Here is a 288,358-nt window from a genome sequence, read left to right on the forward strand (position 1 = left end):
CTTGGAAAAATATTTGTAACCATTTAAATGCAGATGGCAGGGCTTATACTAGAACCATTTCTTTTTTAATTCAGTTGGTTTCAGTCTCTTTTAAACAAATTAAAATAGTTTAAAAAGGTATAAAAGCATTTTATAACTAAATTCACTTGTATTCATAAATAATTCATTACATAGATTACTATTATCAGGTTAGAAGCTATCCATGCCAAAATTTTCAGTTAATTGTTAAATTTAATATACAATATATCAATAGTTCTTTTAATGGGAAAACTGATAATTATCAAATCCTATGTAATGGAATCGAAATTATATGTTCACTAATTTTTCATTGTTTTTTTTTTACAAAACTTTTTAAAGTTTTACAGAATTAACAACTCTTAATTTCCTATTATTTACAGGCAGATTTTGCACTTTTTTTTTTTTTACAAAACTTTTAATTTATACATAAAATCAAGGTATAAAATGAAAAAGCCTGATAAATCTATCTTGATTTTTGCAAATCTACAAACATTCCTTTAAATGTTTTAGATTATTAGGTACACTATGAATATCACAAGCTTAAATAATATATATTGGGTTTTTCTTCAAATTAGCATTTTGGAATCAAGGGATTTTACAACTGAACATTTAAAAAAAAAAAAAAAAAAAAAACCTAGAATTGCAACCACAAAGCATAAAAGAAACTCGCCAAAATTTCGAATGCCTGCATTCTAATACAGCCCTTGTAATATAAAAACAAAATTATGATAAATAAGTTGATATTTTTTAATAAAGGGTGTAAAATGCACAGTAAATTTAAGACAACATTCAAGAATTCAAAAAATTAATTTTAATAAATTTAAGAAAATATAGTAATTTGAAAAGTATTTAAACTATTTTTTTATTGCAATATTAAATTAATTTACTCTTTAATTAAACCAATGCTGGACTTTTTAAAGAAATATAGGCTAGAATCTTTTAGATTATATTTTTAAAAATAAATATTAATTTACCAAAGTAGAGTTAAAGTTAATTAAAATACAATTCATTTTTTTCCCCAATGGTGATTATGTTTTGATTGATTTTGAGAAATGCAAGTGCTTTTAAATAGACATAAAGGTGACAAATGTGAATGAGTAAAAAAGGGGGAATGTTTAACTTTAGCCATTAACAAAGCACAAATGTTTCAATTTTCCTAGATTAAAATGTTTTATATATATATTTTTGAAAACGTATGGTATTGAAATGCATCATTAAAAATGTTTTTTTATTGTATACAACAGACACGCAAAATAGACACCACATAGTTATTTTTATTGTAATATCGTAGCTACAAGCTCTAAACGATGATTTCGAAAAATACAATTCAACTTCTGAAATTTATACATAATAATAATAACCTGAAATTTTTAATAAATTCATAATACACCAATCTCAAATTAAATAAATGAGAGGTAAAATATTTAACATGCACAATAAAAATAGTACATAACAAATGCAGTCCCAGGGCACTTAATTCTAAATGAATTCAGAACTTGTAGATGTGTGAGTAATATATCTTTTCAAAACATACATCCAGTAACAAGTTACCAATGGAATGATATATTTTTTATTTTTCACAGGTAAACAGACAAGATCTATACTGCAAGAGCTAAGCTCAAAAGTATTCGAGAAAGAAAACACTATATATAATTGCTGATTGTCTATGATTTCCGAGGTGGAACAGGAGATTGTTGCTTCAACTGAAGAATGATAGAACGCATACGTGAAGTATCTTTGGTACTACGAGAAGATTTTGGATTAAAGTCACATAAACGAGCTATACGTTCCCATTCTTGGCCAGGTGCTTCTGCATCTCTCTCGGCAATCATATCATTTTCAGCAGCTCTACAACAGAAAATTCATATCCATATTAATAATTTAAATTCACAAATGTATGCAATAATTTAATTGGGCAACAAAGATGGAACACAGCTGAAATTTGAGAATAAATTTGTCAAAAATAATTTTTTTGAAAAATAAAGCAAAGTATACAACATTTAATATTCTGCATAATCATTAAGAATTTAATAATCAAAATTACTATGATTAGACATTCTTTATAACAACTAGCAATTTTTTATTCATTGAATGCGTTGATAAATATAACAAATAAGAAGGATTTATTTTGAGCAAAACTAAAGAGAATTATTTAAATGTAACAAGACTTTTTATCTTATTACATTTATACTTAATAGATATGGGCAGATACATTTAATATCTCCATAATAACAGAAGCATGAATATACGAACTTTCACTTTTTGGATTTATTACCTGGTTGGATAACTTATTTTACAGTTTTATCAGATATTTAACCCTTTAAATTCTGATGATGCATCATTTTGATGTTTTATTTATTTTTCAATGTTGTTTGTTAAAAATTCCTACAGAATGATAAAAAGATTAATTTTCCCAAAGAAATTCAACTTAAAACAATTTATATTTATTTTTCAGAGCAATAAATAAATATTTCTATTAGGTGAATAATTATGCATTGAATTATGTTTTCCGAATGCAAAGGTTTAAATGTGTATTCCCCACTGCAATACTGAGGACACACATACAGAAAAATGAAAATCTGTATATTCATTTATCTGATATGTAGATTAACAACATTAAAAAAATTATACTTTATAAAATCTTTTTACAAACTCTGACTTTAATAAAATCACTTCTACAAACATACTTTTAGAAACCCAAATTAGAATGTTGGAAGTTTCTTTAATTCTAATAGCTGAATGTTTAATGACAAATGCATAGTAAAATGCAAGATGATGAAGTTGGGTCATACATAGAGGTATAAAAACTGTAACTTACATTTCCATGCAGCATGAAACTCAAGATTTAAGTTAGGAATTTATTATTATTCACCAGACACACATTATAAGACTTTATTTTTGTATCAATAACTACCAAATATTATGAAGTAAATTAATTAAATAACAATTGATGCATATTGAAAATTTTTTAAAAAACAAATGCAGTTCCAATACAAATGTAAGTTAATGCATATATGAAATTGCTATATGATAGTTAAATTGATTTTCATGAAACTAGATTAAAAATGGAGTTTTAGATGCCAGATCAGTATGCAGTAATCAACCTATCTAACTGAAACATATTTCAAATTAATTCTCAAAGAAGCTATAGCATCTACATGCAATGGTTTTTAACACCAAATTAGATAGAGTATGGAAACGGGTAAATAGACATTGGGAACCATACAAGAATTTATATAGATTAATAAGCAAGGTTTCATTCAGGTCAAAACTAGAATAATATTGCTCCAATAAGCACAAGCTAAGAGCAATTCAATAGGCATAAAACTGATGCAGCATTTTTTTAATTCATTAAAAAATATCACTTACTTGGATTCCTCCCTGAAAGATAGCATAGTGAAAGAAAAAGCATAAAGAACGCAGGATTTAAAAAGTTTTTAGCAACACAACACAGCAAAAATTTACAATTTTATCAAACAAAAATTGACAAACAATTTACTTTAAACAAAAAGTATTCAAGCCTTTATGCACTATATATCAAGTATAAGAGCTACAAATTTTTAGAAGATATAGATAACAGATCAAGCTAAATAAGAATAAAAAGTCAGAAAAAATTCGCACAGCAGAATTAAGCAAAAATAAATGATATGAAGTGTTTAAAATTCACTAAGAAGAATCTAAACAAAGTACAACACTACTGAAAAAACACAAAACATCCATGCATTTTTATGGATGATGTATAACTAAATAAACAATGAAATTTGCATTTTCTGTTAAATAAAAACAAATAAAACAAAAATGCATGTGATAATGAAATTCAAAAATTGCCTTCAAAAACAGTCAATCTCCAAAAGATTTCTTATAATTTTTATGTAAAATACTATCAGTTTATAAAGCTCCTTTATTAAGCAAAAATCAAATGTTTATTCAAGATTCAGATGCATTATTAAAAACAGACAAACTATTCATTTTAAACTGAAAAACCTTTACTGAAGTAATGGCTTAACTTTACTATAATTTATGAATAAAAGATTCCATGAAGGTTTTAAATAGGGATTACTAGTTTTAATTTTTCTAAAATATTTTAAAGGAAATATGCTTACAATACATTACAAGTGTATATTTTACTTATTAAACTACATAATGCATAAATACTTTATATACAACAAACACATCATAACAATGGAATTTAGCTTGATTGTGAATTTTATGTTAAGTATTTAATGCTGAAAATGGCTTTCATACAAATATGAGCCAAACATTTAAATTATAAATAAATTTTCAATAAGAAATTCAACTAACTTTTGTTCTATCACATGATAATTAGTTTCATAAACAGATTAAATTGAATGGTGGGATGGTAGTTCCAAATTCAATTTTCAAAATAGAAAGACATCAGCAAGGTAAAATTTATTCAAATGACTGATAGAGATATTTTGATTCCATTTTTAAAGTCGTATCCTCAATTTGTTTGTATAATAAACCCATCCACTGTAAAATATATTTTTAAAATTATAGCTTATATGCATCTAAATTTTTACAGTAAAGTCTTAAATAAACAACAAAAACTTTAAAAAAAATGTTTCAAAAGAATTCAATTTCTTTTTTTTTTTTTTTTTTTTTTTTTTTACTAATTTAGTACCTGTTATTTAATTTTGACTTTTCAATTTGTTCCCTGTACCGAGTATACCAATCATCCAATTCTTTTTTAGCCGATTCTCGTAATTCTTGTTTTTTCTTCTCTTCTTCAGCATCTAATTTTAAGAAAGACATTCAATTAAAGAGTCAAAGAATCAGAAGTACCAATTTAATAATTTCTGAGTAACAACTAGTTGAAATATTATATATAAACAATACTTGATTGATTTAATTTTCACAAACAAAATTTAAACTTTATTTTAACTTAATTTTAAGAAGTTAGCCAAATATTCAACGTTTATAAATAAGTGTATGTTCAAACTGAATATTAAAAGTTTTCCCTCTTAAAGTTACATGCTCTATTTATTTTAAAACATGCAGATCCAATCAAAGCTATCCATTAATTGTCAAGAGATAGAAAAAAAATATCTGCAATTTTAATTAAAAATTGTAATTAATAAATAAATTCCTTTAAAAATTCAAACTTTTCCAAGACTGTATATGCTGGTAACAAACTTTTACAAATTAAAATATAAAGTTTTCAATTCATACGAATCAAATTATGACAGAAATTTTTTTAGAACTAAGTTTATGGATTATTACAAATAATTTATCTGGTATTTATGCATCAACAACAATGCCATAGAGGATAATAGTTGAATTTCAGTTATAAGTTATAAAAGAACCTATTAGCATGCAATTCTTTGATGATTAATCGCTGACGTGCGACTAATATGCAAGTAATGTTAATCTTAATTTTGATAGTTTTTTTAAACTTAATTTAAATAACACTAATGTATTAATATAATTAAAAGAACTAATATATAAGTGACTATATTAGCTTCTCAGATTTAAAAAAAATGAAATTCTATCGAATCCCTTATATTAGTGGAAAAGATAAAAATATGTATCATGAAAAGAATACAATTTTTAAAAATCACAAAAAATAATAATTAAAAAAATAACAAAGAAAAAACTAGTTGAATTTCATTTTAATGTTCACTTAATCTCACTTTAATTCAGAACTTATTATTTTTCTTCTGAATATAACTAATAGTTAATTTCCCCCCCCACACAAATAATTTAAAAACTAAATTTTTAATTTGATTAAATTTTTTTGAATTATAGATAAATGTCACTGAATATACCTTTTATTTCCAACATCTTTTGCTGTTCCTCACGCCATGTTTTAATTTTCTGCGGCTCTTCTCTAGTAATTGAACGAACTGGTGTTGAAGATGGAGAATGTTCATTTGAAGGTCCATTCATATGCTATAAAAAAGTTTAGATAATAAGTAAAAGGTAAAATGTACCAGTAATAATTTTCTTCAAAACATGCCTCTCACTCTTTTTTTTATATCAATTAATATTTTAATAATATCAAACATACATTTTTTAAATATTTCAAGATGTTATTCTGAAACTGCCAGTTGGACTAGTTGTGAAATACAATATATTGTTTTACTAAGAATGCCCCTATTCACTCATACTCTTCATTAAATACTACAGCCATTTTAATAAAATTTCTCCCAGAAATATAGTAAACAAAATACAAGTTGAAAATAATTAAAAATTCTGGTTTTAAAATAGAATCTGAAATAATGCTGAAATGAATATATAATTCATTTATTTACACATATAAAATAATTATTATTGCTTGAGCATTTTTAGAAGAAAAAAAATGGAAACATTTTGAAAATTTATTCATATTTCCAAGAAAGAATAAGATAATGTTACAGTTTAAAAATTAATTAATTTGTTATGAATTAAAACTATAATCTTTATCTTACAGATAAAATTTTGTACAGTGCTTTTAAAGTTTAAACTTATTTCACTAGTTCATAAATAGAATACTTGAGTTAGATTTTCGACCATATTCAGTAAACAAATATACATAACAAAATCCCATTTCAGAGGTACTCATTTCATTATTTTAAATCTCTTGCTACAAGTAGAGTACACAAAAACATTCTTTAAGTTTAATTAGTACTTATAAGTATTGCTTTTACAAGCAAATACTTATTAGAAATGAGTCATAAATGAGCTGTCAATTCTTTTTTATAATAAAGGATTTAATTTTTAAAAAAATGAATAAAAATAATTTAACTTTACCTTTAAATTCAGAGAAAAATTTAATAATATTTAATCGGATAAAAAATGTAAATTTACATGAAAATATGCAACACAATGCATTTATAATGTTACATTTCAGGCAAAATGATACATAAATTATTGTTAGAGCAGTTTTAATTGTTTAATATAATTTCTATGATATTTATTTAAAATTGTTAATTTCTCATTAAGAAAAAAAACATGAAAATAATGCTTATTCCAAGTAATGCAAGACATATCATACTAATGAATAAATACTAATTTTTAAAATATATAAATGCAAATATTGGCACATTAAATGAACTTTCATTCTTAACAAGGAAAAACCATATCACCAATTATGCTATAAAAATTCAATTAATAGTCTTAGAAACAAAATTTCTACATAAAAATATCACTAAATTTTCAATTAGTTACACTGAGAAGAAGCTTAAGTTAATGAAATGAATAATTTCATTCTAAAAATATAGCAGAATTCAAATGAAAATTTAACAATGCAAACACATTTGTAAAATTACTCAAAAAATAAATAAACATATTACCTCAGTGTTAACTGAATTATGAAGGCCAAAATCTAAAACAGAGAAGAAAAAGACACTTAAAAATTTAATAAGTTTTAATAAAATGAAAATAATAATCACACATAAATTAAAACTAAATAACCACAGATTGAATACAATTAAAAAGCAAGAAATTACAAAAAGATTTGTTAGTAGCTGTCAAGAGAATGAACTTTAATTTTTTTTATTAATGTCAGCATCATGAAATGCCAATGTATGTGCAGGTCATCAAATAAAATATAGCACAACATACTGTTCATTTCAGTATCCTTAGAACCATTTTTCAACAATTCAACCTTACAAAGGAGCGAGACATAGATGGGTGATGAATACATTTCTGAAATTCTACACCATTTATTTTTACTTTGATTTTTGTACCACTGGATACTTTTTTTGTTCAGTCCCCCCCCCCCATCAAATGCATCATGCCACATTTGATTTATGTATTTTATTTTAACTCAAAATTGCTGATAGATTGCTTATATGCCTTATTCAAACAGCAAAAAAGCTTTCGTATGTGGCACAGAGATTATTTTATATATCATTAAATGCGAGTGATTGTCTACTGTTGTTAATCTCAAAATTTTATTAAAAAATTAAAATAAATTGTTTTATATAAAAAAATTGTTATTTAATATAAAAAAAAATCATTTTAAGAACAAACATCCTCCTTGTATTCATTATTATTTAAAGTTTAGCATCCTTACAGCAAATAAAAACAGATACGATGTATTGTATTTTTGATTTTCCAGCAATATTACAAGTTATACACATTTTCACGCTCCTCAAGTTCATGAATCATCCGAGCTCACCTTATTGTTTAATATAAATAACTCCTTCCCTTTTTTCTCTCACCCTTATTTTGGCTAAATAAATGCATCCTGATGAATACGCAAAATCACAGAGGGTTTTCGAATCCGAGAATGAACAGTAGGCACTTTGTGGTGCAATGCAAGTAAGAATTAAATTAACAGTAAGAGATTATTACAAAGATCAAGACTTTTTTTAATCACCAAATAACCCTCTAAGTACCATTAATTGGGTTATCACATATGACATTTTATCACCATAGAAAAATTAGTTTGACAATTATATAATACAATCAAGCTATCTTAAATTACTGTACAATGTATCTATTTTAGCTGCTATTTTAATAGTATAATACTCTATACCTATAAATTGGAAATGAAAATAAACTGAATAAGACAAACTTAAGATAAAATATACTTTATGAAGGAAAAAAAAAAAAAAAAACCCTCTCAAACAATTAAAAGTTAAAGAAATAATTGAAATAGAGAAAACAGAATATATATCAGACTTCTCATGTTAAAAAGCAAAAATTAACTGTCCTTATTTCAAGGGCGAAGAGGAGAATCAGAATTAAGTATTAATTTATTACAATTTTTAGAATATTAAAATTATATGACCTTAGCAATAAACAAGAATAATTTAAAAGATCTTACTTTTAAACATGATAAAAATTAAATATACAAAGGTTTTTTGTTTTTTTTTTCTTCTTTATTACACAAAATATTTACACAATTTCAGTCGCAAACTGAATAAAAAAACTTGACATGTTTAATAATAAAAAAAAATTGGTTTGTCAGATATTTAACAACGAAAAGAAATATTGATATACAAGTCTAGCATAATGTTGATATAAAAATATTGGTTTCAACTAAACCAGAAAATTGAAAAACACTATGGAAATATACAAAGGCCTTATTTCCATGTAGTGCATAGTCAAAATATCAAATAATATGATGACACATTAATTTAGTACACTTCATTCTTAAATTGGAGAATTTGTTTCCGGCCTCGATTTTAAGTCATATCAAAACAAATAATTAAATTTTGGCTTATAAACTTAAAATATTCCATTAGGTTACAATTAGGTCAGAAGGCTTTACTTACATATAAAAAATAAATATATACTACCATTTACACGATGTCTTGTATCACACAAATTTTTCTAAATATATATTGTTTGCCTGACTTAGAAAAAGGAAATCGAAACCTACCGCTATTAGGATCTTTGATAGAAATTAAACGGCTTACATTGAATAAAAATCTATGTATTATGATTTCTTTAACATAATAAGAATTATATATATATATATATATATATATATATATATATATATATATATATATATTTTGAGGCACGATACGATATTTAATTATTTTTTAATTTCAAATAAATTACTCATAATGATAATACTAACTTATTTACTTTTTAATTTGATGAAGGAATTTAATCTACCAATGCGATAGATAAATATCACAATTTCAAAATTATTTACCACTGAAAAAGGAATACATACCATTATCAAAATCCCCAGCAGCAACATTCTGCTCTGAATCTAAGCCTAAGGTTTCATCTTCTATACCAGCTAACTGATTTTGCTCTCTTGCAAGAAAATCGGCAGCTGGATCATCCTCCGGTGGTATATGATTCACAATTTCTCCTTCAAATTCAAAATCCGACATTATTTTTAACTAACTTGGCTACTTTATAACACCGACTGAAAAGATTTAAAAAGAGGAGGCGTTTAATTTGTCAGCGTACAATATAAATAACAATAAATCGGTTCAACTTTCGATATTGCATTTCACTTCGTCATTTAAAACTAACTGAAATACGTGTAAAATATGCATTTATGAAAAACTGCTTCAGAGGAAAATGCAAATAATTACAAAAAGAATTTTTATATTCTACACACAATATTTTTTAATCTTTAGAAGAGAAATTGTCTTATTTTGCGAAAAATAATTAAATTTTAAAATTTTAGATCTAAAACGACTGCTAATAGATGGTAAAGGCGTTGAAAATAAAAATATGCTCGTATTACTTTTTATTGTTGTGCCATTTTTTGAAGTTAAAATGTTGAAATTAGTTTCATTTTTAATAAGATGGTTCGTATTTCTCGTCCATGTTTTTTATTTCAAATTGCTGCAGAATTGTAATTAAATGTGGCAACATCTTGAATATCATTGAGCGATTGTGATTGCCGACTAGAATTAACCCCAATAATTTCGCGGCATTTCTTTAAAATTTGTAAATTTTTCTAGTTTTTAATTGATTGATTATATTACGTTTTTAAAGAATGAAAGTTTTGTTGTGTAAGTTTCTATTATTAATTGATTCTGCCATCAAAATTATTTCGCTTATCTTGCATCTGAATGTAGCATGGCTTCTGTGCTTCTATCTGTCGGTGATTTTTTATATATATATATATATTAAATACTAAATTGTGAAGATGTTGCAGAAAAAACTTTTTTCATATAAATGATTATATTTTAGTATCAATCTAATCACGATTGCCCTGATGTCATCAAATAAACACTTGCTTAAAATGGTTATAATTTTGCCGTTGAGAACAATGAGTAAGGCTTTCGTACATTTAGAATTAATTATAATAATTCAATTCTTATACATTTAAAAGGAAGTATGCGAGTGCTTGCATATATATAAGTAAAAAAAAATTAATTATTATGTATATGCGTACTTAATAAATAGTATTGATAATAAATTGGTTGATCTTTCCTTAGCATTGATATAATTTGTACAGAAGCATAGGTAATAATAATATAAAAAGCATTATCCTATGAGGGAAATTTCATTATACTTATTCGTAGGAATCCTTGGACTTACATTAAATGAAAATCTATCTTGTCTTGTCCAGGTTCATACTTTTCATAATTTAAAATATTTTTAATTTATATTATTGGTTACCAAATTACCACCAAATCCTTGGACTTACCAAATTAATGTTGGACTTAAATATATAATGAAACAAATGGATGCATTATCTATTTTTTAGTAATAGTTTCATAAATGACTTATTTGTGTGAAAAATATTAAATTTGAAATAAAATAATTGAAATGTCTTTTATATCTATTTTATATGTTTGCATAAAGAGGTCATAAAATAAAATAATTAATGAGTAGATTTCATGTAAATTTGAGCTACAGACATTTAAAAAAATTTTCATAATATCAGAAATATTTGCATTATGTGAAAAGAAATGCATGTTAAAAATCATGCATGCAAAAAGATATATATATTTAGTAATCACTTTAATTTTGAAAAAGTAGATTTATCTTTGAGATTTCTCTAGACCAGCAACTAAGTACCTGTAACTGTAACCAAGTACATAAATTATGAATTTTGAGCTATCTCAATGTCTACAATATAAATTTTATCCACTTGCATTGAAATTAAATCCATTTGCTTATGTAGCAAGCAATAGTAACATAAAAATTTGGGTGGTAGTTATTATAATGGATGTATAAAATATTTTTGTTTGATTTTCATATTTAAACTATATATAATATATTCTATATATTTATAAATGATTGCTCTTTTCATGAATGGGGCATTCTGTAAAGACTGTCAGTTTAAACAGCTATTTTCACAGGTTTTGATTATCTGAACAGCTACCCTGCAAGTTTTGATAACAGTATAAAAGTCATTTCAAAAAATTTAATCATGTATTTTGTTTATCAGAATTTTGTATAAATTTTGATTAAAATAATAACATGAATCACTCAGAATTTCTCATTTTTTAAGGAATCTGCATGTTTAATTTTTTTAAATATATGCAGAAAGAAGTAGTAATATAATTTAATATCATTTTAGAAATGTATTGTTTTAACATGTATTATTTGTTTCCTAACTTCCAAATGTTAATAATGATTTTTTTTATGTAAAATGTTAATAAAATGTCATGTACATCAAGATATTGTTATATTTAAATGGTATTAATTCATGTTATTGCATGGCATGAAAGTATAATATACAGTATTTAATATACAGAAGTTTTTAATATAGAGTATACTTTTTTAGGATTAAAAAGAAAGATGTGGTAAAATTAATCATATAGCAGTAACATATATATACATATTACTGAAAGCTTTTAAAATCCTTCACCTGCTAAATATATTGAAACTGAAGTGGAAGAGTAAAAGAAGTTTTAACCGTAGGATAAAAAAACATGAATTAAAAAAAATTCTATTAAGATTCAAGGCATTTAAGTTTTTCTCTGGTCTGTATAGGTAACATTTTCTGTTATATATTCAACATATAATATATAAAGTTGATAATAGAGGTACCATTTCATATTTTTTTCATTTTTATTTGGGCATGGCTCATTTCTTTTAGTATTGACATATGTAATTGCAATTTTATTCTATAAAATATTGCTTTTGGACCATATAGGAATGCTAATTTTAAAAGAAAGAATAGCTTGGAAAATACAAATTATCTATTTTCAATTCTATGAAAGACTTGCATTATAGCCATGATCATTTTATTTTAAAATCATTTATATATTAAAAATGCTCTTATCTTGTAATATAACAGTTACATTTTTCATGTTCAGTAGTTCTCATATTATATATTATTTCTTTCTCTAATAAATGTTATGAGCCAGTACATTTATATTAATATTTAGAAGAATTTTTGGAACTTTATTAAAATGTTATTTTATACATTATATTTCTTTTGAGCAATGTCCATTTTCAAAGCCTTTGTTGGCCTTTTACTTAAATAGTCTAATAATACTTAATGCATATATATGTCTTATATGTAATAATAAGCTATGAAAAAATTGTTAAGCTTAAAACCTTTAAAAGTAAAGGCAGTGAATATTATAATTTACAAGATAAAAATGCTACCTATTAAGAATAGATTTCTGTGAAACAAATTAATGATTTTCTCCCTTTTATTTTTCTGACCTTTAAACTAGAAGGGGGGGGGGTTTAGAACTTCTAAATTATAAATAAAATGATAAATTTTTGTATTTGCAGGTATTCATCATAACCTTGTACTTTATCTGTTAACTATGAAATAACCTTCAACTCCCTTTTTATTAAAGAAATAAGGAGAAAATCATTTATGAGAATTAGCAATTTTATATTACAATGGTGTCTACTTTAGAAGGCTATAAAATATTTTATAAGTTTATTGTAATATTTATTAAAGAAATGTTGTACAGCTGTGCTTTAAAAAGTGGAGTATTTATTAATGCTATATTATTATTTTTCTTTTCAGATGTTTAATTGTTCAGTGAGACGCTACTACTACTTTGTTGATGTAAATAATAAACATTGATTAAATTTTATATACAGAACTGAAACACTTTTGTTTAAAGGTAAGATTTGTTATTTCCTTTTTTAAATGTCAATAAATTCTTTTGTTGGGACTGTGTTAAATCTCTGTTATAAAAAATAGACATTTTTAAATTGCTAAATTAAAAAAATTATTCATTTTTAACATTTTAAGGTATTTTAATCTTTTTTATTAATAATAATTAATTAATAATATTAATAATAATTAATTGCTGCAGAAATGATCAACTTATTTGAGTATTTACTAATTTCTTATCCTTCACATTTAGATTTTAATATTTAGCATATTTTTTTCCTATCGTAGAAATTTTCTTTATATATGTGTATTTTTTATTATAAAATTCCTTAACCGTGTATTTCCTCCCCCCCTAAGGCATTTGTTGATTTAAAAAAGTTAAAATTTGTGTTATTTTGTTGTTAAGCATACAGGTATTTGTTATAAATTTTGGAAATTTATTCCTTAACTGAGTAAAATATCTTTTGATGTTTTGTTGCATTATTGCTATATTATCCTCTACTTGTTCACTAAAATTATTATTTATTGTAGCTAAGCATTTTATATGTGTTATATATTTTTTGGTCAATTGCACATTGTTTTTTATTTATTTTTTGTATATTTTTTTACTATTTATTTATTTTTATTTTGTTTGATATTTTACTGGTCTTAATATATTCCCTTGCTTTGTTTGCTTAACTTGCTTTTACATATAATTTTATTCAAATTGCTGCTATCTATATTATTATGTACTTATAATATTTGCATCAGTTATTTGGGTACTTTTTTAATTTTGGCTACTTGATACTTCTTTAATTTCCCTTGCATTATATTAATTATTATATTACTTATATTAATATATATATATAAGATATATATCTATATATATAATTTTTTATTTATATATTTAATTATTTAGTATCTTAAATTTGTCATCACCCTGTTTTTGATACTTAAACTTTGCAATGTCATATTAATTTCTGTATGAAACTTATCCTCTTAAATAAGTATTGAGAGGACAGTGAACAATGAAAATTATTGCTAAAAAATATAAAATTTTTAAAATCATTTCTAAAAAAATAAAGAAATCTAATAAAGCTCAAGCATTTAATAAATCAAACAGCAATTATTTGTCTGTTTTTAATTTTCAGTGACTAGCAATCATTTTGAGTAATAAATGGTGTTAAAACTATTTTATATGGGCATTTTTAGAAAGCTTTTTAAAAATTTTTGATTAATATTGAAGTAATATATATCAAATGAGTTTCATCATTTCAGTGTGGATTAAATGATAAGATAGTGTATTTTTCTCATTTTCATGATGATAATTCCTCTAAACAATATTGAAATGTTGAAGGGGCTAAGAATTTTGACTTTTTGTTCCAGAAAAGTGGAAATAAAATACTGCTTTTCCTTTTGCATTTTAAATTAATGAATTCATAATCTTAACTATAATTCATTAATTATAGTTATTTATAGTATTATTAATTATATATTATTAATAATACTATAGTAATTTATAGTATTATATTAATTGTATTATTTCAGTTATAGCAGAAAAGAATATAAATCAAGCAGTAACTTTGTGAGATTTTAAAAATTATCTTGTAAATTTTTGATAGCTATATTTTTTGCTAGCTGTATCTTTTTTTTTTCTTTCCCTTTGTGTCATTATTATTTAAGAGATATTAATCTTTTCCTGTATGATTTAATTCTGAAAAATTGTGCATGATATAATTATTTTTTATTTAAAAAACATGTTTCATGTTATAATCATATAAATTGTTAATGAAAATTATATCAAGAATCTGGTTTAAATTGTAATTTATTGTGGATTATCAAAAATTGCAAAATTTTGAAAAAATGTATACTGAATTCTTTTTAAAAATGTGCATTAAAAAAAATTTGATGAGTGCAAAGAAATCTTTCATTGTGTAACTGCCAGATGGTTGATTTAATTTTTTTTTTCTTGTTGAATGCAGCATATCTGTTAGTAGATTTTCTTTAGAGTTGTAGGAATTTATTCTTGAAAATGTTTACATCTTTTAACTTTCAACTGTTTAGATGTCATTTTACAAATAATATCCATGAAAATTATCATTCATTAGTGTAACTTTTTTGTTGAGTGTGCTCTGCTATGCCCATTTAAAAGTCGCACTTTTATTTTTGTTTATGTCATTAACTCTTTATATGAAACATATGAATTGTAGAATGTAATCTCAGACATATAAAGAAATATTTTTTTGTATTCTTTTGTGGACCTTTGTATAACCAGAAATCCTTAATATTGATCATTTTTATCATTGTCTTTTATTTATTCATGCATACAGTTTGGTTTTAAAACATCCTCTTTGTCTTTATTTTTCCTTTTTTATTTTATCTTTTACCCAAAATGTCAGCATTATAAATTTTGCTGCTGAAAATATATAGATATGTCTTTTCTCACAACATTTCAGAGCTAGTAAATCTTGTCCAGAGAGTCTTTGAATTTCTGCTTTTCTTGATTTAGATTTTGAATATTTCTTTGACTTGTTTCTCCTGTTTTATAATTCAATTCTGTGTTATATGTATTATTTTTCTACGCCTTTAGGTATAATTTTGTGGTTTCTGAGCCTATTCACTATAGTCTGTGTATTTTCTGTAGGCATTACTGATATCAGACAACCAATAACGAGGTAGAAAATGTGGCCTTGAACTGCCTACTGAAAATACACAGACTATAATAAATGGTTTATTAATTTCATCACTATATGAGTAATCTTCTGACTGTTATATATTTTGAGCAGATTGCAATATCCTGACTGATTCAGTTAAAAAAAAATTATTCCAAATTTAATAGACATTGTATTTTATTTATACATTTACTTTTTTTTAATGTGAAGAATTTACTTTTTTTTTAATGTAAAGATTTATAAATTTATCACTTAAATTATTTTCAATACTTTTAAATTTAGCATTTTTTTTTCTTTTATTTCCTGCAAAATGTAGGAACTGTGATGCAATTAGAATTTGAGAGGCATAATTTTTGACAATATTGCATTTGTATTATTTTTTCTAGCAAAAATATTTTTAAATTAGATTTTTTTTTTAATTTTATGACAATATATATTGTGCAGTATACTTTTATTTCATTACCAATTACAAGAAATCATTCTAGCCTTACTTTCTTTCTGGAACAATGTTCTTTCTTCATTCATTCCATGTCTATTAATTTCTGCTTGTAACATTTCCAAAAATTTCATATCCTATACTTCATAAATCTCTACTGGGATTAACATTTAGTGTTATATAGTGATATAAAATCAGAGCACAGGTACTGCCATTAATTTCTCTTTTTTTAGGCACTTTTTAATTTCATCTAATTATGTTTCTGTACTTTAGAAAATTCATTTTCTTCATTTAATAATTACCTTGCATGTTATTATGCTTTACTACCAATTAATTATATATTTGTTTTTTAACTACTCCAATCCTCCTGATTTGCAAAATCTGTATTATCAATATTTATTTTTATTTCACAACACAGCTTCTGCTTTAGTAAATAAATATATTATGTCCATTAGCCATTTGTTGCGGATAATTTGTACAAATTTAAATCCAACTAATAAAATTTGATTGTTACAGGCCTCATATTCCATGAGTTAAAAATATGTAATAATTATCTGAAATATTTACCCTACTAATAAAAGATGAATATTGCCAGATTCATTAAATTACAAATTTCAAAATAAATTAAAATTTATATATTTAACAGTTACATGATGAATATAATTTATTGTATCATATAGCGTGAAAAACTGCAGTTAAGCTGTGTGTTTTCAGAGTTTATACTGTTGGCATTGAGGTATTTGCATTGCATTATATAAGAAATTTTTTAATCTGTGTGCACTGACATGAGGAAATGAATACATATCTTTAAAAAATTAACAGTTGAAAATATGAAATAACTTTGACTATCTTTTTCTATAAATTTTTGGATTATATTAATTTTTTTAAAAAAAAATTTGTGTTTTTTTTTTAGTAGTAGTTTTATAATCTTATAGGTTTTTTTTTCTTGTTTTCATTTTCACAATGGGGAAAGAAATTGTTAGTGGGAATTACATATAGTTTCATGTCTTCATTATTTAACATCTAAATGTAAGTTTTATGTTTTCCTAGATGTTTTTTTCTTTTTTCTTTTTAAATATTTCAAAATCATTTAGATAATAGAGGGATATGTCAGGCCACAAAGTTACATCTTATTTCAGTTTTGAGAAATGAGCTTTTAAAAAAATAAACTGCAATATCTGATGTGCAGTTTTAAGAAAATATATAGTCTTTGGAATTCAACATTAAACATGTGAAAAACTGGTTTGACTTTTTACAAGGACAGGGCACAGGTTAGAACATTTATTTTAAGAAAAAATATGGCATATTAGTTATAATGTTAGGATATTACATTTTAATATAGGTATTAAAATGTAAATATGCTAGAAAATATTCAGTCAGTTTTAAAAAAGCAGCATTCTTTTTTTTTCTTCTTTTGTCTGTCTTTTGACAATAAAGATTAATGTGTGTGTCTGTTAGTGATGTATAGTATAGACTTTTAAACCTAAAGCTATTGAATTTGGCATTTATATATGTTGAAGATGGAAATGTGCATTTCAACGTAGTTTTCTCTTGATATTTTATTAAAAACCAAATAAAATGTTGATGTTCTGTAATAATTGTTGAAGGTATTATTGCATAAAGCTTGCTTTATTACTATTTTGAAATTAAAAAAAATTGTCTCTTTAATAATATCAATTTAGTTTGTGATGAAAATTTTTCCTGAATTTACAATTAAGAAAAATATTTTCTTGCATAATTTCCAACAGTAGATTTCAATATTGAACTAAGATTTAATTATGCTGTGCCAAATATTTCATTATTAATTGCATGATTTTCTTCTAGTGTTCAAAAAATACAAAATTGAAGTTCCATAAATGTGTGAAGATAGATTACCTGGCCAGTTACATATTTTAATACCATTGTGCTGTAAAGGAAATTCACTCTTATTATAGTCTGTGTATTTTCGGTAGGTGGTTCAAGGTCACATTTTACTGGTAACAGACAACCAATAACGAGGTAGAAAATGTGATCTTGAACTGTCTACAGAAAATGCACAGACTATAGGATGCTTATTTATATAATGATTAGAGCAGATGTAAAGATTTTAAGTAATGCACCTTTGATATTTATCACAATTTTGCTATCTTAAAAATATTTTGCAGGAATTCATAAATATTAAGTTATATTTAAGAAATTTAATGAAAAATATAACCAATATTCCTGGTGAGTTAGTTGCCAAAAATGGCTAGTATATTCATAAGATGGCACTGTTGTTGATCACTGAAACAGCATTGTTGATAGTGCACTCGGTTAGCTAATCAGGTGTTAAAGATTTGATCCTGCATATTTTTGCAATATTAATAATTTTAAGTTAAATTAATAGTTATGTATATAAATATTTAACAGTCATTTTCAGAAAATAAGCACTCATTCATATAATATATGGATTATAATTAAAACTTAAATTTCAAACAGAATAATAATTTTTAATGCATTTTCAATGGCTATAAATGATCACTATAATTATTGTCATCATGAATTAAATTCATGTATTTTTTTGTATATAAATTGAAGAAATTTTTGAAACCATTAATTTTTAATTATATATAAGAATCAGATTTTAATTGTAAAAGTATTGGAAAGAAATGTGTACATATATAATCTCTTAATTTTCTAATTTTTATCTTAAATTAGTTCATGTTATTTCATTCTAAACTTTTCTCTTATTTTCTGATTTAGATCCCACTTTATTTAATTATTTCTAATATGTGCTCTGAAAAATGGTTGGCTCTTTTGTTCTTACTCTACAGGTGATTGGATAAAAAAAAAAAAAAATCTACACCTCCTTTTAAAGATATCTAAGATTCTGTTTCCTAAATCAATATGTATCAAAGAAATCTTTATCAGATTTTTTTAATAAAATCACTAAAGGGAAAATGTTCTGTCATTTTGCTCTTGTCTTCTGGTGCAAATGAATGTCTTCCGCATATGTTCCATTGTATAAATTATTTCCTTTTGGCCACAAATCTGTCAAAATTATATTTTATATATATATATATATATAGCAGCTATTGAACATATAGACTGCTCTCAGCTATATGTATGGTTTCAACTAATTCCAGAAATTTAAATTTTTCAGTTATTTTAATTTAAAAATTTAAATAATAGTAATTATATATATTATTTATTGCCATTAAAATTTTTATAATTATTTATTTAGTTTCAAATTATTTTTTCAAAAATATAAAGGAATATACAAGATTACACCCTGAACTTACCAACATTATAAATATTATTTGGTTTATAATAATATGTTTATCAAGTTTTTTTCTTAAACTAATCTGAACAATGATAATTCTAAATGTGGTTAATTTTTATTACTAAACTAGTTTCTTTAATGTTAAGCTAAGTTTTCTATTAAATTAATTTTAGTTAAATCTTTTTATGCAGAATTTTTTTCTTTATGATTTTCTTACAGTACTTTTAAGTATTCAGTTGATAGAGACATTAAATCCATATTTAATAGTCTTACACCTATTAAATTTTTTGTGTGCATGAATATTTATAATTAAGTCATCCTGTTATGTCATGATGCTATTGAAAATTTGTGTCCCAATAGTCTACTTTCACCTTCAGTTCATCATTATAGTAATGCGAGTTCCCTTTCTGATCCTTTATGTAAATTGTTTAGATAATCAACAGAATCTTTTTTTTTTTCCTCTTAGCTTTTAACAATGGAAGAAAATAATAAATTTGTATATTTAATGAAGTAATGTAAATGGTTTGTAACATTGAAAATTTCTGTTGAGGATTATGTATTATTTTTGTCATTTATTCCAGGAAAGCATTATTTAGTTTAGAAAAATCTCTCGGTTGTGCACATTTGCATCCTCTAACAATGTTAGTATCAAATTATGTTGTTCTAAGTACAATAGTCTGCTCTGTAAAATACCAATACACATACTCACTTTCTCTTTTATTATCATCATTGTCATTTGTGGTTTTGTAAATAAATGATGCTGGCATTTTTTATATCATTTGCTGTAAATTTTGTGATTTATTTTATTGGAGGAAAGGCATCATGCTTTTTGTATGATCTTTTAATCTGGTAATTAAAACTAATTATTTACTTGCTCTAACTTGATCAAAACATTTATTAGGAAAATAAGGATTTATAGCACTTAAAGTATTGAAGTTGATATTATTACATAGCTTGAAAAAGTAACACAAAACAAAGTCAGTATCAGAATTTTTTAAAATTTATCAGATGATGTTTTTTGTGATATTTTTGCATTGTAAAAAAATATTTAACTAAAATTTTTAATTTACTGGTCATATATCAGAAATATTTTTTGAATCAAGTAATGTTTAGTTTGTAAAAATGTGTAAAGATAAATGTTATTTAAAATTTTTAATCATAAGAGTGTTGATTAAAAAGTTTTTATTGATCTTTGAATTTCATAATCTAAAGATAAATAAAATGGAAATGGCAATTTTGGATGATCTTTAGCTTTTCTAAAAATTAATTTTGAATTATATATTTCCAAATATGAACTTATTTGCATACAAGGCAAAAGCAAATTTTTGTTTTTTTCCTTCTAAATTTTTACCAAAAATTTAAAAATTTGACATTAATTTTATTAAGTATGTTTAATAATAATTAGCAATTTATAGTTTGACTCTGGCTAATCTAAATGTACCTGTATTTTTTACCAGATTAGTGGAACTGTATATAACCCCATCCCATAATTAAGCTTCAAAAAAGTTCCAAAGATTCTAATATGGAAACATATGGTATTCAATATTTTATTAGTCAGAACTATTTTATTTTGAAATATAAACAAAATAGAAATTTTTTTATTCATTCTGGAATAAATTCATTGGAAGTTTTAGTCGCATGTTTTAATAATATATTGCAACATTGAAACTACAATTTTGCTTGCAAAATTGTAGTTTCAATGTTGTAATATATTATTAAAACTGAAAAAGAATAAAAAATATAAATTTTAAATTTGCTTTTAAAAGTAATATTTTTTATTCTTTTCCAGTTTAAGATTATAAAAAATAAATAGCCGTTTTTTAAATAGATTACAGTGTTTCATAAAAAACATAATGTAATGTTCCCTATAATAAAGTGCTGTTGTGTAAATAAATGAAAAAGTTAGGATAAAATGTGAAGATTACTGATAATATACATTTATCTATTTAATAAATTTCGGGTCTGAAGACTATGGCTTTATTTTTTGAAAAAAATTATTTGTTCTTCAATTTCTCTTGCTTCCATGTTATGTGTCCTTTTTAAAAGAGAAAGAAGAATGTTATTTTATTTTATAAAGATTTGGTTTCTCCTCATTTCCATTGGATCCATACTGGCATGATGGTAGAGCTCATATAATCATAAATTTCCATTCATGAACAGCTCTTGCATTTTTTATAAATCTATCAGCACTGGGCAGCCTTACTTTATGTATTGTGAAAACTTAGAAAGCTTTGACCGTCGTTAAAAACTGTGCAAATTTTTAAAATTGACTGTTGATACTAACTTATTGTTTTATTCTATTCTTTTAGGTTAAGATATTAATAATGCTTCTTTGGGGGAAGGGGCGATGAAGAATAGCCTTTTGCAAACTATTGAAAAAGAAATTTTAGTATATGTATGTGTTTATGTCTTACTTATATATGTATTTAAATGTAAATAAATTTTATCATAAACTTATGACATTATCTTAATTAAATTTTATGAATCAGTCTATTTAGAGTAAAAATATTTTTGAAAACTTAATCAAAAATAAGAAGGAGAAAAAAAAAAAAATCTTAATAAGAATTATTCAACTTGGCAGTACATTTATGTTCCTTATCCCTTCTTAAACAATTATGTCAAATTTTTACATGTTTATTACTTAAGACATAAGAAAGAATACTGTTAAATTTTTAGAGTGCAAAAATTAAAACTTCTCATTAATTAGAAATAAATCAAAATTTTACCACTTCTTCCACAGCTACTCCTCAAAGTAAATGATCCAATGAGAAATATTTATACAATTGTAAAATTGAAAATTTTATTTTTCATAAATGTCAATTCCATTTATGTGTTAAGTGCCCTTCAGTTTTCATTAATTTTCCAAAATTTAATTTTTTTTTATTATTGAAACAGATTTTAAAATAACTTAGTAGGTGCTCTGTTGTTAGGAAACTGCATGATTGTGAATTACTCTATGTTTTAATACTTTGTTTCATTAAATTTTTTAATGTTTTTTTTGTTAAATTTTTTAAAATATGAATAAAAACAGATTAAAATATTAACACAAAATTAACAAATGATAAACAACGAAATTCATTAACGTAGCAATCTAAATGATCTGAATCTAGGGGAAAAAAAATAATAACTATTGCCTCAAGAGCTGTATAACTACCACCTCTCCATTCAATCTTAAAAATAGCAAAATAATTTAATGATTGATAATTTAAAAATATTTTTCAGTTTATGATTTTTAATTATTCAAAATAAATATTGGTAATTCTCTGAATTCCTTTGAACTTTAAAATGTAGTTCTTTTAAAATCCAAAATGGCTGAAAGTAAAGATGATAGAAGATAAATATTTACCTCCCTTTTCTTGTAATTGAGTGTTCATTTATGTTTGGGGTTCTTGTATCATGTTTGTTAACATCCAAACTATTACTGATTAATCAGGATTCACATAAAATCATGATATCTTTTATAATTTCAAAAAGATTTTTTAAAACTCATTTTTTGTTATTGCATATGATAATATCCATTACCATTGAAAGATAAATAATATATGGAAACATAATTTTAAAATGCTTTCTGAATACTTTTTAAAATTAAAATCATTGCTGCATCATAAAACATCATTTCTGCATCAAGAGTCGCATTTTTGTTTTATGAATTATTAATTGAAGTAACTCACTGTAAACACTTAATTAAGAGAATTATTTATTCATTCAAATTTAAACAAATTTATTTCTAAAACAATTGCTTAGATGTGTTGAGTAGTAAAGCACCTAAAGAAAATAAAGTACAGAACTTGAAAAATATATAAAATTGCTGTATTTCCAAAGTAAATCACCAAAATTTTCTAAAAATTTTTAGAATTTAAAACGATAGAATACCATAAAATACTAAACAAGGGCAAAAAGATATTTAAGCCAGACTGTTTAACTTAAACCCTCTGAACTTGGCCTATATATATATATAAGGATAAGAAAATATGTCTTGCAGCAGTTTTTTTTTTTTTATTTGGATTAAACATTATTCAAAATTTTTGCATTTTACCACTATAACTGCTGAAAATATGCCATGAAAACTATTTTTGCCCTATCTTAAGAAACCTTTTTCAGCAATACCATTTTTTAAAAACTAATTTTATAAAGTACATTGCGTATATTTTACAATATAAATTTTAATTTTTTAATAATATTTTCGAAATTGTTACATTTATAACTAAGAATTAACTTCAGAATCGTGCATTGGTGAAACATTTTTTAAATTTTGACATTTTTTTCTAATACTGCCATTTTTTTTGTTTGATATAACTAATGTATAAAGAAATAGAAAATGAAATAAATATATAACATATTGAATGGGATAGTATAAGGCTTTAAAGATTAAAAATAATTTGATGAAGTCAGTGAATTCAGTTATACAAAATATTTAAATTTTTGGCAGTCATTAATTTTGGCAAAAAAGGTAGTTAAGTCTCTAAAGGTAATAAATATACACTATTCTTTTAATATTTAATAAATATTAAAATAATATTTAATAAATATTAAAAAATAAAGGTTTAAAAGTATAATATTAGATTAATAAGTAAAAGTATAGTATTAGTAGTCAAAGTATTATAAGTAAGAAGTATTTAATAAATATTATAAATTTAATATTTAATAAATATTAAAAGAATACTCGAATTTAGTAAAATATTTAAAATGAAGATAACTTTCAAGCATCAATAAGAATATGATAGCTTTTTATTTTAAATAACTGGACTTTTCTTCAGCCATAGAAGTCAGACAATTTATATCATCAGAAACAAGCATTTTTAATAGTTCGGAATTAAGATGCCTCTTGTCTATCTTTGTTTACATGCTATCGAATGAGAAGTGATGTATACATATTTGAAAAGAGAGTCAAAGGAATTAAAAGTGTGGCAGTTTAAGAGAGCGTTTATATGAGAGGATGGGGGGATAAACTAAAATATTTACCTAACATTATTTACTATATGTATGAATTTCTTAAATGAGAATAAGGAACATATATACTATAGGAAAAATATTTTTAATTTCTTTTGATTGCATTTTAGTTGTCATTTGATTTTTTTTTAATGTTCATGAAATATTGGCATATTTGTTTCTGGAAGGGTATTTACTTGGCAACTATGATTGAAATTAGCAATGTAAATATTGAACTTATTCAATTTTAGAGTGAAAAATTGTGCATAATTTTTTTAGTTTTCATTCTGATATTAGATTATTCCTTATTACAAATCATCATATTTAGCTAGACAGCCCAGAGTGGGCCAGTGCCTTCCTCTGAATTCTGTTTCACCGCATTCCATTTTTGACACTTGTGTGCCAGTTTCTTTCCTGGATAGCAGGAAGTCTGTCTCCACTGACTCCATCCATCTCATTTTGGGTCTACTGTTATTCCTAATGTTAGAGGTTTATACAAAAGAATTTTTTTTAATATGGAATCATCATACATTCTAAATATTTGAGCCATCCAGTTCATCCGATTTATTTTTATGAACTTTATAATATCTGGCTCTGTAGATTTTATATAGCTCACTTATATCTTCTCCAAACATTGTTGATTTCTATCCCACCAAGAATGGCTCTCAGAATTTTTCTTTCGAAAATGGCTATTTTATTTTCTCCAGCTTTGCTCAAGGTCCAGGTCTCTGAGTCATAGATAAGTATTGATCTAAGATTTTATATAGTAAAATTTTTGTATTTCTTGATAGTAGTGAGAATTTTAAAAAATCGGTTTAGTCCATAAAAGGCTTTATTTGCATTCATTAGATGACCTTCAATCTCCTTGACTGTGCTATTGCCATCAGTAACTATAGAACAAAGATAAGAAAAACTTTGTACAACTTGAAATTTATGAGAACCAATTTCCAGATGGGATTCATGGGAGGTTCCATTACTTAGTACAGGCATATATTTGGTCTTTTTGCTGTTAAGTTCCATGCTATTAGCAGCATGCTCTAAATAAAGAAAAACATCTTTTAATGCAGAAACAGTTCTTGAAATGATGTCAGTATTGTCTGCTTGGGTCAAAATTTGTGTTATTATATTGCCTCTGATGTTAATTCCTGAATCTCTTATGACTTTTTCTAAAGCAACATTAAAAAGAAGACAGGATAAAGAATATTATCCTATCAAAAGTTTCTTTGAAATCTATAACAAGATGTGACCAAATTCTCTGGTCTTTTCCAGATATTGCCTAAATGCAAAAATTTGATCTTTAGTAGATTTTCCCATGCGAAAACCACATTGATAACTTCTCATTTGAGGGCCTATATGTTGTGTAAATCTTTTGTATAAGATGTTAGACAAAATTTTATTAGTGGTACATTACAAACTGATGTTTCTATAATTAGAACAATCCATTGTACCACCTTTTTTATCTTATTATAAATCATTACAGTATTTTTCGTTAGCAGTATGTTTGTTGAAGATATTTTACGGTGATTTCTGAATTTGTTGAATACAGACTGTGCACTGATTGTTCCAAATTCATCCTCATAAAAAAAAAGAAGAAAAAAAAATGTAGAAGGAATACTGTATACATATTTGAATATTATATTTTTTTTCTATTTGTATTGTACTGTGCTTGTAATTAATCATTGAATGGAAGCAAACTTGAGGTTTTAGCATTATTGTTACAAAATTTTCTAATTCTTTGAAAAATGTAAATAAGTAAAATATCTACTTTTTTAATGGTATGTCTTATTATTGGAGGCCTGGATATTTATTTATTAAATAGAAATTTCTAAGGATTTTTTTATTAGTATTTTTTTATTGTAACATTTATAAATTTAAGAAAACCAGAAATTTTATAGAAAATATTTTCAATTTTTTAATATCAGAATGGAAAAATGTAAGATTATTTCATAAAAGTAGAAATTTTTGTAAAAATGGGAGTTGAAAATTGCATGCCAGTTAGTTGTTAGTCAACATGTGTTGCAGTCAAAAAATTAATTATGAATGAAACATCAGTAGTTATTCTAGGCAACAAAGTATATTAGGGAAAAAGACATGATAAAATGAGGATGGAAAAGCTGTTAAATAATAGCTTCTACTTTTGTTGCTGATTTATATAATTTTTCCTATGAAATGTAAAGATTATTTTTCATCTGCCTTCTCCATTTAATATTTTTACATGCCAAGCTTTGAATGAATTTTATGACTAAAAAATAAAGACCAATTCTTTTGATCATTCATGTGCCAATGATTGCATCACTAGAAGTTGGTGGTTTGATTTATTTCTACTAAAGAAACCAATATTAAAAGTATTATATATTATGTTGTTCTCTCCTCCCCCCCCCCTTAATTTCTAGAAGTGTAAGGTTTTTTTTTTTTTTTATCTGGTGGTAAGGTATAAGAATTATAATTTAATAAGTATTCTGCATTAGGATATAACTATTTCTGGTGTCTTGTTTTGTTGCTTATCAGAGAAGAATGCATTTCTATGCACCTTTAAGTCTTATTTTTTCTGTTTCTCAACATTCAGTAATTCACCTTAGAAAAATATATTTTGATTTTTATTCTATTGCTTTATGTTTCGCTGTTCCTGACGATAAAATAAACATTTCAATAAAAATTCAAAAACATTGTCGTCGCTAAGTTTGAGTAACATGTTTAATTATTTCCATTATTTTTTATATTAATGTAATTTTCTGGATATAGAATTTTTTTTGTACTAAGGGAAATTTAAAACATATTTCTTTAACTACACCCATAGTAAATATTTAATAAAGAATCGTTTTTATAAAGTGTACGATTATAGAATTTTATCCAATAAATTGAAAATACGCGCGCTTTGACGTGACCGCCAACCATTACTTCACCTGAAAAAGGCGATACTGAGGTGCAGTCACTCAGGGCGTTGGCCTCACTCTTTGTGTTTGGCGAGCATTAAATTTCCATATTTGGCGATAAAACGCTTGTCATTTGGAATATCTGATCTTGTAAGATAGCAGACGGAATTCTGTTAATTTGAATGTGAAGAATAATTGACAATAATGAAGAACAGTTGAATAATTTCATCTGATTATTTATTCGAATTATGTTTGTCTGAAGAATAATAGCTTCATTTTAGAGTTAATTTTGAATTTTAAACTATAGAACACTCGATTATGGTTATCTTATCAAGAAAATACTTATAATGTTGAAACTTTTATATGAATAATTAAGTCATTTTGTAATTATTAAAATAAAGCGTTCATGACTAAAAATATTTTTTAATTAATTAGTACTAAAATATTATTTTCTAATGTTGAAAAGACTTGCAGTGAAAGTGCTTTGTGATATGAAATAACAGGCAGCGCCGATGTGTATTGTATGTAATTGGGTTCATAAAAATCTCGCTTTTAATTTGTAGATTTTTTTAAATCTATTCTTTATTAGAAAATTTTATCTCTTCAGTGGTAAAATGGAAATATCAATAAAATACTGTATTATTTTCAGGGGCCAAGGCAGGGGCCCCCACATCAGATGGGGCTCCCAAATCAAATATAAAATTTATTTTACGTTTTCTTCTTTAATAAACGTTCTTCATTATTGAAGTAGTGAAGCAGAGAGGCGGCTCCCAAAGAAGTTTTTGCTCCGGGTCCCATTTAGACTTAAGTCGCCTGACCATTTTGTTTAGTGTAAATGTCGCCCTCGTTTATTTATTAATTTTCAATCTAAGCACAAAAATATCTTGTCTTCGACCTTTCACCCTTTTTACGATCGCCTGTAAATACAACATTCCCATCCCATATCTAGACTATTGAGACGAATTTCAGAATATAGAAACTTTTGTCTGTTATATTAGTATTCGTTATGGGATTTATTTTATAAGACTGCATTCCGCATTGATGTTTTAAAGACTTTGGATTCGGAATTCTCAAATGGTCGGATTAATTAATAATGTATATTTAAATAATATAGTGAATTATTATCATTATTGCATTCCATCAAACGGAGATTTCTATATGCTTAGTTCCTTTATTTTCACGTTCTTTGCATAGGCTAGGGATATGTAATTGATGTGTTGCTTTAAAAATTCATAATTTTGGAAATATCAAGATTTGATACACTTCTTGATTTCGTATTCATAATAATGAGGTAGTATTAACATTATGTACTCAATATGCAGCATACTGTATGCTATTTTGTATTTGTTGAGGAATTTTAAGATTAATTTAAAAATTCAAAGTTGCTTTATAAAAATCGTTTGTTCGGAAGAAAATTCTGTAAATACTTTACAGTAATAAAAGTATCAATTCATTTAATGTATTAAATAATTTTTATGGCATCGTTTGATAGATTAATAAGTGGTAGCACTTTTGAAGTATGCGATCAGTTATTAATCTTTCAATAAGAAATGATTTGTGTATAAAAGAATATTAAACTAGTAGATTTTTAAAAGAATTACATTTTTCTCAAATTATTGTTACAAATTCTTAAATAATCTTATTTTAAACGTTTTTGACTTTTTCTAACGCAATTCAGTTTAATAATTATGATGCTAATTTCGTATGTATACTATTTTTTTAATTTCTCCTATTTTTTTTTTCATGCTATAAATATTTTAACATCTGTTTTCTTTTTAAAAATGCAAACTATCGGCGTACATTATTAATTTTTATCATTTTTTTTCTTATGGCTTATTTAAATATGAACAGAATGCGTTAGTTAATTCGCGAAGTTTTCGTTTCAGTTATATTTACTTTGGCGTCCTTCTCACGATTTAAATCACCATTTTAGTTGTCTCGTTACGGCAACCCTAAATGCGATGGTAAACAACGGAAGATTTGGTCAACGAGGGAGAAAGTAATATTGCATATTATTGATGATCTGAAAGATTCGAAAGTACACTGTGAGTGCCGTAATGTCATATTTTAAGATATATTTAATCGCATGCCTTTTAAAAACGTGTTGTCATCGAAACTAAGAAATTCACACTTTTGTCCGTTCCTGGGGTTTACTGCGAGTGTATCGTTCCCATGATTCTTCGGTGTTCCAATATGTCGCGTGCTGAGCAACAGAAAAGCATTTAAACTCCTGGCTATGAAATCTACACCATCATGGTATGTCTGTATAAATATCTTAGTAATAATAGATATAAAGAGAGATTTATATATCTGTTATTTGAAAGAAAAGTGTATTTTTTTCAAATTTATTTTCTGGAAACAATGGCGGTCGTAGCTTCCTAGGTGTATTACCTACCTCGTGTTCCCGTTGTTTAGAAGGAAACTGTATTCGATTTCCTACCAGACAAGTTTACATTTCTTCTAGCTGGTTACGATGTGAATATTGTTGGAATTGTATTGTGTTCGTGTAGGTTAAATAAAAGAATTGATACAAAAACAAAAAAGCAAACGTTGACATCACTACACTATATAGTGTAATTACAATAAATAATTTTTTTTATTGGATTCAATATTCGAAAATAATCTCCGAATAGTTTTCAGTTAGTGTTAAGTTTGTAATTAAATATGTATACTAGATTGCTACTTGCCAATTTTATTTGAAGAAATAAACACTTTTAATTAATATTATATGTGGTTTTATACAATTCAACAAAAATTTAAATTTCACAACGCTTGCAAATCATTCTTGGGAAATTGCTACCAGAGAAAATTTTGGTTAGTGAAAGTGCATTTAAATGAATTATGATTAAATTTATATGACTTCAGTATTGAACTTAACAGGAAGAAAATTCATGTAGTATATTACCATTTTACTTTCAGTACTAAAGAAAATCTTCAAAACAAATGTTGCATATGACCTCTAAGTTTATTGCATCATTTATCGTCACTGATAATTAAGTATTCGTTCCATTCGTTAAACAATCTGCATTTTCCAAATTATATTTATTATAATTATTTTTGATATATATCCATTATAAGAAATCTGCGATCGGGCAACTGCATTTATATAAGTTATTTAAATGCGTTATACCAAAAATAGCATAGCTTATTAATTTTTTTGTATTTGATCCATTTATTCATAAACCATGCTTTTACTTGGTTTCATTTTTCAGTCTTGAGTAATTCATTGTTTTATTTTACCAAATTTCTTGTTAGAAATTCATTATTATATTAATTATTCCCCATATGAATTTTTAAGTTTGGTGAAAATTAACATTTGTTATCTATTTTTTTTAATAAATGGTGGCTAAGAAATTTTATTCGGTATGTAATATTTTGGTCCGGTATTGAGGAATTTGCAAACGTTATGAAATCAAATTCTGTGTTATTATATCCTTCCATTGAAACAGATTTAATTGTCAAGCTTTAATTGCTATTTACTCAATTTTTTTATAATTTGAATTGGGATGTTAAATATTTGTTTCAGTTTTAAAAGGATTTTTCACCTTTTTGTATATATGATAGCATCTAAATTTGGATAATTTTTTTTGTTCTTAACAGCAAATGATTTTGATCATTGGAAATAATATAATGATTAAAATAAAAATTATTACATTAATTCAATGCTCAGAATTTCTTTGTACTTTATTTTTCAAACATGTTCTGTTTATTTACTTTTTAAAAAAATTTATGTTCTTGATTTTAGTTCTTTATACTTATAAATGGTCAAAACAAGAAATTTTGTTATATTATCGCTTTAGACTAAAGAGGTTTGGAAATAATAAAATACTATTGTTATTGAAAGCAATTGAAGTTCAATCATTTAAATTTTTAGTAATAAAAACTTTTTTCCCTTCCTTTAACTCTTTTGTATTATTGAAATGGAATAAGAGCTTATTATTAATTACAATTTTTATTGCAATTCCAATGGAGTAATTATTATATAAGTGATCTTTTTCGTTTTTACTATTTGCTTCCTGCATTCTCTTTATTTTTTTTAATGTCATAACTGTTAATTTATTGCAAAAGCTATAAGAAAGCTATTTATACTTAATAGATGAGCAGAATCTTTATAATTAGTTCAAAAAATTTAATTTCCTTTTGGTATTTTTAGTTTTTGTAGAACCTAGGAATAAAGAGAAAGACATTTCCATTAATTTCTATAATATTTACCTTCTTTTAATAGAATTCATTGAATTTATTAAATATTTTATAAATACTGCCTAAAATTTTTTTTAAATGTCATGTAGATATTTTCAAGATATCTGCAGGTAACTTACTTTATAGAAAATGTCTTGTTATGATTTGATATTAACTTATCAAATAAAAGAACTAATATTATTTGAGCCCTTGGTTAAAAAATGATACTGTTTATAGTATCCAAGGATAATTTTTGAAAAATTTTATAAAACGTCAATTATACTTAATTGATCTTAAATATTTTATTTTGCTTAATTATTTTAAAAAGTTATTTGAAGTAAGCAAAAATATTTCATTTTTAAAAATTTTCAACTTAAATATCTTATAATTTTGAATAGTGTCTTCTAAGCATATTAAAATTATAGCAGTTATGGTAAAATGGTTATAATAATGAAATTTACTAAATTTTTATTTTTTATACTTGTATTGAATTTAGAATTAATTTGAAAAAGTAAATTTTTATTCCATGTTTTTATTTTGTTATAAAGATGGGAATGCATAATTTGTATCTTTATTTCATGTAAATCCAGTGCATATCTAGTAGTATTATCTGATAGTGCTTAATATTAAAATGTTAAGCCAATAAGTATTTTTGGAAATAAAATAAAATATAATTATTCAGGGTGGTGACGTAACCATGATATCAAAGAGAAGTTGGGAAAATGATTAAATAAAATAAGGGGAAGAAAAACAAAATTGTTGACAAGAGTATTTTGTGCCGAGCAATCGTACAATCCACGATTTCACATTATCATTTCTTTACACCAAGGCCTAATGTTACCGAAATGGTCAAAGCAGCAGCTCAGGATAACAGGGTATGTGGTTAACAGCCACTCTAGTGAGACTTTCAGAATGATTGGTTTTTAATTTTCAAAGAACGGAGGTCACAAACTTTGGTTTGATCTGCTCTCGATTCACCAAAACCTTGTATATGTTATATCATTGTTTAAAGATGTTGGTGATACTTTTCCATGGCAACAGTATTGTTAAGAAAAGAATTTCAATCAATAAAGATTGTCCACAGGAGAATGTGACTGAACAAACACTCATTACAAGTAGAATTTTGATGGCATTCAAGCAAATGGTGGTGAAATTCATGAGCCAAATATTGAAATTAAGTAAACATTTGAAAAGGAAAAAGAAAAGAATTAGCTTAAAAATTAAAAGCAAAAATAATGAATGGATTTTTAAAATAATTAAATCATAAGTTTTTGATTAGAGCACTTAAATTCTTATGATTTATTAAAGAAAAAGGATTTAAAGTAATTTTTTGACGGTTTCTCTTGTTTCAATCTTTGTTGAAATGCATATTGTTAGAAACATATATTTTTATATTTATGCTACAACATTTATTCTAGTACTTATTCAAAGATTATAATAACTTACTGGTTGTGTTACTTGTGTAGGAAAGAGTAGTTTTAATGTTTCTTAAAAAATTTTATATTTTAGAAGCAAAGTATTTTAAAAATTCTAATATTTTTTCATATGTAAGAAATCTAATGTATTTTTAGATTATTTTAAGATATTCTAATTTTTAAAAATTAAATTTTATAATTCCTTTATTATATTAAATAATTGACAAACAAATTTTTAAAAATATAGTATTTTTATACAGTGATTCTGTGTAAGGAGAATAATAACTAATAGCTGTAAATCAGGGAAGTGCTGTAAGTTTAGACAGAGAAATTTTTTTCAGTTGGTAGGCATCCATTTACTCTGAAAATTGATATTATATACTTCAGATTTAAACTTTTAGGTTTTTAAATTTTTTTTGAAGTGTATAATTAAATTTGTCTCGTAATTTTTAAATTCAGTTGCTTTTTCTGTTCACTGTATATCCCATCTCGAATTTGTAATTACAATTGTTTAAGAATTGATTGGTGTGAAGAATTATTAATATATCACAATATAAACAGTATGTCTTGTATATTACGAATACTGACACTTTCTAAGTGATTGAAACTTTTTTCCTGTTATAAATGTTTAATTTAAAAGCAGTGAATTTATATTTATGTTTATTTTCTTAAAATTAGATTTCAAAAATGTATTTTAATGTTAAAACTTAAAATTCATTCAGTTATATAACATTTTCTCTGAATTGAAAGTTTCTTGATAATCTAATTTGTAAGATTTATTTAATCATGCAATTTTATGCAAGGTATAGGCATTTAAATTTTTTTTTTTTATAGCATGAATGAAGTGGTTTGGCCAGACCGACCACATGAGGTGCTAACCAACGGCCATCCTGAAATGAGTGGTGTTCAGTCTGTGAGACACATAGCCACCAGATCACAAGATGATGCTATGGTTGGCTATTTTTTTCAGCGCCCACAGACTGACCCTGATTTTCAAAATTACAGTGGCAAGCAGTCAAGGTGGGCACTAGGTGATGACAGTGTTTTAGAGGTGAGTTTATTTTTTATATGGGTGGAAAGTGCTGCATGTTTTATTGATTGTCGAATAGTTTAGTGTTAGAATAATTGCAGGTTTTTGGAGCATTAAATATTTGTTCCTAACATTTCTTGAAGTTACCATTTCATTTAAAATTTAGTCTTTGTAATTAGCATATCATTATTGTTTACTGTGTTTTTTTAGAAGGTAGTATTAAAAATTTCAAAAAAGTTGAGCAAGGACTCAAGTGCTAAGATAGAACCATATATAAGATTTCTGTATTATGAGTCACCTTTGTTGACCTGCTTGTTGTTTGCTCAGATTATTGAGGCTATTAAATATTAATTTAGAATGCATATTTTTTAAAATGTACTTTGTTACTTAATACAGCCAAAAAATCTTGATTGAATTAAGTCAAAACAAATTATAACTTGTGATAGTTAAAAAATGTATACTACAAAATATAAGCAGAAGTCAAAATCTTACTTTGGAATTAATGTCCAAAGAAAGGATTTTTTTTATATCAATTTTAAAATTGGCAAAAGCACACAATTAAATGTTTTGATAGATGAGTTTGAATTTCATATTTTTTTTTTTTTTTTTTTTTTTTTTTTACAAATTGTATATTATACTTAGAAAATTATTAACAATAAAGAAAACATTTTTAAAAAATGAAATTGATATCATTAAAAAGGTATTTTTTTAAATTTGTGTGATAATGCTGAAACTATTTTTGTGGGATAATAGTTTTGGAAAATATGGTCATCAATTTCCATTTGCAAGTCATAGCATTTCCCATCTAGTTGCGGTTAAGCCTATTTTTGCATTAAAGTTTGGCACCTGTTCCATTATATGTCCTCTGAATGAATAGAGTTTTTGGTGAGCTCTGTTCAAAGCAATTCTAATAATATTTTGCAGCTTCATTAATTAAAGGTGCTTTGAATTAAGTTGTGAAAATGTTCATTATAAATCACTCTAAAACTTTAAGATTTGATTGTTGCCATTCGACAGTAAGTAATAGTGATTTCTGTACCTCATATTAACATTATTTATTACCAGAATGAAATTATCAGTGTTTTAAAAGGCCTTGCTGAGAAAATGTTTTTAATTTATAAATTTTTTATATGATATCTACTTTTTAACACTTATAAATTAAAATTTTGACTTTTACAAGGAAGACCAATAGCAGCAAAATTTTTCAGTTTCAATTTGTAGAAAGATTACAAAATACAATTCAAATAACAGACTGGTTACAAATTTTATTTCCTTTGTTTGAGTACATTCTCTTAAATTTTCTACTGGTATTATAATTTATTTAAAAAAATGTTATTGATAAAAATAAACTATTTTCACTTTTAAAAAATTAATCTTTACATTTTTCAATATTAAATTTTTTTAAATCATATATTCTAGTTCCAGTTACTATTATATTGTAAATAAATTTTGTATGAGTGAAAGTGATGTATCGCTATCCCTAACGAATGCAATGAATGAATGAATGAAAGATGATGAATATCCCTAAAGTAATGCAATAGTTTGCAGATTGACATGTCTAAATATTTACTGACTGAAAAAATTAAGAAATATTTGTATTTAGAATATTTATATTCTAAAAAAATAAAAATTCTATTGTTAGAAAATATCACCTATTGTATCTTTGATTTTGAGGCCACTATTTGGGACAAATATCACTATAGGTAGCATCTCTTTCTATTGGAACATTTTGGTGTTTTTTGATAAGTAATTTATTAAAGAGACAAATTTTAATTTTGAAGTCTAAACAGTTGCTACAATTTACATCATTGTACCACTAAATTTTGACGAAAGTGCATAAAATTATGTAATGTTTTATTTCATATAAATGCTGTGGAACGTAGATTTTTCATTAATAAAAATTTTGGTTCTTAAAAAGTTGACAATTTTATGCTTGCTTCCTTTGTTTAATTTACATTATATGAATTGTGATTGAAAAATCCAAAGGTCATGTGAATGAATTTTAATTTAGATTTATAGTCTTCCATCATTGTTTCTTTGAAAAGTAAAACCTTTCTGCATTGGTTCTATGTCGTCATTTTTTCTTTCAAATTACAAAAGTTCCAATAATCAATTTAGTAATTTCTTCACTTGTTTGAAATCTTTTCTCATTTAAAGTTTTTTTTTTTTTTTTTAATTCTGGAAAAAAGGGGAAGTCTTATAGGCTGGAATCAACTGAATGTGAACATTGTAGAATATAAATTTAACTAAACATAAATTGCAATGGCAGTCTTGTCTCTCATAATCACAATAAATTAGCATTTGGTGTCATTCTTCCATTTTATTTCCAACTCCATTTCTTAAAAAAATTTTCACATAGACTTGAAATTCAAAATTGATTGTTATTTTTAATTTGGTGTTTTAAATTTAAAATGAGATAAATGTCAAGAGGTTAAAAAACTTAATTGCTAAGTGTTAAAAAAATGTGCTTTTTAAAATAAAAATAACAATTCCAAAATTATTTCTCTACTAAAGGCCTGTTAATTGTATAAAGTTGCTGTTTATCAGCATGTAAGTATTTATGAGCGATCAATCGTCATCCACCTCCCACCCTCGAATAAAAAATGCATTGATATGCAAAATTGGTTCGATTTTGGATCATACGGTAGAGTAAGAAGTGATCACTTCCAAAACAAACAATTATATTATATTGTGTTGTTTAAGTCTAAAATTAGAAGTCTCTTATTAGAAGTGTTTCAAAGATGTAAAAAGTAGATTTATTAAATATGAATCTAGGTAATGGGCACTAAGGAATAGTGACAAATATGCTTAAGCTTAATAAATTCAGGTACATTAAAATAAAGATAATTAATTCTGTATAGTGAGCTTGATGCGTGTATTTCTGTAAGAAGGATGCATGCAGATAGAAAATCGGCATTTATGAAAATGCATAGAATTCTAATTTAATTTTACAATGCAAAATCCATTATTGATGTATAAAAGAATAGAATCAGTGTATTAACATCAAGTTCATTACTTCAGCTTGATTGTGGAATCCATTATTCAATTTATAGGAGGAAAAAGGACATGATGCTGTATCGCTGTGTAATGCATTTTGTATTTGGATATTAGATTTGAACATCTGAATTTCTAATATAAATTCCATCTCTGTTTAATGTTTTTTTTTTTTTTTGATATCTTATATAAATGATTAATTATTCATATCTACTATTCATTTAGAAAACATTGTAAATGGGTAAGATCCTTTAAAAGAGTATTTTAAAATTATCTAGTGTTAAATGAGATACAGCTTTCTTTTATAGCTAAATGTTTATTAAATAGTATTTTTTTCTTCATTGCTTGTAAGATGTTTCTAATATATACAAATTAGTCACTATAGTAAGTCTAATAGTATATAGTTGTAGTATAGTATATATAAAATTAGTTTAATATATATTAACATCAATTTCCCCCCTTCATAAAATCCTATATAACGATATAAATAGTGATATTGATAAATTTTCTTACTATACATATAAATGATAATCTATTTTTTTTTTTTTCAAGTCACATGAGCTTAAATTTTGGTAAATAAGTGTCATTATTTTCATTAACTGTTGATCCATCTGTCTTCAGTCTTGCTGAATTTCATGGTTACTTTCTTGTATATGTGGTAGTGAAATAGTGTTGTAATCATCAATAAATTCAAACTCTAGATTTTGATAAATTTACAAGTTTTAGATCTCCCCACGTTTGAGGAAAAAAAAAAAAAAAAAACATTTTTGAAAAGCGTCTTCCTGTCTGTGACAAAGGTAACTTAAAAATGCTGCAAGTTAGATGAATAAAATTTGGCATACAATCCTTATGCCAAATTTGTAGATTTCTATCAGATTTTGAGTCGAATCCGTTCAGAAGAAGTCTGTCTTTCCATCTATTCAAGTATAAGTTTATATGATATATACAAAGTGAAGAGAGCTTGTTGGATAAAATTTGATACATATTTAAAATCTGTAACGTAGAGACCTACTTAATTTTTTGTCAAATCCATTGAAGGGTTGACTGTCTTTTAGTCTGTATTTTCAAAACATTTAAACACAATAATTCAGTAGTGCCTTGATTTAGATGTATTAAATTTTAAGATTTTGTTAGGTATTCTCTGGGATAAAACCTTTATTAGAGAGTAAGAAAATTTTGAATAGGCCATCTACACTGGTTTGCATAATTGATTACAATTTGATTGTTTCATTTGATTACTTCAGTGTACAGTTTCAAAGACTTTAGTGTGATAATTTCACAGCTGGGTCAGTACCATGGTTATTATTAACAGCCTAGCAGAATAGTGCACTTTAGGTTAAGTAAAGTATTTTTGTTGCCATTTGGCTCATTTTTATTCATGTTTCATTTGGAGGCGATGTGTAGCAAATGTATAATAATTTCAGAGGACTAATAATAGAATTTAGTAGCTCAAAGATGCTTGGAACCTTTGAAATTTATATTATTTCTGTTTTCCATGTAATTAATTGCAATTTGTTTTTTTAGTAGAATTCTTAAGAATTGGAGTAAACCCCTTCTGTGAATTTTTTGTAAAATTGAGTTGGACATTGTAATCCCCCTACACAAACAAAAACAAACCAATAGAAGCATTGCAATCATATATTAGATAGCAGTAGATTTCAAGGTTTCATTTTCAGTTTTTATAAGATTATCATTTACTCAGTGTATCGAAAATTGATTTTTCAATCATGTTTGCATTATCACAGTTACGTTAACATTTTTATACGAATCATGATCAATATCTTTTGGAAGAAATTTATATTTAGTGATGAAAGAAAACTCAATATTTTTAGCAGTGACAGCTGTTGCATCGTATGGAAAAAGTATAATACTGCTTTGGATAAAAAAAATTTACATTCTACAGCTAAGCCTTGTGGTGATTCCGCTGTGGTTTGGGGTTGTGTAGCTTCATCCAGGGTAGGAAATTTAGTTCTTATAAATGAGATTATCAACCATATTTTGTTTACTTGGATATACTTTGCAACAATCTTAAGGAAAGTGCTTAAAGATTGGGTTTAGATGCAAATTTCATTTTCTGTCAGGACAAGGACCCTAAACAGAATTCACATAATGTCAAAATGTGGGGTCTTTTTTGCTGTAAACAGCAGTTACACACACCACCCCAGTCTGCCGACATCTAATGGCCACACTCGAAACAGTCCAAAACACAAAATTAGAAACAAAACCCATTTAAAACAAATGTTGCAAGAATAGGGTAAAATATCTTCAGATAGCAAAAAGATTGTTCGAATTGGAACCACGAAGAGACCATTATAAAAGCCCAAAGACATGCAATTAAATACTGACCCTTTCATTCTATGCGAGATACAAAATTTTAATTGGTGTATTCTCAATTTTTTTAGGCAAAAAATCTGTGTATTTTTATTTAAAATACTTCTGAAACTTTTTGATTTAGAATTTTTGTTGTTGATTATTCTGATTTTTTTTTTTTTTTTTTTTTTTTTACTTAAACCATTTGTTATGTGTAAAAATAAAAACATGTTTCCACTTCTTGAAAATGTGTTATCAAGTGTACTCTGTAAGTAAAGTGTAGTCTCAGCCACTGTATAACTAATTGTAAATCATAACAAAGAGAACAAGTTTAATAGTATAAATGCTAGAGACTAGGATCAGAGTCCAGAAAAGGAAAAACTTTGAAAGCGATCTTAATTTCAGTTGTTTGATAGACATGGTGATAGTCTGTTAATCTTCCTTTTGGAAGGATTATCTGTTATACCAATAGTGATATCTATTAGGCATTAAAGTATGGTAAGAATTTTGTCAGGAAAAGTTAATCTTTCATTTGTCTATTTATGAATCATATAAGTAAATTATTACTTGGTCTAGACATTCTGCAGTGCAAAAAGCTTAAAGATTGTATTATATTTGGATACAAATTCAGTAACAAATATAATAAGCAAGATTTCTGTTATATTTGGTTTCAGATTTATAGAAAATTTTATTAGTTTTATAGAAATGGCAAGTTATATTTTTACTGGAAATATTAGTTCCTTACTAAGAAACAAATTGTTGTATTTCGAAAAAAAATCAAAATGTAATTCTTAATGATGAAAAACAATTTCACTGTCTGCTTCTAGAAATCTAGTTTCCTGTGACTGACAAGCAAATTTCGTATTTAAAGTTTTATAATGAAAAATATCGCGATATTATTAAAAGTATTGGAATGGTAGGGTTATTAACGTTTTTCTTGCTATGAAATATTATAGTAATTTTTAAATTGCATTTATATGTATTTTTAAATTAATAGTAATATGATTTTTAAAATTTCCTAGTGAATTTTTTCAATTGAACTTTATGTAATTTTTTAAATATCTGAAAGTTTTATAAGAATTCTTATGCGATTTAAATATAAAATTTTAAGATAAGTTAATACTTTCTGTTATGTTTTTGTGACTTGTAAAATTTAAAATCCCCGATTTTAAATCTACCTTCCCTGATATTTAAAATAGATTGCTCTTATTTTCTAAAGGGGAATTTTTAACTACCATCATGAATTTTTAAAGGTGGATTGAATTACCATAATTTAAAGATTCAGTATGGTAAATGATAACTTGAATGATAAATTTTAGTACTATTCACTAAGTTTAATCAAGCTTGAACTGTTAATAAATTAATAATTGGATTTTATATTTATTGCTGTGAAAAACGTCGGAAGTTATTCTAAAGCAAAATTTTCCTTATAATTCAAGGAGCATGTAGAAAAATTACGAAAATTTCCTCGTCTTTATTCCAAATCAGGCTTACTTTTGTAGTATCTATTTCCACGTCTTTAGTTCCATAAATTTCAGAATGTTGTGATTTTCTTAGAACTTATGTGTTTATAGAGTCGAATCGTAAATGGCGCATGTGTGTAAAAAGCGAGTTAGTCATGATTCGTCATTTTGAACTGTGATGAGATAACTTGCGCAATAGATTGAAACGCATCGCTTGTGTGTAGTAGGGGAAGCGATGAAACCGCGAAAACACGCCTTTGTTGCAGTGGGGAATTAAAAGTTGAGGTGAACGAACCAATGAGCTGGATTCACCAGTTGGTACAAAATCTTTTACTGGACGTGTGGATTTAACGATCGTTTTGTCTGCAGTTATTGCATCACAAGATAATGGTTTGTGCATTTAACTTATTTAGGCATACGATATCGTTATTAAAAGTTAATGATTCCTAGCTTGGTTTTAAAAATGTCCTGGCATTGTTCAATGGCAAACATTTATGAGGTTATAGATTACAGTTTGTTTTCATTGTTATGAACTGTGAGAAGGGAAAAGTAATGCTGTTTTTCCCTGGTATTTTTTGGTGATAATAATGAACTTTTTACATGTAACATAGAAGTGAGAACGAAATAGAAGAAAGTTGTATGAAAAATTAATAAAAAAATCGTTTGCATTCGATTATGATTTATGTCATAGAATATAAAATATTTTCCTTCGTTTTGTATGAATCGTTTAAATAAAAATGTTCTAAAAGTATTTTTAAAAAGCATAGCTGGCATAAAGAGGAGGGAAAAAAAAAAAAAAAAGAAAACCTGATTATTAGCGTATCTGCATTCCTAGATGTAAAAGGAAAGTCGGAACTAGGGAATTTGCATGCTGTTTTGCGGCAAATAAAAAGCCTTTAGGCGGAGGAAAAACTTTCTCGCTTTTGTTCCGCTTGACCGAGCAGGTTCCGCGGCGTCATATGTCGGTTACTGACGTTGCCTGCCGGTATTACTCCTTTCACTTTCCATGGTTGCCTAGTTGACTTTCCCCGGCTGTCTTATTAACAACTTAGTCGGGAAAGAAAAGAAATGTGCCGAGGGTTATTTTCTCTTTCCTCTTAATAAAATTGAACCTTAAGCTAAAAATGCCATTGCATTTGCTTTGTGTTAATGAATAGTTACATTCTGAACATTGAATTTTCCAGTACATCCTGATATATTGATTTTTTTTTTGTACTTTTGAATTTTAAAGTCATTTTACCTAAATATTGTTGGCATTAAATATAATTTAAGAGAAGGACATTTGCTTCTCTTAAATATTGAATATTGTATTTAATTTTCCTGAAAAATGTGATCAACTACATGCAACGAACAAAAAAAAAAATGCTTAGCTTAATTATTTAATGAAAACAAGATATCACTAAAAAAATCAGTAAGTAAATTCACTAAAATAAATTATTTGATAAGATTATCATTGAACATTGCTTTTAGGAAAGATATATTTAAAATTATTTAGGTCTGTTGCCATTTATCAGATCTTGAGTTGTCAGAATTAAAAAAAAAAAAAAAAATTCAATGATTTCATAACTAAAAATCAATTTTTAAAGCGTAGATGGTTTTATACATACAACTTTATAAAAGAAAATCTGTTTAGGTCCTTAATTTTTTTAAAGACTTGTGTACATTCTCATTCTTTGTTAGTGCACATTGCACAATGATGAATGCGTCAACATTATTGTAAAATTGCTTTTTAATATTCTTTGCAGCAGAAAGTTGTATATGTAAATCAAATTAAGATATTTTCCTTATTAAATTATTAATTAAAATTGAGGAAATAGGAATAAATTCTTGATATATAATCTATTTATATTAAAAGATAGCTTGTAGGGTTTTGTGATGATTACTTCATTGCAAATTATTTTTCATATTTGATCAATACATATAAATTCACGGGTTAATAAAAACCAATCCCCTCTAAATTCTTAGCTCGTTAATTACAGTATCAATCTACATTTGCCTAATTTGTTAGTGACAGAAATATAATATGTCATAAACACATTTTTTCCAACTGAAAATCATTTTGTTTCAGGTCCGTGGTAGTGACAACTCTGAATTGGAGAGTGATTTTCAAGCACTAGCTCTAGAAACTGGACATACTTTGGAAGTATGCTCTATATTTTATATGCTAATTTTAAGTGCTTAGCATAATGCACTTTCAGTTTAGCATTTTTTTGTTTCATCAGTTGGAATTATTGCAAAAATTAGCTTCAGTTATATGGAGCACTTTTAGAATAAATTCAATCCTGAATTTAGATAGTCAAAGAAATATAATTTTGCTTACTATAGTAAAAATGCTGTACTGGAAATGTTTAGGCTTCATAATTTTTTTTTTTTGGTTAAAGAAATCTGCTAAATATATACTTGAAACAAGAATAATATCAAAAAATATTTTCATTGTGAAATGAAAATATATTTTATGTGTAAACTTTTTTATAAAAGAAAACTTGGATTTTTAATTTGCTTTATACACTTTCCATGTCATTTTAAATTTGTGATTTCCGTTGCATTCAGTGCTTCTATAGTGATAATATGCAATGTAAATTTCTCAGCTTTTTAACTTTTTTCTTGCTCTTTTTGGATTGTGAATTTTCTTCTGCTTGATAGGGATTTCTTGTGGTTAATTTGGTTTTTCAGAATGGGTATGCATAGTAGTATAAGATTTGAATGTTGTTTGTATTTCAGATGGCTGATAATTTCTTTCAAATATATGTTTGGAAAATTTTGGATGCATTTTAGATTTTGATATTTTTATGTTTTGTGGTGAGCTATATGTCTTTATGGTATCTGCTGCAAAGTAACTGTTTTGGTTTTCAGTTTAGTACTAGTATGGGTAAAAATATTTTGAGCTTTTATCATGATACTGGTTCAAGTATTGTTAATGGCTAGCATTTAAATATTTAAAAAAGAGGAATGTGAGATTAGTTTTTCATTGATAGAAAATCTAGATAATTTCAATTAAAATTTAATATGTGCAAATATACATACCTTTTATAAACGCAAATATACATTTTCAAATTAAGTTGGACTTTTTTTTGTATTAGTTGCTTTACGATGTCTGCTTAGATTTAACATTTTGGTTAAAAATGAATTTATCAATGTATAATGATTTCTACTAATTTTTAATTACCTTGTGTATCATTTTATTAAATGCAAAATAATTCAATAATTGTGATAAATTTCCAATATGAAAGGGTAGTTTATATTACTTGGCATTCACATGGTAAAGTTTGAATAGTTGCTTCTAACATTTATATGATGGTGCAGTCAATATCGATTCAGCTAAAATATATTAAAGTTTAAAATGAGAAAATATGTAATTTTCCTGTTGCTCAATGTGAGGGGAAAACTGTTATTCACAAATAATGATAATGGATTTTTTCTTTCTTTCAAAAAGCATGTAAGTTTATTTCAGGAAAACATGTAATGTTTATTTCAGAAAAACATGCTACTTGTAAATATATATTTTTACTAAATTCTCTTCTTTTCCATTTTATTTTTAAAATTTTCTACTTTGCATAATTTACAAATTATACCACTTTTAAGTAGTGTATATAGATTTTATAGCTGTTAATTGATAATGAGATTGATGTTGATATTCCTCCCCTTCCCCTCCCCTCTATCAACAATTATTTTTATTAACCTGTAGTCTTAACATCTTTTAAGAAACTAAAAATATTACTAATTTGTTAGCATATGGTAAATTATATTTTGATGCTAATTTAGTGAAATTAAAGACTTAAGTATATGTGCTCAGTTATTTTAATATAGCTAGCATTTTGATTTTAAAATATTGAAAATAAGTACACTGTTTTATTAAGCCATATTATATTGTTTGGTATATTGTTAAGAATATTAATTTTTTATTCCATCAGTATGTTAAGTCTTTTTATTCATTGTAATTTTCAAAGAATTAATGTTTGTTATTTAAATATGTGTATACCAGTATTCTGGCATTTAGTTAATCTGCATAAACAAAGCTGTTATTGGTGGTCACTCGTTTTTCTTCTAAATGTTGATTTTGACTTTGAAACAAGCTAATTCCAATAGTAAATTTTCACACAAAAGGAATTTTGTGACTGATACTAAGTTATTAGAAGCTAAACTTTGATCTATCTAATTTTTGTCAATTAAATATTCTGATATCCTATTTGCTTTAATCATAGATATTTTGCAATTTTCTTTTACTGACCTTTTGTCCCTGCTAATATCCATCTATAATGTATCAAAGATCAATCATTTTATTTCATAGATCCTACAATCATAACTGTACCATATTTAAACACTTATCTAATTTTAGTAGCATTAAATACATAAAATCAATTATTTTCTTTGTGATTGCACTATACAAAATTTTAAAAAGTTGTAATAGATTAAGTTATAAAGCATATAAACAATGCTGTCTTTTAAAAATTCTGTGCTATAAAATGTATCTATCAAAATTATGAGCAGTCCTATTTGAAGTTTATTACTTGAAATACAATAATATTTGCTGTATTTAACATTTTGCACAGATTTTAGATTATTAATCTTACAATGATAAATGTTTCAGCTAAAGCTAAATTTTTGGATAATATAACTCATCTGGCAATATAAAAGTAGAGAGCAAATTTTTTTTCAACTTTTTGTTAATATTTTCTGTATATCATATGGTCCTGTCATAGTACAAAATTGATGCTGTGGGAGAATTGTTAAAACAAATATGATATTCCTTATTTGTTCCAATACTTGATGTTTTTGTGTTATAACAATAAATGATTCTTTTGTTCTTTTAAGTATCAACCATCAGCCAAGAAATTATGGGGTGTTGAAGACTCGAAGCCTGATGATGGTAAAGGAATATTATTTGGTGACCAATGGAGAGATACAGCTTGGAGTACTGGGCATAACAGTGCATCTGGTATGTTTCTTATATTTTGTATTTCGGTAATATTTTTAAAAGTGTCCCCATTTTGTGATTTTATATTTAAATATTTTTGAAGTTCTTTTAATAATGCAAAAATGTCTCATTACTTCAGATGGTGGTCTTGGTGTAAAGATGGTAGAATATGTTTTAGGAACTTCACCTACTTCTAAAGAATTGGACAATAGAATGGCACGATTGCATCTTGGCATGGTAAATATAAGAAATCTATCAGTACTATACACTTGTAAATGCCATAGAATTGCCATAAAAAAATAAGCAATTACTGAATTTTAAGCTTAAAAAATAAGTTTACAGTAGATTTCTGAATTAAAAAAAATCCTTATAGATGTTTAAATCTTGTCTGTATTCTTTGTAACTCATTAATATTGTTCATTTTCTTTTGAATTTTTTTCATATACTAACTATGGTAATTTCATATAATTTTGATTATTTTTCATATAAATACTGACACATTATTTTTTGTTTAAGTTTCTTAGTTTATTTTTTAGTAATATATGAATGGCATTGAAATGATCTTAATTTATATAAAATCGTCATTAAATTATCTAGCAACTTTTTACATTTTTGCTACTGCTTTGGGCAGCATGTTAAACTGCAAGATTGACACAATAGATTTGATTAGATTTTGTTATCAAAAAGAAATACTCTTCTGATTCATTGTCAATTTTGAATTTAAATAGAAATAAAAGTATTACAATTGGACTAATTTTTCATTCATTAATATTTAAATTGCTAATAAATTAATTTACTGTTTGAAATTAAATATGGCTTTTATGGCAAAAAGGCTTTAATGTGGGTAACTCTTTTAAGAGATGATATAAATGAATGATAAAATGAACAGATAGTGCAGTTACTAAACTTTTAACTGAAATTTAAATTTGAACAAGGCCTGGGAACATAGTAAATTATAATTATTTTTTGTATATATTTTATCTTGAAATATATAGTTGAACCTGTTTTGCTTTATGGGTTTTCTTTATAGTTACTGATTAAAATGATCCAAAAATTCATAAAATGTGTAAATACACCATGCTACTTATTAAAAATTCTTTTCCTCATTATTGTATATCAAGAATGAATCAAAAGTAGCATTTTCTACTACTCATTTAAAAACTAAGGTTTTAGTTCCAATTTTTATTAAGAACTTGCAAGATATTTTCTTTACCATTTTATTTAGTATTTTGGAGATGTCCTGTTTATTCTAATTTTTATTTTCTTATTTCTCCCCTTTTAGAATTCAAATGATCCATCAGAAAAACTCAAAAAATTGAAATCACTATCTTTTGATGGTGATATGAAAGGCAAGGAACAAGAAGGAGGTGTTATACATCAGTCTAATGGCATATTACAAAATGGATTAAGTGATGATAGTGGTTATCAGTATGTATGATGTTTTCATACCTTGTATTTGAATGTTTATAGTTATTCTTTTGTGTAGTTGGTAGGATAATTAGAAGGCTTTATGAATTTTATCTTGTGAAATAAAGTATATACAAATATTTATTTTCTTATGAATAATTTCAGTCTCAAAAGTGAGTTAGCTACCTTTGGCAACCGGATTGTTTACCCAGAATATTGGCTTTCTTGGTTGTTAAATTGAATTGTGTATATGGAATGTATTTAAAATTTCACCTTATATGATAAATATTAGTGTAATGGAATCAATCAACTACAAATTACTTCATGTGTAAATGGAAAATTATGTATACTACAAAATAAAAGTGGGAATCTTATTCCAGAGTCCAGATAAAACAGTTTTTTAAAAATTACTTTCAACATTGGCAAAAGCACGGATTTAAATAGTTTGATTTATCAATGATTTCAATTTCTTCATAATAATCACAATTATCTCTATATGATCTATTTTCACACTCAGTTGAACTTACTCTTTGATGCTTGTTTTTATCGATTTGATTTCTGTTACCTCTGAGTGAAGGTATCAATAACACGATAAATCATCTTCTGAGCATTTCTAATTATAATTTGCAGCTCCAGTAATTAGCAGTATGAAGTGTAGAATTAAATACAGTTCCAAGAGCAACAATTAGAAAAATATTCAAGCAGTAGTTTTTGTACTTGTAAAGTATATGCTAAGGTTTCTGTGCCATATACCTTAGTATTACATATCAACATTTTTTTGGGTAGGGCGAGGGGGAGGGTGTAATAAAAAGCATTCATAAAAATATTTTTTTTTTTTTTCATTTAACTAGATGTAATGCATTATTTTAAATATAATAGAAATAAATTCTGTGTAAAAAGCTATTTAGATTAGATCTCCTTTGTTTGATTTCTATATATTTTTAAAAATAGCCTTGAAAATAAACCTAGCGAAACTAGTTTGAGGATTATTTACGAAATAAGAAATATTTTGTATTAATAATATATGTATCTTATTTATTATTATATAATCATAGATTTATTGACCTGAAAAAACTAGTTTTGAACTAATTATGAGATTTTGTATTTTATGCTTGAGACTCTTGAAGCTATCTATGATCTAGAATGTTAGTATACTGTAAAGAAAACATTAAATTTGTAAATATCTTAGTATTAAAAGCATTCATTAAATTGGATTGACTAATTTCTTTTCAGCCATACATCAAACAGTCGACAGTCTTCTCCTAGTGAAGACATTGGAAATAAGAAACATATTATGAATGAAAAATTACCTAAGCACTCTGAACAAATGATGCCACCTTCATCAGGTACTAACATGCAATCAGGTAGTGCTGCTTTAGGTGGTTTGGATCCTAGTTTTGAGGGTGTTGGAATTGATCCTCTCCAGTTTGATTATCCATCTGCTTTTATGCATTCAATCGATTCTCCAAATACTATGGATTACAATAATCAGGTTGGTCTAAGTTTTCTTTAATAAAAGATTAGATAGCTAATATATGGTAAATTAAAAACTTACATTTTTTAAAGGAGTTTTTAATGTTTGATATAGTTTTTTTTATATCATAGTGATTAATATGTATAAAAATGAGAATTTGTGCAGTGATAATCAATTTTTATTTTGAGCTAATTGTTGAGTGAGGCAAAGATTGAATTTCAGTATTAATTAAAAATATTGCCTTCTGAAAATAGTTGATTCTTAGAAATAGATGATTCTTAAGATGATGTGGCAACATTCTATAAACTCAATTATTAGGGATTGGTGATTAATAGATTCTTCCAAAATTATAGGAAAAAAAAATTTCTTCAATTAAATTCTACCTAAACAAATTATTAGTCAATTTTTTCAATTAATGAATTAGCTTCACTTGCAGTAAAATTCATATGCTAATTCTTATTTAGGTCCTAAATTGTTACATTTGAGAATTTTCAGCCCAGTAAAGTTTTCCTCCTCTAGGATTTATATTGTAATTGAATAATTTAACATTTTTATCTGCTTACTGAGAGAACCTGAAGAGATTGCTTTGACTAGAATATTGTACCATCTATGAGATCTTTTAGTTATTCTGAATGAGTTGATATTATTCAATGTTTTCCTGTGAAGTGAAATCATCACCAAACTTTTATAAATCTGGCTATTAGATGCTTTTGGCAAAAACAGTTTGGTTCATGAAAATTGATAGTGAGGATTTGTTTCAGTTTGTCAATTTATCTGAAGTTTACAAGTTGTAGTCCTTTAGAAAAAAAATGTGTAGACAATTTTCTAAATACTAAAAGGTTTTTAATTATATGATTATTGTGTTATTCAGATGACATCTAGAAAGATGGTTCTTAACAGAGCTGATGAAAAATTCGGTTCTTCAAATTACTCGTGTACAGATCCTCAGCATTTTTTTATGGAGGTAACGTGATATAACATAAATAATGAAAGCAAAGTTTTACTCTTATATATGTGTTGCATTGAAGTAAATCGTAGTTGCTTTGGGTGTAATATAAAATCCATTTATATTTTTCTTTTGAAAATGTTGCCACTTTGAATAAGTCATTCAAAACACACTTGTTTTCATTGTTTTTATATTTTATTTTTGCTAGATTTCAGTTACTGCACATTCAAACTTTTTTTTCAAAAAATAGAAGTTTTTATTTTGTTTTTATATCGCATTATTTGTTATAATTTCACCTAAAATTATTATTCTTTAAGTTTCTATTATTTCTAATTATATATATCTTGTACATTTTAAAAAAATGTAAAGAGATTTTAGCATGGATTAATATTTTTGTAGAACCTTTTATAACTTGAATTGGTTTGAAATAATTTTTTGTTGCATCACTTTGGTTTATGCATACATATTGCATGATATTATAAGCACATTTAATACCTAATCTTTACAACAGTCTTTAGGGAAACACATTGTACTTTCAAAATGTGAGTATTAAGCATGTAACTTCCTTGTGAATAAGAGTTTGAATGCGATGATTCTTGTAATTTTTATATACAGCCTTATTTTTAATTTTAAATAATGCATCGCTTATTAAAGCTGTAAAAAATAGTTATATTAATATATTTATAATATATTAATATATTTCACTATTAAAAAATACTTTATTTTTCTAAAATTTTAGAAATGAAATTAAAATTCTATTTCATTTATCTAATTTCATTGATTTCACATAAAAGTAATGTGCTTTGTAGGTATAATATTTTTAACTTGCTGACAGAATGAGTTTAAGTTTGAAAAATATTTCTACAACTTATTCTTTTTATTTATTACCTATTTCCCTTGATTTAACATGGGATTACTCATTTGATTGCAGAAATAAATATTAATATAATTATGCTTGCATTAAAAACACTTGTATGTTTATATTTTAAGATTCAGTTGCATGTTTCCGGTATATGCCTGAAAGATTACTTAAATTATGATTTTTAATAGTTATTAGTAGTATTAATAGTAGCCATCATACATTTTGTAACCAAATAGAGTATTTATGTGCATTAAATTAAATTTTAAGAATATACTATTAGATTTCTTCCCTTTATGCAAATAATGTAAGTGCATAATTTTTTAAATCCCATATTTGGCATATTGTATATTGTCTAAAACAAGAGTTGCAAAAAGTAATTTCAGAATGTGAATCAATATTGATTTTAAAAATAATAAAATATTAAATTTTTACTTTGTAGAATGGTATTTTAAAGTAAACAATTTTATATTTAACAATTTTGATGAAAATAGTTGATTTTAAAACAATGCATGAGCATATTTATTATAATTAAAGATGGGTATTTTTTGTAAATTAGGTGTTCTGCTATTTAAATATTTAAAATTTAAAAGAAGGTTTCTATTAACTCTTTTGAGGTGAATGATGCAGATATGCATTCACACTGTATTCTCCTCAGGGCCAAACATTGCACATCCTTGTCCCTCGGTAGAAACCCTCCAAAAGACCTATTGGCATGTGGTTACAATGGACTTTAGTAAAGAGATGATTTTTATAAGGTGGCATTATTAATCCATGTTTTTCTTTGAAATAATTATTCCCATACATTATTATGTCATTGAGGTTAGAGCCTTTCATGTGAGAAATAATCACAAATTTTAAATAAAAATTTGTTTGTATGTAAATTCCTAATTTATATTAATACCTTAATCTGAAATTAGGAACATTTTATGGCAAACTTCTCTATTAGGGAAGTATGACTTTCATAAATATCCATAAATTCCATATCATTAATGAGTGTAGAATATACACATAAAATTCCAAAATTCCATTTGTATCTTATAAGTGGTTTGAATCTGTATGTCTTCAGTTAAACAATCTCATAAACTACATTAACTCAATGTACCCTGTACAGATATATCATTGAAAAATCATTTCTAATATTTGAAGTATAAATGATATACTTCAATCGTAGTATACCTAGATAGTATAGGTAAAGAAAATTGCAGCATTTCTTAAACTGTAACATTTTTTTATAGATACAGCAAACAAAGTGAAAAAATTGTCCCATTTCCTTTTATAATTATTTTTTTCTGTAGATAAAAATGAAATTATTTCCAAAATTAAGATTGCATTTTGAACTTCTTACAAAATAAAACAAATTTCTCATTATTCAAATAGTTCAAATTTTGGAAGCAATTATATTAATTGCTTACAAATTTCGAATTTCTTACAAATTCATGTTTAATTTGGAAAAATTTATCAAATTAAAAATATAAATTTTGTCAACTAAGGAAATTAGAGATTAAAATGAAGGGGAGCTATTTTATTGTAATCAAAATTCGATTTTAATCTAAAATTTTAATGTAACCTAAATATATTTCAAATATCTAAGTTATATATTTCGGGTAAAAATTCTCTTCTTTTTATAGTTTAGCTGAAAAGCCTTTTTAAGCAGTTTTCAATAATATAATTAGTTTTAAAATTAAGGTTTGTGTTTTAGCTTTTTACGATTATTTTTAAACAAGAAATAATTGCAGAATTTTGTGCATGATGAAAGTACAAAGGAATTAATTATACAGAATGAAATCTGCATGCTCTTTTCTTTTTGCATTCTGTGCATGTTTTTATCGCCCATGAATGGTATACATGCTACTTGTATATTAAATTGATTTTGATGTATTATGATGACTTTGTTTTTAAACATGGTCTTGCCTGTTTTAGCTTTACTCTCGTACTCAAGGGCAACCTATGCCTGTTATGGGTCAGCAACAATTTCCTATGCAGCAGCAAGGGCAAATGCAAGCAGGTAATCCTGCAGCTTCTCCAGCATCTTTTGCTTCCAGTCCCTATGTAATGAACCAAGATCCTTATGCAGCTGCAGCCGCAGCTCCAATGGGAACATTAATGCCTGGTAAGTAGAAGATAACACCATGTTAGAAGGCCTTTTCTTATATGTCTGTTATGAATTTTGTTGGAATAAATCTAATGAAAGGAAATATTACAATTTTCATTAGATTTCATTATTTTGAACAAATTTCTCTAGTGCTTTCTTGTGTTAGAAAAGGTAAATTTCCTGGATGGTTCCTTTTGAAATATGCAATGTAGAATACTTTTGTTACACATGCTTCAAATTTCCTGCATGTGTTTTCTTGTTTTTAGGTAATAATTGCTTTCTGAAACATCATTTAAAACTACAAATTTAACATTCATATAAGTTGATTTCTTTGTTTATACATATTTCACATGCATAAATCCAACCAATGAAATTGTTTTCATACTTCATTGGATTTCAATTATGCTATATCAATTTCTTAAATGGTTTTAAAATTGGAATTTTTTCTTTTTTTTCTTCCAAAACATATTTTAAGAAAACATATTTTTTTCTTGTCGCTGTTTGCTGTTTGTATTGTTTTCTGTATTAATGTTTTATGATTCTGTAAAATGCAAATTGTTAAGTTGTGCTATTCTTGCACAGCTGATTTGCTTCTAATTTTCCTACGTATAGAGCCTCCCTTTAAACCTGGTTTTGGTTTAAATATATTAATATTTTGATTATTTTGACTTTTAATTATTTATCAAGAATCCCGCATTTTACTTTTAGACTGTTAGGTAATTTTAAAAAAATTGCATAGTTGATTATATATATATATATATATATATATATATATATATATATATATATATATATATATATAATATAAACACCACTTGTACTGTAAGAACTCAACATTATATGTGAATAATCAATCATTTTTTAAATTTTGATTATTAAATTGGATAATGATTAGCATTTCTTATATTTGTGTTAGATTTTTTTGTATATTTTAATTTATGCTAAAAAAATTTGTTGAACGTAAAAACCAGAATGATAGCATTATAATTGAAAGTTATATTAATATAAATTTTATTCTGAAAATAAATGCAATTACAAAAATCTATAAATTTTTTTCATTATGCTATAAAATATCAAAGGAACTGCTTTAATTACAGAAAATGTTTTATCCAAAATATTGTGATATTCGTTTATTTTTCAATCTTCATTGATACACAAATAGTACTAGTTTCCATTTTGCATAAATTCAATCACTGGAACTGCTTATCCCTTTTATGAAAGTGTGTTGTGTTGTATTAAATTTTAAAAATTGGTTTAAAAATATGCATATGTTTCTATAGTAAGCTTTTTGGTGATATATACACATTGAAATACCTATTTGCATAAATCCAACCAATGAAAATGTTTCCATTTCATTGGATTTCATTATGCTATATCAATTTCTTAAATGATTTTAATTTTGGGAAATATTTTAGTTTTCTAACCGTATTATTTAAGAAAACATTTGTTTCCAAAGTTTTGCATAAATCCAACCAATGAAAATGTTTACACATTTCATTGGATTTCATTATGCTATATCAATTTCTTAAATTATTTTAATTTTGGGAAATATTTTAGTTTTCTAACCGTATTATTTAAGAAAACATTTGTTTCCAAAGTTTTGCATAAATCCAACCAATGAAAATGTTTACACATTTCATTGGATTTCATTATGCTATATCAATTTCTTAAATTATTTTAATTTTGGGAAATATTTTAGTTTTCTAACCTTATTATTTAAGAAAACATTTGTTTCCAAAGTATTTTTTATTTATTGAGCATTTATCAATTAGAAGTGGTGTATTTATATGAGGACTTCTCCTTCTAAGGATTAATGTGCAATCAATATTTCTATTTCTGCTTTGTTATTGTATATAGTATTCATTGTTTATGGTTATATTCCTTTTTGTTGAAAGAAATTGTTCTGCAGATTTCTTGATGTGAGAACTAGATTGAATTTAATGCAATGTTTATTGAAAAATTTCTTTGAGTATTATTGATTTATTCTTATATCTAGAATCCTTATCTATCATGAATTGAAACAGTGAAATGAAATATAGTGAATAAACAATGAATGAAACAGCTAGAAATTAAGAATGATAAAATGCAATAAAATACAAATATTCTAAGAAAGTGAATTTTTTAAAGAAAGTAAGAAAAATTTTTTCTTATGAAACTAATAGGGAAATATTATCCTGTAACAATGTGGAAGATATCATAAAAGATATAGGAATTTTAATTCCTTTCTTATTGCTTTTTTGCTTTGAAGAAATTTGGTGTTTACATTGAACATAACTTTGTATGTTTGAATATTGAGGTTTTTGACATAACATTTTTTTTATAATCCATTTGTAAAGCTGAGTTATCTTGAAACAAGCAATTACAGAACACTGACTAAAATGCATTGCAGTATAATTTGTAATTAATCATAATTTGCAAATATTTAAATGGCTAAGAAGTTGTTTAATATTTGTAATGAAATTATTAAACTTTAAGATTTAAAAAATGCATGATGACTGATAGACAATTGGAAAACTTTGTCTATCATTTTTTGACATTTATTTGTATTTATTTTGAAAAAAAAAATAATATAATATATAGTGGTCCCCCCCCCCTTTTACAGGTCCTGCTATGATGGCACAGTATTATGGTATGCCTCCTTGGGGTATGTTCCCCACTCCAGGTATGATGCAAGGTGGACAAGGACAAAATCCAAATACTCAGCAGCAGTTGTTACGTGGTGGCGGCGCTAGGCCTATGACTCCACAAGGCCCAGGGGCCGATACCATGGTACAAGGTGGTGGCGGTATGCCTCAGGGAATGCAAGGCCCAGGTATAGTTGAAATGTCACTGCTGATCTTTTAAAAATAATAATTCTATTAGTAAATAAATCATCTTAAAAAATTAAAATTATATGTGCATTTACTTTTAGTTGTTTTAGAAGATAACTTATTAAGGGCAGACAATTTTAATCAAGCTTACACAAATAAATTCTTTCATCAATTTTATTTTAGCAAAAATAGCCCAATGATTCATATATCAAATTTTACTTGTAATGTGAATGTAAAGATTCATTGGATGTAATTTGTAAATATTTTATTTAATACTTCATTGCTGGTGCATGAGATTTCAATATGTATTGTCAGTACATAGTTAAAGATAATTTAAAGTGGAAATATCCAAAATTTATTAATTGTAAAAGCTTTGTTATATAATCCACAACTGCAAATATATAAAAATAAATTATATGAACTCATTCCTATAGGTTTATATCAGAGAATTATACTTAAAAGTAAACTTCATGGGAGACAAGAAAAAGAACAAAAAAGATAGATACATAATATAACTTTTATACAGTGAATTTCTGGACAAAATTTATGTTATGCTAAATTCTAGAAATAGAAATATTGTTCGGTGTAACTTCTAGATAATTTTTTAACTGTATATATATATTTATTTGAATATACAAATTTACTTTTTAAGGTGGGCAATATCAGATGGTAGCACCTTCATATTATGAGAATGGTGCAGTGATGATGGGAAATGCTCGTGGAATTTCAACTCCTATGAGGCTAGGGCCGCCAGTTCTTGTAAATCCAGCTGCTACACCAAATAGTAATCCAGGTGCTTAATATACTTTTTTCCCCCTTCATCTTTCAAAATAGTAGGAATTTATATTAAAATAGTTTGTATTTAAATAGTTATGTTAATTGAAGAATTTTATTTTAATATTTAGGTACAATGGGAAGTGGGGGCTTACGCTTACTTGGTTCTCAAGGTCAGCAGAATCCTGCTGCAAGTCTGTTTAATAATGGAACACCTAACAGCAATAATATTTACACCTCTCCTGCGAATTCAAACATGACTTTTAGTCATCCAAATTCTGGACTTGGCTTTTCAGGAACAAATGGTAGTCAACTTGGTTATGGATCTAGTCTAGGCTTAGGTCCTGCTCAACCACAAAACACAATGGGCTATGGATCAAATTCAATGGGTCCTATTGGAGCATCTCTAAGTGCTATTGGAACTAGTAAGTACTGCATTTTGGTTATGAAATGCTGGATTTTTTTAAATGCAAAATGATTGTAAAAAAAGCAATCTCGGGCATTATGTTGATTTTCAGAGTGGGAGAGAACTGCATTGATTAAAGCAATTATTTACATTAATAGTCAATTTTCTAGAATTCTAATAATTATGATAGGAGGGCAGTATATGTATATATATATAAATATATAATAAATTAGAACAACTTCAAAAAAAAAAAGCCCATTAAATTTAGATATTCCTCAGTTAATTTAAATATACTAAGCTAGAAATGTATGTTTAAAGAATATATTTATCCCTCATGAAATAATTTGCATGTAATCTTAAGATATAAAATTTTATGAGCATGACATTTAAAAATTGATCTTGAATTATATAAATCTGGAATTCTTTAAAGTATGCTAATATTATATGAAGTTCGTACTAAATGATTTGGTTGCAATTTTTAAGGTATTGGTGGAACTGCTGGATCTCCTCGACGCGATTCTTTTGACAGACGTGATGCTACTTCACTTGGCACAATGGCTGGCACTGGATTTTCTGGAGGTCTAGAAAGTCAATTGTCACGCCAGATGACTCAGCAAAAAGGAAACCAATTTTATGGTCCTTTAGGTTCAGTCACTGCTTCAGGTCCTGGTCCCATTGGTATGATTCCACCTAGCCAAAGCCTTACTCCGCCACCATCTTTAAATGGAGGTTCACTTGGTAATCTTAATTTGGGTAAGTTATTGTAACTTATTTATATTTCCTAAATCTTCTTATACATTTATAAATATCCCCCTTATTTAATTTGACTTTAAAAGGCTTGAATTTGATTCCAGCCAATAAATTGGGAAGTCAGTTTTAAAAAATTGAATTCTTAACATGCATAATGGCAAAATAAAACATATTAGCTCTTGATTGTTGTGAAAGCCTACCCTAAGCTAAAAGTAACATTTTATTTTGCAAGGAAGAAATTCCCATCTAAAAACATTGTCCTACCAAACAACCTTATCAGAAGAAGGAGCAAAAGAATTTTTAGCTATTTTCCTTTATTAAATGGAAATGCCAAATCATTTAACATGTTTAATTATTTTTTCAAGGCATTTAGAAAGTCTTTTCAATTTTTCCCTCCCCCTGAAAGTTAAAAAAACACATTTAAAACGGTTCATAAAATCTTCTGTAAAGAGAAATGTACATCCAAACATTCTGAGGGAATTACAAATAAATAACCCCCTCTAAAATAATCTTGCCATTAATTTATAAGTAAGACAAAGTTAACTTTTAGTAGTTTTTCATTTCCCCCTCAATCCAACTTGCATCCATTTTGAAGTCATGCTTTGTCCTGTTGCTAATGGGATAAACATTTTATCATTTTGAATAAAGAATTGTGTCATTTTAAACCTATTAAATGTGAAATGACTTCTTACCTTTCTTTTTGTTGTATTATAAAAAACAGAATTGTATGTTTTTTGAAATTAACTAATTAAACAAGGTCATATGAATACATTGTAATTCTTACAGGTACATTAGGTGGCCGAATTTTGTCTGCTGCACCTGGAGCAGAAGCCAAATATATGATTCGAAATACACCTTTAGGAAATAATGTCTTTGGATCTACCAATACATTATTTCCTAATAGAACTTTACAGAGGAGGTAAATTTTAAGCCATATTTCAATAATATTCAATTATTATTCATTATAATTATAAATGAAATTATAATACAGTATTATTGATATCAGAATCTTCTTTTTTAATATTAGCATGATCAGTATGTACACTAGAGAAATTTAAACTTCAAGCTTTTATCATATAAATGATTTCTTAAAATCAATTAGTTAATTTTTATTAACACATTGCATACAGTACTCAACAACTTCCACATTTTTTGAACGCTCTGGAAGAATGCTTGGCAAGCAATAGGATGCATATATGCAAATTTTTAATTTGCATTTGGTATTATATCTACTTTAAGGATTTTTAATTATTATTATATATTTTATACAGCTATTTATTATATAAGATTTTTTACTTTTTAAAAAGCTGTTTCGTTACAAATTAAAACGCGAATTTTGAGATAATAAAATACTTTAGAAGGTACTTTAAACAATTGGCACAGATGCTATATTGACTAATTGTTTCCACATGCTTCGAATGTTGACATTCCGTTATTTTGCTATTAATTTGTTAGAAGAATAAGTAAGGACTCGTTACTCTGGTAACATAATAAAAATATTTTCCTCTGGCTGGTTATTCATCGCTTCAGTTGAAAACATATGAAAAGAGATATCTCGGAACTCATACACAATATGTTTATTGAAACTTATTTATAAGATTTTTTTATCAGTGTAATAAAATAATGTATGAAAATAATGTATTTTTAATCATTTTATTATTTGTCTCCAAATTAATACTCTCAATGTTTAAGTTTTGTATAAACTTTTAAAAATTGATATGTTAAGAAACTTTTCAAAAATATTTCCAAGAGGTAGTTTTATCTTCAATTTAATTGCTAATTAATCATATAGGGTAGTTAAAAAAATTTTTCTCTTATGAAGCTACAAGTTTTAAAAATTAAGTATATTTGGTATTCTCATTTTAATTGAAAATATTGTTACAGACAATAAAAGGGTTTTATATGTTATATTTTACATAAAAGTAAATTATAATTTGTGTTTAAAGCATTTTCATAGCATATTTTTATGAATTTTTTTTGACATATATCATCTAGTTTATTGTTGCTTAAATTATTAAAACATTTTATTTGGAATAAAATTTTGCTTTCATTAAAAAATTTCAGCTCTAGTTTAGAAAAGCAGTCTGGGCGTAGCCGGCTGTTAGAAGACTTTAGGAACAATCGTTATCCTAATCTGCAGTTACGAGACTTGTCTAACCACATAGTAGAATTCTCACAAGATCAGCATGGTTCAAGGTAATAATTTTGTTTGTTTCTTATTTTTATGTTACATTAGTTGTCTTTATTTAAAATTGCTGAAAAATTTAACTTTTTTATATATTGTTTAGAATATTGTCAACTTTCATAATCTTTATACAGATACTACTTTATACAGATTTATAATTACGAGTCTTACTTTTCAAATTATTTCACTTTTAAATAAATATTGAATGGTAAATGAAGAAATTCATTACTTCTATCCTTTTCAAAAGACAGTTTAAACACTTAACGTCATGCAGTAATGAAAATATTCTATTGAACCTAAAAGCTAAAAGGTCTGTTAAATTACATCATAAATTTTGAGGGATTTAAAAATGCTTAGTTTGGGGACCTGTGCTTGAAAATTATTTTTGCTGTATTTTCTTATTTGAATAATTTTGAAGATCAATGTGAATATTTTAAAAGTGTTACTAAACTGTTATATATGTTTAGAAAGATATGATACATTATGAATTTTAATTATCCTATACTGCTTTAGCTTAGTAAATAAAAAATTTATACCCTGTACATGGTTTCTTGTAGGAGGAAAATATTCTTGCATAAGTGATTTGCATTGAGATTCGAGAAAGAATTTTGCTCATTAATCGAGGTTCCATTTTATTTGAGCATTTCTAGAATCTCATTGCATCTCAGTAGTAATTTATAAGTTAAGCAATTGAAGGAGTAATATCAACATTAGATGGAAATCTGCCAATTTAAAAGGTTGTTTAGTGTGTACTTGTTACAATTACAACAATTTCGGAAAAATGATTTATGATATTGCTCTTATGAATAAAATGTAACAAAATAAATTTATTTTTGTGAATTCTAATCTCTTTTTTCATATTGAATTTTTAAACAATATTTTTTCATTAATATTTTCAGCTAGTATATAGAAACTAAGTTTATGGGTGCTATCTGTCATTTCAGATTTATTCAACAGAAGTTAGAAAGAGCTACACCTGTAGAGAAGCAGTTGGTTTTCAATGAAATTCTAGGAGCTGCTTATAGTTTAATGACAGATGTATTTGGCAACTATGTGATTCAAAAATTCTTCGAATTTGGTACATCTGAACAAAAACAACAATTAGCACAGAAAGTAAAGGGCCATGTCCTGCCTCTTGCATTACAAATGTATGGCTGTCGAGTTATACAGAAAGCTCTGGAATCAATACCGCCAGAACAACAAGTAATTGTATGATAAATATTTTATTTTTCTATTAAATTTGTTGTATTTATTTTTTAATATTTACAAAAATGTTGTCAAAGATTTATATTCAATTTGAATAAAGCTGCAACTTTTTTAGGCTAGGGAAACTTTTTATTAAATTTTTCTCTTCCAAGGTTTTTTTTTTTTTTTTTTAAGAAAATTGAAGATTTTTTTTTTAATATGTTGAATTAAACTTATTTATTTTCTGAATGTTAATAATCTCAATTGGAACTCCTTGAGAACATCTAAATTTTTAATATTACTAGCATCTTATTGATTTTTTTTGTGTGTGTGTTGCTTGGACCAAAGAATGAAAAAATAATGCAGCTTTTGTCAATATATCAGATATGATATTCATAGACATACACAGCTTTTTTCTGTTTTTAAAAACATTTTTAATATATATTTCTGAAATATTCTAATTTATATATTTGGAAGTTGCTATATCTTTCTATCTTTCTTTAAATAAACTATCTTTCTTTAAATATACATTGACAGCTTTTAAAATCTATATATATATATAACATGCTTACGTGGACAGAAAATCAGGCCGAATTTGTTAATCGCCGTTTAGCAACACTTCAATCTCCTCCTGGAAACTCAACATGCAGTTTGATAGGATTACAACCGGACGCTATTCTTGCATTGGTTTTGAAAATTTTCGGAACACAAAATTAACGGTCAAAAAAGGGGCAACATTTTTTACGATGAGTTTAAGTGGTGGTGTATTGATTTTAAAAGGAAATCGTCAAAAAAGAGAAGGTTGGTCGAATAAAAATGCTCAAGAATCATTCATATGAAGATGCAGTGAACGAGATAGGGTTAAACGTTTATGTGTATGGCGCGAAGTTTCCGAATTACAGGAGCATAGCTGTGGGACTATGTCATGACTCTGTTCTTTTTGCCAGACATGTTATTGGGAGAAAGAAATATCTTTGAATGCACCAGAAATATTGAAAGACTTGCTGATCAGTGATTCTGTTTCTAAGGTATAATTCTCAAATTTGAAAAATTGTGAGAAAAGCACAGTTTTTTAAAAAAAATGTTTCAACTGTATTGCAGTTCCTGGGGGTTGGCAAGCATAAGTGAGCAGGGGCATAGCCCCCTAGTTTATACAAATGTTTCATTTCCTATTTTATTTGGTGTATTTAGACATTTTTAGTACGTGCCATTAATGCCACTGCTTGTCTGCCAATAAATTATGAAAGGTTTGGCTTAAGCTTTTTAAAATTAGTTAGTGACTTTTTTTTTAAGCTGAGAAAATATGTTCGAGTTTTATACCAAGTAAACAACATTTGCAGAAAGTTATGTTGCTTTATTTCTTTGCAAAGAAACTGCGACAGAAACACTGTTTTGTGTTGTAAGGTTGAATCCAACTTGCAAAGATTACTTTTGATGGTTTAAAGTTGATGATTTCAGTGAACAATAAAATGTATAATTTTATTGCCATCGCCAGGGGGGGGGGCTTATCTAAGATGCAGATTTGGAGGCATTACTAGATGAAACCATCAAAAGTGAAAGATATAAGCAAAAGTGGATCAGTTTGAACAAGTCATTGAAGGAGCAAATTCCAGGATGTGGTGAAAGGCATGACAAGTTTGCTACCCATGATGATGGTGTTCACATGTTGCCTGACTAGTAAAGGAAACTTCAAAATCACTGGGGTGTGTTTTCCCAATCGCTTGTTGCTACTCCTTCATATTTATTATTTCACTCCATTCTGAGTACCCTCTCTGAAGAGAAGTTCATTTCTTTTATAGATATCAAAAATTGGATACCTTAGAAACAACCACTGTTCCAACTTAAAAGAGTAATGATTGATGTACCCATTTTATAAGTGTATTAATGTTAAGGTTGATCGCTTCAGATATTTTAAAAATTGAAAGTAGGATAATAGCTTTAAATTACTATATTTTTTTGTAGAAGGAGATTGTGAAAGAATTAGATGGGCATGTTCTGAAATGTGTAAAAGACCAGAATGGCAATCATGTTGTTCAGAAATGCATAGAATGTGTTGACCCCATAGCTCTTCAATTTATAATAAATGCATTTCAAGGACAAGTAAGTAATTTTTTGTATTTGCAAAGTTGCCTTTATTCTAAACTTAAATAATTATCCTAAGTGGATTTTTTGTGATTATATTAAGTTGGGAAAATTGCTAGATCTTTCTCCGAATAATCCTCAACTAGATTTGAAACAGATTTTAAATGTAACTGATTAAATTAACCATTGCTATGCAGAAATTGCTGTTCAATAACTTTCTTAAAACATTAGTAACCCTTATAATTAGATTTTTTTTTTTTTGAAACTTGAATTTACTAATGTGGCTAATTAAATCAGTGGACTTCTTTAGGTAACAGATCATATGCAATGAATAAAAACTTCTCATAAAAGCATATCAAAACCAAATAATTCCTTCAGATTCAATGTTTAACATATCCTTTTTGAAAGAAAAATACTTAGTCTTGATAATGATTTATGTATACCCCCTCTTAACATGAATAGCTCTAAATAAACATACTTTAATTTTTTTTTCCTGTTAAACAAATCATATATACTATAGCTTATAATTATTTCTCAAAATATTCATATTGTGGGAGCTCTGGTTATATTATTGTAATTGTAAAAATATGTGGGTAAAATTTAACTACTTCACTTTGATACATTTATTATTGGTGGATTACTCGCATATCTTCTATGAATTGGTTAGTTCTGTATTTTGGATGTATTATTGGTGGAAAGAATAGTAATTATGAGGAAAGTAATAATTTTTCTAATATTTTTAGTTTATTGTTCATGATTAATGGGGGATATTCATAATCAGTTTGACAACCCATGAGGAAATTGGCAATATGCCGCTTGAAGCACAAAGATAAAATTCCATTTCTCTGTGTAATTAAGTGTTTTTGTGTGTTTTGGAGGGGGGAGGATAAAGCATTTAATGAAATATATTGAACTTTCATTTAAGTGCAATTTTCAGACTTAGTCTCATTTAAAAAAAATGCTAAAATATATTCTTATTGGCATTAAATGAATTTCTGCTACTTCAGTAATTCTGAATAATTGAATAAATAAAAATTACTGAATTTATTATGTGTTTACTAATTCTTAGAGTAATTTTTATTGCATTTTCTTTAGGTATTTTCTTTATCTACCCATCCTTATGGGTGTCGTGTTATACAGCGAATTCTCGAACATTGTACTCCTGAACAGACAACACCAGTTTTGGAAGAATTGCACCAGCATACTGAGCAGCTTGTTCAAGATCAGTATGGCAATTATGTTGTGCAACATGTGCTTGAACATGGATGCCAAGAAGATAAGAGCAAAATAGTGAATGTTGTGCGAGGAAAAGTATTAAATTTATCTCAGCATAAATTTGCTAGGTAAGATCAAATTAATTTATCCACTCCTATATGGATTTTTCTCTCTATTTAGGCTATTTTGTCTAATAATTGGTTTTTTAAGAAATAAAATAAAAAAATATTTTTTTAATATTTAATGAGTAAAAATTTTTTTTTTAGAAACTGGATTACCATTCTGTGTAATTATTGGCTTGGTTAACAAATTTGAACTCATTTAAAAAAAAAAAAAACTGAAATGATTTTTTTCCCCTTTTTTTTACATATTAGTTGCTAAATTTCACATAGATGAAAACAAAGGGACTTGCTTTTATTGCCCCTTAAAAAAATTCACACTCGGTTCGATAAGAAGCTTGTAAATAAATAAATCTTGTATATATTAATTTTTGTACTTGTTGAAATAGCAATCTTCAAGCATGTTAATATTTTTAAAAAAATATGATTATCATTCTGGTAATTGCTAAAATATTTAGTAAAAACCAGAAAAATTTTAATTAAGATTTTCAGTATTTATTTAATTTAGTTATTGAGTTAATGTGGAGTTTACTCCTTCAATTTTTTTATAGTATTCAGTGTGGTATTTCTTTGTTTCATTGTTTTTAATTACTATACTTTGTGAATTGTTTGTATGAAATTAAATCTGACTTTTTTTAAAAATAGGTTTTGATATTTTCATTTTAGTAATATAAATTTAAATTAATTTCAGCAATGTGGTTGAAAAATGTGTTACACATGCATCTCGAGCTGAGCGAGCTGTTCTCATCGAAGAAGTGTGCACCTATAATGATGGGTAGGTTCAATCAGTAGATGTATATTAATGAATTCTTTAAAAAGTTTTTATTGTAATTTTTTAAAAATTTTACTTCATAATTTTTCTTAGTATTATATATTCACAATACTTTAAATCTGCATTAAATTAAACTTTTTTTTTTTTCCATTCTGAATGTAAAGAATTGGAGTGATTTTTGGACAGTTTTTCCTATAAATCTGAATAATTTAATTCATGATTTTATCATTTCTTTTTATATTCTTTTAAATATCCCTCTGAGTTGATAAAAATCAGGCCTTATATAATTCAGCAAAATAAAACGAACTCGTATTTTTGGAGTTGTATGGATTTTCTTCCCTATTTTTGTCATTTATTTTCCAACTTCCTTATGCATTTGGAGCAGAATTATGTTTTTTTCTTTAAGGTCATGTTATAAATGTTGTCTCTTATGTGGTGGATGTTATTTTTTCATTCACTTAAATAACATCATTTTTTTCACTTCCCTTGAAATTAATCTAGATATAAATATATTAAGCATCATTGAAATTAATTCCATTTGTATTCTTTTAATTACAAAATTGAATCTCCTTCCTTCTTTAAAGAGAGAAATGTTTACTGATTGTGTAGAAATACTTAACATTTCTTGAAATTCATAGTCTCTCCTTAAGTTGGTGTATGAATATTCCTTACACTAAGTTAACATTCAGCATTTCATGATTACTTTCTTTGCGTAATTTGGAAAAAGTAACTAGAGAAAATTTATTCTTTTGTAATAAATTACTTGTGAACTTACAAATAATTTTTTTGCCAATTTTAAATGTTTTCCAAAAATTCTTAGAATATGGATATCATCCCTCTCATCCCCCCCTCTTTTTTATTGGAAAAATAAATAAATTGAATATCAAATTTTTGGCTAATAAGATATTGAAAAATTACTGCATTATTTTTAGCGAAATAAAAGTTTATTTCTTTAACAAGCTAAACTATACTCTGGGCTGGGTTTTTTTTAATTACCTTACTATCAAAGTATAGCTGGGTGCATTAAACTGTTATTCTAATTGGCCAGTAAAACTGATTTGATTAACATTGAAACTTTACAATGTAGAAAGCGTGCATTTTCAATTCATTTTTTAAGGATTATAATATATATATATATATATATATATATATATATATATATATATATATATATATATATATATATATATATATATATATATATATAAAGGAAGTATAAAAATATTATATCTGGAAATGATGAAAACAATTTTTAAATATTTATTTTGTTTAATTTTGTAAAATTTTAAATGAAATGCAGCTATGTATTTTTTCAGTTGATTATATTTGTGAATTTCATTGTTTTTTCTAGGCCTCACAGTGCCTTATACTCTATGATGAAGGACCAGTATGCCAATTATGTTGTGCAAAGAATGATTGAGGTAGCTGAGCCTCCACAGAGAAAACTGCTACTGCACAAGATCCGTCCTCATATCACATCTCTACGCAAATACACTTATGGCAAGCATATTCTCGCCAAGTTAGAAAAGTACTTGATGAAAAATAACGAGTTGGGCCCTATAGGGGCACCATCTAACGGAGCTATTTAACTTTCAATTGCAAAATGTTGTCTTAATGTCGGAGTGAGCTAGGGTGTATTGTATAGAGGGCTGAATGAACACTGCATGCTTAAATAATAGTTCTTCAAAAGTTAATATGGAATTCATTCTGGATTTAGAAAAGATCAGAGTGATTTCCTAATATGGGAATGAGTCATTAACCATATATTATTTTAATGTCTTTTTCTGATGATAATGTAGTTTAAAGTGCTTTTGTATGAACATTTGAAATAATAAGGGGCTTTCCAGTTCTCTGGTATATACAGTATATAACTGTTTAACTTGTTATCTTGTTTTAATTTGTGACAGACTATGCAAAAAATATTAAGACATCTATGTGTATTTATCTGCTCCATTCGACATTTCTTAAATGTAATTTGATGACTGTTGTAAATAGACAAAAGGCACTCCGACAAAATCAATTTTGCAATTGTATTTAGAAATGGGTCTTATTAAAGATTTTAATTTTCTCCCATTGTACAACTTGCATATTGTGTTTGATATAGTTTTTAATGGGTACACCTAGCCCAGTAGTTGATCTTGTACAGGATGTGTTGTAAAATGCATGAAGATTTGCATTTGGCAAGAATTAATGTCCTTAATTTTTTTGTTTTTATAGTGTTATTAAGCTGCTTAATATTGTATGTTAGAAACTTGATACAAGTTGATTGTTCTCTTTTTCCCCCTCTTTTTTGTTATAACCAATTAAGTTGTAAATTATAAATTAGCAGAAGCACAAAATGTTTTGTGATGTTTCTACCCAGTAGACTAAAAATTTTGATTTTGCTCAAACATATGCATAATTAAAGTTTTCTCGTAATATTAATATGTGGTATAATAAATTTGTAACAGCCAATGTCATTTTCTTATTTAGAGCAAAGCTTCTGCTACGTGTTTCCCTTAAGCACCAAGAAATAGCCTTTTGAAGTTCCTCATTATATTAAAAAAAATTGAGGCTGTGTATTTTATTAAGTGATGGTTTCCAAGCTAGGTATACCCAAATGTGTATAGTGTATAATGTATGAAAAAATTTTGTAACATTTCGGTGCTACAGATGATGTAATTTTTAAATACTGCTAATTTTTGATAACGTCCTGTACAGTCAGCTCTGTAAAAGTGTAACTAATTCTCATATGTTTTTGATGGACTGGTGGACAGACACAGCATGCTTTGCTGTTAGATATCATATTATAAATAATTCATGCAGTTTTTTTCCCCTCGTTTCTTTTTTTTTTTTCCTGCAACTTGATTTATAAATTACATAATTTCCCCCTTGTATGTTTTGTATTTACATTTGTTACTTTTTGCTAATTGACTAAACTATTTAATGTGTTGTGCAAAATGGTAAAAATTAGGTGTCTTTTAATTGCTAGTGATTGTTTAATATTTTGTGAATGTGTTTTGTCTATGTAGAGGCTGTTAAAAATATTTAATTATACAGTACTGGCACATAAATCGTGCCTTGGTTGTTTTTGCTCCAAGAGTATCTTTCAAGCAAGTATGTGAGAATACGACATTCTTGACTGTGTGTGTACCTTTGCATTTTACCCATTTTTTTATCGTTTGATTTGGGTGTTATAATTTGTCTGATTAGCTGTTACTTTCAAAACATTCTGGATTTGAAAGCCCAAATCTGCTGCACTCTAGTAGATGGTGAATGAGGATTGCATAAAGGATACTAAGGTATGAGAATCGAAGTAACTTTATACATTAAAAAATTTTAAGGAGACAGAAGTGTCGGTTGATATGGAGTTATTCATTTTGCTTTGATGATAACACTTCATTTTTTTTTCTTTCATAATTTTAACTTTTTTTTGTGTTTTATTGACAGTATGTTTTTAATTGGGTTACAGTTTTGTTGTCCAGAATTTACTGGATAATTATATCTTGCTTTGTGCTTTAACAATCTGTTATTTGTCTTTGCTTCATGATGTCAATATGTTACTTTGTCTGATTAATGCACTATATACTCCTTTTTCTGTCTGTTTGAAATCTTAGGTAAATTTAGAAGGCAAGTTAGCATATATAATGCCTGTCATAAAATTACTGTAGTTTTCCCGTGTGTTATTGCTTAGATTTTCTCTGAATGTAATTGATAAGTAGAGTTGGACTGCCTTCTGGCAGATGTATTGGTGCCGATGTGTGGTTTTTTCAGCTTTAAGATTGGGTATATGGTCTCTTGTAACTTTTTGCTATGGGAATCAGTCTATTACTATCTGCATAATTGAGAAAAGTGTTGTGGTTAACTTCAGTATTGTTTAGCTTTCTTGTAACAATATATACATATATATATATACATAACTTTAGCCATCTTGACACATTGTTGTCATGTGGTTAATTTTTTTGTAAAACTTGTAAAAACGTTTTTGTATTCAATTTTTATTGTAATTAGATAAATATAGAAACATTGTATGTGCATGTAGTGTGTTGTAGGGAGCTATTGCTGTTGTAGATTTGGATTTTGTATATTTCTGCTCATTGGCCATAAAAGCCCTTTTGCAACTGTACAGAATAAGGGTGGGAACAAATATAATTTTCTTCCCTAATTTTCAACTTTTCCTCTTAAAATACTTGACTGAGTTTTAAAGTGATGTTTATCTTAGTCAAAAGAATTGACTTCCATTAAGAATTTTTAAAAGAAGACTTCAAGCTTTAAATAATATGAATGCATAGGTTTTATGCACTTGATTTAATTTGCATTATTGTTATTTTTTCTATATAAATTCTGTCTGATTGTGATGAAATTATTACTAACTCTAAAATTCATGACTGTGTACCAAATGCATTGTTTCTGTTTTAATATTCTCCTTAAAAAAAAATGCTCTTTCAGTTTTATGTGGAAATGGATTCATCATATTTCCCCCTTTTTTTTTTTGTTTGTACATACTAAAATAGCGATAAATTGTTCTACAAGCTATGGTCTGTATTATATTTTTATTTTAAATGAAATAATTTCTTCACATGGGATATAACCTCTGACTGATGTTTCTAAATGTATTATTTAATACTAAAACATTTTTAAAAAAAATATTTTGTGCGATTATCAGAGTTATGTACATAAATTTTAATTTCATCAGTCCATGTTCTTTATTTATTTATTGTAAAATCATGTTAATTTTTTTACCAATCATGTTGAATTATACATGTAATGTTTTGTAATATCTTGTTTTCTTTTATCAGAATAAATTTTTAATATAACTTTGTAAATATAAAAATCAATATGTGATGGTTGTTGCAAGTCTTGCACAAAATTCTGTAAATTTTTTATATTTTATATGAGAGTAGTTTCATTTAAGTGCATTAGCTTTCTTTTCTGTTTTGTACAATTTCGCGTCATCGGAAAAGAAGCGTATAACACGTGTAAATAAGTTTAAAAAAATTTGAATCCCCATTTAAAATCATGAAACATGCATCGATTGCCTTCATTTTTTTTATTGCAATTGTAAAAAGTAAACTGCATTTGAACCTCAAACTTAGTAAAGCATTGAATTGTAAAAAAAATTCATTTTCTTTCCCTTTATTTTTTCACAATTAAGTTAATTGTGGTCCAAGGATACTTAACTTGTATATAACCGTTTAGTAATTTCTAAATCTAAACCTTATTTTCTTCTTAATTTCATGTATTATAGAAATGCTGGTCTTCCATAGACTTTCTTTTTGACAACCAACGATTTAGCCTGAATCTCTAGGAATTTCTTTTGCAAATTTTAAGTAGGATTGCACACATTTTTGGTTTTTCCAGATAGCATGTGTAGATACACAGAACTATCTATAGTAAATAAAAACTTTGCATCTGTAAAAAATTCATTTCTTTTTTAACATTTAATCTTGTAAATTAGAACATTGAGTTGTATGTGATACAGGTTGTCTTTCTTAATGCAAGTTACTTGGGAAAACAAATTGAACATTGGGCCTCAGTAATACACTTAAAAAAAAAATCTGACTTATTTTGTGTTTTCCAGTTGATTTTCCAATGTGATTTTTGCTTATATTTGGTCATCCTCAATTTTCAGAATTAAGTGTTAATTCAGAATTGTAGAATAATGAGTTAATGCCTTTCATTTTAATACATTTAATTTTTCCTTTATATTTTTAAAATTATTCTTGAAAATTTCCTCCCCTTCCTCTTTTTTTATTTTTATTTTGTAATTCATTGTTTACTTTCTTTTAATTCAAAATGTTGTATTATTGTGGTCCTGATTGTTCAATCATAATGAAATAATTTAATTATTGCCTTTTGGGTCATTCAGACCTCTACATTAACTATAAGGTGCCTCAAGCAGAAACTTCTGCACCAATGTCATCATCCCCCTCTTACACTGTACATTGAGAAGGTGCTTACATAATACTCCTTATCCTGATGTGTTTAGACCATGTACAGTATGTACATTTGTAAATTGATGCACTGTACTACACTGTGTACAAAACATCAGCATTGTAGTTTTCCACGGACAAATTTGTACATTTCTCTTCGAGTGGCTGTTTTTTCAATCTCTGTATATGGAACCATCTGGTCATCTATGCATTCGGAAGCACATACTTTCATAGTTCTATATAAGAGAAGATTTTACTTTTGTATTTTGTCTGAAACAGCTGCAAATTTTGAAGAAAATTACAATGGCCTACTGTATCATATTTTTTTACTGTAGTGATGTGCTTATATATATATGTCAACTTTTCATATTTTGAGTTCTGTAAAATTCTGACTGCGAAAATACTTCAGTTTCTAAATGTATAAATTATATTGAAGTATGATTTGTAAAAAAGACTAAAAATACAGATTTCAATTCTATTTAATAAATAAGGGCGTATAACTGACTAATAAAAGATGGAAATAGACTTGTACACTGTTTTTTATTTGTATGATGAAAAGAGAATTACATTTGTTTTAAAAGTCTTAGTGCTTTAAAATTCTTGCATGCAATAATAGTAATCTTATTTAATTTTGACTGATATGACTTATATCATATATTAGATCATTAATTAATTAATCCAACATCAATCATGTCCTTTTAACTATTTTAGTGTTAGTTAATTGTGTCCAAGCAGAAGGAAGAATAGAGAGAAATACAGGTTTTTAAAATTGATTTATTTATTGTTTTCTAATATTACCCCCTCATAATTTTCAAACTGTGAAATAGTGTTTAGTGATTTTTCTAAGAGCATAAACAGTCTGATTATTAAATTTTTTAAAAACTATAATCTTTCAGAGTGTATTTAATAAAAAAAATATATATTTGGCCATTGATTTCAGTGCCGAGTAAGCATTTTAATTAATATTTACTTAATGAGATTCTGCCATGAAAGTTTGTCGGCAAATAAATGTTTTTGGCACTGTTTTTCTGTGTGCATAAATTATATTTTGATCTTTCTCTCTCTCTCTCTCTCTAGTCCAAAACAAGGTGCCCAGATGTATGTCCATATCTAAGAAATTGACTAATTATTAATTGTGTTTATCTTGCATACACCAGTCCTTTCCTCTTTAAGCATATTTATGTGTACTGTGTGGCCGATTCCAAATTTTTGCAGTTCATATGTTATGCTGATGTTCGAAGGGGATTCTATACAGTTTGACTAAGAAAAGTATGTTAGCAGACTCTTTACTAAATATTTGTGATTGATTTTTTATTTCTTTGAGCGTGAGTTTATTACATATATATAGTGTGTAGTATTCAGTTTAGCATGTATAATGCCGTCTGACACTATTCTAACATTTCCCTTAACTATGAAATAAATTATCCTTGTGGGAGAAGAATTTTGTGCATAATTTGTTTCCTTAAGAATATTTATTCAGATTTTTATTCTCTCAAATACACTCGGCAAAGCCATTAGATAATCCTTTGAAAATTTCTGTAGTTTGACTTGATTAGTGGCTTCTGGTCTGGGCAGTTTGTGGATTTATTATTTGTGTATGTTCGCACCCAATGATGTAGTCTTGGACACTGTACATGTTGTATCATATCAGTTGTGTTTGGTCACTGTAGAAAATAAAACTTGTTTTGCAGTGATAATTGGTTGTATTTAATTACTTTCTCTACACAAAACATTTGATTTATTAATTTTTTTTTCATTTTTAGTTATAATGAATTTAATTATTAGTTTACTCATTATGCATACAAAAGATAAAAAATTTTGATTTTTGTATAAGCTTGCGTATTAATACATGAATGTAACCTATCAAAACTAAGATTGCACTCACTCAGAAAACACTTATTTGCAATCTTTTTTTGCAAATGTATTGGGAGGGGGGAATGTTTTCTTAAATTGAATTTGCACTTTTAAAATCTGTTTTAAGTTATTAATCCCAGTCATAAATGAATAGTTAACTTTCAGAATCCAATCTCAACTGATAAGAAAACTCATCAGCTTTATCTATCCAATTTCCTCCCTCTGAACGTTTTGGTACTATTTATCATGTTCAGAGTTAACTTTATTATTCTTGATATATTGATTAATTTTTTTATATAATTTTGCAGCATCATTAATATCTCAATATCTTTAATATCTTGTATAATTTTATTATTCATTTAATTTTATTTTCTTGGCGTTTAGATTGGTAGAATTAATTATTTTATATAGTTCAGGTGTTTTTTTAAATTTCATGTCTGTGCAAATGTTTGTTTACATTAGATGCATGATATAAAGCAAATTATCAAGATGAAAGATTAAAATCTGTCCTTAATAATAATAATGACAATCTTAAAATTATTTGAAGAAAAAAACCCTCCATTAGTTAGCATTTACAATTAAGCCAAATTTTTAAAATAATATGACAAATATATATATGTATTTCTTCGGTTTTTAAGCAATGAATTTTTGCTAAAATACTTATACATTTAACAATTTTAATTTAAGATATTATTCGAAGGGAACAGCAATAATTGTTTCTTAATATTTAATGATAATAATGTTAGAAAACTATTATAAACTGTCCATACATGTTTTGCTGTTGGAGATTATAAAAAAATAATAGGGAAAAGAGACTGTTTCTGAGGGAGACAGATGAATTCATGAAGTAATCTTTAATTTTGAGAGATTAATAGGTATAGTCATAAAAAAGGTAAAATCTGTAACTTTCTTATTTATTAACATTTCTTCACAAGATTGGTATGGATGAAAATGGTTTAAAGATACAAGTTTGTTCACATTGACGAACTAATTAGCTGAATTAATTAACTGGTATCTCCAAATCTTTCCTTTACGGAAGTTGAGAGTGTACAATAATTCGGTGAAGAAGCCTTTTTATGTATGTGTATTTGTTGAAAATTCCGCATCAGAAGAGCCATCCTACCGTGTACTGTTTATTAAATAAATCTCAGCTTGTTAATAACAACTACATTCCCCCCCCCCCTTTTATTCACAAGAAATTTGGAAAAATGAACAAGATCCATTCATTTTTAATAGTATTATTTTTAAATTATAATTATTTTTTTGTTTTTATTTAAACATGGAGCATCTCTATTACTTTTTTGGCGCAGCATGGTCAAACATTGCTTTTGCATCATAGAACCGAACCTATTACTTTTTAATTCAATTCATCATTCAACCTTTTTATTTGATATCCACATAAAAAAATTAACAGCCATCTTCATTTTTATGACGAATGAAGTATGTTGTAGAACCCGTTTAAAATAAATCTCTGATTAATGAGATGCGAATACCATAAAGACATTTTAAGCCAATGAAATTATTGGTTTTTGTTTAAAGGTGGGAATTTTATTTTCAGGCAGAAAATATTGTTAGTCGGATAAAAAAATATATTGTTTGATTATTTTATAATAATAAAATTATTGCACATTTAGTTTTTACGTAGAGATCAACAATAATTTAATTATTTCCAATACTCTTAAGAAAATGTTAAACATTAAAAAAAAATTGTAATAACTATATAATAATAAAAATTTTAAATTGCGAAAAAACGCTGATTAAATAGATGAAATTCCATTTATCTAGTTACAGAATTGCTTGAAGGTAATGAAACGATAAATATTACCTTCATATAAGCACTTTTTAGTTGTCCAGTTACGTATTATACAAAGCAAAGAGCTGTTTTCAAATAAATTGATAATTAGATTTCAGCGAATTTTCACATTTCAAGCCACTTCTAAACCCGGGAAGAAGAGAGAGAGAGAGAGAGGAAAAAACAAACAAACTTGAAATTACTGTCTGCTAGGGCGCTAATTCAAATGGAACCAGATGCTAATTAATTTCCTTATTTTAGCACTAATTAACTTACTGAATGGCAAGAAATGGTCTGGATTTTCTTAGATTTCTATTTAATTTAGGTAAAGAATATAAAAATTGTTTATACATTCCTACGGCCAATCGTCCTGCAATAAAATTTTATATCATTTGAAAGGGGGGGGGAGAGGGAAGAAACATTTATTTTCTAAAAACAAAGCAAAATTCATGTTGAATTAATATCGTCTCGTCTAAAAATAAACTTAATATTTTGCCCGTTGAGATATAATGGCCATTGAAGCTAGTTTCAGAAACTACAAATAAATTTAATATGCGATCCCTCAAAAAGTGGGCCTTTCAAATTTAATTTTTTTTTTCAATTTATTTACAATTTGTATTTTATTTTAATTTTACAATTTTTTTGAATATTTCGAAAACTATTTGTAGTAAGTTCACAATATATTAGATTCCGAAACATCCGCTTTGTTCTCGTGCAAAAATTTTACTGTTACAATTCACTTTTTCCTCATTCATGCTTTAAAATTCATAAAAAAAATCTTAAATTTCTGTTATTTATGGCTTTATTTTGTGATTTCATTAGATAAAACAATTTTCGTTCAGTGAGAGGGGAGAAAAAAATCGAAAATAAATAGCATGTAATTTTCGAAATATCGCCAAACGATTCTTTTTTTTTTTTTTTTCGGTAGCGTCATTTTTCAAAACTCGAAGTCCCAAAATTATCTTCAGAATACCATAACATTTTTATTAAAATGTTGATTTCATAACGAAAAAAAAAAAAAAAAAAAAAAAAAACGAAAGCCGGAATGGAAAATAGTTAGGAAATTAGGAAAGCCGGAATGGAAGTTAATCAGTTTGTTGATTTGAAAAAACTTGACTACTCGAGTCATTTCCATCGACACCAATTTTGTGAGATGCCATTGAAAGTAAAAAATTTATAGGTGTCATTTTTGTTGTTGTTGTTGAACGATTGTAGAGTTGCATAGGGGTCATGACAGCTTAATTATACACATTTTTTTAAATATGTTGGTAGTAGTTTCAATATCTTCATCTATGTTAATATTAAAAAAATTCAAATTCCTCAGTGAATAAATTGTTTTGTCTTAAATGTTTGATGTTGCCGAAAAGAAAAATAAAATATGAAAAATACACTTGTAGCAATGTTACTCCAGCATTCAAAGTGCACATATAGGCATTTTATATATATTTAATAAAACTCAACAAGTAATCTTTAATTCAATAGAAATAAAATAAGAATGTTTTCTCCCGAAAGCTTTCTTATATACTTTCTCCGTACTTTTACATTAGCAACGGGAAAAACATTAGAATGGGAAAATAACATTATCTTCACGTTTTAAAACAACTTTAAAGCTATTTTCTGAATCGCGGTCAGGTGACGAGGACGACACCTGAACTGATGCCTTCCTTCTTTAAACTTCTACACCACATTAGTGGATGAATATTTAAATCAGAAAGATTTAACGCAGGGTTTGTGCCTAGAACTTCTTGAACTTCACGAAGCCAAAATTTTCGCACCTGGCCACAGTGGTCCAACTGGTCGCTACAAGTGAGTAGCTAGGGAATAAATGTATAATTTTCATTTTTATTATAATTGTTATATAAAATTTTAATTATTGCTTTCTATACTCTGCATGATACACTATCTTTGAAAAATCAACAACTTGGAAACTATTATTTTTAAATGAATTTATATTAGAACCATTTGATTTATAATAAAAGTTAGTGTTCAGTATAATTTCATTTATACATCTATTTAGCTCTGCGTCAGTTCTTTGATAGACGTATAAATGTTTTATTATCAATAACAATGTCGGAATCTCTGCAAAATAGAGGGGGGGGGGGACCAAATTTATCGAAAGAAAATAATAATAAAAAAAAGGGGAGACTTGGTGATTGTGCGACGTCTCCCCTCACAAGTAAATGAACTGTCTTCTATTTTCTTTGGGACGACTGCATTTCTTACTTTAAGGATCGCCTCCTAAGTGTTTGTCTTGGATATGCCCGGGTACTTAAGAAACCTTTCTCTATCTCCTTTAACAGCTTCCGAAGAGATTGAATTCGAAGATTAAGCAGGGAACAAATCCAACAAATGAGTTCGCGATCTTCAAGCAGTGTAATCGCGCGCCCCTTTTATGTGTTCTGCACTTGTGAAAATCACTTATCGAGGCGCGAAGAATCATTCTTTCGCTTGATTTTTTTTTTTCTCTCTGTCTTTTCAAGATTGAAATGTTCTTTAGATGGGCTTATTCAATAAAATTGAATTTTGTTTGATTTTTAAATACATGTGTACAAAATAGATATATTATATTCAAAAATAAAGTTTATTATGTTTATGCTTTTGAAATATTGATAGTAATAAAGCAATTTTCGAAAAAAGAAAAAAAGCTTATTGATTTATGCCATCCCATTTTTCAAATAATGAAATAAAGAAAAGTGACATTTCGAATTTCTTATACAAAACACTGTAACATGACAATGTTTTTAGGCTTGATTGCACCATTCCGTGTTTAGCGAATGGATTTTGCATTGTGCAGTTTTCTAAATTATTAGCTTGTTAATTAAAAATTTGTTTTGGTCTAGAGTTAATGTTCGAATAAAGGATTTTTTAAAAACTTTTTCATATAACCTTCGGTGTGGGGGTACCTCGAAATGAGGATCTCGCCACCCTGGTGGGTGCATAAATAGGTGGGGGATCTGGCTCCTCCCATCGATGACGGGACGTACTTCCTTCGGGAAGGGTTGTACCGTGGCCGGTGATGGCCCTTAGGACTCAACCGCAGTTCCCGCCAATGTTACTATTGTGGCGGTCCGGTCATTCAGTATTATTTTTCCTGTGTTCCTTCCGGCGGGTCGGAGAGTCAGTGATATGAACTTAACTTTTTCATATATGAAATATACAAAGGGGAAAATATTGTAAACTTGAAAGAAAAAAAAAAAAAAATTCTAACCCGATATTTTGACGAATCCCTAAGTTTCAAACTCCCTGAATCCGAGAAACACATTTTTGGAATTATATCTTTGTATGCTTGTGAAGACGATGTCTCGATGGATAAATGGATTATATCTTTGTCTCGATGGATAATTTTTATAATATACGCTTTACATCGCATTTGTAGATTTTTATCAAATTTTGAACGTAATTCGTTCAGAGAAAGTCTCTATTCCGGCTATCACAAGTGAACTTAATGACTGCAAAACGGAAAGAGGTTATTATATAAAATTTGGTACATAGATTTAGCACCTAAAATGTATATCCATATCCAATTTGTCAAATGCTTGACCATCTGTCTATCTATACTTTCGCATACTTGTAAGCAGGTTAACTTAAAAAAGCAGTGACTGAAATAAATGAAATTTAATATGCGATCTTGTGACTAGAATAGCAGTTCAATGTCAAGTTTTGTTTCAATTGGCTAGGAAAAAAAAGCATCCAAAACACATGTTCCATTTTTTTTTTTTTTTTTTTAATATTTAGATAATAACCGTATGTCAGCAATTAATCGCCCCCCCCCCCAAAAAAAAAGATCCTGCCCTGGATAATATTGTTGATTAGTATATCTTGTTTTCTTATACCAAATTTAGTTTATTTTTAATCGGATCTAAATCATGATTTAAAACGGTACTTAGTCTCTTATAATAATGGACCGATAGAATGATTAGCGTGGCTTTCACGGTCTTGTTTAAAATTCACAAATTTTCTGCTGGTGGTACAGGGGTAGAGGAGCATAGGTATACCTGCATAAAATGGCACCCAAGACACTCCCCATTCTGATCTTTTAATTAAAAATCTCATATTACCCCTCCCCCAAAATTTATACCGGTGTTTAAGTTGATAGCTTAGTAGCTGCTTAATTAATTTTCCTGATTTACTAAGATATAAACTATTTATAAAAATTAAAAAATATAGTAGTTACTAAGGTAATTATTAAAATCATAATTAAATCGTTTAAAAGTATTATAAATTATATTTTAAAATGTAATGACGAGCAATTGAAATATACTTTATAGGTGATTAGTGCAAAAAGGGGCTTCCAAAAAAAAAACCCGCCAGTCTTGGCGAGGTCAATGGAATGCATGCTGTTTTTATAGTTTTCTAATATATGAAATTTTTCACACAAGTGTCACAACAAATTTCTTATTTAAATCCTTTTTAGTGTTTAAACTATTAATACATTAAACATTTTCTGAGCAAAAATAGCAAATTTCATTAAAAGCTTTAGAAAAGATTTAAAAAAAAAAATTTTAAACAATATTTTCATGACATATTTATTATATAATGATGCCTTTTAAATGAAGTAGCCATTTGTATTTTATGCAATTATGTCTATTAATATCGGATATGTGTCTTTTGCCTAGAAGCTATAGATATTTTTAGTTACGCACGAACAGTATTTGAAATATAATAATTAATCAAACAAATCTTCAACAGTTCAAAATCTTATTCAACTCCAGATCAGATAAGAATTTCATAAAACTTCGAAATATTTTCTTTTGTTCAAGTTTAGTACCAAATTCTTAGTTTTATTTTTTTTAAACAAATGCATTATATTAATTCCTTGTCTTCATTTAATTTCAAAGTAATATATTTCATTTTTTTAAAAAAAAGAATGATTTTTAATTTTATAAGAAATTACGTGAATTCAAATTTTAATCGCTACCCCATTCTTACTTTTTGAAATTTTCAGTGATTGTGACATAGAAAGCCGAATTATTTTCTCAAATTTTCTTGATGAAACACTATTTTCCGAATATTTAAAGTACATTTTCTTTAAAAACAATGTGTTTCCAAGATTATTTTAAAAAATTCGCTTTCAGGCATAACGCTAATATTTAAACCAAATAGAATACCATGGTTTCTTTTTTAATAGATCAGATGCGAATTCACAACGAAATAAATTTATTGCAGCCTCAAAAAACAATTAATAGATAGTTTCTCTATGTACATTTCTTCCATCACATAGACTGTTTTTTTTTTTTTTTTTTTTTATTTCTATGTATGGACTTTTTCATTATTAATAAAATTTATTACAGATTCTTATAATTCAATTTAGTTTATAGCAATTTCAAATAATATTATGCATTTTCAAACACTACATTGTTTATTGATTGATAAAAAGTTCTGATAAATATAACTTATTTCGAACTTATTTCTATCAAGTTCGATAGCAAGTAGAATCTAGTTATTGAACTATTCCCATGATTTGCTTATTTCATATAAATATATTTGATTTTTTTTACTAAAAAAAAGTAAGAAAAAGTATTTTTAAACATTAATGATTCTCTATATCAGGAATGGTGTTTGCACACGGGATTTAAATAGCAGTTTGAATTTGAGAATTAATCTAGATAACTAAATATATAGAAATATTAAAATTGGAGGGGGAAAAAAATTTCATTTCCACTTTAAAAAAAAATTTATTTTGTTCTTAGAAATAAGGATTAAAAATAGATTTTTATTAGATTCAAATAATTTATCCCACAATTTTAGCAGCTTCTGGTAATGGCGCCCAGGACACGAGGTCTGTCTGACCCACTCTAGACACTGGTGAGGAGATAACACTTTTGTTAGGGTGTACGCTGGAAAGATTGGGAGGAGGGGGGATTCTTACTAGTTTTCTTACAGAACTTATGTGCTTTAATCACGTAACTGAATAATAATTCGGCTTTCTTAACTTTAGTATTTTTCACCTCCCTCCAAAAAATAACAACCCTAACAAAAAAAATTAACCTGGTTTTGGAGAGCTGGGGAAGTAGAATGTGTGAATACTACTTCGGTGTTTTTAGAAATAATATGTGGAAATAACAGATAAAATAACAAGTGGTTATAATAAATAAGAATTAAATACTGGATGTCTGCTCTAATCATAAACTTATCGTTCGTTTTATATAAACTCCTATAGGATATCTATCTATCTATATATATATATATCACATTTGTATTTTAGCTAGCTTGCAATATGTTGTCAGAAATGTAAAAATCTCGGACGAGTTCGTGAATGGCTCATCTATCTCGAAGGGGGTGGTAAATGGCAGGGGGTTGACATTTTAATTTCGCTATAACTTTCTTTATATTGAAGATTTAAAAAAAATCCAATTAGCCAAATCAGTGTCTCATTAAGATGAAAAACTTTTGTATGTAAAGCTTTTCGATAACTGCAATATCTTAAAAGAGCTGATAAGTGATTTTTCAAGCCTTAATTTTGAATTTTTAAGTTACTATCTGACAACAATTTATGTTGTCAGATAGTAACTTAGATGTACAGAAATTTACCTTTGCCTTTCAGCTCCCCGAGAGGAATTTTAATATTATTAGAGATAGTCTTATACTTACAGTTGGGAAAAATGCTCTAAATGACGTAAAGAATTTAATATTTTAGATTAGTTGAGTCAATAAATGTATTTTTGAAAAAAGTATGTTTTTATATAATCAATCAGTCGTATTAGTCATATTTGCATAAATGCTAACATATTTATTTTTTTAAACAAAACGTTTGACTCTTCTGTGATATAATTCGCTCGAATTATGAAGCTTTGAATTCCATTATTTTATGCGAATCAAGACCACATTAAAGAATATAATATAGACATTGATCTCAGGTGCCATCTTCGGCATCTGATTATAGTTCAAAATTACACGATCCATCCTAAAATAGCTTTGGTGTTGTTTCAAAACGGGACGTTTATTACAACCAAACTAAGCCACATTGGCTCGGATAATCGAATCTTTGGCGATCAATGTCCGTTGAAGCTGAAATTCTCACATCTGTTCCATTTTGCTCAAGAATCTCATCACTCGAGATGATACATCTAGTTTTCTTATTGTCTTCCTACCGGTGGTAAGAGGGAGGGGGGGGGGAAATCGAAAACGAACGCCGAGGAGGGATTAGAGTCCGTTTCGGTTCCGCAGTTCCGGTTGGAAGGCAGACACCACAACCGGATAAAGAAGGGTCCGGAAATTAAAAGAGCCCTGATCCGAAAGGCAATCTCAAGATAAAGCATCCCTTGTCAGAAGCAGCTTTCAGCATCGACAAGCCGCGCTCATAGACACAAAGATGAGTTTTCCATAAACGGGTTTTGATCGAAATAATACTTATGGTTGAAGTATTTCTATTTCACAGAAATAGAACGATTCCGGACAAAATTTTTAAACATCTGAACTGCTCTTAAAGCCACTGTATAAGAAGGAATTAAGTATGTTCGATTGATATTCAACTGAATTAAAACAAATGATTTCGATCAAAGGATGAAAGTAGAAAATTGGTTATGATTCCTTATAATTATATTAACTTAAAAACCGAAAAATGTATCAAAATAAATGATAGATATCATGGATAATTGACTGAAGATTTTGTAATTTTGCTTCACAACATATCTTTCAGCTGCTTTCACTAGTAATATTCAATTAAATATTGATTTGCTGCTATCATTATGGGGTAGAGAGAAAAAGTACTTTTTTTAAGAAAAATAATAGTAGCCTCATTGCTAGTAAAACTTATAAGAACTTCAAATTTTTGAAGCTTTAATTAAACATTGTGACTAATTTAAAAATAATTTCTGCGGCTTGATAGATGAAAATTAACCCTTGATCAGCAAAGTAATAATATGCTTAATTATACACATGTGAGAATAAGGGTTCATTTTTATATTATGAAAGATCAAATGTTTGACGTCTATTCTAATCCTAGCCCGATAGCTTTTTTAACAGATTATACGGATATGTATTTTCCATTGAAAAAATTCTTTAAATGACAAAAATAATTACAGTTTACATCGTTTGAATAGATAATTGGACTTTTAAAAATTACGATGTTCTACATTTTTATTCAGTTTTCCAGTTTTATTAGTGAAATATACTGATACTTCAATAATTTAAACGTAAAGAAAGCGCCACTTTCCTACGACTAACTACGAAATTAGGAAGGTTTGAATATAATTATTTCATATAATTTTAGATCATTTAATCCGTAATCATTGATGAATATACGCTTAATCATTTCGCGGCTCTTACTCGAGGCAGAACTAATTGGCTTTAAAAAAATTAATGTCTGTATTTTTAGGGGGAAAAAATGGCGTTCAAATGTTAAAAGTGCTATTCTTAGCCCTAAGAGCCTAAGCTAATCAATCCGAAGATAATTCGAGTTCAGGTTCGTTTCAGGATCCCGAGATTAGCCCTTTTCGACAACTGTACTTCGCTAAGAGGCGGCATGCTTATCTAAGTTAAATGTAAACATCTCATTCTTTCATCTTTCCTTTCACCCTTCTTTTTGACGAAATAAACGCCCGTGGTGCATGCGCAAAAACGCGAAAGATTTCCGAATCTTAGAATCCTTTAAACATAATAATAATAAAGAAAATTCTCCACCTATCAAAAACTGCAATGACAACTCGTTTTCTTAAAGAACTCATGAGAAAAGAGAACCTTATTTAATTGAGGGTTATTAAGCAACTGAATGCTCAAATGTGTTTTGAGATTTTTAATAAAAATCCCATATCCACCAAACCCACCTGGGCGAGCATCTCTAACGAATAAAGCATACGCTGCAGGTATTCAATTAATGTCATTAAACAAAAGGAGGAGGACATTTCTCAGTGATATCTAAACATCTTAGACGCACACCTTAGTTTCGTTGAATGGACGTTTGGACCTTTTTATTAGTGACAAAGTTAGTTACATTTAACATTAATACATTTAAGCCAATTTTCATAATCAATTATCATGACACTCTTTCTTCGAGGGAAATTACTAATGACATATGTTCGGAGTGCTATTTACCCTTGCTGCGCAAGGGGCCGTGGTGGCCTGGTGGTAAGGTCTCGGCTTGTGAGCTGTAGGGTTTCAGGTTCGAGACTCCATTCCACCGAAGAAATACCATGTAAGGGTGTCTGTTGCACAATAAATCCGTCAGGGCCAAACGTCCTCCCGTTGGTGTGGTGAGGGGGTCGGCTTGTGTGCCGTAGAGTTTCAGGTTCGAGACCCGATTCCACCGAAGAACCGTCGTGTAAGGGGGTCTGTTGCACGTTAAATCCCTCATGCGAAATGTCCTCCCGTTGGTGTGGTGAGGGGATGCCAGCTCAGGTGTCATCCTCGTCATCCGACCGCGGTTCAAAATTACGAGGTCCGTCCCAAAGTAGCCTTGGTGTTGCTTTAAACGGGACGTTAATATAACTAAACTAAAACCTTGCTACGCAAATGGATTTATCGCATACATTTTAATTGACAACTGTATAATTAACTTTGTATAAACTTTAATTGATAATACCGTTGTTTCCGGCGTTAAATTATTTTTTCATTACAAATGTAATCAGTTTAATCATGCAAGATAAAAAGCATTTTAAAAGGCAATAAGATGTGATAAAGCAATCATATTAGTTACGTTTATAAAGTGTAATGCAGCAACACCGAAATCAAGTCTTTCCAGCTGAAACATCGGAAGGCAATCCGATTCTTATTCCTAGAAATAAAAGATAACATTAACAAACAACTCTGATTGGGTTGATCGGTATGTCCCAAAAGCAATTACGAGGGCAATTATCAGACCATTCTGTGGAATTTATGTTATTGCTGACCATTTCGGAAATTGATGAGACCGGGGATATAGCAGGGAGAATTCGATAAGGCGAAACAACTCAACAATGAAGTGAAAGGAAAGCACGCCTGCAAGGCAGATGTTTGTTTGTGTACACAAGTCTTTTTTTTTTTTTATCTATAGTTTGATCGTATTTAAGAAAAGCAGCTGTAATTGCGCGCTCAAACAAAATGATATAGATATATTAGAAAACATGGGGGACTACCCTTTCTTGACGATTTCGGTCAGAAAAATTCGAAATTAATTTTTTAAAAAAAGGATTTCCAATGAAATGAATCGCAATTAATTTAGTAATGAATGAATTAATTGCTATACTTCAGTTAATAAATAAAAATTAATTATTTCTTTTTTCAAAATTTTTTTTTAGATAAATATCTATTGTAATTTCAAAGAAAAATGTTGTACCATTTTTCAAGTTTGCAGTTTAATTTATAATTTTTTCATCAACTTTAATGATTTAAATGAATATATTTTGTCATTTAATAAGTTTTTAATTTTTTACAAAGTTTTTGGAATAGCATATGCAAACTTCGCAATGCAACTTGCATTAAAAAAAAAAAGAAAAAAAAACATTTTAAAATTTTGTTTACAGTAGATTGTTGGATATACAGATATTAAATTTGACTTCTAATTGCTTCTTTATTAAGTTGTTACAAAGAATAGGTTTTACAAAATTTTAATTAGATCTTTAATAAAAAATTAATAATAATTTTTACATTTTCTTTAATAACTTCGGAGCAGATTATTGTCTTTTAATCTTATTTACATAATTTACATTATAATCTTTTCTTATAATCTTATTTACATAATTTACATTATAATTTTGTCTTATAATCTTATTTACATAATTTATATTATAATCTTGTCTTATAATCTTATTTACATAATTTACATTATAATCTTGTCTTATAATCTTATTTATATAATTTACATTATAATCTTAAAATTCAAACACAATTTCGAAATTAAAATTGCAATGGCATAAAAAATAAGTTTTTCAGTGCCATTGTATTTATTTTGGCTAATTTCTAAAATGAAATGAAAAAATAAATTTCTGATACTAAATAAATTCTTAATTCATTTTCTGAAATGAAAAATTTTCTTTCTAAAAAATTTGAATTTTTCCTCAATTTTAATAAATATAAGAAAAATATTTTAAAGTATGTTTATCAACAATACTTTTCATTGTTTTAATTACTGAATTCAAACGCATGCGCTTTGTGATGATATTAAATATGGTTTTTTTTTTGCATGTTATCCTACTGTATAATTAAGGGTAAATTTCAAAAAGTAAAATAAATAAAGTTTAAAATATCATCTAGTGATGTTTTGAACTAGAGAATGGAATTTCCTCTTATTTTTTCTATAAGTTATTAAAACAATTATCTATCTAAATCATGTTAATTATCCTACGTAAAAGTAACAAATAAAACTATAAATAATTTGAATTGAAAAGAATAATAACAACAAAAAAAACCCCGCATATAATAGGTGAAAATAATTTGCAACCTGTATAAAGTACTCACTAAAATATTACCTATTTCGCAACAAAAACAATCATAATTATAAACTTCCGTAGCATAAATTTATGTATTACAGGCACTCATACTTTACCGGATTTTCAGTCCCTAAATGAGTATTCTGTTCATAAATTTAAACATGAGACTCTATCAGGTCCGATTATTTTTGAGCTTTTCATTTCTTTATTGTTTCTGAGTCAATACCGATGTTTCAATATAAGCATAAATCTATAAATTTTTACCATGAATAGGTTTCCAATACTTATTTCTGTTATTCCATCAAATAAACCTTTGAAAAAAATTATATTTTGATTTTTGTGAAACTATAATCCAAATTTACATTATCGGAAACCTGCCATTTTCTCATTAAAATAAAATAAAATGAATTCTGGTTAAAAAGATGCATTAAAATTTATTGGTTTCTCAGCTAATCTCATTTTTTTTATTGAATATTTATTGGAATAATTTATTAACAATATTTGTAATTTTAAGTTTTGATACAAGCTGTACTTTATATTATTAAACGGAACTTATATCGCTCTAAAGCCATATTAATTTATCGTTATGCATTCATTACATTACTTAGAAAATTTTGGCAGCATTTCATGACTTTAGATTCGGATAGAACTTGGTGAAATGTGTGCATCATTTTCATTGTTTTGATTTTAGACAGGTATTTTCTTTGATCTGAGTTTTAAAGTAATTAAAAAAATTCAAAAAAGAGCTAAATTTAGAGGAATTTAATTTATAAATATATGCTACGGGTAAAATATTTTTCAAATCTTACAAGATGGAATTTTTCATTTCTTTTAGAAAATTTAACGAAATATTTTAATGCCTTTTAATATTTTTAAAAGTTACTATTTTATTGAATTCAGATGACACCTAGGAAAATTTAAATTAAAGAAAATTAGAAAAAGGAATGGAAAATAATAGTATATTAATTTTAGTGCATTGCATTCAAATCAAAATTCGAAACAAACAGTTATAGAAGAAAATAGGTTGATGAAATTATTTTCTATGCATTTTATCAATATACATGATTTTGCTTTCCAAACAATAATAATTTATACTTTAATATCATTTTTCTATAGGATATTAATTTGATTTTGTATTTTTAATAATTTTAAGGCATTGCATTCGAGATCTAAATAGAGATCAGACGATCTAAAAAGTGGTGAATTGAATATTTTTGTACGTTTTTATTTATCGTATGGGTATTTTATCTTTTGAAAAAATATCGTTTGCATGATATATTTAATTTTATTTACTTATGAATAAAATTAAGTGTATTTATTCCATTAATTGCATGTTTTATTCCATTAATTTAATTTTATTTAATTATGAATAAAATTAAGTATTTATTCCATTCATTGCATCTTTTATTCCATTAATTTTATTTTATCTTATTCTGAATAAAATTAAGTATTTATTCCATTCATTGCATCTTTTATTCCATTAATTTAATTTAATTTTATTCTGGATAAAATTAAGTGTACTTATTCCATTAATTGCATGTTTTATTCCATTAATTTTATTTTATTTTATTCTGAATAAAATAAAATGTATTTATTCCATTAATTGCATGTTTTATTCCATTCATTTTATTTTATTTTATTCTGAATAAAATTAAGTGTATTTATTCCATTCATTGCATGTTTTAATTATCATATTATGAAAATCAGATAAAACGACTTTAATCTATTATGAAAATAATTACAAAAATATCACAACCATTAAAAATAAGTGTCATATTATATATGTCACTTGTTCCATTGATTGACAATGCGATATAAACAGAAATTTCATGACGTGATTAAATGTACTAGTAGAAATAATTATCAAATAATAGATCATACTTAATGGTATGACGCTTAATCATGCACCTCTATTGGCATTTCAAATAAAACGAAAATTTATCCGAGAATCCGTAATTCTAATTTTCGAATCTTTCGCGTTTGATTTTTGCCTTCCTCTATCTTCACGTAATTCTTTCCTCTAGCAATCTAAATCCTGGTGTCCAGCGTCCGGTTAGAAGTGTCCGGTAGAATGTGTCCATTCCCTTCGAAAAGAAGACCAACATGTGTTGAATTCCCACACTCTCTTTGCACCCCCACCCCTCTCCCCTACACTGTTACTTTTTCTATATAAAAGAGACTTCACGCTTCTTGTGGTTTGAGTATCAGATTTCATTCGTCAAATGTTAGTTGTGCCAACCAGATAGAACCTGATACTTTAATTCTTGAAATTCAGCTATAACAGAATTAATTACATGACTCCAAGAGGTAAGATTTAGTTATTGAATGTTGTAACATTTTAGAAAATTGCAATATTATGTGACTTTATCGCTTAATTGGATGCAGTTATTCGACAGGAAACTTAACAGAATACACTTTTTTCAAATTAACATTGATTTTTGTTATAGCTGTAAAAAAAAAATCTAATGATACAATGTTTTTTTAATTCTTGAGTTATAAATTGTTCATCAAGCAAAGGTTTCCAATTTGCTCAGTTTTGCGAGGCATAAATGCAGCTTACAGTAATGACTTCGGAATCTATAACAAGGCAATTTCCTGCTTCATAACTTCTCCCAATTTAAGGTGTATCTACACACTTAAAACTTCGAAAATCGTTCAAAATATCGAATATTTTTTATTGCGTAATAATGTTCTCTGATCCTTTAGCTTACAAACGATACCAAGATGTTGTCAATATTAGAAATATTTCTCGAGTTATAGTTATTTTTCTTGAGGTAATTTCATTAAAAACTCTAGTTACGGTTATTTTTAAAATTCATTTTATGAAGAATGATATTTTTCCACTATGTTGCTTCATTCAAACAATCATAACTCAACAAGAAATGAACCAAATACATTTGTTTATATATTAAAATAATCTGTATGAAATTGTGGATATTTTGTGCCTCAATCAAAGTTATATTTATAGATATAAATTTTTAATAGCTATTTAAAATTAAAAATTTCAGAAAAAATCTCGCTTTTTCTATTCATCGTTGATGAAAATATTGTTAAAAAAAACTATATACTTTTATAACTTGATTGAGGCAGACAACATGAAGACTAATATTAGGCATCATTTCCAATTAGAAATGTGTGCCTGTACAAATTAGAATTTAAGATATCACGTTTAAAAAAATATGGTAATTAGCTCATTAAATATTATTTCATTAATTAATAATTAGTGTAATGTGTTTTTTCTCTCACTGAAATGAGTTTAAACATATATTAATGACTTACTGTAAAAAAACTGGATTTTTAAAGTTAAAATTAAAAAAAAAAATAATCTTCTAGTGTATACGTACACCTTAAGAAGGGGGGGGACTGTAAAAAAGGACTCTTTGTTTTAGAACTAAGTATGTTATTAATTAATAACACCAGGTAATAGCTATCTTTTCATTCACAATAAATATATTTTATTAAATAAGAAGATAATGCTTAGTTAAAAATATTTATGCTTTTCATTTTTTTTTTTTTTTTTTTTTTTTTTGTATGCAGTATTTCTAAAAGTTAATCCCTCGACGTACGAAATTACTTAATTTCCTAATTCGATGACACATCCTATTTTGGACAATTATTATTTTGATTCTTATAATAATATAAGGAGCATTTGAGATGTGAAGCAAAAAGGCAAAAATCTAAATGATTTTTGCCTTTTTAAATACTTAATTCTGTCGCTTAATTGCAGTCTTACCAGAAATTCAGTAATTTGATGCGCGTGACAGACACGTCACTGTATGCGAAGGGGTTAAAAAATTCTTCCGGTTAATGATCAACCATCTCAATTACATTCAATCAAAAAATTAAAAACACCTTGTATTTTTTTAAATAAATACTATAATATTTCATGCATTATAATGTATTCGTGAGTATTATAATATTTCACATGTTAATATTCTTGATAATTTGAATTGATTATTTCAATCCAAAAGTCACCTCTGTGAAAATTACAAAATATCCCGATATTCCCTAATTTCGTTAAAATGTTAAAAACGCAGAATAAATTTATATCTTACGGTTAATGTTATTTAATTAATAATAAATTAAATATCAATAATTTAAAATAATTTAACTAATAATAAATGGTAAAATTGTCTAACCAGTTAATCACATTGGCCGGTTATTATTAATAATTATCCGTTATTTTCCGATTAATTACATTGAATGTAAGATATGTTTTTCGTAAAATTGAATGTAATATCGGCAGATATCTCATAACCATTCGAGAAATAACTGGATTAAAAAAATTATTATATCTTTGTACCGCTTTCCTATAATAATATAAAAAATTCAAGGAACTTAATTTTGAACACAATTAAATTATATGCAGCTCTTATATAAAATTTCATTGAATTATTTTTTAAATTTTGGAACAATATCTATCGCAATATCAACTGAAAACTTTGTTTAACGAAATATCTTCTTCAATTCTGCCACTTTTGTTTAGCATTTAGCAGATATTATATTCAAAATCTCTTGCTTTATTTAAGTCAGTAGCTGCTTTTGACAATCAGTTGATTCGCCGGAATTTTAATGCTGGCTAAAATTTTCAATAAAATATTTTATGTAACTCGGTCTTTTAGAAGTTTCTCCAGCGAAATATTTTTAAGCTGCATATTTTGGTAATCATATAATTGCTACCATTACAGAAGTCTTAATCTTTTATGTTCATCGTACTCTGTATCCCTAATTTTCTGTCAGATCACTTGAACTTTAAATTAAATTGGAAACGATTAAACTTCAATTATTATAAAAATATTTTTTATTGACACCAGGTATTTCTTTAGGATGCGAGTACAGAAAACTTAATCGTTCGGTATTGAAATGTGTGCTGCAGAAATTTTAATAATGTATGCAATTTCTCAAAGAATTATTGAATAAAAATTTCTCTGACTCATCATAAAATTAATTTTATTTTCAAAGGGATTTAAATGGCATAAATAATAGTTTATTTTGTTTCGGTCAATAAATTTGAAGTGAAAATTTCATACAGTCCTTTTTACCTAAAGAATCATATTTTGGGAAATAATCTTGACACTCCAACTTTTAAATTAAATAAAAAGTATAGCTTCTGCGATCAAATCTGACTGAATTATGTAGCTTTGAATATCACAAGCAACATTTTCATAATCTTAGGAAATCAGTCTTGGAAAAATTTTGGTCTTTGATTCGCATATCTTCTTTGAGACGGTCAATAAAGTGATCTAAAATCGTGCATTCTTTTTTTAAATAGTAATAATGTCAGCTTAGTCGCAACAAAGTGAGCCTTGCTTTTTATTTCAGAATTGGACGTCTTTAGCGATCAACTTGTTCGTTGAGAATATTGATTTCATTAATTTTCTTTAAATGATGTGTTGATTAAAATGTGTATTTCTTGTCCATGATTTCGTCAAATTATTCCAAATTAAAACATTACTATTTTAAATGTCTTATATATGCCCCATGATATCTTGGCGCTATTAAAAATATAAATACCAAGTTCAATTGTCTTCTGAATTCCGCGATACTGCAACTTTATTTTTTATATGTCACGTAAACTATACAGATATTAATCAGAAACCTTGCTTTTAGCTTTTAGGAATGTAAAAAAAAGATAACCCTTTCAGATAGTTTATGAAATAATGAAAATGGTTTGAACTTCAAGGCAACACTGTAGTCAACACTGTAGGGAAGAGAAATATTTATAAAAAATTACAAAATTTCAGTTAAAATTTGAACGATTATCAAATTAGTACCCAGAAAAAGATAATTTTTTAAATTTTGAAACTGTGAAAAAAACTAATGACATCAAACCTTATTAACCACAAAACTAATTGATATCAAATCTTCAGATGTTTTCATTTAATTTATAAATATATTCAAATCTAGCAACAGCAAAGCATTAGCGGATTCAGCAAGTCACTCATAAAATGAGGATTCCTACATTTTTTTTATAGGAGATTAGAGTTCGAAGTTTAAGAATTGAAAAAATAAACTGTTACTCGTTCATTATCTTCCTGCTTCTTGATTCAATTTTTCAAAATCTTTTTTTTTCTGTGTGAGGGGGGGGGGGAGGGGGAGGAAGTATTTTGAAAATTTTATTCTTTACTATTCGTTCGAAAAAAAATTATCGCTGGTTATTGCACATAGCATAAATTTTTTCTCTTGTAATAAATCCATTATTCAGACAAAAAAAAAAAGCTCGATAGTAATAAACCTAACGTGATTAAAAATTTTATGCAGGCTCTCGTGCATTATCTAGCAATAGTTTTGAATATGCGAACTGTCCTCTCAAAACAACGAAATACTGAAAGGAACGATACCATAAAGTACTAGAAGAACCAATACAATATATTGAAAAGAGCTGTACTAAAAGAAAAAAGATATTTAAAAATAAGAAATAAGATAGAAATAAGAAAGAAAAGAAATAAGATATAAAGACATGAGATATACAGAATATTCAAGGCCGTGGTGACCTGGTGCATGTTAAATCCGTCAAGGCCAAACGCCCTCCCACTGGTGTGGAAGTTTGGAGAGAGGGGTGCCTGCTCATGTTTCGTCCTCGTCATCTGACCGCGGTTCAAAATTACGAGGTCAGTCCCAAAATAGCCCTAGTGTTGCTTTAAAATGGGACGTTAAAATAACTAAACTAAACTAAACTGACAAGAAAATTCTTAAAAGTTCATTGAAAAATTAATGTTTATATAAATATGATTAAAAGTTCAATTTATTTAAAGAGTTTTGATCCGTATCTTACATTAAAATGTTAATGTTTTACCCATACTTCAATAATTATGATAAAAAGACATTTTCTGTTTCAAGTATATTAAAGAAAAAAAAAAGTGATTTTAAAACTTTGTAATTGGATATTCAAATAATAAAAATTCTCAATAAAAGCTCTTGCATTCCTTTTAGGGCAAGGTGGTATAAACCAACTAGGAGGAGCTTTCGCCAACGGCAAACCCTTGCCCTTCCATGTACGCCTGAGAATTTTGGAATTGGCATTGTATGGCTACCGACCATGCGACATCTCCCGGCATTTGTTGGTGTCTCATGGCTGTGTGTCGAAAATATTGACTAGATTTGCAGAAACAGGTTCTATACTCCCCGGTGCTATAGGTAAGATTTCACCTTATTAATTTAGTGTGATAATTCTTATAGGGTGATAAGCTACGGTAAATTGTAGCATGTATTACAGAAAATCATACAAAACACTACATAAATACCCATTAATAAAGAGTTTTCAGAATTTTAATTGGATTGTTAATTGAAAATTAAAACTGTAACGTTTTTCTGCAATAACTTCGGAGTATGTTGTGGGACAAATAATTATACAACATTTTCAAATTATAAAATTAGATTTTTGTGATATTAATTTCACTTCTGTATACTTTATATTTCTCGTGTGCGAATTATAACTATGAGAAGGTATTGTAATCGTTAAAAAAAAAAAAAAAAATCGAAATTGAGATGTTGCCAAATCTTGATATTTCAAACATCTCTTAGGCCGACAAACATATTTTTAAAATGATGTCTGACTGTGAACAAGATAATTAAAACTAGATTTGAACTCAATGAATGGAATTTGGTATGTGATCTTTATATAAAATTCATAATTCCAAATTAAATATTTTCAGAGGAAGTCTATCTGTCCGAGTTTAATTATAAACACAAGGATCTACAGAAATAAAATTTAATGTACAGTTTTATCATCTAAAGAATAGAACCGTATTAAATTTTGAACCAATCTGTCAACAGGTTGATAATCTATCGATCTGTTCATATGTATGTAACCATATCACTCAAAATTGCCAATAATTAGTTAAATGAAATTTGGTATGTGTCCTTGTTACGAAAATTAAAGTTCTGTACCAAATTTTGATTTCAAGCAGTGTGACAAGAAGACACCTAAAATGCATACACAGTTTTATTCAAAATATTAGGAAACACAAAAATTTCAAATGTGCGACTCTGAAAAAAAAATTCTTCTCGGCTAGCTGGAAATCAAAGATAGATTCCTTAAAAAATATAAATTCAAAATCCTTTCAGTCCTTCGATCAAAAGAATGAATGAAATATTACCTATTGAAGACACCATAGATAATGATTCGATAGCTATTGTACATTTCAGCATTTATTGCAAAAATAAAATTACGATAACAAATATTATAAAAATAAAATACAAATATAGGTTTGTTACAAAATTTATATAATCGAAAATCTGTGAAGTTTTTAAGCAAATGCCAGAGATTTGTATCAGTTGGCAGTAGCTAAAAGTTTCTCCGCATTTCAAATATATTTGAAGAAATTAACTATGGTTTGTAATTATTTATATTTCAATTAAATACAGAGAATACCATTTTACGATAGAAAGTATGAATTTGTTTAATTTTTCTATTACATTGGAGAAAAAATCGTCTGCTTTTCTCAATTAATGTTAGAATTAAGATCTTATCTATTGCACTTTTGAATATCGTATTTATAACTATTAGTTTGTGTAAAAAAGAATATATTATCATTTCTTTAAAAATATATATCCATATGCATTTTATATTAACTGCGTACCATTGACAAATTTAGGCTTAACCACATGTCACAGATGGGCATAATCAATAAACTAGCATGGCATTTTTGGCTAGCTTTTGAGGCGATTAATCACTGTTAGGCTGTTGATTCAAGTATAATTGGGTAAAAGCTATAATGGTATCTCTTTAATGTATCTTTTTTATTTTCTCGTATACGTAGTATAGAGAAAGTATAGAAAAGGATTTGGCCATATAGAAAAATCGGGTATGGCCATTTAAACTAATCCGCAGCTTGGCGTGATCCGGTATATGTGCATTTTTAGAAACGATAAATAGCCAAAAGTGTTAATTTTTTTTTTAATATCATTATCTTAGTAAATTTTAATAGATATGGTTAGTTTTTTTTCCGCCTTGGCGGCAAAGTTGATGCCTGATTTTCCTGTTTTATCGGAGAAATAAAACAACCTCACACTCTTACTTCCGAGAAAAAGATAATAAAATATATTCAAAGGAACTAAAATAGTACACATCTATTTTTAAGCTAATCGTTTTTATATAATATTGCCATTATATCTTTCTCTCTCTTTATTTAATTAGTTTTATTTAAACTTTTAATTATTAATCCACGTGCCTTTAAACAATTTTAAAGTATAGAAAAGAAAAAAAAAAGGGAAGAAGTTTTATTTTATTTCTTTCAAAATTGTCAAAATAAATTGTTTATGTTGGAAAATTAGGGATAAAAAATCAATATTTAGTCCGTAATTTCTAAGTAATTACAGCTACTGAAAACTTTAGATACAAAAGTTGTTTGTTCTTAATGAGTTGCTAATTCGGCTAATTTGATTTATCTTTCTATCTTCAATATTAAGGAAGTTAAAGGGAAATGAGAATTTCATTCCCCGTACCATTTCCACCCCTTTTGAACTAAATGGCCATATAAGAAGTCCGAGATTTTTACATTTCTGACAGCATATTCCAAGCTGGTTAAAAATCAAATAAAATCACTCTAGCTATCCTGTCAATAAGAAAAGGGGGTAAAGTGTATATAAATTTTCGAACGAAGAGTGATTTTGAGTTCTTTAGATCATGTTCGGCAAGATCTGCAGAAATTTTCCTGAAGTCTTGTCATGAGAACTATGGCAATAGGTTGTTTTGAGGAAATTACTTCCCTGCATCAAAAACATGGGCCATAAAAAATAGAATTTATTGAATGACTAAATCGGTTTGTGTTTTTAGATATTACAACATTTGCGCGCTCCACTTGCAATGCTTTTCCCTAAAAATTTCTTTCTAATATTTTTATTTTCGGTATAGTTTTCATTAATTTTAGTTATAATTATTCTTGGATATTATTATGATTTTAAGTATTCCCATTATGGTGTGCAATTGCTATACTAAAGAAAGTTTAGCTGCATATGGATTAGCATTATTAATATTTCTCTTACCTCATGGAAATAATCTGTTTGTCATATATAATTAATTCCTTTGTTAATAATTTTATTTCTTTTATGTATTATATCATTTCTATAAAAAGGCCTTATTTATTGCTTCTGAATGAATATAAGGGACCATAAATATTATTATTTGATGACTTGCACCAAAATCCTCATTCTAACAAAATATGTTAAACTCCATATTTCATCTTATAAAATTTAATAAGAATACAAGATTTTGTTTGAAATGGTATCAGAAATACATGAAGTTAAGCAGAGAATTATTTTTTAACCAGTTAAATATTTATACAGCATATTTTACGTTAAATATATTTCTGTAGAATGATTCAACTATAAAACATAACACGATATATAATAGATTAAAAATTAAAAAGTAGAGAAAATAATAAAGTTTATTTTTATAATATACGTATACTATAACTAAACGTAAATTTGGCTAATTTATAAGATCATCCTTTGGCTTCAAAATTATTTCTTATTAAATTATTTCTATTCTTAAAACTCAGTACTCTGAGAAATTAATTTTGAATGGTTTAAATTAATCCGTTCAATTTGAATATGCGTCGTTTGCTTTGTATCACAGCCAAATTTGCATTCTGAATCTAAATAAAAAATTTATCAAATCGTAAGAAAATAATATCTTTTATTTTAATGGCAGACAGATGATTGAGACAAAAAAAAACATTTTAGTTTCTTTAAAACTGATCATTATAATTGAATTAAATAATTGAAGTAAACATAATGGATCTTATATTTTTTTAATTTTATTTATTACTCCAAATTTTTAAATTTTAAGGGAATCTATTGCTTTATATTAAATTATGATGTAATAAGTTGAATTTCCATATCTTAGTTCACTTGTAAAATTTGTTTATTCATTTGAAAGCATCATTTGAACGTGCCAGTAAGTATTTCAAGATCAAACATTATTTACTTTGAAAATTCACTGAAACATTGCAACAGATGTAACTACAAATTGGAAACATGGAGACGCAGCATACTATTACCATAGGGATCACTGCAACAAGGAGATACAGATCTTAGGCCTGGCTGATTTTTAAGCCCTCATTTTTTTTTTTTTTCGTTATGGATAAAATTGCATTTTTGAGCTCTGCTGTGATCATTGAGATCATCTTCATCTAAGGGCATTAAAATGCCTCATGAACAATAAGGCAGTGTGTGTGGAGGAGGGTTTAATATCTCGGCATCATTTTTGCATTGGTATAGTCGATGGTTATTTTCTCTACCCATATTTACTGTCAAAAGGGCTCGATGGGATAACCTATCGAATATTATTAAAGAATATGCTTACAGAATAACGTTTCTTCATGTATTCGTGGTAACATGCTGTTTTTTCCTTTTAGTTACTTTATTAGTAAAATGACTTCTAAAGTGGTCATGCATTCTGTTTATGGCCACATAGAAATGATTTATCTAAGGATTTCATTATTAAAATAATGAATATCCTTACTCAAAAATGACTTATATGTGTGATTCTAATTTCCTTGTAAATTATTGAATAGTTGTTCTGAATTGTATTAACCTTTTGCCATATCTTTTAGCTAGACGAAATCCTGTCCCATTCCGAGTAGACGATGCGCGTTAAACAGATTAGAATCGGGGAAACAATAATAATACGAGTCGAAAGATGGATACTTATGCTTCACACTAAACAACTCTAGTGAAGGTCACATTTTATTTGATTTTTATATATATATTTTATATACAATAAATGAAACCGATGAAATGACAATCATCTGAGGTCATCAAGTGGAACGTCATCAGAAGGAATGTAGTAAGTAATACATCTAAAAATAAATAGCATATTGTCAACAAACTATTTATAAGAACATTGAGTTTCTTCTTTAGCTTTTTCACTGCTAAATTATGCCAACAGTTATAGATATAATTGACTTGTACATGATGTATGGAAGATTGACTTGTATATGATTAAAGAACCTAAACACATAGACTCTACCCAACTGCGAATAGTAGTATATATATGCTCTGATCTTTATTTCACGAGTGTGACTCGTGATGATCACGGTTCACCCGCATTTGTTTCCAAGAATGTGACTGACTGCATTTATGTTTGATTCGAAACTGTTATCACGAGTCAGACTCGTCAAAATATGGCAAAGGGTTAAAAATGAATTAACATTTTAGAATAAATCTGCAGAAATGATAACTAACAAATAATCTCTCTCTCATTCAGGTGGAAGCAAGCCAAGAGTATCGACGCCACTGGTTATCTCAAAGATTCGACAGTACAAAGACGAGAACGCTTCTTTATTCGCTTGGGAAATTCGAGAAAAGTTACTCTACGAAGGCATATGCCCACGCGATTCGTTACCTTCCGTATCGTCCATCAACAGAATTCTGAGAAGATCTCCAAAAGTGGGGCCCATCAAGACAGACATTGCTGTCTCGCCGTCTGGTATGGAAGACAAGAGAGCAGTATCGGTGAAAGAATGTATATCTTTAACCTCCAGTGAGATCCCGTCATTCAAGAATGCTTCAGCTGGGAGTGAAATCCTACCATCTTTTGAAGACTTAAAAGGAGAATTGACTTCTCTGAGTGTCTCCCAAGCCCATGTTTCAGGCACTGAAGTGTCAGAAGATTCCAGCAATAAAGAACATGCTTTGGTAAAGCATCAAAGTCTTCAAAGGAGAACATTTTATATCAAGGATATTTTAGGTTTACGTTTCTCGTAATGAAAAAACAAAGGTCTTTTTTTTTGTAAGATTTGCCTGACAGTAATGCTTGTAGAACTCTTTCAGGTCGTTACTGGTGGATGTACAGAACGCATAACAGCATCAGATTGGTTAAAAACAGAGACAGTCGCCCAACGTTTATTATCTGTATCAGCGTTTCTCAACCTGCGGTGTGTCCCCCAGCGGTACGGTCTCAAAATATAAGTGGAAAAAGGATGACATGGTAGACAAGAATATTTCAATAATTCTTGTATAAGGAGGCTTCCATTATATATATATACAGGGTATCCCAAAAAGGTGGAAAAGCATTTATTTCTTTTATTATTGCAATTAGACATATGCTTCCAGTTGCAAAATTTTACCAAATAAGACATCAAAATATATGAAAATACTTTGGCATCGTTAGAGGAAGACTAATAAAAAGTTTAAAAAATTTAATTTTTCTGCAGCTTGCATAACGAAAAAAGGATAGCGAGAAAGGTAAATATATTTTTCTTATATCCATCTATGCGCATAAAATTTCGTGTTTCTATCTATAAAATCTGCTGAGATATATTATTGACTAAGTAATTATATTATTGACTCAGACTATTTTTCTCTACCTATCACCAATGTTTGAGTGATCTTTTTTACTTTTCAGGAATAATAAATATATATTACGAAAGATTATTTAAAGGGCAGATTCAGAAAATGTAAATGATTTATTAACTTCCATTAAATTTGAAAAAAAAAGGTCAAGTAATATATTAATTTGCTTAAAAATTTATTCAAAATTACCAACTTCGACAACTATAAAATTTTACATTCTTTTTTAACAATATTTGTGCATATATGCTACCGAGTTACTTACGTATGGTACAAGGACTAGCTTTTTGAATTCGCCGGCCAAGACCTGCAAAACCAATTTGCCCTTTATTTCAGACATAATGCCAATCAAAATTAACTGAATATAATAGTCACCGTTCAGAATTATATGAAATGGAACCAACCAAAGAGACATAATATTTTTATAGAAAATTGCCATTGATGATTAACCTCTTGCATGAAAACAGATTTTTACCGTTCCAAAAATGATTGTTTTGAAAATCAATATTCCTATCTCAATGAAAGCAACATTCGTCTTCTAAACTGATTTTCTCAGAAAGTAAAGATTTGACTTTATCCAATTGGAACCCAGTTGTAAGATTCTAAACGTCATTCGTGTAATTGTATACTGCATGCCTGCCAGTTATAACGTTGAAATATTCTTTACACTGTTGATATTGAAATGCTGAGTTCTGGATTGACAGTTAGTAAATTAGTATAAGGGTAACTTGGGGGAAAAAAAAAGTCAAATTGTCAATGTGTGCATCAGTATGACGCCATATTCTCCCTTTTCTTCTCAGGAAAAGTAAGGATCCTATGATTTGCAGCCACTATACTCACTTCGTAGAAGGACGCTGGGAATTTGGAAAATGTTTGCATTCTACAAAATTAGGCCGGCCTTGCGATTACTGCTCTCTTCAATATCCCGAGACTACTATTCTTCGACGATTCTGCCCAGCTAAGGGGTGAGACGCGGAAGAATGAGCGCATTTGTAGGATTCTTCGTACTTCTTTTACCTTGATTTCCGCCCCATTAGATACTTTTCGTTCAGTTTTTTTCCCCTTCATGTATGCGAGTGTCGTTTCTGTTCGCGCTGTTTTATCTTAAATCAAAATTGAGTATTATGAGTTACAGATTGAGTTGTTTATATTGCTAATTCAAATGGAAAAAAAAGCTTTTAGGAGTATCCTAAAGAATATTCCATATATCATTAAATGTATCCGAGATTATCTACCGTTGTTAATTCAAAATGGCCATAAAAATTCAATAAAAAAAGTTTAACATAAAAAAAGTATTTTGTAAAAAACTGAATTATTAGATTTTAAGAACAGAAATCTTCCATTTATTCGTCATAATTTCAGGCTTACAGTAAATATAAATTGTTCTGAAATAGTTTATTAATTAGAATTTTTCTCATAATATTACGAATTATCCGCAATTTTTTCGCTTTCTAAGTCTGCGAATAATACGAATTCACTTTATTGTTAAATGTACATCTACTCTTTGCTTCTTTCCTTCCATCTCTATTTTGACTAAATAAACGCATCCTGACGCATGCGCAAAAGCGCGGAGGGTTTTTGAATAAACAGTATCTGCAGCATAAATCGTCAAGAAATCCGAATATACCTTGCTTGCTGAAATATTTCATTTTTTTAGATAGTGCACAATTGGGAGCAAAGAATTTTATTTTCTTGCTCGGTATTTCAGTTTTTCTCTGAGGTATGTTAACTGTTTAGTTTCGCTTTTCTTCTTAGTTATAAATAAAGTCAAGGTTGCAATTGTCGATCGTTGAAAATGATCAATATTATGAATGATTTTATCAAATTTCTTTGAAGTTATGATGATTAGATGATGTTTTACTAGACTAATATTTACATATGACAGCTTTTCTGTACTGAATAAGTATAAATACTGAAAAAAATACTTTAATCTAAACTTGTGAATTGTTCCCCTAAACTTATAAATTTACTTATCTCTGCCAATTTTGTAGATAGAAATGTGAAATTTCGTGTAAATGCACGGGCGAATGTAAGAGAGTTACTAATTAATGGTTTTATTCTTCTTCTGTACAGCCGACCACCCCGCCACCATTGAAGGAAAGCAGTGTCGACAGGATTTGTCGTGGCCGACTGCTGTCTTTATCATAACCATCCAAAACACCGACCGATTCACCGAAATAATATCCTCTTCGAGGTGGTTGGCTCACAAAGTGGTCAATCTCTGACCTTTCTCCTCGTCTTCCCGTACACCCATCATCCTATAAAACCAGGAGCAGCCACCACTATAAGAAAAATCTCAAAATTCTCGTTCCACAGCTAAAGAAATCCAAATACTAAAACTTTCAAATAGTTGGTAAAAAACATTTAATTTTTAACATTACGTCTATCAGTGTTTTATGTTTTTCTGGCATCATCAATATAATACTTTTATTCTATGAGGGAAGAATGAAAATTTAATTTTTTACTATCAAATACACAGGAACCAAAGTGCTTTGATACAAATGACCATCTCATTTAATGAAATTTTGCTATTGGAAATGTGCAAGAGCAATATTTAAAGAAATTAATGCTTGTTCCAATTTTGTGGGACTTTTTGTCTATACATTTATAATTAAATACTTATATGATTTTTGCATTAGGTAAAATTAAAAATATGTCTCTGTATTTTAATGTTATTGCTGCAATTTCTGTATTGTAAATGTTAATAATTATATATAATGAGGTGAATGGAATGAAGTTGCGGAGCAACGATGTTAGGTCATGGGATACGCAAAATTGAGAAACGCTGATCTGTTTGGTTCTGAACAATGGGAAAGAAATTGAATTATTTCTATTATTGACCATTACAAACAAAGAATACTGTTATATAATTGCTGTAATAAATGTAAAACTATGAAAATTAAATAAGAAAAAAAAAAAGATTTTGTATAATATTTGGTGAAAACACTGTGGAAGCTTGGTTTTGTTTCAGAAATTTTAAAAGCGTTTCCTTTAAATACAGGGTGATTAAGAAATAACAGGAGGTGTTTGAAGCCCTGTAGCGTGTTATGTACTGGACGAAATATAGCAAAATTTGGCCACCATACAATTAAAGATAAAGTTTCAATTTATCGAGAGAAAAAATTAGTACCAAAAAACACCGATAGGAGAAATCCTGGCACTGCAAGCCCATAATATGTGGAAAAAGAAGGCCTAACTGCCAACGGAAACAGTAAATAGCAATACATTAAATACCAATGAAAAACGTTTATTATAGCAATTTAAAAATTTGGCTCAAGGTGACCATCAACTTGATGTTCCAATAATTGCATGCGGTACACGAGATTTTCGACGGTGGCTATCAGCATTTAGGCATTTATTCGTCTGACATGTAACGTTATTTGACCTTTTAAAGTAGGAATGTCAGGAACATGTCTTTGATACACAACGCCTTTCAAGTGAATCAGAACCGCCTCACAACCAGAAATTGCCAAGATTCAGATCAGTGTCATCAGTTAATGGGTGTCATCTTATACGGATAGAATTTCAGGATTTTACGCAATAACTTCTGTATCGTCGAGAATGTGGTATCTGTTTGTCGGGATATTGAACGTACACTACTAGTAACCTGCTTATTAGCTATCGCCTGATCCATACCGGCTGTTGCAACTTCTTCAACTTGTTCCTGCTTGATAACTTTACGTCCTCGGCCTGGCTGCACAGCAAGAATTCCTGTTGTTTCAAATCTTTCAACCATTCTTCGTAAGATAGTTATGGTCATCGGTCCTCTACGTAACTGTTTTAACCACAGGTATTCACGAAGAGCAGCACTGGCATTTTCATCCCGCTGATAAAACAGCTTGATTAACAAGGAGCCTTCATGTAGTGACAACGCAATCGACGGGCGAATTCTTACAGAATGACATAAATTTCCGCAACCCTTCCTTTTATCTTATATGTCATGTCACAAACTACCCGTATAAGCAAATTACATAATAAAGTTTTCGATCGCAGCGCCAGGATTTCGGTGTTTTTTTGGTACTAATTTTTTTTCCTTGATAAACCAAAACCGCATACTTTAATGTGTACGGTGGCCAAATTTTGTTATATTTCGTCCAGTACGTAACATACTACAGGGCTCCGAACACCTCCTGTTATTTCTTGATCATCCTGTATATTAGTGGGAAATATGTATGCAAACCACGTAGGATAGTAAAATTGGTTTTTGAGTAAGGCAACAGCATCCAATAAAAGTAATAAATTTTATTCGTAATATAAACAAATTGTGCTTTTCCATAAAGCCGCCAGTTACAAAACGCAGTCCTTGGCCGAAGTTGTAGTTGTACGAACAATAAAATGTCATCGAAATGTTATATGTATTCAAGATAGCAAAAAGGATCTCATTAAAATCATTCAGGCTGTGGAAATTGGGCTCAGTAGTAATAATCTGCAAATAAATAAATGAAAGCAACATTATTGAGAAATCATTTTATAAAATATATAGATATTAGAAAATCTTATTTTTTTTCTAAAATAAATTTTCTCTACAAATGAAACATTTCATTGAATTTTATGTCTTTGTTTTGAAAATTCTTAAAATAAAAGATAAATGTATCCAGTAAAATCTAAAAGAGAAGCTGATTCTTCTGTAATATATTAATAGCATATTTTGAGTCAATACATAGGTTTTAAAAAGAAAAATGCACCTGAACACATTATATTTTGTATTGACTTATAGAGTTCTTCGCCAGCAGAGTTCTTATAGGATTATTGAAAATTCAACTCTAACTTGTTAAGGGAGATAGAAAATACAAAATTCAAGTCAAAATCAATTAGAAAAACAGACCAACGAGATGAGTTAGAGGACGCTGCTCTTGGATTTCAGCTTTATTCATTTAAAGTTCCAATTGCATATTGAGAACCTGCAGCAGTTTATAAATGTTGAGATAATGTATGCATGTCAAACTTCGTCGTAAGAATCTCGCTCGTCGATGCAAATGATGGGGAATATTGAGCATTTTTGATAGGATCGGCCATACATTCGAAGTGAAGCATGTATAGATGAGAATGTTAACTTCTTACTTACATTTGACGAATCAATGTACTAGGTCAAAATAAGCAAGATAAACTAGGTCAAAATTCTACATTCTTGTTCATATTAAAAGAAATTGGTAGCGGTTACAAAAGGCAATTTCTTTACAATTCTATTTAATATGCATGTCATATTGTTGAAATAAATGAATTCTTACATAAAATCGATTGTTTTTTTTATATACTATTTAGAGTATCAGCAAATTAAATTCGTTCCAACTCATGAATTTTTTCAAATAAATTCCATATTCAATAGATTGAAGAATTTAAACTGTTGTTGAGAAAATGGATGTGTGCAAGTACTTTCTAAGTATCGTCAAATAAAGAATATTCATCAGTTATTAGCTTGCTATCTGTAAAAGTCATCAAGATTATGTTTTCCGTCATATATGTTATTATATCATGCTTATGAACTTTCTTCCCTTAAGTTTGAAGGCTGTATTTTGCTTCACTCTATATTTTACGACTTATGCTTTCTCTATTATAAATTAAATAGACGCAGTTGAAAATTCGGGACAAATAAATGGATGAAAAGATTAATTATAATCTGAATGGAGCAACGATATATATTCAGATGGATAAAAAGTAAGAATTTCCATTTTCTTTCCAAATATTTTCAGCATAATATAATTAAAATGTGATCAAATATTCTGAATTGGCACATTTTTGGACAAGGGTACGTTTTGTTATTCTTATTTTGTCTTAAATGGAATTTTGTTTATTGTGCAGTAATTTCCATTAAGTATGATAATATGCTTTCATGAATTGTATTCAATGGAATTACAACATTAAAGTTCTATTATCTATTAAAATAAGGTGATCATATTACTATGTATCACAGAAGAAGCGAAGGATAATTCTACAGTCGAAAATTTCAAAGAATCTAGTTTATGCTAAACAATTTTTTTTTTTAATTTGTCAATCACATACAGCTAAAAAAACGATTTTACCCATTATAACAAGTCTATGTTAAGTGCAAATAAATACATTTCTTAAAATTTAACAATATTGAGATTTGTTAGATCAAAACACTGAAACCTGATAAATACATTGGGTAAATTCCTTTTGAAATTCAGGAACCTTTTCATTCTTGGCGTAAATGTAGAAAATCAATCTTTAATAAAAATTTCACTTGATTATTCGTTATTTAATTTCCCACCTGAACACAATAAACGTATATATTTCTAATAAATAGTAAATTTTAGTAATTTACTACACTCATGTCCAAAATTAAGGTCATAAACATAAAACCTGCGAAAAATGAAAAACTATTCACTGTGTTGCCAAGAAATTTGGCACAGAGGTACACTACAATGGAAGAAAGAACATAGACACATAACAACATGGAAAAGATTTTAATTGGGAATTAAGAAACAGGGTATATCAAAAAGTGCTACATTATGAATCAGAGATAAAGCATTTATCTCGGGGAAATATTGTCTAATATGGAGTATGACCTCCTTGCACTGCTATAAAGGTTTCACAACGAGCTTTCATACTGTTTATAAGGGTGTCAATAAATGTTTGGGGCAACAAAGCCCATTCTTCCAAAAGGGCGGCTTTTAACTCTTGGAGGGTATTAGGAGAGGGGTTACGCTGTGCAATGACTCTTCCGTGGCCATCCCAAACATGTTCAATATTACTGGCATCAGGAGACCTCGATTGCCAGTAAATGCGTCGAATATCCTCTTCCTCAAGAAAATCATCAACGATCTGGGCTCTGTGTGGACGCACGTTATCGTCCATAAACATGAAGTCTGGGCCAAAAGCATCCCGGAACAACCTCACATAGGCTTCAAGGATCTCATCCCTACAGCGATGTGCATTGACAGTATCCGCATCGAAGACGTGCAGTGGTGTAAACTGCCCAACATTATTCCACCCCAGACAAGAATTCCTCTGCCACCAAATCTGTCGATTTCTTTTACGTAGGAGGGATGATTGCGAGTTCCGCGCTCTTTCCAGATGAAGATTCGACGAGTATCACTCTGTGTGGTAAATCTCGACTCATCACTGAAAAGAACACGCCCCCATTCTTGCTGTGCCCAAGACTGATGTGTTCGGCACCAGAACAACCGGGCTTTTCTGTTGGATGCAGTCAAAAGGGCACGCTCAACTGGTCGCCGGACATAAAGGGTCCTCTCTGCTAGACGTATGTATACTGTTTGTCTGGGAATTCTTATTCCAGACGCAGCAGCAAGGTCACAAACAAGTTGAGGAGCCGTTGTCAGCCTATGCCGCCGTGCGCTTAATGCCAAATAGCGATCCTGTGCAGGTGTCGTTGCTCTGTGGCAGCCTTGGACGGCTTTCCTGGTTACAGTACCACTTGTTTGGAATTGATTCCACAACCTGAATACCACTTTAGGTGCCACTTGTAACCATCGAGCCACCTCCACCTGAGACTGCCCTGCTTCAAGCCTGCGAACTGCTCTCCATCTCAAGGAATCGTCTAAACGATTATGAGAACTCATTCTCACTGGAAACAGATTAAATTTTTTGTTTTAATGCAATATTCACAAAATTGCAGGCAAAAATCCCAGATGCCCAAATGGTCTAATTTCAGTAATTCCTCAAAAACTAATGCTAAACAACATTTTTTTCCCACAACAAAGGTTAATATCGTGTTACCGGTCCTTCACAATATACAAAATATAATTTGTTTAAATTTTACTGGTAGCTATTTAGAATTATTTTGAAAAACATTTTTGTGACCTTAATTTTGGACATGAGTGTATTTATCATAGTAAATTCTCTCATAAGATTTGTAGTTTACTATTTTATTTGATGTGTTATTTTTATGGAAACCTCATATATAAAGTACAGCTAATTAACAAGAGTACTTACAGTTTTTGTACTCGAAGCGGTATCCATTTGTATACACAAAACGGGATTGTGGATTGATTTCGTTACTCTGTAATGAGAAAAGATTTTATTAGTTAACTGAAACTTCAAAGTTGATTATTTTCAAAAATCTTGATAATTCCATAAAGTATATAATTGATATTTTAACATACAACAATGCAATCTTTCGAATGAAATAATATAGATAATTCAAATAAGCCCCCTACCCCTCAAAAAAATTCTAAAAACTGTGACATAATTCTTCTTGTTGTCATTACAACATAATTGATATACTGTAGTGTTCTAAAATTGCACGTTAAAGAGAATCTAAGAAAAAAATCATTTGTCAGAGTTTAACTTCGTATATAAGCATATGCGAATTTTAATTCAAGAAGAAAAAGAAAATAAAAATATAAATTAAAGAGTGCATAGTTCAAACCTATCGATACAAAATATATTAAAATAAAAGTGTTTTAAATTTACATTGATGCCCAAATATATATAATTTTATAATCCAAAAACTGCATGAAGATTTAATAACTTTTTCCTCAAGTCAAATTCTTCTTAAACTAATAATTATTTTGTCTCTTGCTATGTAACTAGAATACAGATTGCTCTTATGCTCTTATTAAAGCCCACTGTCTGCAAAATATGCAACCCATTTTCAATTAATCCTTTCTAGACCCGTGGGAAGTATGCCTCTCATCAAATTTATCAATCTTTGTATGAAATTATGTAGGTTGGCATAAGTTCTGACAAATTATTTTTAGAAAGACTGAAACTTAGATGCTTTAGTTCTTTATTTTACACAAAATAATGTTTTAATTTGATACTTAATTATTAATCAAATTGATCTAATAAGCTAAACGAATCCCTTTTCTTATTCTAATTTCAAGCCTAAAAATATTTTAACATATGATTAGAAAAAAATGGCACTTTAAAGGGTTAAACCAGAATCTTCCATCCAGCTTGTAATCGTAACTGGCTTTTCTGTGGAACTGAGTCTTTGGTATTGGCCTCTACAGTTAAAATTTCTTCTGATATGCATCAGTTTTTTTTTTTAATTTTTTTTTATTGCGGTAATGTAATTCTAACAGCTCATTTATATTATTACCCATCTGAACAAAACGGATAACTTTTATTACACGATAACTTATGGGTGCTTATTTAAGGAATTGTTTTATTTCAGAATTTTGTATCCGTATATAAATCCAAATGGGAAATATTCGATCTGGAAAAAAAAAATAGTACCGAAAAAATACCGAATTCGCGTGGTATGGGAATATAACTGCATTATGTACGACTATAGAGTTCAAGGTAAATGAGTGAATTTAAACTTATTTAAATAATATTTTCATAAACTTTAAATTTGAATATAAAATTCAATTCTTCAACGATTTTTTTTGTGAAATAAAATTAAATTTGTTTGGCAATATTAATGGGAGTAGATCTCCGTAAAGAGAATTCATTTATTTTACTGAAAAAAATAAAAATCTGAGTTTTGATAACCGTAAATACTTTAGTTGAAATAATATATAGAAGGTATTCTACTTCTATCGTGACTGAACAGCTATTTTCTGCACTGTTAAAGAAAGACATACAGTTTCAATAGGAAAATAAATTTAATAACAGGAATAATCATTTTTACCATCTCAAACAACATAAAATAGAAAACTGCGAAATAAAGCTTTTTATATAATCCCCCGGTCCTATTAATAAAATACTCCTGATATTGTAGCATTTTAAACAACAACAAAAAAATTTATTTTATGACTAAAACTCACCACGTTATGAAGAAATTGAAAATTATCACCTTAAACGAATTTTGCAGCTAAAATCGCAATTTCGGAAAAAATTTTAAGGGATCATTTGCAAATTGAAATCCTACACATTGTGTTGCTTTTTCAAATTGTTTTTTAAAATAAATTTGTACGCGACCCTTATTTAGGTTAAACAGTAGTAATTTTGGGAATTTTAATTATAAAAATATTTCAGAGTATGCACAATTTTTTACTAATATAACTGATAAACGTTAAAAAAATTAAAATTCGTAATCTTTTCAGAAGTGCATTCATTTCCTCAAACAGTATAAAATATAATTCTTCCCGTCACCTAGGCATATATAGTTCGTTTCAAGTGGAAAAAGTTCTATTTCTAACGTTTAGAAATTACGAATAGCTACAGGACTGTGATAAGAATGGACACCATAATAATTTTTTTAAAGAAATTTATACAGATTTCTCTCCCTCCTTTTTTTTTTTTTTAATTTCTGAAGAGCAATTTTCCCCCTCTAAAAAGCATTTTGAAAGATTAACTTTTAATTAATTTACAGAATAGACATTTCAACCTAAATTTCATTATAAAAAGAATAACTTATAAATATTCAAGACTGATTGCAATGAAGTGTCATTCTAGGAAATATATTTATCTCCTAAAATCAAAATTTGTTTTTAATACTTCTTTAGCGCCATTTTAAATCAATTAATGTATAGTTATAATCTGACTGAATTTTAGAAATTCAATATGCAGTTAATATCTTAATTATGTTTAAAATTTAAATTTACGTATTCTTATTCCTTTACATTTTAAAATCATAAATGGAAAATTTACTTTCAGCAAATAATGTAATGTAAATAATTTAAAACTATTTCGTTAACAAACAAATATGCATAATAATTTTATAAAAATTGATGGTCAAAACAAAATTTTGAAATTGTGAAGTGTTAAAAACCTTATCTTATGTAAACTGAAATATTATTCGCATATAGGTGTATTAGTATTTGTCAACTATTAAATTATGTTAAGCCATAATGAGCAGTAGAAGATAAAAAAAAAAAAAAATGCTAATTTTCTTCTATAATATTGCTTTGTAGCGTCACGCTTTTTTTCATTCCCAGAATTTTGATTTAAAAATTATTCTTCGTTTTTTTATTATAATAATAAAAGTATTTTTAGAAACTGACTTATTTTCTACTCTTTAATCTTCTCATGTAATATTATTCAATCACGGAATTTTGAAATCAATTTTTTTCTTAGATTTAATACAAGAAACCTCTCTTATATGGAATCAAAATGCTATTAAAGATAATTTATTAATTTATAATTCTGAATATATTCATTATTATATTGTTTTCGGAAATAGAAAAATGCACAGAATTTCAGAAGTCTAGAACATCATTCGGTAAAAAAATCGATTACAAAATTGTATATTTATTGATTTGAAAGAAAACAAAAATGCAACTTACGTGGAAAAGTTTTTTGAGATAATTTATGTATTTAAGTAAAACCGCATTTCTGAAATGTCTCGATCCTACTCCAAGGAGCAAAACGATGCAAACACCCTGAAAAATAATATACCATATAATAAATAATTTCAATTTACTGAAACAGGAAATCATTAAAATAATGAAAGCAGTGCAACTTTTTTAGAATAATAGTATTAACTGCACATTGTATTAGCTACTCCAAAATGAAAAATACCAGAATGGAAGATCGCGATATTGTTTAAATATAATGTAGGTTAATATTAAAAAAATATCTTCATAATTAATAACTTCCAGTTTTTAAAAATCTGATTGAATTAATAGCCAGTTTGAAGAAGGAAGAAAAATCAGAACATTCACAATGTGCACAATCATATGAATTTTACATCTACTTTCACAACAGATCATATTTCTTATAGAAATGTTTTATCATAGCCGGTGATAGCACTAGGACTCAATCATAATTTCCACCCTGGGTGTTAACATAAAATGTCTCGCTTTTGCGAGTGTATAAATCCCACCAGAAGGCCTTTCAGATATGGGGACGAGAATCTCCCTCAGGTATGTATAGTACCCCTACTTTTCTGTTGGGGACTATAATGGTGTAGGGTCAAGTTACTCTCACTCTAATAGCGAGTTGTACCTTTATACGAGGAGTGGTAGCCTGTAATGCTGATTATAATGCATTCACTACAATGCCCGTCTTAATTTGCGTAGCGACTCGGTCATTTAGTTTACTACGTAAGCTTAAGCAGCACTTTAATAGTTATAGAATGCTTCACGAAAGAGTTTGTATACTTACAATCCAAGAGTTAAAAATTTGAAACAGTTTCCTCCACCCTCTTAAGTTCACTTTATCTATCTCCAGCCAAGCAACCAGGCCTGGGATCCAAATGCCGGTGAAAGCCAGGGAGAGGAAGCACAGCATCTTTGTGCTACCACTGAAAAGTTAAAATTCAAGAAATTGATTCAGTGTATTAATAAGTATTTTAAAAAACAACAACTAATATTAAGAATGTCATACTTAAGCTCTTTGACAACTTCTTCGCGTTTGATTTGTGGAGTAGTTAAATTGCAGCAAATAACTACACTCCAGATCAGGGATCCCTGGGGAGAAAAGTACAGTATTAATAAAAGATAAAAGGATGAAAAAAAAAAAAAGAATAGAAATGTTTAAGAATAATCTACAGGGAAATAAACGGTTGAAACTCAATAGATTCAGAGTTTCATATCGTCTACTTGCCTATCATCTATTATCCAACTCAAATCTTACTATGTCGTCTACTCTATTCAACAAAATCTGAATTTTGCATATACTACCATATTCATTGCAGGTGAAGAAAAATTCAATTTTATTTTCCTTTCGAAAAATTGAAACAGTTAATGTTGTTCGTTACGTAACGGTATTGTGAAAGCAAAGCAAATTTAACAACAAAGTCGAGGCTGTGGTGAAAGCTTATAAGGCAGTTAACAGCTACGCTGCACGGGCAATTGCTCTTGTATTGTGGTCATGTTACTGGTTCTATCCTCGCTCATGCCAATACGCTACAAGGTTATAAATGAGCAAGTAGGGGTTAATAGGTTAACGACCAACTTAAATTAATTCAAAAGAATTTTATTATACCTGATGTTGAGCATACTAACTGTGAGATAAAATTGCATTAAAAAAATCGATCAAAAGTCAATAACTTTTTATGTATATAGTCATGCATTCTAGGATTAAAATATCAAAATAAGTATATAAAAATTGTTCTCTATTTTCTGACGTCTAAAGCAAAGCAAAAGAAAAAAAATCAAAATCTGGTTAATGGATGATGTATTCCAAATCATCTCTATTTAAGAGCTTGAGAATACATACAATGCGTCATAAAATTATATGGATAGGCAATGCTTTGAAAAAAAAAATAAAAAAAAAAACGATGCAATAATCGGAAAAATATTTTCATATACGAAATAGTAACAAATTTACAGAATACATTACATAACTATCATACTTATATCACAGATATTTTGTTAAAAATATTGATTTTATTGGGTTAGAAAGATCAATTTATGCGACAACAGATCACTTTACTCATTTTTTATAAAATCCTACATTAGATTAGTAGTTTCTATTGTTACAACTAGTGCTTGATTTTGGCATTTTGCAACCCTAAGCAATGAACATTATGAGCTTTTTTTAATAGACTGGTCAGTTTAGTTCCACATTTCAACACATTTTCAGATTAATATTTTTTATTATATTAACTTTTCGAATATGCATTCTTTTTATTTATATATTAAGATTGCAGAGTGCTCGGCCTCCGCGTCTGTACCCAATATTATTGGAGCAGAGTTTCAATATTTATAAATATTATAATAACGAAGTGAATATATTCAAACATTAGAATCTGAGCGATAATATTTGATAGAATGTTAATATTATCCTAATATTTTATAATGCATAGAATTTCTGCTTTTTATTTCTTTTTTTATTTGGCAACTAGGAAAATAAAGCTCTTTACTTGATCTGTTGTGCCCCCATCTCAGCTTTGCTGTCTTTATTGTTGTCAAAGTTATTGACTGATGGCTGGCATCTTTTAATCAAATTTGTCCTCATTTTAAGGTAGATTATTACCAAAGAAATTTTAAAAAAAAGAAGTACAGAAATCGTAAAATCAAGACTTCAAGACTGAATTTCAAGAACGTAGAAAAAATGACTGATACTGGAAAGTTCCAAACTTGACAGACAAAGAAAGATTACAGTAGAAGCAGAAGTATCTTCATTATGATGCATATTATAAGTGGTGTAAGAGTTCAATGCCTGCAAACAATCGTCAAATATCAATAATAAATATGAATCGTCAATAATCGTCAAATATGAATTAAATATATCAACTTTACATATATTTAATTCATATATGTAAAGTACAAAATACTAATGTAAAGATATGCTATTTTCATCTAATGAACCTTTTTAATTAAACCTTCTTCCTTTTTATATGTTATTCATCTTTTGAAATGTACACTACTGAAAATTTAATTTAGACCCGCCTTTTTTTATTTTTTTATTTACAATGCTTAGAACAGGAATGCAGACCTTGTATGTCATTGCTTACATAATCGTAAATGAAAATTATTTTTATTAGAGATAGTTATTAATTTGTAGTTTGTTTTAGCAATTTTTTTCTTGTCAATTTACTGAGTTACTAAAAAGAATAAAACAAAATACAAAGTCGACAACAGTAGAAAGGAAAATTTTAGAACTTACTACACTGATGAAAAATAATGGGCAAGCTAGTGAACATCTCAAGGTTCTTGAAGGACCAACCATACACCTGCAAGAAAAGTTTTAGAACAAACATTTTAGAACTTTAGATTCAAATTTTATGGACAAACTAAGTCAAATATTATTTTGACTTTTCTTAAATATAAAAATAATTTAAATACAGATAAACTGTTAAGAGATAGAAATATTTCATATATTGTTCATTGCAAGCCTACACATTATAAGAATAAACATATCGTTTTTTTTGCATGTTCTAAATTCTTAATCATAGAAAATTCAGTCATTCTATTTTCCTATTTAAAAAACAATGAAAGTATCAACATTTTCCAGATTTCTCACCTATCTTCGTAGCCATAATTCGGTGTAGAAGCTACAACAACTCCGACCCAAACAAGAGGAAGACCTGTAATAAAGAGAAAGAATCTTTTGAACTCCATACTGCATCACAATTTTTGGAAATATTTGCTTACATTTGCACTTAGATCTGGTTCTTATTCTAGAGTGATTTGTAGATAATAAATTGTTGACTGCGTTTCGTTCATAATATTTAATAGTATTACTTAAATTTTAAAAAAATAGAGCTTTCTTTGAAAGGTATTGTAGCATTCCGATAAAGAACATAATCTTTTGTATTATTAATATAATTAATTTATTCAGTCAGACAAAAGATTTGTAGAAGTCTCTTCCCATGCCATATTATGTGTGTGTGTGTCGTCAATAAACTTAAATTCATCCGCGCTTCTAAAAACTTATTTTCTACGCATTAAAATTATCTTAAATTGCTGTTCGACTAATTCTTTCATTTTAACAGCAGGAGACAAGCTGGTGCAAGCATTAGTAATAGTACAAAAATGTGCAGAAAGAAATTAAAAAAAAAAAAGATTCCAGATGTGCATTGTAATTGGCGAGGATTATTTCGAATACTGAAACAAAAGTATCTGCCTGTAACTAATTGTTCTGTGTTATTTTTAACACTTTTTTTAGTATAAATGTGCTGGAAATCACGACAAAACAAATGCGCGTTTTATACGTATTACTCTTACCAATATTGTGTTCAGTTTTTTCTTGTATTAAATCAAAGAAGATCTACAGTTTTGCAATTGGCTTCTTTCACCATTTTCTAGGTATGAAAGCTATCTCTATTGTTTGACATCATGTGGTATTTAACCGATCTCATGTGGTGTATGGTCACTTAACTATAACTGGATACTAAGCTTGGAATAATACTTGTCGTCATTCTCTAGTTAATGTGGGATAAAAGGATTTTAATGGTAATCTTGTATGTCAGCGATTCTCAACCTGTGGGGCGCGCCCCCCTAGGGGGGAGCGAGAATATCCAAGATAAAATATTATTTAAAAAATTGATCAACTGACTGAAAGGAAAGCTAACATACACATATAAAACAAAATACATTTCGACATATTTAATAACTTATTAAAGTAAACCAACTTACTAAATCAAAATTTACTTAATAAAAACATACTAAATTAAAAACAAATTTAATAATTATTAGTGACTTTCTTGGACCTGTCTTTCAGAGCAAAAGATTTCAAAGGAGGGCTTAATATTAGAAATAGCTACTCTCAGTTCTGTTTCTATACTTAGCCGAGATCTATATTTTGTCTTCAAAGAAGCCACAGCAGAAAATCCAGTTTCACAAAGGTAGGAGGTTGAAAATGGTAATAGAATGCGAAATTCCTTTGTTTTTAGTGCAGAAAAATCATCCTCTACTCCTGCCCAAAATTCAAATAGTGACTTATTACTAAATTGTCTTTTAGTTCCGCCACTTGTAGTGAAGTCTATGAATTTTTCTTTCTCATGAATTGAGAGTCCTTCGGGAGTCTTATGAAATGAATCCCTAACCCACTCGTAACTTGCTATCCATTTGTGGTCAACAAGAAAATACCTTTTAAAATTCTTTTCCAGCATGACTAAATGATTTTCAATGGGTACAAAAACAACTTTTACATGTTCTTCTTTAGCCTTGTAAGTTTTAGTACAATCATCCACATTTGCAAACATTGTTAGATTTTTTTGCTTTAAATTTCTGTTAAACAATTCCAATTTTCTACAAAAAGCATTAACTTTATCACTCGTATACAACATATGTCTATTTGCTCCTTGGAGTTAAAGATTCAAGTTATTTAATTTATCGAATATGTCGACCCAGTAGTTCAATTTCATCACAAATAAACCATTGCGAAAATTCTCGGCCTCCGGTCTGTTTTCTTCTAGGAAAATGGCGAATTCTTCTCTTAATTCATAAACACATTGCAAAAATTTCCCACGTGATAACCATCTTACCTCGCAATGAAATAGTAACGCTGAATGTACTGAACCCATGTCTTTACAAAGTGCGGAAAAGATTCTCGATTTCAGGGGTATTGTTTTTATATAATTTACTACGGTTACAACCGTAGTTAACACAATATTCAAACAAGGATTCATTTCTTTCGACACCAAAGTTTCTCTGTAGATCATGCAATGTATCCAGACCCACTGAGGTGATTTTTGTTTTACAAGTGCTTGTATACCTTGGAATCTTCCAGACATTGAACGAGCACCATCGGTGCATATTCCTACGCAATTTTTCCATTCTATGTTTGTCTCATTCATAAAATCATTTAAAATAGCAAATAATGCGAGGACTGGAGGGCTATTGTTTTTAGTTCTATTGGTTTGCAGAAAAGTAGTTCTACTACTGACATATTATCACAAAATCGAACATAGGCAATTAAATGAGCACCTTTATTACTATTTGTTGCTTCATCAAGGTACTGAAAACAATTTGTTCACGCAACTTCGAGAAAAGCTGATACTGTACATCTTCAGCTATATCACCAATTCGACGAGCAACAGTATCATTTGAAACAGATGCGGACTGCAATTGTTTTGAAAAATTATCTCCAAACATAGTTTCTGCAATCTCAATTGCTACTGGCAAACTAAGCTCTTCACCAATGGTGTAAGGGCTTTTACATCTGATTATTTTATATGAAACTTTGCAAGATGCAATTAAAGCTTTTTTATTTGCAAAGTTTCTTTAAAAAGGAATTTTTGATTTTTATATGATTTTAAATTTAATTCGAAGAATTATCTAGGTTTGTTGTACTCACTATGAAGCGTTTCCAAATGTCGTCGTTTAAGTTCATTAGGTTTCATGCTGTCTGCGGCCAACATTTTTGAGCAAATTATGCACATGGGCCTTTCTTCTTCATTTACTTCAGTACTGATAAACCCAAAATTTAAGTATTCTTGAGAATATTTTATTGGTGTTATTTTCCATGCTCGTCTGTGTATTTGTTGGTGCTTGAGTATCGTCTAATTCTCGCTTACTTTCGCTTAAAAATTTATCCACGAGTCTGGAAAATTTACTGCCGTGAATATTTAATAATGCAATTAACACGAAAACATATATAACATACACATTCACGATAGATTCGATAGCGATAGGAGGATCGACTCGAATGAGACTGGCAGGAACTGAAACTTGCGTTATCGAACATTTTCCTTCTTTCTATGAGAAAACATGTGCACTGCGCCTGCTCGAGACGGCATCGGTGGTGTGGATTCCCTTCCACAAACATAACTTTTTGTTTGTTTGTTTGTTTAGTCATCTTCTGTTTTATTTCTTTTATTATTCGAAAAAATGTATTCCTAGTTTCTAAATTTAGCTCACCACGTCTAGGTTAACTTTCATTAACGAATTTTTCTACTTTCATATTCTTTTAACTTTATCTCCCTTTTTGGCTTTCATTTCAAATATAATATTTAAATTTTCCCCACTTTCATTCGCTTCATCTGTTCACCATCCGATTGGCAAAATGCCACATGTGGTTACTCGCCAACGTTGGCTCGCCTTTACTCTTGTTTTGGCAGTTAGTTAAAAATAATTTAAAAACAGAATCCAAAATACTCAATATGCATTATTGTTGTGTACATTTTATTGTAAGAGGGAGACGCGATGAAAATTATGATTGAAAACCGCCGTATGGGCCGCGAATACTGAAAGGTTGAGAAACGCTGTTGTATGTCTATCTCTAAAAACTCAGAAATTTGCCACTGCGACACAATTATAATAGAGCTCCTCACATAGGACAGTTCTGAGAATGATAAAATCATGAAATTTTATCAATTATTAAAAAAAATGTGAAAACAACATTTTTAGAATCTGTAGGTTTGCTTGAATTGGGTCTATTTGCTTCTAATTATTTATATAAATATTGAATGTTTCTACAATAATTTTTAATAAACTCATTTTTGAACTTGTACTTACCCCAGCCAACGAGCAAGTAAAAGTTCACTCGTCCGTCCACGATTCCCTTGATGAATCCTTTGAACAGCGCGTGAGTCAGGATGCACAGCCAGGACCCGAGAGCCAGGTAAAAGTAATGGATGAACCCGGACAACACTCGGCATGCCTCCTTCGAATACAAAGAAATATCCAATTAACATATACCAGTCTTATAATAAAAGTTGGATTTGATTTTATGTTCATACACTGTCCACAAAAATTAGGAATATTTCAAAATGAATAAAAAAAAAAAAAAAAAAAAAAAAACGATAAAAAAGGCGAAAACATTTATACAACAAGGTGATGGTGATTTTCCACTTGACAACAAAAACATAATACCGTTAAATTTTAGAATAATTATGTTTTTAAATTTTTTTAGTTCAATAGATAGCGCAACTAATACAGAAACAGTGATTTTACATTCGATTTTTATCAAAATGGCATTAACGAAGTAAAAAGTTCAATGTATTCTTTGGTTCCATGAATTTAAATCGATAATTACTGTTCAATATCAATTTTGGGGTTACATAAAGGACAAAGTGTTTGCAACGCTAACTGAGGATATCGATATATTTAAGATTAGGATCACAAAATCTGTGTCTTAGCGTTTGGACAATGCGTGGTGGCTGCAACACAGCGTTTGGACAATGCGTGGCGGGAACTGAAATTTAACTTTGACCTTCTTCAAACTATTCAATTCAACTTTCTGATGTAAGTAGCTTAGTTAAAAGTTTTATAAACGTCATTATACCATATCAAAACAACCATTTACCAAATTGTAATATTTTTACAATAATATTTTGTCATTAGGGAAAATTTTTGGTCACCACCTTCTTAATTGGTGTTGTTGTTGTTACTTATGGCACTTGTCACGGACAAGCCCGCTGTTCGAAGACAGCCGATTTAAGCGTAAGAGGGAGCGCCTCTTGTTTTTATCGTAGAGCCAGTCACCTTGGGCCAAGAGTACGACTTGACTACTCACGCGTCATTCGTTTCCAACCCCTTTTTACAGGAGGGCACATTCACACATCTCACAGATAGAACAGGAAAAACAACCATGCCCAAACCGGGACTAGAACCCGGAACACCCAGATCACGGGGAAGACGCGCTACCCCTATGCCAGGACGCCGGCTGTTAATTGCCAATTTGACCTAACGGTATATAAATATCAAAGCATACGAAAAACAGTAAAAATAGATTAATATCTAGAGAAAAATGAAAAAAAAAAAAGAAAGGAAGCAGAGAAAGAAACTATCTAATAAATAAATTGGCAAAAGGCAAGAATAAATCCTTCAATTATTCAGACTCATTCCTTCAATTAGTTAAAATGTTAGAAGTCTGCGCATCATTTTTGGAATAAATCTGAATAGATGGTGCCCTCGTGGATATTTTAATACATTCCTTCCACGAACTCACACTCCAGATGAAAGAAATTAGTCCCAATTTCAACCCTATCTCTCTCCATCTTTCATTCGCTTAAAAAAAGTTTCCGATAGATTTTAAAAGCATCATAATTTTAGCGACCATTCAATTCATTCAGCGACTGGAAAACCATTCCATGTCCCTTATAACACTGTCTGAACTAGAAGTTGTTCTGGTGGAAAAAGATTCCACAAGAGCAGTCTGATCCAGTCGTTGTTAGTACGTTTTAGCAGTTTAAGTAAGTGATTAAATTGAACACTAAATTAACGATTCAATGTGACGCACTTTCATTTCGATTCAGGCATTTGCTAAATAGTCACGATAATTCATTTGTCGCAAGAGTATTCGTTGTTTTCTTGATTAATAAAAATAATAAATACCTAAATAAATGCTTCTATTTTTTTTATTTCGTGTTCATTTAAAAATATAAATAAATTTTTGTGAGCAATGCATAAATATGAATATTCTATGGCTCTGTAAATACGGAACAGTCAGCGTTTTACTTTCCATTATCAGAATATATCTGCTGAAAAAAATGGAAAATATGAGTTTTGAAAAAACATTGATAAAGCTTGTTAAAAAAACCAATCTTAAAATGTGTTAGCTTGATATTTCACAAAAACAATTTAGTTAATTTATTGAATTGAAACCATGAAACCCCTCTCTTAGTGTATATTTAACATTACAAGAATAAACATATCAAGATGTTTTTCAAATCAGTGGACAACATATAGATATATTTTAAAAACACATCTGTATCAAGACACCGCATCGATTAGATGCATAATTGTTAAGTGCAGTAGAAACAAGGGATTTCGATTAATATGATACTATAAACAGTAAATATTATATCATCACTATTTGAATTCAAATCATATTATTATAGCTTAAAAAATAAAAACATTACCTTTTAATATTAAAATTTATTTTGATATACCGAAATTCAGAAAAAAGAGAATTAGAATTTTATTTCATAATTGTACACAATGCTCTTATTTTATATTCTTTCATACAGAAATGCCTCAATTTATTTCTTTTTTCGCATTATCTTTATCTTTTACAGTCTTTGTTTTCACGACAATGAAAGGCCGCGGTGGCCTGGTGGTAAGGTCTCGGCTTCGGAACTGGAGGGTTTCAGGTTTGAGACCCGATTCCACCGAAGAACCGTCGTGTAAGCGGGTCTGGTGTACGCTAAACGTCCTGGCCACGCTAAACGTGTGGGTGGTGTGGAGAGGGGGTGCAGCTCAGGTGTCGTCCTCGTCATCTGAACGCGGTTCAAAATGACGAGGTCCGTCCCAAAATAGCCCTAGTGTTGCTTTAAAACGGGACCTTAATATAACTAAACAAAAACTTTTCACGATGCTGTACGATCCGTAAAAAGAGTCGAAGCATTTCTATTATTGTTGAAGTTGGTTTATACTTATAAGTACAGTACATTCCCGATTATCCGCGGAATTGGGTGGCACGGCCGCCGCGGATAACAAAAATCGCGGATAATCAGAAAAAAGCTAAAAACGGGTATAGCAAAAGAGAAACCAGTCATTCCAACTTTGAAAAATCGTTTTATGTACAATAAAACGTAAAATAAACAGCAGAAAATGTTTAACTAACGGTTAATATTTTAGCATATCACTCAAAACTAACCTAAAATGCATTTTGTTAATGAAAATAGAAAAATGCTTTGTACTTACGAGAGGCGTCAAGGATACACAGAAAAATTAATACATATGTACTGTTTTAATACTGCAATGTATTATGTAATTACAAAAGCATAACTGTAAAACTACACCTTTTTGAAGAAATCAGTCATTTGTGTTTGCTTCTTGCTTTGGAAGCATTTTCTCTTTGCCTGGAAGCAAAAACAAACACTTAGTGCGGCAGGCGCGGATAATCCGCTCCGCGGATAATCCGCCCGCGGATAATCGGGAGTCTACTGTATCTGATCTAAATTTGTGTGAGACCACCGTATGAAATACTGCCATGATATCTTATAAAAAGGATGCCTTTTTTTTTGGCCATCCACCCACCGTCCTATAATGCGTGACATCTTACTGTATATGACATCGTCAAGTACGAACAATGTAAATCATTATTATCTCAATCAGTGAAGCTAGATGCATTTGTTCTACTTGTTCATTTTACACTATCTTGATTAACACTAGAACTATCATGACCGCCATTTTGACGATTTTCAAATTTCATGCTTAAAAATTTTGATATAATTCACGGTTCTAGAACTTTATGACGATTTTTAATGAAATATAAGGACAATTACATATTCCGATCCAAATTCCACTCAGCCATTTTAACTTCCATAATCAGTATGGCCTATACCTATTTTTACCAAGATCCGTCAAACGACGTTTTTGCAATTTCAATGTTTATAATATTTTATGTGTCGTTTATGCAATGGTATGCATCAGTACATATTTGCATTCATTTATACATCGCTTTCAGATATTTCCTGGAAAAATTTGAATTGCATTTTTCATTTGAAATTATATTGATTGATCCAAAGTGTTCGGCAGCCGCTATAATGGGATCTATTTTATTCCGATTACGATTCAGTTGCAACTAAATGTTCTAACCGGATATTCTATAAAAGTAAATACAAATTGTTTTTCTTGTTTTTTTATTAATAATTATTGAATTATTATATTAAATGTTGTTTTTGTTACATTATATATAATTTAAGCCAAAAGTTACAATGTAATGATGATCAAAAACATGTCAATTTTAATGTGGTAAAACTAGATATATATTTAACATCGGTAGTTCTAGTGTTAAGATAAACCCGAATATTTGCATTTATTATTTATTAGAAAAATAATCTCTGATCAGAGCAGTCTTCACAGTTTTTATTTCTTCAACAGTATTGAGGGATATTCCTTGGGAACATGCTAGGGTCATTTATCTCTCGACTATTATGTCTGGTTTCCATCCTCTTATATTTTGGCCTCTTTTCACACACAGGTACAATGAGTACATAGGCGAGAAGTGCATCTACTCAGTATGTCGCTTCTAACTTCTGGGTATACAGCAAAAGTGTTGAAATTGTGTTTGCCACTTCTCCGATAAAAGGACGGGTTTGGTATTTATTAATGACCATAGTACAGTGTGTCCAACACGGGAAAACTTCCAGACAAATGTCTATGTTTACGGCGGGCGTTATAGAAACATGTCTCCGTAGGGAAGATCCATTTCGAATCGGAGGAATCAGATGAAAGTCTGGGGGTTATTTCTTTTCTTGGCGTCAATTTGAAGCGACATTGGGCGCGAAGAATTTTCAACCCCAAATGATAAAATGAAGGCAGCAATTTATGGATCTTTTTTTGCTACTCTGCTTATGGCTATTGATATATATTGAAAAGAAAAGCTCATTTATCACCCTATTGTTTGAAATGACAGTACCCATATTGCTAAAGTGGCGAACCGTCCATTCAGGTTCAATGGACGACTTGACACTAGGGAGAGGTTTTATATTTTCTTATACTTCGACACTGCCTTTTACACACATTTCCCATGAAAAAAAAAAACCCCTGCTTATTATCGCTCACTTTACTTGTTACACAACTTTGTTGGATATTTTTTTTTTATCTTGCTTCATACTTACTTAGTTTAATCTGAACCTCTCATTACTGTAACTCTTCTGAGAATGAGAATATCGAAATGTTATATGAAATACAATTATAATTAATTGTGCTACTAATTAATAATCTAGTGGATCAATTTATCAATTGGTGGTGGTAACTTCATAAGCCAGATAATAACCTCTGGAAAGGAGTGCGCATTTTTGTCTAATGGCTTTGTTACTCGGCAATGAACCCTAACGTTGCGAGTTCGTACCTCAAACTGCACATTGGTGACCCTGGTTATGAACAACCGCATCCTTCATTCAGATGTCGTGGCTCCATCTACCGGCAGAAACCACTCATACACGCTCGCCGTCGCCCGCCATAATGCTTGGGGCGATAACAACGTTCGTCGCTCGCCATAACGCCTGCCGTGGCAATCACGTTCGTCGCTTGCCATAACTGTCGCGATAAACTCCGCCGACTCACTGGTGGGGGAGTATTGTGGTGGTAACTTCATAAGCCACATAACAACTTCCGGAAAGGAGTGTACACTTTTGTCTAGTGACTTTGTTACTCGGCAATGAATCCTAACGTTGCGAGTTCGAACCTCGAACTTGCACAAATTTATTAAATATTTCAAGATAACGAAGAAACTAAGTAAATTATCTACGCTCCCTTTATTGAACTCGTATTAACAAACTATTACTCACATGATCATGGCGCTTGAAATCAACTGAGAAAAATGACAGCATGGTACCCACGGCGGCAATGGATAAGTTAAGACGGATGATATGAAACTGATCATGCAAGGCTCTGTAAGAGAAGGAAGCAATTATCTATAATAGTTACCAGAATGTGCACTGGAGAGGTTGAAATGGACAGAATTTTATACAAAAACAGAAAAATCTACGGTAATTCAATGAAAAATTAAATAACTGCGATGATCGAATAACATAAAATCAAAGTAAATTGTCCCTCTTCTTCTAATATAATTAAGGTATTCTGAAAAGTTTATAATTGGAAGATTTTAAAAGTATGTAATTATGGTGATTAGAATAGATAAGAAATTGTCAGATATTGATAATTCATTTTCCACAACATTGTTTTTTTTAATAAGAAATTTTTGGTATAATCTTTTGGAAGAAAATATTTCCCTATACAATTATATTTTTATATGGGATTTCTGTTAAATAGTGTAACTTATTATGTATGTGAAAATAATTTGTTTATGTGACAATTGTAATACTTTACGAGAAACAATCAATAGGAGTTGACAAGAACATAGAAAACAACAAGAAATTGTCATTAGAGATGAAAATAAATATTGATTAAAGTTTAATTAACTTAAGAAAAAATCATCATATCACTTATTGTTACGAAATTTCCGGGTTCGTTTGGATAGTGGGAGTTATATGGTGTGGAGAACGCTCAATCAGCAGTAGAAAAAAAACCAACGACGTTTATTTACACGAAGACACACAGGACATATAGGATATATAGGACAACCATAAACAGCATAGAAGACGATTATCTTCAGCCGAGACGTGCAGCATACACTCTTGACTCCGTCGCTGCTCTGCTAATCCCTGGAAGACCAGTTCTTCACCGTCGCTTCCGACTACGACTACTCTGGCAGCTGCGGCTGCCTCCTTTTATAGGTCTCAGGAGGCGGGGCTAGAAGCCTCTCAACCAATCAGGAACGTTCGAGGCATATCTCGGTTCCTACTGGACGGATCAGGAAAATTCTCGATGTTTCGGGTATAATCTATTTTAGCACCAAAGTCGCCAAATTCCTCGCCAAGTCTCCAAATAGTCGCCAAGCTCCTGGACTTCCGACGCGACACCCGAACTCCTGTCTAATACAGATGACTGTAAAACTGTCCCTCTGACGATGGAACCATCCATGCTTGGAAGCAGAATTGCAGGTTTGTAACATTATTTAAACGGAGTAGGAGAACTGAGGGCAAGTTGTGACAATGTTTGCAAAAATGTTTTAATTTTTAGAAAAATATTTAAGATTTCTCACTTGTATTATTATAAAAATGTAGTTATAACTATTTATTCATCATATGGGGGGGAAACGGCAATTTTAATGATTTTAGCACAATAAATATTTTTTTAAAACAAATTAGCCGTTATAACGTGCCCCGCTCCTACAACAGGTTGTAACAGATGTAGGGCAATTTGTAATAATAATAATAATAAAAAAAAAACAATATTTAAAACTGTTTATTTTTCCGTTAACATTATTTCATTAACTGAAATAAAAAAGACACCAGCTAATTATTATTATTTACATAATGACAGTGAATGTTATCAAGTGATTTATATCAAAAAATGATAAGATTATTTAAATAGTTAACATAAAAGTCCGTCTTTAACAGAATTATAATTGAAGCGAAAAAATGACAGATCATTATGCACATTATTAAACAATATTTATTTTTCTTTCTAATTTTTATCAATACATAAATTGCTTTTACTTAATTATTTTAATTTAATTAATATGACAAAGCATGTACCCTATTTTTATGGCGATATAAAAAATCTTTAAAAAAAGTCACATATTTTCTGAATTAAGTTTCAAGAAATGATAATTCTTTTTTGAAAATTTTAATCTTTACAATTCTTAATATATTACTAATATTGGACAAGCAGAATCCCCACTTACGGTCTCATGGCGATGGCACTGATATAGCAAATGAGAATGATAATGGACAAGCTATAGCCTAAACCACGGACAACGAACACCCACGTTTCGTCTTCGGGTTCTACATATTTCTGAAAACAAAGGAATAAAATTTAATGGCTTCTATATATTTCTGAAAACAAAGGAATAAAATTTAATGGCTTCTACATATTTCTGAAAACAAAGGAATAAAATTTAATGGTTTCTACATATTTCTGAAAACAAAGGAATAAAATTTAATGGCTTCTACATATTTCTGAAAACAAAGGAATAAAATTTAATGGCTTCTACATATTTCTGAAAACAAAGGAATAAAATTTAATGGCTTCTACATATTTCTGAAAACAAAGGAATAAAATTTATCAAGAAGGGTAAACATTTTCAAAAAAATTGCATACAAGCATTCTCTACTTTCTTTCGTTAACGATTGTTTTGTGTATTCTAACCCACATATTATACAAGATTAAGAAATATCTGAAAATAATTGTATAAATAAGGATGGATTTAATATTTGTCATTGTAGTTCATGAACGTACGGAGAATGTTGTAATGTACTAGAAGTGCGAATCTTGAAGTTGTATCATTTCCATTATAAATTATAAAGATAGAATATACCGCCAGATTTATATGACTGCTAATTCAAGTCATTTAGAAAGAAGATTATAGAACATTATTTCTATTCCAATAATTAAAGTCTTGATGTTTAGTTAGCATTATTTTTTAAACGGAAAGATGATTATAACTTACATTAAAAAAATTTATAATTACAAAATCATGCTGTTCTAAACTTATGGTAATCTAGATAATTATTTAACAATTATTTCGGATACTAAACCTTAAATGTGTTGCTAATATTTCATTTTATTACCTGGCTCGCGACAGACAGTTCAGAAATGCATAGCATGAATGTATAGGGTAGTCATAAAATAAGCTCTCCTACTTGTAGACACCTGCATCTAGAATTAATGAATGAAATGAATAAAAATTTCACATATCGACTGTGGAAGCCATCGGGAGATAAATTGTGCGGAAATAATTTAGTATCAAAATATAATGATGTAAGAGATTTTGATGCTATTGAGGTAGAAAATGGTTTGATAATTAGGATGAACTCGATCTCTGTGACTGTTATTCTTAGTTATCAAGTTCTCTCATTTTTTAAAAAATATCTTTCAGTGCTACAGCAGATATTGGGCTTCAACGTAAGGTATGGACACTTCCAAATTCCGCAAGATCCACAGAAGCATGCCGTTACATTACAGCAGTATGAATAAAACATGCTTAATTAAAGTAGAATATTTTATATAAAAAGCATGTTCAGTATTCTTTCTCTCTCACTATCCTATATCAGCATTCTCAATTTTCGAAGAAGTGCAATTTTACGTATATTTTATATATACTTATATATATATACTAGTATAAAAATAAAATGTATATTTACAAAGTTTTGGTTTGTCACTTCCAAAGTATTATTATAGCAACAATAAGCATCTTAGTAGAGAAATTTTATTCAATCCTGATTATTTTGCTACTGAAATATCGATCCAATTACTTCGTTTGTATTTCATTTCTGATTGTTGTTGCACAGATCTTTTCAACGAAGCTCAGCAAAAAAAGACTGACAGAGACATGAGAATCCAGAGTAGTATCTTCTGCACGATGAATGACAGCAGCATGTTAAGACAAATCAATCCAGTAAAATCATACTTTAGTAGATAAAGCGAACTACTTCTTAAAAAATACTTTTCCGAAATACTTGTAGCAAATACTTACCCCAAACGCACAATTACTGTTTATGCTCGGGTAAGGATACGTTTTGTGTGTTTGCAGATTCGGCAGAAACATTAAATAAATTCTCCAAAGTATGAGAGATGAAAGATAAATGGAAAATATTTATATTTTATCTAGTAATGCATCTTAATTGCCAGCCGAATTAGATGGCATACAAACCACAAATATTCTTTAAAACTAAACTCGACAGATAAATATTAAATTCAATTGTTTCGATTTAAAATAAGATAGTATTGTTCAAAATGAGAAGGGAAAGGGTTTTAACGATAGAACCTGGGACCTTGTGGTTCGCAGTCCAGTAATATAATCAGGATAGAAAGGCATATGCTCGTGTAGCGTAGTTGTTAACTGACTTATATGCTATTCACCACAGACTCTCTCTCCAATGAGTCGAAGGTGAGACGAACGATATGGCTGTTGAGTGATGTATTTATTAGCTGTTGATTCTAATGCGCCTGTACCCATTTGAGTAGCGCCAAATGTTATGGCGAGCGTGTGTGGGTGAATGGTTGCTGTTGCGCGTCATGCGAATCTGACGACTTTGTGTTGCTGCGTCAAGTGAATCTGACGACTTTGGTTTGCTGTGGGTAGATGGCGCCACAACAGCTTTACGAAGGTTGAAGGTTCATCGTCCGAGGTCACCAATGTGGCGATTTTGCGATGCGCGAGGATAGAACCTGGGATCTTATGGTTCGCAGTCCAGTAACATAACCAGGATACAAAAGCATATGCTCGTGTAGCGTAGTTGTTAATTCTCTTATATGCTATTCAGCACAGGTTTACTGAAAGAAAACACATCGGACGAGACGAAGATCGAGAATAAAGAATTACATAAAAGCGCCCACTCATTGCATATAATCCTTTTGGGGTATAAAATCGTCCAAAAGTGATAGTTTAGAGTTTCTAAAATGATCAATATATGCTATTGCCACATTTCAATGCGTATGTGCCTTTATTGAGTCACTTGATTCGATTTTTTGTCGATTATATTTATTTTACTTGATACCGTATTCAATCGATGGTGCAGTGCTTTCATTAATTGATAGTTCGTATAACCGTTTCATTTCAAAGTTTTAGGGGCTTAGTCCAGAAATGTAGATGAACAATAGAGTTTTCAACATAATTCTATATTAACTAAATTATTTTCGCAGTGCCAAACAGTTTCTTTCAGAAGTTAACGATGGCAAGAGACAAGCTATAATACATTTCCCAGATATAAATGTAATCAGTAGTTTTATTTCGCCAAGCTTACTTTGGGCACAGGTGGGAAGGCTAAAAGAGCAAACATTCCAAGGCTATCACAGGCACATGTCGTATAAAGATCAGTTGAGTTCACACGAGTACAGCCTTCTGGGGTCCAGCCTCCAATTTTCACTGCTGATGGGTCTTCCAGTTTTGTTGTGCTGTTGATGAGCAGAGAAGAAAAAAAAATATTTTGAATACTGTTTGATAGTAAGCACTATTTAAATAGCTTTTTAAATAAAAGTTTTAAGTTAAGTAAGACTTAAGATTAATGTCCAGTTTCTCGCCAAAAACTATAGAATCATGCCAAATTTCAAAAACTTGCCAAAAGTCTGTCATCTTGGATGGCTACAAAGAATGGTAACAAAGGGCTTTTAGGGTTGCATTAAAAATTGTCAAAGTTGTATTTGGCGGAAAATCAGTCTAAAAAAAATTCAGCTTTGGCGAGTGGACTTTAATTTTAAGTTGGGCCTATGAATATAATAGTTATATAATCTAACATATATAATAAATCTTGAGTGAATACTAAAACTTACTCAGGAATTTCTAAGGTGTCGGACCATCTCATGCACTCTCTTGATTCAATCTATAAATAAAAATTAAGCATCCACTAAAATAAAAATCTAATTAACCATATATAATTAATAGATTAAAAATTAATAGTCAATAATTAGTTATTCGAATGTTTCTTTGAAAGATTGATACCTCTTACATGAATATCAAGTTAAGCATGAATATTTTCCAATTTATCAGCTGAATTAGCAATAATTTTTTATCACATTATTTTGTGTTTTAATTTTTTTCCTGTAATTTAAACTTTAAAATAAAAGATGATCACGAGCTCATATATTATTTTTGTTTTTGACTATGCATAAACAGAAAAAATGCTAATTTCAAATAAACTAAAAAAGAGCAATCACGGTTCCTTAGAGAATATTTTATACAAAACTTTAAAACAGCAGTCTTAATGCTGTCAGACAAATACTGTCAAAAAATACTGACAAAAAAATGTAATACTGTCAAAAAACATAACAAAAACTCATTATCCGTTTTAAAAAATCACATTAAATAAAATTAGAAGGATCTTTTAATTGTTTAACTTTAATTAAAAAAATGCCGTACTGAATATAACGTATCTTTGATTGATATTAAGAGATTCAAAATAATTTTTCATAAATTTGTAATTGTAATTACATTATTGGAAACCGACTCGAAAATATAAATTTCAAGATACACACTGATTTTATAAAGAAATTTCAGAATGATTATAATGTTATATTTTAATGAAATTAATTTTTAGATTAAAGCAATCATTGCTAATCGCACTCCAGTTTCTTTAATTTTGTAGCTATATAAATATTATAAACCAATGCATTTTATAAACGAATAACTTTAAAAAAATGTAAAGAAATTCATGAAATGTTAGTTGGCCCCAGATTGCATAAATGTCCAAGTTAGTTGGTTTGGGCACATTAGTTTAATGTTCTTCCTACAACAAAACATCTACTTTTGCTTTATAATATGCACTTGGCTTAATGCTATTTTGCTAATTCTGGCTTTTTATTATTAAATCAACAAATCAGGCAATCTATGATTGATTATACCTTGGGCATTTCCAGTTCTTCTGCAGAAGGTCCCCTCAGAAGTTTTTCTTTCTACAATAAAAGAAAAATCGTAAAATAATTTGTATTAAGGTTTTAACCATTTATTATAACAAATATTCTAAACATAAAGTGATATTTCTTTAATTATGTTTTATCAGATTATAGTTTTACCTCCAGTTGATGTTCTAAAAAAATTATGACTGGATCGGAAGTTAGCACGTCTTTATCGTAAGCTGGTTTCACGCCAAAACTAATGACTCTACTATCTAAAAATATGCCAGTAGAGTTTAATCCCCTGAAACAGATAACAAAAAATTTTATAGCCGGATGCTTCATTAAAATTATATATATATTTAAAAAAAATTATCTATCTAAGGATATACTTTTTATTACTATTTGCAGTAGTCGTTAAATACAAGAAAAGTTCTGTTTATATTTCTTTAAATGCAACATCGAAATATTAATAAACAATTTTGATTAGTATAAATTAAATACAATAAACGCAAATTCGTTTAAATTCAATAATTTTTTTAAAAAAATAGTATATTCAGAGAATATTGAAAATAATTAAATTTTAACATTAAGAATTTATCCAAAAGTGAAAAAATCACACCTTTATTGTTTATCATGATTGTGCATTTCTTATAAGATTTCTAAGCATGCAAGCATTTAATTAAAAATAAACACTTGACTCATCTACTGATATACTTCTTAATAGAGTATTATGAATGAACTCAATTATAAACCTACTTGAGGCCATAATTATGATTCGAATTGAGTGAAATGTTCATTTGTAATCGAAGTGAATTCTTTGAATGTTTTTTTACTAACACTTTGACGAACAAATTAAGCTCGAAATTTTTCAGCAGAGTCCAACACGTCATTAAATGAAGACAGGATAACTTTTAATATATTTTTCCTTACCACTATTTAAACAAATACTAGATAATTTGAATGTGAATTCGTCAATTGTGAATAATCCTGACGTCATCATTATCAAGTCCAAGCGTGTAAAGTAATTTCTTGTGTGTACTCGCAGAATGTGTATTCGGTCTAAACACCTTCAATACCGCAAATGACATATAACCAAAGCATAGTTTCGTATGACCGAAGCACTTACACAAAAGTGTGGTTGCATATGAATCGGGTTTGCTTTGGTTTTATGGCGCCAGAGCCATCTTTGAACATACTGCACCAAGCATATGGTTTGACATCAAGCCATTTTAGCATACGAATCGGAATGGAGACAAAACAACTTATAAATAAATGTAAATGGCATACATGTGAAAAGCGTATAAACGTTGTTGTTTTTTTTTTTTTTTTTTGCATGTACATTAAGGTTTTCTATAAAACACATGTTTTATGATTCGAATCCGTGCTAAGTGAAATTTAGAAATGATATCGATTCCTGTTATATCGAAATCGTATTTCAAAGAGCCATGTAATAACTAAAAGGCTATCCGAGTAACTTAGACATAAATATATGACAAAAATTATTTTATTTTAAATTGGAATCACGTGATACGAAATAAATCCATATAAAATCGAGAATATCATTCTACATAGTACATTTCTTTGTCTTGAAATTTTGTTTAATGTCAAGATTTTAAAGTTTCAAAATTATAATTATTGTAAAATTCAATATGTTTTTAGCTGAGTTAAAAAATATCTCCAAGCGTTAAGACACATTCTTCTTTTAAAAGTAAACTTTTATTTTATACTATATTATATATTTTATACTATTTTATTCCAGATTAATGCTGGAAAGTCAGACAAAAAATACCACAATATATGAAAAACATATTGTTACAAATTTTTTTCTTCTACTACAATAAATACCGCCAATAAATCGTAATGACACAGCGCATTTAATCTCTAATAGTTCAGCAACTTGCTAATCCTCTAGTCTTTTTACTCGTCGGCGACTCCGACCACTCTCACACACACAACTTCCGCCGATACACACACTCCTTCCGATACACACGACACGACTTCCTCGTAGCTTCTGAGTGCCCGTCTTTTATAGTTCCGGGAGGCGGGGCTAGAGTCTTCAGACCAATCAGGGCGTACCTGGCTGTATCTTGGGTCTTAGTGGATGGATCGTGAAAGTTCTCGAACTTTCCAGTAGTATCCATTTAGTCGCCAAACTCGCCAAATTCATCGCCAACTCGTCAAACGGTCGCCAAAGTTGTCGCCAAGCTCCGAGGTTATTGACGCGGCATCCACTCAACATACACAGGACAGATCGTACAATTGTCTTTCTTACGATGACACTATTCGGGCCGGGTAGCAAAATTACAGATTTGTAACATTATCTGGATTATCTGGATTGATATCAATATTATCTGGATTGACTGATTGATTGATAATAACAACTAATAATTCTGATTCTTTCTAATAAATATTTAAGTAAGTGAGTAGGTTAAAAGTCAAATTAAAAAAAATATCCATTATTTTCTTTAATTCAATATTCTTAATTTTTGAACAATATTTCTAAAAAATATTTTGAATTTTGTTTCTTTTTTTCTAATTGGCTAGCGTCTACCCTGATTTAAATACTATTGAAAATATTTGGGATGTGGAAACATTTTTTAAAAATGTTCGCTAGAATTTCACTGAAACTTTTTAAAAAATAGTTGCGATTATTAAAATTAATCGAACTTAACATATATAACTAAACATATTACAGCAGAAAAATCATTTTTACATCACCTTATATTATCTTTTCAATTGCACTAATTTTTTATCGCATAATTTAAAAAAATTTAAGCGTATCTAATAACAAAATATTTTAATATTGAAGTGAAATTCAAATAATTTTCATTGTTACTACGAACATCTCATTCTGGCTTTCCCCCCATTATTAATAATCAATAAATAAAATTTCGGATTATTTTATGCTTTTGAATAAATTTGGGTATAAGTCATACATTTAATAATTTAAAAAAAAATTGTGCTGAACATCAGATGTAAAATGTTGTGAAATGCGCCCATTTGATAAAATTGAATGTACAGTACACTCCCGATTATCCGCGGAATTGGGTGGCGCGGCCACCGCGGATAACAAAAATCGCGGATAATCCGAAAAAATCTAAAAACGGGTATAGCAAAAGAGAAAACAGTCATTCCAACTTTAAAAAATCGTTTTATGTACATTAAAACGTAAAATAAACAGCAGGAAATGTTTAACTAATGCTTAATATTTTAGTATATCACTCAAAACTAACCTAAAATGCATTTTGTTAATGAAAACAGAAAAGTGCTTTGTACTTACGAGAGGCGTCAAGGATACACAGAAAAATTAATACATATGTACTGTTTTAATACTGTAATGTATTATGTAATTACAAAAGCATAACTGTAAAACTACACCTTTTTGAAGAAATCAGTCATTTGAGTTTGCTTCTTGCTTTGGAAGCATTTTCTCTTTGCTTGGAAGCAATAAATAAATAAATAAAAAATACTTAGTGCGGCAGGCGCGGATAATCCGCTCCGCGGATAATCGGGAGTCTACTGTATAAAAATATAGACAGAAAATTAGAGAAATACACAGCACAACGACACAAAAAAATATAATGCTTCTAAAATAGTATGTGTTATATGTTTATCAAAAGTTTAAAAGTATTTTGTTGAAGAAGCCATTATGTCCAAGTTATACAAAATATTTAATCGAAATTTTTAGTAATCATTTTTACCGGAGAAGCAACCAACTGGTTAACAAAGGCGTCTATTTTTAAATATAAGTAATATTTCGAATTCGAAAATCAATGTTCTTCAGAAATGCTAATGTTCGAAATTTTTGTGGCCATAATAATGTTTTAAGTTATTCTAAATAAACATTTTGAAATATTATTAAAATAAAATTTTCCTTGTTTATGCTTTTCATTTGACGTGATGTTTTTCCATGACTGTTTTAATTTTGATAATAGAAAGACGAAGAAAACTAAATGAGTACGGCTATTTGTTATTACAGCTTACGCATACATTCTAAATATTTCACCTACATGCTTACTTTCATCAACAAATGAATTTAAAACTGAAATCTTACGTGATGGAGTTTTGTAGTGGCGCCATCTTGTGGTAAGCATTGTAATACATCGACTGGATACTACTTGGTTCACCTGAAAACGTACATTAAAAATATGTTTACATAATTGGACATGTTATAATTGTTTATGTTAAGATATTGATCTCAAACACTAGCAAAAGAAAAAAAAGTCAGAATAATACAAGAATGCAGAATACATATTAAGAATTATCATATAATATATCAATTATGTGACCTCCAATAAAAATTAATTAAATGCCAGTAATGTAGTTTCTTAAAATTCGGAGACTCTTTAACTTACTCGAATCTCCGAGCACGGCGACAGGCACTCTCATCTGATCTGCTGTTCCGCCCCACTTTTTTCTAAGTTCATCCCACTTTGGATCTTTTCCGTAATCCGGGAAATACATGTAAGGTGCGTATTTCTTCTTCAGTTCTTTTGGCTCGCTCTTCAAACTTTGAGTAGCTGAAAAAAGGAAAAGTTTTGCATGTAGCTGAGATCTATACTTCATTCAGAAATGATAATTAACAATTTCTTTACAGAGAATATGAATGCTGTACTAGTAACAGTTTGTCCACGGTGTATAATTGATACAAATACGCAATAAATGATAAAGTTTTAATTCGCTGTATAGATTTAATCTGTTTTCTCTCTAATTACTTCGTAAATAGTCTTACTCTCAAATCATTTTATAATTCTTATGTCTAATGCTAACATTTATTTCTACGGAAAAAAGTCAATTTAAGTATATTTGGCACTTCATTATGTAAATCCGCCTACTTACCTTAGTGCCCTCAAGTGACAGATTGTAAAAAACTATATTTTTCATGAAAAATTCATATACATCATCATCAAGGAGTGATATCACTCGCTTCAAAATAGAGAAAGGAAACACTCACATACACATCGCCCGTAAATGATCAACCACACATACACAATCGGGGAAAAAAGTCAAAATAATTTGTTATTCAGAAGATCAGTTACTATTTAATTTTCTCTAATATCAACATTCCATTTTTAAGCGAGACTATTTTTAGAAGCTGAATTATTTCATAATTTAAAACGTTGTTGACAAGGATAATACCTGATCGAATATCATTCTTTCCAGTTTAGTTTTAGTTTAGTTTAGTTATATTAACGTCCCGTTGTAAAGTAACACTAGGGCTATTTTGGGACGGACCTCGTCATTTTGAACCGCAGTCAGATGACGAGGACGACACCTGAGCTGGCACCCCCTCTTCACACCACGTCACACCAGCGGGAATGAAGTTTGGCCAGGACGTTCAGCGTGCACCAGATCCACTTACACGACGGTTCTTCGGTGGAATCGGGTCGCGAACCTGAAACCCTACGCCTCACGAGCCGAGATCTTACCACCAGGCCACCGCGGCCTCAGCATTCTTTCCAGAGTTCTATGTCACAGCAGTGGGAAGACATTAAATCTCCCACTTCAGAATCGGTGTTACACCAAATCCATGTATTTGGCTGATTTTTAATGAAATCGGATTTCAAATATAATATTTTACGATTTCCAATTAGAGACCTCACTACAAGACAAACATTTGTCCGCTAATAACTGAAATAAGGATGCAGGGAATACCAAAGAAGTAGTATACATATACTTTAATTTGCAATTACATAAGCAGCCAAAATTTCATATTTAATATTAATGAATAACTAGCGGGAGCTGTCTGTACAAAATTTTCTCGCATTCTCTTTAAAGATTGTATTGTGTATTTTTAACTATATGCTATTGGCAAACAATAGTTACAAAACAGCTATTTTAGCGCAATCTTTGGCAATTAATTGTTGGGATGTGATTAATATATAAATACCGAAAACCGAATACGTATTTTGGATAACTTTTATCCAAATGGCTGAAAAAATTTCACACAGAACTACAACTGTACCACAAATTATCAGACCAAATTTCATATTTATGAGAAAATTTCACATTTTTGAAATATTGCGTGTACATGTTTTTGAAGGCACAAATCGATTGACGGTCAACCCTTTGACTGATTTGTGTCCTAATTTGGTATATATCTACAAGTTAGATGTCAAATCTGTGTACCAAATTTTAAATATCTAGACAGATTTCTTCTGACTGGATTCCATTCAAAATATGATAGAAATCTACAAATTTAGTGTAGTGACCAGATTTCGAATTTCGTTAGCTCATCTCAAAGTATTTTTGTTTCAACTTGTTCAGATACATAAAAAACGCATAATTCGGATTTAGGAGAGGTCGGAAATGTAGGAATACATCTCAATTCGGAGTTCGAATTTTTTGACGATTACAATAATTTTTCTTTGTATACTTCGCATGCGAGGAACTAAAAGTATAGACTCTTGTCAGTCATTTGAAATGTTTCATTTTTGTATCATTATCAAACAAGTCGTACAACCATCGACAATGTAGACCAAAGAATAACAATCTTTATTGATGTGGGAGCAAAGGTGTCCATCCTTCGAAAAAACTCACTACGAAACGGTGTCTAGGGTTAAATATAGGTTCTATTATACATATTTACAACTTTCGGTACATATTACAACGTGGGCACCTCATTGTGCTGCCACGGCCATTTCCCCCGAACTTTCCAGCACCCGCACGCTCTAGTTTCATTCCGTCTATTAGTTTTAGGGTTCGCCTGCGCCATCTGGTGGTGACTGTCACCTGTTTCCACATTGATGATATATACTAGATATCTGGCATGATTCTTTTGTCAAAGATTGATTCATTTTATTCAATTTTAAGCAAACTCATCGGGGGTGAAGCTGATGTACATAAGGCTACTCAATACTATTTCTTCGCCCTAACCACATATCCACCAGTTATCTATGAAGTTGGCCTAGCCAACATAATAGTGATGTCGATGTGCTTCATTCTATTCTCAACTAGTGATCAGCCCTCTTGAAAAAAGCAGCATAAAGGAACGAACCCTGGAATTTTTTTAAAAACATTTTTATATATGTACATTTATTGAACGTGCTCTGCTTAGCTCCCTCGTATAGTGAATAAAATCAAGAATGCAAGTTGAACCAATTCGGCTCGAAATTTAATATTATAATTTTTAATAGTGCAGTTTTAATGATGAAACTACATACTTAATTTCATTTATCCTCTTGTTGTTTTTCTTTTTGGCCTAAAATGTCCAGCAACATTGTTACGACATCTCGATATTGGCCGACATTCAGAATATCGAGCAACACAGTGAAGATATCGTATAATATTCTATGCTAACAGGGTTGGAACATGACATTCACATACTCACAGACGGACAATCAACTCTTCGATGGATTTCAACGCGAAATTTGATGTGCATATACAATATTGGTGAGAAAACCATACCTTGAATTGCTATCATCTAACTTATTGAGTTATTGCATTCTACTGCACATATGAACTTATAAATGCTCTTCTCATCAAGAGATTTCTTTCAAAAAATTGACATAAATTAACATTTTGGGTTTAAAGATTATATGCAAAATTTTATTCAGACAGTTATTCCATTTTTGGTTATTTATTTATTTTTGAGAATAATTCGATATCTAATTTCATAACGATTGTTGCACTTTATATTGTATTCGAAAAAGTAAAAAGATAAAAAAATATTTTTGATAGTTGACAAAAGGCATCTTTTGTAAATTAAAAATTAAAATGCCATCCTTAAATATTGGTGAAAGTATGAATTCCATAAAAGATACCTAGGCAGAATTTTTTTAAGAATTTCCTCCGAATTTAATTTCGTTTGATACATATTATTTCACAAATAAATTTCATAAGAGTCAAATAATTTGAGCAATAATGTAATGAGTTTGTACATCGAAATTACTTCTTTTAACCGATTAAAAAATTAAGCTCTGAAATTTTACTAAGCCAGCCTGCATTTGATAAAAATAATCGTATTTTCACTTCATAAGCAAATAGTTGATTCTTTCGATTTTTAATTACGAGTTAATTTATCTCATTATTCATGCTATAAAAAGTAATAATATTTTGATGTATTCGTGATGAAGCAATAATCGTTTTCATTTTTAAAGCAAACGATTATTTTTTCTCCAACAGATAAGGTTAATCAATTCATTAAAAATACATATTTAATCACTTTACAAAATAAGAAAAAAGTATTCACTCACCAGCATTTTCAGTCAGCATTAATAAGTCAACGTTCTTTTCTGTTGCTTTGGATTCAAGTAGCTTCGACATAGACCAGTCTTGAACAGAAGTTAAAAGACTGACACTGTCCTCGCCATCCTAAAAAAAAAGAGTTAATTTTTAGATTGACAGAAAAGAACAATTGTTTGAAAAATATTTCTAAAGATTATGAATAACCTATTTATGGTATTTTATCTATGTGTTTTTTTTTTTTACTTCAGAAAACAAGTATCTTTTTCGTTTCAACAAATATTTCTGTCATTACTAATAACAAAGGAGCATTTGTGTATTGGACCAACACACACATATACTGTTAGCGCTGTATAAGCAAAATAATCAAACCTATATCTTCCAAACTTGGCGCTCATATACTTTGAAGTGCGGGAATGCGTACCTTTAGGAGAGTTATTTTTAAAATTTTATTTATTATTATGTTTTTTTTATATTTCTTTTTTTATTTTATATTTCTTTTTTTATTTTATATTTCTTTTTTTATTTTATATATTTCTAAAGATATTACTGCACAAGTCCGATTTTTTCATGATTTTAAAATTTAGAAAAAGATGTTTTTAATTATTCTAATTCTTTACCATATAATAATTTTTTTATATTTTTAACTAGTTTTTTTAAAGATATTTTAAATGCATTTTATAATAATATATTTATTATAATACATTTTATAATTATATATTCATTTTATAATATTATAATACATTTTATTATAATATATCCATTTTATTATAAATACATTTTATTATAATATCTAAGAAAGGCAAATTTTCCTATACTAATCATCAAAAGGGAATGAAAGCCATTGCTGATGAAATTAAAAATACATGACAACATGAAATTAAAAATTTCCTGTTGATGAAATTTAAATTGTTTCCATTTTTGTTACTAATATCTCATTCTGACTTTCATTCCATTGCTGATGATTAGTATGTGGAAATTTGAATTTTTAAATATTAAATAGATTATAATATGAATCATGTTTTAATAAAATTTCTGCAATGCTATTGGACTTAATTTAAGGTTTAACCTCAAAATTAAGTTACGGAGAAACTTAAAAAAAAAAATGTATTCATTTTTAAGCATTTCATCTGTTGTCTATCACATAATGTGATGTTATAAAAAGAGAATTAGAAAATTGCTTAACACAATAATCAGAAAGATGTAAAGCTTCTTGAATGGAGTTATGAGTCTTCTGAGATATGTGTCTATTAAAATTTGGGTATTAAAATTGTTTTGTTGAAAAAAATAATTAAAACCAAGTTTTATAAAAAAAAATTAATTGAATTTTTTTGTTACCAATTAACACAGCGAACTGTTCACGAAAGGTGACTAGTAACTAACAAATAAAAAATTATAACTGTATAATCAGGAATAAATAATTATACATAATACTCATGACATAATTTCCAGAATTAGTGGGGTTTATTTTAATGATGTAATCTGTAAAAGAGATTTCTCACAATGTGTTTGGCTATCGTATTTTTTTAGGATATGACAAAGAATTGTATTTAAATAACTATTATGTGTTTAATTTTTCATAATGGTGGTGTCTTTATTAATAACAATTTACAGGAATTAATATCAATGAATTAATCAAATAAGGAATTAATATAAATGCACAGTTGCATCGAGCAGTTGGCATTGATATTTTCTGAGAAAGTTATGGGGCAGCATGTGCAAGGCAAACATATTAAAATACCGTTTATACAGTAACTAAGAACTGAAAGAAAGTGAAAATCGTGGGACAGAATTTATATTTAAAAATGTAAAAGATTTGAACATTTTATACATAACATCAAAATATAATAATTTTATAATCTTGATTAGTCTGCCCTTATTGTAGTTTTAAAATTTACTTATAACAGTAGCGATAACTGGGACATACACACAAAAAAGTATTTAATTTCATGACAACAAACGAGAGTAAAAATTCAGCCATTAAATCAGTAGAAAGCATTGTTATAAAATATATTTAAAAAATATAAATAAAATATTAAAATTAAGAAAAATTGTACAAAAATAAAATTAGTAGCTCTGAAAAGCTAATATTTCTGAATTTTAAAATGGCGTAAAAATAGTTTTTGCAATATGGTATCATATTATTGTGGAAAAAACAATGAAGTTTTCATTATTTTTCATTTAAAAATCTAATTAAAATTTTGAAACCGTTCCCTTAGTAAGCTTCAACTATCCAAGGGTTTGTGGGAAAAAACTAAAAGAAGAAATGTATTTCTAAGATGAGACAAATTTTGAAGTTCTAAGTACAACGGTCTCTCTTATAAAATGTTGTTAACTATTTTTTCATGTATGTTGTATGACGCAGTTTACATATATGTTAATAAGATCTGGACAGTAAAATCAGCAAAAGAATCGGATAAATATAAAAATGCAGTTGAAGACTAAAAATGAAGTGTAATTGCTAAAGAAATATTTCTTGTTAAAATACCTATTCATAGTCTATCATACAAAAATATGATTTTTTAAAAGTTTGTTTCATGCCTATTTTACTGCGCAATTAATATGCGGCCACAAATGACGATAATGAAAATTATTATTATTTTTTAGAAATCATTTCTGCAGATAGTCTATATAAGAAAGAGTATTACGTTTATTTTACTATATTTGTAACTATGCTTTAATTATATCCACAATATATACAGATCTTTTCTTATTCATACATCTAAAGGAAGCAAATCTTTTATACATTCCTGTAATTTGTTTTGAAAATTGCTAATATTTTTAAGTCTACAATTTTTTTAACTTTTGGTGCTAACTTAATCAATGGCAAGCATCAACTTACCGCTTCTAATTCTTTCCACAAGTCTGTTTGACCTTCCGAAAATATAATGCTGACCATCTCTTGCATTTTCTAAAAAGGAAAATAGATATTATTCGTAAATATATAATAACTGCTAAACATATATAATATATATATAACAATTATAGTATAACAATATGTAACAATTTATAAATATTGTTACAAATCTGTAATTTTGCTACCCGGCATGAATAGTGTCATCGTGAGAAAGACCGTTGTAAGATCTGTGCTGAGCGGCTGCCGCGTCAATGACCTGAGAGCTTTGAGACCATTTGGCGAGTTTGGCGACTAAATGGATCATACTGGAAAGTTTGAGAAGTTTCACGATCCATCCAGTAGGAACCAAGATACACTCAGATGCGCCCTGATTGGTCTGAAGATTCTAGCCCCGCCTCCCGGAACTATAAAAGACAGGCACTCTGAAGTTGTGTGGATCGCCAGAAGTTGTGTGTGAGAGGAGTCGCCGACAAGTAAAAGATTTAGAGGATTAGAAGCAAGCAAGCTGCTGAACTAGAGATTAAAGGCTCTGAGTTATTACAATTGAGTGGCGGTATTTGTAGAAGAAATAAATTTTGTAACAATATGATGTGATATATATATAAATGATATCTTTGAATCCACAACATATTCTGCATATTAATATTAGAATTTCAATTAAATTATTGTGTGTTATGATATTTTTTAATATAATATAAATCTTAATTTCTAATTTTTTTCTTAAATTAACCATTTAAACTTCATTCTAAAACTTTGTCTTATTTTCTGATCCAAATCCTGCCTTTTTAGATAATTATTTCCTAACACGTGCTCTTAAAAATCGATGACTATAGCGATTTCTCACTATCCGAGCGAAGGAATAAAAATCCTTAAAGCAAACCGCATTTTTTAAATAGTTATCCATGATTCCCTTTCCTAATCTATATGTGTCGAAGAAATCACTATCAGAATCTCATAGTAAAAACCCGAAGGGGAAAATTTCTGTCTCTTTTGCTTTTGTGTCGCGATGTTAATAGACGCGTGTCATTGCGCTTCTTGTAGTACATATTATGGCTGCCATGGCTAAATAAATTGTTCATTCCAGAAGTTTCTTCTTTCCGGCGATGCTGCTTCAAATCATGCATATATATATATATATATATATATATGTTACGGCCAAAGCCCGAAATACGGCCAGTTCGCGAATTGGCCGGCCAATTCGCGAACTGGCCAAGAGGTTTGGCCAAAGTCCGAAATACTTGCAATTAATGTTGTATTTTCTACTTTGGCTGGCCATTTCGAGAAGTGGCCGGGGATCCTTGGCCAAAGCCCGATGTGATAATCTATACTTATAAATACAGCTCAATGTATGTTTGTGCGCGCGCGCGTGTGTGTATGTGTGTGTGTGTGTGTGTGTGTGTGTGTGTGTGTGTGTGTGTGTGTGTGTGTGTGTGTGTGTGTGTGTGTGTGTGTGTGTGTGTGTGTGTTGGCGCTCTACAGTCCAAACCGTTTGACAAACAGTTATCAAATTTTGCATATATATACCTTGGAGGTCGGAAATGTGCACCCTGGAGCGATTTTTAAAAATTTTTAATTAGAATTTTAATTAAAAATTAAGCGTAATTTCTGCGTTTTATCGCTATAACCAGAAAATATTACAGCACAAAATCGATTTTTGCATCAAATTAAAGCTTTTTTTAAATTAAAGCTTAAAATTTAATTTATAAATTATGCTTAAATTAAATTATGCTAAAATTTAATCTGCACGAGCACGTGAAATTAAAAAAAAATATCTTTTATCAACGTGCTGCCATCACATTGATAGAAGTTTAAATTAAAAAATAAATCAACTATTATTGCAAATTTAATAAATAAAATTGTAATTTTCTGCAGGTGTCTGTATAAAATGGAAAAAAAAAATGAAATAAGATATTTTCTGAAAAGTACATGTTTCTAAAGTAAAGTAAATGTAAAAGATGTAAATGAAAGTAAATGTAAAAGAAAAGTTTTCTATGAGCTTTGACAATACCTATATTATTAATTCAATAAAACAATTTAATTTAAGGCAAACTTTGTTTAATATACTTAGGATAATCATTCTAATCAGCTACCATCAGCTAATTTGGGGTATACATTTGCTAACAAAATGGTCTAAATTAACTAAATAATTATATTTAATATAACTTTAGTCAATAAATGCTCCGATGAATTAGGAATTTTAAATTTTTACATAGGTCCTCTACCCTTTGAATCATATTTAACAAAATATTCTATAGACACCAATATTTTTAATAAAAATTGTTGAACTCCAACAAACTAAATCAATCACTAAAACTGACTGATTTATGAAATTTCAATATCACACTTCTATAAAAACTGGCGATTTTAGACCACTTCACCGACTGTCTCAATGAAGATACGCTAATCCTCTGCAGTGTTTCTAGACAGTGATTGGCCTGTGATTATAAAAATGATGCATAAAAACTTCATAAATCGGTCAGATTTCACTGCTGAACGACTCCGATTTCAATTTTCATATTTAAAAAAAAAGACATGGTTAGCTTTAATATAAAAAGCTTTTATATTGATTGCAGTTTAACATTTCCACTTTAGTTTAAAGTAGAAGTTTTATGGATACTGACAGAACATTAGGGAAAATAGTACAATGAAACAGAACTGTTTATGCCTACATAAAAGTACGACTGAATCATATAACTACCAAAATATGAAGCTCAAAAATATTTTGCAGAAAAAGCTACTAAGAGAGCAATTTACATTAATTGAAAATTTTAGAGATCATTAATACTGGTGAACCGGCTGGTCGCCAAAGGCGACTAGTGGTAAATAAATATAATGACATTCATGTATAAAATATAAATAAGGACATGTTGTAGGTGAAATTCGACAGATGGCGCCAACAAAGAAATGTCTTTAAATGATATTAATAACAGAACTATTTGTCCTTCATATTTGTTTTAATTAGCCCTTATTTTTGTTATTTGCCTTTGTAAAAAATTTTATATTTTTTGAAGCGACATTTCGGGAGACAATGTGATCTGGGATCTTTAACATTAGGTCCATGGAGCAGAAAAAGACTAAGGATCACTCTTAAAGGTAATTGAAAACTGAATACTCAATTTGCCTTTGTATTCATACATGATACGCAACGCCTTTGCTCAAGATATAATTATTTCATTTTGAAGGGCGCAAATCTAATCTTCACGCTATCACGTTGTAAAAGTATACACGTTCACTGTATAATTTCTATTACGGCTTTAATATGAGAACAAAATAACACGAGATCATATTTTTATATATTACAAGCTTATTTTTAACTCAGAGGTGTCACTTATATTTGAACTCGTTTCTGAAACAGTTGCACTTAAAAAAAAAACAAAAAAAAAACAGTACACAGAAGTACCCATTTTTAAATACTTCATTTTTAACAGGGTGTAAAACAATGTGCTCTTGATTCCTTTCTTTCTACTCTGGCCGATCGTCCCAAGCCATTTCGCGAATTGGCCGGCCAAAGCCCGAAATCAAGAAAAGATCGGACATTGGCCGGTAAGTTTACAGCAACGTTGGCCAGATCGCGAATTGGCCGGCCAATTCGCGATCTGGCCGATTTCGGGCTTTGGCCGTAACATATATATATATTGGCTGCTATACTTTATTATGAGTTGATAAAACGAAGTCTTAAGAAAAGTAGAGATATTCGAAGTCTCGATGCTTATATAAATTTATAATCTAAGAACAAAATTTATTGTTGTTATTTAGTTGTCATAATGTAAAAAATTCAGTAACGAGCTGTCAGAACTATAAAAAAAACTTCAATGGGAATTTTATTATAATTTATTCTTCACGAAAGAGTCAATAATGGTTTAAAACTTGACAGCTTCAGCTGTAAGTCATATTTTTTTTACATTCATTTCATTTCTGCACTTATATTTCAAATAAAACTAAGGTTGAGAAAGAATTTTCATACAAATATACAAGTGGTCAAATGCCCAATCAAATGTCTTGTTGTAAGTTTGACGATTACTGAATATTGCTATCGAACAATCATCCTGAAGGAGAAAAAAAAAAGATTTTAAGTTTGGTGACAGTTCATTTAACATGTTTTCTTTCTTTGATGATATTTTCATTTTCTTTATGATTTCTTCAAAAGGATTTCTGATCCATTGGTTCGTGTCTCCAATTTTCGTACCGCAGCCTTTCGTACTTTACAGCACTGTTACTATTAGGCCAATATCACATATTTACCATGTTAAAAATGAAATTTAAACATAAAGTTCGGTTAGATTTTATGTCTAAAATTTCATTAAGTTTTATAGTCTTATAACTCTGAATTCATTTAACAATTACAAAAAATCGAAATATTTAAAATGCCTAATAATGTTTAAACAACTTAATTACCACCTAACTTACAAAGAAGTTTCTAAGAATACAATATTTTGATCTTACGTATAAAACAGTTAGATCCTCTGGTTCCACTCCAGGACTAAACGGCCCGGAAGTTTTATTGACGAGTTTCTTCACGATGGCTATCATATTCTTCAGGTTCCCTCTTTTCATTTCTTCCAGATCAATGTCCTCTTCTTCTGCACTTCCTTTCTTGTCGTTTTCACTGGATGTGGAGCCTTTTTTCTTTCCTGTATGGCAATAGAATTAAAAATTATTTATTTTGATATGTTAAAGGATATTTTGCGTGGAATGTGCACATTTATTTGTTTGCATATTTTAACTACAAAATGCATGACGTTTTATTTTTTTTTAAATAATATATATGTGTCCGCGAATGTGTGTTTGAATAACTGCATATAATTTTTAAAAAATATTTATTTAAAAAATTAATTACTTTTTAGAGGAATTAAAAAAATACATGTGTCAAATGGCTACATTATGAATTAAACAATATTCCAATGACTCTAATCATATTATAACAATTTTACAATTACAATAAAAGTCCTTTTTTGCCTATTTATTTTTTAAAATGCAAAAAAATATGTTGATAGTATTTTTAATCGTAAAACTATTCATTTAATAGTCATCCTGGTATTTTTCCAAGTTTTAAGTTCTAATTCTAGTACCTCTATTGCTATATATCAGTCAGCGTTTTCTTCAAATGTTTATCAAAAACGTTTAGATAAGGATTTCCAAACAGTCATTGTTGACCTCTGGAAGTCATGAAAATGTGTAACCAAATGGATGCACGGATACATTGAAGGGCCAAGAGAATATTTATAAGTCAAATATAATTTAAAAAACTATATTTCTAAAATATATCAATTTTCTAATTTTGTTGCTTTTTTAATTTCACACTATTTGGATGAAATTTAGCTACTAGTATCAATATATCTAAATTAGCTGGAAGATTATGAGAGTGTGACGAAAAAAATCAACAGGTACAAACGTCGTACATAACTATGTTTTATTTTACATGAAAACATGAAATACAAGTACAAAACACAGACGAAATGTATACATAGCAGCACTTGAAGAAATCAACTACGAACAAGTAACAAATTGTTATTACCACGCAAATGCACAAAGCGACCAGAAAGAATTTGCCAGAGATCATTCCGAAGAGAGAATTCACTCGATTACTACTTTCCTCGACTTGACCGAATACTCCTAACTCTACTCTGAGTCTCTCTTGTTTTATAGCTTCTGTTATAAGGTGTTCAGTAGGGTAGAACAAAAATAGCCTTAATTTTTTTATTTATTTTATTATTTTTTTTTATAGATTTTAGTTTGGTAATAGTGGGGAAAAGTTGCCTTTTAGGTTAAAAAGAATTTTAAAAAATTTGGTTGCAATACAAGAATATCTTGAGGTGCCACCAAGAGCTTAAAGTTAGTAAAAAATTGAAAAAAAAAAGACAAATTTTAAAATGGGCCTTTAAAAAGTTTAGATTTTAGATTGGTAATAATGAGAAAAGTTGCTTTTTAGGATTAAAAAAAATTTGTTGCATTACAACAACCTTCTTGAGCTACCACAACAAGCTTAAAAATTGTAAAAAAATTGAAAAATTATACACTTTGATAAAATAGGTAATATACATTTTTCGTACTATAATGTTATAAATGAAGTTTTTAAATGTATATAAAAGTATTACAAATGGAAAAAGAAATTAATTGCAAAATAGAATAATAGTAATAAAATATGTTTTAATGTCAAATTTTGCGTTTCTTACTTCTGTATCCTTAATGATTACAAATGTTGTAGCTGCAAAATGTTTGTTTCTATTTCATTGCCACATTAAACTGTTTTTTGTATGAAATTTTTGCATATTCACACATGAGTCATTTTTTTTCTTATGTATCCTTCTCTTATGATTGAACCACAGACATTTGGAGCCGATTTGGTCTCCAGTTTCGCAGCTCTTTACACTGCTTGTGCGTGACAAGGAAGCCGGGGAAAGTTGACAACCGGATCCACTAGACTATTTGGCTCAGCTTCAGATGCCTTCCGTATAAAGTCTTTAAAACAATCACTGGAAACGTGTTTTAACAAGGAAGGGAACCCAGTTACGTTAGATCATGTCGGTATAATCCTTTGCATCGAAGTTTATCTTTGGAACTTTAAACTTCCCGATTCCACCTATACTTTCTATTCTTGCTTTTAAAACACGTCATAAACTATCTTTTAATTTTACGTTCATCATTTAGCATGGACAAAAGGATATTCTCTGAAGCAGCAATGTACATATTTCTTTGAATAATCAGGTATATAACGTTCTTGAGATCATCAGAAAGATAGCGTGAGTATGAGATAAGGTTAAACGGATGTTTGGAACCATAAGTGCATAAAGGTGTTAACTTAATATTAAACTATACTAGCATATACACTTTTACAGTGTAATCAACCAGAGTTTTAAGATATATTTGAAGGATCTGGTTGGTTTGCCTGTTTTCATAAAGAATACTGTTTATCTTCAGTGCTGTCATTGTCGCCAGTACCCGTTTCGGTCACACTAGTATTTTTTGTCCATTCATGATTAAACTTAACTATTCTCTGTAGTTCTTTACTTTTTCTTGCTCAAAGCACTTATGGTAACTTTATCAGAATTACCTATAGGCATTTCCCTGTTAGATCGTTCGGAAACTTTTGTTACACCACTGGTTCTTTCTTTCATTTATACAAGTACAAGTATTAAAGTTTACACACTTACAGGCAGTAAGATCAAATAAACGTTTAGCTTCTCTTCTAAATTCTGTGAGGTTGGAATCAAACTGATCTCACCCTTTTCTGCTTTTAGACTTTAATAAATTCCTGTATTTAGCATGATAAGGTTTTATCACTTGTACAATTCTTTTGCTAGAAACAATGGGAACAGAAGCTCTTCAATACATTTGTTCGATTTGGGGAATTAAAGTGTCACATATTTCGCTTACAGAAGGACCCTTTACTGAAGCAATTTTGAGGTTATGCCTAATAAAACAGTAGCACTTCATAACAGGTTGGTATGTAGCACTTCATTCATATCACTAAATTTCCCCCAAACAGGACATCCCGACATTTGTCTTGTCATCACTAATTTAGACTTATCCATTTTTACTCACAACAAAGCAGACGGACAAAAAAGACGGTGCGGCGACGCCAACTTAATTGAACTCGATAAAACTGCTGACTTGATACCAACTCTGAGCTCGTCACCACATGCTGACAAATCGCCGTCTCCTTTCAATAACATCAACCCCAGCGATGACTCAGCGTCCTGGATGCCATGCCGACGCAATAGTAAAACTGTTTTTATATTTCTATTCATATTATAACGCCTATTTAAAAATTTTATTTCATAATCAAGGCACGCAAAAATCCTCAAAAAAGTTCCAAAAAGTGTTTTTTTGGAAACTTTTGCAGCACCTCAAGATGTACAATATTTTAAATATTTTTAATTTATCTTATCTACACCAAAAAGCAACTTTTCAGCGCTATTACAAATTAAAAATCAAAAGTTAGTTTTTTCGTACCCCCCCCCCCCCAGTGTCCAGTTTTCTAGAAGGATATCGTATCTTCGTTCCTACTCTATATATCGTTAAAATTCCAGTAGTTTCAGAAACTTCGGGTTTTTTTTTTTTTTTTTTTTTTTTTTTTTTTTTTTTTTGCCAAAGTCATTGATAAGTTGGGAAATGTTTTTTATGTTTGTCGCTAAGACTGGAAGATCGCTGACCCGGCACCCACTCAGCATTCTTTAGAGATACTAGGAAATGTCCCTTTCTTATTATGAAATTAACTGCTCAAGAAAGCAATATTATAAATTCGTAACAAAAGATATAGAACTGAACTTTATAGGATATACTCAAGTTCTGGAGTTTTCTTGCATTTTCAAAGTCAATCAATTTTTTAGATTCTAAAAGTCGTCAGCATGGGAAGTTCTTGCAACATACGTTGGAAATGTTGCTACGTACATCTACTCGCGCTATAAAATTTGCTTAACGATGTCGCTATTCCTCATTTTTGCCAAATTTTGGAGCGTTACCGAAGGCAAATGTCTCTAGACAACTTTCCTGCAAAAAGGCATGAATTATAAATAATTAAATTACATAATTATAAATATTTTGGGATTGGAACGTATTGTTCTATTTTACATGGATCTCCATAGAAAAATTGTTTCGCTTAACATGTGTTCACATTAAGAGTAAGATTTGGAAACAAATCATACTCGTTAAGTAAGGTTTCAAGACAATTCAAAGTGATGTATTTAGAATCGTAAAGTGGAATCAACCATACGATAAACTGTTAAGCATGTAAGTAAAATTGCATTTATATTACTAATAGAAATCCTTAAAAATAATTTATATATTTTATATAAAAAATATATTCTGCCATTCTTTTTAAATTCGTCAATTTATTTACAGTTTTTATAACATTACCTGAAATATTAGTTTTTAAATAAAACAATTAGGAAAATATTTTAATTCTGTCTTTTTTTTTTCAAAATCAGAAATATAATCAGCATTTAAATATATTTAAATCAACATAAGTTATGACAGATGACTGAAAATTAAAAAAAAAAGTATCTCAATGTCTTTTGCTTTAGTCCAAACTGTAGTGAAATCTGTTGGAAATTAAAAGAACTTTCCTCGCCGATCTTATCAGAAAATGAAATTTATTTTGTTGACGAACAGTATCTTACCAGCCGTTTTCTTGTTGGTAGCTTTTGAAACTTCCGATATGTGTTGAATAGTTGTCATTGCTGTATCTATATTAGTAAGGTCCATTGTATCCTACGGGTGAGAAAAAAATATATTAAAAGAGCAAGTATACATTAAAAGACTGATGATACTGAAAAGTGATAGTTTCAGTATTCCAAGACTATCACTTTTCGACGATCTACCTGGCTAAGGGGTGGGACGATAAAGGATGAGTCATTTCCGGTACTCTTCGTCAATTTTTGACCTTGATTTCCGCTCCATTAGATAGTTTTTGACTCATTTTTTTCTATACTTAATATACTTAAGTGAACGTCGTGTTATTTATGACTTTACTATTTTATTTTAACTGAAAATTGCGTATTGATTCCTTGTATAGTTTGTTCATGTTGCAAAAAAGCGTGCAAAAAAGCGGCACGAAAAATATTTTATATATCATTAAATGTGACCGAGATTGTCTACCGTTGTTAATCTCAAAATGTTATCAAAAATTCAATAACAGATAAAAAAAAAAGAGTATTTTAACATAAAAATTCTTATTTTTTAAAAGAGTGAACTACCAAATTTTAAAAACGTAAAGTGTACGTTCATTCATTATATTTAATATTTAGGCCCCTTACAGTAAATAAAAATTATTCTAAAGTATTTTAGTGTGAATTAGTATCTTTTTTCGACAATGTTACGCGTTATCCGCAGTTTTTAAGCCTCCCTAATCCGTGAACAATCTGGGTTCATCTTATTGTTAAATGTAAACCTCCTCCTTTCATATCTCTTTTCACCCCTATTTTGTTTAAATAAACGCATCCTGACGCATGCTCAAAAGGGTGGAGGGTTTTCAAATACGAGAACGAATAATAATTCGATACTATTGATACATTTCATCATCACCAGAATGAAAAGTAATTTATTTTTTATATAAAAACATAAAAATAGAAATAATAATAGAACATATAACAACAGAAATACATATTGTTACATATTAATTCAAATAATTAATTACATATTATTACATTACATATTAATTCAAATACAATATAACTAACTACAATCAAATAACTGTTTTTCAAACCAAATTTGAACGTTTCATATTTTGTGCAAAATAACCAACAATCTTACCAATTGTTCCAAGAGCTTCTTTATGTCAGTAGAACACTTCATAGGATGCTTAGGTGGATTGCATACTGGAAAAAGGTAGTAAAAATTTTATTTAGTATGAAAGCAAGCGATAAAAATACACTATTTATTAATTTTTCAGAGATAATAGAGAAATTCACATTTAATTATTTTCATAATTACTTAAAAAAATGATAAATTTCCTGTTTTTTTTTGTTATTTATAAATGTGAGAACATAAAAAAGAAAATGAATACAGTTATTACTGAATATGTCTTTATATTTAATTAACTCTTTAGTTGGCACAATTGCTCAGAAACAGCGTATTTTCTAATGGCTTCTATGGGAGATGGGGATTTATAACTTAACTCCAAATGCTTTACATTCGTAATCTACGTAATTAATCTACGTAATTAACAAATTCCAAAGAATTAATTAATTAAAAAATTCAAAGAATAAGCAAATATATTATACATGTCTTACTTGCTATGTGCATCTTTCAATTTTTTTATTACAGCTTTTCACCATTTGCAAATAAAAGAAGCATTGTTATAACTATTTTCAGGAGTTTTTTCAATTTTTTAATAATAATTTTTAAAAAATTGAGACTCTTTGCGATTCGCCACTAAACTTCGCATATATTTAACTGATTTTTTTAAAATTTAATTACTTATATCAAAAGCGAATTTATTCCCAATAAATTTAAAATAAGAGTCAAATATTTTTCTCTTTAGAAGACCAAAAGTTTTCATTTGGCTTCGAAATACTCTTTTCATATTCATTTCATAAATAGATTAGAAAAATACAGATTTTTTAAATCAGAAATTTCAAAAAATGCGGGAATTTATTGAATGGTGGGAATGTTTGTCGCTCATCGAACTTTTTCTAATTGAACACCAAAAAGTACTTAGATTGCTCGATAACGGTACCCTTTTCCGATTTTGTATCTATATCAGTATGGTCTTCAGATTTATGCAAAATCATGCTATGAATATTTCTGTCTTTATTAAGACGTTTCATTATCAGCTGGTAACTAGGCATCTCAGCTAATATGTAAACATAATTTAGTCAGATGCGTGCCGAATATAAGAAACTTTTAAAATTTTGGCTTCGCTTTATTTTCACGATGGGAGGTATTTTATGTAAAAGAGGCGATGATAAAATTGTCGCCCTTTTACATCGCGATACACATTTAAGAAAGAGAATCAGGTATCTTTCAAAGAATGGTGTAAGCATTAGGATTTTTATCTCTTCACTCGGAGCGTGAGCGTTTGACCAGCAGTTTTATTAAACGCGTGTTAAAAATAATTAAATAAAAAGTGGGAATTGGATCAGGAAATAAGAGAAATTTTAAAATGAAGTTAATATGGGCAAAACTAAGATAAAAATTTGAAATTCTAATATTTATTTAAAGAATATATTGAAGATTAAAATGTTATGCATTGTAATAATTATCTATTTTTCTCTTTAGAAAATGCAAAGAATGGTTAGTATTATATTTTCAGAATGCCAAACAAATTTGTGGAATAAATTAGAAGCCTAAACATAAGTGTAAAGCACCATTATATTAGGGGGAAAGCAACATATTGTTGTTTCTACTACATTGGTGACATTATAATATTATAAGTTGTCCGAAAAAAATTATTAACTTTAATTTTGTTTGAAAAATTTGCCCAAGAAAATTTTTTAAACTGTACCAAGATTAGAGTAAAAGAATTTGAATTAAGCTTATAAATAAGTGGTAGATATAAGCTTTAAGCCTTCGTTGGATATTCGGTTACTCTCGGTACCATAAACAGATAAGTACATGTAATATAATTTTTAAATCTAACAGTTTTTTTTATATTGTTTGGATTGTTCAAAGATATCGAAACAAAGTGGACAAAACAAAAATTTACATTCTTAGGGAATTATTTAATCTATTTTACAATCCTATTGTAATTTCAAAACAAAAAGAAATCAAATTTGTTTATTATTTTTTTCTAAAACTACATTTTACATTTCTAAATAGATTTTTGGAAACATCAGGTTGAAAAAAAGGAAAAAAAAAATCGTTAAAACTCAGAACAAAAACTGACAAATTAAACGAAATACCGTTGAAGTGAATCGAGCATTAAAAGCTTCAAAGATTTTAAAAATCTTTTGTTTCAATCCTGAGATTCTCGGTAAATACTTAGTCAACAAATAAGAAGAAATGCTGGTATACAGCAGAATGGGTTGATAGCAAACATTAAAAATAATGTATTTACTTTTATAGCCAGTATAGATATAAAAAATTTAGATATTAATAATTAATATTTTAAATATATAAAAAATATATCAAATTTTTTTGTTGAGAAGGAAAATTTTTTGTTATATAAAGAAAAATAAAATATACTTACGTTTATCCGGTTCTAATGAAAGCATAAAAAAGAAATGTACATTTAGAAATTTATAAAAAGGTAGTTTATGTTTATTTAAAATTATCAAATAATAGACACAAGACTTACTGGAAGTATCAGGAAAGTTAATTAAGGCCATATTAAACATCTCATTCTCTCTCTCTGCCTAGTTACCCATATTAATCATCTCAAACATCACTCATTAAAAAAAGAAGAAAAAAAATCCCTTCAACTTAGATAAAGAGGTCCTCAGACAGTTGCTTCTTTCGCCTTTTTGTTATACGATCTTGAAGATAGGCGTTGCATAATTATTCCTAATTAAATAGTTCTGAATACATAATACGTTTAAAGGCAAATCATTTAAATTAAATACTTAAATCGACATTTGATATAATAATAATCGATTTGTAGTGTAAGACAGCGATATCTCTATAACAAGAAAACAATTTTGGTTCCTTCTCTTTAAAAACAATAGAAGTTTAGAAATATAAATAACATCTCTTCTGATGATAATCTTGATAGCTGCTATCAAGAGATGTCTTTTACATTGGTTTATGGAAATATAGTGTCTTAAAGAAGTTTTGTTATTATGGTACTCCATGACGAAAATTAAAGCAAGAATTTATTTGATATTTTAACTTAAGAAGCAAACTAAATGCATCAGAACAAAACATATTTCGGACGAATTAATTTATAGTTTATTTCAAATTACACATGCTGAATAAAACGGCGTTTTATTTCCTATTGAAGTTCTTATTCACAATATTTGCAAATGATTTGTAATAGAGGCCATATATAGATAATGTAACATAAAAAAAAGCATTTGAAAATAGGAAGTGGAATTTTTTAGAAATGAATTAGAACGAAAATTTATGCTTCAATTGCAAGTGAACATCGCAATTCTGCTGCATTTTTAGGTAGATTCCTATAGAAAGACTACCTATTTCAATGGTTCTCATGACATGACTTCGAGAAAATATCTGCAGTATTTAACCTATCAAGGTCCCTAGAGTCCAAACGTAGCCTTCGTTCAAAAGCTTATGTATACTGTTTGGAGTTTAAGTTGTTTAGAATATGCTGTTAGACGTGTAAAACTCTCGGACGAGTTCGTAAATGGCCCATATAGTTCAAAGGGGGTGGAAATAATGGGAGTTAAAATATTCATTTCCCTATAACTTTCTTAATATTGAAGATAGAAAAATAAAGCCAATTAGTCACATTAGCGCCCATTAAGATGAACAACTTTTGTATTCGAAAATTTTTAATAACTGCAATATCTTAGAAGTTAGGGAGTGAAAAGAGATTTTCACGCCCTAATTTTGATTGATTCTAACATGAACAATTTATGTTGCCAGATAATAACTTAGATGTAAAGGAATCTATCTTTGGCTTTCAGATTACCGAAAAGAATTTTTTAAATATATGTGCTTCATCATTCACAGGGTATTATTCAAAACGTAACTCTTTCATCGCGATGGGTGTCTGTTTTGAGTTAAACGTTTCCAACTTTTCATAACAAACTAGCCATGAAGAAACGTTCATAATAAATGTGCATCAGAGTTTCTTCATGGAATGGTATTGCGTTTCATTTGGATACCGTTACATCATTTAAAATGAGTCACGCGGGCAGAATTCTTAATCACATTACTTCAGTTCTCTACTTCGTTTCAAAGAATAAAAAACAAATCGCAGAAATGTGTTAGTCAGTGTGTCAGAAATGTACCAGGGCACCTCCCACTGCCCTGTTTCGTTGAAATGTAAGTTTCTAATACTTAGATAACGTGATGCCAGCTCATTTTTTTAACGAAAAATGCGATAAACTGGATGTATCTATTTTCACCACATATCTGTTAATGCCTCATCTATAGTTTGACAGGTAACCATAGCAACATCATGTTTCCTATGAACAAAAAATGAAGGCTTTTATCACATTTCTTAACTGCAAAGAATTATAGAAAACACCTCCCAGTGTCATCACCAGGAAAATTATACATATGTATATATACACACGCACACAGACACCAAACCAATAATTATTTACTCATCTCCCAGTTTTACTATCAAGAAAATTCTAATTTTTTTTTTAGAAAAAGTGAGAAATTATCCAGTGGCCTAATAGGAAGAAGGCATATATATTATAAGAATACGCCTTATAGAACACCGAGTAATTTATTTATTTTAATATATAATATTAAATCTGACGAATAAGATAAAAAATATATCAAATCCAGGGTAACACTTAAGCCTTTCTCCTGCACTGTAAATGCGAGTACAGTTGTAAAATAAATATGATTTATTGTAATTTCATCGGTTAAAGCAACTTTGAAAAAAATTAAAAGGAATTGTAACGTTTAATTTGAAAGATTGTTGTACTAAATTGTTTTCAGCTTGAATCTTCTCTTTTTTATTTTCTTCTTAAAATTTGTTCGTAATGATGCAGCTGAGATATTATGCGTGCAAAAAATTATCTAATATCGTCGCGAGTAAATACAGCTTTTAAGACAATAAAAAGTATCGTTGCAAAATTTGCGTAAAAATAATTTTTAAACTTTATTAGAATTAGAGGAATAATGTAATGTTTTAGTAATATAAAACTGATATTACCTGAACTTTCTTTTTAATTTTAAACATGCAGCAATGATATGTGGTACATATTTATTTTTAAGGCCCTCAAAATAAATCGCAAAAATATAAAAAAATGCAAAATATTACCAAAATTAAATGTCAATACAAATGTCATTGTTACTGAAGTCACTAACCATCTCAGCAAAATCTTATCATCATATGTATGACGGAGTCGGGTAAATCTAAAAATCGCCAAATAAATCTGGAAATGCACACATCTTGGCGAAATCATTGAATCTTATGCATAATGGAGCTTGGTAACCATGACTCATTTCAAAATTGTTAAGTAAATCGGGGGAGGGGGGGGGAGGAGCGTAAAATGCACAAGTACCTAATATGCTCCTAACGTGTAGAAAAAAAAACTTCACCATTTTGGTTAATTTTTTGCTGAGAAACCTAATTAAAATTTTAAAACATACATCATCCTAACTAGAAGTAACTATGAGCAAAAGTTGATAGTTTTCTAAAAGTTATTTTCAAATATAAATTATTAATTTTAACAACGATAGTGGGCACACAAAAAATTACTTTATACCCTTGTAACGTATTCGTGTATAAATGCAGTTATTAAAACAACGATAACTACTTTAAAATATACGTAGTTAAAAGTATTTTGCAAAAAATATTAAAATTAAATAAAATCAATAATACGGAAAATCTATTTTGAATTTAAAATGGTTTGAAATTTTTTTCCCAGCAGTAATTTGCCTTAAATAATTCAGGAGAAACTTATTGTATTTTTTTAAAAAAGATTGAATTGAACATTTTGACTATTTGTAATCTTTGTTGGAATTGGCAACATTAACTTTATTATCATATAATTTTATCGAATAATTTTAATCAATTCTTAACTACGGTTTAATGTATATATGTAAATATTAGTTAATAATATTAGAAATGCACGTGCTGAATCTATAATAAATAAATGTTTATAAAGCTACGGCCACTCATCCATTTACAATATTGAATGTTGTCATAACCAATTCACAACAGAAATGTTAAAATCTTCGTTAATTTTTGATCCTTCAACTACTTGTTAAAATAGACAGCTTTAGGTCCATTATTCTGCTCTTAAAAGTATTTTTAAAAGAGTTTTTTTTCATCATTTAAAAGTATTATTTTGTTCAAGTATTATTATGTTATCATTAAAAGTATTATTTTGTCAAACTGATTCATTCTGATAATGCGTTTGGTATATCATCACCTCCGATTGTTACAATGCTTTTCAATGATGGAACCTTACAGCGATCAGAACTTATTTTTTCAATAAAACTTAACCTTTACTGAATATCTAATATAACATAAATATCTAAAAATATCTAATAATTAAAATATATTTAATATAAAACACTGATTAAAATCCGTCGGTGCCCAGGCCTAGGGGCAGCGCGTCTTCCCCGTGATCTGGGCGTCTCGGGTTCGAATAATACAGGGTGTTTATAAAGTCCCGGACCCATTTTGATGTTTAATAACTCATAAAATAATAAAGATAGATTTAAATTAATAACATAAATGGTTAAATAGACTCAAAAAGTTTCATGACCCTTGTCAATGAACTTCCACGTGTGCCCCCTTCGTCGCACGGAGAATATCAAGTCGATAGTCAATTTCACGCCAGGTAGCGACAAGCATGTCGGCATCCACAGAGCCATTTGCGCACTTTATGGCGATTAACAATGCCAGAAACATGAAAGGATGCTTCATCGGAGAACATTATGCTCTTCAGAAAATCAGCAGCATCTTCTATCCTCCTTAGCATATCTGTTGCAAAGGCCATCCTCCTAGGCCTATCGTTCGGTTCCAAAACTTGAACAATTTGAACTTTGTATGCATGCAGTCTTAATTTTTTCTTAATAACCTTGTACACCGTCGAAATTGGCATATCCAATTCTGTTGCCGCTGATCTCACAGATATTCTAGGATTGTGTAAAAATGTCTCTCTGATACGCTCAACATCAAAATCACTTGTGCAAGGACGTCTGGAACGTTTCTTATCTTCGATACTTCCAATTTCTAGAAAATTCTTTTTCCACCGCAAGGTGTTGTTTTTGGATGGAGGATCTTTTTGGTAAATTCTGAAATTTCTCTGTGCTTGCACTATCGATTTCATTTCTATGAACCACCATAAAATCTGTGCTTTCTCTTGTGGTGTATGCATTCTCCTTAATATCCGCTCGAATAAAACACCACATACAAAAGTACTACATAGAACAAACACATCAAAAGTAAACATAACATTGCAATAGTTGACAAAAACAAAAGAGAGAAAAATGCAATTGATAGGCAGACAATATATAGAAAAGTACAGATATTTAGACTGGAAAATGAAGTTATCGGAAATTAACCACACGCGCAGACGATATTTACAAAAGTAAAAATATTCAAACCTGAAAAGGAAAATATATGAGTTATTCCATCAATAAATGTCATAAGTGTGTTTATATCTTTATTATTTTATGAGTTATTAAACATCAAAATGGGTCCGGGACTTTATAAACACCCTGTAGTTCGGGCATGGTTGTTCCTTACCCTGTGTTTTATTTGTGAGGTATGTGAAAGAATTCCCCTTTAAAAAGGGGTTGTGCAAGCGAGTGTGTATGTCACCTTCATATGAGATAATAAAGTCAGACTTCTGCCCTCGGGTGATCAGGGGTTCTTACCCTCAGAAGCTACTGCACCCCTCTTCCCTTGATCTCTTGTCTTGGTTTGAATTGGCATTCAGTCCAAGGGGGATAAGCAAAAACAACAACGTGATTAAAATCCAAGAACCTTACTTACCCATTCCACCAAGAAAGAAGCTGGCATTCTCATGCGATACTTTGTACTGCCACGTGACAAACTCGTCCAATTTTCCCCTCACGAAGTCATTGTAGACACTCTTCCCAGTCCTCCTGCAGCCGATGGTCAGTTGAAGGGGCTTCATTGGTTGACGAGGGGGTTGAGGTAGAGGGTCAGGATATTTTGCAAATGCTTGCCGTTTCGCATTGATGTAAAGCTATACAAGAAATGTAATGATATTTGAGAAATGTTATAAATTAGGAAACAATTTTTAATAAATGCTTTCCAAATCAAACTAAAAAATACAATCTAGCTTCAGCAGCTGTTAAGTCTTCATATACCAATGTTTTTAAGGCATTACCTTGTGTAATTTAATTCGCCAATTATTAAGAAAATTTCCGAATCTAAAATCAGACATGGTGTTAACTATCAATTGAAATTTCTTAATGCGAGTTATCCATCCGTAAGAAGATATATGGCAATATTAAATCGTCATCAGGTGACTTTTTCTTTTTTACTTTCTGCAAAAATGAGTTTATATGTCCACTACAACTGTGGTCCAATAGCGAATTTCTAAACTGTTTGAGACAGTCATATACTTCCAATTAAAAAACTTTAAAAAAAATAAAAACGTAAAGTAAATTATACTTGTCGTTATTTTAATCAATATGCGTAAGCCGAAAAAATTGCAATTTTTTGCGATGTTAATCATTGGGGTATTAAACTATTGGACTACTATCAGAATAAAATTTTATGTACCGTAATCTTAAGATAAACTCAGCCCTTGATTCTCTCTCTCTTTGTCTTTGTTTGTTTGTTTGCGTGTTAAAGGGTTAAATCTCCACTTAAAAATTTTTTTCTTCCATAATTACGCTTATCAATTTGTCTTAGTGTATGTGAACAGGATAATTCAAAAATAGAAAGATAATAGAGACATAAACTTTGACACGTAGTCCAATTAATTTAGCACTCAGTTTCTAAATATGCATAAAAAATGTGAGCTATATCTGTCGAAGTAAAAGAATGTATCTGCTAGCAGCTTCAGCGTGTTCCTATGTGAATACGATTAACTGTAACGATGTGCAAATGAAGCTTAATATATATTTTTAACAAAGAATTAATAGACATGCTTGAAATTTTCGACCAAACTTCGAATGGCGAGTAAGAAATCGAACACATTCGATTCTCTTCAATATAAATAACGGTTTTACATGAAATTTGGCATACGGTGGAAGAATATGGAATAGCCTAGGAAAAAACACTGCCATTTTTGCTCAAAGTCCACTTCATATTATATATATATATTCCACAAAATTCGTCGACAAAACTGAATTTATATGGATTCTGAAAATTCGCAAAGGTAGATAGTTATGCTCTAATACCGAGATTAATATATTTTTACTGTATTCAATTTAATCATTCGAGATCATTTAATCATGTATTCGATTTAATCAAATCGAGACATGGAAACCAGTGAGAGTGGCCTCTCCGAAACTTTCTCATGTACTCTCTAACTCTAATGAACTTGTTATGCCAGATAACACCTTGAATGGCATTGGCGTACAATAGTCACGAAATATTAACCTTTGGCGTGAATTTAGCAATTTTACTGAATCTATCGTGTCATCCTTGGCGATTTATTTGGCGATTAATCAATGGTATACGATTGATAGCATCGAAAATCGAATTTGTGTTTTAGACACGCTTCCCTCGATTGTTTGAAACAAAGATTTGACATAAAATTGACTTGTTATCAAAAAATTCAATATCTGATTCGATATATTCAATTTTTTGCGTTTTCGAATGATCACGTTTACGTGTTTCTGAAAGTACAGACCGACAGACAGTCCACCCATTGTTAATTTTGGCTCAAAATTTGACAGGTGTCTACACTATACTTGTTAAATCTGTTTATCGAATCGTATCCATTTACCTCTCATTTTATAGCTGTGTTAACTTATATTCGAAAAGCCAGATAGACAGTCCTCCTCTAAATAGATTTTACTCAAAATTTGATAGAAATCTGCCTATTTGATGCATCGACCGTATACCAAATTTAAACCGTCTTGCTTAAATCGTTTTTGAATCATCTTTGTCACAGACAGACAGGCAGGCAGGTATTATCCAAAAATGTATTTCTCAAACTCAAGGAGGTCTAAAATGTGGAGATTCGTCAAAATCTCGAGTTCAAATTTTTTGACGAATACTATACTTTCTCTATACTAAGTATACGGGGAGGTAAAAATGTGGCAATTTAGATTCAGGATTTTGAAAAGAGTTCTTAATTTCTTTTTATTCTTTCAAAATATTATTAATGAAAATCGTCAGATTAAATCACTGATGTGTCTGTTGTTGATGACGATAAAAAAACTTTTCTATGTAAAAATCATTGCCCTTAAAATTAATTTTGTTCATAAGGGTAAATAAAATTTATTTCGACCATAAAACTCACATCAAGACCTTCTTTCTGACTCCAGGTGAATGCTACATTACTCCACGTGTCGTTGAGAACAAGGCCAGCTACATAAACAGACCACACTTTTTCTCCCGTAGAAACAACAGCATGTACATATATTCCTTTATAAAATACGGCTACTCCTGGAATGCCTTCGATGTCGCCTCCTGTAAGAGCCCCAACAAATGTTGAATGTAATTTACTTAAAATTCTAAATCTTTTCATTTTTCATTGAATAATTTAATATTGCGTGATTGGTAAATTCCTTTAAGTTCAAAATTTAAATTCACAGCGTTCCTAGCAGCGAAATAAGAAAGTTATGAAATTAACAAAAAAAATAAAGAATATTAGCGAAAAATCCAATTAGAAGAATGTATGCTATAATGTGATAGAAATACAGGAAAATGTTTCACGGTGTTATCTGTAAAATTGGCGAAGATATTTCCGATTGAAATGATGAGATTTCCATTACTTGAAAAAGAGTTCGTCCTAAAACTGAAAAATATAATCGTAAAATTGAAAAATGTGTATTCGCAATATATTGGAAAATGTACTCATGTGAACGTCCTTAACTTGGAAAAACTGTAGAATAATACCTTTGAATATATTTTTCAATTTTAGGATAAGCAAATTTTTTCCCTTCTAATTCGAGATAATTTTTAAAACAGATATACTATGTTTTGCTCTTAGGTAAACAGATAAAAAAAACCTCTAATAATGAATTCGAGAAAGGGAAATACTTTGATGTATGAAATATTTTTTTATTATCACGAATTATTTATTATTTTCAAAGTAATATCGACTTCACATTGAACAGAAGAATGCTTTCTATTGAAGCATAAAAGGAATTAGATAAACAGTTTTGTTAGGAATGTTCATTTTACTTTCAATATAATTAAAAAATAATATTGAAAGTATTTGAACTATTATAATATTATAATAATTTAAACCATTAATATCCGCAATAAAGTAGCTGCTATCATCAAACGATAACTTGTATATCTGGTGATTCAACGTAAAAACCTGCGGATGTGAGCGAATCAATAGTTTGGTCTTGATACATTGGCATTGGCTGAATGCAGACTATTGTAGCTCGAGTCACTGGCATCAAATCACTGCATTGAGTCATTGCTTACTGATAAAAGTTATCTGTGAATAGAATCACTATAAAATCACTTGTAGGTAACTATTTTGAAAACAGAAAAAAGTTATGATGATAACAAAATCATGAGCCGAACTCTTAACAATAAGGATTAAAGCTTTTATTCCCTCAATGTTATCTTTTCAAATTGCCCAGTTTTAACGAGTCATCCATATTTCGGACCACAGTGATCAATCATACTAACCCTTTAAAAGACCATTTTTTCTAGTTGTGGTATATTAAAATATTTTTAGAATTGGGATTGGCTTAAGAAAAGAGATTCATTTAACTTATTAGAAAAATTTAATTTGATTAATTAATAATTAAGTGACAAATGAAAACACGGTATTTTGTGTGAGATAAGGAACTGAAGTTTCTGTCTGATTGATAAATGCGTCAGGACTTATTCCAATCTATATAACTTCATTCGAAAATTAATAAATTTGGTGGGAATCATACTTCCCATGACCCTAGAAAGGGTTAAGGAGATATTTGTTGTTCTTGTTTCCTATGGCACTTGCCATAGACAAGCCCGCTGTTACGAAGACAGCAATTTTAAGCCTGTGGGGGAGCGTCTCTTGCTTTTATAGTATCGCCAAGAGAACGACTTAGCTACCCACACGTCACAACCCTTTTTACGGGGCGGACTTCATTCAAGCAATTTATTCCCTCATCCACAGATCGTAATTTAGACCTGAATCAGAGAACGATCACCCCTGATCCAGTGCCCCCAGTGGTATTACTCTCGACATGGAGGACTTTGTGACCACGACAGATTTATACGCGCGTCAGCCACCAAGCACGCGGGGAATCTTCGACCGGCGGGGTTTGAATTCGCAACCTAAGGGACGCGAATCCAACGCTCGACCAACCAGGCTATCCCGGCCTTAAGGAGATATTTAATATCTGTTATTATAATCTATAATAATTGATGTACTATCTATAATTTGTTACCCTTTCTGATTTCAGCGATACACCGAGTTTAACATGAGAATGACAAGAAAGAACCTACCTGTACTGAAGAGATATCTTTTACTGTCATCTTTCCTATCAAACAGCAACTTTCCAAAGATGCTTGCTGAAAAACCGTGTTTGCAGTTGATGGGATTGCGCCAACACTTATTGTGCTCTTCTGAAGCTTTTCCTTTCACCGCTTTCGTCAGGTCATTCAATTTTAAGCAAGATCTTTCTGGTTTTGCTTCGTTGTCCCCGAAATCTGCTGATGTACCAAAGCCCTCTGGACCATCTTCAGACGAATGTACCGGGCCATCGTTATACACAGGTGTACCAGCTTCAGTGAGATCAGATAAATGGAACGAAGAAGTAGCCGAGTAACGCGTATCTGTAAGTTATTAAAGGTTATATTTATCTGACTCTATTGCCATAGTTAGGCTATAGGGAAAATCAATCTCCTTAATGCCTTGGGAAATCTTTAAACCAAAATTTAATTTATCAAATGTATTTTAACTCGTCGGATTTTATTAACCAAAGATTTTGAACAAGCTGGTATTATAATATTTGATATAAAAACATACGTTGAAGTAGCTTTAAAATGTAAAATGTAAACTAACTCTTTTCAATGAACTAATATCTGAAATAGAGACAGAGAAAAGTCAAAATAATAAAAATAATCTAGAAATACATGCATTTTAAAATGGTTTTAATAAGATTATTTAATTGCTTATTCTATTTCTACAAGACTAAAAAAAGGTAAACAATATGCAGTGAATTGCGAATTTTATTTCCGATAAAGAAACCTATTGCTTTCTACTTTCTAATCTATACAAGACTAATAGTCGACAAAGAACAAGCACTTGATTTCGTGATTTGTTTCTAAGGGATCTACAGGATTCTACTTCTGTTAATACCTGAAGGATCTGGCGTAGTCGTTGCAGGAGTAGTTGTAGTTGGTGGCTTTGTTGTTGTGGTTCTTTTTGTAGTCGTAGTGGGTTTTGGGGTTGTGGTTGTAGTAGTAGTTGTCGTCGTCGTAGTTGGAGCTTTTGTTGTTGTAGTTGTCGGCTCAGTTGTGGTACTAGGAGTCGTTGTTGTTGTAGGCTCTGTTGTCGTTGTTGTTGTTGGCTCTGGAGTAGTGGTTGTCGGTTCTGGCGTTGTTGTCGGTTCTTCGGTTGTTGTTGGTTCCAGAGTTGTTGTTGTTCCTACTTCAGTAGTCGTCGTTACGATTGTTGTAGTTGTAGCTTCAGTAGTTGGCACAACTTTTGGCGGCTCGGGGGTCATCATGGCAGTTGTCCTTTTCAGAGAATCGTCTGGAAACATTCATTGATCTTCGAATTGTTTCTTTTTCCCAAAATTTTCTTATATTTATGTCTAACTAATTGAAATCGATAACATATTTTGCCTTTGTATAAAGCTGTCTTACTGTACATTTCAATTTCACCTGAAATTTTGCTTACACTGGGATTTTTTTTGAAACAAGATAGATTTATCAAACAAAAAAATGTAGACAACGTATAACAAATAACTAGATTTTCTAACATATAATTAAAGCATATGCCTATTAACCATTTTCTCATGTTTTTTTATCCAATTGTTTGATTTTGAAGTAGATTTATCCTTTAATTCTAGAAATTATATTTTAAAGTGAGTATCCAGTATTAATATTTAGACATTGATTCTAATTTTAAAAATCTATTCAATTACACAAAGTGAATACTGTGAAAAGAAAATATTTATTTCCGAATATCCCAATTTTGGTAATTAATTGTATAAAATATAGAGGATATATATTATTATCATGTAACGTACAATTTAAATATACTCTATGCTTTAAATGAAAATTATAACACAAAATTTAATAAATGATATAGGTATATAAATTTTTATCATACATCTGTAATGTTAAAAGTTCAAAAATAAGATATATTTTTTTAAAAGCTGACTTAAACATTCAATTTATAGAATATTTAAGTCAATTTTTGGAGTTTTCAAAAATAGAAGGATATATAATAAAAGTAAAACAAAATGCAAATGCATCATAACACCTTGCAAATACTAAAATATACAAAGGAAACTGCATGAAAATATTCCTTATTTGGATAAAATCGATTTTCTTTTGACTATTTAGTAAAATAATGATATTATTTTGACATGAAATATCATGACAGCTAATTGGAAAACTCGAAATTTTCCATGTTTCAATGAAAAACTCCACAAATAAAGAAAAATAGAAAATAATATTAAACATATTAATTTTTTCAAAAGTGGCATCACGAGAAAAATCTAGAATTGATACATCATGTAGTACAATCTAAATGACAGATTTATAAGGATATGATTTTCTAATTTCAGTTATCTTCTGTTATTCTTCACATTCTGAAAAAGAAAAAAAAACATTAGGATGCATAAAAACATAATAATATTAATTTTAATTGTTAAATTTTCAGACTATATTTTTTAAGCTTTTAAATATCAGAAGATTGTAAAGAGCAAGGATTGAAACCCGAACTGTTTTAGTTTATTCGTATTGGCTGATCTTTTACAGTTCATAGCTTGAACCCACAAATAAAACTGTATTTGTTTAACTTATTATTTTTTTTTTACAAAACTTTTTATTATTTATCATATATAATAAAAAGTTCTCACCTTTTTAACGAAACGACTTTTCTCGCCATTAAGATACTCATCGCCCAAAATGTCTGTGGTGAAATCTTATAAGCCAGTTAACAACTACGCTGCCCGAGCAATTGCTTTTGTATCATGGTCATGTTACTGGACTGCGAACCACAAGGTCCCAGGTTTTATCCTCGCGCATCACAATCCGCATATGTCATCATAGAGTTAATATTGAAAAAAAAAAGAATAAAGATGCTGCTATTATCATCACCCACATAGAATGAACATTTTCTTTATAGAGAAAAAAAACCCCGGTGAACTCTTCAGAATTTATTTTTAATTACTTTTTTGTGGAAAATTGCAGAAATTTTTAACAAAAAAAAAAAGGATATAAAAATTCCGGAGCATTCTCTGAACCTTAGTTACGCATGCATTAACAGTATCCAAAACTCAAATTTGAATTTTAGATACGCTTTCTCAACCGATTGATACAAAAATTTGACTCCAAATTGCACTTGTAGTCACAAAATCCCATACCAAATTTGATATATAGTCATGGCGTTTTTGAATTATCGCGTTTACATGTTTCTGAAAATACAGAAAGACAGACAGTCAACTCCTTACTGGATTTCCTTAAAAATTTGACAGGTATCATCTATTCTACAGATGATAAATCTGTGCACCGAATTTTATCTATCTAGCTTTCTTCGTTTTGTAGTAATCGTGTTCACATATATTCGAACAGTCGCACAGACCTTCTGAGCGGGTTTTGCTTAAATTTAATAGAAATCTACAAAACCGAACACCAAATTTCACCAATCTGTATCAAAGCGTTTAGGAGTTATCTTTGTTCCAGACAGACAGACGGACGACGGACATTTTCTAAAAATGCGATTTTCGAATCATGGAGGTTAAAATATAGAGATTCGTCAAAATGTCGAGTTCGAATTTTTTGACGGTTTCTATACATATAAATATCGAATTTTTTGATAACAACAATATTATTTCTACTTATACGAGAAAGTAAAAAGATGGATAAACTAAATAACAGTGGCAAAGGTAATAGCGATAGATGTAATTTAACCCTTTCTAAGGCCGTGGGAAGTATGCTTCCCACCAATTTTATCAATCTTTGTATGAAATTATGTAGGTTGGCATAAGTTCTGACAATTGTTTTTACAAAGACAGAAACTTAGATGCTTCAGTTCTTTATCTTACACAAAATGACGTGTCTTGATTTGTTACTTAATTATTAATTAACCAAATTAAATTTATCTAATAAGCTAAATAAATCCCTTTTCTTATTCTAATTTCAAGCCTAAAAATATTTTAACATAATATGACTAGAAAAAAAAATGGCCCTTTAAAGAGTTAACAGAAAATAATCTTGATATTTCAGTGGGAGAAAAGGCACTGCTAGAAAATTTTTAAGCATTGATTGGAGAAATAATTGTACATAAATGTATTTTATGTTATTAAGCTATTTTTTTTTAATTTTAAGAAGGTATAAATATTTTTGTGCCATTATTTGTTCAGAAGTTAAGACGGAAAAATGTAAAATCTTTCAAATCTATATCATCCTTTTCAGAGGTCCACAGAACATTTTTGAGGACACATTAAATCCTTCTATCTGATAAAGCAGCGATTCTCAACCTGTGGGGCAGGCTCCTCTAGGGGGGCACGAGTACATTAGAAGGGGGGCACAGGAATATCCAAGAGAAAATATTATTTAAAAAAATTGATTAACTGACTGAAAGGAAAGCTCACATACACATAGAAAACAAAATATATTTCGACATATTTAATAACTTATTAAAGTAAAACAACTTACTAAATCATAACTTACTTAATCAAAACATACTAAATTAAAAGCAAATTTAATAATTATTAGTGACTTCCTTGGGCCTGTCTTGCAGAGCAAAGTTTTTCGAGGGAACGCTTAATATTAGAAATAGCTCTCACTTCTGTTTCTATATTTTGTCTTCAAAGAAGCCACAGCAGAAAATCCAGTTTCACAAAGGTAGGATGTTGAATGGTAATAGAATGTGAAATGTCCTTGTTTTTAGTGCAGAAAAATCATTCTTACTCCTGCCCAAAATTCAAATAGTGATTTATTACTAAATTGTCTTTTAGTTTCGCTACTTGTCGTGAAGTCTATGAATTTTTCTTATCATCAATTGAGAGTCTTTTGGAAGTCTTATGAAATGGATTCCTAATCCACTCGTAACTTGCTATCAGTTTGTCGTCAGCATGAAAATACTTCTTAAAATTCTTTGTCAGCATGGCTAAATGACTTTCAATGGTTACAAAATAACTTTTACATGTTCTTCTTCAGCCTTATCAGTTTTAGTACAATCATCCACATTTGCAAACATTGTTAGATTTTTTGCTTTAAATTTCTGCTCCACAATTTCAATTTTCTACAAAAAGCATTAACTTTATCACTCGTATGTGTATTTGCACCTTGAAGTTGAAGATAATTAATTTCACCAATATGTCAACCAAGTACCTCAATTTCATCACAAATAAACAATCGCGAAAATTCTCGACCTCCTGTCTGTTTTCTTCTTCTAAGGAAAGAACAATTTCTTCTTTTAACGAATTCATAAACACGTTGCAAAAATTTCCCATGTCATGACCATCTTGCCTCGCAATAAAATAGTAACGCTGAATGTACTGAACACATGTCTTTACAAAGTGCGGGAAAGATTATCGATTTCAGGGGTCTTATTTTTATATAATTTACTACGGTTACAACCGTAATTAACACAATATTCAAACCAGGAGTCATTTCTTTCGAAGCCAAAGCTTCTCTGTGGATCATGCAATGTGTGCATTAAGGCGATTTTTTGTTTTACAAGTGTTTGTATACCTTGGAATCTTCCGGACATTGAACGAACACCATCGGTGCATATTCCGACGCAATTTTTCCATTCTATGTTTGCCTCGTTCATAAAATCATTTAAAATAGCAAATAATGCGAACGCTGATGTTTTGAGTTCTATTGGTTTGCAGAAAAGTAGTTTTTCTTCTACTGACATACTATCACAAATTCGAACATAGGAATTAATTGAGCATCTTTATTACTATCTGTTACTTCGTCAAGTTGTATTAAAAACAATTTGTCACGCAACTTCGAGAAAAGCTGACACTGTACATCTTCAGCTATATCACCAATTCGACGAGCAACAGTATTATTTGAAAGAGATATGTTTTGAAAAATTGTATTTTTGAATTGTATGTTTTGAATTGTTTTGAAAAAATATCTCCAAACATAGTTTCTACAATCTCAATTGCTGCTAGCAAAATTTTTGAATTGTATGTTTTGAAAAATTATCTCCAAACATAGTTTCTACAATCTCAATTGCTGCTGGCAAAATAAGCTCTTCCCCAATATTTTATATGAACTTTGTAAGATGCAATTAAAGCTTTTTTATTCACAGACAAAGTTTCTTTAAAAAATGATTTTTGCTTTTTATTTGATTTTAATTTTAATTCGAAAAATTTTCTGGGTTTGTTGACGCACTCACTATGAAGCTTTTCCAAATGTCGTTTAAGTTTATTAGGTTTCATGTTATCTGTGGCTAACATTTTTTGAGCAAATGATACACAGGGGCCTTTTTTCTTCATTTACTTCAGTACTGGTAAACCCAAAATTTAAGTATTCTTGAGAATATTACCTTGATTTTATTTTCGGAACCACGCTCTTCTGTGTACTTGTTGATGTTTGACTACTGTCTGATGCTTGCTTACTTCCGCTTAAAAATTTATTCATGAGTCTGTATAAATCTGCTGCCGTGAATATTTAATATGGTGAATTACAATTAACACGAAAACATATATAATATACACATTCACGATAGATTTGATAGCGATAAAAGGATCGACTCGAATGAGACTGGCTGGAATTGAAACTTGCGTTAGCGAACATTTTCCTTCTTCCTATGAGAAAACATTTGCTACGCGCATGCCTTCCACAAATATTGCTTATTTTTTCACTTTTGTTTTGTCATGTTTCTGTTTTATTTCTTTTATTATTCGAAAAAATGTATTCCCAATTTCTAAATTTAGCTCACCCCGTCTAGGTTAACTTCCATTTACTTTCATATTCGTTTATGTTATCTCCCTGTTTGGATTTCATTTGAAATATAATATTTCAATTTTCTCCGCTTTCATTCGCTTCATCTGTTCATCGCCCGCTTGTCCAAAATGCAAGATATGGTTTCTCGCCAACGTTGGCTCACTTTTACTCTTGTTTTGGCAGTTAGTTAAAAATAATTTAAAAACAGAATTCAAAATACTCAATATACATTATTGTTGTATACATTTTATTGTAAGCGGGGGACGCGATGAAAATTATGATTGAAAACTGGGCCACGAATACTGAAAGGTTGAGAAACGCTGTGCTAAAGAGTATGTGTATTAAATTTCGTTTGAATCCTTCAAGGAGCGCGGAATTGTATATGGTTCAAATATACATTCAAACGGATTTTCAAATTACAAACAGACATATTGATAAAGAAAAACTAGATCAATCCGAGACATCATTGAAATGCTGAGTACTTTTTTCTTTCTGATATATGCCTGTCTGTTTGTTAATATTTCATCAGATATTGAAAACAATAAACAGAATTCTAAAGAATTACTCAATGATATTTTCCTTCATGTAATTGAAAAAAATGTGTCTTGGAAGTATTGCGTGCACACATCCGAGTTGTAAATCATATATTTTTCATTCAACGCTCATATTTTCCTCCCTCTGTTTTGAAAAACAAATCTAATCGTTCAGAAAATGTTTTTCAAAAATTAATGCCTACGTTGTTACATCACAAAAAGTAAGAAATAAATGGATTATTCTGGGGATATTCAATAAAGAATGAAACGAGTTGGAAAAAAGAAAACAACACACACAATAGAAATGTTGATTCCTCAATAGCAACAAGAATACACAATGCAATAAATTAAAAATTCATTGCTCAATGACATCAAACTCCAAAATCGATATTAAATGATGAATGTTTATCCTTCTAGTTTTTTTTCGAATTCATTATTGATATTTGTCATGCAATCATTTTTAATAAAGGCTAGTTAAGTATCTGAAGTACACAGAAAAACATAATTGGTCTTTGCATTGAAAATATTATCAAATTTATGATAGCATTTAAGAAATATGACTTCAAAACTGTGGTATTGTTACAAACCTGTAATTTTGCTACCCGGCACAAATAGTGTCATCCTGAAAAAAAACCCCGCTAAAACCTTTGTAAGATCTGTCCTGTGCGTGCTGAGCTTGGCGACCATTTGGCGACTTGGCGACAAATTTGGCGAGTTTGGCGACTAAATGGATAATACCGGAAAGTTCGAGAAGTTTCACGATCCATCCCTTAATAACCGAGATACACCCAGGTACGTCCTGATTGGTCTGAAGATTCTAGCCCCGCTTCCCGGAACTATAAAAGACAGGCAATCTGAAGCTGCGAAGAAGTTGTGTGTGTATCGTCTGAAGTCGTGTGTATAGTCAGAGGCGGTGTGTGGTGAGAGTCGGAGTCGCCGACACGTAGAGAAACTGGAGGATTAGACAGGAAGAAAGCTGCTGAACTAGCAATTAAATGTGCTGCGCTAATACAATTGATTAGCGGTATTTGTTGTAGAAGAAAAATTTTCGTAACAGTATTGTTGGGAACGTACATCTATTCAAGTTATTATGCATCCAGATGAATATGTTTTCCCGATTCTGTTTTTATTTTGAATAAATTCTTGTGAAATTGTAGACGTATAACAAAAGGAATTGCGCACTATCTAAAATTTAACTGCATGTTGGTCTATAATTTTCCTCCTGATAGATTTGCAAGGGATTCCCAAATTGAACTCTTTGCACTCGGATGGTGACTCTCGCTCATCATTCAAGATGGTGCATCATTTTGACGTTTTATTTATATATTTATTTAATTTTGATTGTTAAAAATACCTACAGAGTAGTAAAAAGATGCAAATGAATTAAACGGGAGAATTCAACTTAAAACAATTATATATATTGTTACGGATCACCTGGTTAGCTTGTATGGTGTGAAAACACAATCAGCAGGCATCAGTAGAAAACAACAACGGCGTTTATTAAACACAAAGACACAAACGACGAATACAAAGACAACTATATACAGCCGAGATGTACACAGGGCAGCACACAGCAGCACTCTACAGCAAACAGTAATCCACAAGTAGTAATCGATCACAGCACACAAAGCGGCCATACAGAATCCAGCAGGAGAGGGGATCCTCGGAGCTTCGTCCTACGATCTCTCCAAACGGCTAAGTTCTCACCGTCTTCATGCTTTAGCTGTATCCAACTGTCGACTCACTACCACACGACTCGCTACTCCACATACAGCTTGATGTTGCTTCCACAATAGACAACAGGACTCGGCACACAGCCCAGTTCAGCAATAGCTTGGGCTCCACACACGCTGGCACTCCGCCGTTGCTTGGCTATCCTCTCGAAGACTCGTTTACGATTCCAATCTGGTTCATTGCAGCTTGAGACTACCGTCCTTTTATAGTTCTCGGGAGGTAGGCCGAGAACCTTCAAGGCCAATCAGGTGCATCTCGGTTTCTAATGGATGGATCGTTAAAATTCTCGAAGTTTCCAACATTATAACTATTTTGTCGCCAAGCTCTGGGATCACTGGATCGGCACCCGAGAAGCATCCAATACAGATGATTGTAAATCAGTCTTTAGGTGAATAATTATGCATCGAATTTCTTTTCCGAATACAAAGGGCAAATTCATTGACAAATATCACGAAACTTACCATGAACTGAGTTCAATGTGCACATCCATGTGATAATTTTAAATGTTCATGATATAATTAAATCTTCGTTGGAAAGTTGACTGTTAAAAGAATATCGATGGAATTTCTCTCTTTAACTTATCCATCTATTAAGCATTATTTAGGAACATCCATCGGATTCCAATTTGTTTTAAAAACTTTTGTTTTAGATGTAAATTTAAGTGTAAGTTTTCACTTCTTTTTCAATTTAGTTTAGTATCTTGAAATGTTAGATAAAATCTATGGACAGTATGATTGATTATATTTCTAACAGCAAAATGTTTACAAAGCAAACATTTATTACTCCATTTATTCTGTTTTAAATAATTTTCTCTCTTGATAGCTAAGCCCATTTTTTCACATCTAAATCAAATAATAATAAACAATGTAAATATCCTATTTTCAAAGGATTTATGAAAAGGGACATTTCATAATTTTCATTTTATTAGGAAGACTGGTGAAAGCAGACATCCAACAAACCTTTTGCCATATAATAATGGAAGGACATTTCAGAAAAGAATTACAAACCCTGTCTTTCTTTGAGGGCAATCTTTCCTGGGATAAAGAAGTTAAATGTTATGGCTTGATTCTTGATAACAAATTTATTTTCAAAAATAACGTCAAATGTAAAACTGAACAAAAAAAATGCATCTATTATTTCCATTAATAAGTTGAACTTCCCCACTTTCACTATATAATAAAGTTCTTCTATTAAAAGACATCCTGTGTCTGATCCTCACCTACTTCTAACTGGGATTTTGCGGCTAAAATGCATCTTAAGGAAGTTCAAATTATGCGAAACAAATTACTCAAAATAATTGAAAATTCATCCAAATTTTAAATGCAATGATGTCTTTAATGAGAATTTAAAAATACTAAAAAAATTGAAGATCACATTAAAGCAGTTTTCTAGGAAATGTTTCAGCTAACTAATCAAAAGTAAAAATTCTACCATCAAATCCAATTAACTCACAACTCCGCAAAATATTCCTATCCATATGCTACTACTTAAATGGGGACTTCATATTTAATTACATTAAAAAGTTTCTTAGAATTTTTGCTTTGCTTTACTTCACTTGCATCTTTTAAATCATCATAGTAACTAGCCATATAACTTCTATGTTTCTCAGTGCTTCACCTCAGGTAATGGTACAAAATATTTCCTGTCCTTGAGGATTTTTTTGTATTCTCAATTTGAATAGAAGTTCTTCGGCACTAAGATTCAACCAATTATCTAACAAAGATATAGTAATGAAAACAAGTTTTTTCTTCTTCTTAAGTATATATTATCAACTTCATTCCAAGGAACAACAAAACTACTCAAATCTTTTGTATTAAATAAAAAGAATTACCATAGTTATTAAAGTTATAAACAGTTGAATCCCCCCTTCAGTAAAAACATTTTTTTTATTTCTATACCGCTACTAATAACTTATATTTATTAGCTCCTTTAATGAAACACGCATGAAGCTGACTTTACATTGGCATAGTATTGAGAATAGTTGAAGGAAGACTCATGAACCTTACATAGACCATATTACTAATTAGTCTGTAGTAAGGGCATAATAACATGATCTCAAACAGGCTACATTGTCTCCAATTGTATTCAGGACTAAGGTAAACAAAGCTTAAATTGCTATAATAGGGAGAGTTACTGGCTGCAATAAGATATCATGCGATCACTAAAAAATAGCTTCACAAGCAAAGACATAGCCAGTCATTACCAGTGAACAGTTTAATATGAAGAGCGATTTACGGCATAGAAGACAGAGACAATGAAGATGTTCACTACTTTTCCATTAATAAAAACCATTGTTCTAATGGTCTGCGAATATGTGTTTTCTTAATCTAGGTTGTCACTGGTGATGACATTTTGCTGGGATTATATGAGCTGTTATAGTGTCCTGCGACTATCAGTTTATAAATAAAGACATAATGAAATTGAAATAGGACATTTCAAGGTTAGCTGTAAAAGTCATCGTGCAATTCGTACAGTACGCTTTATGAAATGTACAACATCTTATGGCTTTCATGTAATTAACAACGTTTTATTAATTATGTAATAGACTGATTTCATTATTTATTAGAATTTATATTAATATGTTTCATATGAACCTTCTTTCAACGCATCAGCTGTGAAAAATGCATGCCCATTAACAAAGAAATTTCCACTGTGGAAGTTTAAATTCCACCTTTTGCTACTTAAACACGAAAATTCATTATGTAGTACTTCACGGTCATTTGCTAAAGACCCAAAATAGCACATTAATTACTGCACAAGCTTTTTAATTAGCAGAATAACCTCTAATTTCGAAGCTACTCCAGAAATTAAAATAACCGTTATGATGCTGTTACATATTTGATTCAACGAATCTCATAGTAATCAAAGACTAAAACCCATCAAGTAGACGCAGAGATAATTTACGCTAATCATCATTAAGCAGAATAAAGAATGAATAATTATGATAATAGAATGTCCCGTGCTCCGCGCTCTAAATAACACAAAAACAAAGTTTGCGTTTATTATCATTAATTATTTATGCCTAGTAACGGCCAGTCATAATTCTAAACAGAAGAAATTTTCGGGTTCTGATTAAAAATAACCTTTACCAGACTGTCGCTTAGGAACGATGCCACGCTAGATGAAATTCCGGAAATGTCAGAATTCTTAATGCAATCGCATATCACAGCCTTATGTCAACCACTTTAGAGAATCTAGTTACCAAGATAAATTTTCAGTGTTTTGTCTGTGAAGTAAATTAGTCTGTAATTTATGGTAATCGAGTCTCAAAGTAAACAAGAGTTGTCGGTTGCACAGATAGATGTGTTTTTGGTTTTTGCTTCTTCAAATTGCGAATCTCATAAAGTTTTGTTTTGGGGAAAAAAAATAAAAGAAAAAGACTGCGTGATCCATGCCTATTTGCATGTTAAAAATGATGTTGCCAAAAAATATTCATTATCTGAATAAAATTTGTCTTTTGTAATTGCATGAAAAATAATTAAGATATGGCCGCGTATTTAATATTTTTATAATATATAGCGTTAAAAATTTGGAAAATTAAAATACATAAGTATTGTATTGAATAAAGATTTAAAATAAATATATAAAGATACCTTTTTATAGATTGCTGTTTAGTTGAAATTACGTTGCTAATTGTGTTGAATTATTTTATAAAATACTTCCGAATGAACCCAACATTGGCCAGGATTAAAATGTTTTCACATCTTGTATTTTAAGGTAAAATTTACTTTTGTATAAAATATAGTTATACATAAAATGTTTTAACATCTGCCTTCATATCCCCATATTTTTAGATACCTTCATATTAGCTTCAGCTTAATTGTCTTTATGTCCCATATTTTAAACATACATTTAAGTTGGCATTCACGAAGTTTAAGTTATGGCGAAAAATAGATTTTTGTACTTCGAAAATCGTTTGGGATAATCGATAGCTTTCCCAAAAGCTATAAGATTTTGTTTCAAATGCTTTAACATTTTTTTCGTACAATAGATTGTCTCATTTTAATAAAAATAAAATAGCAGAGGAAATGGATCGTTGACTTTGAATACTGATATTACTCATATTTTTATTTTCCAGCATAAGACGCTTGCATCAACATAGTCTTCAACAGCCGACTTGATGCGTGATAATTTTAATTTTTATTATACATATGTGGTATAAGTATTTCAAATTTTGTACAGAAATTTTGGAATGGAAAGAAAATTTTAATGAAGGTATTAATGAAAATTAATAAAAAATGTTATTTTATTAGTAATAAAAGAAAAAAAATAATTTCATCCTGAGCAATGTCAGATATAACAAAGAGTTTTAAATAATTTGTATGATTATTGAGATATTACTTAATTGAAATCTGCAGATAGAAAAAAAATTACCTCAGAGCTCCGCATGCAGTATTTTCTACAGATAACATTACAAATCATAAAAAGATAAGTTCTTGAAATGCGTGATCAATTAACCGAAAAACTCACTTATGCGACATCAGCGACGCCCCTTTGTTAATGATTAAGGGTAATTCTAATATGAAGCAGTGATGCAATAAGTACTCAATTTTTTTAAAACTTTAATACATACCTGACCTTTATTTTATACAGATCTAAGAAATTAAATTAGAATAAGCATTTTTTTTGTCTGAAATGCAAAAAATCAGTTAACTTAAAATATTTGTTATAAATATAAATTCTCAACTTGTGACAAATAGAGTTTTAAAATTTTAGGAAGAAAATATATTTGAACATAAAAAAATTCGTAGTATGTTTAAGTATAACGATGCATTTAAAAACTCCACACACTCTTTCATTCTCTTTTCAATTTAGTTATTTTAACTTCTTTATTCGCTTTATTTTAAAAAAACTGTAAATGTTCCCTTTTCATTGCAAATACTCGTAACTAAGGTTAAGAAATTCGATTTTATTCTTCTTCGACGATTCTTCTTCCTTATCCCCAAGTCTTAACCACTTAACTGTTTTATTTTCTTTACTATCTAATAAGATAATACATTCTATTCTGGGAATATTTTCTTATTTTGATTCAAATAGAGATCCATTGAATACTTGACTTTTCTATGTATTCGAAGTAATTTTAATATTGAATTATAATCGTTATGAATGGTTTATTTTTTGTTTACAACTATCAAAATTCGATAAATCGCTGCAAGTATGACATAAGAAGAAAACAGTTAAGAGGTTAAAGCATGCAAAATACAGCAAAAACACGTTTATACTAATTTGCACAACTACATATCTTGTCCAGTTACATACTAATATGCAACTATGTTAAAAAGTAGTAATATTAAATACTACTGCTTTATATAGTTGGATATTACTATTTAGAAGTATTAAATATACTCTGTATAGTTGAATATTACTGTTAATAATATTAAATACTTCTGAATATTATGCGCTCTCTCTATATAGAGCATATGCAATATTCAACAATGAGAGCAATTTTCCTGAAATTTTATCTAAAAAAGATTTTATTTTCTCCTCTACAGTAAAAAGGAGGTCTTGAGAAAAACCGTGAACGCCACAAGTACTCAGATTTTTATTTTCATATTACTACATATGAGCGATTACTGCTTTGTGATACAGTAAAAAAAAACCAATAATGCCTTTTGGACGATTATTTTGAAAGATTAAAACCAAAACTGAATACACAGTTACAGCTTTAGAAACAAGATTGCACACCAAATGTTCTTTATCTGAATGTTGCTTTTTTTTTTGTCGCATTTAAATGCGTGCAAAAATACAGACAGACAGATGATATACGTTTTGATAGATTCGGTTGAAAATTTGATACGAAAATACAATTTAAAATCTGTAACTATAAACCAAATTTTATATATCTAGCTTTTCGCATTCTTGAATTATCACGTTCAGAGGCAAACATAATTTCACAAATGTGTTTTTCGCATTCAAAGAGGTGTGAAATGTGGAGACACGTCAAAATATTGAGTTCGAATTTCTTGATGTTTACAATACTTTCTCTTTCTAAATTTCGCATGTGAGAAAATTAATAAAAAAAAAAAAGCGGAATTAAGAAATTAGAGTCAGATAACTGAAAACGCCGAAAATTACATTTGGCGATGCAATATAATGCGATTACAAGATACAATAATTTCAAGTAGATAGGTTGTAAAATAATAATATGCTATATTGACAATGCTATATTGTTCAATTTTATATACTGTTTTTTTCTCCAAAATTAATGCGAATGGTTCACCACACTCATTGTAATTATTAACAATTTTTACAGCATTTTATACCTTGTTGCTTTTTATACTGTTTTATATATCACCAATAAGTCAATCATTACTGGGTCATTGGTATGATATACAAAAAAAAAACAATGCAAGCTTCATATACAAGGTAATTAAAAGTCTGTTTAAAGGGGAAAAAACAATGTACAGCCTTGTTGTTCATCGCAAATCAAAAATGACAGTTGAAAGCTTAAATTCAACACAAAAATAAATATTCAGTGTGAGTTCCCTTGAAATACGAAGGATACAGAAGCAATTCGATAACTCATCCACCAAATTTTTTCTGCATGCCTAGACTGAAGCTTTGAAAGGATGCAGATTCGATTCGGTTCAGTTCAGTTATATTAACGTCCCGTTATAAAGCAACACTAAGACTATTTTGAAACGGACCTCGCAGTTTTGAAACAGGGGGTCAGACGGACACGGACGACACCTGGACTGGCACCCCCTCTCCAAACTTCGATACCACACTAACAGTTGCACATTTGGTCCCGACGGACTTAGTGTACACCAGATTCGTTTCTTTGATAGAATCGGGTCTCGAACTTGAAACTATCCGGTTCCGAAACCGAGACTTATCGTGGCCGCTTTGAAAGGATGCAGATATCTGCGAATGACGATACTTAATTTTTTTCTGGGGCTTACATAAAACAGATGGTGTTTGTTTCTCCACTACTTATTGATGTTGATAAACTTTAGACATGCATATCTTCAAGCTTTCAAAGCATCTTGAAAGAGTAGGGCATGAATTATTATATCATCATGACATCATTCGTATATTTGGTTTATAATAAACACTTAGAAATGTGTGAAATTTAAATTTTGAATTTTTATATGAAATTTCTGATGAAAAACATTGTTTTTTTCTTCTGATAGTCCTGTAAAGTTGGGATATTCCTTTATAATCACTTTGCACAAAATGAAGCACATCTATTTAGGAACAAAATATATAGCCATAAAAAATATCTTGAATACATTAAAAATTAGGACCGGATTATTAATTAGGCAAATTTGATGACAGCCTAAGAAACCCTCGATTTTAAGGGCACCTGATACCTTTTTCTTTTTTTTTCCTCTCTCTTTTGGCTTGGGTAGGGCGAGTTTTTCTCGGTAATATCTATCTATATACTTTCAAGACATGTACCTAGAATTATTCATAAACAAAGAATCACACAAATTTCAAAAAAATATTCTAGGAATTGGTTCACTTTTTCAAATTCGCTTACTTATTAGTGCAATCCATTATTTTCCATAGTTATCCTGGTTGACTCACGTATCAATAGCTCTTAAAAGCTTCACATTAGGTTATATACATTATATTAAAAGTTACATATTTTTTTTACCATTTTGTTTACAACTGCTTTTAAATTTAAATTTGAAATTAAATATATACGAATTATTGAATTTAGCTGCTTTGGAAATGATCCCGAATTAATTGGAGTTGGAGAGAACCAAGGGTTTATAATGTTTTGTGCCTTAAATTAGTTATAATATTTGTTGCTTAAAAATTTCTTATACAGAAATTTAAGAAATCGCTTTCTTAAATTTCGTTTAGTAGTTTAAATTTTTTCTAATTTTGGAAGTGGAGGTAATGAATAAGGTTTCGAAACCTACATTGCATAAAGGTCCTTACAGGAAAGAATACAATCCTGATTAAAACAAGGGGGAAATGAAGCTGACAAATATTCTTTATAAAGAAGTGCCTATATTTAGCGAAAGAATTCAATTCGTATAATATCATTATAAGAATATACAAAGATTTTTTTTATATTTCTTATAGTAATCTCGATAAAGAATTTGAAAGGCGACAAAATCAACGAAAAAGATAAGTATTGGTTTAAATTCTTAAATCTGCTAAGAATAAACTCATAAGTAAAGTATATATACTGAAAATAAATTAATACTAAAAACCTGAACAAAACAAAAAATGTTATTAATTATTTTTAAAAATATATTTATAATATTATAATACGTTATTTCAATATATTTTTTAAAGCTTATTATAAAAATAATCAACTCACATTACAACTAATAGCCAAGTCAATATTGTATATGTCTGAATAAACAGACTAATTAAATAACCGTCTTCATGGCAACAAGTAACTAAGTGAAAGGGTCTAAATGAAAAATAATAACTCTCAACACTGAAACAAAATTTTAAAAACCGTACAGTCTGACTCACCTTGAAATATCAGGCGTTAAAACCACCGAAATTGACCAAAATCACTCCAGGTCACTTAGTACTTATGCATGGCAGTCAATATTCAAATTAGATGGTAGCACTCATGCATAAAAACTAATGGTTTCGCCACACAGAGATGGTTAAAATAGTATCGGCTGATACTAAACGCTGAGTGAAGTTAAGAATAGGTCACTAAGGGTATAGGAACTAGTGGTTCGCTATTTATGTACAGTTTTGAAACAGGGAAAATATTTTAGTTGATCAAATCGCATTAAATAATCGGTTAGAATATTGCTTATACAGGTGGAAAATGCTAAAATGATATACATTTCATTGATTTTTTATTGATAAAGAACAACGATAATTTGTTCATTATTTGAAAATTATTAAAATATATAAATAGAATACAAATAGGATTTATCCACAATGTATCAAATATTTGAAAAATATGAAATTAATATTAACCATTTGTACTGGGAAAGATAATTCGATGCATAATTATTCACTTAATACATGAACATGTTTGTTACACCAAACAAATAAATACATGAAACTGTTTTAAGTTGAGTTTTCCAGAAAAATGAATCCACTTTTTTATATTCTGTAGACATTTTTAACAATTGAAAATAAATAAATAAATAAAATGAAAAATGATGCACCATCTTGAAGGATGATTAAGAGAAGACATTCAAGTGCAAAGAATTTAAAAAAAATGTTAATCCTTTTTGAGTTAATAAATTTAAAGATAAAATTTTAAGACACTTGATTAGTTTCGTCAATATTTATTTTGATATGTTCTCTATATTATTATCATTGCTTTTTTATTAATTTTAAGTTTATATATGATGGAATAATTGTAATATTATAAGAATGTTGACAAACTTTCATTCATATCGAAATTTAAGTCCTACCTTTTTCTGAAAAAAAAAGCACTATTATTATATCATCATACGAAAAATTTTATTTATTTTTTCTTTTGTATATTTATATTTAATTGCAATAGGATCCGGTATTATAAATATTATAGAGAACATATCTGAATTTCTTATGGGCAAACATACCAAAATGACTACAGAAAAATTCTTTCGATAATTTCTATATATTACTTTTTCCAACTCAAAGAACAAAGTTTCCGGAAAGGTTGTAGACTAGTACTAAATAATTTAAAGAAATTATTCAATACTGGCTGACATAGCTAGAGTTAATCCTGATTAAATTATTTTCAGAATGTTTTGCTAATTATAAATTAACTTATTATTAATTGCCACGAAACCTTCATTAAAATATACCTTAATCTTCAATCAGTGATGCGGGATGGGGAGGGGTTGTCTAAGGGAACACTTAGATTGAGTGGACTTTAATTTTCTGCTGCAACTGTAAGGTAATAGTAGCACGATAAACCTAAATCTAAATAATTTTATAGTAGAAATCTTAAGATATATAAAAGCAATATTGAAATCAGAGGAAGTGCTCCTCGCATACACTCTAATACAAGTGTTATCCCAGAAAACGCCTTGTATAGCATTGGCTTAAAATAGTTACGAAATATTAATCTTCGGCGTGAATTTAGCATTTTTACTGATCCTATCCTTGGCGAGTTATTTGGCGATTAATCATTGGCATGCTGTTACTAATATCAGGCGCGTTTTTTCCTAACCGACTGAAACAAAAATTTGACACAAAACTATACTTGTAGTCATGAAAACACACACCAAATTTGATATATTTAAGTCATTGCATCTTTAAGTTATCATGTTTACATGCTTTCGACAGTACAGACCGACAGACTGCCAACCCATAGTTGAATTTGGCTCAAAATTAGACTATAAATGTTAAATCTGTGTAGAAAATCTTATCTCACTCTTTTAGTTTTGTAATTATCGTGTTCACTTATATTCGAACAACCAGACAGGCGAAATTCCTTTGAACAGATTTTACTTAAAATTTGATTGAAGTCAGCAAATTTGGTTAAAGACCGTTTTTGAGTTTCCTAAGTCACGGACAGATGGACATTTTTCCAAAAATATTTTTTTCGAACTCGAGGAAGTCTAAAACGTGGTGATTTGTGATACTCTATTTTGAAATTTTTGACGATTACAATACTTTCTCTATACTACGTATTTATTTAGTATAGATTATTATTTTGTAAAAAGGCTATAGCGCATCATATTAGTATAAAGAAAAAATTACATACCAAACAAATTAATCGGACCAAATGAATTATTGACTCTGCACTTCCTTCTTGTAGTTGCTGTCCAGTCAATCAAAAAGAGAGGGGGAGGGGCTCTCATTAGAGAAGGTGTCCATTTAGAGAAGAATCATGCGGGGGAGTGACCTATTTCGTTTACTCTTGGGGTCTCAAACTGGGATTTCCTATATGCCTTCAACTGCATTATTATCGATCGTACTGAAGAATTTAGTGGCAATTTTCAGGCATACAGTCGAACCTCGTATAACAAGCAAACCAAAATGTAAAAAAAGTGATTCGTTTAAAGAGCATGCTTCTTCGAAGTGGTGAGAGGAGACACATGACGTCACATACTGGACTGTATTTTATTCATTTGTATTGAACGCTTGTTTGAATCCCTCATAATATTTACAAAGAAAAAGATTTGGACAGATAACGTAATCAAATACGACTCCAAATGACTTGAGCAAATGCCAGTGGAGCGTAAGTCGATGAGATTTTGTCTCTGGCAGAAATTATGGTGTTATGGATGGAAAGCAAGGACATCGTTCACCTGGTGGAAGAAAATAGCCAAGACTACCGAAGAGCCTTTGGAAGTAAGGAAAAGATAGAAGAACGGAGACAAATTAATCACTTACATTAATCACTTTAATTTTCTTTCTTGAAACGATTGCATTGCTCGCAGCGAAGTGGTTTAGAAATTGAAAGATGAACCAATTTGGACAAATCTAAATAATCCAAGCATGCAAAGGCACTTAAGAGCTGTCATGCTTTTTTGTACCTTCAAGAAAATTATCGATGGTTGGACCAAAGGAAGAAATATATTTTTTTCACGCGGATTTAAGAATTTCAATGTTACATAGAGAAATTTAAAGTCTTCATTGTGAATTTGAACAAATGTTTCGAAAAAAATTCGGCTACAACGTATTTCGCATGACTCAAGGTTGATTTAATTTTCTTTATTTTTATGCAAAATTTTTGACATGCCATGGAGTGTTTTTTATTCTGATTTTTTTTTTTTTTTTTTTGGTTTTGAAATGCAATTTACTTAACAGCATAACGGCTGTTGGCCCCAGGAAAACTGCTCGTTTCTTTATTATTTCAAAAATACTATTAAAACGAGCAGTAGCGTGATACGAGCTTCAGAAAACTCACGAGTTTTAGAGGTTTTTTCAGCAATTGCCACGGGAAGCATTTTCAAATAATTTTTAAGTGCACAAGGATTAAAACAAAATTAATTGTTTTATTCATAGAGTAATTTCTTAAATAATGCAAATCAACAGGCTTATTGCTTGTTCTGTTACTGCAGCGGAATATCGGAACCGTGGAGCTTTGTTGCTCCATTATTCTGAAAGTATAGATGGCTTGCTTATGATTTTTACAAGTATTCCTAACTATATTTATCTGATTTAACCCTTAAAAACCTTTTTTTAGTAAAACGATTTCCATAACTGAAAATCAAAGTAGCTTAATTATTTTAAATATCAGTGAACTAATGAATGTTGTTGCAAATAAAAATATATTCACATATTTTAGAAATAACGTAAAGACTTTATTTTTATATTATAAAAAAGATGAATGTGCAATTTTGTCTGTATGTTGACACTCTACAGGCTAGACCGCTTGATCTACTAAAGTTGGCATATATACAATTGGAATATGCTTTTCGGAGAGATTTTTTAAAATGTTAAGTAAAAATTAAGAAAAATTTTGTTGTTTTTCCGGGATAATATACGAAAATATCATAATATAAAAAATAATTTTTACATTTCCTTATAATTTAAAAGATTATCATTTCAATTACACTAATTTTTTTTGTGCAAGTAAGAATTCTGAGTGAATATTTCGAAAAATAATACAAAAAGGAAGAATTCTTATGTTTTTGTATTAAATTTGTTGATACAAAAATTGTTAAAAAAAACCAAATTATTAAACCAAACTTGTTGATAAAAGTCACTATTAAAATTCCAGATAAATTTTCGTTTTTCTTTAAAAAACAAAATTACTATAGCTATTGAATGAAAAATAATAAAAAGAGCAAAATAATGAAATTAATCCTTAACATAAATAAATATTGTCAATTCGGATTGTCAAGATTTAATTCTTTCTAAGAATAAAATAAACAAAAATTAGAAGAAAATATAATACGATTTTTTTAAGGCATTAACATTTAATAAGAAACATTTTGAACATGACAACTAGTCATCAAATGTAGTTAACTGTCTGTAAAAAAATGCTCTACTATTTATGCTAATTTTGCGCATAGTTTTCTGTTTTCTATATAACATGACTTTAAATAAAAAAAAATATATATATATATATTTTCAATGAAGTGACCAACTTCAGTAACGTCATTTCTAATTTTCTTGCCTCTTTCTTTCTAAACTTATTTTGGTTAAACTGTTTAGACAAACTTTTTTTTCTATTTTTCTAACTACAACTGGAAAAAAAATCCTTCTATTCCAAAAACTGTTCATTAAACTTGCATTACACTAAAAGTAAAATCATTTATTCACAAAAAATACCCGAAAATATTTAATTTTCTACGTATATTAGAATAAAATTTTCTAAAATATATTTAAAAACATTCTTTTAGTGAGCTTTAATATTTAATCTGAGATAATCGATATTCTAATAAGTCACAATCTGATGCCAAAAAATTGAAAAATTAAAAAAAAATCTTTTCTAATGTAATATTTTTAAATGTTTAAGTTTATATTCTTTCCCTATTTTACATCTTAAATAATTTTGAAATGCACTTGTCTGGCATAAAATTTCCTTTCACAAGAATTATTTATGGAGCTTTACAGTTATTTATCGAAATTAATTGCAAATATTTTTTTTAATAAACAGTGGAGGATACATTTAAATTTGTTGTTTTCAGTAAAATGGTGTAACTAGTAATAACTAGTGTGTAAATTTAAATTTAGTCACCTGATTCACAAATAACGCAAAATTTTGGAAAATATAAAGAATATAATAACAGTTATAATGAATATCATTGACAATACTGATTAAGATATGTTATGTTAAAAAGTCGAATTTTTTGGAAAATATCAAAATGCTTTTTTATTCAACATTTTTTAATGAGATTTTTTTTATAAAACTGCTTGAATTTCATTTCTGTGTCCATTCTTTGGGTAGTTATATTCATTTATATATTTGCACTATTTACATCTTTGAATATTACATTCTAAATTTTATTAAAATTTCCTCACGGGAAAAACATTTATTAAAATTCTCTCAATATATTCTTCAATTTCTGAGATCTGAATGAGCAATTAGTTAATTCAAAAAGATTTTATAGTTGTTTTAACGCTACCTAATCAGGTAAAAAAAAATATCACGTTAATTGTAAAGAGACCCCAAAATTAAAAAAGAAAAATGTCAGAAATACAGCTTATTTCTTAATTCAGTTAAAGTTATTTGTAAAATTTATTTTATTTTAACAATTCATTTAATAAATGTCTAAAACAGAAGCTTTTTGTTTTACATCTCTTTTTAACTAAAGAAAAAGTTTTCGCTTTTCAAAATACTTTTAGCTTTCAACAGATACATTTTTGTTCCGCAAGTGTGTTTTCAATGTATTTAATGAAAAAAATCTAATTATTTGATAGTATTTTTTAAAAATGCTATCAAATATAGTATTTTTTAAAATAGTATTGCTAGTATAAAATAGTAATGATAGTATTTTTTAAAATAGTACTGCTAGTATAAAATAGTAATGATAGTATTTTTTAAAATAGTACTGCTAGTATAAAATAGTAATGATAGTATTTTTTAAAAAATAGTTGCATATCTTAAGGAGGACGAGCGATAAGCCCTTTTAAAAAATCATTTATCCCCTTAATTTTAAGCTCCATTTAGCTTAACAAATTAATTAAAAAACTATTTATTTTATAATTGTTTCTCAAAATCGTCTCAACATTTTATTTCATAAAAAATTTAAATCTATTAATGTAAATGACAAGTAATCTTTAATAATCCTGACTACAATTAAATCCCTTTTAAATATTTAAAAAAGGACATCAAATATTTTCTTTCCTGTAGATGATGGATCATACAGGACACAATTTCCAACTAATAACATTCTTTTCGGTACAACAGACAGTGAAGAGATTTCATCAAAAGATAACACTGCCACATCCCTTTACCTGTGTCTAAAAGTAAACAATCCGGAATGAGTTGGCGTAGTCAACACAAGGAGGGCCGGCAACACATGAATGAAGTTCGCGCAATCCGAGTAACAGCAACGGCCAGACTGCAATGACAGATGACGGAGACCTTGCCAATTGGGATCGTGGTCACTGGACCGACTGTCAGGTCATATATTAGTGTCGCTCAAGTCCCGGCTCTCTTTTAATTCTCTCTGTGTCTGCTCGTTTTTTATACGATGGTCATTGCTACGCGATGTCGCTGTTTCTCGGATGGAAGTAGAACAGAAAGCAGCTATCTAAAAATGAGCTCATTTTACGATGTAACAGATTTGGTAGTTTGTCTTGGCGATAATTATGCATAGTACAAAGGAATCATATTCTCATAATGAAAAAACTGAATAGAAACAGGGGTGGTTTAAATAAGTTAATAGCACTTGGGAAATTCGTCAGATAACGGTAAACAGTAGAACCGTTTATAATATTTCTTATTTAAAGTGTATGCACACACTTGAAACTTCGAAAATCGTTCAAAATATCGAATATTTTTTTTTATTGTTTAATAATGTTCTCTGATCCTTCAGCTCTCCAACGATACCAAGATGTTGTTAATATTCGAAATATTTCTCGAGTTATAATTATTTTTCTCGAGGTGCTTTCATTAAAAATTCTAGTTACGATGTTTTTAAAGCTGATTTTATGAAGAATGATATTTTTCCACTATGTTGCTTCCTTCAAACAATCATAACTCAACAAGAAATGAACCAAATACAGTTATTTATATATCGAAATAATCTGTATGAAATAGCGGATGTTTTGTGCCTCAATCAAAGTTATATTTATAGAAATAAATTTTTAATAGCTGTTTAAAAGTTAAAATGACAGAAAAAATCTCGCTTTTTCTATTCATCGTTGATGAAAAAATTGTTTAAAAAAAACTATACATTTTTATAACTTGTTTGAGCCAGATAACATGAAGACTAATATTAGGCATCATTTCCAACTAAAATTGTGTGTCTGTACAAATTAGAATTTAAGATATCATGTTTCAAAAAATAGGCTCATTAGCTCATTAAATATTATTTAATTAATTAATAATTAGTGTAATATGGTTTTTTCTCACTGAAATGAGTTTAAACATATATTAATAACCTACTGTAAAAAAACTGGATTTTTAAAGTTAAAATTAAAAAAAAAAATCTTCAAGTGTGTACGTACACTTTAAGAGCAGTCTTTAAGTAATATATCCAATTTTGCTGTCCCAAATATTATGAGAATAAGACTGAATCTTTAAAATCTATTGTTGCCAATAGGATATATGCATAATAACTCAAGTGCTGATGAAAAACAAAAGTAAAAATTCAGAAACTGCTGTTTATTTCATTTGAGAGTATGTGTTTCTTTTTGTTATATTTGTATAACTGAGCAACACATAACTTATCTTACAATGTTTGAATTAAAAATTGCTATTTAAAAATTAAGCCATTTAATTCTATATTCATCAGCGTTCACAAATTTATTTTCTTGTGGCAGACAACAACAAAATAGAAAAATTCTTTTTTAATTCATTAGCTGTTTGTTTGACTGCATAATTTTTATTTTAATGATTTTACATTGTTAAATGTATTATTATTATTTCTAACTTAAACATCAGATTAATTGTGAATGTGAAACAGAATTTTTTTACTTTCTAAAGTTTAGCTTGTATTTATTCTTTTTCTCTGTGGTATTTTCATATGCGTAATGTTTTTCGTCAATTGATTAAATTCTTTTTAGTTAAAACGATGGAAACGAAATTTTCTGAAAAAGTTTATTCCTCATTATGAACTAAATTTTAAAAAGCTAATGTCTGCATTCAATATGGTGATCATAAAAATACCCAAACACCATATTCTCACATAACAGCCCGATATTGCCGATTGGCAAAAGTTGTTTCTTATTCATAAGTTCTAGTTAAAATACGATTTTTAAAGCGATTTTCTTATAATTTATTCGAGACATTAACTTCAAAACTCATTATTAAATAATTTAAAAGTCAGACATCTAAAGATTGAATTTACATAGTGATAGGATTTGGAACGTCAAAATTATATAAAAAAAAGCTACATTTTAAGAAATGAGACAATTTTCTTTAAAATATTTATATAAACAACATTTAAATTTCAACACAATTTCATTCATCTTAATTTTGAATCCAAAATTATATGGACAAATAAAGCAATATAACTATCATAATAAACTAAAGTCGAGAGGATAAAATACTTACTTCCTATAAAATCATCTAAGCCAAGTTTCTTGGTAAATAATTCAATGAAGCCAATAAAAATCTAAGTCTGTCTATAGTAAATGGATTATTCAGAAGTCTTTTTTTCCCCCATCATCTCTAAAAAATAAAAAGAAAAAAAGTTTATAAGACAAAAACATATTATTGATTTTATTGATTGATGATATTGATCCAATCATCATAATGATTGGGAAAGTTAAACAAAAATCTCATCATTAGCTGACACAAATTACTTCTAAAGCAAAAACATTTTTAATTCATTATGCTCACCCAACACTCTTATGAATCATTTCAAAACATTATTTTCATAGGAGGGCTGAGAGCAACAAAAGCCTTATATCTATACTCATAATAAAGCTCAATGTGTGTGTGTGTGTGTGTGTGTGTGTTGGCGCTCTACAGGCCAGGTTATTTGACATACAGCTACCAAATTTGATACATGTATACCTTAGAGGTCGGGAATGTGCACCTGGGGTCCCTTTTTTTGAAATTTTAATTAGAATTTTAATTATTAATTAAAAACTAACTTTCCCGCCAAAAAAATCTTCCATTTTCCCCACCGCCAACTTTTCCGCCAAAAAAATCTTCCATTTCCCCCACCGCCAAATGAGTAAGGCTTCCGTTTCTTTTTTCTCCCAACAGTAATGAGGCTAGGGTTAATATTTTTCGGCGGATTGTTTTAAACGATTCTGTTTATTTTCTTAATGTTTGATGCATTTAAAATTAAGCATTGTTAATTAATCCATGTTTCAGATTCATTCTGAAGTACTTTTGAATTAAAATAACACAGAATAAAGGAAATTAAAAATGTATAATCTGCCTAGCGTTACCCCAACTGGCGTAGAAAAATTCACGGATTTGCGTTACCTAACTGGCGAAGAAAATTCACGCATGCGCATTGTTCTGATTGTTGTCATGACAACCACTTTCAACGGATGATTTACATTATTTTTAGGTTAGTTGCATGCTTTTGTAAGTAAATTGTATTTATGTTAGTTATATATTTTTTGTATATGCTTATAGTTTTAAGTACATCGTTTTTTAAGTAGTTTTTTTAACCTGTTTTTAATGATTTAAATTATTTTTAGGTTAGTTTTGTACTTTTGTAATTAAATTGTATTTATGTTAGTTATATATTTTTTTGTATATGCTTATAGTTTTAAGTACATCGTTTTTTAAGTAGTTTTTTTAAACCTGCTTTAGACCGATTATTTTAAACGATTCATTTTATTTTCTTAGTGCTTAATGCATTTAAAATGAAACATTGTTCATTAATCTATCTGTTCATGATGAATCTGAGAAAATTTTGTTGACAAATTCTGGAGATATTACATAAATTAAGAAAGATATTCTTTAGTGCCCATAAAGTTTAAACGGTCAGTGACTCTATTATCAGTAATCATATTATTAAAAAAAATGCTTTGTTTCAGTAAAAAATATTATTATATTAATTGCAGATTAATCATTTACACTTTAATTTAAAGCATAAATTCTACGAGGGGTAACAGAAAATGAGAGAGATACATATCACGTTATGATTGAAGGCCTTTATAATATTATGAGTGAATTATATGACTATCAAAATTTGAAGTTTTAAAATATTTTGCTGAAGAATCTATTAAAGTTGGAATTGCATAAAATATTTAATTATTAAAATTTTAACGAACATTAAGATTGGCGAACCGGCTGGTCGCCAAAGGCGGCTAGTAGGTTAATAAAATTGAACATTGCAAAATAGTACAAAAAAAAGAGACATTTATCTTCTGGAAGAACGTATTTTCCGACGACGAATCAAAATTCAATTTGTTTTCATCGACTAGAAAGGTAAACAAAACTCTAATAAAGAGCTAAATCCGGAAAATGCGAGAAAAACTGTAAAACATAAGAAGAAAGCATGATGATATGGGATTGTTTGGCTGGAGTCGGTGCTGGCTAATTAGTGTTTATAGAATCTACGATGGATAGGTTTGTTTATATGAGTCTAAAAAGATAATTTATAACAATTTGGTATACCAACAACTTTTCAGTTTTATCAGTATAATGACTCGAAACTTTCTGTATTCGTTACCCGTTTTTGGTTACAGTATAATTATTCTAAAATCATTACAACTCCTTCGCAATCCCCAAACATGAACGTCACATAAAATTTATGATATCAGTTAAAAGTTGCAGTGAGAAAACATAATATTTATAATAAAAATGACTTAAAAATGGCATTATCTCAAGAATGGAAACAAAATCGTTATAGATTATTGTGAAACTCTAGTTCGATCCATACCAACAGGTTAGCAACATGTAATTAGAAATAGAGGATATCCTAAAATAATACAATGAAAAAAACTATTATGTTTTATAAAACTGAGAAATCTGCACAATATAAAGATTTGTTCTGACTTTTTTTTCAGTAATCATCAAATACAGATGATGTTTGGATACTGTGTAAACCTAAAAATTGTTTAATAAAATAAATGAGTGTTTTAATTGTTACCTAAATACAAAATATTCAAATTTGTCTTTATCGTGTTTTATATCTCAACCTGAACGGAAAAGAAAATAGCGTATAAGTTTTACTATATATATATACTATTCTTTAGCATAATATTACACAACTTTTTTCGATATTTTAAATGCTTTTAAATAAAATGAAAATGTCTTAATAGCATTGTCAAGCATCTTGTATTTTTAAGTATTATTATTTTTATTTATCTAACAGAAATATTGAAAGAAAAAAATAAAATAACAAATAACAAAGCATATAATAGCAATTTCAGATTTAAAATTGATTAAATTTTTTATGAAGCCTTTTCAAGAATTTTTATATAAAAACATTATCAAATAAATTCTAATGAGTGTTTCATGAGCAACACTCAGCGAAATCAATTTTACAAAAAACAAATAATTTAACTAAAACCGAAAATTTGAGCAACAATAATTGTAGGCAGCATCTATCTTAGATTGAAATATACTTTAATGTATCCTTTGAGCTTGTGGCCACTATGGTAAATCAAACAAGCAAATAAGAATTTTTTCTAGAAACACTAATTCTAATTTGTTTACTAAGTTTTTCCAACTTGAGTTGTACACCTGCTACCTTGGCCACGTGGCATTGTTGGCATCTTTGGCGATATGAAGAGGAACATTAAAGTAGATTTCAAATCTATCTCATAATCTATAGTGACTATCATATTTTTCATATTCTGTTATGACTATAGCAGATTATGGAATCTACGATAGTAACTATTACATATACATGACTATAATAGAATAGCCCTATCTAATAATGTGATGATTATCATTGAGTAATATACAGGGTGTTTATAAAGTCCCGGACCCATTTTGATGTTTAATAACTCATAAAATAATAAAGATAGATTAAAATTAATAACATAAATGGTTAAATAGACTCAAAAAGTTTCATGACCCTTGTCAATGAACTTCCACGTGTGCCCCCTTCGTCGCACGGAGAATATCAAGTCGATAGTCAATTTCACGCCAGGTTGCGACAAGCATATCGGCACCCACAGAGCCATTTGCGCACATTATGGCGATTAACAATGCCAGAAACATGAAAGGATGCTTCATCGGAGAACATTATGCTCTTCAGAAAATCAGCAGCATCTTCTATCCTCCTTAGCATATCTGTTGCAAAGGCCATCCTCCTAGGCCTATCGTTCGGTTCCAAAACTTGAACAATTTGAACTTTGTATGCATGCAGTCTTAATTTTTTCTTAATAACCTTGTACACCGTCGAAATTGGCATATCCAATTCTGTTGCCGCTGATCTCACAGATATTCTAGGATTGTGTAAAAATGTCTCTCTGACACGCTCAACATCAAAATCACTTGCGCAAGGACGTCTGGAACGTTTCTTATCTTCGATACTTCCAATTTCTAGAAAATTCTTTTTCCACCGCAAGATGCTGTTTTTGGAGGGAGGATCTTTTTGGTAAATTCTTCTGAAATTTCTCTGTGCTTGCACTATCGATTTCATTTCTATGAACCACCATAAAATCTGTGCTTTCTCTTGTGGTGTACGCATTCTCCTTAATATCCACTCGAATAAAACATCACATACAAAAGTACTACATAGAACAAACACATCAAAAGTAAACATAACATTGTAATAGTTGCCAAAAACAAAAGAGAGAAAAATGCAATTAATAAGCAGACAATATTTAGAAAAGTACAGATATTTAGACTGGAAAATGAAATTATCTGAAAATAACCACACGTGCAGACGATATTTACAAAAGTAAAAATATTCAAACCTGAAAAGGAAAATATATGAGTTATTCCTTCAATAAATGCCATAAGTTTGTTTATATCTTTATTATTTTACGAGTTATTAAACATCAAAATGGGTCCGGGACTTTATAAACACCCTGTATTATAAATACAATATTTCACTAGTTTTAGAGTAATATTCATCGCCAAAGCAGCTGAAAAAGTAAACCGAACTGATGAAATCCCAATAAGAAGCCTTTTAGCCTAATGACTTCCAAAATAACTGGAGCGAGTAGTGCTCGTTTCGTGGTTGGGTATTGTGCAGGGGCAGAAAGAAAGAGCCACAAATTACTTGGCCATAATTATTTATGCCCCAGTTGCATTTTCAATATATAAATCCAAAGATGATAGCATTTACTTTAAATAACAGTTGTATAATTTTGTGTCTATTTTTTCGATGCATTTATTTCACTTCCATGATGATTTTTCTATTTTAATTTTTCAGTTGGACATGGAAAGGGATGGGAGTATTGAGTTTGTAAATGTAAACGAATTACTTTCCGGAACTGATCTATTGATAGAAGCTGTAAGGCAATCCATTTTAGCACTTAAAGGAGCGTGTGATGAATGTAAATTCCATCAAATGACATATCAGTTGATTGATATGAAAAATTATTGATTTAAATATAACTATATGATTAATTCGTGGCTTTTAAAGGAAAAAAACTATTGATTAAGACTATCAATAAATATTTAGTGCAAAATTTTTTTTATAGTCTTCAGATTGCTTGCTGTAATCCCAAACTATTAATTTACTTTTGAAACTTTTCTTTTTCATTCCAAAATTGCTGCTCAAGTTTATGGTTTTCATGTTCTACTACAGAAATATCTTGTTCTTTTTACTTTCTCTTATATATAGCATATTGAAAGTATTGTAATCGTCAAAAATTCGAACTCGATATTTTGACGAATCTTCACTTTTAAACCTCCCCACGTTCAAAAAATACTTTTTTGGGAAATGTCTGACTTCGCCAAAGATATCTTGCTCAAAAAGGCTTTAAGCATGATGGATGAAATTTGGTACACAGTCTTCATATCAAATTTGTAAATTTCTATCTAATCTTGAGCTTCCATTTAGAGGAAGTCTGTCTTTCCGGCTAATCGAATATAAGTTAACATAATAATTACAAAACACGGAAGGCTAGATATATAAAAATCAATGAACATATTTAACATATATAATGCAAACACATGTCAAATTTTCGGCCAAACCCAACAAGGGATTATTCATTTGCCGGTCTGTATCTTCAGAATAATGCAACCGAGATAATTCAAAAATACAATGACGTATATATCATATTTAATATGCGATTATGTGACTACAAATGTATCAAATTTTGGTTTCAGTCGGTTGGGAACAATGTATCTAAAACCCGAATTCGGTTTTCGGATATTATTAACCGCATGCCTGGGATTAATCGCCAAATAACTCGCCAAGGATGACACGATAAATTAAGTAAAAATGCAAAATTCACGCCAAAGATTCGTATTTCGTAATTAGTATATGCCTATGACAAGCAAGGCGTTCTCCGGGATAACACCTTTTTCACAAAGTATGCGAGAAAGTATTGGGGTGACTATTCTCCTTGTCTTGGTCCTGTTGACTATCTGGCTCTTTCCAATCAACGACAGGCCATGAAAAAACACAAAAGTAGAGAAAAAAATGGATTTATTTCCAAAAGTTATGTACAAACATATATATTTAATTTTCGACATGACCGCAGTGTAGATTCAAGCATTTTTCTTATATCAGTGATCAAATCTCGGATCCCCTCCTCGAAGAATGTTACCACTAGTGATATCAAAGGATGTCTTAACATTCATTTGAAACTCCTCATTAGTCTAGTAGTTCTTTCAGCTTTTTTTAAGGAAAGAATATGTGGAGGAATGCTTAATATACTATTCAAAGTCTCCGTTATGACATGCTGGTCCGCCAGCTCGTTGTCTAGAACTCCAGTATCTTCAGTTTCTTTCGAACCACTTGATCGACTCGTTAACCTAGATCCTCTTTCACAATACACTTGTGTCCTTCCATTCAACACCTCTTAATCAAAAACACGGCTCAAAGCCGAATGAGTATCATCCTTTCCCTGAATTTCTCACCCATGTTCCCAGATTTTCGAAAAGTAACAGTGTTTGTTCATAACTTTTAGTAATAAATTTATTTGGTACTTTACTTTTGTCTTTTATACTTGCTTCCTAGGATGTTGATAAAAAAGAGAAAGAAACGACCCTCGTATTAATTAATCTTCGAGTCGGGATTAACCTCACTCAATCTATCTTATATAGCCATGATCCCATTAAGTATATGAGTCCTTCTGGCATAAGAAAGCATAAATCACTTTTAGCACAAGATATGGCACGATATCTCCACGATATTTCTCGATATTCTGACTTCGTACAATATCAAAAATTTTACCTGACTAATTCTCAAGCTATGGACCTTGCTGAGGAACTGGTTGTTTTTTCAAACTCTAAATAGGCCTTAGAGGCCATCGGAAACGGATACACAAGCATCACCTCTACTATAAATGACTTACTCGATCAACTAGCTAACTGCATTGCAAGAGGAAATCTTATGTGTTGTAGTGGATACCAGCACATGTAAACATCGAGGGTAATGAGTATCCAACCTAGTTCCACCATCACACTTGCAGATCCGAAAGCTACGGCCAGATATAGACTCATAAATCAGCCCTCTAGGAAGCCTTTAACCACTGACTTTGATTTCCCTAGAAATGTAATAACTACATTGGCTAGATTAACTACAAACCACTATAAGGGAATGAAGATTCTTCCTAATGGGACAAGAACCTCTATTTACTGCAAAAACTGCCCGGAAACTCAGCTCACATCGAGACATATCTTCGAGTGCCCATCTATTACCGCAGATATCCTAAAGCTTGGCTGATTACCGCTGATGGATCCACTTCGGGAGATCCTTTACAGTCCTAAAGCACCAAAACTGGCGACAATGGTCCTTCGGACTTTTGACAATATCTGAGATTTTCCTTCCTCACTTTGCATTTCCATGGACACGACAACAGCAACATATCAGCTGGGAAACTGTGTGTTTTTTAATTTTCTTAATTATTTTTAAAAATACAGGCTGCTCGGTAGTCTTTTTTAAAGTTTTTCCCTTTAAAATACAAAACGGCATCTCGTAAACAGGAAAGTAACATCTACCTATCGCAAAGTTAACTATTCAAAATTTATTAAGACAGTTAAAATGTCCCTGTCGACGAAATTTGGAAAATCGCAATCGACGAATCAAAAAATGAAAAGAATCGGCCAAAAAGTGCACTCGAAAATGCACGATATACCAGAATAAAAAAAAGCAGGAAGAAGTTTCATGTTCTGGCGAAGATATTACCGATTTGAAATATGAACTTCCAGTGACTTATATAAGGTTCGTTCAAAAAGTGTGAAATGTATATCTCCCATCCCTCCCTCCCTCGAGTGCCTTTTATAGATTTTTTTCCATTATATTTGTTTACTTTCTTCGTTGCTTAAATTTTAGTTTGTTGTTGTTTAATTCAGAAAAATGCATGATAATATCAGAGTAAAATTTTCAGTTAAGGAAGTTGTCAAGTTAAGTTGTCAAGTGAAGGAAAATTCATAATTTTAATAGCTAATATCTCCGCCAATTTTACAAATAACCTTATGAAATTTTTTTCTTTGTTTTATTTCAATATAGGTTCTTTTTTCTAATCGAACGTTTTGACGGATCTCTTTATTTATGTTTGCAATTCCTTATTTCACCGCTAGAGGCACTGTAACGCATCAATAAATTTAACATAATACTTTAGTATAGTACACTGGATATACGAGACGCCGTATATGTTAAAAAGATTCTTTAAAATGATTTTTATAGATCACTATGTAAAAACACTTATTTTATTAGCGCTTTTTATCAATATTAATAATTTTATCTATGATATTTAAATGTTTAAAGAAGAAAGAATTAATGATTTAAAAAAATCAACTTGAAAGCCTTATCAAACATCATAACTAGATTCATTAATAGCATTCTGACAATAAAACCATACATATTGATAATTTCTTTTTAGCAGTCCCGCCTCTTTGAAATTCTGTTATTGTTCCACCTGGCGTAAAGTAATCATTGAATTAGACATCATACTCTATGACTATGAATTCGATGTAGCTAGCGGAAGTGATGAACGTGGAATAGCATGTCAAATACCATCATCGATTCGAAAAAAATATTAGAACTATGTAGCACTTAGTATAATGAATGAAATCATCGGAAATTCGAAATTTTTTATTTTCGTCGACGTTCTTGTTTTTTCGTTATTTCTTTCTTTCTGAATCACCACAGCGTAAACCTTTCGTTAGATTAAATCAATATTTTATCGTCTTCTCTGGTCAACCATGCACAACACATGCCATCCCATGTGACGATATCAAAATCTTTAATATCTACTAAAAAAGAAAGTTTACCCGTACGATGTTTTTAAGATGAGGTGCAAGCCTATGTTAAATGGGAAGATTGTTTTATTAAATGCGTTACACAAAATGAGAAATTTTACCCGGTGGGTTCTCCCCTCGATTTATCCTTTACGTAGGTGTAGGGATTGCAATACCGGACCAAAATTTCAATACCGGTATTCGGTATTTTTCAGATCTTAATACCGGGATACCGGTTTTAATACCGGTATTAGAAATTTTAGAAAAATAAAGAAAACACAGGTGTTTCTTTGTTTTATTTTCCAGTATCATTAGAGAGTGTAAATGTTACAAAAAATAATTTGTAACTTATAAAATATAACAGTATATAAAGAGTCGCAAAAAAGTAAAGGAACATCTTATTTATTTAAATCATAAAAAAAAGTGTAAATATCACTATTCAGTCTGTGGTAGTATTAAAATTTTTTGAAATTTGATAATAAAAAACATAATGCATCAATTGTACTATCATTAAGCTTGAAAAGTAATTTTGTGCAAAAATGACCAGCTGTCGAAAACACTCTTTCGGCATCTACGCTAGTTGGTGGTACTGTTAGGAATGAGCGATATACTTTTTCCAAGTATTTACCTCTAAATCCCTCATCTTTAAATAAATCAATTTCTCGTCGGGTGGTTTTTGATATAGCTGATTTCTGTATTGTAGTTTGGTTTTTTTGAATTTTTTTTTATCTATCGCTAATTTTAATTTTTGTTCAAGAGAAATTCCTTTTCACTATCGACATTGATGTCATCATAATCTTCGATAAGTGAACCGTATTCTTCTGAATGTGTATAGGTTTGTGGGTAAAAAACATTTAAGAAAATTTACTATAAACTTAATCACATTTGAATTGGTTATTTTCTTTTCTTCTTTTTCATTTTCATTTTTAAAATCATTATAATTGAATAAATACCATAAGACATTTTCTATTTCGGTATGCCTTTCAACTGTGTGATTTTTCAATGTAATATATAATTCTTCAGATAGTGATGTGTGCTGTTCTTTCAGTGACTGCAACATGAAATTTATTGTTGCATTAGCTGTTAATAAATTCGAATCTCTCTGACATAATGCCTCAACAGTCAGTTTTATTGGAAGTAGAGCTGATGCAGTTCTGGATATCGAGTCGAATTCACAATCTGAAAAATTAATTTACGAGTTGAAGTCGATTATTGCTTTTTGAATTGGATTTCTCAGTTTCAAAAATCGTTCCATCATTAGGAGTAAACTGTTTCAACGTGTTTTAGAATTTAATATTATCATATATTCTGTTTTATTTTAAGTTAGTATATATTTTAGTAATATGTCATTTTTTATAGGGGAACGTTTAAATATCTTAACAATTTTTTGAACTTTATAAACTATAGGAAGCAATTCGTGATTGGTTAATATTTTATCATCATTAGAAATATCTTCCTCAGCAATGAGATTGTCATTATTTTCATTGTCAATATCACTCACTCTCACTCTTACTCTCTTCAAAGATGGAATCCGAAATTTCTATATCCACAGTATTTGGATTCTTCTGTTCTTTATTTTTTTGGTATAATACATCTATTACTCCTAATTGAATTCCATCAGCATAACACAATTGCTGATTTGCACCAATCAACTTTCTAACTTTGTTCATAACTGTTGCTCCATCAGTCGTTATGGATACAATATTTTCTTTCAGGGATAATCCATGTTTCGCTAATTTAGATTTAAGCAATTAATTAAGCCATTAATTTCGTTCATTAGGGAGATATAAAAGCAAAAACGTATACTATTTTGCTATGTTGGCGATTCCTGAATATTTAGTGGAGACAATTTTAAAAATTTCTAGTAAATACCGAAAAACCGGTATTTAAACTTGTGAATACCGGTATTACAAAATCGTACAAATAGCTCAAAATACCGGTATTCGGTATCCCGGTATTGCAATCCCTACTTAGGTGCTTTAAAACTTTCTATCTTTCGTTCCAATCTCTAAACAAATATAAGGAATGGTGTAGCACAAGGAGGGAGACGGCAAACCCTTGAAGGTCATAGAAGTCTTGAAAAGCAAATACCCTCTCCTCCACTCACTTTTTCCCCCTTTTTTCAAATAAATATTTCCAAGAACTTTTAGAAGCACAGAACTTTCATTAACAAGGAATTCTTAGGACTTTTAGGAATATTATAGAACTTTTTTCAAACAGGAATCAATTTAATTCATTAGATTTCGTTACTTTTCTATAAAAACATTGGGAACCTATTTCATTTCATTTCATTATTACGTATTCATAAAATGCTTGTAAATAATTAGGCTTCGTAAACTGCATAAGGGTCTACAGGACCTTTAACAGCTGAAACAATCCTCGAAATTTAGTCAAATGCGTCTCTCTCTAGCGGAAGAAAATATTCCTAAATTTAATAAAATTTTTTATCATAGTTTTATAAGCAATTTAACCTTATAATTATGAATTTTTAAGTCAGTGAAATAATTTTTATTAATTAAAATATATGAAAAAAATGTTTCGTATAAATTGTCGTAAATAGAATTAGCTTACGCGCAAAGTTTTCAGAAAATAAGTAACTTATATTAATAAACATACAGCAATTTAATCCCAAAGAGCATAACTTGATAATCATGCAAAGTTATAAATATTTTTATAAGTTTACTAGTTATTTTACTTTTAATATTAAAACATGATAACGCTTAAAAAATTTTTTTAGTATATTAACAAGGCACTGGAATATATATGTAATAGCGATTCGAATTTGCACGACTTTTTTTTTATTATATGTGCACAAACATACCTGGAAAATTTTATATTGATACGATGAACCATTTTTGTTCAATTCTTCGTGCAAGCTTTGAAAGTGTAGTATTGAGAAAAATGATTTCAAAATAAACATTTCTGATTGAACAGTGAACTTCACGTTTGTGACCATGTCTTTTAATCTAATTAACGTACACACATGTACAATACCAAAACAGGTTCAGAAGGGTTTCTTCTATTAAATGAGATTATGAAAAATTTGGAAAATTAAAGATTCAAAAGTCCTATAACCCGTTAAGCAAAAATAAATAAATAGAGAATGCTTTTAATTCACTCAATGAATCTGTTTAAATAATTTATTTACCACCAAGATGCAGATACAAATATGCTGATTCAGCTATCAATGCCACACAAATAAACAAAACAGTTTCAAGTGACTAAGACGAAAGCTGAAATAATTTCCGCTTATATCCAGTATGCCTCCAGTATCGCTTAAACCCAGTAACACAATATGATATGTTCTCCATTGTAAGAGCCACTTTAGAAATAAAATTAACTCTTAACCGTCCTGAAAACAGCTGTATTGTCCAAGAATTTAAAATCTTTTTAATCTAGTCCGCAAATAATATTCAAATTTATCAACTTATTATACTACCGTTTCGGATAATTCAGCTGGTGAATAAAGTACGCTATAGTCATGATTATGGCAAATACAGAAAGCTACAGTGGACGCAGCTGAATGTTATCGTAGTCAATGTTATCATTAACTTTATGTTATCAAAGTCTCTGAGTTTCGCACCGACGCATTCAAATGAAAGTAAAAATATTCGTTTAGTGAGATCACTACATCATTAAATGTTATGAGATTTGAAGTAGTGAATTGACTGAAGCTTCATTTTCAACTTCAGTCAGAATGAAGCTTGCAAGCTATCCAGTATTAATAACTGAAGTTCATGGAATTTCCTACTTTTAAGGAAACGAGATGGGATTTACATTCCTTTAGCTGGATTAGAGTGGTCTGGATTGGTGTTCACAGGCATCAAGTCTGGTCTGAAATTTGTTAAATGTCCATAAATCACCGTTTGTTAAACATATTTGAGTTTTAAATGCAAAATTAGAAATTTTAACAAATACGAAAGTTTACCTAAAATAAGTCAATGCAGCACTGTGGTTTAGTTGAAAATTTCGTAGCCCCTTAATTGTAAAATTTTGAAAAAATTTTTTTGTGTGTGTTTTTGTGTAACTAGGACCAAACAATAAATGATGAATCCGACAGGGACGAATGTTTTGAATAAAACCCTTCAACGAACGCTGAAAACAAATCAAACGCACTTGATATTTGAAAAGATGGCATGCAGAGTCGTTCGACAAATTAAAAAAAACGATACACGTACAAACAATATATAAAGGGAATAGCTGTCAATAAACAAAAATCAATGAGCTTTTAAAAATTATTTTTGAGATAAATTATAGACGTTCTGAGGTAAGAGTTTTTTCTTTTCCCTTGATGTCATAAAAATATAGTTGATTTTACTCAATTAGGTTATTGTTATCATTGTAGTATTATTATCAAATCTCTTAAGCCTGGGTATGATTACATTAAGTGGCAGCTATTATATATCCTACGGGATGAGGTACCTCGTAGCATCCTTTAATAGCTAATACCGGATTAAAAAAATATATTTTTCAAAAATTCCAGAAGATTGAAGCCATAAATTTTCGTGCTCAAAAAACGTTTTCGGTCTTTTGGGGTGGAAGAGAATCCGAATTTGCAATTAATTCTTTTGCTTGCTCATTGTATCAAACCAATAATTATGAGTCATGAGCAGAACTCATCCAGTTTTACTAAACGGCTCGAAAATTCAAATGAAGCAGTTTCAAATTTCTTTCACAGTATCTCTTGATCCACAGTAAGCTAAGACGATACTATGCTTGTAAAGCTTTTTCATGCATAAATTCGTACTCAAGATATTGAGTAAATGATTACTTGAAATGGCCTCAATTTTAAACGATTTCGTGTATCATCATTCTTCTGATACCTATCACATCCTCATGGATTATTTTATAGACTTCTTTAACTTCTAGAGAATACCTAGAGCTTTCTATTTCACATGTGCTCATACGGCCACGTCGAAAATTATCAAATTATTAAAAAAATAATCGAAGATGTGGAATCAATATTGTATTTAACAAGTTTAGCTTGTGTTTTCAGATCCATTTTCCTTTTATCATCACATAAACATCAGAAATCATTAGAAATATCTTCAATAGAAATAATGATACTTAATCGATTAAAATGAGTGTCGAAAGATAACCTAGCTGGTATATCTGAATGAAATTTTATATGATACATTTCGAAAGCAACCAACAACTAAAAATGTTCTCGATATATTGATGTCCTACCTTTGTCTTTGTACTAGCTTATCGAACAACTCTCGCAGTATTTGTTAAAGTTGTAAATAACAAACCAAACAGCCTTTATCTACAGAAACAGGCAAACAATTCGGCTTTTTATTTGGAAGCTGGCAGGATCTACAATCCTTTAGTTCTAAAAAAGAAATTCAATCGATTTTTTAGAGAAAAAAATGCTATCAAAATATAAGAATGTTTGCAAACACATGCATAGTAAATATTTATATTATTCTTCTGGTGGTTTGTGTCTTAATGAAAGGAATCACGCATGAAAAATATTTACTGGAATGCGGATGGTATCTCGTTTGATATTTTTTGAGTAACTGAAATACTTTTAGAAGGCCGAAACTATCACTTTTGTACAGTTTTTTCCTGTGGAAGAAAACGAGAAAGATAAACGCATTTATAGAATTTTTGATTAGCCTTTTACTTTTGTCCTATTAGATGTATTTTCAGTTTTCTTTTTTTCTTTTCCTTTGTTGTACCATTTCGTTTTTACCCTTTAGACAGGCATTTATTTGATTTACAAAATGTTTTATATTTATAATGTATTACTATTATATTTATAACATATTATTTCAGTCAGGAAGATTTTAAACAGAATTTATTTATTTCACATTATTTATTATATGTATATACTCTCACATGATATTGACATAACTTAAGAAAATAGGTACTAAAAACCTGTTGGGATGGTCTCTCCAAAACTTTCTTGCGATAAAGGTGCTATCCTGAAAACGTCGTGCATAGAATTGGCATACAATAGTTACGAAACATTAACATTTGGCGAGAATTTAGTATTCTAACTAAGTTGTGTCATCCTTGGCGAGTTATTTGACGATTAACCCCTGATATATTGTTAATAGTACCGAAAATCGAGTTCGTGTTCTGCAAGTGCTTTCCCAACCGATTAAAACAAAACTGTGTCACAAAACTACACTTGTAGTCACAAAATCACATTCCCAATTTGATATATTTAAGTCAGTGCGTTTTTGAGTTATCTAGTTTATATGTTTCTGAAGATACAGATCGACACAGAGGAACAACCCTTTGTTAGATTTGGCTCAATAGTTGATGTGTGTATACATTGAAGATATTTAGTCTGTGTACCTAATTTTCTCTATCTAAACATCTTCGTTTTATAGTTATCGTGTTATTCGAAGAGCTTATACTTATATTCGAAGAGCTGGACCAGACATTCTTCTAAACAAATTTAATTTAATCAAAATTTGATAGAAATCTACAAATTCACAATAAAGGCTGTATACAAATTTTATCCATCTAGCTCAAAGAGCTTTTGAATTATTTTTACTACAGTCAGACTGACGGACATTTTCGAAAAATGTGTTTTACGTACTCAGGAAAGTTTTGAAATATGGAGATTTTCCGAAATCTCGAGTTCGATTATTTTTGAAGATTACTATACTTTCTCCTACTACGTATACGAAAAGTAAAACTTCAAATAAATGCATCACGTTGGGAAATGCCAAATGTTTCCAAAATGTTCATTCGAAGCATTTATATTTGTTGTTCATATAATTTAATTTTGTAATTTGGTTCGTGCATTTTCCGTGATTGTTACGAAATTTGATTTTGCTAATAATATTGTATTCATTTTCCTCTGTTTTCGTTACAAAAAATGAAACGATTAAATTCGTCGAAGTCAGTTGAAAATGCAGTGGTAGTATATAAAGTTTGCTTTTTCCCTTGGATACATTATCTTCAGTGGCATATAGACATGGTATATATTGTGGTATATTCAGTGAGATATATACTTAAAAGTGAGATTCGAAATATCTTTTCTGGTATATGAATCAAAAAGTTTCACCTGGAATTTCATGTGAAATATTGCTAACAAAAATTAGTATTTTTATAAAATAGAATCTTAACCATTTAAATGGTTCAATTTTTCTATCTGATTAGACGACATCTTACATTTTGGGAATTACTAAATTACTAATTCAATTGAGAATATATGAAGTACTTGGGTTTTATTTTGAATTATTTAATTTCAGTTAATAGGTTTGAAAAAGATTAAGTTTGATAATTCGATGCTATTTGAAGCATATGCAGATGATTAACAATTTAAATAACTACATTTAAAATAGAAAATTTTCACGAGAACTATTTATTAACGAAGACAGATTCTTTAGGAAGATGAATTAGTGTGTGATTAGCAAAATCAATGAATGGAAACTCTCTGGAAAATCAATGAATTTTAAATCGTCTCATGCACGCAAATATGCAAAAACATATTTTCATAAAAATCAGGACAAAGAAATAACGAGTGATTAACATAAAATTTGAAACATTCTATATAACTTATTATTGAAATCTTCCAAATGATGCACATTACTTGAAAACCAGTTAATGAAAAAAACTGATCATTAAATTCAAAACACATTATTTCATCATTAAATATTTCCGTTATATTTTTGCATTATGAGGTCACTAAACATATTAATAATAGTGCGGAAGCTATTTATTTCGAAATAAAGATAAAAAAATCATCCATTAAATCTCTATTATTAAAAAAATCTATTGTTTGACATTTACCTAAGATATCATTCTCAAATGTTGCATTAATTTTTTTCTTTCCATCTAAACAGACCAAACGACATGAATTCACGCAATAAATGCATTTTACGACTGCAGTCGTCTCGAAATACAGATTCCAAAAAATTAACTTTTTACATCATTATATTTATCTAACTGAACTGCTGGACACCATCAAAATATATATCTCAAATTAAATTGACAGTCACCATATGGTGGTAACCAAGGCCAATGTGCTTCGTTAGATTTTTAGTCCAATCGATATCGAGCTCTGTAATAAACTGTGGCGGGAAAAGAAATTGCGTCGATTAATTTTTATGCTACGTGCATTTTGAACTATTTTTTTAGTATTCTTCATAATGATGGAAATGTGCGAAAATAGTTTGTCAATGAAAGTGTAAGGCCAGAAATGTACAAAAAAAGGTAATTGTGAATTATTTAAGCGTTACACATTTGGAGCTGGATTTCCGCGACATTCATGTTTTTTAATGTCAACAAATAAGGTCATCACAGACTTCCTAATTTACGAATCAATTTGGTTCTCGATAAATTGAATTGTTCCTCAAATAAAATGTACTGTGACAATCTGTGTTGTCACAAAAAATTTGGTAATTTTGCTATGAAATGTGTCTTAAAAGTGGGAAAAGGATGCGTGATTTTATATAATAAGATACTACACAGTCAACTAATAAACTAATGTACACTGTTACATTGCCAATTGACTTTGAAATCACGTTAATTAATTTCGTTGTATTTAAATAAATTCAATTTTCATGTGTTATTTTGATATACGCTATGACTTAAAGGGCTTGTAAGACTGCGCGCATTTCTGAGAACCAAATGTTATTAATATGGGTGCGATATTTTCAGAACATATTTCGTGTCTTGCAAGATCATTAAGATATTTCACATTTTTATTTCAATTTCTTTATAGCCGCCTTTTAAGACCTGCAAGTTAGCAGGGAATTTGTGTTGCGTTCAATTTCAATTCAATCTGTAATGCACAAATTGTGGCAAAAATTGAAATCGTGTTATATTGATAGCCTAATACCAATTCTGTTTATTTTGTTTATAAATAATCTTAACAGAGTCAAGACCCATGACTACATAACGCTATTAAAAATGCCTCATTTATCTGTCTTCTTTCTTATTCCTTATGTAGACTACACAAATATAAAACATTTTTTTTATCCTTTACTGTCAATTTAAGAGAGAAATTAAGTCATTGCATATTAAATGAAAGATTGGAAACCATTAGAATTCCAGTGCAACAATAAAATGTACAATTGTACGAAAATATATTAAAAATTTTTCAAATTGTACAACACATTAATGTCATTAAAAAGGCATTTTGTCCAAGTTTAAAATAATTTAAATATAATTTTTGTGCAATATTTTTGGAAGTTATATCATGTAAAGACTACAAAAAGTCATTTAATTTTTAATTAAAATGTTTAAAGAAATTCCTGTGAGGTACACATTTTTATCCTCTAAAGTATGTTTACGTAAAATTTGACAGCAATAGGTCAAGTCAAATGGTCTACTCTGTAGAGTAACAATATACACATATCCTTCTTTATTAATAGTAGAGATTTATTCTTCCAGTGTTATTTTTATGCGCCTTCAATTAGTTTTGTATAACAAAGTTAAGTAACAAATATTGACTTGAGACAAAGAAATATTTATTAATTTAAAAGTTTTGACACAGACAATTTCCTATAGATAACTTTTTGGAATTGCAGCATTTTGGATATTACAGCGCCATATTTAAAAAATTTCTTCCCAAAAAATTTGATTTTAAATGTTGTAAATATATGCCATTTGTAAATTTCGTCAAAACAATTGCTCCATTTTCAAATCGCTGCAATTTTCTTATAACGATAGGAAAATAAAATTTGAGCCAAGAGCAGGAAAAAAAAAGTTTGAAATTTGGTCTGAATGCATAACTGTCCTATATGGTTTATCGTGGAATATCATAATCCACTTCAAGGATGTATGATGGGCCGTGGTGGCCTGATGATAAGGTCTCGGCTTGTGAGCCGTAGGATTTCAGGTTCGAGACCCGATTCCACCGAAGAATCGTCGTGTAAGGGGGTCTGTTGCTTGTTAAATCCGTCATGCCAAACGTCCTCCCGCTGGTGTGGTGTGGAGAGGGGGGTGCCAGCTTAGGTATCATTCTCGTCATCTGACCACGGTTCAAAATGACGAGGTCCATCCCAAAATAGCCCTAGTGTTGCTTTACAATGGGACGTTAATATAAGTAAACCTAACTGAGCTCAAGGATGTATGAAACAGTGTCATTTCCTTATGAAGTAGTTTGTAGCCATTGATAAGAATTTGAAAGCGAAATATTCTGATAACTGCATACATCAATTTAAATTTTTTGAAATTAATTTCATTAGGATGTATGAAACAGTTTCGTACGTCTTCATTTTTATTATGATGTATGAAACAGTTTCGTATGTCTTCATTTTTATTATGATGTATGAAATTACTTCTTTGCGTCTTCTTTTTCAATTCCTACTATTAGTTCACACTTTCCCTATATATATTTATATATCTTGTTCAAATTTTCAATCGTTAATAAAATACTTTTTATTCATCCATTCAAGTTCAAATACATTTTTTTTAAACTTGTAGTGGATGGCACTTATTGTTAATACAATTTTTTCAAATCTTAATTCATTAATTATTAAATTTAATTAATTTTTAATACTTTAAATAGAGTGTTAGCAGTTTGTAATGAAAATTGAAATCACTAGGCAGTAGCTCAATCGGTAAAATGCAAGGATTTCAATATTTTTCACGTGAAGGTGAAGAAGGCGAGTTCAATCCTTGCAAAAGTAGGAATTGACTTAATTTTTTTTATATTACTTATTATGATGTATGAAATTACTTCTTTCCGTCTTCATCTCATTAGGAGGCATGAAATTTCATTAGGATGTATGAAATAGATGCTTGTGTCTTCATTACAGTAGGATGTATGAAATAGCTAGCGTCCTCATTTCGTTAGGATGTGTACTAGATTATGTCTTATCTCCTTTGCACACTATAATGAAAGTATACACATGGGGAATTGTTTACAGGATAGCGAAATGGACAACTCCATGTTTGATGCACATGTGACAGAGATAAGTCACTTAGGGCAATTACTGCATAACGAAACAAGACTATTATGATCAAATCATTTTATATTCTGTTCTAGTTTTATCTTTCTATAAGTATACACAAAAAAATTCTATATATTGGTAATCGGCGTGATTTTTTTGAGTAACTATATTACAAAGCTATTCATAACATTCTTTTAATAATTAATGTATTTTATCTATAGGTCTTTTCATTTTGAATAATCTTCTTATAATCAATGATATTTAAGTTAGTAAATTTCATTTTCATATTTAAACACCTATGAAATATAACAAATATGCTGCACTTTATTTATAAATACATTGAAATAAGGTTATTTTGATAAATTTGGAGTAATTTCCTCAGCCTATACGGAATTTAATAATAAAGAATATAAATATAGAACACATAAGCTATGCTCATTAAAATAAAACTAATATTTAATATGAAGCTTTAAAAAATACTGAGCGCTTAGCGATTGATAAGTATTTAACTCTTTGTATTCTGAGAAACAATTCGATGCATAATTATTAACTAAATACAAGGATTTTTTATTGCTCAGAAAAATAAATGTATGTAATGATTTTAAGTTGATTTTCGCCGAGAAATTGATATACATCTTCTTATCACTCTATATGTATTTGTAATAATTACATTTAAAGAACACCCAAGAGGAGATATTCGAGTGGAAAGAGTTAAGTATCAAACGAATTTTAAAAAAAATATATAATGAAAATTTTCAATTTTTTGACCGTTAAGGCAAATTAGATCTTTTTCATAATAAGATTCTTGTTATGGTAATACTAATGAGGTGTCCAAAAAAGAGACAATTCTTGAAATTTCCCAATCATATAATACTCGTCTAACACTTAATTATCCGTTTTGCGATGGCATGACATATTTTTTTCTAGCAGGATGCATAACTGAATTGGCATCATTTTAGCCTGAATTGACTTCATTATTTTAAGCTGATAGTCACATTGCAATATAAGATATTGCGATAATTATTATGATATATCTAAATCATAATTAAAAAACATAACGAGAACTAAATTCTGAAATTAATGAATTTTATAATTTTAAATAATAAATTAAGTATAGGCTAAAATTCATTAGTTTTAATTTACCCAGCTACTTTAAGTCTATAATCATCAAATAATTCAGTTCTTTCATAAAAACAAATCAAGATTTTTCAAGTTAAAGAAATACTTTATTTTAAAAACATGTAAATTCTCGCAGTTTCAAAAATCAGTTAAAAAATGAAAGAAAATTGCTCTAATAACACCATTTTACTATCATAATTACAAACTAATCTACAAAAATGCTTGGTAAAAAAACGGCACCTGTCATATTTTTATTAATAAACGAAGGACCATAAAAAAATCTCTCTGCGGCAGAAAAAAAGTGATATAAATTGCCTACAATCAGCAGATTTGACGCAAGTATGTAATTGGCATGAATTTTGTAATTCTTCTCATTTATCTCGCGTAGCATATCTATAGCGAAAATTCTTCATATTGGTTATTTAATCACATTTGGTTAATGATAGGAACCATAAATAAACTATTGTTCTTTTGTCCGATTGAGATTGATTTAATTTCTTCTTTAGGAATATATTTATCATCAGCTGAAATGTTTCCTTGCAATTTATATAAGAATGTTTTTTTTTTTTTACTGAATTATTAGCAGAAATTACTTTTTACTAGTTCAGAAAAAGGTAATAATAATCCTCTTAAAAATCTTCATATTTGCTGAATCAGCCCAAATTTTGTAAAAATTAATAAAATATTAAATAATAACTTTAAAAAATTTGACTAAAAAATATTATCGATTACATAAATTTTTTTTATGTAAACATTGCGTTTTATTCGCTTTGTGATTGGTAAATTGCGAGCCATGTGACCCATGATATTATGAGGTTTGTTTTGCTAGTATTGTTGAAATATTTAATGAAAATTATTATTACATCATAGTTAGTATTTATATTGTACTTGACGGTGAAACGGTGACAAAAAAGAAAAAGTAAAGTTTTAGTTAACATTAAATTAAGTGAAAACAAGTTTAAAACAATATTATTTGTTAATTCTACTATTAGACACACTGTTTGTGGCAACATTCATGAATAACTATCCGGTTTGTTACCACTTTAGAGTAACGGAATGTTTTCATCTCTGGCTAACAATTGTCTGAATGTATAAACAACACCTGTGTTAACCCTGCATTATTTTTTCAAATATTAATGAAGTTTCCAGAGATATCGGATGAAGAAAAAAATCGAAGAATGACCGAGCGAAAATCTGTCAATTTGAAAAGAAAAGTCAATTGTGAAGCTGCTAATAAAAAGCGAAAAAATGGATTTAATGGATTAAATCAACTAGTCACAATACATAAAAAATAAAATTATTATCTTTATTCTAGTAGTTTTCCTAAGAGTTTTTAGAAACTTGAAAAAAAATGCTTAAATATTAATTTTTAATCGAGAAATTCTAATTACAGTGCATTTTTGAGTTTCAGCTCATATGACTAATGTGACTTCATATTTCATCTGAGTTTCAGCTCTTATGACTATTATGACTTCATATATTACATATTATTTATTTAAACTTTTTTTTACAGTTAAATTATTTTCTATTCAGCTCACACTTGAGCAAATAATATATTATATTCTTTACTAGATGATATTGTAAGGAAACTTGTTCTACCTTAGCGCGGACTGATTGGATCATTGGTAGAATGCTATGAACTGGAAGCGTCAGTTCGCAAGTTCGTTTCTGACTGCAAGCAAGTTGCCTAAAAATTGTTTTGTTATTGATTTATTTTCTGTTATTTCTCGTTTGTTCTAGAAGGTTCTTATAATTTGTTTCTAAACCTAAAATATCCGAGTCATTTCGTCTTGCGAATAAAAAAAAAAAAAAATGTAAGGTTTAATTCCTCGAATCAAGTCTCGAGTTTATCTACGCTAATTTCATCTACGCGATAATATTATTTGAAGCAAAAACATATTGCGTGATTTATTTATTAACTATTATAATTATATTACTATTCTGGTAATTATTATAATTTAGTAAATAAAAAAGTTTATTATCTATATACTCTCTTACTCAATGTGCATCTTATCTATATACTCAAATGTGTATTTTATCAGACTTTTCACTTTTAGAATATTAAATTTTTTTCACGGAAATAATTTTCTTTTTACTGTATGAAGAGCTAAAAAAAAAGAATGTATTCTTAATAATTACAAAGGTATTTATTTATCTTAAAAATTTCGAGTTTAGGAATTTTAAAAAAATAAAGATACTTAATATTCTTGTTTTTTATACTAATTTATCATAAGAGAATTAAAAATATTTTCGCAAACATAGCCACAGATGTTTTTGCTTTTCGAGTGGAAAACTGAAATTGAAAAGAAAATACCAATTTTTTCATAGAATTAGTTTTTTTTTATATTGAATCATTTATTTTTTTATATTGAATCATTTATTTTTTTTATATTGAATCATTTATTTTTTTATATAAAACTGTAAATGCAAACAAGCAGGCACAGAACACGTTGTAAAATCTTCGGTTATCAAAATGTTTTCTAAAAAATTTCATCAATAAAATTATCTACTTCTAATTTTTATTTTTACATCTACAGTGTAAGGATATTTGAAGTATTATTTGACAATTTTAGTTTAGTTCTACAAATGATATTGGAACATTATTTTTCGAAATAAAAAAATGGTAATTTAGTTCTGAATTTGATAAACTAATTTATCTGCGTCATTTTATTATTTATAACGTTTTCAAAAGTTCTAAAGAAGAAAATGACGCTGCAAAATTAACTTAATTGGGTTATTAATCCATTTTTCAAAAGTTTGAGAAGCATCCTTATTTAAGTGCTATAAAGATTTCGAATTGATTTAATGAAGTATATATTATTTCACTTCATTGCCGTCTGAAATTGTACAGGTGTTGGAATCGGATGGCTTAAACGAAAGTTAGCTACATTTTTTCTCTCTTTTTCTTGTGTGTGTATGTAAGTATGAAGAATCAAAGACTCTAATTTGTGATTTAAAAAAACCATGTTTTATTGGAAACATTTCATTTCAGATGACAGCAAATTTAACATCTTGACTGCTGTGGGGTACTGGTGATCGGCCAGGCCCATAAGAATTGCATTATAAGAAATTCAGCGCAGCAGTCAACGTGTTATTATTCGATTCCGACGGATGTATAACTGTTTGAGTAGAATAAACAAGGAATTTAATCCTAAGAATTAAGTGGAAACATCGAACGATAGTAGTATAACAAAAGCAAGTAATTCGGGATAGCGGGCTGTCTACAACGAATAATTTGAAATTTAATAAACATGGCATTATGTCACAAAAATTTTGATAGAAAGTTCGTGATTTTAAAAATTTATTATTGAACATGATTATTAGGATTGATATTAATAATAGTAATAAAGATAGAACACTTGTTGAAACGTGTAAAAATAATCAATCTGACAAATCGTGAAGTTTAAATTGGTGACAGTTTTCTGCTTTCTTAAGTTATTAGAAAGTGGATATTCATATTTGTTCTAACAGAGAAGTCATTGATTATGGCTTATTGCTTGATTATCCTATTCCAAGTTCTTAAAAACTCTAATACTTGAAAGATGAAATATGTTAGTTAATAACCAAATATAAATTTATTACCAGATTAAAGTAATTAATGGTATTTTTATATTAACAAATTTAAAAGTACCATGTTTTCTGTTCCAGTAAGATTGAAAGATTCCCCTTTGATGGTTGATAAAGCAAAATAATTATGCAGGTTTAATTTAGACATGTAAAGAAAAGGTTGTGAAGATGAATGACCAAGTTAAAGCATTCAAATGTAAACAAATTTTTCAATTGAAACTGTTGAAAAATGAGGATTCAAGGCATTTTCCTACATGTAATATGAACAAATCAAATTTAGAGAAAACTGCATTTTATCTTTAATATGCGAGAAAAAAATGTTGAGCCTTGGAACTGACATAAAATAATGTTTAAAAATTTTAAATCCTTGAAGCAAATGTTTATATCGCTTTTCTACACATATTAATATTCAGTACGGAACCAAATGCAAATATATCAATATAAATGAGATCCATAACGCCACTGAAATTTGAAAGCAAAATTCAGTAAAATTGGAACGAGAGAATTTTTTCAAATATTTTCTGTCCAGCACCAGTTCTTTTGAAAATAAATATATATTTTTAATAAAATCTGGAGTTTCTTCAGGGGAGGAAAAGATTCACATAAACTTAAAATCTTACTCATCTGGTCCATGATAACCTCGAATTTGACATTCATTCATGTGATGGAGGTACTCTTATTTAAGTATGCTTTGGTGAAGTAACTTCTTAAATCGTGTTTGATTGTTGCTATTCTAAATTTTTTTCTTTTACTATACATTCAAAGAAGTTTATTTAATTTTTAAGAATAGAATGTAGATACCATTTAAAAACATAAGACATTAAGCTGTGTTAATAAAGAATTTAAAAAAAATCATAAATATATATGACGTAACCAAAAAAGTTAATTTTTTAAACACGAACACTTACAAAAAAAAACTAATTTTTCATTGCCCTGCCTCCCCGCGAGTCTGAAGGTTCTAATCTTGGTTATTTTATATTAAGTGAAAATCATATGCCTAAAAGAAATGCTTATTCGACTATATTTTGATAAAATCTCAATCAGGAACATAAAATTAATTCATTAATAATAAAAATAATTTTTCTCATAATCTAATTTCTATCTTTTGCGTCTCTGCTTAATGCACATCACTCAGGGCTCTTCGTAGCGGATGGACAAAGAAATTGTAAAATTCGCCATAAGATACACTATCTTACTTAAAGATAAAGCAAAGAATTAAAAATCTGAATTAAAAGACTAACTCTCCTTGTAATCTAACAAACAACATTATAAATTTAATTTCTCCCAAAAGATTTGCTTATTATTATCGAGAATGTTTTATTATTCCAGGTTCATTTGATTTGTTTCAAAGATAATGGATGAACTGGATTTCAAAATTTCCAATACTTAGAAAATAAAAATTTCGGTATCCATATGTGTTTAATATTCGCTATGCGAACTTAACATATTTAAATTGCAGTTTGAAATGTAGTTGTTGCAATCTGGATGTTGCACTTGCGATCTAGAACGATCAAACTGGTAAATTTTGTAATCTGAAGAATTATCTTCGATTTATAAATAGTAACTGGATATAAATGCAGTTGGTTATGCTGCTGACTGAATTTGATCATGACAATACTTAATCCTTCATTATTATATTGGTTAAGGATGAATTTTCCATCAATAGACTATGTTTTCCATCAACAGACGGAAATTTTGTCTTGTCCTGTCGATTCACTCAGTATATCAAGCCCATTTTTTTTCTTTTCGTTTTTAATTTTATGGTGACAGTGAGATTAGCAACACAAAATTATCTATCAAAATTCTTTCAAGAAAATAAGGAGTGCTGCAAGAAAAATCATATAGAGGTGTTTTTATATTCAGTGCCTTTATGGCACTTTGCAAATATTGCACTTTCATTTTATATTTGTTTCATACTGTTTAGAATATGAAACAGCTGTTCAGAATATTGGATGAAGACGAAGAACATATAAACAGCAAGACAAACTCGTTTCTTTTTCTGCAGTACACCGACCATATTTTTAATACAAAGACTTTTTAAGCATGCATATATGTTTGTATGTTCCATATCACCTCCTAAATTGGAGTTTAATACACAAAAATTGAATTAAAATAATTAATTCAATTAATTAATTAATAAGAAATTAACCAATTTTTTCTTCATTCCTTCTTTGAATAATTCTTCTATTTCTATACTTTTTAATTAATTTCCCTACATGTCTTTCAACTATGTTTTTATTAGTCTATCGCTTAAACTCAAATGAAGGCAATAAAAGTAAAGCTTTTTTTTCGAACAAATGAAATAGATGCTCTATGATAACAGCAGCACAAGGCTATGAGAGATCATGTTAGAGCATCATGGTTTGAGGAATCGGAAGATCAAACTAGGACATCGTCGGCAATAAAAGAGGGAACCTTTTCAACGTCCACCAAATTTATTTTTTAGCAATTTGTTTTCTTGAAATTTTATTAATGTCTCTGAATTCAGTAAATAATTGAATAGTTGCAGACGATTTTGAACAAAATTTGTAGCATTAATATAGCAAATATCAATTTGAAAATTGTTTGGCTAAATTGATATTTTAATTTTAATTAAAATTAGTTTCAGACTATAAAAGGGTCTTCTATATTATGATATTTTATATAAAAGTAGTTGTATAGTTACAGAAATATTATACAAGAAAAGATTTTAATATCAAGAACGCCGGGTGTATAAATTAATATTTTCCAAAAATAAGGACAGTCATTTATTTCAATTAAATAATTATATAAAAGATTATCTAAGAGCAGTTAGATGCGCTTACTGTAATCGGGAATCTACCATCATTTCATGAATTTCGAATTAACTAGCATGGTCAATGAAAAACATATAATTTATAAAGCAAAACAAAAGCTTTAATCAGGTTCACAACACTTGTTCACAAAATAATAATTGCAAAATGATGTAACATCAGATTTTTTTTTCAATGTTATTCTTTAAATTGCATCTTCCTTTGTAAAAATAACTATATTTAAAAATGAATGTTTTCAAAATAGTACGCTATCGTATAAATCGCTTCATATTGCTTCTGAAGTTGAAAACCACAGAAATATTTATTTCTTCTGTAATTCAATAACCTGTATGTACAAATTAGAAACTTTAATGTATGACTATTTTGGAATTGGAGTTTCCTCATTGTCAAAACAGCAGTGAGAATCGTAATAACAGATGTCGAACAATATGATCAAAATTCGGTCCACCAAATGTTTAAAAAATGCTTTAAACTGATTGAATTATATAATTAGTTATTTTACTTATTTAATAATCCGAATAGGAAGCATCATGATGATAAAAAAAATATAAGATTGGATATCACCGATTTTGACCAAAAATAGTTCTAATGATTAAGTTTATAAGCATAAATTGTAACTTAGATGAGTGAAAAAACTAAAATAACAGATAACATGCGATTTAAAAATCATTTGTGTTTAATTATATATATATATTGCAAAAATTGCAGTATTGAACCTTTTTCAATTAATTCCAATGAGAGATAATTCATTATAACAGTTAAAATGTAAATAATCTCATATAGGAAATTTTGATAAATAGAATATATATGTAAAATATGTAATATTACCTCATCAAATCATCATTATTAAAAAACAGAATGGAAATTAAGAATGTCAACAATAAAGAATTGCTTGTTTTCATATTTATAAAGTTTTTAAAAATACATGCAGTTTTATCACAGAAATCTTTCATGTTCACTGACATAACTTATATAAGTCATTTGAATAAATTAGAATATTTGGCATTAACAAGTTAATTCGAAAGTCATTATTCAAAACGAAATAACTCACCTATTTATATTTGTCACACACGTGTTCGGAATAGGTTCTTCAATACGATCAGCTGCAGAGCTGCTCACTTGTAATCAAAAAATGTTGCCATCGCTGAAATGTCTTTAATTGTAATAAATAACTGTGAATCACGTGGACTGAAAGTAGACTTATGATTGGCTACACTATCTACCTCTGACTGGGACATCGATTTCGTTCCACCTACCAGAGCGGAACGTAAGGTTTGTTCCTGACGTCATTTTTAAGCGCAGTTATTTCTGGAAATTTTTTTTAATAAGTTAGGATCTCAACCCTTTGATTAAGAGCGAAGGAAAAAAAAAAACAATGAAATATCTCGCAGATGATAGTTTTTTTTCAAGATAAAATTTGATTGAAAAAAGAATGTGCAGAAATTGTTAATAAAAAACTGCAAACAATATTTGAAAAATATAGGAATTCCATAAATTGAAATAAAATTGATGCATATTTCTATAAAAATATAAACATAAAACCTCCTCTACTAGGATACAAGAGAACACAGACATCATACTCAAAATTTTTATCATTTCTCGGCCATTTCTGATAATACAACAATACATTTTTCAATATGTAAAATGACAAGGATATTTTATGTCTAATTGGTAAAATTTAAGTGATTCGCAAGTAATTGAATCTAAACTAGAATAAAGTTTAAATCTTAAATGTAAATATTTTATAACGTTGTTTTAAATGTCATTTCTAAACAAACGGTATCTCCAACACATTTTTTTTTTTTTACAAAAAAAAAAAAACACCCTAAATTTGGACATTTAAATCGGTATGAAAATAATTAGCTTTGTACTTTGCAAATTGCTTTATTAACAGATACCAAGCTAAAAGAAAAATATGATCTAAAAATGAAAATATGAATAAAAGTCTTAATTCTATCTTAATACTTATTCTTAAAAAAATCCTAATTTTCATTCAAATAAATGGGCAAAATTTTATAAATTAATGAATAAATTATGATAGTTAAAATTCTTCAAGAACAAATTAGTTTATTTAGTGGTTTTCGGAAGATAACATTTGTAACATTAATTCATAAATAAATGTAATTTTCTCTAACAGGAAAATAAATAAATTCAAGATAAGTTCGATTCCATGCAATGCAAACATCGGAAGTTTTAATTTCATATCTACATAACCATATTTCTTGAAATTCCTAGTATTTATTCTTTTACGGTAGGTCAAAAATTTTGTGCTCTGTAAAATATTGCATCTAATTTGTTGTTTATTTAAACTAGTAGCTTTTTCAAGTGGTTTATAAATATTGGAATACGAAAAAAGGAATGTAAACTATCATCGGTTTGTATAGCCTACATTTATTCATAAAAGTTTTATGTCTTAATAAAAAAAAAAGTCATAACTAATAATTTTAATTCTTTCAATTTCAGTTCGATTTCGCTGCTAAACGTTTCACCTTACATAAAATAAAAATTAAATTAAAATGAATAGAATAACTCTTAATTATTTTAATATCTTAGTCATTCATATAAATATTTTAATAACATATCATGAAACGAAAAATTTCAACACATAGGAAATGAGTGAAAAATAGATTGCAGAAATTCGAATTCTATGAAATGAAAATTGTGCAAAGAAAATAATTTACAATATTTACGAAAACTCATATCTCAGAATTTTTATTGAAGTGTTTATACATAAAATAAAATGATCATGACTTTGAAACAATCAGAATTTTACAAAAGCGGAACAAAATGCATACAAAAGATAAAATACGAAACGTACATGCTCACACAAACACATTTCAATATTACAAATATTTCGTAATACAGGATAGTTACTTAATAAACTCAAAACACATAAAACTGTTTGGGAACTAAAAAAAATGAAATATAGTTAAATTGTAAGCATGGCATCACATGGATAAAACTGTGACGTCATGAAAAGCAACGAGACAATTATCAGAAATTCCAAAGCACTTCCACAGAATGTTAAGTTTATCATGAATATCAAAATGAGATGTTTATGACAAAATCGGAAGGTTTTTCAAAATCAAAGTTTTTATGATAAAATTTAAAGCCATTTTTCAAGGCGTTAAAGTTATCATGAAAATTAGAATGAAATGACAATTGCAACTTAATTGCATTTTTGAAAGATATTAAATTTACAATTTATAGCAACGTCTCTCATTGCTTTACAATCTCAGCAGTACAACCACAGCATCGATGAGAAAATTGTTTTGAGTGTTCAGGGAGACATTTAAAAAATTGTACCTGCATCTCTTTATTTAACTTATTCCAACTTTCCGACGTAAACTCTCCCGAGACTTTAAAATGCTTCACAAGTTCCACAATTGCGGCTGCTGCCAAGGGAATGCAATTTTTAGTACTGTTCACATAACAAAGAGTTGCCAGCTTGGCAACGAAAGCACAGAACTCGACGAATTCTTTCTCACAATATCCACGTTGCACAAAAACACTTGTCGCTGTCGTGATGAAATCCTTGAAATTATTCATCAAGTTGCCATATCCAATCAAACTGTTGAAAATATTCCTAATCTCGATATCGTGTTCTTCCAAAATTCTTCGAACTGTAAATCGAATCGCAATGGTGAAAGGCGACGATGACCTGAATTGTTTAAGGTTCCTATGAAAGCGTTGGCTTGTGAGGTGTTCATCCATAACAAACATCAGCAGATCATCTGCAAATTTATCTTCATCTGCGACTACGTGACACATGTTGAATTAGAGAAAAAAAAATTTTCTTGACTTTTCAATATAAACTTCTTTCTTGGATGTAAGCAATGCAACTGATTGTTCTTTGCAGTATTAAGAATATTGTCCAGGTGTTATAACTACGAAGTTCACTTCTTTTCCAAAGTGATTTAGATCTTTGAAATTTAATGTCACACTAGAGCTATACATCGCATTGTTAGTGGTAAGCCAGATTATTCCTATAAGGAAATGTCAAAATCGTTAAAGCATTTATATAAAGAAAATATCTATACAGATAGATAAAAATAGATTTAATGAGTAAAAATCCTATATCAGATCGATGGAAAAACCGAACTCACAAATGGTTTCAAAATTCAATTGCTATAACTTAATAGATGCGTTTCAGCTGACACTTTTCGATCGTATTGCCAATGTTTAAGATAAAATATTTGATTAAATCAAGAGTGAGTGACAGGAATTTTTTAGCACATTCACTTCCTAACCGTCCCCCCCCCCTTTTTTTTTTTTTTTGCTCTTTTCCACCTAGTCTGCAATATCTGATTACTTTCATACTCTGACAGTCAGAGATAGTATATGAAACTTTGTGGTAACCTTTATTCATTTAGGATCATTATTTTGGAATTTGTTAAAAAATATATAATTTTATAAATGTATATCGTCACTCAACAATGACTAACGCAGCCTGAACTAATACTGTCTGTCAACAATCTGATGTTGTCAGGACGAAAGTTACGAAACCGGGGAATGACGTGGTTCGAACAGAAATTTCAGTGTCTTTTATCAGTGACTGACATGTCGCTTGAAGTCTTAAGAATGACAGTAGAACCCTAAGCTTGTAAAATGATTTCAACTCGGAAGCAAAACGTAAATGAATTTCTGTGTGAAACAGTTTTTAAATGCAAATTTCTAGATTTATACGTATTATACATTTTGTCCAAAAGCTGATATTTACTGGTACGGTGAGAGATGGAATAAATGCTAATTCTCATCATGGTTCGAAATTTTAAAGTTCAAAATCTTATAGAAGTAAAAAGGTTAGGAAAACAAAGTGCAAGGCAATCCAAGAAAGAATAAAATGGTTTTCTCAGTAACATTTGTCATATGACAGTGTGATTATGTACATTGACTGTTTCTTCAAAAAAATTAATTTGTAATTGTTTATTTTGACATATTGATTATAAGAAATGAATAAGCTTGCATTTTAGTGTCCTTTAAGAACAATTCCGCATTAATTTTGAAACATCTTCAAATACTTTGCTTTTATATACCAAGTTAATTGCAAATATTTGTAGTGCATGTTAATTGCAAATAGTGGTAAAATCACATCTTTACGGTAGTCGGTTGGGAGTTAAACATTAAAAATAGGACATATAAAAGTGTTGGGTATTCGTTAAATGTAATTGGCGTAGTGTGGAGCTTTAGACATGAAATACCGTGTCAAAAGCCACCAAATCATTGGGCAGTTTCGAAGGGTACTGTTAAATAACGCTCATGTACCTTCAAAACGAATCACTAATCTAATGAATAAACCACTCTGTTAATGTATAAATTTAATTTCTGGCAGAGCATAAATGCAAAATGTAATACGCTCAGCATAGCAAAATGTAAAGTTCATTTTCTTATGATTTGCCTATTTATACAGATATTTTTTTTTTGAAATCAAATATTATTGAGTATAAAAGTAAATAATAGACATAATTTTTTTAACTACAACACTTTCATGAAAAGGAAAAGAAAAATCAATTTGAGGGTCAAAATAAAGATCTCCTAAACCTCAAATAGAAAAGCTCTAAGTAAACTGATATTATAATCACGCTTACAAAGCATTTTAATGTATCTACAAAGAATTATTCGGATTTTTCTAATGATATTTATTGTCATTTTATATCGTTTTTCTTTTGTTTCCTGTGCCCAAAACTTTTAGGATTTTTTGACACTCCGATTTTAGGTGGTGGTATTATTATTTTGATGATAAATATATATTTACTAAATAGCGATTTCCAAACATAACGGCACATTTTTTCTTCAATAATTTAACCTATAAAATCTGTCTTTCATAAAAAAGACACCCGACGTTTTATATCAAGGAATCGAGCCCTGTCACTCTGGTGTCGTTATATCGAGCTCAAATCATCTTCCTAAGTCGGAAGGCTTCCTTGAAGTTTGTTACCATATTTTAAACAGTTATATAAAATTAACTATATATTCTTCTTAATATTCTTGCTTTCTAGGGATACTTATTCAAATTCATATTTAATTTATTTTCTTAATAATCTTTTAGAACCGCTAAGAATAAATATTTTAATTCTTATATTCTTATAATATTTGAAATTCTATGCATTAATTAATTTCTTATCAAAAATATGAAAGTCAAAACAAAGAATTAAAAATTTTAGATCCTGATAAATATTCTAAGTTGGAATTTTAACTACATTAGTAATATTCTAACCAACTTTGGCGACTATCTGGTTTGCCGAGAATATTTATCATATTTAATTTAAATTCAATATCGTGTGCATAATTTGATGTTCTTGATTCTGTCAGAAAAGAAGGAGTTTTCCTAATGAAGGTGAGTCCCATGGCGTCAAAGTACCATTAAAAACGTAAGTATCTGGGAAATCTCATTTTATAATTCATTTTTATGTACATTTTTAAGTAAACTGTTCAAATTATTTGGAAAAAAATTTCCTCCTTATTAGAGTTATTGTGTTCACAAAAATTCAATCAATATTTAATTAAATTGATGTATTAACTGAAAATTAAAATTCTAAAATTATTAAAATATTGTATGGTCAACTGGAGTAAATAATTGTACAAAATTTCATGAATTTACTTCATTAAAAGAGGGAAAAATTGATTTAAAATTCTATAGTTAAAGAAATGAAGCATTTTAAGTTGAAAAATAGTGCTTAATAAAAAGAAAATTTTTTTAAAAACTTTCATGAAATGTCAAAAAACTTTATTTGATGAAGATTTCTTTATGGTGAGAGATTTTGAAATTGATATTCTAGGAAAAAAAACTAATGTTCTATTGAAGTTTTGAATGATTTCTCCAATAGTTCATTTGAAAATAAAGCGTAGCTTATATCGCACCACCACCACGAAAAAAAAACCCCGCTTTCTATAATTTTTAACTCCGTATTTCTTATAAAGGACGAAAGATTTTGAAATCTGTGACGTTTACTCCCGACATTATTGATTTCAAAGGAACCTTAACCCTTTCGTATATAAAAGCAAATTTGTACATTGAATGGCAGAGTTTCCTATATCTAAATGAGAAAGTAAGTAACAATTAGTTAAAAAAACACTTGGAACCACTTAAGTATCTAAGATATAATTTACATTCGCATGCAGATTAAAGTATCGATAAATGCCTTGACTATGCCACTAATTCTGAATCTTAAAAATTTTGATCGATTGGATTTTAATTCTACAATAAAAGCGGAAATATACCGATACACTGAAATAGATTATGATCCACGTGATACGCGTCAATTGTGTCGAACTACAGTTTTGGAATCCAAATGTGAATTTTATAGGTGAAAAAAAGCCGTGATGCCTCAACGCAACATTAGAAAATGTATTATAAATGGTAGATAATATACCAAATTTTGTTTGCCCTATGGCAATGATATTCCTTAAACTGATTAAATTGTTTAAAGAAAAAATAATCTTTCTCGGATATCCAAATGAATTAGAATCTTCCTTGAAAGAAAACTTTTTAAACTAATAAATACTATCACATACCAAATTTTCCTATTTATTGTATTCCAGAAACTATTGAAAGCGTAAGGCATTTAGCATCGAGTCCCTGACTTGTAGCGTCTTCGATACAGTAATTAAAGGCTTTGCTAAATTTAAAGACCTTTGATAAGGAATTTGGAAATCAGAAAGTGACGAAGAAAGGGTATGTTTCCTGTTTAGATAAGAAAGGGAAAGGAGATGTCACAAATTCAAGATAACTCACATGCTGTCTTATCAATACTGGAAGATTGGTTACTACAGCTCATAGACAAGACGTCGATATATTAAGTGCGATTGTTATTTAAAATTTTGAAAGAAAATAGATGCAATTCGTTGTTTGCTAATTCGGGTATTATAGAACCAGGCTTAACCCTTTATTTACTGAATTATGCTGACATCAATTTTTCAACATTTTTGCACTAGTAGTTAAGTTTTCTTGCAGAATAATCCCAGGGAACCCAAGAAAAATATTTTAATTAATAGAAATATCTTAATTAATTTAATTATTAATTAAATATTTTTAATTCCTACTTTTAGCTTATATTAACTTCTTGCTATTTAGGTTACATTCTCTGTGTTCTTTAGAATACCATCAGCAAAAATTGTCATATTACGAAGATATAAGCCAGATTTAAATGGTACTTTTAAGTACCGTCAGTAAATAAAGGATTAAATATTTTGCAAAAAAAGTAATTATCCTCAATGGAAGGCATAATCGAATTGACTTAAATCAGCGTGAGTTGTCTTCTCAGAACTTTCTTGCATACTCTATAATAAGCTTGTCATGCTTATTAGAGAATGAACGCCTTACATGACGTTGGCGTACAATAATTACTGAATATTAACTTTTGGCATGAAATTGGCACTTTTACTGAATCTATTGTCATTTTTGAAAAGTTATTTGTTGACTAATCCCTAGCATGTATTAATAGTATTCAAAAATCGAATTTGTGTTTCAGACCCTTTTTTCTCAACCGATTGAAAAAATTTTTTGACTCAAAACTGCATGGGTAATCACAAAATCCCTTACCAAAATTTGATATATGTAAGTCACTTCTTTTTTGAATTATCGCATTTACATATTTCTGAAAGTACAGACTGACAGACAGTCAACTGTTCGTAGATGGAACTGGCTCAAACTTTGAAGTGTCTACACTATATAATTTAAATCTGCGTACCGAATTTCATCAATCTAGCTCTTTTCGTTCTGTAGTTATCATGTTAACTTATATTCGAACAGCTAGATAGACGAACTTTCTCTGAACAGATTTTACTTAAAATTTGACAGAAATTTGTAAATTTGCTCTAAAGACCGTATACCAAATTTCAACCATCTAGTTCAAAACGTTTTTGACGTCTTTGTTACAGACAGACAGACAGAAATTTTCCAAAAATGTGTTTTTCGAATTCAGGGAGGTTTAAAACATGGCTATTGTTCAAAATCTCGAGTTCGAATTGCTTGACTATTACTTTACTTTTACTATACTAGGTATACGACAAAATAAAAAGGACTTTTTTTGTTGAAAAAGAGAATTCCCCTATAAAAAAATTAAATAATATTCATGATTGTCAAAACAACAATGAATGCTGATTCTCGTAAATTCTTAACAGATTGGTGTTATTGATTCATATTTCAAACAACAAATATAGTATTTTAAATTCTCTTAAGAATTTGAAGTATTATTATAAAAATTCAACAACATAATTCCAACATTCTACATATAATTCATGAAATCCCAGAACATATTAAAATGCTAGACATCCTTGATACTTTGCCATGATTTCGAAATTAAGATTTTGACCTCGATTTGACCTTGTTAAATTTATAAACATGGCATTCACCAAATGAAATGAATGAATACATAAAAGGAATTTAATTTTGAAATCATTTGGAAACATTATTTAAATTCCAATAAAAAATTCCACAAAATTTTCTTATGTTGTGACTGTTTAAATTTTATTTAAAAGTAGAATTTTTAACTCCTAATTTTTTTCAGAATTTTTATTTAATTATTTACTAATCTAATTTGGGATCACTTTAATTAGTTACATTGATGACCAGTTAAAATGTATTATGGGAACAGTTCTGGAATTGCATCGTAACTTGAAATTGTAGTTAGAATTGGGGATAACCGTTAAATTTCCATACTTCCACACTGATATAGTTATAGGACATTCGGTTATAGATTTAAAGGTTCACATATATGTGGTGTACGGAGCGTCATCCTAGCGGCGTCGCGTCATCACTCAGCAGCCAATAAGAAGCTATCTGATTCCCGCCATTAAAACTGTATTCAGTAATGTAATAGCGCCCATCGATATAAAGCGGCCCAGCCGTTCTTCCAGTTCATTAAATACGTTTATGTTAAATTAGTGTGTGATTCTTGTTGTATGAGCCATCTCTAAGCATTCATCTCAACCGGGCTTTCCCCTAGAGGTCCGTGAGAGATATTTGATTTGATATATAATCCGGTTAGTTGAGGCCTGTTTTCCAAGCCAGAGTTAACATGTCTCTACATATATGGCTAATCATTGAGGCAAATGAGTTTCGAATTTGAAACTTCCAATCCGAGAGACAAGATCTTATCATCAGGTTACCTGGCCTAATTAAAGATTTAGATTAAGGTAGAAAAGCAAATTTCAAGAACTGCCCTAATTCATTATTTAAATTCAAAGCATTAACATCCATGTTCGTTTAGAAATAATTGAAAAAATATTAATTGATGAACAAAATTAAATTATAGAAAAACGATATAATCCTAAATTATTACCACAAATTAACAACAGATATTCGTGCCAATTTATAAATTTTTTTCTAATTTATTTTTAGAGAAAGAAAGAAAAAAATCATTTAAAAACAGTTAACTAATAATATTAATTTATCATTAAAAGGCTTATTAACAGTCTAAAAATAAATACAGTTAATACTTTTCATGTTCATTTAATGAATATTAAAATTAGGTATACATAAAATGCTTTATAAAATCATATGAATTCTCATGCACGATATGAAAAAATATGCATATTTTATTCAAATAATGATTAAAATATTAATTAGAATTAAGAATAATAAATGGACAACAATTGTGAATTTACTAACTAAATGTAAAAGAATAGACGTCAGAAGAATATTTACTTTGGCATTCGAAAAACGCTGAAGAATTTTATTTGGATTAAATTAATAAATATGTTACTCACACCACTTTTGAGTATTGGAACACACCGTAACGGTATTTGTACCAGTAAATGATTCTCCTTCTTATAGCATCATGATGCATAATACATAAATCATATTAGTATAAAAACAATAATCGAATATTCTATAAACATTCTATAAACGAACATTCTATGACAATTCTATAAACGATTTAAGAAGGCCATAATTTATCTAAAAATTATGTTAAAATATTATGATAAAAATAATATTAAAATTATAAGAAGGATGTTAACATAAAAATGTTACGCTGTTTCCCTTCTAAAGGATTCTATTCTGATACTTATTTTCGTTACTGATATGTTTCGTTCATACTTTATTACGGATATTAATTTTATGCTTTCTATTTATGATTGCCCAATAATATTCTTATCTTAAATAGTTTAAAAAAATCTGAAATGGACAGTTTTCGCAATTCAAGATTCATATAAACATAAGAATAATGCCTTTTAAAAGTAAAAAAAAGTAAAAAGTAAGTTTAAACAACTGAAAGATTAAACTAAGCCTAACGAAATGCAACACTTGTTGAATTTTTATTGCTCAGGCAAAAGAAGAGTTCATTTTAATTTCATAGGTTTAAATCAGCTCGTTATTTTTTATTTCGTAAATAAGAAAGGCTGTTCAATTAAAAAGTCATAATTAAAATCTTATTTCAGAACTTCAAGGTTTTCATTGAATAAGTATTTAAAAGCTAATTTCTCTTACCTGCACGTTTCTTTTAATAATTTTATTTTTCTTAAACAATAAAAGAAAATCAATCAAATTTCCCGGAGAAAGGAAATATCAATTTGGTAACTCAAAGAAATGCATTTGAAATTTCTTAAATGGAATAAAAAAACATTGTCTTTTCCACTTATTTCTAAATACTCGAACGGTAAAAAGAAAAAAAAAATTCCTGGAATCCGTTTTCTAACAGAAGGCGTTTTTGATACGTTAAAAATAATATTCATCGCCATTATTTTGTTTTGTTTTGCATGATTCAGCTGCATGCAATCGAGCATCATTTACATGGCATGTAATTCTTTCAACCAGATAGAAGTTTACATTTCAGAAATATCAAAATGGCAAATACATTGCAGCCTTTTTTTTTTCGTTGTCGAAAGAGAAAAATAAACAAATAAAGCTCGGGTAAAATTTAATCGTCTGATTTTTATCGTAGCTTCTATAATTGATTGCTATCAAGATGTAATAACATCTACTATATAGTTTCTTGCTGATTAGAAAAGCAGCGTCAATATTGCTAATATTTTGAATTTTATAAAACTATATATTTTTTCTCTTATATAATTTAATTATATTTATAAAGGCATTCTATAAATAAAAAAGGAAAAACCCGCACTTGAAGTAGCTTCACGATATTTTATCAAATTTTTCTGGATATTCAAGACATGGATTTCATTCTTTCACTAAAATTGAATTGTGATATATAGTTTAGAAACATTTTTTTTTTGTATGCTATGCTTCAAAAGGTATTAAAGCATTTTTGTCAAAACGTAACAACTAGATTAAAATTGGAATAATTAGTAATTCCCGAAAAAATTAATTTGGGTTAATTGAAAACGCAGCAATTATTTTTTTAAATTCAATTAGTCGGCGGGATTTTAGAATTGATTCTAAAAGAAAATAAAAGGATTAAATTATGAAGAGTATAAAATAGATGGATCGTTAAATTATTAACTGTACTAAGAATAATATTTAAAACAAGCTCATTCATTTGAAACTGTGCATAAATGCAAAATATTTAAATAGTGAAATTGTAGAAAAAAGTTTTTTTACTAACATATATTAGAAATATGAAAAAAATATTAAATTCCTAAGAATATTAATAAAAATTCGAACGTTAAATCCAAAGTCTTTAAATTGAGATCCATTAATTCGAGGATTTACTGAGTATAAGGGACAAGGAAATTTTCGATCTGAAGCGAGGTTATTAATAACTTATATACATAACTAAGCCAACTGTATCCCGTTTCTTGTTTCCACTAATTATTTTCTCTACACCGTGTGTGTATATTATATATATATATACCTGATACATATACTTAAACCATACCCTTTTAACATGCACACATACTTGAAAACAACTGAATGAATAAATATATAATAAAAGATTGCTTCAATATTCAGTTATTTTCACTTTTTAATTGGTTAGAAATTTGAAATTTTAATTTAATTAATGACACAGCTTGAACAACTACTGACAATAAGTTTTTAATCGTATAATCGAAATATGGATGAATATCATCCTTAAAATGTATGATAAATAATTGGGCATTTATGACTTCCGGGTTAGAGAGTTAAATAAGAATTTCAACGACTTTAGGTTTAAATTTCAGCACTTAATATAGTAACTTTAGATTTAAAATAAAATTCCTTCAAGTTTCAAAATTGTTTTAAAACGTTTTCGTGGCCATTTGCTTTATTTCATTTTAGAAGATATTGTGGAATCGATTAATACTTTAATAAAATAACAAAGGTGTTTTGAAATATTTTTTATTTTTGTTTCTATGGAAAATGTGTCAAAAGATATTAAATGGATTCTAATTTTCTGATCGTAAATTTTGAATAAATAAATGAGCAAAGAAATTATCCAGTAATAAGAATTTGATTGAGAATTATAATAACTATTAACTATTGCTCTCTTGATATCATAGAAATATATCAAAATATGAAGGCAAACTTATCATGACAGCAAAATTATTCTTTACTTTTATAATAAAAATAGGTTTGCATATGCATCTCCCTCCCTTTCAAAAAAAAAAAAAAAAAACAGTTTAATGATTAAAAATTAATCCACTTTCAATCTTTTAAGACCCTCCCCTCTAAAAAAAAGAAACTTACCTAATAATTTTAGCAATTTAAATATCATTAAATGTAGGAAACCTTTCAAAATTTGTAACTAAATTAATTAACCTAGGGTTAATTAACTGAACAGAAATCAAGACCAGTACTCGACTGCGAAATGAATGACTGGCTAACCATTCGCGAGTCAGCTGAAAATTATTTTCACGAACACAACGCAAATTATCAATCATCCCTTATCAATCGTTAACGGAGAAAGAAGCGTCTGATTTGAAATTTGACCTTGAAGACTCGTTGGAGGTTCGCTGGAAAAGGCGAACATAAGTAGACTCCCGATTATCCTTGCCTGCCGCACTAAGTTTTTTTTTTTTTTTTTTTTTTTTTTTTGCTTCCAAGCAAAGAGAAAATGCTTCCAAAGCAAAAAGCAAACACAAATGACTGATTTCTTCAAAAAGGTCTAGTTTTTCAGTTATGCTTTTGTAATTACATAATACATTACAGTATTAAAACAGTACATATGTATTAATTTTTCTGTGTATCCTTGACGCCTCTCGTAAGTACAAAGCACTTTTCTGTTTTCATTAACAAAATGCATTTTAGGTTAGTTTTGAGTGATATACTAAAATATTAAGCGTTAGTTAAACATTTACTGCTGTTTATTTTACGTTTTATTGTACATAAAACGATTTTTCAAAGTTGGAATGACTTTTCTCTTTTGCTATACCCGTTTTTAGCTTTTTTCGGATTATCCGCGATTTTTGTTATCCGCGGCGGCCGCGCCGCCCAATTCCGCGGATAGTCGGGAGTGTACTGTATTCACTTTTCAACTGTGAATCTGTGTTAATAGAGAAAAAACAAAAAAAACAAAAAACAAACAAAAAAATTTGATTCGCAACGAACCAAAAGAATGTATCTCGAAGCAAACGATTAAAAAAATATACACCTACCTTTAAATGCTATATCTAAACCCTATTAGCACAAGATATTTTGCGATATCTTCACGATATTGTTCTATATTCTAAATATTGGCTAATATCGCCAAAATATCATAATGTTGGCATAAATAGGCATTTGGTTATAACAGGGGAGACGCATAAAAATTTGCATACATTTTATGTTTTTAAAGAATTCGAGTTTTTCCGTACAAAATACTCATTAACATTCTCATCCTGTTATGATTTAATTATTTATAGCTTATAAAAAATAATTATATTACAGGAAAAAAAATTTATCTGCGAAATTTATAGCGATCATTTAAGGCGAAAAATATCGTGACCATTTAAGGAAGAATCTTCTTGCATTAGTTACACAACAATTACTAGTCAAATTTTGATTTTTAATTAATATTTTACGAAACATCAACATATTCTTTAATCCTCTTTACGAAAATACAATTGAAAAAAAAGTTAAAACTTAAAATAAATTGTATTTAAAATTTATATTTTCTTCAAGCAAAAGTCATTACAATATAAGCAATGCAACTTAAACTTACAGTGCATTTAAGTGCAGTTGCATAATAATCATTGTATTTTTTAAAATCATAAGATGAATAGTTCTATTACAGTTTTCTTCTTTTCCTAGTATTGTAGTACTTATATTATTGCAAAGGTATTTTTTATAAGAAATATACATTATTCGCAAAAAAAAGAAGTCCTTTATAATAAAAATAAATTTATTCTGTCATTTTTGAAACTGTTAAGAAACGACTCTATAAAAACTCATATTATATCATTTGACAATTAATTCCAGAGGATATGTAAAACCTGTTTACATCCGAAAGAACAATGCATGCCGATGAAATCCTAACTTGAAACCTTTCAATGCAGCAGCCAATGAAATAATCAAGCTACACAGTAGCTAGTGAATGAATCCGACCATTGCAGTTTAGTTTCAAGCCCTTATGAAAATTTACTGATGTTAATTTAAAAACAAAAAAATATTTAATAAAAAACAATTCGACGCTTTACAATCTTGACCTTTTCCAACTTTCTTTGGTTAAAACATAGAATATTACTTTCCATCTCCAACGCTGGTTTGTCTGTCAACAATAACTATTTCTGTAGAGATTTTAACTAGTTTCTCCCATCCGCCTTTTTGCATGAAGTCTCCTTTTAACATCTGTTGAGTCAAAACAACGGCAATGATTTCACCAGCGTAGGAAGAAATACCGCGGTAACCAGCCTCGTAAAAAGATAGAGCTGTAAAGCACACCATGATGCAAAATTCGATGAAACAAATTGGATGGTATCCTTCTGGAAACCATTCGGGAACCAATTTCATTACATGTCTTCTAAATGACAAAGCGTCCAATGTTAATTCAAATTCTTGCTGGAACATAATGGATAGTTCGTGCGTGTTTTTGGCAATTCCTATATATATTGCATTTCCTATAATTAATCGAAAAGGTGACATGTTCAAACCAGCAGAATGTTTTCGATATTTTTCCGTTTCACTTTTAGATCTCGGGATATAAATTAAACTGTGCTTTTCAAAAATGTACGTCATCAGATCTTCTGAAAATAATATAGCTTCCAAATAGTAATTCATTTTACTTGTAAATTTTTATTACAGCAATGCGGTTACTGGTGCCAGTAACTTAGAATAAATTTGGCTAAGATCAGTTATAAGCAATTATTTGTAAAACTCTTCACTTTTTCTTGAAAACACTGATTTGGAAGCTGCTTGAAACAATAATAGAATAATTAATTGCACAAACTTTAAAATAGGGTAAAATGCAGTGTACAACAACGGCTGCATTTATATCAAAGCTCTCAGACTACAAAAAGGATGCCAGCGTAGTTTAGTATAAAGTTAGTTACTTAGTTTTCAGAGTTAAAGATATAGCAAGACCACTTTGGGATGTTTTGTAATTTTGAATTATAGAAAGATGGCGAGGGCAACATTTAAATCCGAAAGTCTATTCTAAAGGTTGCAGAAGACCACACCAAAGTGACGTTTGATTCCAAATGGTGGATAAGACATGAACTATATCCTCATTACAAAAGATCTTTCATAGAATCCGATCTCTGAACTCTGATCCACTTATCATATAACCTTATCGCTTTGCCACCGAGGTTCAATCAAAGATAGCAAAATAAGTCAGAATATACATTTTATTTATCGAATTCCACTAAAAAAATACAAATCTAGGCAAAAATTTCCATTTTGAAAGCTAAGAAACAATATGACAGAAGAAATTTGCAACCTTTAAGATTCAAATATATATATATATATATATTAAATGCATATGAAGCTATCTTGCAAGCATATCTTGCTATTTTGATCTTTGAATTATATTTTCCCGACTCTACGATAATAATAAATAATGAATATTATTATTCCATATAATAATAGTATTTAACAATAATAAATAATAGATACTATTATAAATTACCTTGTTCGTGATGGAATAATTCTGAAAGAAACTATTTAAATGCAAATATCCTTCTGGCAAACATTCTTATGGAAATAAAACATGGCGATTTTTTTTTTCATCTGGTTTTTCACACTTCTTTAACTGAATTTTTTTTATCAGGATTAATTAATTCTTGCTATGTATTCTACGACAAATTCTCACAGAATTTTTAAGATATGTAGATACAATATTTATATACAATTTTTACATATATTTGTAAGTAGGTTCAAACATTTTTGAGATGGAATAAATGGTTAGTAATCACTACAATGATATAATGTCAGTAAAAGCTTTTTATATTTGTAAAGTTCATGGGAACAACAACATATTCAACAAGGCACTTCGGTGATTGTAACCTTTAATTTAATTTCATGGGTAAACCTATAATGTCATTAAATAGTTAATTTTGTGTCTGTTATAGGGATTTTTATTTTAAAAATAGAATCCAATTCTAAATCAATCTTTTAACTATAATGTCAATCATCATAATCATTAATAATAAGTGAGCATGCATTCAAAGGATTTTCAGCAAATAGATCAAATTAGTAAATTAACTCATTTACTGCGATCATCAGATAAACCTTAATTAGGTACTTCTTGGTATGATTGGCGCAAGCGAAAGATTGTCAAATACTTTGGATATACGCCAAAAAACGTTGCCAAGACCTTCGCCAACTTGTATATAAACCTAACGATACAACTTTTTTGGCGACGTGTTTTATGGCTGTGTTCTAAATTATTTGGCCACTTTTCGCCTGCATCAGACTAACTGAAAAGTTTTATAGGTGCGAATCATAATGGCGAATCCATTAAAATTGGCAAGGTTTATAATTCAACCATTTACTTGCCTAATTATTATCGTTAAGTAAACTTCAATTTGTATGCAAAAATAGTTCAATGAGCTTTTCCTTTTAGAAGTCATATAACGCTTTTTTTTGTTTTTTTTTAATTATTTGTTAAAAATATATTTTTACAATTCTTAATTAATGAAAAAATATTTTATGGAGTCATTAACATTCACTGCGGTTGAAATTTTTTATAAAATGGAATTAAAATAAAATTTTATTAACCAGTTTTTCGAATTGAATTTGGATTTATCTTTCTGAAAAGGGTATTATATTTTTAATATTTTTACCGGAACCAAGAAATGGATTTTTGAAAGTCTTATTTGAAATGTTTAGTTTCTACTTTTAAATCAACAGTGCTATTTTTACTGTCTCGTATGTGAAATACAGAAAATATATTGCAATCGCCGAAAAAAAAGTCGTATCTCCGCGTTTCATATCTTTTTAAGTTCAAAAAACCCATTTGTGACATTATGTATGTTTTTGAAGATAACTCAAAAAAGCTTTCAGCTAGACAAAGAAAATTTGGAACATGGTATTAGTATACCAAATTAGTAGATTTCAAACAAATCCATTAAGAGGAAGGCTGTCTATCCAGCTATCCGAATGTAATTAGATAAGATAATTACAAAAAAAAAAAAAAGAACTAGATGAATAACATTTATTCCATAGGCTTTCGCATCTAAAAAAAGGAGATTTTTTTATAAACATTTGAACAAAATTTATCATAGGGTTAACGGTTTGTCGGCCCATATTTTCGCATGTTCTTAGAAAGCAAAATCTTAAATCAAAATCTTCAATCAACAGTAGTTTCGTGTCTAGGTTTGTTGTCAATCGGTCGGCAAGAAAGCGACCAAAAACATATTCGCAAGATAGATTTAGTAGAAGTGCACTAGAGATGAAAAAAATATGCCAGAATTCAGTAAAAAAGCGTCAGATCCACGCCAAATGTATATTTTTCATAACTGTCGTTTCTCAATGCCGTGAAAAGTATTCGCGTCCTTTCCCTAAGTCCACAATTTTATGCAGGGGTAGATAAAATTTATTAGAGAGTAAGCGAGAAAAATATTTAAATTCTTATTTCAATATCTTTTTGTAAATACAATTTGTTGTATCAATGAATGCGTGGTCTCACTTTAAATAAGCCCGCATTAAAAGTAAAATTCGTTTGATTTGTACAAAGTTGAAAATAAATAAATAAAAATTGCAATTTAATCGAGGATGAAGAGTTTATAATCTGGTGTGCGAAAATAAAGTACCGCCGTTTGAAATTAAAATATACATTAACCCTTTAAAGGCCATTTTTTTTCTAGTCATATTATGTTAAAATTTTTTGTGGCTTGAAATTAGAATAAGAAAAGGGATTCATTTAACTTATTAGATAAATTTAATTTGATTAATTAGTTAATTTGGTTAATTAATAATTAGGTAACAAATCAAGACACATCATTTTATGTAAAATAAAGAACTAAGCATCTAAGTTTCTGTCTTTCTAAAAAAATTTGTCAGAACTTATGCCAACCTACATAAATTCATAAGATTGATAAATTTGGTGGGAAACAAACTTCCCACGGCCCTAGAAAGGGTTAAATAGCATGCACGGCGTTCTGACATCATTTTATGCAAAAGCCTAAATGTTTTTAAAGTGCGAAGAAATTCAATTAAAAATTTTAGAAAGAGATATGCTGTTAAAATAACAATAAAAAAGTAATAAAAGTATTTTCCTTTTTAGAAGAACGTTCGGATTTAAAAGTCAAATATAGATTTAAATCTTTTTACCAGATGGAGGCATTTAGATTTGACTATATATTAAAATAACAGCATTCCAGTTTTGTTAAAGCAACATATTCTTTGCATAAGGCTCTAATCTAGCTATTTCAAAAGACAACCAATTCTATTACTAACTCAATTGAATTAAATGTATTGCCCTTCAATTGCTCAAGTTTTCCGTTTATTTCCTTATAGATTGTGAAAATGCGATAAATTAACATGCATTTGGATGAGGCCATGAAACCAATTTCTGTTTCAATGTTCCTTCAAGATGTTCATGAATACGATGTCCGAATATTGATTTAATTGGGCAAATATATATAAAGAAAAGTTCAAGGAAAACATACTGTTCTGAAAAGTTTGAAATCGTTTTAGAAGAGAGTATCTAGGTGTTCTCATTCAACGAAAAAACAAAAATGAAATGAACCAAAATGTTGCTGCAGGGGATGTTGCTCTTGTGGAAACGTACAATAATAATAATAAAAAAAAGAAAAGAATGTAGGTTAGGCTCAGACTGCAGGTTATTTCACTAAATTTGTTCCAGGTAAAGACGATTATGATGATGATGAATATCTGATTCCTAGAATTCTTTTTTCTGGTTCGAAAGATTTTATTCTTTAATGATATCATATCAGATCCATAAATCTACTTAACTAACTGATAGATACCATTCTATAAAATTAATGTTAATATTTATGCAAAACAACAGAGAGTCAATAGAAAGGAGTTTAGTTTAGTTTAGTTATATTAATGTCCCATTTTAAAGCAACACAAGGGGTATTTTGGGACGGGCTTCGTAATTCCGAACCACAGTCAGATGACGAGGACGACACCTGGACCTCCAACCTCCTCTCCAAACTTCCACGCCACACCAGCGGGAGGGCTTAGGCCCCTACGGATTTAACGTGCACCAGACCCTCTTACACGATGGTTCTTTGGTGGAATCCGGTATCAAACCTGAAACCATCCGGTTTCGAAGCCGAGAACTTGCCACCAGACCACCGCAATAGTGAAGAAAAAAGATTTATTGTCTTAGAAAGAGTTTATTTTTAATTAATTGTATATTTAACAGAAATTTTTCTAAGTTTTCTACATATTTCTATATTTGCTTATTTAATACAGAGATCTAATAATTCCAGCTTAATTTTTATTGCTTGATAAATATAAAAGATTAACTCATGTTTTGATTATTATTTATGAACAAACTATCGAAGAATGTTTAGGATGCAATTTCATCAGGCACATTTTATTGTTCTTTATACTAATATCGATATCGATTCGAATCGTAAAGGAGAAATCGTCTGTAATGCTAATAGTGGCTTTAACAATAACTTTATGTATTCCTCCGTATTCTAGAATTCTTATGCATTTTCCAGTTCTTTTTATTTGATTCTATTTCTATTCGTGTTTACTTAATTAAATTTGAAAAACAAGTTGATGGTGAATTAATTTAGAAGAAAGCATTTTTAATCATTGACTTTCTTACTTTTAATTTTGTTGCAAACATTATCCTTTGCAATTACAGGAATGGTTTAAGATAGCTACTAAAATACAAGCTTCTAATTAGAAATATTTCAATTTGTGGGAGAATGGACAAATATTTGTTGGTGGTCGTTATTTTTTTGAAAACCTAAAGAATCAGTTATTTTCTTGTGTTTGCTTTATTCCCAGTGTCCAGTACATGATCGTCAGCTCCATCAATGAATAAATATATATAAATTATTTCTGTATCTTCGCGAGCTTCATTTCCTGTTGAAAAAAGTCAAAATTATCATTTGGTTTCTCCTCCGGACTATATCTCCCATCATTAGTTCACTTTTTTTTCTTTCCCCATATTCTACATGAAAAGGCTTCAAAAAATTGTTAAGCTTCAAAAGTAATATGTATGTCAATCACATGGATATTTTTTAATGCTAGTTACTAATTTGAAGTAAAAAATAAAAATTAGAGAAAAAATCTACTTCTAGATTTAATGCATCATAAAATTAATTAATCTAAATGCATAAAACAAGGCTCATTATTTTCTTAAATGCTTGTATCCAATAATTCCTCTGTTATCTTCGCAAGGTTAGTGTTATTGCCAGAACACTCACCTATTTTGTAAGAGAAAAATCCATGAACGGAATTTTAAGTTTTCTTTCAACCATTAAATTCTATAGATCTATGAAGTATGTTAGAAACTTTTCAAATAACTGGCATAAAAAACAAACGATGAAACTTACGAAACATTTTGGTAAATTTGATATTCGTTTCAGCTCAATCGAATTATTCATTTAGCATTCATTTTGAAAATCAACATCCTTCATTTGTTTATGATAACGATAAAAATATCGATTTCTTCTAGTTTTTATTTGAATATATTTAAAATGATTTCTGAACAACTATAAAACAGCCTAAAATAAAAGCAGTTTAGCTTCCGTACAACAATCTAAACAAAACCAATAATTCCATAGCCAATGTCGGTAGAAATAAAAATAATTTAGAAATAATCTCTAAAATGTATGCTATATATTAAAATCAGCATTAATTAAAATCCTTAATTTTTGTTTGATTTGTGAAAGAGTTTAGAAGTATTTACATTTCAAAAAAATTAAAATACTGGAAACATGCCATTCAATATTACTTATTGAAGAAAAAGCATTTTTTTCAATAAGTAATAATAAACGTATTTAAATCAATAATAACAAATAAAAATAATGAGACATGGACACTAGCATACTATGCATTAAAATCATTCACTTTTAATAAAGCTTCGCACTCTCGGAAAACTGGTTAAAACAACTTTCTATTTTAAAACGGCTAATTTAGAAACATCATTCACAAATTGTACAAGCAAAGATGATTCCATAATAAAAATCATAGTAAAAAATATAAAGTTGAAGTTCAGTAATCTGAATTTTAAAGCAACTATATAGAGCCACTTAATTTAAAATTGGTAAAAGCTTTTGACACTAGAATCTTTCTTCATCTTTGAATTTTGCCATTTCAGTCATTCATTGCATTATTATTTTTTCCATTATTTAACATCCAGAAACAGTTCAAATATTGCTGGCGATTTCCATTTAAAAAATTGAAAGGCTTGATCTGTCATTTTAAATTTCATATCTCCAAGCAACAGAATCTGAATGCATCTTTATGAAATATAAAAAAGCTATTTAAAATTCCATATCATCAATTTTTCTTCTTTGAATCTTCAGAAAAAATACCAGAATGTCTTTTTAATGACACTCGTTTTTCAAATAGAAGATATCATTCAATTTTCTTGAAAATTCAACAAGTCCATTCCATCCTCCATATTTATAAAACTGACCAGTCATCTGATGAGAGAACAGGACAAGAGCGATGACTTGGACGGCAGACTCGAGAATATCCTTCTCGGAAAACACATAATAAGTGCTAGCTATTCCTAAAACATGTACACAGTAAGCTAGGAAACACTCATGAGTGTAGCCTTCCGTAAACAATAAGTAAGCTTCATTTAGGGCGTATCTACTGAAAGTTGCTCTGTCCGTGATACCACCTTTTGTCCTTAATTCTAAACATAAAGCTGTAATATGTTTATGGAATTCACAATATGTGTTAAGAAATGCAAAGCCTATGTCAGGGTCGAATGGTGACTTTTCGAATTCATTTTTGAAGTCATGAACGCTGTCTGTCGCTTTCCAAGATCTATTTGTTGCTTTGAAATAAAACTCAACAAGATCTTCTACAAACATAGTATTATGCAAATAATCTCCCATTTTTTTAAAAAATAAATTTTGAAAAGTTTTTTCCCAATAGTAACTCCGTTATGGCCACTTGTACATTTAAGCAATTTTTATAATTTCCAAGCCGATGTTCAGATGTGAAACTGATTAATGTAATTAAAATACACAAATGAAGTCTATACAGCACAAATTCGCGTGCTCAAATGTGCTTCGTTAATTTAATTCTGAAATAATTGGAACGTGCTAGGGAAGAACACATTACTTGACTACATGGTACCTCATAATACAACGTACAATCTGATGAAGTGCACAACTGATATTCGTCATGTGACTTCTGATATCATGTAAACTGATTCCATCTTATAAGTTCAAAATGATGAAATCTTTTAAAGATTTATAATAAAATAAATGTAGTTAGATATTTTAGTTTTTATTAATTTTAAAAATATTAAATACCGAATTAAATATCTATTATGAGTTTCCTGTCGAGTTTTTCGGTGAAAAACCCAGATTTTATAAGAAAATTTTCGTGAAATGTAAGGATAGTTCCGTATATGATAGTTCCATGTATGGTTTGTAGATCGATTTGTTGGACTTTGATATCTATATTTGTATCTAAGACTATGTTACTTGGTTGGTTTTGTAGTGTTTATTGGTAGAAACCAACGACAAGGTAGCAATTAATTAAAAAATCTCTTAGACACAACTACCTTAAGCTCCTTTATTTATACTGACCCTTGCAAAGTTCCACTCTGCTATCTCATCATGGCTGAGGAGTGTCCCAGAAAGGAATAGACAAAGTACTTGAGGAATGTACACTCCTGGTAGGGTTCACCATGGCATGAAAGCCATCCCTCTTTGACGAGCTAAACGATCAGAAACTTGGGGGTTAAGTCTGTTTTCTCCCTCTGGTCTCCAGGTCTTCGGACCAATTTAAGCTGCTCTTTTCTCACTGCAATGAAACTTTTTTTTTTTGGAGATTTTTGGATTTTGAGAGGGTTTAGCGAAGTAAGACCCTCTGGGATTAAAAACAATACAACATGATTGAAATAATAAAAGTTCGTAAATGAATTGAGTCATAAATAAGTTCAATTATAGACGAGCCCTGAAGAGTTGTCGGTTAAACTTCATTCTCAGATAGACGAATGCATGTATTGAATGGGAAAAAAGTTTAAAGTAAAGAGTAGGTCGTTGTGAAATAATAAGATTGTATTGAATGCGGAAGTGTTGGTCTTGGGGCAGTTTTTTTTCTTCTCGTTTCTCATAATAACTTGAGACATGAGTTATGAAGAAGCGAAACGCAGACATATCTGAAAACTTTTGATTCGAGTCCGAAACTTTTGATTCTAATACAACAAAATATACATGTCTGATATATCTTAATTCTGAAGTTACATTGTAATTATATCTCAAAAGATTTAAAATTATACATCTTGATTTCAAAACAGATTGATTTGATTTAATAAACTAGCTGTTTTGAAGTTATACGCGATCCATTTTGTGAAGGGCATTGTAATTTTTGCCGGAGTCCTTGCATAGGGGTAGCGCATCTTCCCCGTTATCTGGGCATTCCGCGTTCGAATCCCGGTTCGGGTATGGTTGTTCTTCATCTGTGTTCTATTTGTGAGGTGTGTGAATGTGCCCCCCCCTGTAAAAAGGATTGTGCAAGTGAAAATGTGTGAATCTTCATATGAGTTTGAAGTCAGACTTCTGCCCTCCGGTGGTCAGGGGTCTTTACCCTTAGTAGCTACTGCACCCCCTTTCCGTGGTAATGCGGACACGACATCATCATCATTGTAATTTTTAAATTTGATCTGATAATTGTTTTAATTTCAGAAAAATACAGGCTTTTGAGTTTGGATCGCATTAGTTTGTGATAAGGTCTTGACTTCGTTACAACAGGTTTGATTTCCATCATATATGGGTCCTAATGTGCATTAAAACTGCTATAGATAAACAAATATTCTCTATTTAGTGTGTTGTAGAATGGAGAAGAGGCTTAGATATCATCCTTGTTATTTAGCCATTGTACAAAATTAAGAATTCCATCCCAAAATAGTCTTCCTATTGCTTCAAAATGGAATGATTGTATTAATGAATTCTTTCAATATAATGTTACGCATTAATGAATTTTTATCACACTTATCAAAAGTATTACATCCTTGTCAAAATGATAAGGATGTGATAATTTCTTCCTTGGAGCATTTTGTGAGATCTGTTCCAAATGACGTCCTGTATCTTTAAAATGGAATGTATACCTTCTAAATTCAAAACATTGTAAACTTTTATTTGTATGCAATCAACCAAATTGATATTTATACGATTCATTAATTATTTTATACCTCTATTATGCTACAAGTAAATGTCTATTTATATGCTTTGGGTTTTAATAATACAATATTACACACTTAATTCAATCTTTAAAAATCTCTTAACGGTTACACACACACATATATATATTAATGGTTTTAATGACCCATATTTCAGTCAAACAATTCCGAAATAAAATTTAGGTTAAAAAAAATTCTAATTCTAAAGTAGATGATTTTTTTTTGTTTAATTTCTCAAGAAAGGTTGCATACAAATGTGAAATTAGGAATATTGTAACATTTAAATTCAATTCATAATTAAATAAAAGCTTTAACTAAAATAATCTTACTAAAAACTTTATTTCTAGTTCACAGTGTAATTGAATTCTACCAATGTAATTATTTATACATTTATTTAAGACTGTGAAACACTATATAATATTGTGAAAAGCATTTTTCTCTTTTGTACGAATTTTCTTCTATTAATGACAATAGAGCAAATTGTGGAGCCATGAGTGTTTTACTTTGCTGAAATCATTGAAAGAATCTTGATAAATTCTTAATCTTCCTTTACTAAAATTAAGAAGAAAAAAAATGTATAAGAAATATTTTTTTAAGATTTCGCCAAATAGGCCTCTTAAACTATTCACTTTAGATTTTTTAGAATTAAACAATACATTCAAGCCGCTGCCTAACACTGCAATAATTTATTCATAAGATTCACATTTTCTATATGATTAGATAATTCCTCCTCTTTTATATTTAACTATATTAGCAAAAATGTCATCAAATTAGATGTAAATCTTACATGTGAGTCAAATAGCATTGGCTGCGCATTAAAAAAAATTCAAATATATCAAAAACGTGTGGAAAATTTTCGAAAACTGATAAATTTCCATTCAAAATCATACATAGAAAAATTTTATAGCATTCATTTTTTATAGAAAATAGCCAAATGTTTCAAAAACAATGTAAAAATAATTTTAAAAAATCAGTATTTTGAAAAAAATTTAAAAATCAATCATTTGGAATGCTTTTCTGAATTAAAACATCCTGACTTTTTTGGTCAGTCAAATATGTATTGCATTATCCAAATTTTGAAATTTGAAAACTAAAATCTCTAAAATAAACAGTTTTCAGCCTTTTAAACTTATTAACTCAGGAAGTTAAAATATTTCATTTAAAAACCATTCCCTGGAAACCTAATCTACATAAAACATAAAAGAACTCATGCAATAAGAAAACAACGATCCAACGATTTATTTCGTCGTTTCAAAACAATACAAACAACCTTTAAAAAGAATGTTACTTCTAGAATTACAAATATATAATGTAAAAATTGTTCAAAACAGAAATGTCTCATCTATGCACTAAAATATATACTAAAAAGCTGTATTCAGTCAGTCACCGGTTATAACTATCAGAAAAAGAAAATCATTGTTTGCGCACGTATTCATTGAAAACCATTAATTTTGATTTCAAAGATATTTTGTTTTTGCAGAATTGTTAATTAGAGTTGACACTCGAACTAACTCTGCCCATCCACCTGCTTTATTGAAGTCTTCAGACACTATATGTCCAGTCAAAACAGCTGCAATAACTTCGCTTGCAAAGGAGGAAATATGATGACATCCAGCTTCGTAATAAGATAGCGAAATGGAACTCACAAAGACACAGAATTCAATGAAGGAAGTTGGATTGTAACCTTCCGGAAACCACTCTGGTGCTATTTTCATTACATACCTTGTAAATGATGGGGCGTCCTCCAGCGATTTGAATTCTTGTTGAAATATAGCAGAAAATTTGTCCAAATCTTCTTCAATTCTAGCACAAACAGCGTTTCCTATAATTACTCTAAAAGGCGAAGCCCCAATGTGTTCACGAAATTTTCCAATTTCGCATGAAGCTCTTGGAACATAAACAAGATCACATTGATCAAAAATATATTTCATCAAATCTTCAGCAAACAACATGGCGCCCAGTGAATCGTCCATGATTTTATTTAAAAGATTAGCTTTTCTTTGGTGGAATGCAAATGCTACACAGAATTATGTGGGATTAACTTTCTTAAACGATGATTCTCATAAAATTCACTTGTCTCTTTAGATAAAGGAGCATTCGTTTAGAACTTATATGCAGCACGGGGATACAAATTACCAATACATATTTGCTTCAAAGGCAGAGCTTGACAAATGACTAGAATTTTCTGATAACAACGGTGTGTGTTTATATAGAATTACCTTACGTTCAGATAATTAAGACGAGATTTTGATCGATGACTTCCGGCCGTTATTTCCGGTGCAGTAATCTTCCCATTTAAACAATCGCCAACTCTATTTGGCGACTCATTTTTATCACCAAGATCAAACTGAACAGAAGGTAATTTAGTTTTTATTAGCTTCGACCAACATTGAAACCAATCGGATTATTGGATGTTGGAATTATGGGCTGTGTTGCTACTTAAAATTTGCTTATTATTACTTGGTTGAATTAAATTATGAACATGGTACAGAGTTGGAAGTAACGTGGAAATAATTAACTTTGAATAAGAACATTTTTAAATAATTAAATGAAGGGCAGATCTAAATTATCAAAAATAATCAAATTTGACAGAAAAAAATGTATTATAGACAGATGTATTATATTATAAAACAGATGATAAAAATGTATTATATTCATTTTAATTTGCGTTCTCAATGATAACGTGGATATGAAACAATTTATTTCAATATTTTTACAACAAAAGTTTATGTGTAAACATAATAGTTAAAAACATTGTTGTAAAATAAAAATATTTTTTTTAAAAAAAAATTATTAAAATTAAGAAAAGTTACACGGAAATAAAACTGATATAATTGAATCCTTTTTTTAATGGTTAAAAATGGTTTTTATATGATAATATACTTTGAAGCTATCGAGGTAAAATGTTAATATTCTGATACTTTTTTAAATCAAAAATATAACTCAAATTTTGAAAAAAAAAATCATTTTTAGTAAACATATTTCCTAAAAAATTACCATATAACCACAGTCGGCAATTTTAAGTCTAATGTCCTGATGTGTACAGCATTCAGAACGATATTGTATATCTATGCCGCAATTTCAATATGGTATCCACCTATAAGCATTATCGTGATAATGTCCACCTATAAACATTATCCACCTATAAGCATTATCGTGTTTGAATATTATTAACAGAACAGAAGGCCGTCTCATACCCCCATATCCGTGACCATTCTGGTCACTGAACGGTTTGGTAGGCATGTTACGGGAATTTTATTTACTTAACAAAAAATTTACAGTAGGAAAATGAAACAAAAATAACTATTTACAGAATTTACAATTATATGAGAAATTATATTATGATGAGACCGTTTACATAATTTTTCAACTTAGAAATATAATTTGTAGTAATAAACTTAGAAATATAATGCAGATTGAGAGATAAAATTTGTAAAAATATACATATAATCTGTGTTCACTTATTTTTTGTGTTATAGTAGATCAGGATGCAGTTAAAAAAATCAGATGGAAAATAATTTGAGAAATGGAAATGAAGACAATCTCTGTTTGATTGAAATGTGTGACAGGAGACTGCAGTGCTTGTTTTTCCCCTTAGTTTTTTTTGGTATGAGACTTGATGTTGAGTGCTATGGAGGCAAGAATAGGTCTCTATTTCCACTTATAAATTTGATTATACTGTGGATTTTTTTGCCTGCAAAGGAAGTTGCCGGCGACTAACAACAAAAAACAAACCATTTTTTAAAAAAAAAAAAAAAAAAGCCTTATCAACAGAATAAACCAATTACAACAATTTTTCAACTTATAAGTTGTCAACTGCCAGTAAAGTATCTGTAAATTAAAAAACTGCACAAAACTTTTTTCAACAGTTTTATTAAATCAATTCATCAACTATTACATTGAGAAAAGATCGTCAAAGACATTTTATTCTCTGTTCTGATTATAAACAACGTATGAGGAAGACTGATAATCAACTATTCCCAGATATAATGGTCCGAAACAGAATGATGTCTAGACCTCATATCGCATAGCTTACGAATACTAATTGGGAGAGTCAATATAAATATTATGACTTCATCGCTTTTTATACTGATGTCTTATAAAATGCTTTATGATACTTAAGCATTGTTATACAGTGATTGATACAGTGATAATTTTAATTATGTAAGTAATTGTTAAGTATATAATACAAAAGGTTCAAATTTCAATCGCAAATTTTTATTTGCGATTAAGTTATAAAGTAAATATTTATATGATATTTAAATAACTATTTTAAAACATATAATCAAAACTTCACGTACAAAATAAGCAGGATTAAAAAATAATTCAAAAATAATCCAGAATGTTGCAATAAATCAAAACTAGAGCATTTTACTATCAACTAAATTTGAACAAACGCTCAAACTCTTAAATAATTCGTTAAAAATAATTTGCATAACTCTAAAATGATTTTACAAGAATAATGAAATATCCAAAACAAAGTTCAGTGTATTAAAACCCTTACATTTAAACTGTATTTCAATTCTCAAAAAATACCCAATTTTATTCAAAAATGCTCAATTAATTGAGCATTTAAATTAAATTTAATTTACATCGTATTTTTGGAAGAAGTTATATTCTTTATTTCAGATCACAAGCAAAGCCATTTAATTTGTTCAAATTTTTGGCGAAAAACTTGCAAAATATTTGGCATGCTCACAATTTTTAATTAGTTACATTTCTTCTTAATTCGCGACCTTTAGCTAAAATATCTTTAAAGAAAACCCCATGGATACTACTTTCTTTCAAAAGATTAAACAAATAAATGTAACCATGCAGTTTCAGATTTTCATACAGCTCTAGTTAACAAAGTTCAGAAAATATCATTTATAATCTTGCTTCTTGAATGTCGCCGCACTGGAATCGTGAAATGTTAAGTTTTATGTATAATTAACTTATGCAAAACAATCATCTATTTTTCTAGCAGCTTCAGTGAGACCACTCCAACCACCAAGCCTGTAAAATTCTCCAGTTATCTGATGGGAAAACAAAACAAGAGCAACCACCTGAGAGGCAGAATCAATAATGTCACTAAAAGATGGATAATAAAAAAGACCAGGTATTCCCAAAACATGTACACAGTAAGCAAGAAAATATTCATGCGTATATCCCTTTGAAAACCTTTCGCAAGCTTCTTGCAAAGCGTACTTGCTGAAAGTCGATTTATCTTTGATACCTGCTTCCATCAACTTGAAATAACATTTTTCAAGTTGCACATGGAAATTATAACATAATTTATCCACTGCCACACCTATGACTGGAACGAACGGTGATAATCCAAGTTCGTGTTTGAAGTTATGAACACCATTTTTGGCTTTCCATGAGACTCCTCCGAGTTTAAAAATAAATTGAAGAAGGTCTTCTAGGAATAGAGTATTTTGCAAATAGTCATCCATATCTTGATCGTCTTTCAAATGAATTAAAAATATTCTAAATGAAAATATTAATTCCTTTGGACAGATGTAAATAAGGCTTCACGGACTGTTGCCACTTTTAGTTTCTAAATATATGTCACAGTTGAGTGGTAAAAACTCTTGAATAAAATAACAATACAAAAGGCAAGAGATATCGATTTGTAATAAAAACTATTATAACCTACAAATTACTACATTTTTCTCTAGTATGGCAACTTGCCTTATCTAAAGCAGCGTTCACACGAGGCCAACTATTGCACGCAATAGAAGGTTACGCCTACTTCAAGAAGATCACGTGACCGGAATGTGGCAATGGCAAATAGTTGTCCCGATGAGACAACTATTCACCATAGTTCCACTGAGCCCACGTGATCTTCTTGAAGTAGGAGTCATCTTCTATAGCGAGCAATAGTTGGCGTTTAATGAATGCTGCTTAATGTTTGGATGTAAAGTGTGTTTACAGATTCCAGTAAGTCACGCATGCGCAGAAGGAAGATTGCGTATGCGCTGAGAGAATGGACAATAGCAAGTTCTTGTCTTTACGGGACAAGTGCTACTACACAGTTTCTGCGCATGTGTAAGTCTTACAGGATAATTTGTAGCTGGGCGAGTGTAACCCCACCTATACAATCAGTAAACCCTGACGTTAAAAAGTTACGAGTTATATAATCATCCTTAGATAATAAATCCTGAATATGAACGTAATGTATTTATATTACATTTTAACAGAATTCAGTGTCAGGTATCAATAACTGATATTTTCTATTATAAAATTATAGATTTAAAACGAAAATTGATTAAATTTATAACATTCTTATTAACCTAAACCACGCTGAAATATTAACAATACTGTCATTCGTAACTTTTACTTCAATTCAATTTGTTATTGTTAGAGGTGGTGTATTTGCGTTTATTTTAAACATAATATTCGATTAATTAAACACTTAATTCTTGCTCTAGAATGACCAATAATAGAGATTAGTTCGTTATAGTACCCTCTTGAATCAAAATGTGTTCAGGTATAATTTTGAATCAGTCAGACGACGAAGATTCCGTTTGAAGTAGCCGGCTTCCCTCACGGAACATCTTTGCAAGAATGTTTACACTTTATGCTAAGGATCTCGGTTTTCTCGAACCTTTTCTGTTAAAAAAAAAAAATCTATATTAATAAAAGTTTCATTAACACTGTAAATCATAAGACCTTGTTTACATCGGAACAATCGATGACCACGAGACTTCAATGTCATTTCGCCACTAGTTGACAATCCATAGAAAGATTTTCTTGCTAGTGGAGAGAACTTGATGAGTTCATGTGATAAATGATTGTTCTTGAATAAATAGGAACATTTATAACTAATTTAATAGTTTTTTTAGTCATATTTCTTCCCTATGACCTAAATAACTAATACTGATATAATAATACGTTCTATCCCTTATATATTAATTGTCCATAACCGAAAATAACTTTTAGAATCTAAATAAAACCACTGTTGCATGCATAGTTTTGTTTAGTTATATTAACGTCCCTTTTTAAAGCAACATTAGGGCTATTTTGGGACGGACATCGTAATTTTCAGCCTCGATCAGATGACGAGGTCAACACCTGAGCTGCCACCCCTCTCCAAACTTCCACACTACACCAGCGGGAGGACATTTGGTCCCGACGGATTTAACGCGCGCCAGACCTGCTTACACGACGGTTCTTCGGTGGAATCGGGTTTCGAAACTGAAACCTTCCGGTTCCAAGGCTAAATCCGTACCAAAAGGCCACCGTGGCCCCTGTGCAAGCGTGGTATCTTTGGATTATAGTTATGAAATTAAATGAAATGCCAACAAAGCTTTTCTTCAGTCACATGTAAGCATTACCAACGTTTATAATCGTTTAACTAATCTTCCTACACATCATACGTGCAGCGATTTATATATTAAATTTGAATTATTCATAGATGTTGAAATTTGATATGAAAGTAAGGTGGATTCCATAAACCTCTCAAATGTTTGAATTGTTAGTTGAATTAAAGCGTCAAAATATACTCAAAACAAAAATTTTCATTTAATATATTATAAAGAACTAGACAATTTTGATTGATTAAAAAAGCATATGTAAGCAATCTGCAATCCTACGAAATATGAATGAAAGACTCCTTTGAATTTCATTAAGTAAATTGTTAAGACGAAGGGTTTTGTCTGAGAAACGAAAAGTGGTGAATACTGAGGTTTGTACGGCAAAAGCATTTTCACTGAGAGAAGTCTAAAATATGGAAATTCGTCAAAAGTTCGAGTTATCTAAAATTTTTGGACGATTGCAATACTTTTTCTATAATTTGTGTACGACAAAGTAAAAAAAAAAGCAATAGCAAATAATTTAATAATCATGCACTTTTTCATGTATTAATTTAATCTTATATCTTTTATTTGAGCTATAAATAAAACCAAACAAACTGAGATTTAATATTTTTATTTAACGACTTGTTTCATGATTATGAAGTTGTAATTTTTTAATGGATTTTTTTATTAACAACTGATTGAGTAATGAAATTTTTATTCTATGCTATTAGGTTTTATATGATAAGGAAATTTTGAAAAATAAAAATTGCATTCATTTTTACATTTTAATATAATAAAGAAAAGTGTATTGGTGTAAATTGCTTTTATTGAAATTAATACTTCTAATACTCTTAGGAGCAGCAAGAAAGTATGGACTCAATGTCAATGAATAATCAAGATAATCTGGTTACCGAGTTTTTTTTAAAGAATGTTCATAGAAACCCAGAAAAAAAAATTACCATTAGCGATGGTCTCCCCAAAACTTTTTCGCATACTCTTCAATAAGGATTTTATCCCAATGAATAAGAAATATTAACTATTGGCGGGAATTTCGCATTTTTACTGAATCTATCATATCATTCTTGGCGAATTATTTAGGGATCAATCCCTGGCTATATTAATTTAGCCAGCAACTATAAATTTAGTTTAATTAACATCCCATTTCAAAACAACACTAGAGCTACTCTGGAACGGACCTCGTCATTTTGAACCCGCCGTCAGATGAACGAGAACGACACCTGAGCTGGCACCCCTTGACCAACCTTCGCGCTACATCAATGGAAGAACGTTTCGTCCCGATGGATTTAACATGCACCAGATACGCTTAAATAGCGGTTCTTTGGTGGAATTGAGTTTCGAACCTGGATCTTCCGATTACGAAGCCGTGCCCTTAAAGCCAGACCACCACAGTCCTGGTAATGACATTCTCGTCAAGCAAAAAAAGTTTTAACAGTTGATAAAATGTTGTTAATGTTTTTTATTTGGTTCTAAGTGATTTTCGCTTTATTTAAATATATCATTCATTTCAGTAATTAATCTATTGTATTAAACATGAAGAAACTAAGGAATGAACTGCCTATTCAGGCTCAACGAGAACAGTAAAAGATGTTCATTACGAACAGATTAGAAAAAGTTAATAATTAACCAACAACGATTTTACAAAAAATATTTGACAATTAGATATTGCAAATTTCCCATTAACTGTGGAAGTTGCTTCGATGTTTGAAAAAGACAGAATAAAATTTGCATTTGATAATAGTAGCTAAAATGAAATATATAAATAACTGAAAATAAATGACTTGCGAAGGAAATTTTTCGAGATCATTCAAACGTTTTCCCACGCAATTCAAATTCCTTACCAATTTTCAATGACAGTTTCTAGAATTTGTTTTTATAAATTTGGAACTTTATTCCTAAATAAATCAATGCTGTAGCACCAGAACTGTAAAGCGTCGCTGGATGGGATGACAGATCTGTGCCTTAAGCGAACATTCAAGCAACCCTGATACCGGAAACAGTATTTCCGGAGTTTTTCTTCAATCTGTGTGTGGTTCCCTTGCTTGCATGTGAGGAACCCATGTTTACTTAAAGAATGCAATTTTTATAGAATTAGTTAATTAAAATTTCTTTTAAATTATTACTTGATTAATACCTATAAATTGGCTCTCTGTAAGCTGGACCATGCAGCTTGTGAATTGCACACACGGCTCAGTTTTGTTTTAGGTAAAAAGACGATCGTCTGTACCTTTACGGAGAGGATTCAACCTGAATCTTGAAATCTTGATCAACCTGATCAATTTGAAAATATACTATTTGGAATATACAATACCAGATACATCCCGTATCTCTGAGATAAGTTTATTAGTTTTTTCGATAAGTTCATTAGTTTGTTTTCTGTATAATAGTGTATTCTCTTTACAGGAAATGAATTCCTAGAATTGTAAATTTATACTTTGATTATTTTATAAGTTCATAAATTGTTATTTTGTGAAAAATACTAATTTTGAATGAATCAAGTATTTCAAAATTTTTGTACGAATCAAGTATTTCAAAAATTTTGTACATCGTACGCAATGCAATAACTTTCGTTTCTGACGTTGGTATGTTCATGTGTCCTCTTAACAGGAAATGAATTAGTAGTATTGTGAATTTATGCTTTGATTATTTTGTATGAATCTTTGCATATATTGTTCTTTTAAGAAAAAAAAACAAATTTTGAATAAAGCAAGTGTTTAAAAAAATGTATTTCATATGCAAGGCAATTGTTTTCGTTTCTAACATTCCAAAATGATGGATGTTCCGATGTTTCCACTAGAAATTTTGTAACTTTGTTAATTTGAGGATTAAACTGTTGCCATTGTAAATATTGTAACTTTTCTGTTTACATACCTTACCGGTTAACAGGTTAAGTGATAAGAATCGGTTAATACGAAGGTGAAATTATAAATACCAGATTTGTTAAAAAGAAAGAATGATTCGTTTTTTGGCAATGAAAGTTGTAGGACGATTTTAAAACGGAAGACAAGTACAACCTGAATATTTTAATTTGAAGGTGTCATATCTTAAAGCAGCAACTAAATACTCTACTTAAAAGATGCTATTATCTTTAATAAATGATTTGAATAAATCCATAGATTACACGGTTAGAATGTTTAAGATAAAGGGAAAATATGGAAGCATAATACGTCGATAACGATTTGAGCAGATGTTCGACACAAAAATTTCTCTATGGTTTTATTAACTCTTTGAGGAGGTTAACATTACCATATTGAAAGTATGTTTACCACTAAATTCATCAATCTTTGTATGAAGTTATGTATGTTAACTGAAATTCTAATAAATTTTTCAGTATGGCAGAAACTTAGATGCTTAATTTCTTTATTTTACACAAAGTAGAATATTGTTTTGTTAATTATTAATTAATCAAATTAAATTTGTCTAATAATCTAAATTACTCATTTTTTAAGCCAGTCTCAATCCTAAAAATATTCTAATATACCATAACAGAAAAAAATGGCCTTTTAAAGGGTTAAAGCAATTTTATGTATAGAAATCAACTATAAAAATATTATGACTAGTTACTGCAAAATATATATTTTCTGATCAAGATTACTGAACATTAATTTTAATTCAAATAAAACAATTCTGGACTGTTCAACATACAAGAAACGATCCAATACTATAAAATTCTTTTACAATTAAAAATTTGAGCAAGCATTTTCTAGTTGCTCCCCATTTCGATTTACGTATAACAAAATGAAACTACTTTTCATAATATAATCATAACATACTTAATAAAAACATCTTTAAATAATATATCAGTAGTTTAAACGTCTCGTTACACATAATCTCATGAAATTAAAATCTCTAATCATGATTTATTATAAACATTGCTGAAGGTTAACAATTTTACTAACAAACGTTTGCTACTTCATTTTCATCAGAAATATTACTGCATCGTTATATACCAGTTATTATCTTCCGAAATAACTATTCTTCGATTGAAGTTCATGTTGGCATGGCATAACTTATCAAGCATCAAACAAGATTTTGTGAATTAACCTGGTGTACCAGACATTGAAAAATATTGGCTTACCGTTACATTCACATGTCAACTATTACATTTTGATTCATTGAAATTCAAAATAATAAAAATATACTTCATATTAAGCCACAGTTTTATAAAAAGAAAAGAAGATGCCAATTGTTTTAAAAATAAAGAGATTAGACTGTCAGATATATTTCTGCATCTTTAAGTTCATTTGTCAATTGTCAGCAACAAGTTCATTAAAATTTTTCGACGTCGAATAGAGACCAAGCCAAGCTCCCTTCTCGTAAAACTGATCGGTAATTTGGTGGGAAAATAGAACCTGAGCCACAACTCCACAGGCATATTGAAGAACATCATTCGGTGGATTCCTGAGATAACACAATGCCACTCCCATAACTGCAGCACAATATCCAAGAAAACCACCATTGTTATATCCTTCTGGAAAAAATATGGGAGACGCCCTTAACGCATGGTTTGCAAATTCAATTCCATTTACAACGTCTAGTTCCAGAAATTCTTTATACATCTGGATAATGTAATTCTTCTTCATGTCCATTATATTCTTCACTGCTAGTCCTACCGTTTGGTCATACTGAGGGAAGCCGAGCTCTTCATACCACCGCTGCATCTTCATTCTTCCATTTGCAAAAGTTCTAAATGTAAATTCTGGCTTCCATTTCAAATGTTCGGATTTGGTATATTTCAAATAAAGGAATTTCAAAATATCTTCCACAATCAACATATCAACTATATATTCGTCTTCCATTTTTTAAAAAATGTTGCATAAGAGAAGGTTTTAAGAACAAACAGCCAGAACAAAATAGATCTTTTCGAATACAATCAAAAAACAATGTCAGTTTCCGAAAAGTGTAACCGTTTATAAGAAGGATTTCAGGATAATCTGAAGTATTGTCGCATCTTATGAACATATTTTTCTTTGGCTACCAAAAGAGACCAAAAAGAGTATCTTCAACATTAGCCAAAGTAAGCCAAGAAAAATCGCCAAAAGATACAAAGAATGACGTCAATTTAAACTCATGTGACATGAGCAAAGACGCTTCCTCAAACCCATTAAGCATCTTTAAAAAATAGCATTTGACAGCACAGCATCATAAGAAGCCCGCTATTATACATTCAATGATAGAACCTATTCATATGACTACAGTACTGACATTGTTGCAACATCATATAATTTAAAGTCTTTTGTTAATCCAGTCGAAAAAAATCAAAAATGTCAAAAAGATTTATTTCTTAGAAATTAAAAGCATACAAATAACTAAAATTCTAAACTATTCAGAATATTTTAACACAGTGTTCCGGCTCTTATTATAATTTTGTAACATTTCATTTATAACACTATTTTCTTCACTTTAATATCCTGAAAAAATATCAATAATGTTTTAATCAAAGTGTACTTTGATTAAACCTGCCAGCGCACTCTTACTATACTCCTCCGTTAATTTTGTTTTGATTATTAAATACAAAATCTGTCAATAAATTCAGATCTAGAGAACTGAGCATTATTATTGGAAACTTATGGTTTAAAATAGAGGCAATCAATCTAATGACTGATAAAATACTTTATTTGAAAATTAATTTTCCACATCGAGACATTCATTGACAAAAGATTAAGAGTTATAAATAAGAAATTAAATTTAACTGTTCAAAATGCGATTTAACCCTGAGAACAGTCACCCGGATGTCTGTTCTCAGGCACCATTCAAGACGGACCATCCTTTTGAAATTTTATTTACATTTTTTGATCATTAAAAATATTTACAGAGTGGTAGGAAGATGTAGATTAATTTTTCGGAGAAGTTCAACTTAAAATAATATTATATTTATATATACGGCATAGACATACACCAGAAGTTGTATTCTTAATTTCATTTTATTCTCTCCCGAGAGACAGGCATGATTTATTTACAAGAAGGCGCAGCGCTGCACAAAAGCAGAAGTAAGAAAGAAGGGGCGAAACAAATAATCACTAGTCTTGTATAACATGGGATTTCCGGCCACGTGGCGACTGAATGCATGTGTTGACCTTTGACAAGGGCACCGAAAGCATCATTTTCACTTGATACGTAGATTGATTGCGTGTAATTTTTACACAGTTTCATACGTGGAATGAGATCAGGAAATAAGAGAATATTTTACTATTGGCTAAATTAAGATAAAGTTTTGGAAATTAATTTGTATTAAATTAAGAGTTTAAAATATTATATTTATATATTCTTTCAGAGCAATAAGCAAATCCTTGTATTGGCTGACTAATTATGCTTCGAATTACTTTTCCATGTGCTGAGGGTTGATTTCATATTTTAAATTCACTGCATCGTATTCGATTATTAAAACATGCATGCAATAGTTTATTAAATTTTTGCTTTGTATGATGCATCTTATCAAGCATTGATAGAATGAAATATCAGAAATGTTAGTACAATAGAGTGAGAAATAAATTGTGACTACCAATCTATTCATTTGTTACGTAAATAACGATCACCTTTTAGCTTTATTGAATACTAATAAAATTTGATAAATGACCAACTATAGATTTAAATAAAGTATTTTTGGTAATAACCGCAAAGTGTTTAAAGTTTATCGGAGTTTTTGAACACATAAACTGGATTTTAAATCATGTTAAGATGAAATATTTCAACGAAGATATTACTTCTATCACACATATTCAATTTTACCTTCAACTAACATACATTAAAAACACAACAAACAGGCGTGGTCTTCTTTTTTCGCATACTTTCCAATTAAGCTCTTATCTCCATGCTTTGCATGATACTAACGAACGATAGATATGGATGGCGCGAATGAACATTTTTTCTTTTATCGTGTGAATGTGTTTTTGCCGACCTAAAGGAGCCAAAATTTAATACGAAACTGCAATTGTAGTCACAAGATAATAAATGGAATTTCACTAGTTTAAGTGATTGAGTTTATTAGTTATTATGTTTACATGCATGCAAAAATACATACCGACAGGTGGTCAACCATTTGACAGATTTGGTGGAAAATTTAATAAGAATCCAATTTAGATGTTAAATCTGAATGCCAAATTTTGCCTTCTGCGTTTTGAAGTTATCGAATTTCCCATGTAATTTAACAATCAGGGAGACGTTTCGTAAATGGATTTCTTTAAAACTTTTATAGAAATGTACAAATTTGGTCACGAGTCTATATACCAAATTTCATTTATCTACCTCAAAGCTTTTCCGAGTCATCGAATTCACAGAAAAACGGACAGATAGATGCCAAAAATATGCTTTTCGATCTCAGTGTCGGAAATGTGGAGATTCGTCAAATTTCGAATTTTTTGACAACTACAGTTCTTCTATGCTTCGTATACGAGAAAATAAAAATGCTGGATTCATGCATAAAACATTAAGAAATAATTAAGAAATGATTTAATTCAAGAATAATGATAAAAAAAAACTAACATCAATTTTTAACAAAAATTGCTAAAACATCATCACTAGTCATTAAGAATACTTTCAATGGTATCATTTCTACAAAAATTATTTTTCATTGAATCTGTATAAATGCAAATATTTAAGGATTCAAAGTCATTGAAACGATAGTATGAGTATACTTAACGCTTTCCTTTTCTTTTCTGGCATTCATTAAAGTTAGAACACACGTCGCGAAATCCTTTCCAGCCTCCTTTTTTATAGAACTCTCCTGTCATTTGGTGCATGAATAGAACAAGGCCAATGACATGACAGGCACGTTGAGGAATGCGATTTTGTTCCAGAAGCAAGAAATTATGCGCAACTCCCATCACCATGGCACAGAATGCAAGAAACGATTCGTGACTATAGCCTTTGCTGAAAAAGAATGGAGCAATATTTAAAGCACTTTTTGTAAAGTACGCGTCGTCAACCTCATTCATTGGTGCAGATGCTCTCATGTCGTGGAGGAATTCATAAAAGCAGTCTTCAATGTCTTCCATATTCTTATCTATTATATGGAGCACTGAACAGCCTACATCGTCATGAAACATCAGAACATCTGTTTTATTCGCTAAATCAAGGATTTCAAATTTGGGATACCAAAGTTCTTTATATTCGTATAATAAAGGAAGATTCAAACAAACGAATTCCAAAATTTCTTCAACAAATTGCAAGTTAATTAAATACTGGTCTTTCATTTTTTTTTAAATGGAAACTTTTTGAAAAATATGAGTTTACAAAATCAAATGCGATAAATAATTAAATACTTTTCTTGTTTTCGAATGTACCTCTTAATTCACTGCGAAATCACTTTCACATTTTTTTGAAGTAATTCTTATAACAAAATAAGAGTTAGAAATTCCTTAGATAATTTTAACTAGAATCAATTAAGGTAGGTTTACACTCAAGCAGTTATAAGAGTCCAGTAAGTCACGCATGCGCTGAGAGAGTGAAATAGAAATTTTTGTCTTGACGGGACAAGTAATTGCTATGCATAGTTTCTGCATATGCGTGGTCTTCCTGGATGGTTTGTAGCTGGCTGAGTGCAAACCCACCTTAAGAAGCGTTTACACGAGACCAACTATTGCGCGAAATAGAAAGTCACCCCTACCTCAGGGAAATCATATGACCCCCAATGGGACAAAAGTAAATTGTTATTTCATCCGAACTACTGTTTGCCATTGTTCGATTGTGGTCATATGATCTTCCTGTAACAGGCGTGACCTTCTATTGTGGGCAATAGTTAGCCTCGTGTGAACTCCGATTAAGGCACTATTTGCACAAGACAATGATTGGCTGTGAAGGAGCACTTACACGAGACCATCAGTTGCCCATAGTAATTGTTCCTGAGCCATTGTCTTTCTATTGTCTTAATTAAACAGAAAAACAATTAGGCAATTATTTGCCAAATGTACCATCACGATCACATGATTTTCCAGAAGTAGGTGTGACCTTCTATAGTGTGCAATAGTTAGCATAGTGTAAACTCCCCTTAACAGAAAGCCACGTGATGTCTAAAATCTTGTCAAAAACTAAAAGGTGGGTTTACACTCAGCCAGCTACAAACTATCCAGTAAAACTACGCTTGCGCAGAAGCTGTACAGTAGCGCAAGTACTTGTCCTGTTCTTCTTTGCTATTGTCCGCTCTCTCAACGCATGCGCAATATTCCTCTTCTGCGCATGCTTGACTTACTGGAATCTTATAATTGGCTGAGTGTAAACCCCTTCTTAAAGCAACATTCACACGAGACCATTGCACGCAATAGAAGGTCACGCTTACTTCACATGACCACAATGGGACAATGGCAAATAGTAGTTCCGATGAAACAACAATTTACCATTGTCCCATTGGGGTCACGTGACGTTCAAGAGGTAATCGTAATCTTCCATTGCGTGCAATAGCTGGCTTTGTGTGAAAGCTGCTAAACAATTTGAAATAAAGGAGAACTTTGGAATCGTGGAAAATGTGGATTGAAATCTACTCGCCACTTTTTCTCTTTTCCTCCCAGCGTGCATAATGGCGTACTTCAATTCATACCATGAATCGATGACAAGATTTTGTTGGGATCCTCCGATTGCAAATAGGAAATATTTCTGTTAATAGCATCTTAGAATTTCAAATGTGGTTAAAAATAAATAATAGTAGTTATAATTTATGCTATCAACAATGATACATTTCGCAAATATTTATGCGATTTTTCTGAAGGTTAAAAGATGCAAGACAGTTTTACTTCATATACGCTTTTAATACATGAATACAAATGTCATTATTACAAGTGAATCTCATCTTTCTATTCTTGGGCTGTTTTGAAGCCTAAGAATCCCAAAAATATCCAAATTTTTTCTAAATAAGGTTTTAACCTACAGCCATTATTTTAATCCTAATAGGATTTCAGAGTAAAAAGTTCCCAAGGCTGTTCAAAGGAAACCGATATTAATTGAATATTATTAATCATTTACAAATATTAATTTTGTAACCATGGTATGTAAAAGAAATAGGACTGTTCGAACAAGAATGAAATAGCGATTTGAAAGAATGCATCAATATAGCCGCTTTGGATTTTTTTTCGAATCATTTCGCAGTTAAGAGTAATTTTTGAAAAATGAAATTTACAGTTGCTTGGCTGTATTCTATATCACAAGAACCATTTTTGGCCAAAAATAGTGCGTTTCTGGTGCCCACACAGAATTGCCTTAAGCCTTGTAGAATTGCCCGCTCCCGTTTTTCTTCTGAAATTAAAATATAAAGACATCTTCTTTATTGATTTCTATTTGACACCTGTATTCAAAATTACTAAGTATAGTACCAACTCGATTATCTGTGACTTTATTAATTAAGGTGGGCCGTGGTGGCAAGATCCTGGTTCGTGAGCCGTAGGGTTTCAGGTTCGAGACCCGATTCTATAGAAGAACCGTCGTGTAAGGGGACCTGTTGCCCATTAAATCCATCAGGGCCAAACGCCCTCCAGCTGGTGTGGTGTGGTGTGGTGTGGTTTGGAGAGGGGCACACAAGGACTAGCTTTTTGAATTCGTCGGCCAAGATCTGCAAAACCAAATTGCCCTTTATTTCAGACATAATGTCAATCAAAATTAACTGAATATAATAGTCACTGTTCCGAATTATATAAAACGGAACCAACCAAAGTGTTTCTAAAAATAGAAAGACATAATATTTTTATAGAAAATTGCCATTGATGATTAACCTCCTGCATGAAAATGGATTTTTACCGTTCCAAAAACGATTGTTTTGAAAATCAATATTCCTATCTCAATGAAAGCAACACTCGTCTTCCAAACTGACTTTCTCAGGAATTGGAACCCAGTTGTAAGATTCTAAACGTCATTCGTGTAATTGTATACTGCATGACTGCCAGTTATAACGTTGAAATATTCTTTACACTGTTGATATTGAAATGTTGAGTTCTGGATTGACAGTTAGTAAATTAGTATGAGGGTAACTTGAAAAAAAAAAGTCAAATTGTCAATTTCTGCATCAATATGACGCCATATTCTCCCTTTTCTTCTCCGGAAAAGTAAGGTGGGCCGCGGTGGCCTGGTGGTAAGGTCTCGGTTCGGAACGGTGGGTTTCAGGTTCGAGACCCGATTCCATCGAAGAACCGTCGTGTAAGGGGGTCTGTTGCACTTTAAATCCGTTCTGACCAAATGTCCTACCGCTGGTGTGGTGTGGAGAGGGGGTGGGTTACCAGCTTAGGTGCCGTCCTCGTCATCTGACCGCGGTTCAAAATTACGAGGTCCGTCACAAAATAGCCCTAATGTTGCTTTAAAAAACGGAACATAAATATAACTAAAACTATTAATTAAGGTTTCATTTTAAGTGAGCTTTCCTTTTGTTAAATAACTTTTTAATTGATTTAGTATTTTCGTAAAGTAATTAGATACCTTCCGCTTTCACGAATCTGCAACTTTACTAATTCGATTAAGAATCAGAAATATTTGAGATGATGTGCTTCGTGTGTAAATTTTTTGTCCAGTTATATCGTCTTTGAATGACTTGATTGCATTTTATTAATTTTTGTCTGGTCCCTTGAAATCTCTAACATAACATTAATGGTGCCCAATTTTGTTTATTTCAAATTTGTATTAACCAAATAAAATCGTTTTATTTCGTTTGTGAACAATTTCAGGATATCCACTTGTTTACAAGGTTGATTTTCGATTAAATGTTCTTTCGATAAATGGTTCCATTTAATTTTACATCTTAAACATATTTAATTGCAATATTCGAAATAAAATAATTAATAGCAAGCATTATGAACAATAAATTGATACGTAAAGTGAAACAACACACCAAGTTGTTTATAATATATTCTCTCAAAATGAAATGCCTTTACTTTCTCTAATACGAAGTATACAGAAAGTATAGTAATCGTCAAAAAATTCGAACTTGAGATTTTGACGAATCTCCGAGTTTTAGACCTCCTTGAATTCGAGAAACACATTTTTAGAAATTTTCCGTCTGTCCGTGATAAAGAAACTAAAAAACGCATTCAGCTAAACGCTTGAAATTTGGTGTACGGCCTTTACCCCACATTTGCGGATTTCTGACCAATTTTGAGTAAAATCTGTTCAGAGGAAGTCCTGCTGTTCGAAATCATATGTTAAAATGATAATTGCAAAATGAAGAAAGCTAGACAGATAAAATTCCCTCCACAGATTTAACATCTATATTGTAGACACATCAAATTTTGAGCCAAATCCAATTCTGGGCTGACTGTCTGTCGGTCTGTACTTTCAGAAACAAGTGAACGTGATAATTCAAAAACACAATGAGTTAAATATGCCAAATTTGATACGGGATTTTGCGACTAAATGCAGTTTTGTGTTAAATTTATATTTCAATTGGTTGAGAAAAGCGTGTCTAAAACACAAAATTGATCCTTGGATACTATTAGCTCATGCCAAGGAATTAATTGCCAAATAACTCGCCAATGATGTGATAAATTCGGTAAAAATGCTCAATTCATGCCAAAAAATATTAACTATTATGTTCCAATAAGGCATTCTCTGGTATGACAAGTTTAATAGAGCGTATGCGAGAAAATTTTGGTGAGACCACTCGTATATCCAACTATTCTACAATAGAGAAAAATTCGTTACATCATAAAACTATTCAATGCATTATTTTTATGAAAGCAAAACTAAAAATTTGCAATGACTGATTTTTTCAACCACTGCAGTTTTAATTTGAACAAACTTCACATTTGCAATGAGTTTAGCGTGCTGTTTATTAAAAAAAAACAATCTGTTTTAATGAAAAGGAGGATTATATCACAAAAACAGTCACGGTGCCGGAGTCATACTCGTATTTTGAGTGGATTGCTCTTGAAGATTTAATCTTATTATTAAAAAAAAAAAAACTCGCTTCAAAATGATCAAATTTATTGAAATAGCAAGTACAAGAAGCTCTAGGCGATATTCTATCGATTCTCTCCCTTACTTCTTGGCTTGCTCTAATTACCCGGATGATCATCAACCAATCTCTACTGAATAAATTTCGATTATTATATAATTCTGACTGTTTCTCCTGTAATCAAGAAAATGACATTGAACATATTCAAGCTACCAGTTTGAAGTATTGAATTCAAAGAACATACCTTTGGAACTAACTCACTTTCAATCACCAAGAAATTTCGTCTCTTGAAATTTTGATCCAAAAAGATTATTTTCCAAATTTTTCTTCGTTCACTGAAGATTTTTGATATTTATCAAGTCTGACTCTTTGGCATTAAGAAATGACAGCCTTTGCTGTTAAAATTCCCAACTTATCCATTTCAATAATAATAATCTGTTTTAATATAATTGCAAAGGATTATGATATTTTATCATTTAAAGATCATTCTGGTAATTAGGGTTGGTTATAACAATGCTAGGAAACAATGAGTTGAATTTAATTTACTCAGTTAACATGCGTTTATTACAGAAGTATAATTGCAAAATGGATGAAAACTGAATTTTTTTCGGATAAGGATATTATCCAAAATAGCTAACTTGATGCAGGTGATAATCAACAACAAATAACAAACTTGAGCATAGTTGCACCAAATTAACCAATTGATCAGAGCTAGATTTAGGATCGGAGCAACTGGAAAGGAATCTGAATACAACATATATAAAAACTGCGGGAACCTTCTAAGAAGGAACCATGAAACCCACATAATTTTCAGTCTATTAGTACTTTTACAGCGGGAAGAAATTATTTGCCTTCAATATAGTTCAGAACTAGTTCAGTGGTGGTTTTTAAATGTGTTTTCTTAAATGTGTGACTTTAAATAAAATATACACATTTTGTTATTGACATTTTACTTAACACAAATTATATATATTACAAAAGATCGCTTCATGACCTTTACTAATCATAAAAATATCGAAACTTCCGATACAAATCAAAATTTTTAAACAATAACAACTTGCTTGGTCATAATTTTTATAAGTGCATTTCAAAATGTAAATGAAATAGCTAATAACATTTCATTCTTCAAGGTAAAAGTCAATAAGAAATTACAAGAAACGAGATTTGAACAAAGACAGGTGCCTTCTCACTATTAAGATAACACGTCTGCATGCTGAAGTGTTTTTTAAAACTTTGCATAGAAAGTATCCACAAGTCAGCTTAATTGTCATTTTAAATACGAATACAATTGTTTTCTTTAACAAATGAACAGTGGTGATGTCATCAATGTAGTGAACTGGTATTTTACGAAAAAAAAATTTGAGTTAAAAGCATACTATTTCTAAACTAAAAGCTAACATTATGGAAGAATTGAAAAAAATTGCACAAGAAGTTGATAAGATATGTAAGAAAGCAGGTTTAATATCCAACCGAAATTTTCATAATATACCTTTTTCAGTTTTTGAGGAACCATCATATTTTTTCGCTGAAAAACTCATACGTTAATTTGATTTTCTTATCCTCCACAGCATTTGTAAATTTGTCTTCACCAAAACGTAAATCCTGGTGGTCGTTCAACAACATCTGCGTTTTCTGGTAGGCGGTTGAATAGGTATGATATTTCGTGAAGACCTTCCCAGCCGTTATGCTTATAAAACTGGCCTGTTAACTGATGAGCTAGGAGAACAAGAGCTACAACTTCAGCTGCCATTTCGGGAACTTGATTCGATGGGTAGCGGAAATAATAAGTAGCCACTCCAAGAACAATGGCACAGTAACCGAGGAACGATCCAGGGCTATAACCTTTAGAAAAATAAGAGTCAGCTGCACTAATTGCGTAATGGCCGAAACGATATGCTTTTTTGTAGCTAGCATCTTCTTCGTATTTTTGAACGGCTTCATTTTCTTTAATATCTTTATCTTTTTTATCAAGTTCATAATAACAGTCGAGGACATCGCGAAAATTTTTAGTCCATATTGTATATACAGCAACCGCAATCTCATTATCAAATGTCGTATATAAATCGTCTTCTAAAATCGAGGCATGTGGCGCTTCCCAAGGAATACTAATTTGCTGAAACAAAAATTCTAGAAGTTCTGAAGCAAATAATGTATTCCTTAAATAATCGTCCATTATTTTTTTAAAATTTTAATTTGAACTATGATACGTTAATCCTGTAAATCATTTACTAAAGCACATGAGTACTAAGATAATTCTTTGGTTTAATTCCGGGTTTACTCTCGATCAGTTATAAGACGGCAACTAGATAGCGCATGCGCAAGAAGGGACTGATTTATGTTTGCTTCAGTATCATAAGATAGATTCAGGCATTCCATGCTTAGCTATAAAACGCTGTTTTGGCGTCCCAGAATGTTTCTTTTCTACTGCACATCGTATTAAAATAATGGATATTAACACAAAGAAACATGGTGAAATAAAAAAAAGGTTATTATACCTAAAATTGGAAAATTATAGAAATGAAACGGAAAATAAAATTTAAAAAAAAAGAAACATACACACACAACCTCGAATCAGAAAGAACAATGAGCAAAAAATGTCAGAATAAATCTATAATAAGTGGTTAATTTTTTCTCGCCAAAAAAAAAAAAAAAAAAAAAAAAAACACCGCCAAATATTACAAACGCATGCGCAGTAAGAAAAGAAAATATAATACAGCGGCATGTTGCTGCTCCGTTGGGACAATTACTTGCCATCGACTGAGCAGCATTTTTCAGTCTTCCACGCATGTGCTGCCTATTGGCCGTCTTATAACCGTGCGTAAACCCGGCATAATATTCTTCTTCAACCTGTTTTATCTTAATATTTGCGCATTCGCTATACCTTTACGCAATAGACGGCCACATCATCAAGATCATGTGACCAACCATCAAGCTTCTCATTGATATTCGTCCCAAATTCCGAAGAAATATCCAATCTCATTTAAAAGTTTTGTTTTCCTACATTTTTATTTTGGTTAGAGTTAAAATTCCTATAAGGTCGTCAAAGCTGAATTTTGAACGATTTCTAGCCAATTTTAATCGTGGAATATTATTTATTTTAACATATATGAGGTTTGTTACCCATTCCAATACCTCCCAAGATGGCGGACTTGTGGCAAATTTTCAGATCACTGGCGCGGTTTTGATGTACTTGGCAATGAACATACATTAATCTTAGTCTTTATTACTTCTATTAGCATATCCTATTTAAATTTGGCTAATAAAGAACTAATTTTAAAAAACTATTTCCAATGTTTTTACTAAACTAGCATCAAAAAAAATCTTCAAATAAATAAATGCAAATTGATAGAAAACAAAAAACAAAACAAAACAAAAATAATAATTTATTTTTTCACTACTCCTTTACTATCAAAAAATTAATCAAATGCTTATAATGCTTTGCTAGTCGCATTCGCCAGTTCAACTAATTAAAAAATAACACAACTATTTTGATTAGCAACTAAATGAGTGATAATGATCTTAGTAAAGACATGCTTATATTGTTTGAATAAAAGATTGTGTTATATGTGTTTAAGCCTTGTTGTTGTTGTTACTTATGGACTTGCCATAGACAAGCTCGCTGACGAAGTCAGCGATTTTAAACCGAGTTTTGCAGTAGCTTCTGACGATATAGGCCCTTGAGCACCCGAGGACAGAAGTCTGACTTTTAGCTCATATGAAGATGACAATTACACACTCGCTTGTACAACCCCTATTTACAGGGGGGTGGGGGGGCTGTTTCACCCAATTCACAGATAGAACACAGGGTAAAAAATAACCATGCCCGAACCAGGATTCGAACCCTGCGCGCCCAGATTACTGGGAAGGCGCGCTACCCCTAGGCCAGGACGCCGGAATGTGTTTGAGCCTAAAATATATATTCAACTCTATATCCCCATAATGTTATTGATAAGCTGCTAAACGATATCTTTTAGATATTTAGGATTTTTCATTTGTTCAAAATTTAATTTTCTCGCCTGGTTCTAGAAAAGTATGCGCAGATACGAAAAAAAAAAAAAAAATGGTCTTCTTTTGTCTCATTGAGATAATGATAATTCATTATTAAACAATATTTTTCAGTATTTTCAGTATTTTGTTCGTAGAAAACATTTTTCAGGGTGTTTTCATTGGAACCATACAGACACAACTCACAACAGGAGAAAACTCATTATTAGTCTTGTATAAATGGAACAGAGAATAATAACAACATAGTCTTTATGGAAAACAATGTACTATATAGTAGAGGTGAAATGGTTCTTTCTTTTGATAGCAATGGCAAATAATTTCAATTGCACCCTAATAATTAATTCACATTACCTTCTGGTTCAGCCATTGACCTAAAAAAAATATATAATATCATAATGTATTATTTTATTAGTACTGCAGTACTAATAAAACAAATTACTAAAAAAACATTGTCTGAAATTTTTTCAATTGAAATTAAAGTATCAACAAAATTATCGAAGCAGAGGATTTTAAAAATTGTCGATGACTGATTTTCTCCATAACGTTAAAATAATTGTGGTATTAGTATTGCAAATTTTGTTCATAAATAAACTAAATCAGTAATTTGCCTGATACAAATTGTTAACTATCTCTGGTTCAGAAGTTTTCTTTTAGAATTTTGTTTAAATGCTCTGGATACAGTTCTTCTTATCTACTTTTATTCATCAAGAATAAAAAATATTTTATTTCCTCACGAAATATTTACATTCCATGAGTTCGTTTGAATTTGAGAGGTGTATTTATGTTTTGTTTTGATTATCGCTAAAATATTTTCTTTAAACAAACCAAAGTAAGTTAGCATACATCAAGTTTAAAAATATCATGTACAGAATTTGACAAAGACGCAGCTAATGGTTGGCAGACATACAATTTTATTATTAGATGCAATAACCATCAGAGTATTTCTGATTTCAAAGTATGCCTGATGCATTTCTGAGATGCTATGGTATTTTATATCTCAGTACTCCCATTTAACAACAAGATAATGTCTGATACTCTACTCTTGGATGCTTTTGGTAATACATGTTCTATTCAGAATATTGTTAGATTCAGTGTATTTTACCATTCCTTAATTTTTAGACCATGAACCCCAGGACGCCCTAAATAATCTGGATTTGTTTCAATAATTTCTTCGTTCAGTCAAATTTCGTGTTTCCAGTATGGTAGTGTAAACTAGATGCTAAGATCCGACGACGATGATGTTGTGTCCGCGTTGCGGCCGAAAGGAGAATGCGGTAGTTTCTGAGGGTAAAGACCCTGAGTACCCGAGGGCAGAAGTCTGATTTCTAGCTCATATGAAGATGACACACACATTCGCTTGTACAACCCCTTTTTACAGGGGGGGAGGGAGGGCACTTTCACACACCTCACAGATAGAACACAGGGAGAAGAACAACCATGTCCGAACCAGGAATTGAACCCGGGACGTTCCGATCATGGGGAAGACATGCTACCCCTAGGCCAGGACACCGGCAGATGTTAAAACCCAATGATCATAGTTTTTTTAATTCCATTTTGAAGGTACCAGACGGTCATTATGGGTGGAGCTTGGAAGTCTGCTATTTGTTAGATGAAGAGGATGACATTAGCACCAGCAAATAACTGTGCATCTATATAAGTTTCATCAATTCTGACCATTATGAAAACAGATTGACGAACTTTTAATGTTCGAATCGGGGAATCGATGTTGCAAACAATATCAATTTGCATGACGTCACTGTCACATGATAAATATAACTATGCATACCATCTAAAGGTGGGTTCACACGAGGCTTTTTATTGCGCGCAATCGTTGTCTCTCTACTGTTGTCCCTCTATTGTCCCCGTGTAAACAGTTGAGACAACGTTGATGGGACAATGGCTAATAGTTGTCCCGACGGGACAACCATTTGCCATTGTCCCGTTGCAGTCACGTGATTTTCCTGAAGTAGGCGTGACCTTCTATTGCGCGCAATAATAAGCCTCGTCTGAACCCACCTTAACACTAACTATCTCCTTTTTCTTTTGCCCAGGCTTCATTCTAGAAAGCTGAAATGTGTAAACTACAAGCAGTGGCGTATCGTAAGCTTAAAAATTACGGATAATGGAAAAAGGTTTATTAAATTATTGTAATTTTTTTAACAAAGGTACCGTAGCCATAAGGATTCGACATTTTTTTTTATTTTCAATTCCAGATATGAAATTTGATGCATTGCAAATCTATTAAATAGCCAGGCACGCGTAGTTTTTAATTTGGTTATTACAAGTTGGAATTTAATATGTTTATTAAGCCAAGGTCATGATGAAATTTTTTTTTAAATCGCCTTACAAGGCGCATTACTGGTTCTAGAGCTACCAAATTAAGCAAGCAATACCTCCTTGGGTACTGTAATACAGCCTAAAAAAATCTTAAATATTTGAATTAGATATTTAATTCAAGATAAATAAGTATTTAGCATTTTTCCTGAACGCTTTTAGGGCATATTAATCCACAAAAACAATTTATGCCCAAACATTTTTTTCCACTTCTATAAATATTTAAGAAGAGTATCAATAATTTCAGAAGTTCAATATATATCAGCAGTTTTCAATTTTTCAGTCACTAGCATTGGAACTGGAGTATAAATACTTTTCTTCAAGCAGCATTCACACGAGGCCACGAGGCACGCAATAGAAGGTCACGCCTACCCCATGAACACGTGACTGAAACGAGGCAATGGCAAATAGTTGTCCCGATAAGACAACCATTTGTCATTGTCCCCTTTTCGACACGTGATGTTCCGAAGGTAGGCGTGACCTCCCATTGCGTGCAGTAGTTGGCCTTGTGCGAACGATGCTTTAATCTCGCAATAGTGGTATCCAAGCATGGTTCGTGCACCATGTAATCGTAATTTTATTGTAATTTTAAACTCATAATCTATAATTATATTATTCCCACAGGTTATAATTTAGTATAGGAATAATCGCCATTCAAGTGTTTTGCGGATACTTAATTAAAATAAAACGACAACACATTTCCACAACAGAATGTTTCATTTAATTAGACAGTACAGATAACCAGCCGTAGTTGTCTTCCCGAAACTTTCAAATAATAATCTTATCCTGGTTCCTTTTATAAAACTAGGGATTCTAGATAAAGTCACAAATAGTAATTGGTGAACGAAAGTTACAAAATATAGATCTTTGGAGTGAATCTATTGTGAAAATATGAATTTTGGACAGTTATTTGACTATCAATCTATCAATTAATACCAAAATTTGATTTGAAGCAATTGTAGTAACATAAATTGCATTGATTTTAGTCGTAGCATTTATGAACTGCCAAGCATTACCAAGCATAAACTGCGTTTGCATGCATTCGAAAGTACAAACTGACAGACGGTCAGTCGTTTGATAGGTTTGATTCCAAATTTTATAAGTATCTATATTTTAGATATTAAATCTATGGTACCAAATTTTATCTATCTAGTTCTTGGTATTTTGGATCTAACAAGTACAGTAGTACTTAAACAGCTGGACAGACTGCCAGTCATGGAATTTAAAATTTGGTCACGATTCAATGAATCAAATTTTAGGCATCTGTCTCAAAGCGTTTGAGTTATCGTGAGACATACATACATAATGCTAAATATAAGTTTTTTTGTTTCTGAGAATTCTGAAATGTGGGGATTCGTCAAATTCTCCAGTTCGAATATTTTGACGATTACGATAGTTCCACTATACTTCATATGGGGGCCGCGGTGGCCTGGTGGTAAGGTCTCGGCTTCGGAATTGGAGGGTTTCAGGTTCGAGACCCGATTCCACCGAAGAACCGTCGTGTAAGGGAGTCTGCTGCACGTTAAATCCGTCATGACCAAACGTCCTCCAGCTGGTGCGGTGTGGAGAGGGGGGTGCCAGCTCAAGTGTTGTCCTCGTCATCTGACCGTGGCTCAAAATTACAAGGTCCGTTCCAAAATAGCCCTAGTGTTGCTTCAAACGGGACGTTAATATAACTAAACCAAACCAAACTATACTTCATATATGAGATAGTAATTACAAGCAAGATATCAATTTTATAACATCCATAAAAGTAAAAAAATGATGAATCTAATCTGAACTACTATCAAGTTCCGATGCTTCGGACTACAGATTCGAATGCCCATCAAATTGTTTAGGAAACCGGTTTACCTTTAGATCACATTAGACAAAACATTTGAAAATCTTTTGCGATTTTAACAATTTCCAGCATATCATGATCATATAAATATTTGATCATTTTTAAATAAACAGTTTTCTACAATATAAAACTCACTTCTACAATAAAAGATTTGTTTTATTTCTCATAAACATAGTGAAGATATAAAACAAATCAATACAACTATGTTCTATGTTCGCTAATTATATGAAAATATCATAAATCTATAATAAATAATTCTCACATATCTTGAACACTGTTCAAGACAATTTCTGGAACCATTCTGTAACAACTGTGCTATTTTATTGATCGCAAAGTCTCTGCAGTTGCATACAGCTTTTGCCACGACCCTCTGAGAAAAAATTCGCCTGTGATCATATGGCCAGTTAAAACGAGGCCTATAATATTTGCTGCAACATCTCCAAACTCTGGACACATAACCTCCTCCTCATAATACATTAAAACCACACCACTTACGACTGCACAGAAGGCAAGAAAACATTCCGGAGAATATCCATGCTGAAAAAATGTTGGAGCAGCTTGCAATATACAGCAGCCAAAGTAAGAAGGGTCCATCCAGTTTTCGTGCGACTTGAATTCTCTAAACATCGTATGAATTTCACCATATTTTTCGTTTAAAATTTCATTGATAGACCATGATACATCCAACTCAGTTTCTTCGTCAAAAAATTCTGTTTGCTTGTATCCGCCCAGCAAACTGTTTTCATCGTAAAAGAATCCATTCAAGTCTAAAACATATCCGATTATATTTCTTCCTAAAATTGCAGCCTTTATAAAGTCCATTTTGTATAAAAAAAAAGCAAGTAGATGCACAAAAACGTCTGTGCAGAAGTTACTTTAACAGCAATTCAGGTGAATCTTGTGTTCAATTCAGAAGTACGCTGATTCTCAACTGGAGAAAATATTAAAAAAAAAGTTGTATGCTGTTCTGTTGCCACAGAATAAAAACCTTTTGCTGCCGATATATTTATCAAACGTCACACCAGAGCCTGTCATTTTATTCGTCATTTTTAGTTATGCTATTTTATATTTATGTCTCATTTTAAAATTATCTGAGGAATTCTTTTAGGAAGGATCGCTCCTTTTATTTTACCTACTCGGATGATAATATTTGAACCATCATCTTTATTCTAAATTTTCAAATCCCACTAAGGTATGAATATTAGATCTGTTGTTGTTTGTTTGTTTCTTATGGCACTTGCCACTGACAAGCCCGCTGTTACGAAGACAGCGATTTAAGCCTGAGGAGGAACGTCTCTTATTTTTTATAGCAGCGCCAACTAGGGCCAAGAGTACGACTTTGCCACTCACGCATCATTCATTCGCTTGCACAACCCCCTTTTTACAGGAGGGCACATTCACACATCTCACAGATAGAACAACAGAAAAACAACCATGCCCAAACCGGGACTCGAACCCGGGACGCCCAGATCACAGGGAAGACGCGCTACCCCTATGCCAGGACGCCGGCTATATTAGATCTACTAGGGTATATTCATCCGCTTAACCTCTGATGTGATGCGATTCAGATGTCACCCAAATCATCTATCCATGTAGTCTAGACACCTGTTGGAAGTAACGAAATCAGTTGCCAAAAAGACCTTCATGTTGCTTCAGAAAGGGAGAAATTCATAAAACTTAAGCAAACGATATTAACCCTTCAACAGTTTTTATTTTGTCTTATACTAAGTATATCCAAACTCGAGGTTTTGAAGGCTCTTCAAATTTCAGACCTCTCAGAAAAACACATTTTTTTGACATTATGTTTGTCTGCAAGTCAACACGATAACTCAAAAATATTTTGAACGAGACGGCTGAAACTTGGTACATGGAATAACGATAAAATTTTCAGATTTAAATTAAATTTTGAACGAAATGCATTGAAAGAAAGTTCGTCTATCTGGCTTTTCGAGTACAAGCAAATTCAATAACTACAAAACGCAATCAACTAGGTAAATAAAATTTGGTATACAGATTTAGTATTCGAAATGTAGGTTCTATTTAAATTTTGAACAAAAGCCAATGCACGGTTAACCGTCTGTCGGTCTTTTCTTTCTTATACAAGGAAGTGTAACAATTTGTAAACGCATTGACTTAAATCAATGAAATTCGGCACGTTATCTTGAAACTACAACAGTAGTTTCGTGTCAAATTTCAGTGTCAATCTGCTGGTAAATATGCGTCCAAAATATATATTATTACGACAGATCCAGTAAAAATGCTAGATTTACGACAAAGATCTATATTTCTTAGCTATCATTCATCATCCCATGCAAGGTATTCATAGCCTTATCCGAGGTCCGTAATTTTATGTGGATTTTTTAAATTTTAGTTATATTAACGCCCCATTTTATAGCAAGACTAGTATATTTGGGACGGACCTCGTAATTTTGATCAATGGTCAGATGTCAAGGACGACACCTCAGCTGGCTCTCCCCTTTCTATCTTCCACATAACACCAGCGGGAGGACGTTCGGCCCTGAAGGATTAGAGTGCACCAGACCCGCTTACACGATGGTTTTCTGTGGAATCGGATCTCGAACCTGAAGCCCTGTGGTTCCGAAGCCGAGACTTTACCACCAGGCCACCGCGGCCCAATTTTATGTGGAGGAAAGGCATTAATACCTATTTTGGAGATATTTGAAATTTTGGTTGAGATCACTGTGATGGGCTTTTTTTTCTTGCAATTAGGAAATTAGATGATATTTTCGTCTTGGAAAATAAGTGTTTTACTGATTGAATTTTCTATGTAGCATAATAAGTGTTTTATTCTGTTACCCTAGAACATATCTAGGGGGCCGCGGTGGCCTGGTGGTAAGGTCTTGGCTTCGGAACTGGTGGGTTCCAGGTTCGTGACCCGATTCCACCGAAGAACCGTCGTGTAAGGGGGTCTGTTGCACGTTAAATCCGTTATGACCAAATGTCCTCCCGCTGGAGTGGTGTGGTGTGGAGAGGGGGGTGCCAGCTCAGGTGTCGTCCTCGTCATCTGACTGCGGTTCCAAATTACGAGGTCCGTCCCAAAATTGCCCTAGTGTTGCTTCAAACGGGACGTTAATATAACCAAACTAGAACATATCTAGAACAGAAATCTATATTTTTCTCATAATTTTTGCATCGAATTATAACGTATGACTTTATAAATAGGACATCGCGATAAATACATAAAAGGCGAGTTTTTAACATATCGACTACCATGCGATTCATCTATAGTTCACAACAACTATATGTGATTGTACGGAACTATCTATCAAACCAAATGTGTTTTTTACTATGATTGATAACAAAAAATGAGCAATCTGATTAGATAGATGTTCGCTAGATACCATGCGCGAATCGTGGCAATGAACAAAGCAGGAAGTTAACGTGCACCAGATTCATAAGCAAGTAAATAGAATCGAATACGAAACCTAAAATATAACACTTTGAAGCCAAACTCTTAATATTAGTCATCGTGATGTTAAAGGATCTGCAGATAGTATTTGCTTCAATATTGATATGCTTTTAACCAAGTTATTAAGAAATATACATTAATTGAGGGATGGTTTGGAACTCTGGGAACCATAATCAAAGAAACTGTGCAAAGTAAATCCTGTCTTGAGAAAATTACATTTATAAGAATACATTGCAAAGATAATGCATTCCAATAAATAATCTATCTAAAAGAAAAAAAATTCAGGCAGTAGTGTCTTGAGAATATAATATTTATAGGAATTCAATGTAAAAGCTAGTGTATTCCTGTAAATACCATCTAAAATTTCGAAAATATACATTAATTTGCAACCCGGCAAAGCTTTTAAGATTTTACAGGACATACCAGATGAACATTCTATCGGTGAAATGGACTAGTTGGTTAAGTATCTACATCGGCTATTAAACGGTTAATTTTTTTAATAGTTTCAAAATTAACCGTAAAGAAAACTCGAAGTGATCTTATAGTAAAATTCATACCGAGAACGACATTATTTATTTGATTTTGAAATCTTACCTCTTGCTTCATTATGATAAAATTTTTCTATGTTTAGAGTAGAACATATTAGGTCTAAATCTTCATAGTTGCAAGCTATTGTATATAAAGAATATATATAAAAATGGTATTAGACAGCCTTTGAATTAATTTTTAAATCTATAAAATTACATGTGGATGATTTATTTTTAAAATTGACCCAAGTTTCAACCTAGTTCTTCAAGAGGTTACTTGCCTAAATGAAGTCAAATTTCAAAAACATAAAATCCAAGTAGTTTCCAATTAAATAAAGCACAAAAACTATAGCAATGAAATAGTTTTTCTTGCAGTTTAATACAGCAGCATAGAGCAATATTAGAAGTAAAATAGTTTATCCGACAGAAATTTTACTAGTGTCCTTTTCTGTAAGGACGACATAATCATCCAATTAATCATAAATAAATAGTCAAAACACATCGTCAAATCACTTTATTTAAATTAGTGTTAAAAATGAATGAAGTTTTTAAAAGTCTACATCACATGGCTGATTTTGGCAAAAATCTAAATCAGCCACTAGTTGTCAATCTTATAAATGCAAAAATATTTTTAAAAAAAGGATATGAATTAGAAAGAAGATAAAAATATGTTACTTGCGGAAACATATTTTACTGCATGATATTTACCACCAGGTTAAGATTTATCAAACACTTGTAGTCGCATATTCAACTGTGCTTTTGACGTCTTTTAGCTGCTTCAACAGTTTGAGGGAAGCTTTCTGTAAACCCTCTTGACCCCCAGATTCTTCGAATTGTTGTGTCATCATCTGGGAGACAAGAACAGTGCCTATGACACCAACAGCCTGTTCAGGAATATCTTGGCAATGATCGTATAGTCTGTACGCCATTTCGGCAACTATGGCACAATATTTGATGAAATTTACAGAATCAAATCCATGCTTGAAAACCTCCGATCCAAACTCAATGGCATAATGGCAGAATTCGCGTACCGTTGAAGAATTATTTTTTGTATAATCTCTTAGAATATCCTTGATATGCTTTTTCTTTTTGTCTATGAACATTATAACAGTTTTTTTCAATGAGAGTATAACAGTTTTTTCTGGATATTTCCCTTTATAAATCGACCGAATATTGTTTTTCACTTCCCATTCGATTCCGTGCTTTTGTAGAACGTATTTCATAACATCTTCTGCTAAGAACATAGAGAACAAATAATCTTCCATGATTTTTCAAATAGTATGAAGGGTAAAACAGAACTGTATCGCTTGACTTCGACAGCTATGTATTAAGATTCAACATAAAACTAAAGGTGGGTTCACACGAAGCCAACTATTGCGCGCAATAGAAGGTCACGCCTACTTCAGGAAAATCACGTGACTGCAACTGGACAATGGCAAATGGTTGTCCCGTCGGGACAACTATTAGCCCTTGTCCCATCGACGTTGTCTCAACTGTTCACACGGGGATAATGCAGGGACAACAGCAAAGAGACAACAATTGAGCGCAACTGTTTGCCTCGTGTGAACACACCTTAACTTAAGACTGGGACAGTTAATGGACGCAGTTAAAAAAACGTCCATCATTTTTTATATAATAATATCATTCGAAAGGATTAGATGGAACTAGATCCTTTGGCCTCTATAGCTATATTTAACTTACGTTTCAACATAAAGGTGGGTCTACATTAAGTCAGTTACACAATTCCAGTAAATCAAGCATGGGCAGAAAGAAAATTGCGCACGCGTTTAGAGAGAGGACAATAGCAAATTCTTGTCTCGATGGGACAAGTACTTGCTATAGCACAGTTTCTGCGCACGCGTGGTCTTACTGAATGTTTTGTAGCTGACTGAAACCTACTTCAGGACTGGGGCAGTTATAATTTACATGAAGCAGTGGAAATTAAATACCTACAAATTTCAAGAATACGCTAGAGTTATTGTAAAATGCCAACCCCACAATTAATTTTAAGTATATAACCTAATTGAAATAAATATCATAGCCATGATCTCTATATTTTCAAGCGAATACTTTTTGCACCCAGTAATTGCCTCAATGCAACGTTGATTAAAGTGTAATTGTAAAAATAATGCTTTGTTACCATTGTAATATTGCTCTTTCTTATAAGGTTGTTTAGTTTCAAAAAATACTTTTAAGGAATAATCCTAAAAGTTTTTTCTTGCTAATGGATTTCAAAAATAATTATTACTTGGGGACTCTGAATATTTTTCTACTGCCACCTAAATGTAAGGATACTAAAATATGTAATAGGACTTACATTCAGCTGAAGCAGTAGAACCCCTTTTAATATTCACAGCTCTTTGTCGAATGAGGGAAGTGATTCTGTTGTTTTTCATTTATTCCTCCAGTTGATTATATCGTGATTTATGCAGGGAGGAACTTCTGATTTTCTACTGCATCCTAAGATTGCCACATGTTAGTTGATTCAACTAATTTTGCTATAACCTTGTACTGTACTTTATTGCTTTAAGGTACATTTAAGTTCAGAGTAAAGAGATTTCTGTCAACTGCAATCTAAATTTCTATGAGTTTAAGTAATTCTTAACGAATGAAAATCAGTAAAAATAATCTAAATCTAATCTTTTCTAATTATAGAAAATTTTTTCTCATTCTGCACTCCTCATTAAAATGAATTTTCGATAGTTCTTCAAGGACTCTGTGTACGAATATATATATGTGTGTGTGTGGCTGTTTGCTAAGAGCGAGGATAGAACCTGGGACCTTGTGGTTTGCAGCCCAGTAACATGACCACAATACAGAGCAATTGCTCCTGTAGCATAGCTGTTAACTGGCTTATAAGCTTTTACCACAGACTCTCCCTCAAGTGAATCGGAGGTGAGACGAACGATATGGCTGGTGAGTGGTGATGTATTAGCTGTTAAGTTAAATACGCCTGTACCCATTTTAAGCGCCAAGCGTTATGGCGAGCGTGTGTGGGTGAGTGGTTGCTGTTGCATCAAATGAGTCTGACGGCTTTGTGTTGCTACGGCCTTTAAAAAAAAAAAATTGAGCTCGAGACTTACTGAGTTCGAAAAACATATTTTTGGAAAATGTCCGTCTGTCAGTGACAATGATGACTCAAAAGAGCTTTGAGTTATCTAGTTGAAGTTCGGTATAAAACCCAAAACCTAAGTTGAATTTGGTATACGATCTTTACGCCAAATTTGCAGATTTATATCAAATTTTGAGTAAAATCTGTTAAGAGTAAATCCATCTGTACGACTGTTCGAATGCAAGTTAACATGATAACTACAAAACGAAGAGCTCTAGATGGATAAAATTTGGTACATATATTTAATATCTATAGTGCAGACATTAAAGTTTGAGTCAAAATCGGCAAAGGTTTGGCTGTTTGTCTGTCTGTACTTTCAGAAACAGGTAAACAAGATAATTAAAGAAAGTAATGACTTAAAAATATTCAATTTGATATGTGATTTTGTAACTACAAGTATAGTTTGGAATCAAATGTCTGTTTCAACAAGTTGGAAACAACATGTTAAAACCCAAATTCGATTTTCGGGTACTTTTAACTGCATGCCGGAGGTTAATTGAGAAATATCTCGCCAAAGATGACTCGATAAATTCGGTAAAAATGCTACATTCAAGCCAAAAATTAACATTTCGTAACTACTGTACGCCAATATCATGCAAGGTGATCTCTAGCATGACTAATTTATTAGAGAGTATGCGAGAAAGTTTTTGTGAGACCACTCCTGCTGGGTCCTCCTACAGAAAGCACAGGTGCTTCGAAATTTAGTCGACATGATTCATTCGAGAATGATCAGATTCTATTTTTAAACGACAATGCACTGTTGAAAGTAGTGGAAAGTTTTGTTATTTAATACAATTCTGGTTAAACTTAAAATAATTGACGGTCTTGTCGCCAATCTCATCTTGGATGGTGACAATAATCCAAGTTTCACTTAGAAAAGGAACAGAAATTTTCGTTTTACAGTTGTAAGTGAAATTTTATGGCTCCATTCAGTGAACTATTGCTTGAAAATATTCACAGTTTGACTAACGCTAACACATCACAGAGCATATCTGTAAAATATTGAGACTAAAGGAATTTTGGCTCTCCCTCCCCCCCCCCCCTCTCCTATTGCTTAACCCTTTCTAGGGCCGTGGGAAGTATGCTTCCCACCAAATTTATCAATCTTTGTATGAAATTATGTCTTTGACATAAATTCTGTCAATTTTTTTTTTAGTAAAACAGAAACTAATATACTTCAGTTCTTTATCTCAGACAAAATGATGCGCCTTGATTTACTTAATTATTAATTAACTAAATTAATTAATTAATGAAATTAAATTTATCTAATAAGCTAAATGAATCCCTTTTCTTATTCTAATTTCAAACCTAAAAATATTTAAACATAATATGACTAGAAAAAAAATGGCCCTTTAAAGGGTTAAATTGGACGATCGAGGTAGACGGTACTGCTTATAAAACTTGGATATACACTGTCCGATGTAGCGTTAAATAATACTTGATATTTTCCTTGCAACAGAAACTTGCATAACGTTACATTACGCAATTTATTTAGAAATGAAATCTTCAGATTTCTTATCAGTATCGTGTTTGCTGATGGTAGATCCAGTGACCCAATATCATTCCACTAAGTTCAGTTTATCGATCAGTAATAGATGCTGTTGATTATGCTTATCCAATATTTGAGTGCAAAACAGAGTTTGAGTTGGCCCAAAAGCCATCTTTGTCTAAGCTGCGCCACACTCATGGTATTAAAATATTTAATAAAATCGAAAAATGGCACATCTACGACACCCAAACGTTTTAAAAAGTGGAAAAAAAATGTCAGTCATGAAAAAGCGCAACTATTATGTAAGATAAGTTAAGAAAATCTTTAAAAATGACATTTAAGCATGTCAGAATTTATATAATCATGTCCAGATGAAGACTTGTGTACACTATTGATTTAAATTTTAAGTTCATAACAGTCTTTTATACCAAGCATCTGTTGCAGCTGGGAATTCTAGAGTGCAAACAGACTGAAAGAAATTGGATTCGATACAATTCTGCTGATCCAAATTCATTGAAATTGGAACTAGAAATGTTGAAACTTATGCTATAACTGACAGTAATATCGATGATGGTAAACCATTTTAGAAGAGGAATATTTACCATGATTGTTATTTTAACCTGCAAGTTCTTAAAGTCATACTAAACTATCATTTTCAAAATCTCATCTATTTTTATTAAAAGTTTTAAACCCACCAGATAAATGTTATTGTTTTTACCTCCAGTTATTATAATTAAAAAGGTATTAAAACTATGAATTGGAAGTCATACTGTGTTTTAATATTCTGTAGCATATTAAATTTGAAGAAATTTTACAAAATGCAGGATTTTCTCAATTTAAAGAATAGCAAATTTAACCAATTTACTCTATTCAACAATTTAAATTAAGATCTGAGCAAAATTATTTAAACTCATTTGGTTAAATTTATTGATTGCAAAATCCGCAGCTTCCAAATATGCACGATTTTTTTAAAAACCGGTTTTAAATACTAGAACTACTAAACAAAGATGTTAACACTAAAATCGAAAAGCTTGCTGTTTGCTACAGCAAGATAAGTATGGGCCAGGAAAGTTTTAAAAATGAAAATATTTTAATTTACATGTAAATAAGGTTTTTTGCTGATTTCTCAAAACATTTTTTCTAAATTGAGATACGCTTAGAAAAAATTTCTTGTATTACAAATACATCAAATTTTCTAATATGATATATATAACCATTAGGCATATGTTAAACCTTGTTTTATAAATTTTTGAGCAGTAATATTAATTTTTGGTTATATATTTCTATTAAAAATTATCACGTATTTGAGATTTTCCCGATATGTGATAGTAAATATTTTTTTTAAATAATTTTTTTGAATATTTTAAAGTCAGAATAAGTTCACTGCAATCATAGAACTTTTGTTTACATATTATACCAATTTTGAAATGATTTTAGGCAGAAATGTGTTTTACGAGCGTACCAATGTGTAAACATTTCCTTATCAAAACTCATTTCCGATATGTTAAGAAAAATACTTTAAGAAATAATTGAGTTATTTTATGATTACATCATTACACTCTTTCAATTTGTACAATATATTAATTTAGTTTAAATTTTTACTTGGAAAAAATCCTTTGTTTACAACTGAAATATTGCCAGTTTTCGTTGTCGAGAACGTCCCAGTTCCCTTAACGATGGATTTAATTATAGTAGTGACATATTACCATAACATGGACCCTAACTTGGATGTGTCAGCCCATAAATTCTACTCCAAAAATTCAATAAATCAATAAGATGACATTTTTTTTATTCAACATATTTGATAAAACAATAATTTTTCAAATAAAATCAAGAATGGGACATTAAATCTTTTCTTAATACAACATTCCATTATTCGTCAACAATAACAATTCTCATAAAAATACATCAACAATGGTTTTTTAAATTATCAACCAAATCTCCATTACCTTTAAAATTTGAAACAACTTAAAAAATTATTCAAAATTACCTTCTACCTGAAGTACTTCAGTGCATCGTTTACCAAGCATTCATTAGAGCTTCTCCAATAAAAGCCTTCAGTGTCTGAATATCATGAAGACGCCAGAAACCAATGAATTGCTTCAGTTACATAGATCAATTGCAGATATCTCAAACGATACCATCAGATGATGTTAAGAAGCAAAAGAACGTGTTTGAGGTTCAAATCTCGAAAATACTAGCGAAATCTTCTCATCAGTATCGGGTAATTCAACCTTGAGTTTTATTTTTCTCATAAGAGTCCTTCCAACATAGCGGAGATTAAACCACAAGTCGTCAGGTTTGAAAGCTTGTTTGAAGGTATAAAAATTAATGAGATAAGCTAAGATTTCCGATGACGCTAATGAAATTAGCCTGGCCAAGGGTTCCTCGTTTTTTTCGAAATATTGCCAAGCAAGACCGGTAAGCGAGGCGCACATCTTAAGGAACTTCACATTATCATAACCACTTGCCGAAAAATAAAATATTATAGTTATCGCGCATTCGTATCTGAAATCATGCACATTGGTGACGTCTTTTTCCATCAGTTTTTCATAGTTGTCTCGTATAGCATCTTGATAATAGATTACTAGAGAATATACTGACTCACCCACTTCTGGGTTGAACGGAGGTTTAGGGATGTGCTCGCGAAGACGACGGATGCCGATTTTGTCTTCCACCCAAACTATTCCGAATTTTTTTAAGACATATTCTATCAAATCTTCTGCGAATAGCAATGCTCGAAGGGGATTGTCCATTTGATCTGTAAAATGCTTGAAAGAAATCAATAATCTTCTTTACTTTGCAGAAACAAAATTGGTACAACACAGTTTACCTAGTCTGTTAAGATTGTGGTCTTTGCTGAATTGGTAATTTAATTGAAAGCGACATGTGAACTGAAATGGTTTTAAGTGAATCTTTTTTATAAGTTCCCGAATGCGTGAGAAAACGATTACGAACCTTAGAGATATCGTTTGCGAAGTCTAATGATATCTAATAAGCATAGTAGTTAGTGATATTATCTTAATATCATAACACTACACCAATCCCTGTTTTTAGAATAGAGAATGAATGAACATGATAAAGTACAATAAGAGTAAAAAAGCTAGGGAGTTATATAAAAATAAGGTACTAGAGTAGGATTAAGGATGTGCTATGAAAAAACACGAGGACAGTATTAAAACATTACATGGAAAAAATGATAGGATTATTCTAATCGGTGTAATTGTTCATCATTTATTAAGTCTAAATCTAATAGAATCATGTCTTTATCATCATGTCTATGATTCATTTTTTATGATGAAGAATTGCTATGGATTTTAAATTAAAGATTTTCGAGCGAATATGAAAGTAATCTAAGGTGCCACGAAAGAGTCAAAAGATGTCGCAAAGTAGATAGAATCGCCAACGTCTCCACAAGAACAAAAATCATCATCTGAGGAGTGAAAACGGTGAAGAAATAAAGGAAATGGACCATGTTCTGTGACAAACAGCATTTCTTCATAACCTAGAAGAAATTTTGCAATTTTACTGTTTTTATGACAATGATAGCAAGATATATTTTTATATAAACTGAAGAGCAAGCAATGTTATTTGCAGAATATAAGTTCGAATAAATATACAATGGAACTTGGTTAATTCAAATGCATGAATAACTTGAATTTTTTCAATGGTCATTGAGCTTCGGTTAGCAAAATGTGAAAATTATCATTTGTAATTTGAGTTTATTTTACTTAATTCGAAATCAAAATCAACATGACAATGATAGGCGATATCATGAAAAAGATGCCCTCGTTTCTTTATAAGACCATAATGGATTGATGGATGGGTTTCGTCTAAAAGAACAAAGCACTGACTAAACAGGCCATTGAAGTGAAACGCATGAGCCTTGCGAATCCTTTAGGAAAGCTTTAAATTGTAAATATAATTACTGATTGTTGAAAATTGTGGTCAATAATGATGATGTCGGGTTCGTATTACAACGGAAATAGTGTGCAGTAGCTTCTGAGGGTAAAGACCCCTGAGCACCCACGGGCAGAAGTCTGATTTCTAGCTCATATGAAGATGACACTCATACACTCTCTTGCACAACCCCTTTTTACAGGGGGGCTCTTTCACACACCTCACAGATAGAACAAAGGGGGAAGAGCAACCATTCCCATACCAGGAGTCTAACCCAGAACGCCCAGATCACGGGGAAGACGCGCTACCTCTAAGCCAGGGTGGTCAATGATGGAGGAAATATTATGATTGGTATCTCTTTGTCTTACTGGAGCAATAACGAAATACGGTTAAAACATCGGATAGTTACAAATTACAAAAATTGACATTTACGCAGATTTTGATGGTTTACGAGATTGAAAGGGCACCTGATCGAGATTCAAATCCTCTAAAGATGTGCGATACTAGAGGACTTAATGTAAGAGCACATGTTCGAAAAAACTCGAGTAATGTAGATGTTCGGAACCAGAGTGTATCCTCGTCATCTGATCATATCTAAAAATGAACGACATCCGTATCTAAAAAATTCTTGCGTAGCATGGAAAAATTGGATTGGTTGGTTTATGAGGCTTATTGGTGTAAAGGCTAATCTCGGGAAAATTACGCCAGAAAAAATCGGAAATATATTATTATACAATTGTATTCTTAAGAATACGTATTAAATTTCATTTATTAAAGTTACTGCATTTATGAGATTACGATTACATGAATCTGCGAGTACAGACAGATGGTCAGCCCTTTGGCATATTTTTGTTCAAGATTCAAAAAGAATCTACATTTTAGAATTTAAACACATTTATGTACGCCAAATTTTATTTTTCTAGGGTTTTTTTTGTTTTTTTTTTGAATTACAATATTTACCTTTATTCGAACGGCCAAACAAATAGACCTGCATGGATTGGATTTCGTTCAAAATTTGACAGAAATCTACAAATTTTGTGTGAAGTCCAGATACCAAATTCCATCCGTCTAGCTCAAAGCGGTTTTGAACCATCATGTCACTAACAGATATAATGTCAAAACTGTGTCAGGATGGTTTGAAATGCAGAGATTCGTCATAATATGAAGTTGTAATTTTTCGACTACATTGCGATACTTTCTCTTTACAAGTTGTATATATGAGAAAGTATAAAAGGTCTGAACATAAAATTACCACCATACATCTCATCCGAAGATTCAATCATCTTTATCACTGAACACGTTTCTGATGAAGAACTGTTGAAATGCAAGAAAATAAAATCATGAAGACAAAATTTCTTTCCTTTAGTTTATCTCCCATATAAATACTGTCCGTTTCTTTAAAAAGAAGTATGTGCATTATACCTTAGTGCTTCTGAACTCTAACTTTTTATACCAATGACTGATTATCTAAATGTGTTTTATTACAATTACCATTTGTTAATTTTCGCAAGCAAAATGAGACGGAAAGATATATCTTGTTTATAAGTCACGAGTAGGAAACACTCTGAGCTCAACTTAGAATAAAACCTGAAAAGTTTTACTGTCTTTTGGATAGATTCAATCATCTAGAGAAAATTAATAAAACATTTATATTTTATGGTTTTTAAAAAAAACATTTATAAATTGTGGGAAGGTAAAATGGCGCTAAAAATTTAAACTTTGACTTTCAGCTTTATATTTCTTGAATAAGAGACGAAGAATTCGGAGGTAAATAAGTCCTGTCGCCAATCAATCAATTACAATCTTGATGCATATTAATACCTTAGCTGTCATGTGAATCACCTGTGATTCACACGCACTTCCCACTTAATTATTTCTGCACATAATTATGAGATAGAATAACAAAGAAGAAATAACACATTCATAATCGCACAATCGTGATTATGAATGTGTTAATAAATTGCAAAGAGTATAATGGAATAATTATCATATACGCTAGATGTAGAATTATTTATTTTATATGTATTTATCAGATTTTTTCCACTTAAATTTTCACTTGAATATACACAAAACCTGGCACTTTCTGGGCGACTGTCATTTTCCCCCAAATGTTCTGTAAGAATTCTAAAAAAGATATAACCTATTCTAATTCTGTATGTGTATAATTGAATTAATAATCACAAAAAGATTATCATATTTTATTGATGTTCAAATATTCATACTTGTTTCAAATTGTTACATAGTTGCAATTTGAGCTGTTAAAGAATATGTTTAAAAATGTACATCATATATATATATAAGTGTACATAATATACATAAAGATTGAGATGGAAAATAATGCATTTCATAAAACAATCCATGTAAATGAATATTAATGCTTAAAATTAATAAAGAGCTATTAATTTCATTTCGGCTAAATACCTGATCGTTTTGTGGAGTGTAAAAGAGTAGTAAATTCTTCATATACCAGCAAAATTTGCTTGAATAAAAACTTAACAACGACTATCACATTGTTCAGAATAGACTTAAACATTGGTTGTTCTGTATTTGGCAAGTTTTCTTCTTACTTTCTGTGCTCTTACAGCTAATAAAAACCAATCTGTAGAAGGATCAAACTCGGCCTTGTAGATATAAAAATTTATTATAAATGCCAAAACCTGAGCTGAGACACTACCTATATCATGGGCTGCATCTTCCTTTAGTTCTTCAAAACTCAGCCATGTATGAGCAGCAAGTGCAGCACACATGTTCAGATACGTTTCTGGGTGAAATCCGTTTTGGAAAATCTGAACCATCGTTAAACTGGATTCGTACCTAAACTTTTCATGCGTCATTAACCCCTCCTGAAGCAAAGTAAGGAAATTCTGTTTACAAATTTCTTCATTTTTCATTATTATACAGTATACTGCTTCTCCTATTTCACTTTTAAATCTATTTCTAGGTATAAACTCTCTGAGACCTCGAAGACCATCTGTTCGGTTCCAGACAATATTAAATTTTTGGAGGATATATGCAATCAATTCTTCTGCAAACAACATGGCATATAAAGGATTGTCCATCTTGATATTGAATCTGTGTAGTAAAGTAGAAGTGTGAAGAAAGTAGTCAAACAGCTTGCATAAAGAGAGCTTTCTTGCAATTTTATTCTACTGGCCAGTGCTAGAAACTGCTTTCCGCATTGATGTGATGACTGTATCGTTGTATCATGGAAAACTTATTTCTTCTTCTCAAAAAGTGTGTAACTTCAAACGAAGGCTGCTGACAAAGCATGTATAGGTAAGTGCCTATACCAGCATAATACAAGATAGAGTTCTGTATCTCAATCAAATAAGAAGTAGCAGAAAGTAGTCAAACAGCTTGCGTAAAGAGAGCTTTCTTGCACGTTTATTCTATTGGCCAGTTAAGTTCTTGAAATCTGTTTACCATTTAAAAGAAGACACATTATATTTGGTGACATCCCTCGAGTGTTCCATTAACTCACTTCTTATTTTTGACGTACTATAAAGCAGGATAACAAAACTTATTGCCATTCCAGAAACAGAAAGAGACTAAACTGAAAATGCAATATGATCAATTTTAAAACAACGAAATCAAATCGAGTTGCTGTTAAAGCAGGGTTTACACAAGGCTAACAACTGCACGCAATAGAAGGTCACGCGTACTTCCGGAAGAACACGTGGCTACAATGGGACAATGGAAAGTAGTAGTTCCGAGGAGACAACCATTTGCCATTGTCCCGTTGGGGTCACATGATGTTCCTAAGGTAGGCGTTACCTTCTATTGCGCGCAGTAGTTGGCCTCGAGTGAACCCTGCTTAGTTGTGTGCTTGAAAATTTCTTCCTCGCACAGTATAGAAAAGCTTCAATCACATTTTCTTGTATGATTTAAGCTCTATATACTAAGAAATATAACCTAATACAGAATCTCTGTTAAACTACAATTTAAATTCAACTTAATCGAATCAATTTGATAATGCTATTGTGTGCAAAACTCGAATATACTCCATCAAAAAAGCTCATTTTAGCTGCATATAGGACTTTTTGAGCTGTCCTTGTCTCAAAATTAAAAGACCTGACTCTATAAAGGTCTCGTGTGGTTTCCAAAGAGTACGTTTAGACATTAAGCATTTCACTCATTTGGTATCTTTCCCGGCTAGCCCACGATATCCAATTTCTCCGATATTTTGACAAACAGAGATGTATGTAAAATTGCATTAAGATTGTAAGGTAGGTGCATTATATTGTGTTCCCCAGATTAAAATTTATTCAAAGAATATCATTTTTTTTATGTAAATCATCAGTCAACAATTAATAACGCAGCTTGAACGAAAATTATATTGTTAGTCAATACTTATTGATGTGGTCTGAACGGAAAGTACAAAATCAGTCACCTGTGACTGACAGGATGAACAACGTGTTATTCTGAAATATCAATTAATAAAATTGCAGTTGATTTTTGATATTAAACACTGAAGCTGTGATATATTCATTTCAAGACCGTCTCTAAATCTTTTTCTAATGAGTGGACCAGCACCTATTTGTGACTGTGTATGTTTCACACATTCTTGTAGAATGACCACAATTTTTTTTTATAGCGTCCTACATTCTTTTCAGGAATCTCACTTCAAATTGCGCGAGTTGCTTTTAAGAACTCCTCGTGATAACCTTTCTAATTTTTTTTTTAAATATTGATTTTTATAATAATATATAAGCATCATCAAAGATTTTTAATATTGTGTCATATCGTAAATTATTGTTTCGCATTTTTACTTTCTCGTAAATTTCGCAGTATAGAAAAAATATAGTATTCGCCAAAAAATTCGAAATCCAGATTTTGACGTATACTCACATTTTACACCTTCCTGAGTTCGAAAAACGCATTTTTGGAAAATTTCCATCTGTCTGTCTGTCAGTGACAAAGATTTGAAAACGTTTTCAGCTAGACGATTGAAATTTGGTACATGGTCTTTATATCAAATTTGAAGATTTCCATTCAAATTTTGTGTAAAATCCGT

The 288,358-nt window shown here is 29.5% G+C and overlaps 5 protein-coding genes and 1 long non-coding RNA gene across 15 annotated transcripts; 2 read left to right on the forward strand and 4 right to left on the reverse strand.

The window, feature by feature from the left end:
- Positions 1-1,274: 1,274 nt before the first annotated feature.
- On the reverse strand, positions 1,275-9,942 carry LOC129972924 (clathrin light chain-like). 2 transcript variants are annotated; one of them, XM_056087244.1, is made up of 6 exons: positions 9,653-9,942; positions 7,311-7,342; positions 5,805-5,928; positions 4,661-4,772; positions 3,388-3,399; positions 1,275-1,866 (listed from the first exon to the last, which is right to left on the reverse strand). In XM_056087244.1, the coding sequence occupies exons 1-6, from the start codon at positions 9,816-9,818 to the stop codon at positions 1,683-1,685; spliced, it is 630 nt and encodes a 209-aa protein (XP_055943219.1). In that variant the 5' UTR covers positions 9,819-9,942; the 3' UTR covers positions 1,275-1,682. The 2 variants fall into 2 exon arrangements, with proteins under 2 accessions (XP_055943219.1, XP_055943220.1); XM_056087245.1 differs by lacking the exon at positions 3,388-3,399 and having other exon boundaries at positions 9,653-9,940.
- A 386-nt stretch (positions 9,943-10,328) lies between these two features.
- LOC129972540 (pumilio homolog 2-like) lies at positions 10,329-72,601 on the forward strand. 7 transcript variants are annotated; one of them, XM_056086706.1, is made up of 21 exons: positions 10,329-10,451; positions 13,385-13,484; positions 34,036-34,252; positions 43,067-43,141; positions 45,811-45,934; positions 46,053-46,150; positions 47,196-47,341; positions 48,554-48,812; positions 49,666-49,758; positions 52,523-52,712; positions 55,297-55,506; positions 56,157-56,297; positions 56,410-56,703; positions 57,168-57,437; positions 58,221-58,353; positions 59,499-59,630; positions 60,564-60,828; positions 62,767-62,904; positions 63,982-64,229; positions 64,912-64,995; positions 66,344-72,601. In XM_056086706.1, the coding sequence occupies exons 3-21, from the start codon at positions 34,037-34,039 to the stop codon at positions 66,579-66,581; spliced, it is 3,354 nt and encodes a 1,117-aa protein (XP_055942681.1). In that variant the 5' UTR covers positions 10,329-10,451; positions 13,385-13,484; position 34,036; the 3' UTR covers positions 66,582-72,601. The 7 variants fall into 7 exon arrangements, with proteins under 7 accessions (XP_055942681.1, XP_055942682.1, XP_055942679.1 ...); XM_056086707.1 differs by lacking the exons at positions 10,329-10,451; positions 13,385-13,484 and adding an exon at positions 29,559-29,652; XM_056086704.1 differs by lacking the exons at positions 10,329-10,451; positions 13,385-13,484 and adding an exon at positions 29,561-29,863.
- A 15,502-nt stretch (positions 72,602-88,103) lies between these two features.
- On the forward strand, positions 88,104-101,710 carry LOC129972338 (paired box protein Pax-1-like). Of its 2 annotated transcripts, XR_008784849.1 has the most exons (4): positions 88,104-88,202; positions 92,829-93,032; positions 98,107-99,086; positions 101,265-101,710. XR_008784849.1 is itself a non-coding variant. In XM_056086442.1 (3 exons), exons 1-3 carry the CDS (start codon positions 88,190-88,192, stop codon positions 98,604-98,606), a joined length of 717 nt encoding a protein of 238 aa, XP_055942417.1. In that variant the 5' UTR covers positions 88,104-88,189; the 3' UTR covers positions 98,607-99,387. The 2 variants fall into 2 exon arrangements, 1 of the variants encoding a protein (XP_055942417.1); XM_056086442.1 differs by lacking the exon at positions 101,265-101,710 and having other exon boundaries at positions 98,107-99,387.
- Positions 101,711-103,388: 1,678 nt separating this feature from the next.
- LOC129972998 (uncharacterized) lies at positions 103,389-165,491 on the reverse strand. Of its 2 annotated transcripts, XM_056087333.1 has the most exons (26): positions 164,783-165,491; positions 163,927-164,256; positions 161,771-161,940; positions 159,319-159,535; positions 153,916-153,927; positions 151,539-151,603; positions 150,407-150,497; positions 145,731-145,918; positions 141,273-141,341; positions 138,442-138,559; positions 134,602-134,766; positions 134,301-134,373; positions 130,424-130,547; positions 130,253-130,303; positions 129,185-129,234; positions 128,659-128,809; positions 125,598-125,707; positions 123,637-123,739; positions 117,911-118,058; positions 113,973-114,036; positions 113,616-113,682; positions 111,390-111,472; positions 111,168-111,306; positions 110,348-110,443; positions 107,106-107,172; positions 103,389-103,617 (listed from the first exon to the last, which is right to left on the reverse strand). In XM_056087333.1, the coding sequence occupies exons 1-26, from the start codon at positions 165,186-165,188 to the stop codon at positions 103,604-103,606; spliced, it is 3,171 nt and encodes a 1,056-aa protein (XP_055943308.1). In that variant the 5' UTR covers positions 165,189-165,491; the 3' UTR covers positions 103,389-103,603. The 2 variants fall into 2 exon arrangements, with proteins under 2 accessions (XP_055943308.1, XP_055943309.1); XM_056087334.1 differs by lacking the exon at positions 153,916-153,927.
- A 277-nt stretch (positions 165,492-165,768) lies between these two features.
- LOC129972999 (uncharacterized) lies at positions 165,769-218,062 on the reverse strand. Its single transcript, XR_008784925.1, has 3 exons — positions 218,001-218,062; positions 189,880-189,996; positions 165,769-166,244 (listed from the first exon to the last, which is right to left on the reverse strand). It is a non-coding gene; the product is annotated as an uncharacterized LOC129972999 (long non-coding RNA).
- A 2,748-nt stretch (positions 218,063-220,810) lies between these two features.
- Positions 220,811-258,125, reverse strand: LOC129972589 (uncharacterized). Its single transcript, XM_056086780.1, has 2 exons — positions 257,482-258,125; positions 220,811-220,935 (listed from the first exon to the last, which is right to left on the reverse strand). Exons 1-2 carry the CDS (start codon positions 258,032-258,034, stop codon positions 220,811-220,813), a joined length of 678 nt encoding a protein of 225 aa, XP_055942755.1. The 5' UTR covers positions 258,035-258,125.
- Between the last annotated feature and the right edge of the window lie 30,233 nt (positions 258,126-288,358).

Source organism: Argiope bruennichi, chromosome 6 (assembly GCF_947563725.1).
Source record: "Argiope bruennichi chromosome 6, qqArgBrue1.1, whole genome shotgun sequence".
Taxonomy (NCBI): Eukaryota; Metazoa; Arthropoda; class Arachnida; order Araneae; family Araneidae; genus Argiope; species Argiope bruennichi.

Excerpts from the sequence above, each read along its gene's own strand:
- LOC129972589 (XM_056086780.1), bottom strand. The coding sequence starts at position 258,034 with ATGAAAGACCAGTATTTAATTAACTTGCAATTTGTTGAAGAAATTTTG. Across the intron at positions 220,936-257,481 it reads CCAGAAAAGAAAAGGAAAGC|GAATAATCTGGCTTACCACT; the intron begins GTTAAGTATACT and ends ATTTCCTTATAG.
- LOC129972998 (XM_056087333.1), bottom strand. The coding sequence starts at position 165,188 with ATGTTTCCAGACGATTCTCTGAAAAGGACAACTGCCATGATGACCCCC. Across the intron at positions 138,560-141,272 it reads TGTGGAAAGAATTAGAAGCG|GATGGCGAGGACAGTGTCAG; the intron begins GTAAGTTGATGC and ends CTTTTTTTTTAG. Across the intron at positions 118,059-123,636 it reads ATTTCAAGCGCCATGATCAT|GAGGCATGCCGAGTGTTGTC; the intron begins GTGAGTAATAGT and ends TTGTATTCGAAG.
- LOC129972338 (XM_056086442.1), top strand. Across the intron at positions 93,033-98,106 it reads TATACTCCCCGGTGCTATAG|GTGGAAGCAAGCCAAGAGTA; the intron begins GTAAGATTTCAC and ends TCTCTCATTCAG.
- LOC129972540 (XM_056086704.1), top strand. The coding sequence starts at position 29,844 with ATGAAATCTACACCATCATG. Across the intron at positions 48,813-49,665 it reads CTATGGATTACAATAATCAG|ATGACATCTAGAAAGATGGT; the intron begins GTTGGTCTAAGT and ends TGTGTTATTCAG. Across the intron at positions 62,905-63,981 it reads TAAATGCATTTCAAGGACAA|GTATTTTCTTTATCTACCCA; the intron begins GTAAGTAATTTT and ends CATTTTCTTTAG.
- LOC129972924 (XM_056087244.1), bottom strand. The coding sequence starts at position 9,818 with ATGTCGGATTTTGAATTTGAAGGAGAAATTGTGAATCATATACCACCG. Across the intron at positions 5,929-7,310 it reads ATAATTCAGTTAACACTGAG|CATATGAATGGACCTTCAAA; the intron begins GTAATATGTTTA and ends ACTTTTTTATAG. Across the intron at positions 4,773-5,804 it reads AAAGATGTTGGAAATAAAAG|ATGCTGAAGAAGAGAAGAAA; the intron begins GTATATTCAGTG and ends TCTTAAAATTAG.